The 244,192-nt window shown below is 41.4% G+C and overlaps 1 protein-coding gene across 1 annotated transcript; it reads right to left on the bottom strand.

Moving 5' to 3' along the window:
• Window positions 1–5,992: 5,992 nt before the first annotated feature.
• PDE3A (phosphodiesterase 3A) lies at window positions 5,993–217,835 on the bottom strand. Its single transcript, XM_059472263.1, has 16 exons — window positions 217,711–217,835; window positions 85,009–85,059; window positions 42,936–43,196; window positions 40,249–40,403; window positions 36,930–37,045; window positions 34,373–34,592; window positions 31,926–32,011; window positions 31,297–31,466; window positions 30,241–30,378; window positions 27,707–27,818; window positions 26,366–26,479; window positions 24,706–24,905; window positions 22,980–23,183; window positions 22,488–22,643; window positions 18,370–18,610; window positions 5,993–14,975 (listed from the first exon to the last, which is right to left on the bottom strand). The coding sequence occupies exons 1-16, from the start codon at window positions 217,789–217,791 to the stop codon at window positions 14,728–14,730; spliced, it is 2,553 nt and encodes an 850-aa protein (XP_059328246.1). The 5' UTR covers window positions 217,792–217,835; the 3' UTR covers window positions 5,993–14,727.
• Between the last annotated feature and the right edge of the window lie 26,357 nt (window positions 217,836–244,192).

Genomic DNA, 244,192 nt, shown 5'->3' with positions numbered 1-244,192 from the left:
TGGTGCCCACCAGTTTTCATAGGTAAGCTTCCTCTGCTGCTCATGCAAACCCACACTTGAATGCACAGAAAGGGGAAAAACTGGAGGGGAGAACCTCCTCTCAGAAATGACCCTGTCTGTGGGTGTGCATCTTATTCTGGAGGTAGAGAGAGGAAGAGAATGCAGGTGGGGGAACTCGTTTTGTCTCTTGTTTTGCCTGAGCATTTGCTCTTTGTTTGCCCCCCATCCTCCTCCCCCACCTGCTCAGGTTTTTCTCCCTCTGTCCCCTCCTATCAGTTCCAGGACAGTGGGCACACCAGCACAGCAAAGGGGCTGGGTGCCCTGGTGGGAAGCATGAGGAGCACCTAAACAGATCCCAGGGGTAGTTTTCTTTACAAGTTGCTGTAAGTTTGAGGAGGCACGTGACAAAGCTTTGTGGAGAGAAAAAAACCAAAAAAACCAAAACTCTGATCTTATTAATTGCTTAATTCCAGGAAACAGAAGAATTCAAGGGGGAATGGGCTTGGGGAAAAAATAAAAAGAAAATGGGGAGTGTGTGTGAGAAGACAGGCTTGAGGGTGGACAAGAGATTCACAAAAACTTATCCAGTCCCTGGTCCTTCCTGTTCTGCCCTGATGCCCGAAATCCACATGGCAATGTCCCTGTCAACATGAAAGAAACCCAACAAAAACAACAGAGGGAAAAGACCCATTAAGGGGGAGGACAGAATGTATGGCAGAGTCAGTGAAGTCCTTTACCAGAAGGAAAGGAAAAGAAAGTTTTGAAGACTTCATTCCCACCCAGAGTTTTTCCTGCCACAAGGTCATGGCTGCTGAAATATTAATTTTAAAGTTTAGGTAAAGGTGAGGAATGTGACTAGCTCCCTCTGTAGCTTGTTGAGCTGAGAGAGGCTGTAAATCCTGTCTTCTGCTGCCCTGTAGGCTTTGATTATACAAACAGAAAAGGTATTAAAGTTAAAAATTCTTCTTCCTTTTCCCCTCTTATTCCCTCCCACCCTCGGCAGTACAGCAGGTTCCCATGGCAGCTAAAACCTCACTCACACAGCCAAACACAGAGTAGGCTTTGCTTTCGTAGATTTAATACAAATTATTATCCTTCCCTTCATTATTTCTCCATTTTGGGCTCTTAATGTGTCTGGAATTTAATTACACTACACCTAATTCACATTTTGTACTTTAAAGTATCTCATATCCTTCTTTGGTTTTGAAACTTGGAAATCTATTTTCCCCTTTTCTAAGAGATATCAGGGTGCCTAGTAGTCCACAGTAATTAGTGATTAGGAGACTTAGTGATTATGAGCTCTTTCAGCCTTTTGAGGAGAACAGCTTCCAGGCCATTTCCTTCCATCATTAGGAAAACTGAATTTGCACAATACAGGACCTGTGCTAGTTTGCCATGACCTTTAATCTTCATTGCTGACCTTGCTGCTTCCAAAGATTTCTGACACAGATTCCAGTTATTCTGCCACTGGTAACCTTTACCACACTGTCCTTTAAAATAAGTGAAATTTCACTATCAGATTCCTAAATTTGTGATAAAAATCCTCCTAAATTATGCTACAAATGGTATCGATAAGCACCAGAGCCTTGTCCTCCATACTCCCAGAAAAATACCTACAGACTGGTTTAATGTCCTTTAGAAAGCAGCAGTGCTTTGAAAGGCCCACAAGATTTAGTGCAATTGTCTCATATTTTCTGGATTTTTAGTTCATCGTAAAACCTCAGTATCAGGTTTTTACCACAGCTGGTCTTTTACTGAAATTTTGTTACAGAGTTGTCTCTGACTTCTTTATAGGTGGTGGTATCTTAACTGGAACTCCCCAAAACCACTTGGGGCAGGTATTTTCCATTATGAAAATTTTCTTACACCTCCAGAAGAATGTCACTCTTCCTTTATGAACTAATTATAGCAGTTCCTCAGAGATTACTTACATCCTCTGCAATGCGTTTCAAGATGCTCAGAATAAATGAACACCAGATCCTCCCTAAAATTCATCCAGGTAGGAATTTCTTGGTTTTCCAGGCCTTGCAGGCCATGGGTGTCCCATGGAAAGGCAATGCTGTACATCACCCAGCACAATTCACCACCAAGGACTGAGACATGAGAAACAAATCACTGCCAGTTATAACACTGGACATGACACCCCTTGCTTGTCACTTTTCAGTGCCTCCCACAGCACAATGACACAAAACCCACTGGAAGCTTGCTAGACAATGAAACAGACAAGCAAGGTTTTGCTTTCCTATAGTCCTACAAGAAATTGCCTGCTTATTATATCTATTCTGTAATTGGAACAAAACCTTTAAAGCAGCTAGAGGACAAAGAACCAGACTGAAGCTTGTTCCTTGAGGTCTGTTTTCTTTGCATTCCTACTTTGAATTAGCAGCAGGAAATTAGAAGCCAGACCACCTTCATTTCTAAAGCACAGGTTAAATTAATTATACTTAAAAAGCCTTGTCTAGCCAGAGTGAATGGCTGTGACAAGCAAATCTTCATACACAGGCCCAGCATTACACTGACAGCACAGCAGCTTTAGGGCCAGCCTTTGGAAGCACGAAATGTTTTCCTTCCTAAAAGACATTTAACAAAACAAAAGTATTCCAACAGAATTCCAATAGAATTCCAACAGAAGGAAAAGACTGTTTAAAAACACAAGCAAAAACATATAAATATCATCTTAAATCTGAATTCAAGTGATTCCTACAGTCCAACAGAGAATACATTTGCAACCCTTAATACTGTGCAGCAAAGCAAAGTTACTTATAAACCCTTGGTGGAATGAGTCTTCAACTACTCTCATTGAAACTTGCCCAAATGCTCCTTTAATATTTTAATTTTGCTGATGTAAATGCTCCAACCCTGAGCAACAAATACTGTAAATGTGCAGCTTGCAGTCAATGAGAGGTAGAAAGAGGGAAGACATTTGCAGTTTAATAATAAGGCATCCTAGTTTCACTGCCTTTAAAATTTTAATTGCTTTAGTTATGCTACTCTTCTGCTATGGATTATTAATTTCTCAACGTTAATTTTCCTCTTCTTTTTGTTGCCAGTCCTAGGAACAGGCTTGGTAAGAATATAAATGAGTAGGAACCCCACTGCCAGAACAAACCTTGGGTACCCATTCCACACAAAGAACCAGAGACAAATTATACCTAAATAATAAATTTGGCTTTTAGAAACTCTGGGGGAATTTCAGACTTGGGAATTTCTTGTCCAATTCAAGACTTCCAGATCTATCCTCAAAGAATAGTTTTCTTACCTAAGGACAGCAAAGGAATAGAAGAATGTTCCAATTATATTTTGGACTTGTCTAACTTCTTGTTATTAGGATATGCAAAGATCCTTCTGAATAGTCTCTTTACTCTGAGGCATTCATCAAATCATTCTTGATATTTACATTTTCAGCCCCATGCATGAGACTTAAGGAAGAAAAATTTTCAAAAATAGGAGTGGCAGTGAAGGCCTTTCTTTACTGCACCCCGACCACAGAACAGCATCACCTCCTCTGTGCATGCCCTCTGTTCAGGGTACCTGAGGCAACTTCTATGAGTGTGGTCAATAGCTTTACATTACCTTGCAAGCACTTGCAGAAGGTGACTGATCAGATAAAAATGGCTCCGAGGTTTTCCTTCCTGAATGGTTAATAAAAAAAAAAACCCAAAAACAAACAAGCAAAGAACCAAGAAAAACCCCCAACCAACTCCCCCTGCCCTGCCCTGCCCCTGCAGTCAAATGGCAGAGTCAGCCAGGTTTTAAGGAGACATTTGAACAGAATTACTATGTTTTTTTATACAGGACCACACTTTGCAGAGGGCCCTGTGAGACCTGTTTCTGAGGGAGTGCAACAAACAGCCTGAATGAGAAATCCAGTAACGTGACATTCTTCAGTGCAGGAAGCATTTGCACCCACTGGAGCTTTGGGGAGAATTTCTGTGTATGAAGATGTAATAAGTGAAATTGGAACTTGTCCAGCTACCAGAGATTAATACCATTAATCTTAAAAATAGTCCCATAGCACTTTCCTTAATGAAGATGAGTTATTTGAAGTACGTTTAAACCCAAAGATTTTGCCTAGAAATGTAGAGAGAAGGTACCAAGAACTGAGCAGAAGAGCTGATTCTACACTGAAGGTGTTGATTTTATAGAATATGATGTGTTTATCAAGAACAGTAACAAACAATCACCACCTGCAAGGGATTGAGAAGGGAAGTAATTTATCAGCAATAAAAGGCACATTAAACGAAGCCATTGTGCAGGTCAAACAGGAACCTTCTGCTGTGTATTTCCTGGCTGAAGACAAGCAGGTGCTGCAGCAACCTTTCATCTGTAGCCGACTTCCAAACCATTCTGCCTGTGTGTATCCCAGGTTGTGCAGTGATGACAGCTGGCAATCCACATTGGGTGTGACACAAACGATCAGAATTTTCAGTTCACCTTGAAACTTGCATGTTTCCTCATGAATTAATGCAAGGTTCCTGTCACCTCTGGCAGTGAAGATGTTGAATGAAATAGTTTTGACAACTTCCACTGCAGCACACCAGGTCTATGGGAATCCAGTGTGGAGTGGGTAAAAATTCCCCTTTGGATGGTGAGAGATGGCAACTCCAGAGCTACAGACCCAGCAGCCAGGGTAGCCCCTGCACATTACCCTCCTGTCCAAGTTGTTTCTCTTCCACCCCTGCAATAACCACTGACAATATCTGGGAAGCCCGTGGGGGCATCAGGCTGATTTCCACAGGGCTTTGGTGAGATAACTGAACACACATTGAAAGGAAGCACTGCCAAATGAAGGCCCAATAGCTCTCTGAGAGTTGTGTTTGCAGTGAAACACTTCAAGTGCTTTTAGGGAACTAGATGTGCCCAGCAATTAAGGTAATTTGAACACCTGGAAAATGCAACATTTAATTGAGCTGAGAGGGACTGTGCTCGTGGTCTCCTTTATGCTTTAGCAGAACCCCAGGAGAGGCAGGCTCATGTGTGGCCTCATTAGCAGATTCACTGCTCATGCCCTGTTTCATTGCTCAGCTCTTCCCATGGGAACCTCTCGCTGTTTGAGGAGCTCCAGAGAGAGTTTGGGGATTTTCAGACAAGGGCGTCCCTTACCTTGGTAGCCCCTGCTCTTTGTGATGAGAAGTGGTGAGGCAAAAGTTTCTCTTTGCTACTCCAGTTGCATTCCTCTCTGTGAATTTAACATCCATTAATTACATGTTCTTGAGTTAAGAAGTGTTTGGGACAGACCAGCTGCTGGCTTAGAAGCAGTTCCCTTGGAACAGGTAAAAACAAATTTTACTTTCCTCCTGGCAATGATTCTGATTTGTATCTTCCTAATCACTGCCTGGTGCAAATTTCCTTCCAATTTTTTTCCATTCAGAATTTTAGCCAGAGGACAAATAAACTGGGGGGCATTTGAAAACTGACAGCTAGATACGTAGTAGATATTCTTGAGGATTTTGGAAGCTGTTAATTTTTCACTTATAGGAAAAGAGGCTTTGAAGACATGGTTGATCTAGATAATTTTTATGCAACCATTTCAAATCAATTAGCTGAAGAGCTTCCAAGTCTTTGATGAAAGTAGGTAATAAAACTTTAAAAATGGGTAAAATTTCTGACAGCTGTGAGATACTTTTTTTTAAATTATAAACAGTGAGCAAATAAGGTAGCTAGATATCAATTCTAGCCCACATAAAAGACTAGTAAAATTTTACACTGAAAAATGACAGCACACTTATAAATATAATGGCAAGAAAATGGATTTCACTCACTGATGTCCCACTTTAACAGATTACTGCTATAATTAATGAGGGAAAATGCTAAAGTAAAACATTTCATTTTCTCTGGAAGCATTAGTCACTGTGCATTGTTGAATGCTGCCCTGTAATACTGACCACATCCAGTCCAAATTAATTGGATTGAGTGGTACACTGATGATGGATGCTGAAATACTGGTTAGCATTAAAGAAGAATGGTTATAATGAGGCTTTCCACAGATTGGTTGAGTCACAAAGGATTTAACATGGAATTTATTAGCAATCTGAAGCAAAGTGAAGAATTCTGCAGGTAAAAGTCTCAGGAAATCAGATACCAATAAACATGAGCTTGGGTCACTAACACACACCAGGCAGGGCTGGCAGCTAAAATGATAATTCAATATATACAAGCTTTCACTGGATTTGAATCAGAGTCTAAAGAGGGTACAAGTCATTTGTAGTCTGACAGTTAAAGCTGGGCACCGAAAGCAATTTTGTCCAATAAAGGAAGAAGAAACACAGCCAACAGGATACCACAGAATTATATTTATGTTGTACATTTGTCTTCACATTGCAACATCCACATTGTTCATTTTGTGACAAGTATTTCTAATAATTTTGAATACATATTTACTGTATAATACATTTTACCAAGAGGCACTTCCAGTAATTCTGGCAAAAAGGAGCTTCATTATAGTGTCTAACTTACAAAACAGTAAAAATAAATAATGTTTATCTAAAAGATTTTTTTTTCCTGTACAGAATCTATTTTGTACAAAACATTTATCAGCCATTAACTAAATCACTTAACAAATACTTGTGAAGAGAATATATTAAGTATTGCTACATGTATCGAGTGCAAGATACTAGTGAAAGGAAAAGAATTATTCTGTTTATGAAAATCACCTAAAAATACAAGGCCTTGTTCCTGAAGTGTTTAGAAAGGAGAAGCTTGGTTACAACAATATTGACAATATATAAATATAAATTAACGTATGTAGTACTTAGTGAAAAGAACACTGTGTTAAAAACTGGCGTGTACAAATCCTAAACAAGATGGCACTTCTCTGCATTGCCACTTTGGCTGGCAGTTATTTTTTAAAATATTGCTTCAAAAGAACTATAAAGGTACACAAAACCCTTTGTCAAATAGAGCCGTATAAAATTACACTCCCCCCATCTTTTTCTCACCTTTTGAAGTGAAAAAAAAAATCAAGGAGGGATTGAATTTGTAGTACACGAGTGATTTGTGGAAACCTGCTACTATAGCTGAGTCTGAATAAGCATCATTAAAATAACTTTGCCCCAAGGTCCCAGACCAGGAGCCAACCCTCACAGGACAGGATGTAAGATCACCAATTTCTCAGTGTTTCCTGAAATTTAAAAAAAAAAAAAAAAATTTTCTAGCCTGTTGTCAAATTTAAAATAAAAAAATTATATAATTTGGCCTTCAAATCTGGTGGGGTCAAGTGCTTCAACTATATTGGCACACCCAAGATTTTAATTCAGAAACGGCTGTAATCTTGCTAGGTTAATTTTTTGATTACCAAAATTTTTAATTTTTTCAATCACATCTTCTACATGATATACATACTTGCATATCGTTACCCAGACAGGCCAAACTGCATTGGAAAAGGATTAGTTTTGGAAGGTATTTGTTCCACAACTGGATGCAAAGGTGGAAAAATGTGTTTTTGTTGGAAAATATCCTGGATGTTGTTCTATCAAAAGCACTAAAAAGAAAAAAAAACTGCCACCCATCAGTGAAAATGTGAATCTGTTAAACAAACGTAACCCACAGAATGAATCACTGCTTTTTGAAAAGTGAACTTAAATTACTTTCCATCATGCAAACATCTAATATTGATTATTCAAGAGAAGAAGACTTAAGTTTAGAAAAGTAATGATCAAAAGTACGCTGACATGGTTGAAATATTAAAGATACCATCAACACCACAGAGCAGTTATTAACGTTGGCTTTGATCTTTTGGGACACCACCTGCAGTACTCTATCAAGGTTTACAAACACTTACAAATCAACATTTTGCATTCAAATACAGGTTTTTGTTGTGTTTCAGGATCAGGCAGGAATTTTGGGAAGGAAAGTCAGCTTTAACAGATTTTAGCAGCCTTTCTACCTAAAGCAGTATGTACACACATGGCCAACCCCTCCCTGCTTTCTCTCTGACCAGATCACAGAGCTTTTTTATTTTTAATTCTTTTTTAGGAAAGCATTGGGTGAAAATGACTAGTGTCAGAGGAGAAAAATGAAAACCACCACCAAAACCTCCCATTTCCTTTAAATAAATACTTAAAAGCAAAGAGCAGTTGCTAATTTACATCAATTGTTTCTAAGCATTTGCTGCAGTACAGGAAGACAACATTGAAAACTGAGCTATTATTTGATCTCATGACTATGGTTTTGCCTCAGGACAAGAGAATTCAGCCATAAAAGGACACATGGCTTGTGGCAAAGTCCTGTGTACCTGCTCTTATGCTTCCACACAGAAAACAGGAATATCTGGGTTTCCCCAATTAAATCACTGCTTTTTGCACACCTGCAGGTTTCAGTGGTGCTCCCCAGAGCACAGAGGCTCCCTCTGGCATCCAGGGCAGAACAATTCTCCTCTGCTGCCCCATCTCAGGCACATCTCAGGCATCCTGCACACACAGTTTTGGGAACAAGAAACCACTGGCACAGACTGGCAACCTCAAAAGCTCAAATGAAATATTTTTTTTTTTCCCCTCCACTTGCACAAAGCAAAGTTTTCCTAGATTAAGGAGAATTAAACAACTTCAGTCAAAAATTCTTTTTGATTTACTACACCCTTCAGCTTGACAGACACACCCAAGGCCAGCTGGTTTTACCTGAACTCACAGCAGTTTTACAGGAGCAAGCACTGGGGGGAATGTCTGTGTACACCTCAGTGACACTGGCAGAGTTTCAGACTGCACAGTGCTTACCATTTCATTTTTACCAAAGAACTGTTGTTAACTAGCTCAAGATCCTGCCTTTTGTGCCTTTTGTCGGTGTGAAAATGAACTCTGCAGAAATACACCAGCACTGTTCTTCCCCCTAGGCTCCTGAGGAGTTTGTCCTCAGGGCTCACTCAGGCGACATCTGCATCCTGCTGAGGTGGTGGGATGCATTTTTCATCAAAAGAACACCTGCCTGCCAGGAAAATCCTACTAATGGCCTCTGAATAAATCATAATTAGGTTTTAAATGGAGAATAATTCTCACACTGCTCCCTCCAAGCTGGGACTCAATATCTACCACAGCAGGGGCTAAACCCTGCTTTGATTTACCTGCACAGGAATGTTGTTTTGCTAGAACAAAGTGATGAAATTCAAAGAAAAATCTATCACAATAAATTGCTCTGGAAAGAACTGGTGCTATTTTGCTGTAAATCAAAGTTTGACTCCAATAAGCAATAATTTTGCAAGCTCTTCCAATGTTTCTTAAGACAGTTCTCACCTAATTTCTATGATTCTTTCATCTGCTCAAAATCACTTAGCATGTATTATTCTCAAAGATCCTTGGATGTTCTTACTTGTTGATTCACTGAAGAATAGGGGAAAAAAAGACTCTCCTGCTCTAATTAATGGGAATTATTGTCTTCTCTTTAACACCGCCATCCTTTTGACTAATACTGCAACATCAAGCAGATATTAACCTCCCAGAAACTCTATGTTACTCCATTTCAGCAGGACTACATTTGCTTTTGAAAGAAAAGGAAAATAAATTTTGTTTTACAAAGTCTGGTTGATAATGGACTATGATTTTATTTGCTCCTTCCCGCAGAATGCAGGTTTCACTTCCCTCCTGCCTGTGTACAGCCCCATCCACTCAAGGACTGATTTCCCCAGCTGTGAGCTGCCAGGGAGGAACTCCCAAGTTCTAAGGCCAGCACAGAGGTGAATCCTTCGCTCTGGCAATGTGTTTCTCCCTAATCTTCTGCCCACGAGGCCATGGAATGCCTAGAAACTTCTCCTCCTTAAATTGAACTTTTCCTTCCATCCATGATGGAAGGATGGAACATCTCAGTGGAGGCAGGACTTACACAGACTTTGCACAAGAACTTCATTAACAACCAGCACCAGCACAGAGCTTTTGCTGCATAAAACTCATGGCTAAGCTTTCCAAAATGCTTAGGGTTTGTTTTGAAAACTGACAAAATTCTCTAGGATTCCAAGTCCAGGTTGCTGACAGCTCCCCCACACCCACTCAGCTCACAGATCTGTGTGGATGCCCACACAGAGTCCTTAGAGGCTCTGATGCTCAATTTGGCAAGATCCTTGCCTTCTTCACACTGCATTCTACTTCCCAGGGCATTTCTGAAGAAAGATTGGGCCAGAATTTCAGAAAGAAAAAATTCTATCAAAAAAGCAGACAGAAATTTAGATTTTTTTAAAGAAAACAAATGAATTTTATGTCAAGTGGAATCCATAGAATGGGACTGGGGAGGGAAATTTGCTTAGATGCCAAATGGTACCTTTAAAGGCATCAATTTGAACTTTTGTAGCCCTAATTTTCTTCCAGATTCAGACCACCAGGATCTTAAGAAATTCTAACAGTGGTACACTAATGGTAAAGACCTAAATCCATCTTTAGGCTGATAATGATGCAGAGAGAAGTTCACACATGATGTCAGAATAAAAACTGATGAGAACTATCCTGGAATTATTACCAAAAGCATTCTCAAGTCACATCTTCCCTGGGAACCATTTCCTGCCATAACATGACCATGTTTGCCATGAGAACCAGCACCCTGAATGATGTCACATTTGGTGACACACAGCTCTGTGTAAAAGATTTCATTCATAGATGAAGGCCATCCAAAATCCTGCCAAAACCACAGCAAAATCCCTTTTCCCTAGATTGTTGCTACTCACTTCTGATGCACAGCTTGCAACATCTCATCAAACACCATCTTCCTACTGGAGGGAGTAGATGATTTTCAGAAACAAGTGTCAAAATGCTCTGCACATTAAATAAGCTAAAAACAACTCAAGATTTTAGAATTAGAGCATAAATATAGAGCAAACTACGGCCCTTTGAACATGGTGGAAACTATTGTTTTTAGACACACCATTTTTGGTTCCTTAAAAGCTAATGTCTCATATTCCCTCCCCAAAAAAGTTAATTAAGTAGTTAGGGGCTTTCACACTCTCTACTTCCATGTGTTCCCTCTGCAACACAAGTGTAAGGAGACAAGTTTTATTCCATGGTAAACACCACGTGGCCATCAACAAAAGTGCCAATATAAGGACAAAAGTGTTTACATGTGATTGCTACATGACATAGAGTCCTTTTGTCACTGCACTGGGAGCTGCAAGCACTGCAAGAGCATTTCTAGACTAGAAGGGAAGAGGATCAAATACCAAGTGCCATTAAAGTGGGAAAAACAAAATATCCAAACGGAAAAAAACAATCTAGTCTTTCTCCTCTTGTTTTTAAAGAACAGAAAACTAAAATACTTTGGGTTTGCCCCTGCAAAACAGCATTTAAATTGGGGTTGCTTTCTTTATGTTTTGCATATTTTATGTACCAGGAATTTATATCAACATTATAAACATACCACCTAAAACAAGAGCATTTTTCTGATTGAATACAATTCATTTTCTTTTATTTAGTTTTTCTTCCTAAAATATTTCTTAGGCTGTGGATTATTTGGTGCTTGCAACACCAAAGGACTACACAAAGTAAAAAACTCCTGCCTCCAAAAGGCTGCTCAACTGCAGGTAAAAATCTTTTGCCTCCTTTGGACTAGAAAATATTAAAAAGCCCCCTAAATTGCCTGCTTCATTATCTATGAACCCCAAAGCAAAAAGAAAAAAAAGTTTTTCACATTCTTGACATAAAATCTCTCTGGTATTTTCTGTTATATCTACACCAACCTGGAGATTTCCTGATCATTGCCTGCCAAACATGCACTTCAAAGACTGAGAATCAGATTCATAAGGAGGGACCACCTGCAGAAATTGGATTACTAACTATTTGAAGTGGGAAAAAAATGTCACCTCTTACCAAGCTGAGCGCTCGCAGCCACTTCAGCTTCTTCAGTGGAATTTCTTTCTAGTTTAGGTAAAAACAACAATCATTCTCATTTTAAGTCTGTCAGCAATTTCTTCACCATAAAGGTCCAGCTCAGTGACTGCTCCCATGAACAGGCTGGGGTAGCAATGCTGTATCAGTTTCTAACAGCTGCCTTGGCAATGCAGAAAAACGACCAAAAATGATGACTAGAAAAATATAATGGTTTCATTTCAGCACATTTTTAGATAACTTTTCTTAGTTACTTTTAGTTCTTCCAACCCTGTGTATGCCAGTTTAGAGGAATATGTGAAACCTACTTACAGGATTTGGCCACATTCTTGAATGGTTCTTCATAATTTTACCAACTGGGCACCCACTAACACTTGCAGCAATAGATTTTTTTTCCTCTTCCAGCAAAGGCAATATAAACCTCAGTATTAAAATCCAATTGCAGTGATTATGCACTGAAAATTGAGAAAGAAGTGCTTGGAGATGGGACAATTTAAAGCATCCCGGTAAATTTAATTTAAAGGATAGAATGAGGCATAATAAAACCTTCTCATACTATAAGGTATGCATTTCACTTGCACAATAAAAGCCCAAATAAAATGATCAAAGTGACAGAAGAGATGTGAAAAAAACACAAGCTGGAATTGGTGGAGACTTGCTGAGAACTCAGAGACAACTTTTTTGTTTTGAATGAATTCTGCTATGTCCTTTCCCTTTAAAACAGCAATGCAATTTGGATCTTTGCTTTCCTGATTTCACTGGAAAACACTTCCTGACTATTCCTGCTGGTAAGAGCATTCAGAACCTGCCCCAGTCACTCTGCTGAAAGACAAACATTTCTACAGCTAAGAGTAGGACAGGGCAATATCAGAAAAATGCAACAGCAAAAACCCCAAATCCTCTTTTGAGCAGACAGAAACACAAAGCAAGAAGGAACTCTGAAGTGATAACACACCTGTGATTGCCTTTGATAGAGAATGTTTTCCAACATTTTGGGGAGTTGCCAACAGGATCATGAAATTTGGTGAATGTGTAACAATAGCAAAAAGTGATGGGTGTAATGCCAGAAATTTAATACAGAAAAGATTTCTACAAACTCTGCCTTTCACAAGGAATCTTACTCTCACAAGCAACCCTCTTCTTGGTGATGGGCTGCAGAATCAAACTAGAAAAAGCATACATAGTCAAAGGAGTTCTGAGAGACACTGAAGTTTATATATATAACTCTTTCTGTGGGAACAAATCTCTAAATTGTGGGGTACTGCTTGGCTGCTGCCAGTCCCCAAAGCATTAATATTTTAAAGCCTTGATCCTGTAGACTGCTGGTTTCCCAGAAGGGTCTATACAGATTATTCAAGACTTTATTTGTGGGGTTTGGAAATGGCTACACTGTATAAAAATGCTTTTATATTTATTTTTTTAAAAATTATCTTTACAAAACAACTTTTCCCTTTTTTTCTTTTTCTTTTTCTTTTTCTTAAAGATATCATTATCTACAGGAACCCATAAAAATTTTTCCATATTTACATCTAGATAGCTAATCATTGACAAATATATCATGAAATAAAATATTGAAAGTGAATATCCAACCTTTTAAATAGACATTTGGCTCACAGCATAAACAGAGAAAACAAATGAATAGAACAACAACAACAAAAAAAAGATCTGCTGTTCTTACAGGCATAATCTTTTTCTTTCTGTTAAAAAAAAAAGAAGAAAGAAGAAAGGAAAAATATATTGGTGGGATCAAACATGCTGCTCCTAAGCAGAATGCCAGCAGCAAACTGGCACTGAAAACCCGAGTTCTGTGAAGCCCATGGGAGCAGATCCTGGGATACTGCGTGCCAGCCCACCAGGACTGGCACCTGTGCCCAAGCAGCTCCTCATGCACCTTTACCTTCTTCCCATGGCCCCCACGCTCCCCTTCCTTTGTCCCCCAGCAGTTTAGCTTTGTTCTCAATGCCACATTTGGTGGTGGATGCCCAGAGGCAGGGTGAGGGCAGGACAGGACAGCGTGCCCATACCCGCGGCACGTTCACCCTGCAGAGCACGGGCAGGGCCAGCCTTCTGCAGGGCACAGGCTGCTGTGCCAGGCACTGCCCCTCTGCAAACAGCCCTCCTGGCACATCCCTGTCGCCAGCAGTCCTGGAGCTGCCCAGGAGGAGGAGGATGAGGAGGTGATGCCAGCACAGCTGGTAGGGCCAGAGCAGCGCCTGGGCTGCTGCTGAACGGAGGCTGCCCGCAGCTGGAGTGCAAACTGGGACTGGAGGGAAAGCAAAGCTCCTCAAAATTGTTCCCTTGCAGGCACGAATTCTCTAAAATTCTGGCCTTCTGTTTGTTGTGGTATGCTGGGACATGTGCTACAGCTAGTGTGGTAAGAACTCAGAGCATGCTGTATTTCCTCACATCCACTCACACTTGCAAACACCCCCTCACTCACACATGTGTTGGCAGGATACATCAGCATTCATGTAAAGCTTTGGAACTTTTATCCCTCAGCATTAAGAGCAAAAAAAAGCCACTTAACTGGTACCTTACTGTTAACTGCAAATGTGCTTCAGAAGCAGCATTTCCTCAGATAACTTTCTCCTGTAAATATCACAGTGACCATAATATATCATTAAATGTAATTTGCTGAAGTGTGCAGCCAATAACCCTGGCTATATATATATATATATATATATTTATATAATTCCACCCACCCCCAAATCTCTTCAAAGAAAGTCTGTAAAGCCGGTGTTGCAGTGTGAAAGCTTCCTTGAGCATAGGAGTTTAAACAATGTACCTCACCATAAAAAGGAAAGAGAAACAAATGAAACAGCTGTAGGCGCATTATCCCATACTTCTACAGTGTTGTGTCTAAATGCTGTGCTGGCTTGAGAAAGAGTCTGTGCACGAGTCAATCTGTCGTAAAATACTGCTGTAAATATTGTCATTGGTTTGGTTCTACAGTTGTGTTCTCCTCTTCATCCTTCTTGGCCTTGCCTTTCTCCTCCTCCTCCTCCCTGATGGCCTGGATTTGTTCTGAAGATTGGTGCAGTGGGGATTGCTCCGTGCCTTGCTTCTCTGACCCAGCTAACCTCTCCTCATCCTCAATCACCTTCTGCCACATTTTGTGGTTCTGAAGCAGATGCTGAGTGATCTGACAGTAGATTTTCCTCCTCTTGAACTTCTTCTTTCCTGTAAAACACCATGTGATATTAATGTGCTGGTTTCTACTGGAGAAGGAAAAGGGACTGAAGGCATAGGAAGCAGACAGAGTGTGCTATGACAGATTTTTAAACCCCAACATTTGAACAGTATTAAATCAGAAAGGTGTGCCTCTCCAGATCTTGGGGAAAGTTTCCTGTACAGTTTTTTCCCTGACTTCATCCTATGCCAAGGCTGCATGTTGTGCCTGACTCAGCTGCTTACAGAGGTATCTCGTCTTTGAATGATTATTGCATAAAACACATTGCTGAGCTGTTTCTGCTCATTTTATATCAAGTTCTTAAAGACTCTGATTAACATATATTAAACACACATTCAATTCTATGCCCCCCTCACCCCCAACAGATCCCTGCTGATTGTCCTAGGGGAAAAAAATTGTGATTTTTTTTTTCCTGTATTCCATTTTCAAATTTATCCATTGCTCTCCCATCACAGTGGAGGTGACCTTAAAGCCCAAGCACAACATTGCTCTGGCAGCAGCCTGAGTACTAAAGAAGCACCCATACAGCCAAATGCTACCACAGGAGCTTGCTTCTTTTTGCTTTTGAAGCACCAGGCCCCTGCTCTCAGCCTATGAAGTGTTTTTGTCCCTGGTGGCTCTCACGGCTCCTGACACACACTAAAAGTCTGAAGAGGGTTTTTTTTCCTGTCAATATAGTCTGTCCAACACAGATTCTTAACTCCTTAGCAGTAAAAAGTTTGAAAAATTTTCCTGGTCATTAGCAGTGACAATGGCCATCACAGAACTGAAGTAATAGCCCCTCCAAAGACAACTGCTGCTTTTTCTTTAAAGGAGGTGACGTAGAGGAATGTTTTGTACCAGATAAATTTGCGTGGATTAGTACTTGCAGGTTGCCTGAAGTATGTCTGTGTCAGGATCCAAAATGTTTAGCCATTGAAGCTTTTGAACTGGAAACAAAGAGCTTTTCACTGAGCACAGACCAAATCCAATTCAATCCTTCATTAGAAAGCCCTTGGTTCCCTGTAGGAAACCTTCAGGTTTAGCACTAATAAGAAGCCACTCTGCTGCCAATGCTACAGCAGGACATTCTCTCCTGGGTTTCCCAGGTGACTCCACATCTTGCTGCTCTCTGCAGACACTTGCTGTGGAGTTAAAATTTGTCTGAATCTTTAAAGACTGAGTCTGTTTAATTCTTATACTTGCATAAGACCTTCAGGGCAAGTACATGTATAGTAAAAAAATTACTTATGGCTACTTCAACGTTATAACTCTTAAATTGATCTCAACTTCTTCAGTGAATTATCAGGACCTAGATGAAGTGTTTCCTGCCACAATTATATTTCTATCTGCCTAAAAGGCATTTTCATCAAAAGATCTTTACCAACATCTATACCAGTCTTAAACGTCTGTGCATCTGACATCTCAACCTTTTACTGTTTCATTTGAGAAAGTTTAGAAAGTCCAAAATTGGGTTGGTCACAGGCACACACTTTTAAGGAACTATGAGGCCCCTACACTGACACAAAAGATGTCACACAATCCTGAGTAAGGTCCACACAGCCACAGGGAATTCAGGGGACCTGAAGACAACAATTTGCCACACATTAGTATGATGGAGAAGAGGAGCACCCCCCATTTGGTATGAAGGAAATAGAAAGAACTTGTGGAATATTTCAAAACTTCTGATACTTTAATTTTTAAAGCTTTGAAAACCAAAGTCTAAAATGCTATAGTATTAGGGTGCTATAACAAGGTAAAGAAGAAAACAGAAGATCATTAAAATCAGTCTGTTTGCAATGTGAAAAGGGTTAATAATGATCAGTGCTTTTAACCTGAAAACAGCATTATTTGACTCCACTAATGGTGATACAGAAGATAATAGAATAGAGACATTAAATGAAAGGAAACCAAGGATTTCAAAGTCAGGTTAGAGACATCATGGATATGAGAACATCCTTCATATTTTTTTTTTTAGTACAGCTGTATCAGTTTCAGGCTTTGGGGTCTGTGTTAATTCAGCTTCATACATTTCCTCCTAGCAGGCACTTCCAGAAAGGCCAATCTGCCACAAACACATGGCTCTGCCTGTTACAGAATTGATAGATCATAAAGTGCTAAATTAACCCATGGGGGTGACATTACTTGATGTGTATTGTTCTCTAAGAGATTTTTTTTGTGCATGTGGAAGTGCTAAACCTAAAATATGTGCAAGGGTGTGTGTGTGTGTGTGTGTATGTGTGTGTGTTTGTGTGTGTGAAAAATACCATGATTTCTTAAATAAAAACCGTTTACCACTGAATCTTACTAGAGATAAAAGGTTAATTCTGCACATCAGGAGACACAGATTTTAGGTTCCACATCCAAATGTGACTTACTGCACTCACTAAATCTTTCTCAGCTTTCCCAACAGAAAGCAGGGATGATACTCAGGCAGGGCATGAAAGAACATGTGTGGGAAAGAGCAGAAAAAGTGAGGCTGTTGAGGGAAAAAAATATTGGTATTTCATGAGTGCACTTTAGGCTGCTGTTTGCTAAAACTTCTAGATACAGGGGAGAGAGAGAAAGATGACTGAGAGGAGGGAAATAAAGGAACAGCAGTAGAAAATTCAGCGGGAGAAAGAACATGAAAGGAAGAAAAAGATAAAGGAGGATTAAACTGATTTAAGGAAGAGGTCTACAGCTGCAGTAACCTCTCTTAAAAATCACTTCCCACAAGTGCCTGAAATCTCCTTTCAAAGTAAAAACTTTCATCTCAGTACAGCAAATATTGGCAGTGTTGCCTTTCTAGAGAAGAACATGAACTTTAGTTACTGGTTAGCCAAGTGATGCAGCTCCCAGCACACAACACAGCAATGCTCAGTGCCAATTCTCTTCCCCCTCTTCTCCATGTTACCTTGAGAGATGTGCATTAAAATGATTCTATTGTCAAAAACTCCTTTACTCCATGAGCATTGCAGATCCTCATTCTATTATTCCCATTTGTCATGTTAACTCATGGAAATGATGAGTGTTTTCCTTGAAAAATCTTCTCCCAAACATCCTTTTTTCAACTGAAATTCTTGCAATCTATCAACACCAGACCTAAAAGAGTCTAGAAAGCCCTCATGCACAGATGACCCACCACCAGAAACCCCAGGTAAGGTAGAAGTAAGTGATGGATCTGAACCACATTGGTGCTGAAACCATGAAGCATCTCCATTCACAATGTAAGTGGCTACAGCTCCTCCAAGGACAGCCAAGGACATCAAGGACTCACTGTCAATTTGGAGGAGGCCCACGCTGAACCTGGCCAGCTCACAGCCTCTGCTTAGTGCTTTGGTGACTCCATGGAACTTGTTTTGTTGGAAAATGGAAGTCGAGCATGGAACTTGTTTTGTTGGAAAATGGAAGTCGAGCACTTACTGGATTCAGCGTTTTCACAAGTTTCCATTTCTGCTGTTTCCTCCTCCTCCTGCTCATCAGTGTCTCCTGACTCATCACTCTCTTCTATCCACTTTCCTGGCATCAGCCCTGCTGAGTCATAGGAGTTGCAGAGTGGTCCCACGATGTGGGTGATGAAGGACTCCTGCAGGTGTGCCAGCTGGGGAGCAGAGCGGTCCATGAAAGGGCTGATGGGCAGCCCCAGGCTGGCCTCTTCATCACCCTGCAGATGAAAAAGAGCCGTCATTCCTCACAGCTAAATGAAACAAAACCATGCCACAAAAAGGAGCAAAGCATATCCAGCCAATTAAAAATGCTGAAAGGACAACATCTGTTGCATTTGAGGGGCACCCCGTGGCAGGAAGGAATGATGAATCTGACTCCATGTTCTCAGAAGGCTAATTTATTATTTTATGATACTATATTATACTAAAGAATACTTTACTAAGCTATACTAAAGAATACAGAAAGGATACTTACAGAAGATAATAAAAAAAGATAAAATAATGAAGATAATAATGAAAGTTCGCGACTCTTTCCAGAGCCCTGACACAGCTTGACCCTGATTGGCCAATGAGTCAAAACAATTCACATGAAACCAATGAAACAATCACCTGTGGGTAAACAATCTCCAAACACATTCCTAAGGAGCAAAAGACAGGAGAAGCAAATCAGATAATTATTGTTTTTCTTTTTCTCTGAGGCTTCTCAGCTTCCAGGAGAAAAATCCTGGGCAAAGGGAATTTTTCCAGAAAATGTGAATGCCACACCAGCCTGGCACTTCCATCGTGACAGTGCCATCATGTCAAATGGGCACAGTCACAGCTCTTTTCTTGTAGGAGCTGATCCCAACCCACTACCAATAATGTAAATTTAACAAGGATGAATTTAACAATGACTCTGCAGGAGGATGCCCCTAGTCCTGAACTTTACACAATGTGAAAACTTGAAAATTGTTATTTAATTTCTTTCTTCACACTATTTTTTTAAAAATCCCTTCTGACGGTGTGATTGTTAGTTCACAGCAACCTTGTTTACAGGGAATAAGACAATTTCTACAAGACAGGGCTACCTCACCAGACTAGCTTTGTTATTGATTTCATCCTTATTAAAAGTAACCTGGAGATGTCCTTTTGGCTTTGGGTCATAAATATTTGTTTCCTGTGACTATTAGAATGATTCCAATTAAAGCAATATATGGCATTCATTTGCTCAAAACCAGTAAATCTTTCCCACAAAGCTTTTTTGGGGGAGAGAGGGAGGCATGAGGTTTTTTCTCTCTCTTCTCATGATAAATAAAGTAAAGCTTCATTGCAGAGTCAAATCTAATATACTCAATTCCCTACCACAGCAAAGCTTCTGGTGATATCAGTGAGTTCTCAGCTGAGCAGACATGACCAGGCCAGATGCCATCTCCCCCCCCAAAAATACCTCCAAAAAATCTAACCCACAAAAATACCCCCCCAAAAATCAAACCTCCCTAATCAAGCCTGATATATAACTGATTTCTGTAATACAATACAGAGTTCTATATTATGGGATACCTGTTAGATTTTAGAGATGCATTTTCAGTTTCCATTTTGTTCGCTTATATTTATCTCCTTGTAATGTAAATTTTTCAAAAGTAATGGTCTTCACAGCTGACCAACACTCTATCTGTATTTGGTGAAGGCCAAAAAATGAGAGCTAAATTTTGGAGTATGTACAGCAAATATCTCATTTCCTTGTGTTTTCTTTGCTTTATTTAATAATAACGAATGCTGAAATGTTATGTGCTATCATTAAAACCAAAATATTTGTGTTGACAAAACACTGAAACATGCCATCCATTCTTGAAATAGCAAGCACATTAAGAAGAGGTGACAGTTTGCTCTTCTTTACAGAAACACGTCTGAGATTTCCTAGCTGTGAACTGGGAGAAATGCTGACTGTGGAAACGTTTACAAATTCTTCTTTATTTTTCTGTTAAAACATGATTTATTATGAGAAACATCTTGCAGTGTGGGTTTTTTAAATTCTAATATGTCTGTCTTCAAATAATTCTACTGGACTTGTGAAGAGAAGGAAACATCCTGCAACAATATGACACAGGATTTTGAATATTTTTATACAACACATTTTTAATAAGCAGTTTTTATTTATATGGGAGTGAAATTCTTCAAAGGAATTGGTGTTTATTGTAAAAAAGATACTTCATTATTTTCACAGCATAGGTTGAATTCACATGTGTACTTTTTGATAATACCTCCAGGGAAATTCAAATTTCCCATAAAATTCTCCTTTTTAGAAATGAGAATATGAAGACTTTTCCAGTTGCAGAAAAAAATCTAATGCTCAAAATCATGTGAACAGGGTTTGATACACCTCTTATAGCATATTAAAGTAAAGAAAAATAGATTTTAATAAAAGTAACTGAGAATCTAGCTTATTCTCCTTAATGCCAAAACCAAATCCAAGAAAGAGCATGTTCTCTGTTTTGGATCCCATTTCTAAATGATGGAAAATAACACAAGCTCATACTCTGAAACAGGTAACACAATATCTTCCCACATCTGTATCCTCACAAGCTTGATTCAAGGTTTTGCTGATGTTAATATATTGGGGCACTTCACTCTGATACAGCTTTTATTGGAAAAAAGGAAAGTCATATCCTACATCTGATTAACTGCTTCTGTCTGCATGCACTAGTCACCCACACAAGCTATGATCATCACCAGAACTGTGAAGCACATTGTTGGGACAGTGGTAATGAAGAAGAAAAGGATTTCCTGAAAGAAAATTTGGAGCATGAAGGTTGTTTTGGGACACTCTCTCTTTGTTTAAGAAAAAAAATGAAAACAAAAATGTAACCAGCTATATCCCTATTATAGGTAAGGTTCATTGTACTTTCTTTTTCTTGGGAGATTTGAAAGAAAGGAAGAAGCTTCAGGTCAATGCCTGAATTATGTCCCTTTCCCTGTCTCTTTACATTCTCCAGAGGGCAGCAGCAAATCCTGGTTGGAATTTTTTTTTTTCCAAACTGTAAGTGCAGTAAATTTAAGGAAAGCTGAAAAAGCTCTAAAAAGGATTAGTCTGTGACTCCAAGTTACTGCACAGTCTCCCTGAAAAGTCTGGGGGTTGTCCTGTTCAGTGATTTAGCCTGTTTGCTTCATCTGGAAAAGAAAGGATGTGGAGTTTAATCTGAGCAGAACATTCAAAATGTTCCCACTCAGGAAACAGAGGAACAGTGTGGGAACAGCCCTGACCCTTGCACTCAGTAGGGCTAAATAGGTTAAAATGAGAAAATTAGGTTCAATTAAGGGCTCCTTTACACCTAGAAAGAGAGGAGCAGTGCCTGGCTGTATTCCCAGGGTTTCTACATCAATCTGTGCCTGTCCTCCTTCCTTGTGCCACCAGCATGCCCTGCATAATGAGTGCAGCTGTACTGTCCAACCTCTGAGAGCTGCAAGAGCTGTCTTAAAACTGAAATATGGCTCTGGGAGCAGCTGTGGTTGGCCTGTGATGAACTGAAAGCCAGTGTTGCAGTCCTGCTCAGCACATAAATGTTCTGGTTGTGTGAACAGAGGTGTGGCCTGCAGAGAAGCTGAAACAATACCACTGCTCTGTTTAGACCATCAGAACAAGGACATTGAGAGACTACATGTCAATAAAAGTGTGAGACTGTAGAGGAGAGCCATGAGAACCAGCTAAAAGAACACAGAAGGAAGGGTGAAAACATGGTTTGCACTAAAGAAGGGGGAAATGACAGCCATGATGGAAAGGAAAAAAACAGGAGAAAAAGAGGAAAAACAGGGAAGAAAAGAGGAAAAACAGGAAAAAAACAACAGGAAAAAGAAAGAGGAAAAGAACACTTGTTCACCATGCCAGTGCTTGTCCACAGTGCCAGACTTGAACAGTCCAGCCTGTAGCGACACCATCACCAGAGGTCTCTGAGGACACATCAGAAACTTCAGTGACAAATGGACTTTCAGTTGTCTGGCAAAAAAATGCATTAATGTGACTCCAGCCAAGATCTTCACCCCTACTCTCTGTGACTTTTCACTGGCCAGCAGCACTGCCATGTTCCAGAACACAGGCAGGCAGCTCTGGAATGCCTTTACCTGCTCATAGAACTCGTTGACGATGCCCTCTGTCCACTGCAGGTGCAGGTCCTTGCACTTGGCAGGCCCGTTGATGTCAGCCAGCTTGATGCACATCTGGCACACCAGCAGGCGGTCGTTCTCGTTGGTCCAGTCAATGCCAACATCATCGTTCACCTGGGAGACAGGGAAAGGGAAACAGGATGGTGATGTGAGGCAGAAGAGGAAAATCTGATCTGATCTGGGGTACTGCAAAATATATTTAGCTGTTCAACAAAATCACTAGCATAAGCAGGTGAGCTAAGACCAGGCTGGAATTAACAATATGGAAAGGGAAAAAGAAGTGAAAAGCAATATAATATATTATTATATATATATTATTTATCATATATAAATATATTATAATAGAGCAGCCAAAAGGACATTCAGAAGAAACAGAAATCCTTCTTGCTGGATGCTCCCAAGGCCCACAGTCTTTTCTGGCCATGCCCCAGAAACCCAAACTGATCTCACCTTGGCGTTGAACTTGGCCACGAAATCAAAGTGCTTCTTCAGGTCAGTAGCCAGGATGGCCTCGATGACGAGGAAGCGGAAATGCTTGAACTCCACGTGGTCCAGGTTGACCAGGAAGTTGTACTCTGGCCTGGACATGAAGAGGTTCCAGGCAGCAGCAGCGTGGTGGTTCTCCAGCACGGAGCGGTCGTTGTACAGCACCGCCTGTGGAAGCAGCACAAGGGGCAGCTGAGGAACATCTCAGCAAAATCATCTTGGCAAAACCATCTACACAAAACCATCTTGGCAAAATCATCTCAGCAGAACCATCTACATAAAAACCATCTTAGCAAAACCAACTTAGCAAAACCATCTCGGCAAAACTATCTTGACAAAATTATCTCAGCAAAACCACAGCAATGGATCATCCTGTTTCAGGCCACAGGTTGATGGCTAATATAACATAGGTGTGTGTGCTTCCCTGATTGTCAGAATGAAGCTCATTTAATTCATTACTGCTTGTTGGCAATCGTACCAGGCATGGTGTCCATGTAGGACTGATTCCAAAGACAGAAATAGGTGAAATTCCAGTTTGCAAGCAAAAAACACATACTCAGCCTGACAGATATCTCAGGGCTGAAATCTCAAATGGGTCAAATCTTTATCAAAATAAGATGCTGAACTCTCATCGGGATGGTAATTCCACTCAGAAAATAACAAGAAAACTATTTTTTTCCTATTAATTTAATTTTAAACTAGAGTAAATACAAAAAGGCTAATCATCTAACTTCCTTTTCTGATTTTTAAAAGCACAGAGCTATAGCACTTGTTTCTTACAATTAGATTTAAAGATAATAAGTATCTTCTTCCAGTCTATTTACCTGGCCAAAGTATCAAACGTTTTGATCACAGAAATGCATTGCAAGGATGAGAAGCATTACTATCAATTCACAGACACAAAGTGATACCAGAGTGAGTTCAGGTGACTTGCTCTTGGTGACAGAGGAATTTTGGTTGCAAGCTGGGGAGTAAATCCAGACCCTGCCTGACCCGCAACCATTAAAAAAAAAATATATATATTTTAAAATTTCCTCATCAATAGAAGTATTTTTCAGCACAGTGTGCTGAAGCCAGGCAGGTCAGCTATGTAAAGCAAGGAAAGATGATCTCATAATTAAGCCAATAAAGAGTGATTCAGAATTGCTGAATTCAACTCTCAGGATTGGCAGTAACTTCTGTGTAACCTTAAGCAAGCCTGAATTCTACATTTATAACACTGAGATTATTTTCCACTCCCTGCTTCCAAATACTTTCATAAAAAGACTGAAGCTGCTCATATTCTATAGAAGCAACAGAAAATGTGTTCTGATCATGCACAATTAACTTACAAAGCACAGTCAGCTACACAACTGGGATGTTTTATTTTATTTAATCTTTCTGTGCATTACTTGGTAGAACAGTTCTTCCATTCTTCCACAGTTACAGGTTCTCTTTCAGTCAGCAGACCTTTACTTTCTTCACTGGCACAGTTTATCAGTACCTTTCTCAGCAGCTCTGCTAACTGAGGGTGTGTAAGACTCTTACCAGCAATCCCCAAGTGAAATGATAATTTCTGTCACTTTGACAAGCTGTTTCAAAATATTTGGCAGCCTTGTGCTTAATGGAAGCCACAGGGAACCACCAGCAAGGAAAAGCTGTCATGGAGCCCTTCCAAACTGCACAGCAACGCTGCCTGAGGGTTATTCACCTGAGGAGCACTGGTTGCTACCAAGAAGGCATTGGTCCTTCCTGGGTGATCATAGTCATGCATGGCTGCAGCCACATAAAGAGCCATCAGCTCCAGGGCAGGGATGTTGCCAGCCAGGCACCCGTAGCTGTCATCTGTAGGTGTGTATGTCTTGGAAAACACGTATCCCATGTGGCCGTGGGTGATCCCACTGTCAGAATCTGAGCAGAAAGAAAGAAATGGAAACAGTCAAAAATCCAGGGCCACTCTTTCAGTGAGAGAAGCAATAAAGCAGGGAGAGAAGGAGCAAATTTGCAGTAAGGATAAATGCAGCCTGACCTCAGTGCTTTCTGCGCCTATGATCCAGTACAATAAGGCAAACAATTGGATAGGAATAAATTCTGATCCCACCAGGGGATCTTCCAGCCCTTCCAAAACCTGTTCTCCAACTATGTAAGTCACAAGCAGTAAAACCTGGATTGACAGCCACACTGGCACTTTCTGGGAAACTTGATCTTCCTGCGCCTTTCTGTAATTCCTTTCATCATGTAGACAAGTACATGAGACACTTGTAGTCCTTAAAGCAATGGACTAGAGTTTAGTAATTAAATTACAGTGGGTGTTTTTCAATACAAATGTCTAGACTTTGAATCTTTACTGATAATCGTCTTATCATTCTCTTTTTGAAAGATCTTGAGCATACCTGTCAGAGACAGATACTGAGATGCTTTGCTAATTTAATCTCAACGACCTCGAATGGATCCTGCGTGCAGCTGAACAATGTCTTTCAAATAACAAACATCAAAAAGCCCCAGAACTCAACCCCTTTCATTCCACCTCACCTACAAAGCCACTGAAATCCCTTGCTAATAAATTTTTTCTGGGAATAAAACCCTTTACCACCACACAAAACAAAAACAAACAAAAAACTCAACAAAAACAGAACAGAACAAAACCAAACCAAAAAGTAAAAAAAGAAGCGGAAATGGAACAAACTCCTGCTTTTTCAGCAACCCTCTGAGAACTCCCATGAAACACAGACAGGTCTTCTAGTTACCATACTGAACATGGAGAAATTAATATAAAAATGCAAGAAGAACAGCTTCCTGTAGTGAGCATTCATAAAACAGAAGAAGAGTGGTCTTGTAAAGCAATTTCCAGATGGCAACAAGTCTCTTATTTAGAGATAGTGAGGAAAAGCAAAGAACATTTCATGACAGCAGCGGCAAGTGCACAGCACTGCCTGCATGCCCCAGAAATTGTAGAATAGCAAAACAACGAAGGGTTTAAGGATTTAATGAAGGGTTTAAGAATTTAAGTCTACAGTGCCTCTGATATAGCCCTGAAATGCACTAACAATACAGTTTTCCTAGGAAAAAAGCTTTTGCAAAAACAAAAATATTTTGCAAAGATCAAACGGTAACAAAGATCTGTCATTACAGGTGACCACAAAGGCTTGCATTCACACATCATTAAATGTCAAGTATTAAGTTTTGGAGGAACAATTCCATTCCCTTCAAAGTTACACAAACACACCTGAACACCTAGAACACTCATTGTGCTACTGAACTTTAAGATTGTGCTACAATTTTCAAAAAATTCTGCATGCAATCCCCAGTTGTTGCCTTTCTGACAGCAAATTTCATGAGAGAAACTTGAGGATGCCAACATTTAAAGATACCTGAATCACTGGCCGAGCCGTGGTCATTGATGACAGTGGGGAGTCCCGGGATGGGCTGGGTTGTGAGGTACCACACGGCATGCAGCACATCCGTGGCATGGATTCGGTTGTGATCTGCGATGGGGAGAAAACCAGGCAGCTGTGAAACACCAGGCACTGCTGACAGAGGGCTGCCAGCACCATCTAGTGGGTACCGTGTGCCAAAATCCAGCAGACAAAACCAACATTAGCACGAGCAGCAGAGCTGTTTCTGCTCTTTTCACAGAAATGAAAAAAGGAAGATAATTCGATCTTGTATTAAAAAGATATTCTTCTTTAGTAAAACAAAACAAAACAAAAAATCACTTAAGAAAAAACCAAGGAAGTAGAGTGCTAGGTTCACAAAAATCCCAGAGACTCTATGAATAGTTAAATGTTTCAAACATAAAGAAATGGCTTCAGCAGAACAGGCTGTGGGACTTCCATCTCTGACCTCCTCAGGCTGTGATCTGCTGCTTTTGATCCCTGATCCAGATCAAACACAAGGAAAGGATCAGAACTGGGGCTCTCACTTTTCCAGAAAAGACTCCAAACCACCTGGCTGAAGGCATTTTAAGGTAGCGTTCCTTAAATCCTTCCCACTGCTTCAACGGGTATTTAATATTTGACAGAGAGACTACATGACTTATAATGATTTCTCCCACATTTTTCTGGAAGTGCAGAGAAAACAGGGTGTTCTGTGTTCCTCAGTGTTGGGTTTATCTGCCACTAAAATGGGTAATAACTCTTTCCTCTTGGGAAAACAGGAGTCTTTTGCAGCTGAGGCACTTGGATAAATTTCATTTGAATTGGAAAATACTTTGGGGATGACTGAAAACAGGTTTTTCAGGGAATAGATGTTTCCCATTGAAAAAGTATCAGCTAAGCTGTAGTAACAGAACGGGGTTCACTAATTTTTTGGGTATATTTTTTCTGCTTATAAAGCTCATCTCCTTTGGTAGCATAGCATTGCTACTGTGTAAAAGTCCAAGTTGCCTTTAGAGAGTTAAATGTTTCAAAAACTCCAACTGGAGCACTGGGGTACACTTGCATTATAAGGAAACAGTCTTTACTAATAATAGCTTTATATGATTTCTGGATTTCTGGCAGATTTTGCCATGAATTATGAAACAATGTAAAGATGAAATACAAAGTAAAAAAGATGACAGGCTGTGGTTCAGCACCAGCCTGTGCCTAGCCATCCACTTGGTCATGATGTACTGGAAGAGAAAAAGTAGTTTTATAATGCAAGAAGAAAGGCTTCAATACAAAATCCCCAAAACTTGAGGGAAGCATCATTATGTACCACGAATTTTTACTTACAAGGTATCTCTCGGTATCCACACTCCAAGGCATGAAAGTAGTTCATAAATTCCCTCACTGGTATTTTAAAGGTTTCAAACAGCCCCATGTCATCAAAAAGCCTGTATGATACCTGAAAGAAAAAAAGCAACAACAAAAAAATCTATGTTGCTAAGTAGATGAGAAAAACTCTTCAAACTAGATATAAAACTCCTTAGGTTGAATTACATAAAAAGTGTTTAGTGTGACTGAAGATATTACTGAATTTTATGGCCTCTTAAGAAGCAACAGCTTGGTTCTGAGAGCGTGGCTCTGTTTCTAAATGAGACTGAATTTATGCTCCTCTCTGAACCCTCTCATGCACATTTGTCACTGCCACATTGACTGGGCTTGCCACTCCAGTTTGCACAGATGCTTTCATGGTTCCTGACTGGTCTGGGGTCCTTTCATATGTCTGAATCAATTTAACATTCCACAAAGAAGGAACAGATATCTCAAGCAGCTTCAAAGATGCTAAGCCAGCATTTGCCTTCTAAACTGAATGCTTCCCTGGAGGCATGTGTCAACTCTGCTTTGTTCCATCTCATAAATTTAACCTAGCATGGCAAACATAGTTAATTCAGCTTTTTAATTTACTTTTTTTTTTTAATGGGTTAGTCCATTTGATAGCAAAATACTGAGAATAATCATTAGAGCTTTTGTTTACCTTTGTTAATAATATCCCAGGATTTAAAAATCAAACCAGGGAAAAAAATAGTGATTTTGACAGAAAAAAAATTTTTTTTTTAGTTTCCTGATTTCTGAAAATATTTTCATTAGCAACATCTGAGTAGGTGGGGGTAATAAGGATCTCTGTTTTGTGAACAAGGTAGAACTTGCTATATTCTGCTTTTAGGGAGAGGGAGTTATAAACTGCTGTTACAGAAAATGCTGAATTTTCATCACAAATATTAAAGCTTCTCTATTTTATTTCTCAAGTCTCATTCTGTGGAACTGTGAAGTGGAGAACATGTTGAGAACCTGTGCAAAAACCACATTTTGGGAAGTAGAGTGAGGAGCTTTAGTGCAATTTGAGGGAAGCACAGAGGACTTGTGTCCAGAGCTACAGAAGCCCATTCAGCTTGGAGAAGTGCTTAAAGCCTACAGAGAGACCCAGGTAAAACCAGAATCAATTCTGGCTCATCCAAACTGTTCTTTATGCCATTAAAAGACAGTTCTGGTTCTCCTTATGTTTCATTCATCATTCCATTATCATTCCATGCTATTAGAAAGATGAGCAGTATGATCTAGGATATCATTTCAATCCCAAACTCACTGTCCAGTGCAAAAGTGCCTCAATGAGCACCACTGAGTTTATCCAACAAATATATCCAATATCCACAGCTTGCCTGTTTCTCTAAAGTGAACCTAGAGACTTGGCAGGCTGGTCAAATTCAGATGTTGCTTGCCAAGCTGCAGAACACAAAAAAGCAGAGCAGAGAATAAATATGAATTCATGCCACGGTTCTCCTTGTTGACCACCAGATAATTGAATGTAGCTGAATAATAGGTAACCACCAAGAGACTGTGGTTTGATCCAGCATTCTCTGGAGCTTGTTACACTGAAATCTGCCTGACACACTGACCTCTGTGTTTCTGGGGGGCTGATAATTGTACCACATTGTACCAATTAACTTTATCTCTTCTTTCCAGCACTCATCACTACATAATGCCTTGTAAAGTGATCCGACTGATTCTCTGGGGCTTTTTTCCCCTTTCATCCCTAAATAATAATAAAAATAATTACTTGCTTTTCCTGTTTAATAATCTTCAATGATTTTATAAGAAAAAATGACTAATTTGTCAGTGTGCCAGGAAAAGTGGCATAACTGAGTAGTAAGTTCAGCCAAGAAAGTGATTATGGAGGTGACACCAATTGAGCTGGGTAGGCACAGGCTGTGTCAGTAACTGAATTAAAGCTCCAGGAAGGAATAAAAACCTGAGAGCTGAAAGAAAGACTAGTAAGCTCTCCCAGATCATAGCAAATCTTCCCTACATAATATTATATTAATTTTCTCTCAAAGCTCTGATTCTTTAAAAATGAGGAAATATAGTAAGGATTCTTTCTACCCCCACTTCCTCAAACCTTGCTTTCTTTCCCAGCCTGAAATCTGAAACCTTTTATTTCTGGCATCTTACACTGAAATCTTCAGTATAAAAGAGGACCAAACTCTGTATATCTTGCATCCACTGAATACATTTACTGTTTAGCCCTCCCATGCTAAATCCCATGAGAAATCCTTTCTCAAAGAACTCAGTAAGGACTGGAAGCATCTCAAGAGAATATTCAGAAAAGCAGAGAGCAGAAAGCAAAATAGGTGCATGATTTTTGTCTTTCACATTTTTGAATTTAAAAATAAAGACATTCAAAAATAAGGAATATAATGAGACAGAGTTCATGTTGTCAGCTTTGAATTAGGTGTCAGGGCTCATCAGCTTGTACGGACAATGCCTTTAACATGTCTGTGTCTAAATCTGCCAACATTTAGACCCTGCAGACAAGGTGCACCTCTCACCTGACTCAGAATCCGACCGCATTTCTTCCCAATTTTTTCCACCAAATCAAAGATTGGGAAGTTCCAACTATTTAGCTGCTCCATCAGGGGATCCAAGTTGTCCATAACCAGAGGCTCAGGAGCCAGTACAGGCTTGTCCTGTGCCAGAAATCAGAATAAAAAGGATTGTTAGTTCAGTGAAGCATCTCACGCAAAAACCGATGCTCTTAAAAGCTAAAGTCACATTAGCATCATGTGTAAGTCTGTAGTACTTCACTCAGCTCAGATAGATGTCCTCATTTCTTGCAGCCCTGCAGCTACTCACTCTCCTTTGTAACGTGTTTCACTTGAATGGATAGGAAATTCTGTTTATGAAACAGCAGTGCCTGCACTTAGCACTGAGACTCGTTCATTCACTCCTGGGAATCATTCATTCATTTCCAAGGGAGGCTGTCTTCATTGTGAAATTCACTGTGGCACAGACAGAAAAGCTCCCAGCTTCTGCTTCTGCATCAGGACCCATTCACTACACTCTGACATGGCTAACAGAGCTCAGTCCAAGTGAAGATTTGTAGTCCTTAAACTGAAACCTATCTGTCTTTCAAGGTCTGCAAATAAAAGTTGGGTTGTGCCCCTCCTTTCACATTTCCCCCTGTATACTCCCTGGAATTTCATTTTACTTAAAAACTGGAGATGAGGAAATGTTAGAACATTTCAAGCAAAATGCCTCCTCTCAGCATGTCCAACTCCAGCAGATTACAATAAATTTTTCAAGAGGTCCTGTCAACTGCAGATTATTAATTCAGTTGTACAACAGACTGTGGAAAACTTAACTAAACAGAGCTTTCCCTCTGCATCACAACCAAGCTCACAGCTGAATGCTGAGAGACAATCATCACTTGTTCATCACACTGCAGCATTTGCTGTTTAAGACAATAATATCTTGCAGCACCCTTAGACCACATTTTTTGTGGGGATCTGGGTTTTTGGTTAGTTTGGTTTTAATTTTGGGTTTTTTTCCCCTTCAGTGTCAGCATACACTCATTCTGTTGTGCTGGGGGAACTTAGAGGAGCTACCTCAGGTGGTGTCAAGGGATGCAGGATGATGGTCTCAGGTGTGTAGGACCTACAGCCAGATCCCTTCCGTGGCTGCTCCTTGGAGCAATCCGTGTCGTCGTCGTTCTGCACGATGTCACTGCTGTCGCTGTTGTTGGTCTCGTAGTCAGAGGTGGCTTGGGCAGGATCCTCTGCAAACACAAATCACAAAGCTTGTGCTGCGAACAGCAAGGGTTTCATGGAAGCCAGCCTGTGACCTTCTGAGTAGCAGCAACAGGAGCTCTGACTCACAATACATATGTGCTGCTTGGCTGGCTCTGAAGTCAGACAATCTGTCCAAAGGCATTAAAGATTTACCCTGCAGAGCGTAAAAAATGGCAGCAGGGAATGAAGAAAGAAAAAATTCTGAGGAACATTATTTAAGTAAATTGAGGGGAACAGTATCATCTTCATAACTTAACTCCATAAGCATTTTGTACATGCTGTAGTACATAGGAAAAGGGAAGGTGCATTTGGACATGAAATTGTCAAAGACAATTTGTATGGACTCACCTGGGTGTGTTCTCCTTTTATAATTGACAAGCTCATCTGCCCTTTTAATGGATAATTACTTAATTTGAGGGAACAAGGTGTTTTTGACAAAGAATTACCTGTTCTGTTCAGGGTGTGTGTAGTAGCATCATTTCTATTTAGTGTCCCATCACCAGCTTCTATTTGGTTGTAGGGTCTGCCACAGCTGAAATACATCAACAAACACAGACAATATGAAGAACCACGTGGCTTAGACAGTCCTGTGTAAAAGGATTTCCCACTGGCAGTGTGAGATTATGTCATACAGTCTAAGTCATGGTCTAGGATATGTTCTCCAGACAAAATCACAGGAGACTGCTAAAGTTTTATTGGATCTTGAGACAAAAATGCAGAAAGACTTTGGATTAACTGCCCAACACCATTAAATTTGTGAATTGGTGTTTTCAGCAGTAAACCTGAACCATGTGATTTCTTTAAATATTTTTTTTTTATTATGCAAGTATACCAGCACAAAATAAACCCTCTAGTTCTATATCTACAGCTTCCCTATAAAGATGAATTAAAATTATGAAACTTTGCCAGAGTCTCATACAATCTTGCAGAATTCAGTCTGAACACAATCATGATCTGGCTGCACTCTTCTTGCCTAAAATTTGAATATGTTCCTCTTAAGGAGGAAAATTATATTTTATCATTACTTCAGTGACAGCATACCAAGTACACAAGAACCAAGAGGGCAGAGTTTGCTTCATCATTTCCAGAACATAAATACATTTTGGGACAGACCACAATATCATGACCTTTTCAAATGACTGGCTCTTCCCTTCCATTAAAAAACTTTATTCTTTGTGTATAGCTCCCTTTAAACCCTAATTACAACCTGACATTTTCTCTGGTTTAAGTCAGCATTTTGTGGCATATCTTATATACAACAGTCTTCACAAAGCAACTATTACAGAATTATTTGGATTGGTCAAACTTTGTACTAGAACCTTTGCACCATTTTAAGTTCATATATAAAAATGGCTTAACTCCTGGGCCAGCTAGCTTTTGGCTGGGTCATCCAAATATATCCTGGAGCTGGGTATGCCCTGCAAACAGCATGAGTTCCTGAAAGACTTCCAGATTAAAATGCTCATCTGTATTCAATGATACTTGTAGTGCATAGCCAAGCAAATAGATCTTGCATCAGTCAGATTGATAAACAAGATGAAAAAGTTATTAATTTCATTACTATCTACAACAAGCTTACATTGATTCTTTTCTGATATTTTAAATGGAATTCTTAGTTCCTTTTCGTAGAAGGCTTCCAGAAATGAATTTCACTTGTGAAATGACAGTATTTTCCTGAAGTGATAATAAAGGCACAGCTTAATAAGACTCCAGCACCTTTATGCTTTATTTCTGTTGTGTAATATACTTTTAATTTCAAATGAACCTCTCCAAATCCCAATTTTGGTATACCTTTGGAAAATTTAAAAGCACTTAAGTTTCTATTTAATCTAAATCCATCTCAAAAGCCTGTTTGGATCTGACTCCAAACTCCAGTGAGGATGACTCCCTTGAGCAAAGCTGGAGTCTCAATTTTAACTTTCTCACAGCCACTTCCTAGCCTTGCACACAGCACAGTGAGACACATCCAAAATCATGTGACTGAAGGCAGAAACTAAAAACTATTTCCAAAGATAGTCAAACTTGATAACAGCCATGCTCTCTGGTGGCTGGCCACTCGTGCTATAGCCAAAAGTAACATCTGGTGAGCAAAGCAACCTTGAAACTGCACTGGAACAGGCTTGGGAATACCAGTGCTTTCTACTGTTCTGAACTGGACACATACTGCAAACTCCAGTATTTGATTTAGCAACTGAATCCTTTCTGAGAAGATAAGCAGAACAACTTTCTTTCCAAAAATGCTAATTTTGCAAAGTAGGTGTGGTCTGTGTTCCCTAATAAAGGGGTAATTTAAAGTAAGAAATTAAACTGTGTTACTGGAACTCTTAGCAGTAGAAAGAACTCATCTGCAGTTGACTTCTGGAAAAAAAAATATCCCCACAGTACCTAATCTGACTCTGCCTAGGGAAGACAGGACCCACTCCTCCAGAGAGAATGGGCTCCTGAGTGATTTTGAGCCTTCTCAAAATCACAGAGTCTTCAGGCACTTCTGGCCATAGCAGTCAGATTTTTCTATGCACATCAGGTGCTTGCTGTGCAAGCCTTGGCCTGTGCCCTAAAGGTGACTGCTCATGCCAAGGGCATGGCTCCAGAAACACAAGCTGCAAACATGAAATCCAACTTCGGGATCTGCAGGTCCTTGACAAAGAATTTGTTTAGGAATCAGGCTGTCCACCTGACAGGAGCAATAAACATAGGAATAAACACAGCCAACAGTCTTCTACTTTAAAAGTATTTTGTAGCATTGATCTACACATTTACTGAAGTACTATAAACCTGAAAAATCTATATAAACACTGCAGTAAATCACAAAAAAACTTATATGTGGGCCAACAGAACATGTTCATGAGAACAGCGTGAAATGATTGCAAGGCATGTCAAATGATCATCTTACCTGCTGCAGATGATGGAGGGGCTGATAACAGGGTCTGACAGGGTAGGTGCACTCTGAGTAGAAGTTAAGACCTTGTGTGGCTTTAGGCCCTGCTTGGTGTCAGTGTCTGTGGGCTCTGGAAATGACACAGAAGATGTTTTCCCAGTAGGACTCGTGGCAGGCGTCCCCTGAATCGGCGAATGGCACGGGGAGGTGAGAGGTGAAATATTTGGTGGGATACCTGGCCAAGGACAAGAGGAGTGTTATCAATTGTGTTATCAATTATCAGAAGTGGCAGATGCTTGTATTAGTTCACTATGCAGAAATACTCTTATTGAGATGCACCAGCATAGTCTCCAAAACCAAAATAGATAAAGAGAATTCCCTTCTCCACCCTGAGCCAAGCCCAGGGCTGTCACAGAGTGAGGAACTTCCATTGCTATCTGCCACTTTTACCTGCTGAAGATCTGGCCCAAAACACAAAGCATATTTTCCCTGGTGAGCAGGATGCACTGAGCGGACAGGCATGAAATGACAGAGGAGTTTGTGGCACCACTGTTGGTATCAACATGTGCTAGTGACAGAGACACAGCCCAAACAGGCAGCTCCCAGAGCCATCTGCAGCTCCTCTCTCACCATCTCTAAAGCAGGATCACACACATTCCCACAAAATTTGGATTTCTATAGGTTTGTAGACAAGCAATAAAGCAAAAGAGCAATTTTTAGTAGCCATTCATTACATAAAATACTGCACTTCTGGGGCCATTTCTTAAAGATTTTGGCCTTGATCTTTAGTTTGAGTTGATTTTTCTATATCTGTTGCTCACTAAGGGAGAATTGCAACCATTTCAGCAGCACACGGTACTGTACACCTGAGCTAGAGCACAGGAACTGCAAATATCCACATGTGCAACACCAGCAAGGTGTGGTTCTCTCTGTCCCTTACTCCATCTGAGCACCACTGCCAAGGTGAAATGCATCCAGTGTTTAATCAAAGTGTTGCTTTCTCTTGGAATCCACTTTACAATTCCTAGTCTCAGACAAAACGAGACTAAAAGTGCAAACTTCATTTATCTCGAAAGGAAATGCATGGAAATTGAGTTAGCTCCTGTTCTGAAGTTTGCAGGAACTCAGCCCCAGTTAATTTACCACATTCAGCTTCAAAGCCAAAGGATAGCAAGGCCTTAGGAATTTGAAGGGGTTTTATGTTTGAATTTTGCCCCCTATCTAAATGCATTCCAGACACAAAAATTATCTTAAAAAAAGGCAATATGTTGATCTAAGTTTATGAAATATTATCCTTGCAAGATATACATGCACAGTTCCAGTGTTTTTTCCCTGATAGAAACTTACTGTGATAGGAGGCTAAAATCTGATTTACTGTTGACAATCCAAGAGTTTAAAAAATGAAAAAAATCTGATTTGCTGTGCTGTAGTTTAGAGATATCCAGCATCTCTGTTTTGATTAAGAGGATTTCTCCAGCAAATGTGGTATGTATTTAGTGTCTTAATTCAATGATTGCAAGTAGGATATAATGGCAATCTTGAGATCAGAACACTACAGCCTTCAGAGCAATTAAAACGTTATCAGATGGCCATGACACAGGGAAATGGCTTTAAAATACAGGAAACCTCTGTTTCACATTTATGAATTCATTGAGATATCAGCTTTCCATCCACCAAAAATGTGTCTTCAAAAACATTTCACAGTCTATTAGTTGCATAGGGGATTGAGCTGGATTGTTGTCCATCTTTGAGATATACGTTACCAAGGAATATTCATAACTCATACAGGATGCAATACACATGGTCTTTCAACAATTTGAACCAAGTCCTGAGAATTTAAACAGTACTTCTCACAATAATGTCTCTAATCACAGCAAGCTTTCTCCTGCTGGCAGAGATCCGGTCTATTTAAATATTTTTTGTTGTGTGTACTTTTGGGTTTTTTTAAGAAAGTAATTTACCAGGGAAGGTAAACACAAATAAAATTACCAGAAAAAAGCAAAACTTTTTTTTCAATAATCCAACATTCAGCCATTTCCTGGCAAAAGTGAGAGAAAATGTGTCTTGCTACAGCAAGGATTTTTTCACAATCAAGATAAGAAAAGCATAAAAATACAAAGAGTATTATTTAAGTACATCCATGCACTTAGGTCCTCCAGAACTACTTCAAATGTGCAGTGTTGAAGATATAAACAGATACAAACCAATGACTTCAATGTGATGCAAAACTACATATGAAAACACTTGAGTTTTTTCCAAAATAGGAAGACATAGCAGTATTTTAAAATGTGATGATGAGATAGAAAAATGAAAACTATCTCTCACAAACAACTTTCCCTGCATGTACACATCAGGGGTTTGAGTGACCAATCAATACAGAATAACAACTTGTTAATAGCCAATAAAGTGATTGGCAAGAAAGCTCCTGACCAACTGGAGTCACACATGAGGTCAGTAAAACTGTACAAAAAAGTGAATAAAGAGTGGGCTTTTTCCACCATGAAGAAAGCAGAGCCCATGTGATTTGCTGGCACGATCAGGCCAGGCTGGCAGAGCTGGGGGTGCCACTCACCTTGGCGGCTCTGCCGTTTGGCATTCAGGTGGTTGGTGGAGGACACGGCGTAGGAGGTGGAGAAGGACCTGCTCTTGGTGATTGTCATCAGAATGGAGCTGTTCCACGAGTCAGAGCTGCCAAACCAGAGCACAAACAAGCAACATTTAACACAGGAAAAAGCCTCTTTAATGGCAGATCTTATCAAGTGAGGAGCTGCAACAAGGAGTAGGTGATACTGAGATAGCTCAAAATCTGGTGAGGGAAATGACATCCATGAGTTGGCTGAAGTGGTGTTTGTGAGGCACTCAGTACCACCTTCAGCAAAAATAGTTACAATGCAGCCAGTCTAAAGCTGGACTTCCCTCAGTGCTGAGACATATTTGCCTTATTTATACAAAGATGCCTTCATTATATTGTTCTGACAGCACAAAGAGGTTCAAAAGTTGGCTTGAAATAAGTTAAATTTATGTTCTCTTTTAACACCTCCTTGAAAGAGCCAGAAGTGACACAAGTTCTCAGCAGAACTGGAAACCCAGTGTCCTCAGCTGCTGGCACCACAGCAGGCACACAACAACCCTTGGGGCACTCAGGAGCCTGGGGAGGACTGGAAGCATCCTGTGTGGCTGTGCTTAGTGGTGTGCCCCTTCATACCCTAACCAGGTGAAATACCTGCTGAACTCCCCAAAAAATGCCCCTCTCCAACCCTGGAGACATCAGTGCAAGGGAATTTGTGCTGAAGGAATCTAAGTGCACATATCCTTGTGTGTGGGGAGCAGTGTTAGTCCTCTGCATCAGCATGGGCTATGATTTTAGCCTTTGGGTGGTAATTGTATGCCAGAAGAGGCAAAAATCTTCTGCACAGCAAGAAAACTGTATTTATAATGAGTTTCCTGAATGACACCCATCAAATGTCAGCTTCTTGCAGGGATGTAGCACTGGCTCTTATCAAGCTGTGAGTTCTCTGGACAGGTCTGCCAGGCTCCACATTTCTCCTCGCAGCCTCTCATCCAAGGGATGAGATGACACTCAATGCTGAAGACAGACTTTTAAAGTAGCACAGCTCCAGCTGAGCTTGAAAAAAATAAACTTGAAGGAAAAAAATCATTCTGAAAGAAAAAAGCATGTGGTGCTGTGTTACCTCTGCAAACATCTTGTTTTGGAATAGAAAATACTACATACAAAAACACTTGCTGGCTGTCTTCATGGGCCCAAATTCTTAAAATCTGTGATGAAGTGAGGCAAAGAAAGAATACAGATGCTTAAAAAATAAAATTAAAAAAAAAAGGTTTTGCTTTGTTTTTTCATTGTCATGAAGAATATAACACACTGGCCCACTGTACAGTAAAATAACCCAAATGAACCAAACCAAACCAAAAATCTCTGACCCATATTCTTTGAGTTCCTACAGGAGAATCACTTGATATAAAAGCGGGTGAGGGAAAGAATGTGGAAGCTCTATTATTTTTCCAGTATAATGTCTACCCAGGTTCAATTACATGGGGTTGGAAGAATACAGAAACTAATCTCAAACTGACAGCTATGAGGGATTTTTGCAAATATGTGACTCCAGAAATCCAGAAGTCATGTCCCACATTGTGAGGAACAAGCTGCATGTTTTGTAACTAGAGAATCTGCCACAGGGCAATTCCAGTGTCAGCCTCTCTCCTACTGTTCAACTTATGAAATGTTTCTTTCTCCGTGACCAGTGGAGTGCTTGAATTTGGTACAGGGAAGTGGCAGATAACCAAGATATATTTTTTCTCTTCAGCTCAAAATTCTTCTCCTTGAAAGCAGATCTCTCTTGGTCAGCCAAAATTTTTAAAGCTAGACTTGCAGGATTCATTTTCCCCCTTTCTGGAATACACATTGTTTCTCCTACTGTGAAAGAAGGAGTGCAAACAGTAGGCTGGGAGGCTTGACAGAGCTATAATTATACCACTGGCTATGACATTAAACATAGGAAGAATTGATAGCCTGCTTAGCTGGCTCCTCATGCAGAGTTATATAACAACCACAGGGAAGGACCAACAATAACATTTAATTGCTCTCCCTCTCCCTCTGATTCCCATCTTGGGACACTTACACACTACGTGAGACTGGGATCAACAGCATAAATCAAATGCACCCCAGGAACCACAGGTCTGGGAGTGAAGAACATTTGCATTTGGTTACAGCTTCCTTATATTTACTTTTACTGAGGCAGATGGGACTTCTCACAAAGGGAACTTTGGCAAACCACGTGTTTTTCTTGCATGAGGCTTTCAGGGTACTCTGCAGGCTGCCTTGAGCACCTCCACACCCTGTGTGACAGCCTCATCCACGGGACACATTTAGGTATTCAAGGAAAGGCCAACCTTAGAAGGAAGCTGCTCTCTGGAGCTGCATTCCCCCAATCTATCCAACAGCCAACACTGGTGATGTTGGGCCTTCCAAGGTCCTATCTCTTTCCCTAAATTTTGAATTTCAGAAAAGCACATGAGTCTTCTGATGTCCCAGCTCTGAATTCTCTTCTTGAACGTAGTGCTTTCACTCTGATCTTCCTTTCCCCAGTGTTTCCACACTCCTTCTTCATCCACCAGCCCCAAGGTGATGGCCCTTGCTGAGGTAGGGAGGGGACCTCAACTTCGTTCTCACAGGGTGGTACCACAACTGGCTGCTCTCCACCTTCCTTTGATGGCTCTGCTCCCCTCTGACCAGAACAGAAAAGTATTCACAGAGCCAGAAGGGAGGAAATCCTGTTGTAATGACATGGTGTGGAGGTAGTACAACTTTTATTAAAATCTCGGCACATTCCCCAAACAAGCTGGCTGCTGGCTATAAGCAGCTGAGCAGACGCAATTCTCTCTCCATTCTATAGGGGGACCATGTGCTTCACAATTCCAGCTCAGGGATTAGATCCTAAGAATGGGAGATGGAGAAGTGCTTTAGGAACTGGTTTAATATCAGGACCACATCAGTAGGTGTGTTCTTAGAAATTGCTGATGTAATTGCTGCAGTTTTTCTAGGCTGAGCAATAACCACCTAAGCAACCCCTACATCTCAAGAAAACTTTAACCAGATATCTTAGCCTTTCTTCCAATTTTATTGGGCAGTTCTGCATTCCATTAACATAAATAGTTCTTTTTTAAAATTTATTTTTCTACCCAATAATATGAATAATTTTGGCATACCCTGACAAAAAATGGGAATGCTGCTTCTTTGTCAAATCCATTTAGAGAAACATGAAGAAGTAACTCTAACACAGTTCACAGCCAGCATTTCTGAATACATTTTGCACACGGAACTAAAGAAATCTGCCCGAAGAGAAAGATAAAAGAGAGAGGAGGCAATGTGTAACCTGGATGAAGAAGATTCGTGAGGTTTGATGCTGGCACTGCGATCCCTCCTGACTGGAGCTGGCTCCAGGGTGGGCAGTCCTGTGGCTGATGTGGTGGTGGTCCAGGTGGAGGACACTCGTCTCAGCAGTCCTGGAGGCAAACTCCTCCGTAAGCGCTGTGGGGAAACCAGGGCCCTTCAGTTGGTACAGCTGCAAAACCTCTGCACATGCACAAATAAACCACTTCCATTGGCTTCATTCTGCCTGGCAACACCTTTAAATCTGGGTTCTCCCACGGATTATTCATTTCAAACACAGCCAATGCTTTGAATGCTTCGACAGTCTGGACCATCCTCCCTATCTCAAGTTTAAAAACAGGTATATATATCTATATCTATATATGCACAGCCCCATAGCCACACATGTTCAACACCTGATGTGGCCAAAGGTACTTAAACAAGTTAGCAAGGCCATAAAAGTGATTGAAGCATCTGTCATGAAAGGAAAGGCTGAGGGAGTTGGAATTGCTCAGTCTAAAGAAATGTCTCAGGGTAGATCTTACCAGTGTACACAAATACCTAAAGGGAGGGTGTAAAGGAGAAGGGTCTTTGCAGGGATGCCCAGTGACAGGACAAGAGGCAGTGGAGCAAGAACTGAAGTACAAAGAATTTAATTAAAATTTAGAAAAGTATTTTTTTTTACTGTGAGGAGGACTGAACACAGAGAAGTTGCCTGAAGAAGCTGTGAAATCTACATTAATGGAGATATTCAAAACCCAACTGGACATCCTCCTGAGCAACCTGATCTAGGCTGAGCCTAGAGAAACTTTCTCCTCAATGAGCTGAGGGACAGGACTGGACTAGACAATCTCCAGATGCACTTTCAACCTCAACTACTCTGATTTAAACTGTCATGGGTCCTCAGAATCAGAGATTCAAGCCAAGAAAGTCTGTAAGAAAAATAAGGCAGGGGAGCTCCAACTTTTTTTCCCTGCCATATCTACTCAATCCATTGAAATAAAACTTGCACGCTCTGGGATATGATGTCTCAAAAAGCTTAGAGGAAGCATCACTGTTTACAGCAGATTTTTCTTAACCACCACTGCGTTTTTCTTTCACCTGTCTCCTCCATTTCTCCAAATAACAGGATTCACATGTTTTTTTCAAATTTTTGAAGGCAAAGATAATAAAGGATCTTTTTTGGAGCCAGATTTGCTGTTGCAGATCCCATAATTTTGGAAGCTGTTTCTCTTGTGAAGTTCTAGTGAAGTGTTTATAGCTAAGAACTAAAATAAATATATCTGCAATGGAGAGCTTGGACTTTGCCAGAGGGTTAAGAAATATGAGATGGAAGACATCTGTGGTTCTGAAGCTCAAAGTTGCGGATAAATATGTTAACACATTATCTCCTTACACAAAATGCTCAGTGTCAGATGGTTAAGGTGAAGGTCCTATATCTGCTTTTAGACACTTTAAATAAAGACATGCAAACTATTTATTTTATGAACCGTGATATATTTAGGTCAATGAATTCTTCAATCTAATTAGTTCTCTGTAGCATTAACGCATTTCTTCATCCTTCATTTCTCTCCTCCTCATAGGGTATTATGCAACAGCAAACTTGTATCTGTTCCCTGTGTGTGCTCATGTGATAGCAGTGCTCTTCCACTTAACTCTTCCCCTCAGAGCCTGGGGTACAGCCATTATAGATATGGTCACTAAAATAAACTGGGAAATGTGCTTAAAAACCTGTGAACATCCATTTTGTACATACAGCTGCTAAACAGACAAATAGGGTGGCAATTATCATCACACTAAGCTGTAATAAAAGAATCACGAGCGTTGCAATTCAGATGCCTGGAAATGCTGGAATGAATGACTGGCTGTGCCATTTAAACTGTAAAAACATAAAAGCATTTGACTGTGCAATGTACTCTGCCTATATTTAATTTTACAAGGGAGGCTGCAGTACAAAAGCATTTTGGTTTAGTTTCAGAAATGAAATGTAAGCCTTGCAGGACAGCTAATTAGCAACAAACCTACAATTCACACTACTTCAAATCTGATGTGCTCTTTCTAGCTGTTCACTTGCTAAGTGTGGGTGGTTAACACTGGTTATTTCCTGCCTGATCCCTGAGCATTCATAAAGCCATTTTTCAAGGCAGTATTACATTTATATTTATGGTTGTCATCTTTTTCTTCTCAAGACAACTTCCATGAGCTCACAGTATTTGTCATACTAATGATTGTGATATTTTTGTTAGTTTGTGGGGTACACAACAGTTTAGACTTGATCCAAAGCACATGAAGGTCATCAATAGAAACTTTTTAATTGACTTCTGTAGAGAACACAGTTTCCAGCTACGTCAGGGAAGGTACAGGTTGGATATTAGGAAGAAATTCTTCACCAAAAGAATAATAAAGTACTGGAATGCTCTTCCCAGGGAGGTGTAGAATCACCATCTCTGGATGTGTTTAAAAAAAAGGACTGGACATGGCACTTGGTGCTACAGTCTAGCTGAGGTGTTAGGGCATAGGTTGGACTCGATGATCTTAGAGGTCTCCTCCCACCTCATCATTCTGTGATTCTGTAGGTTTCACCTTTCTAATTAAGGGAAGGAAGAAGAGATGGCAGTTCACACAAAAATCCCAGTGACATCTGACAGCCCAATGACATCCCTTTAGGGAGAGGCAGGCTCCAGCACTCACCTTGGGAATTGCCAGTTTCTCTCCCTTCTCCGGACACTCCTCCGAGTCGGAGCAGGTGTAGTTCTCGCTGAAGGACACCAAGGGATTCACCCTGGGCTTGTGGATGGCCTGGAAGGTCAGCTGTGTGTTGAGCAGGTTGCTCACTGTCCTCAGGGACGTGCAGACATTGGGGGGCAGTGAAGGATCAGCCAGGAGATCTGTGATGAGCCCATGGGCCTCTCCCATGACAGCGATGTCCACCGTGATGCTTGTGCCAGAAGACTAAAGACGAGAGAAATAATACAGGTGAGAAAACAGCAGTGAACAACCTGCTGGGCACTGCCTCAAGCTGTGGTGAACTCTTCACAGCTTCTGCTAAAGCATCTGCAGGTGGAAAAATAATAACATGAAATAATTCTTTAAATACAGAGAACAATGCTGAATAGATCGATCATCAGTCTACAAAGACTTTGGAATTCCATCATATCTGATTTCACAGTTTCCACCATCTGCAGCTGACTCTTCCCATCTGAATAAATTGTTCAGGCTCCCTGTGGAGACGTGGTCAATAGCCAGGGCCTATTTGCACAAACAGTTTTTTGGAGACATGGCTTGGGATGGGATGAGACTCTCCTGAGAGATGCCTGAGTACTAACTACAGAACAACTAATCTAGAAAAACTAATGTTCAGTGCTTAGGCCCAGATAAATGAAATTAATCCTAAGCATATACTGGGATTTGTAAAATATCTCCATGCAACTAAATTACAGTATTCTGGTATGGTAGCAACAACATTCTTCTCCAAGCAATTGCATATTGGGCAGCTATACCAAAACTGAAATGGAGTAAAAAAGTAGATTTGTTTAAACCTTAAGGTTGTCAAGTCTTTGAATTGACAGCTATAGAGTACAATTGCAAAGGTCTGAGGATCTTTAAACTCTAATAAACAACAGTGAGACTTGGATGCACAGAGAATTAAAACAACTAAAAATGCAGAAGGCATATGGAATTTCAATGCAGAAGTGACATTTCAGCCCCACTAGCTGGTGCACTAAAACCCTCCATAAATTCTGCATGGAGTTGCTGTTTCAAGGCACTCCAAGAGTGACCATTTTCCCTTTGTTGTGTCTCTGACACATAAACTCAGTCCTGCTGCTCCTGTTTGGGGTGTAGCAGGTGTACGTGCAGTTTCCCAGAGAGACCATTGCAGCAGATTTTGTGCTAATTTGCTTTCATGTATTTCTTAGAAAAAGCTAAAATACATAGTTTGCTTAATGGGGAAGTTATGTCTGTGAAAAGAATGTACAAGTTGCTTGGAGTGGCAAGCAAAGAGCGTGGAGAATTGGTCAGACTGAGAAGGAGAGTGATTAAAGCCCCAGCCAGGAATGACTCATGACAGCATTCATGGACCTCAAAACACAAAGAACAGAGTAACACAACTTGACACTGCTTCGTTCTCAGAAAAGCCTTTACAGGCAATAAGAAAACATATTTGAGGAAAATGATGTATTAGTTAAGTAAAGCTAAACCCCTTCCCTCTGTCTTCCCAGTTGCATAACGTGGACATCAGTCCCTTGGCAAACAGATGTTTCTCTCCATGGATCCCTCCTCATGTCCTGCTTCTTGCAAAGACTGAGGTAAGCTGCAGGACCAGAAGATGGGCTTCCTCACTCACCATCCTCTCCTGCAGCCAGAGGACCAGCCAGCCTCTTCCCACATTTCTCTGCCATGCTATGAAATAACATAAACCAGAAACTGCTTAATCTACTGGAGCACCATTTCATCCTACTGAAAAAAAAAATTAATGCCTGAATTTAACTTAATGGCTTTTTCATTGCTTAACATCTCAGGAGTGCACGCAGAAGATTCTGGCAGATGCTAAAGAAAATCCTTAAATTAAAGAACAAGGCTTGGGAGGGCAGTAATTAATTATCTAAACCTCAGCCATGGCAAATGGACCAAAGGGGAGTGAGGCAGAATACATCACTCGAAATGTGATGGAAGCCTCATATTTTCAGCAAAACTGTGTCATCCACTGCTTGAAATTCTATTAAGCCTGGAGTAGTTGACAATCAGAGGCAGAGATTAATACTTCTATGAAGTAAACAAGTCTGACTCAGTAGGATATAAGCAGAGGCTCTGTGCAGCAGTACTGATATTTTGCAAAGCAGCCAGCATTGTTTTCCATGATTAGTACCAAGGGGGGAGAGGGAGAGCCCTTCTCCATGGATTTCTGCTTCCAGCTCCCTGTGCTGCCATGTGCGTTGGTGACCCCTGCCTTAAATCTAAGACCCAGTCAAAAAGTAAGAATGGTTCATCTATGTCAGGGTCAATTTACAGCACCATCAGACTAGTCTGACTAGGTAAAATTACAGCCATTTAAATTATTGTTTTCTAAAAAATATCACAAATTGAATGCATGAGAACATTTTAAAACATTTTACTTTTCAGAGTCTGTGCTAAAAAACAGTAGAGAGCTGTATATGCTTTGCAGACCATTACTCAGAAAACAGATGACAATGTGTTTCCCTATAGGGCAAGGAAACTTGGAATTTAGTGTAAATCATTGTGGTGATGTGAAAGCAAGAGAGGAAACTGCTGAAAATTTGAGATTAATGTAATCACATACATGCATATGTATTGTATATATGCACATGCACACAGATAGATATGCAGGTAGTCTTCTTTTAGGGTAAAAGTGCAGATAAAATCCTTGCTCAGTCTTTTAAAGTTGTTTTTTACTAAGTGCATAGCCTCTGCATGAGCTGATTTGGATTCTTTGGATTTGGATTCTTTCCAAAGCACTTTACTCATTGAAGCTCCAAGGCCAGATACTCGAGAATTGTGGCATGAACAACATTTGCAAACAATAACAAACAACTAATTTGATAAAACAAAACAAAACAACGAGGAGCTAAGATAAGGTGGACTTAATTTCACAATGGTCAGTGCTCATTTGCTCATCTATGCCAATAATTGTGAATGCAGTTCCCTTCCATGACTTTTGGATAAGACTGGCTTGCTGTTCATTTTGTGACTTCATTCCAGCCCAGATTTCAGCAGTCATGCAGTGACTAAAACTGAAATGCTCTGGGGCATGAGAATGAGAAAGCAAACAGGCTGGGAACAAAAGCAAAACTAAACAGGCTCATTTTTAACTAAGATAAGAAGAAAAAAATAATTCCTTACAATGCTGAAAAACAGCTGGTTTAGGCCACATTGCATCTGGAATTCCTAAGTAGGCCCAAATGCACTTGCTGCATGTTTTGAGGCTTCCTTTTATGTACAGAAATTAAAAAAAATAAACAAACCTAAAACACACTGCTGCATGTGCAGGATCAAACCACAAAAGTAGCATGCCCCAGTATCACACAGATGATTTTTGTCAGGGCAGGAAACAACTCTAAGGAACACTCTTATATTCAATATGAAAACAGTATCCTGGAAAATTTTAATATACTTTAAAATTTTTAGTTTTAAATTATTTGTTTTGGAGTCTGCAACATGACTAGAAAAGTTCTCAAAATTTTGATAACCTTCACTGGGCTTTTCTATGATAGTCCACAAAATTCCCTTTGTTTTCTTCTGTTAAATTATATTATGCACAAAGCTCTAAGAATAGCTTTTTACTCAGTAGGAGGAAAAAGCAGATAAAACTGTGCAGGAAAAATGAATTTTGGAAAATAGGAATAACAAGTTCCTTGAGCCATAAGACCAGATAGATAAATTTAGGTATGAACTACTTGTGTTGGCTCACCTGGGGAGCACATTTGACATCTATACACTCAACAAATGCCTTACCACAAAGAAAAGTCTTCCCCCTCCCCATTCATGTTTTGCATATGATTCTCATCCAGCTTGACTAAAAACCACCACTCTCTCCATCCTACAAAGGGGGTGATTATCATGACAACACAAAACCAGTCAAAACTTATGCAAAGGGGAAAAAAAATCCCAAACCAATTATCAAACACAAACCACAATTCATTTCACACAGCCTCATGTTAGGGAGAAATAAAATCTTCATTTGCTGTGGCTTGTATGAGGAAAAGCAATGAAGGCAGAGATGTTGGCCTTTCACCATGTTGCACTCAAGAGCACTCTGTAAGCAAAAGAATGGGGGAGGCAAAGAGGAAAAAAAAAAAGCAAAGGAAAGCAGCATCCAGCCTATCTTCAATCTTCACACAATTACCAGCAGCTATAAATCACTATTTGATATGGTTTCCAAGTCACATCATAAATGTTCAGGCCAAGCTGTCTGGAAACAAAATTAAAAGCAAATATAATTCTCCATTATTTTAATGTCCACAGAGCAATCTGAAGGATAAACATCAATTGGCTTCTATGGAAATAATGAATCATTTTAAAGGCGCCACAGACTTAACTACTCCACCTTCCACTGAATGACTAAGGGAAAAAGCGTGCATGCAATTCTTTCACATTTCACTTTTCTCTATTTAAAGCTCTAGAAACTGAGTATTTTTATTTTTATTTCTCTCTTATTTTGTACCAGCACACGATCTCAGATTTTCTCTTCTTTGGTGAGCAAAAAAGATGTTTATGAGACTTTTCTCCAGCTTAATGAAGCACAGCATTTCCACTGCTCTCTGGAGGTCAACCAGCCACAGGCTCTGCAAGGCACACTCTTTGGTAGGGCTGGAAATAGCATCTTCCTGTTGTCTCATCACATTGATCAAAGAAATCCTTTCCAAGGCATCTATGTAGTCCCTGGCTTTGCTGATGAGTCTTTAAAGCACCCAGGGCCACATAACCATAAACCAGACACAGAGGCACAGAAGATGAGCCCACAATGAAGGAAACTCTAAATCTTGCCTGAGACAATGATTTGAGTTTTAATCCTGGTTCCAAGATGCTGGGGATGGCACCAGCACAGCAAAGCAGAGCTACCTGACAGCAATTACACTGAACTCTGATCTGCAGGGCAGAAAGTGCCATGACTGCCACATCAAGTGTGTCTGTAATGCCAGGAAGGTGCCAGAGTCCAAGGATCACAGAGCAGCCAGAGGAAGTGCTTCAAAGTAGTTCTGCAAAGGCAGGATCTGATGAAATGGGTCTCATTAAAGAGTTAAAATTTTCGTCCCCTCCCTATATTGCAGTGAGCCCTTTCCTAAGCAACCCTGAGCCACAGAGTGAGCAGCAGGCAGCCCAGCCTGGGGCTGGCTGTGCATGGATTGAGCAGCCTCTTGCAGGGCTGGCTCTGTCATCCCTCAGTATATTAAAATACCACTCTTCTACTACTACCAAGCAAGGCCACTGATCTGGACCTTCCTCCTATATCCCACCACTGGCTAACATAAAATTTCTAGGAAGAAAATAATTTCTGAAACTTGCTCCTACCCATCTGCCACATTTCTTTGAAACTGCCACAGAGTAGCATGACTACTTTCTTTAGAAAACCAGGATGACAACACCACCATTCTTTAAGAAAGAGACACTCATTTGAGAAGGAAATACATTTTTCCCCCTTCTTATAAAACCTGTGGAATGTATCACTGTCTGTAGCAGGCTTTGTCTGGGGAGGCAGCTGCAATCCCCACATCCTGCATCTACACCTTAGGTGACACCACTCACCAGGCTCACAGTTACAGCTGACTAACTTTCTTCCATTACAGGATCTTTCAGTTCGTGACAGCTTTGTCAGCCAAAGAGCTCAGACTGAAACACACACTGCCAGGTATTTGTCTGGGGTGAATTATTTCAGTGTTTGAGAAAAATTGTTCAGACATTTACAAGGAGACTGTTGGAGTCTTTTATCCATCCTAAAAAACTATTGGTAAACTGATACCACTTAATCTGCAGCAGGCACTGGAGGTGCAAGTAAGGCCTTTTTTGCTTTCCCTGCCCTGATATGTCCAGATTTGGTTGTGAAGTCCTTGGGAAAAATGAAACCAAAGCTGGCCCTGCATGACCTCTGTGGGTTGTCAGAAACCCACCATGGAAGTGCTCACCCCTACACAGTGCACACGTGTCCTCCGGCACTGTGTACAATATTCCAAAGGGCAAAGGATCGCATTCAAGAAACAGAGAACACACTGGAGCTGTTTTGCAGTTTTGGTGCCGTCTGTAACTTTCGAGGGAGGCTATGGGTTCTTGCTTTCAGGTCACCTAGCAGGCTTTTCCAGATTTGTTACACACACAGAGAAGGAAAATATCCTCGTGGTCACTAGCAACCAAGCAACAGTAAAAAGAAAGATGCAGAAATAATCTCAAGGAGTGGGAGGACTGGATTTGTCCAGCTTCAAGACCTACAGAGTAGGAAAGTCTGAACCCATGTGGATGCAAATACTGGACACAGCCCAATGCAACGTAATTAAATCCCTGTCATTTATATCTGACAGAAAGGACCTCACATGAACTAACTCCACTGGTACTGACATCAAGTGGTGCTTAATTTTCCACATTTCCTCCTGCCACAGATGTACAGCACAGCTGGAAACCCTGGAAGGCAGAGGGAAAGGGACAGGGCGTGCTGGGTGGCACAGCGTGGCAAGGGGCACAGCCATACATGTGCTCTGCCCTGGGCTCCTCGGGAAATCCCAGTCCAAGTGAAGACACTCAGCCAGTTGGGATGACCTCCTGCATCAGGCATGCCATGAGGAGGATCCAGGGAAAGCAGCTCCTGGAAGGAGGGGAAAGCACAGGCTGAGCTCCCTGGCTGGGAGCCGCCGGTCACAGCTTGCGAACCTTGTGGAAACTCTGACGCTGGTATTTGATGTTCTCAGCAGAGCCCTGGGGACACAGTCACCCACTTCCAAGGGACTTTCCGTGCTATTTGGCTGCCTAAAAACATTAAAACATCACGACTCTCCAGCCCAAAGAACTACTTGATGATGTAGAGCAGATCACAGAGTCAGTCACAGTCAGGGTTGATTACTTACAAAGTAGACGCCACTCCAACCAAACTAGGAACTTTAAAAATTATTGCTTTTAATTAAAGCACAGCAGATGGGAAAAATTAAATTCTAAATGGGACTCAAATCTGCTTTGAGTAACGCAGACCAAGGAGAACAATTCTGTGTTTCAGAGGCTGTCCTCAATTGTCTTACATTATTGTTCTCCAATTTGTACATCAGATGGTCACAAATTGGTAGCTTGAAGCTGATAGTTTGTGTTCAAATGCAGAAAACAGTGACAACTGTCTTCAGCCTCAACTTGAGCTGCAGCAACACAAGTGGGACCCAGCAGGAGTGGGGTGCTGGGTGCACATACAGGAAGAATAAACCATCTATTAATACCCGGTGATCCTACTCGTTTGAGTTTACAGCTCCAACACGCCTGCTCAGCATGGAGAGCTATTTTAATGCTACGGTGAACTAAAACAGAGCAGCCAAATTCACAGCATGAGTTAAAAAAAGATCCATTGAAAGCAATAATCACTGCTCTGCCTTCTGTGTACTAACTAATCCTCCCACATTCTCAACTTGACAGTCTCAGTTACACCAGAGCAAAGCCAAAGGAGCCACATTCTGCCATATTTTCTCCCTTTCAAAGCACTTCAGGCTCTTTTGGGACGCAACTTGAGAAGCAACCTCACAATTAGCAGCAAACTGCAGAAATATGTATGAAAATAAACCCAGCTATTCACATCCATCTCATCCATTCCATGGATTCACATCCATCCCAGCCCTTCACTAAGAACTGCTGAACAGTATGAAGAAGAGAATTAACAAATATCATTAAAATTTTAATGCAAATAAATGCAGCCTCTAAATGAGGACAAAAGATTGGCAGGGTGGAATGAAGATTTGCTACACAGGGTGTCAAATATATTTTCAGTTACTAAAAAGGAGTTGTCATAGGAGAATAAACTAAAAAAAAGCAAACCTCATAAGGTTTTAAGAATGAGTGTTGAAAACCAGAATAAGTAAAAATTAGAAACTAGGAAGTAATTATCAGTGAAGCTGTAGATAAAGAGCGCTTAATGTTCAGTCTGTTCTTACTGGATTCCAACAGGGGTTTGGAAATGACAGCAGGAGCCAGATGTATATCTTGGGCCATGTTTCCCATATGCTGCAGCAGCAGAGCAGAAGGCTGCCATGAAATTCTCCAGTGACCATGAACACTACTGAGATGTACTGGTCCATTTTTAAGAACAGGCTTTCTGTGAAGCCAAAGGTGCAGTGATGTTCTGCACCCATTGAAAAGGATAAATCCTCTGCACATCAGACTCCAGTGAGAGCCTCACTGCAGACAAATTGGTCCAATTTCAGCATTTTTTTCTTCTCCATCAGACCTTGTGGTTTGCATTATTTCAGTTCTGCTGACTTTAAGCACTCACACTAATACCAGTTAATAGCCACTGAGTGCTAGAGATGCCTCCTCCTCTTCCTCATGACTTTATGTCACTAATGAACTCCTCTGTGAAAAGAATTAATCATTTTTCTGTAACACTTGGCTTTGGATTCTTGTATTATGACTCATTCAAAAAACCCCAGCTGTAGCCCTAGGGACTGGCAGCCCCCAAATCCTTCATCATAGCTGCTGCAGAGCTATTATTTCTCTAAAGAACAAGCTACTAACATCCAAAGCCATGAGCTGCAAAAGTCACATTTAAGCATGCACTAGATGTGAAAATCCCCCACCTCTCCTGGATTATTTATTGGCAGACTCTTCAATGAAGATCAGAACAGGGAGAACCAGTAATTCATGTACAAGAAATACAAAACACTATCCTCTGCATGCCTTCTGTGATATTAAAATATTTTTTTTTCACTTACCACAGATATAAACTGACAGAGCAGCAAGCCCTGAGGACTGCTTTCAACCTACTTCATCCTTGACCTGCAAGGACCAACTTAAAGACACACAAGGTTAGTGTATACTGTGGGCTTATTTTGCCTTTGCTGTCACAAATGAAACAGAAAAAAAAAATATTGCCTGCTGAGATACAAGGTGGACATCTGATAACCACAGGTCAATGCCTGCATCAGATGGCCATTTTCAGGACTGCTGTTCTGCCCTTTAATCTACACACTGGATGCTAAAGGCTCTAAGATTTTCTAAGTCATTTCAGCAATCTCTAATTTCTTCCATGTAGCTGGTGACAGATTTGTCTTGTGACAGATTTGTCTTGTGCACAGTTTTAATCTAAGAAAAGTCTTACTTACAACTGGTGTATTTAAGGTTGTGAGCAGTGCTTAACTTGCACTTTAGAAAAAGAAAAAAGTAAAATGCATGTAATATTCCTAATTATGACACCCTGGCTGCTTCTCAATTCTAATTAGAGATAGACCCAATCTGTACTTCTGCATCATTAATATCTCCCCATACTGAACTCTGGCTTTCTGGTTCAGGGTCTGCACTATTTTATGAGGCCCAAACACTTCTGTGTTTTTCGAAAGCTTAGAGTCAAACTCACATCTAAATATAACAGCACCAGCTTCTCATTTACAAAAGGCAACAGAGCCATAGAGACCAGAAAACAGACACAGATCATGAAGCACTGGTGCTTATGCTGGCAACCACACTTGACAATGATTTCTATCTCCACTGTGAGTTATGCTTTCTGCTTCGATGTGGACATTAAGGGAAAGAAAAATAAACTGTGGGTTGCACATGGGGCTTTTTAAAATGTTAAATATCCTTGTGAAGCTGAACTTCAGTAGTTCATCTGAATCTACTGCAGTAATAAAGCAGTGATGATGCATCAGTAAGTGCAATAGAAGCACTTACTACCACTGAGTAGGTACACTACATAGGTCCTGGCAGACAGGTTAAAAGCCTCAACTGAATTTTTGTAAGGAGTTTGAATTTTTGAAAAAAAAAATTGGAATTAAAAGTCCTAATTGACTTTTTATATAAGGAGGTATAGAAAAGAAGTGTCAACACACAAATCTGTTTTACCATCTAAAATCAAAGACTTGGGAAGATACATCAACACAGAGACTTGACATTTTAGCTCAGAACTGATGCTGTTAATTGGTGCACACAGTACTGGGCTATTTGCTGATGAGATTTATCATCACATGATTCTGCCCCAGAGCTCTCTAATACAGAGAACAGTGTGGTGTCCTCACCAACGAGAAACAGCAGCTCAAGGATTCTGAGTGCACTGACAACTTCAGGCAAACACAAAAAGTATTTTGTACTGACAGAAAAATTATTTGTTTTGGAATTGCTGGTGACAGAAAGGGCTTATTTTGGCTTTGCTTCAGCAATTTTAGGACAGTTTTATTAAAAGATAGGAACAAGAAACTGCGTCAACTTCTCAAAACTTAAATCTTTAGTTTGAAAATGATGAAAGGAAGTTCCTTAGTTTTTTTTTTTTTTTAAAAAACTGTTATGGTTTCTCTTTGTGAAGAACAGCCTGCTGCCCATATTTGCATTGTTTTATTTATTAGACTTCTGCAGAAGCTTAGTCTGTCCTTTGTTGTCAGAGGCTCACAGTTGAATTAAGTGGGATCCATAATGGATTAGACTCCAAAATAATTTCAATATTCAGGTTTGTTAACACTGGTGATCTAAGGCAGAGTATTGAAGCAAAAGATCCTCCCAAAAATCAGTTTAACTTTGAGGGGTTAAGCTCAGAGCAACACAGATAAAAGACCAGTTTAATCACAAGAAAACACTTGACTTCACAGGCCTGACCTTGGTGAGCAGTCACGTGCAGCTCCCATCACAATGCTCTGTGTGACATATTTGTTAACAAATTGGAGCAGACCACATGCTGGACTGTTTGCCATACGGTGCTCTGGCTGATCAGCTGATGAAGCATATGGATTGTGTCTTCCTAATGCTCCAGGATCTTCCTGACTGCTTCCATCTGAGTCTTACCAGTGGCCCCAGATATCCCACTTATCCCATTAAAGCAAAAGAACCAAAGACATAAATTGCTGATCAATTCTCTCAGTACACCCTCCTTCTTCTCCTAATGCATTTGAGAGATTTTGGCAACAACATTAGGAAACAAGCTTCTCTAGAAAGAAAAATCACTTCATTTAAATGATTTGTTCTTTTAATTACTGTCATTCCTAGCTAACACAGAGCAGAAAATGCATATCAATAATGCTCACTGTGCAACAGGTTGGCATTTTTCCAAGAATCTGAAGACTAACCTTAATCTAAGTAAAAATTTATTTGTATCCATTTTCTCTTTTAATGCAAGCTACAACTGCTGTGGAGAGTAAAGCTGAAGCATTCTGTATGATGCTACAGCAAAATGAAATACCCAACCAAATTAATTATGGACAATCCTTTTATGCACTTGCCCTTTTATGCACTGACAGATCAAAGAAACATTCTTGGTTTCCAATCAATAAAATCAAGGTGGCACAAGAAGGCAACATGATGAGTACCCACTTCTTGGGCCTTTTAGGAAAGATGCCTTCCATTAGGATGGCACTTTTCTGGCATGATATAAACATGCCTATAATAATTACTAACTATATAATTATTAAACTCTATACAGAGCCACAGTAATATACCTCACACACATGTTAATACCTCAGTTTAAATAAGGGAAGGGGAATTGATTGGAAATAAATGAATTAACATTTAGTTGGTCTTTTTTTTTAATTGAGAAAAAAATGCAGATCAAAACCTGTCTCTAAAGACTGTTTAATGTTTTGTGTAGGCCCGTGCCAGCTACAAACAACCAGACATGTTACAAATAGGACTTCACACTCAACTCTGAAACTCGCTTTGTGTGAGTTTGGGTATACTTTGAAACCAGTCAAACAAGACAAAACCATGTTCTGACCCTACATAAAATGCTTTAAGGGCTTGCTGATGTGACCAGCCTAAATGGAAACCATCCAAAGGACATTCCACCATGTGCACAAAATATTTTTTTAAAAAAAGAACCTGTCCATGGGCAGGCTTTTAAGCACACACAGTAACTATTTCTGCTAATGGAGGACCTCTAAAAGGAGGTCCATTAGCTCTGTACAAGCAATTAATGAACCCACCTTTGACTGAAGACAATCTTTTCCCCGTGCACCAAGCTGCCAGCCACGGAAAAGCCCACATGGCTCCAGAGCAGCAGCTGAACTCAGCTTCCCCCCAGGCAGCAGCAGCCCTGGTGAGGATTAGGAATGGACTGGCCAGCAGGAGCAGGGAGGTCATTCTGCCCCTGCACCTGGCACTGGTGAGGGCACACCTCAGTGCTGCGTCCATTTCTGGCCCCTCAGTTTGGGAAGGATGTTGAGATGCTCGAGTGCATCCAGAAGATGCAATGAGGGATTGGGAACACAAACCCTGTGAGGAACATTTGAAGGAGCTGGGGCTGTTTAGCCTGGAGAAGAGGAGGCTCAGAGGTGACCTTATTGCTCTCTGCACCTTTCTGAAGTGAGGCTGCAGACAGGTGGGGTTGGTCTCTGACAGAATCAGAGGACACAGTTTCCAGCTACATCAGGGAAGGTATAGGTTGGATATTAGGAAATAAATTTTTCTCTGAAAGAATAATAAAGTACTGGAATGCTCTTCCCAGGGAGGTGGTAGAATCACCATCTCTGGATGTGTTTAAAAAAAGACTGGCCATGGCACTTGGCGCTACAGTCTAGCTGAGGTGTTAGGGCATAGGTTGGACTCGATGATCTTAGAGGCCTCCTCCAACCTCATAGTTCTGTGATTCTGTGATCCGCACGCCAGCCCCTCATTACTGACAGGACATAATGAGGCAGGAGATCAGGGAGCAGCTCTGGGCTGGAACCCAGCCTCAGCCTTGCCTAGGAGCCAAGCCAGGCAGACTGGGAGCTCCCAGGGGATGGACCAAGGGAGCCCAAACTGTCCCTCCTCTCTCTGAGGGTCTCTGCCTGCCCACCAGGCTCTCACAGGGTCAGAAGCATGGTGAAAGGTGGAAGGGCAGGAGACAGGGTCAGGCAGCACAGATGTGAGCACATCCAGCTGCACTGTGAAAATCAGACCAGGAGAAGGGGATGGCAGTGAGAACATGACATTCAGACCTAGTCTGAACAGCTGTGCCAGGCTGGAGCACAAATACTTCCAAAAATGAGCACACACCTTGTGCCAGGTGACCGCTCCAGGTGAGTCAGTGCCTCAGGAGAAGGTGTGAGGTAAAAGCCATGCTACAACTGAGCAGAACTCTTTACACAGGGATCATCCTTTATGATCCTGCCGCTTTAGGTGCAGAAAAGCCTTTCCCGTGGATCACCAGATGGCACTACTCCTCCTTCAAATCAGGACTGTAGCTCTGCTGTGCCTGTGAAATGCCATCATCGATTTGGGAGGAAAAAGATCTTAATCCATGGTTTTTAATATATTAGCTCAGTAATCTCTCACTGCTCACATTCTTTCCAACAATCTTGCAGATCTTGTACAAACAACAAAGAAATTGCTGCATCTGGAGGAGGTGGAGGGAGCCTCATAGCATTTTGAACCGACTCTCATACTAAAATATTCCATAGCAGAAGGATTGCAGAAGTTTCTCTAGGAACACAAAACTCCCCAGCAATAGATGCAGTGCTTGTATTAAGAAAGCAGAATTCCTTTCAGAGAAATAAGCCCAACACATAAGGTTAACATATACATGCCTCTCACTTCTCCCCATCTTCTGTTTCTGTCTGTTATCAGAGCTGCTGCAGATGCTAAACTCTACCTGGAACTGTGAAGTGTTTCAGCATGAAAGTATTTCCTAATCTAATTAGAAAAAATTCTAATTTTTCTAATTTGGTTGAAGTTTACTGCACTTTTTTCCCCCCCCAAAAAGAGCTGTTGAGAGTTATCCACATAGAAATAATAATGGAAGATAGAAAAATGAAAGCAGATTAAAATGCTAATAAAGAAACATCAACACACATACACACAAAAAGCAATATTTCCACGTGCATCTTAGTGTAAACAGCTTTCTTTCTTTTTGATCTTTTTGAATTGCAAAAAGATGCAAAGTATTCACATTTGCATGTCCTCAGCTGGGTACAAGCTGATGTCAGGCTGTGGAATACAGCTCATTTGGGATGGAAGGGACACGTTCAAACTGAAGTCTCAAAAGCCTCTGATTCTTGATGAGAAGAGTGATATTTTTTTTTTGCTTGTTTGCTTTGTGTTTAATCCACCACAGGACTCCTCTGCACTCAAGACCTTACAAATTGAAAAACAGAGGGGCAAATTAATCTTGCAGAGTGACTCCTCTGACTTCACCAGGAGTCACAGCAGAACTGAAGTCTGCCTGCTGTGCTCATGAGCTGAATTCCCTCCCAAAACAGATTTTTTGTTTTTCTCTGAGCAGCTCTCCCCCCTTGCAGCTCCCTAGAAGTTGACAGGCTGTTTCCTGCTCCATGATCTGTGAATCACGACGTGCTCGCTGCTCCCCGGTGAAATTAAATTAGCTATGGGAGCACAGCATGAGCAATAACTTTCCCTGAGATGCCAGCCCTAAAGAAACTGCATTTTCTTCCCCCAGTTGAAGAATGGGGTTATGAAAGCAGGGTCAAGTTGGTTATTACTCTTCGGACTCTGCAACATCACCCAGTCTGCTCTGAGCCAGTTTAAAATTATTTCTCCACTTCCTAGTCAAGAATATAATGGCACCAGATTTGAAGAGTCCAATAATTCAGTATATTTATTTGTGTGTTCTTCTGTGACCACTTAACAGCATGTGAATTACAGCAAAGCTTAACATACACAAATACCATGATAAATCACCAGACCTTAGTGCATGTCATACAGCTGGGAATTTGGTAAGACAAGGGTAAGCAGTATTCACACATGGCTTATCAAGCAGGAAAGGGGAGTTGGTGCATTTCAAAGTGCCTTTCAACAGCACTTTGTTAAGGAATGAAATATTCACACTTGGAAAGATCATAGGGTTATGTTGTCCCATTTATTTTTTTTTTTCAGATATGTGGCCCTGGGGAACTTGCACACATCTTTGTCACTGCAGTGTACTCTGAGCAGGGATGCACCACGGGGGCACATCTGAAAGCTGAAACTTTCAGAAAACAAAAGAGAAATTTATTAAAACCTGGTTTGTGAGCTCAGATTATTGCTCATTCTGGAGCCTATGGTAATCTCAGACAGGTTTAGGGGAGTTTCAGTTTGAAATTGTGAGGTAGATGGCAAAACCAGATTATTTAGCCTCCTTTCTGCATCACCACAGAGTCCATGTGCTCCAACAAAGGTAGTTTGTGTTTGCTTCAAGGAAAAATAAAAGATGCTCCCATCTTTCCTTCTCAGAAAGGAAAGATGGGAGCACCTTTTAACCTGAGAAACTACTGCAAAGATCAACTGATCTGCAAGAAGCAGAAATCTTCATGCTACCTAAAATCAAGTGTAGCTTTCCCTTCTCCAACATTCCCATGTTCCCCTGTGAGCCTTGCAGGTTCCTCCAGGTTCACTTCTCCAAGGTCCACTGAAAATCCCATCATAATCTCCCTCTCTCCTGGGTTAGTTGCCAGACAAGGGCTGGTACTGGAGTCGCAGCATCAGTGAGAGATTGTTCTGGCCTTCCAACTCTGCCATGTCCCCTGCCCAGCTGCTGTGGAGATGGCTCAAGCACAGCAAAGTAAATTGGTTTAATCTTGTGCATCTGGTAGTGAGCTCCCAGTCATCTGTTCAGGGGTATAAAGGGACTCTCTTCCATTTCAATGCATCCATCATGTCACAGCCCAGCTCTAGTGATGGAGCCTGAAAACTTCAAAACCTAAACCCTGACAGCTCCTCTTCTCTGCTGATATTTATCACATTGTTAGACTTGCACATTTGTTCCACAAGCTACTGAGTCACCTGGGCCTGAGAGACTAAGTAACCCTCTTAGAGCTAAACCCTAAGTCTGTTTATTACCCTAAATTCACAGAAGTATTCCTTTGTCATTCAAAAAGAAACCCACAAAACCTCTGCACAGCACAACTGCCTAGAGACTTTCAGAATTTCCACATCAGCCAAATGAACATGAAGTGAAGCCTTCATCTCTGCATCCCCTAAAGGATTCCCAAGGCAGCGACATCCCACAGAAGGCCCTCTGGGTCCTGGAAGGTGCAGAGCACTCTTTGCCTACAGAGTGAGCAAAAGCTTTAGCCCACTTCTGGGAATGCAAATGAATGGGATCCACGTGACCCCGGTAATAAAAGGCTCCTGTCTCTTTGCAAAGCATTGAAATGCCATCTGGCAATTTTGTTGACGTCAGCAGGCACAGAAAAACAACCACCACCTCCCCCAAAAAAGCAAAAGCCTTGGGCGGGAGGGGGAGGAATGCAGAGCTCCATGGTGTGTGTGCTTCAGGCTGGTGCTACTGCAAACCTCAGCCCAGAGCCAGGAATTCTGTAGCAGCACTGCAGCAAAATTCACCCCTTGCCTGTGTTTTACCCTGCTGAGCAGCCCTGGCAGGCAGGGCTCAGATCAGAGATGCTGCCAAGCACCACACAAGCAGCACTGCATCCTCCTCTCCCACTCTGCCGGGCCACTGTCAGGTGCTGAAGTTTGAATGTGAGGAATGGATTTCTCAGCACACACTACGGGGAAAGACACAAAAACTTCCAGCACTGCAGGCTGGGGAAGATGCACCACTCATCTAGCTCCTTTGGCTACACTTCTTGCACACTGATCTGGAACCCACTGAAAGAAATTCTGTGCTAGTTTAAATAAAACATCACACCAACATTTCACGGTGGCAAGAGAGAAAAGACAAGAGATGTACAAAAAAATATGTACAACAAATTCTACACTTCTTTTCCTTTCTTTATACTTAAAATTAGTCTTAAAACTTATTTTCAGACTAAATCAACAAATAGAAATACAATTAAACATTGTAAAGTCACACTAGGACCGATGTACAGATCCTGTGGGGGATAATATTATAAGCTGCAGGTACTAATTTTAAATTATATTTAATAGAAGGTGTAATATTACCCCTAAGTATTACATGCCATTTGGAACAGAAAATTTGCTGCATTTTCATGAAAAATGCCAATATTTTAAGTCAGTAATATAAGTTACCTTATCTCTGATAAGCTATTATAATACTATGAACATGCGTGCATGCAAAGAAATCAGGTATCTTTTTGTATTAAAGTACATTTTCCTGTTATCAGAGATCTCTTCAGTTATTTCAGTTAACAACTCACATCCAAATGCAGGAAAGGGCAGCAGAGCACTGCTTTAACACAAACTTCAAAAGGATGGACATGTCCTCCATGAAGCACATTTAAATCCTGAAAAAAGGAGCTCAGGAGTCGCTTTTAACAAGGGATTAGAAATTTTACAGTAGCTTTGTGACAGAAACACAATCCCCTCAACATTATTCCTCAAAAACATGAGAACCACACAGGATGGGTGATGATGAGGAGAGAAGGAGGAGGCTGACCTGTCATCTAGGGCCACATGCTCTCACTTGTCTCACCAAAATATTGTAAAAAAGTACATTCTAAAGGCTCTACTTCAAGGTTTCCCTGGCTGAATATTCAAACCTGCCTGAAGTAATAGCCCTTTTTCTCTGCCCTGCTCATTGCCCCCCTCCTCCCCCTTCTTTAACACATCTCCTCTTACTGAATGAAATCGAGGCATTTTCCTTACAAAACTGCTCTTTGAATTCCTAATCTCTGCCCCAGTGTAATTTTTTAACAGCAAATCAAAGCAGCACTGTGTAAATAACTGCAAGGAGACAGCTCTGCCTGGAAACTGGAAAGTTTTCCTTGCTCTCATTTTAAGCTTGAAAGCTTATGCTCAATTCAATTAAGAAAATTTATGGGTAATTCCACAGTTTCTTCCCAGTTCCTTATGTTCTCAGGCAGCCAACCCAGAAATGAACAAAATCCCTGACAAGTGACTACTTTCTGCTCGCACATGGGCAATTATGCAGAAAGTGTGTATTTAATTGAGTTAGTCGTAAATCCTGACTTAGGAATGAATCAGAGGATGGAGAAGAGATACAGCAATTCCCCGCTGCCATTTCAGGTTTAATCACTTCTGCTTAAGGTTTATTTATTGACTCCATAAAATGCATAAACAACAAAACCATCCTTCCATAATTTTATAGGTATTAAGCCACCACTTGAAAATGTACGAGAGTAAACTTAAAGCTACACACATGACAGGCAAGAGAGATTTTCTGGATTCTCCTCCTATCTCTCAGGTCTGCATCACATCATGTCTGTTTCAACTATAAACAATTTTCAGAGTTCACAACTGAGTCCCACCCAGTGACTCTGTTTAGAAGACTCTCCAGTAAAGCTTATACAGTTCAGCAATAAATAAGAAAATTTCAGGCCTTCTTTCACTGGTCCCAGGGTAATATTTCAATGAACTCATGGCAAATACAGCCCCTGAGGACTGTGTTATCGCCAGAATCAGCAAGATGCCTCTCCATCCATTTAATCACCCACTCAAAGAAAGTTGTCCGCCCTGTGTCTGTATGACAAGTGTGTGTTTTACTTCTTGAAGCTGATGCAGAGCCTGGAGCTCCTCGGCTAAGAAAAGAAATGGCTGTAGAGACATTCCCAGAAAGTCTTACCAGCTCCGCTCCAATGAACTCTCAGCTTCTCGTGCACATTATGTCCAGACAGATAGCAAAAAATTCAGAATTGCCAAATTTATCTAATTTTCAAGGTTTGTGGGGGCTATTCACACACTGCCATCCACTGTGCATACATTAAATGTGCCTTACTCAGAGGGAGCCCATCACTTTGGCAACTGTACCCAGTGTGGGAGGAAAGCAGTGCCACTTGCAGATTCTCCTGTACAAATATTTGTTTGTTCTTGCATGGGGAGCATTTCCTAATGCTATTTCCTGTTTTCCAGTTGCTTTGTTCTGCTGTCCAAGCCAGTCATCTCTCTCTCTAATCAGTGCTATCTCTTTCCCTGCCAGGTACCTCTGAAAATTTCTTTGGGCCAATTCCTCTGCTGTTCCAACTACTTGTGGAGTTCCCACTTGAAGTCAACGCTCAGGGAAGCCCCTTTCCCCTTCACTGCCCTCTTTTCTTTTGGAGATCCTTCCATATTTCAGTTTGGAGACTAGAGCTGAGAAAGCTAAACCAGCACAGCAGGCTGGCAGGTGACTGCCTGCACTGAAGGACTTCTCTAAACTGAAGGCAAGCTGAGCTGAAAGGCTTGTAAAAATATTTCAGGCTCCTGAATTCAATATTGAGTTGTCAATCAAAGAAATTAATATAAACCTGTGGAAACCCAGGGCACTGGGAAAATTCCTCTGTCTGCTCTGGGGCGCCCTGACCCCCAGGGCAGCACTGACTCTGACCCTCATTCATGGAGAAAGTTTCCTGGACTTCAAGATAGACTGGAACCCACAAAAGTGTGAAATAGAGAGAGCAGGGTAGGTGTATCACTGGGTGAGAAATTGAGGTTTTGGGGTTTTTAGTGTGTTATGGATGGAAGCAAGATGGAGGGCACAGGGTGTCATCCTGAGTTTCTTCTTCATGCTGCTTCTTCCTCCTTCTCCATGGATTTGGGTGGCATTGCAGCTCTGTGGGATCAGTTATTGGGTTAAAAGGGAAAATAATCTAGGTGTCAGCTCTTAATTGGGTAGTTTAGTCGTAAAAGACCTTGTAACAAGAGATTGTTGGCCATTCTGTGCCTTCTAATGAAAAGCTGCAGAACTCACAGTAGTGAGACTGTTTTACTGATAAGAAATAATAAACACCTGAGTCTCAACACAGGTGTTTATTCAATCCAGACCCCAAGAAACAGAAATAAACCCAGGGCCATGTATGTGGTCAGGCCACTGGAGATGATTCCCCTGTCCCTGTTTGTGTGCCAGCCCCTTGCTGAGGGCTGTTTCCCCACTCACAGCTGATAGTGCAGTAAACACCTCTGGCAGTGGAAAGAATGTGCCCTTGACACAATCCTGGCAGCCACTGCAGAGCCAGCCAGGGAAGGCAGAATAAGGAAATCCCAGCCCTATTGTATTTGCAGGGAAATGTCCTGACAGAGGCATGAATGATGAATTTAACTCCATGTTCTTAGAAGGCTAATTTATTACTTTATAATACTGTATTATATTAAAGGATACAATACTATACTAAAGAGGATAATTATTAAATGCTAAAAAGATAATAATGAAAACTCATGACTCTCCCCAGAGTCCTGACACAGCTTGGCTCTGACTGGCCAAAGAGTGAAAACAACTCACAGCAGAATCCAATGAAACAATCACCTGTGGGTAAACAATCTCCAAACACATTCCTTACGTGAGTACAACACAGGAGAAACAAATGAGATAAGAATTGTTTTCTTTTTCTCTGAAGCTTCTCAGCTTCCCAGGAGAAAAATCCTGGGCAAAGGGATTTTTTCAGAGAATGTGAATGCCACACAGTTCCATGCACTGAGGAGTACAGATCCTACAAGGTGCCCTTTTATCCATCCCAGTGGTGGAGCTGAGAGCAGATTGCTCACCAAGGGTGTGAAAGGGTCCAGTGGAGCCCTCACTGCCCTCCTCTGAGGGCTGAGTATCCTCACCTGGGGGCACTTCCACAGATTTTACCACAGCAGCATAAATCACAGTCAGAAGCTCAACCAAAGGTTTACAATGCAGGTGCTATGCTCACATTTTTATAGCCCATTATAGAACAACAGAATTAAATATTTCCACTAGGCTGAAAGTGCAAAAGTGGTAATGTCCTGGGGAGAACACAAATTATAAAGATTCCAGATAAAATCTCTGTACTAGGATCAGCAGTGGTGAGAAATTACAAGTCATTGATTACATTACAGCCTTGCAAAGATCCTTGTGGATCTCCGAGACACCATGATCTTACCTCTCAAAAAAAAAGAAAAAATTAGAAACATAGGTTCCCATCAAGCAAGTTAAGCAGGTGTTTACTTCAGTACTGTTACTTAATAATGGTGTGACCAAATTTGTTTCCCACACTAGGGTCCTTTACTACCTTTACAGCAGCCTCCACAACCTAAGCAGAGATGTGTACAATTATAATTATTTTGAGAGAATGCAATTTAGCCATGTTTTCACTATCACCACAGGAAGACAGAAAGGATTTTAAGGGAAATGGGGAACCACAAGAAGCCACGTGCAGACTACAAACTGTGCCTACAGTCAAGCATCTTACCAAATGGGGCCCTTGCAAGTGGAGCCCTGTCAGTGCATCCAGTGCCAGCTGATGCAGAGAAATGCTGGACTGGCCGCTGAGCTTTGCCATTTACTGCTTTTACTTTCTGATTTCATCAGGAGAAAATTATTTCTGACAAATGGCAGCTAATTCACATTTGTGAACCTGCCTTTTTGTTAACCCCTGAGTTCTCTGCTGTGCTGCTGGAATCTGAAATGTGAGGAATTCTCAGAACTTTGGGCCTGTACGCTAAAGCTTAGAATTAAACACAGGATTTGATTTGAGACTTTGGAAAAGGCTTCTAAACTTAAGTGCTAGAAGTGGATTTATAGTTCAAAGCAGTTCAGTAGGAGAAAGTTTAGAGTTTTAGAGTTTAAGATATAAAAGTAGTTATAGAGGTAAACTAGGAGTTTAGAATGTAGTACTGTAGGTTTTTGTGTCATAACATGATTAATCAAGAAATCTTACACTGTAGTATAAGTCTATAAGACAAAATATTTAAAGATTAAGTCAAAAACATAAATATCCTTGTTGGCAATGTTTTATTAATTAATAAATCTTTAAAAAGTCTTATAACTAAGGGTTTTAGAACCTTTTAAACTATACTATTAACAATGTGAGCCAAACTCGCCCTTCTTGCTTATGCAAAAGATAAGGAAAATAAACTGTATCATCAAAATAAATTCAGAAGTCCCATCTCAAATTCTTTCTAAAATTCCTCACCCTGTGCCATCCAATCTAACACATATATCATTGTGAAAAGTTTTAAATTTAATTTACCACTGTGTTGAAGTCTTTAGCATGGAACAATGTGACAGATTTTACCAACACTTATTAAAAATAAAGCAGAATGGAGCAAGCCATAAATAAAATAAAGTGCTGGCAAAGCCTGGAATGCGATGAATACATCTGCACTTACAGCAGTGGCCTAACCATAGTGCTCTATCATAGGAAAGTAGCTTGAAATAACTTTTCAGTGCATTTGATATATGATACTGCTCTTTTAAAACCAAGACTAGAGCAAGCTTGTGAACTTCAAAGTGAAGCTGTTTCCGGTGGGAGGTTTATTTTGTTATGAGCCTGACGTACTGTAGCTGTGACACTGAGCAGAGTTGCAATGTCAGGGTTCACAAAGTTCACCCAAAGGCAGGCAATCACACGAGCCTGACAGCAAAAAATGCCACAGGTGGGGGGGTTCTTCCAAAGTTTAATTTCCCGAGCAGTTTATCTCACACAGATTGCACACAACACCCCCTACTCAAATCACAGCACAGAATGCGGCCTGAAGTGAGTGTTTGAATTTCTTTCTGCCTGGTGTATAATAAATTCAATTCATGTCAGGCAGGTTTGGCACTAAGCTATTTGCACATTTCTGTTGGCTTAAGTCACACTTTCTGTTAGGAAAGCTGCTCAGAAAGGTTTATTTCCTCCACTCTTATAAATTGTTGGCATAAACAACCATTCTAAAATTTAACCTCAGTTACTTGGCATTCTAATGGTTTACACTGAAACCCACAAACCTGGGTTTCTTGTTAAAATCTGTGTGTGTGAATTTAAGTGTATTAACTTTCAAAATATTTAAATTCAATGTAAGAGAATAAGAAGGGGGTGGAAGACATCTGACAGCAGCAGCGCTCACTTCCACTGCTGCCTGACTGCAGAGTGACACAGGAGAGCCCACACAGATCAATCCTGAACTGGCAGAAAGAAGAGACAGGGAGATACCATCTTTTTTTTCAAATTTTGCTCTTCCCTTTCTGTACAGTTTCCTCTGCAAAGCAGTGCGTCCCCTCTCAAGAAGTGCAGTCAGACTGGACAAAAGGTTTGGTAAGAAGCACCAGAGCACTTGGACAGTGGCACAGATTCACCTGGGTCATGCCTGAGGGTGCCAGCCACAGTATCCCCAGACTGAGAATGAAGGGATGAATAAAACATGCATTCAGGCACTGACTCATACACATCCAGGCACACAAACTCTTGGCACTTCTCCCCCTCTGAAATAATACAGGGGAAAAAGAATCCAAACAACTATCTTAGGGAAAATTATTTTGTGCTTCACAAATTCTGGTACAGAAAGGGGATTTATGTACAAGCAAAGTTTTTGTTCATGCAGCTGGAACTGAGCTTTTGGAGACAGGTACTGAAGCAATGACTAAGTCTTTTGTGTCTCCATTTACCTAAAACTCGATTAGCACATTGACATGCAAAACACAGACACTTTCCAAAAAGAGTTACAGCACATCTACCAGGGGAAAAGGAGCAGTGCCAGAACAACATCATACCATTCCTACTTTACTAAAAACTCAGCAGCTCTGGTCAGTTAGCAGATTTTGAATGATTTTCCTGACATCTTGCTACATCATCTGAGCCTGGTAAATGCAAGGCAGCTTTCTTTCTGCTCCCACAGCTTCATCCCTGATGAACACCCTGCAGCTGGCTACGGGGGCAGTGCTGGGGAGAGTTTATGGGTAGGATTAAATCTGGCTCCCTCCTTCAGAAGGCTTTTTGTATGCATGCAAGGGAGAGCAGAGGAAAAGGCAGAGCTGGGCCAGGAGCATTTTGGAAGGAAGCATCACTCCTTTCTTGTTAGAATCTGTGTGTGAGCTGAGCTGGGTGTTTAGGGGGTGCTCAGGCAGCAGCTGACACCACAGCAGAGCAGGGAAGCAATCTGCCCCCTGCCCTTTCTGCACAGGGTGTTTAGAGATGTGCAGTTTCCTCACAGCTGTGTTGGGATGGGTCCTTTGTTTACTTTTGAGACAGAATTTGGTCTGTGTTCTATGAACTATATCCACCATCCATGTATTCCTCACATGAGTGTTGCTAATCCTTTTCCAAGTGTTTCATATGTAAAAGGGGAAAAATGAAAACACAACAGGCAAGTAAATAGCTGAGCAGATAGAGATCATCAAGTCCACTGACACTTGACATAAACCAGATGCTGAATGGCTTAACAGTGATGCTTATAGAGTGATGTAGTGAAATACAGAGACACCAAAGCTAAGCAGGGAACAGCTCTTCATTGCTGGAAGCAGACAAGCCAGGTGAGCTGAGAAACTGGAGATGTTACTGAGGATGTCTAGTTCAGGCTGAACTGCTCCCAATAACAAATCCTATTCTGGTTCAGTATATGCTGAACTGCTCCCAATACCAAAGCCAACTCACTTGTGTCTGCACAAGGGTACTGCCAAAATCAATACTTCCCAAAACACGTTGAGTTTGGTAAGTCAGGAAGGAAACAACAGCGCCGCACTAGAAGAAACCTTTAATCTTAAAATTAAGAGTGTGCCAGCTCAGTTCAAAAGCATTTGTTTTGCACCCTCTGCCTACATTCTTTAGTTGCATTCACTGTAAAATTTTACACTATTTGGAGTTCTTTAATAAAAAAATAACTCTAAACCCCCATAACCTCCAAAACACAAGTAGTGACTAGTCACAGTCATTTGTAGGCTAAGCAAATCAGAAGTGGAAGAGGTTAAAACTGAGGCAAAGAAATTGATTCTTCCATACTGCACCTATTCTATTCAGGAAACCTTTCCAATGCCCCCTGCTACCTCCCCCAAAAACCAGCACACCCCACAACAACAGGGTATGTCTAAGAATTCAGAACCTCCATCAGACCACAACTTGTCTTTGAATGCAGTTAAAAAATATTTTGCTCCTCTTTTTAATAAAATAATTTAGATAAGAATACTTAGACTGTATCCAATAATGGGCTCCTATGGAGTCCAGCAGCATTTAAGCAGCACAAAAGATATTATCTGCTTTAAAATCTGTTTTGCCTCTTTGCTGTGGTCACGTTCCTTTTGTTCTTTTTAATGTAATATAATTTTACAAATTTTATCAGAAAACAGAGGGATGGAAGGTGATCTAATTTCAGTGGGAATGTCAAAGGAAATTTGTGCCTACTGTAGCAGCAAGTAATGATGCGTCTGTATCAAAGAAAATAAATTTATTCTTTTAGTTGTCCTCCTGCTGGGAAGTGCCAAACTTCTTCCCAAAGATCCTATTCTTTAATTCATGCATTTTACATGAATGCTACCACGTACGTTATTCATTTTACATTCAACCAAGGAACTAATTAAGACAATAACTACAAATATGTGCTAATCCACAATTAATGAGCACCCTTGGAAGTACTGTATGCTCCCACATATGTTAAACTACCATCACAGCAGCTAAAAGAATTACACAAATGGGCTCATGTGTCAACTAGGTATTCTTGGCTGGAAATACCAGTTACTTGTAATAGAGTAATAAATACAAAATATCTGGCATATCACCTTCCCTGATTATGTATTGGCAGCATTTTAGCAAAATAAAGTCAATCATGTGGTACCCCTCTTGCCATCACCCTCTCAGACACCTTCTGAAAACAGCTGAAGCTTCTTGGCCACTCTCAGCCAAGGCTGACAGCAAAATAAAAGCCAAAACTGTTTAAACTGAGGCCAAACTTCTTTAGATGACCATCAATTTTCATGAGGGGTGATGCTTGGTATGGCCTCAGAAGCAGAGAGGGAATGGCTTCAATATGAGGTCAGTGGTCACCTCCTCTGCTGTCCAGCACTCCATGGATTTCCAGTGGTGACAGGGATTAGGGAACTGGGGTGTATACAGGATGTGAAGCATAAATTACTGACTAATTAGGTTTAATTAGATTTTTGCCTGTAGAGCAACCCATTTAAGCTGTAATTGCAAGCCATGGGAACCTAAATGATGGCATTTACATGAGGAGCACTGCCTAGCTGATCTCCTTCATCATCCTACTTTGTGCCCCAAAAGGGAGCAGTTGATCTCTCCTAGGATTTAACTTTCTGCCTTTCCTGTTAAAAGATAATAAAATTATTCCATCCAAAGAAAATTAATCACTTAAAGTAAGAAATCCAAGAAATCATTACTCCTCTGAAAACTCCTCAAACTTGGACAGAAGTCCTGCAGATTGCTGAAGAGCCAGGAGAGCTGGAGCTGCAGACCTGCATGCACTTCTCCCCAAGACTGTTAGGGAGAAATCTCCCTGATTGTTGGGGAGAGAGCAAAAAATAAGAACTGGTTTCAAAATCCAACAGTGCAGACATGTTTCATGCCCAGGAAGTAATTTCCAAAGCTGAAAATTCAGGCCCTGCAATGATTCTGCTTCTGCTTTCTCCAAGGCCAGTTTTGGAACAAAACAGCCCAGCAGAAGCACAAAACCCTTAATTTGTTCTCCAGAGCACATTTTCCTGATACATCAGATCCAAGTAACAGCAGATAAATTTTTTGTAACAAAGACATGATACATTTCCTCATGCTTTAATTTTTTTTGCATTATATAAGACAGCTTTTTAAATGCAGCAGACACCCACCTCCCTCCTACCTCCCCATACAGTCTGTCCATATACCTATGAAAAATATATTATTAAAACATTACTCAGAAAAAAATGCAAATCTAAAGAAATTCCATCTTGAGAGAAGAACAGAAAAAATAAGCTGCACGCAACTCTAGATTTGTCCCCCAGTATGTGATAACCTTTGCACCTGAGAAAGGATGTGAGATCCCATCTCTTTGCTAATACTTAAGGCTGTCACAAGGTTGTCTTTCCACATCAGAAGCCTCAAATGCTGCCACTCTGAGCTGAGCCTCTGCCAGAAATGCCAAAAGCAGGACTGTGTGCCCAGCACCAGCTGCCACATCAGCAAACACAGTTTGGGTGGGAAACACTTCTTAATGCAGGTTCATAATCTAGTTTGGGTTAAAAGGCATTACAATTATTGGAGTTCAGTCATCATTTCTGCCATTCAGCTGACATTTAAAAGTGTTCCTTGCCCTCCCTTTAAACACTAGATTTTGAAAAGAAAGCACATCTCTGCAAAGTGCCAGGGTAAGCTCCTGACTACAACCATGACCTCAAAGTTGTAATAAGAAAAATAAAGCAATAAAAGCAAATTATTGATTGCACTTAAGCAGTAGATGCCTCTCTAACTGCTCCAATACATCAGGTAATCCAGGAAAGAGAGATGGATGACTGGCAATTTACTCCATCTCCTGAGACTATTTGCCTGGAGGAGGCTTCTGTTTTCTGTCTGTGTTTGTGCAAGATGGAATATTCCTCCTGTCTTTTTCTTCAACTACTTTTCCAAATAGCTGAATTAAGTACAACTTCAGGAGGGGAAATGGTCATGGAAACTCAGCTCTTGTTCTCTAAAACTGGAATTCTTCCTCCTCCATTTTTCTCCTAAGTTAAATCAGAAAGCACAAATATAGTAAGCACAATGCCTCTTTTTCAGTTTTGCCATTTTTATACTCAATTTTTATTTGCTAGCTAGAATCTATATATGTACATATCATCATTATATATATTCTATATAGAACATATAGAGAGAGCACCGTGAGCCTAATTTAAGAATTCTTGCTTTGCAGCTTTCCAAGAATGCTACAGTTTGTCACCATCCATACACGATGCAAATTTCTCACTAAATATATCTTGCTCAACCTCTGCCTTGCTGTTTGTTCAAACACACCACAGGTTCATCTGCCAGTCCAGAGTGCACATTTCTGCCATTAGACCCTCCAGAATGTCACCTCTGCGCAGCTGAATGAGATGCACTTCTGTCACTACAGCTCTCCAGACAGAAGAGACAGACTCAGTGTCAGTCCCCTTGTCCTCTTCCCAACTGCCATCCACAGGCTGCTTTTCTATACTTTTGGTGTTTCTCTAACCTGCACCAGATGTTAGTCTGGCTGCTGCTGCCACTGAGGAAATTAGTGACACAAACTCTGGGGAATTCACCAGGAGGATATATCAGTGTGCAGGGATCAGTTTTTGAGTTTCTCCAAGACCACGTTGGTCTTTGGAAACAGAAAAAATTCAGTTCAGAAGCTAAAGGTTGTACTCCTGGAGACTAGCAACAAGAACCAGCCCAAATTCAAAGATTCTGCATTTCACCTGGTCAGGATCAGGTTCACCAATCAGCGAATGACCACAGAGCAGGCATTGATGCAGGTGCAACAGGAGTGATGGCTCATCCAAGGCTTCCAAAATTGCTTCAATAGCAAAATTCTTCTTCTTTTCAAAGAAGACAAGATGTGTTACTGTTATAGGAGAAGGAACAGAAGGCCCAAAATGCAGAGCAGACCCACTTAGAGAAGTCTGCTGCCTACCTGGTGTCCAGGGCAAAGGTGGGAAGTGAAAACTTCCTGCCCTGGTACAGCCCTTAATCCTTACCTGTCAGTATTCTCCCATATACTAACTAGGCTTTTAATTACTGGAAAATAAAGAGGCATTTCAACTTTTCTTAAGGAAAAAAAAAAATGGGACACAGGCCCTAATACAGAAGAAATATCATCAAATGTGGAGGTGAAGATCAGTTACTAAATGCTGATATGCACTCGGGCCAGCTGAAAACATGTCTGGAATGCCAGCCTGGGTAGAGAACCCAGCAATATCCATAAAGGACTAGGCAGGAATTGCAACGGAAATGAAGTTAGCAGTCAAGCTGGGGACCCCAAAGAATTATCTGGAAAAATAACAATCATATGAATGAGCTGAAAATTTGCATCTAAATCAGACCCACAATCAACACACATAGAAAATTTTATGGCAGTATGAGAAACTTACAAGCAGGGCTAAGTTAAATTCCAATTTCATGGCAATGGCCAAAAAAGTCCTTTGACATGTTACTGCAACATGGCAGGGAGTATGAATGGGACAGATTGGCTTCATAGTAGGAGGGGTGATCAGGCAAGTGAGAGAAATACAGAGAACCTTCCGCCAGAGGAGATGAAATGAGATGATGCGAAGAATCACATCAGTTAAAACAGTGCTAATTATTTCTCTAGTAAAGGCAGCTGATATCAAGAGACACCAATCTCTAATTAAACAGAAATAGGAGGTGCACTTTGAAATACCACCAGGAGAAAAGGCTGACCCAGAAATTGTTCTGTGCCTTTATGTGGCTGCCACCTCAAGTAGTTCCTTGAGAGCATACAAGACATGCTGACCAAGAAAGGTTCATCTACAAGGACTCTGAAAAGCCTGACTTCAAGAAACAAGCAAAGTTCAGATTCCACATCCACATACAACTCCTAAGCACTGAAAAACTGAGGTTGAATTTTCAGTGAAAGACACTCAACCATTAGAAACTGGACTGGGATCCCCAGCTCATTTCTCTTGGGTCAGTTGTTGCTAACATTGTCTTGACATTTAAGTGGAGCACTTCCCTTTGGCAACAGCAGAACTATGTGTGCCATATTAAAATATCTTGGATTTGTTTCTTTCTGCTCCTATGGTGAGGACTTGCTAAAAATTCCTGGACTTCAGAACTCCAGCAGTAATTCCAAAACAAAATATTGGAAGTACATTTTTTCAAATGCCTGTAGCAACAAAAATAGAACCTTGAGCATCTCAGGAATCCAGTGCCCAGTTGCATAACTTTTCCACTCTCTTCTTCCCAACTTTAGGACTCAGTGTTGTGGGGTGAAGGGGGCTGGAGAAAGGGCATCAGAATCTTGAAAGAAAGGTGCTGTCTGTGGAGCTCCAAAGGCAATGGGAGAGATCCCATTCAAGACATTAAGGGATTTACTCTGTGAGTGGTGCAGGATAAATCAGTGTGCCTTAATGTTCACACCACTCAAGGCACTTCTATTTCAGCTTCTACTTTTCCTCCTTTTCCATGCTCCACTTAATCCTCAGGAGAAAACGTGCAGTGCTCAGCATGAGCCCAAACGTGCTGGGGGGATCTCATCACCAGTGAACTGCTGATCTTCTGTCACACTGTGAAGTGTCCTTTGCTGAAGGACACCCTGTGCCTTTTGCTGCTCCCCACCATCCCCAAGCAACCTCCATCATTAATTACTACCCTACAGTACCTCAAAACCCAAACCTGGTGTCTGTTTGTAAAACAGGAGGTGGCAGCTACACACAGGAGTCACAGGTACAATCCTGCATTTTAACAACTCCTATCTGTATGGAAACAAGTCAAAACCTACAGGGTGATTTTGTCCAGGGCTGTTTCTGTGATGAAAATGCAGCCACATCATAATCCCAGCAAAATCACATTCTGAGACAGAGCTGTCTCAAAGGCAACGTTGATCCTTGAAGATTCTAATCATTGGCTTCAGCTGTTCATCACTTTCACATCCCACAGAGTTGTAAGGAATAGAAAGCAGTACTGCAGCTTCTCTTGTCAGCTAAGCCCCCCTCCTATTCTGCATTTTAATGAAGAATTTAATCTAAAATAATTATTTGCAGATTGTTCACTCAACTCCAACTGTTAATTTAAAAGAAGCAAGCACATGAAGCCCTCCAGGAGTCCTAAAACACAATCTCAATATGCACAGAGTTATTATTTTTAGATACCTATAAAAATTCGTCCATGGTAATATGACACAAAAGCTTATTGCCATTCCACATTTCTGCTCATATCCATCACCTAACTTTGGAGAATCAGGTCCCCCTATCCTGGAAAACTGAAAATGCTGAATATGTGGGGGCTGCTCTGAAGCCAAGGGCATGTATATGAGACCAGCATATCAACTTTCAAAACTGTACATGACAGAAAGATGTAATTTTTTTCTCAGATACCAGAATAGACAGTATCAACATTTTCCTCATTTTTGGAGAAGTGAGCTCTTGTGCTTCAGAAGCAAAGTTACTGGAAACAGAAAGGTTATCTGGATTTCTACCAAAGCACTATCCATGTAGTCTGAAAAGGGATTACATGTTTTAAATCACTACCTTGGTAGCTGGTTTTTAATATAGCCCCAGCTTTGTTTGGAGAGATGTTTTTTCCTGGCTTCACTTTTCCATCTACAGCTTTTTTTGCCTCCTCATGAATTTTGTGTGTTTGCAGGAGAAGGTGCAAGGGGAAAACAAAGAGAGAAATCAAAGGATGAAGGCTCCATAACCTTTCCACAAAACCAGAGCTTGGTCACCCTTAGATTAAACAAGTTCCTGCCTATTTTTGAACAGGAATTCCTGTATTTTAGCTTGTACCCATTGGTTCTTATCCAGTGGCACCCCTGAAAAGAGTCTGGCTCCATCTCCTTCACTCTCACACCAGGTATTCACACACATTCACAAGATCCTCCTGAGCCTTCTCTTTTCAAGGCTGAGCAGTCCCAGCTCTCTCAGCCTCTCCTCAGAAGATGATCCAGCCCCCTAACCATTTCTGTGCTCCTGTTTTGGACACACTGCAGTACTTCTGTCATGTTCTGCAGAGCACACAGCTGTGCCCAGCACTCCAGATGTGTCCCCCTGGTGCTGAGCTGCACCAAAGGATCCCCTCCCTCAGCCTGCTGGAGCTCCCAGTGCAGCCCAGCATGAAGCTGGAGGCTTTCTTTGCCATGAGGACATGTTTGGTGTCCACCAGGACCCCCAAGGTGCTTCTGTGCCAGGCTGTTCCCCAGCCAGCCAGCCCCTGTGTATCTCCTGAGGGGTGGGAGGACTTTCTCCTCTCGTGTCCCCATTAATTAGTACGGTTCTTGCTGGCCCCCTTCTGCAGCTGTCCCCCTGAATGGCACCATCACCATCCCCTGTAGCAGCCACTGCCCTGGTTCTGTATCACCTGCACATTTCCTAAGGGTGCAGTCTGTCCAGCACCCAGGGTATTAACACAGACACCTTTCTCATGCTAAATGTTGGGGTTTTTTTACTTTGCTATTCCCTAACTGATGCCTCTATCTCTCCTCTATTCACCATAACCAGTAGCTTTTCCAGCCCTTCATAAGATCAGCAACTTAATAATTATGAACTCCAGATTCAACACCTTTTAATCTCCAGCCTTCCTTTATGGACTGTAAGAATTCCTACTGCTCTTGTCACATTCAAGGTACTTCAGGAATTGAAAATGGAGCAAAGCAGAGCCATTACACAACGAACCTTTGATCTCTAAAATCCAACCCCACATTAATTTTTTTTTTTTATGACTTGACTTTAAGATTTACTCCAGCTCTAGCTTATTCAAAAATCTCAGGAGGCTGCTCCAATAACTCATTTTGAAATTTTGAACACTGATCCGTCAGACATAGAACAAAATTATAGCTTACTGCTGAAGTCAAGAAAAAGAACATCTGCTGTTGAGAGCAGAGCTGATCAGCTGTGAGCCTTTCCACTCGGGAACTCATAAAATGAGCTACTAGAGAATTCAGCATGTTTTCTTGTAAGGAAGGAACAATAGGAAATACTTTCACTTACTTATTCTTTCAAACTATCCCAGAGAGCAGCAGTTAAAACATACATATGTGCCTCAGTATGGACACAAAACTCAGAGGGAAAAAAAAATCCAAAACAAACCAGTAGTAATAAAAATGCTTTTAAAATGAAGTTTCCTTTATAGAGGGAAATCAGCCAGTTCATTCTGTCCTCATTAACATTGTTAATATGACATCTTCCAACAACAATGGCATTGTGGAAACTCAGTAAGGAAGGTTAGGGCAGCCCACATCCCCCAGAGATGCTAGTATTAACATGCCAGTGGAAGCACACTTGCTGAAAACTAGGAATAAACCCTGCTCAGTAAAAAATTAAATACATTAATCACATTCATTCCATAATTGGCTCATCTCTGAATAGAGAAAGCTAAAATTTTGCAATAATTGTGTTAAAAATGTGCTTGGGAAGGTGACAAATACCTGGAATGCACATATGCCGTAAGTGAAATTTAAGGTGTTACTGGAAATTAAAAGAACATCTTGTGGCACTACTCCCAGCTTTGCAGAGTTGTCAGGAACTAAAATGCAGTCTTCTATCATCACAAAAGTCCCACTGCTACCTAACTTTAATGTGGGGGGTATTTTTTTTCATTACAAAGCACCTGACTGTATCAGTCATTATTAGTTTGGCTAACCCTCCCTTCCTAAGACCCTGTTTGCAGTTGCTTAAAACTTTTTCAAAACTGAACTTTTACACTGACATTTCCCCTTGCAGTCAGTCTGTAGTTGGAACATTTTATCAAGCACAGGCATTTCCAGGAGACTAAGGGATACTTTTACTCATTTCTAACTACTCACCTCTTTTGGGGTGCCCTACTCTGGTCCCAGAACATTCTCAGTGTAGATTTTGTTTCAGAGACTGGCATACAGATGCCTGGATTTTGGCAATTCAGAAAATATGCAACCTGAAAACCTGCAGAGAATTCCCTGTCTTAGTCTTGTGCTAAAGCGGAGGACTTGAATTTCAGGGATTAAACTCTCTGAAAGTCTGTAAGTTTTTGGGTCTTAAAGGTAGTCAGCAACTTTAACCATCAGATGCCAGTACATTTCCCACCCCCTTAAATCCAACAAAAAAATTTTTCCTAAGTTTGCAGCTAGAAAACAAACCCACAAAAACCAAAGCAATCAAACAAACCCCACCAAAACCAAACCCCCAAACAAAAAAAAAAAATCCCCCAAACCTCCAAAAAAGCACATGAACAAAATCTCTTAACCTGAAGACCTTAAGACTCTAAATTTATAAAAGGCAACTGAGAAATATAAGCTTTAGTCAGAAAATCATATAAAAACCAGGGTTCTGAAAAAAAAAGAGTTAACTAAATTAGGAAACATGCTGAAAATCAAATTATGAAAACTGCTGCAAAGAGAGAAAATGCAGGCAGATTAAGGGGTGCTTCAGGAGTCTGATCACCCCAAAAGGAAAATAATCTCCTTCCTCTGCTCTGAATGATGACAGTTCACAATCCCACTTCTCAATGCAATTGCCAAGGCAATCCACATCTGCACCACACCAGTGAACATGCACCCCCAGCCTGAGGAAAAGCTTGGGGAAGAAAAAATAAAAAAAGGGGGGAAAAAAGGACAATTATCAGCTTCTGCCACTATCTCTGCTTTCCAAAATACCAAGACAAATGGCGCTGTGCCACACTTCTTACACTCCTACCATGCTGCTTCTCCAAGGAGTCATTTCACCAGCATGTATTTCCTACTCCTGTTTGATTTCAGTGCTGATTCCATTTCCAAACTGCATTGATCTGCAGCATGGCTATGGTCGTACTGCAGCCTTCCTGAACTGGAACTTGCTGACTGAATAAAGGAAAATACAAATTAAATATTGTCAGAAGGTTCTCTGTGCCACAGCTGGACTGCCTGACCAGCACCAGGACTTGCACTGCAAACCTGGGAGGAATAAAGGTGGAGAAGGATTTTGAAGAAGAATGGAAACATATCTGGAAATCTGTGTTGAGCTCCTGCTTAGGTATGAAGAACAGTGACATGACAGAGTGAAAGTCATTGCTGAGCTTCCAATCCACTCCTGTCCCCCTGGCAGTCATTTTGGGACAGAGAATTTGAGAGCAGAGAGGATTCTCAGGGTGGCTGACAGTAATTCAAAGGTTCTTCTCCATCCTAGGGGTGAGTGCTGGATGTGGAAGGCTGCAGGAGGTTTGCCCACATCATCTGGGTCACAGCTGCCTGTGTGACAGCTCCTGTCTCACCCGAGAGCAGCAGGGAGAAATCCTGCGGGACACAAAGAAATGGTCCCACAGCCCCAGAGAGTGCTGTGCCTCAACTCCTCACTCCAAGAGAAGCAAGGACAAACCTCAGGCAGATTATTCCTGTGAGATTGCTTTCTGCTCTGCATCACCCATTTGCTGCATTAGAAAGCAAGGAGGAATTTCCTAGGTCACTTCTTAATCCCAGGCTCAGCTTTCTGCACCTTTCTTGCTGTGCAGAAGGAGCTCTCCTCCCCCAATTCCCAGCTCCATATTCCAACCAAACCTACCAAAAACCCTGCCGTGAGGCCTCTTTCTCATAACATCCCAAACCCTGCAAATCTCTGCTCTGTCCCTAAAGCTTGGAAAGCTTGTCTGCTGAATGAAAGGATAATGGAAAGTTTTATTAACAATGAATAGCTGTGGAGACCCACAAAAACATTCTTAACAGGAAACCTTATTTTTTTTAATTGTAAGCTGTTTTCAGGTAAAGTAGAAGGAGTTTGGTTAGGCACAAGGATCACTGCAATGACACGTTCCAGCAGGACCCTGCTTTGTACTGAACACACAGTGAATATATGGGGGCTGCATGATGTAATGCTATAGGAGACCCAGGAAATCCCTTGGTTTATCATTTTGCAGTTATGACTCAGTCAGGATGAGTTCATTTGCTGCTGAGCACCCTTCCAAAAACCCTGTGGAAGTTTGTCCCATCCACCACATCAATGGTCAGGAACAGGATATTGCAGTGTGCATGCAAACTGCCTTAGGCACAGCTCTGCTGTAAATCACTGGCAGGTGAGGGAAGCATCACTTCATTGGTTTTACACTAACCCATCACAATCTAATTCTACAGAAAGCACTATCACTGCCCACACTGCTGTAAGCATGAATTCCTACCTAAAAAAAAAATAAAAATTACTGCTTTTATTGAACTGCATGTTGCATTCATTTCAACTATCCACAGCTATAAAAATACCTATAAATACATTAAAAAATGTAAAGTATATACATCCCTATAGAAACTTCTGGTCATGTTCTTACATCATTGTGGAAATCTAGTTTGTGTTTTTAAGTTCACAGTCATCAATGAAACAATTAGAAGTTTCCATCACGGGATAATGTGACAAGATTTTTCCTGTCTTAGGACATTATGCTCAAAGGCTACAGCTCATGGAATTTCAGGTAGGTGGAAATACTCAACAGCATCACAGCAAATATTTAACACCTCTGGCTCATCTGGCTACAACAACATTTTAAATCCATATCCATTCAGTGAAAGCATTCTCAGTTGCAGTCCTCAGGAACAAAAATTTAGGATTTTTTATTCCTAAAAACAAGATCATCAGGCACATACAACAAATTAAACCTACAGAGAATGACTCCCCAAACCCCTGTACTGAAACTTCAGGGAGAGCTTTCAAGCACTCTGAACAGCTGGATGGGCAAGAAAGAAAAACACTCACAAATTCTTTCCTTAGTTATATAAAGGTAATTCCTTCTGAAATTATTGACAAAGCCATTCAAGATTAAAGAACTAAGAAATATTACAGTTTGTTAAATAGAGGCCAATAGATGGTATTTAGTTTATCGCTATTTAGCTTAAATTTACCCATGAAAAACACCCCCAGGATAAAGATGTATCTTCCACATATAGAAATGAACAGGAAGATCAGACATTTTTCATCAACCAAATCCAAAGAGATCTAATTCAAGGTTGCCAGTTAAACCTACTTTCCTCACTCTTTCACATCCATAAAACACAAAACAATGAGAGGAAAATTCCTTTGTCATACCAGAGCCTGGAAACCATGGAGACCTCTGTGATGTAGTGTCTGAGAGCACAAACAATGCTCAAAAGATCAAAAATAAAATTATATAACAACCTAGCTCCAAAAAAATGACCCCAAACCAACAACCTCCAACTATATTGTCTATAGACATCATAACCACTCTTGGTTTTTCACCACCCTTACTTCTCAGGCTGCTCAGCCTTGACTAAACAGTTCTGGGTGTCATTTGATTTCATGCAGAGGATGCAAGATAAGAAATAAAATATCACTCTATGACTTTAAAAACCCCAAAAAGTATGTTCAAATATAGTATGAAACTTCACTGTGGACTTACAGTTTCCACTTTCTTAAGTCACACCTGCCACACTGTTTTACAGTAGGAACAAGATGAAGCCAAATATCCCATTTTTACAGTTTGATTTTATTTCCTTCCTTTTTTTTTTTTTTTTTTGTTTGGTTTTTATTTTCATTTTAGGTGGCAAAAAGCCATTTGGAGAGGTTTTGTTATTTGTTAACACAAATATCTTTTATCTACTCTGAGTAGAGAAGCAACCTACAATGTCACTGCTTACCTGTCAAAATATCAAGGAATTTTGTCAAGGTCAGCTGTAAGAACACAGTAAGAGACTGCATCCCTTCAAGGACTAAAGAATGGATTTTCACCAACAGGCAGAGATATTATTTTTATACAATAATTTGTGAGCAGGATCAGCCTAAAGCACTCAGGAAGTTGCCTCTTTGGGGTTGTCATCTTGCACAGTAACTGCATTTTCCTTCAGTCAGCCCTCACAGACTCACACTATGCTCAAGTAAACTCTATGTGCATCACTTTCTGGTCTCACTGTCCCAGAGTGGCAGATGGGTCAGGGAAATTCCCTTTCCTCTTTTAAAGCCCTCAGAGGGCTCGAGGGACTGATGGTGGAACTGATGCCCAGCTCAGTGCAGCCAAGCACACCTCATATAAATATTCCTAGGTGAGGAATATTTATTTTTCCCACATACTGTGCTACAATAGGATCAATGACGCCATGCAACATCAGGGTTAGAGGGATTCAAAGGAAATGCTGGAAAAGTAAGGCTGAAAACCAGTTTCCCTTTGAAATAACATCAGTGTCTCTGCATCTTCACAGAAACAACATCACAAATGATTCACTTCCTACCAGAGCACTTATTTATCTTTTTTTCCTAGGACATTTAGGAATTGCTGGACTGATCTGGATCAATTAAATCCCTTTCAGTGCAATAAAATTGTACTAATCAACAATGCTTTATTATTTTATTGTGAATAATTATGTGACAGCATGGGATTTGTGGTTTTTTTTGGACAACTAATATGTCTGAGATCTCCAAAAGTTCCAAGTGGCATGATTTATCTTTAAACATAAAATATGATATATAATCTTCCCTGTCCTTCTCCCTCTTAATAAAAATGCACAGGAGGATGCTTCTCAAAAACTGGGATGCATTTCTGTCTTTCTTCCTGTCAAACAATTGTCTCTTTTCTACAGATAAAAACTACCATTCAGAGTCAACTGTTTTATAAATGGAAAACTGAGATGAAATTATGATTGAGAGTGGAGCTGTTAGCTCACCAATATTCTTTCTGTAATTATTTATTTTATTATCTGTACATCTCAAGCAAAGTATTGAAAAAAAATCAGAGAATCTTTGAGTGCGTGGAGCAAGAAGTAGAAAATACTCTAATCACACTGCCATTCATCACATCTCAGTCCTGCTGCTGGTGACAATATTTGCTTTTCCCAGCAGATGTTTACATATGTTCTGTTTGCATCTGCTTTACTCTCCTCTTGGTTAGCACACTTGGAATGACACAACAACCAAGAGGACCCTAAGAACACCAAGATTCTGCCAATGCCTCAGTGACTTCACACACACACATGTATGTAAGATATGAAACACAGAAAAGTCATACACCAGCCCATCAACAGTAGACTACTATTGCCCTTAGCCACTCAGTTTAAAATAGTTTTTAATACTCAGTTTAAAATACTCCTGAAGCCTTTAGAAAAGTCTCCTTTCTGAGACAGGAAGACTGTTTTGGTTAAATACACCTGCATTAGTGGGGCTGCCATGGCATCTCTACCTTCACAAGCACATACCCTGGCAAAATCAGCTTTACCAGCGATTGGCAGCATTCTTCTTGGGAAGGACAAATAACCAGCAGCTGGCTCTACCTCTGTTCAGAGAGCCCCTACAGCCCCATGAGGTCACTGTAATTCTCTTTACAGTGACACTGAGGGCAGACTCTGAAAACACCAAGGTTCTGCCAATGCCTCAGTGACTTCATACACACACATGTAAGATATGAAACACAAAAAAGTCATGCACCAACCCATCAATGGTAGATTATTATTTCCCTTAGCCACTCCGTTTAAAATAGTTTTTAATACTCAGTTTCAAATACTCCCGAAGCAAGTCTCCTTTTTGAGACAGGGAGACTTTTTTGGTTAAAGACCTCTGCATTAATGGGCTGCCATGGCATCTCCACCTTCACAAGCACATGCCCTGGCAAAATCAGCTTTACCAGAGTTTGGCAGCATTCATCTTAGGAATGACAAATAATGAGCAGCTGTCTCTCCCTGTGTTCAGAGAGCCCCCAGAGCCCCATGAGGTCATTGTAATTCTCTTTACAGTGGCCCTGAGGGCAGGCAGACACCCCAGACAGATTCCCAGAGCACAGTACCTGGTCCCCAGCGGGAATGGACTCCCACCTGCGCTTCAGCAAGGACAGAGATTTCCGGCTCATCCTCCTCAATCTGCTCTAGAGGCTTTGCCACACTTGACAAAAAAAGGCTTCTGTCCCAAACCAGTGGCAAGAACCTCAGTTCTGACTCCTGCTCTTCATGGTAGGCTGCAGAGCTCCCCGAAGCACACAAGTTTTGGTGAGCTGCAAGGTGGAGACTGGTCAGAGCCCAGCTTGTGGTGCTCCTCTATAGCATCTGTGTCCTTGCAGTGGCACAGCTGAGGCAGCGAGCAGCTCAGCTCCCAGCCACCTCCCAGGAAGGAGCCTGGAGTAGGTAGACAACACCAGACGCACTCACTCTGGAAATAGCTGTTGCTTAGGAACTGGAGGGGTAAAACGCAGCACCTCGGATGGAGAAGCGAGAGCTCTTGTGGTTACAGAGAATTAAAAAGCCTGGACCTGTGTTCCTCTCTCCATCATCCTGCTTCTACAATGCTAGATTGCTCGATTGCACTGACTCTGGGGCTACGCCTACATCTCCAGCAAGCCAAACAAGCCTTGATGACAGAGCAACAAATTACTCCCACACACCCAGGAGCCCTGGTAAAAACATAAAATCGTGTGCACAGAGTGTGCCCTGGGGCCCACCTGCAAGATCCTGGCAGTACCAAGTACTAGTGTACTGTGTACTAGTGTACTGTGTTCTAGCAGAATGATTAAAGGACAATTTGCATATTTTTCTTCTGCAGAGCAATAATATTCCAATGATGAATTCTGCTAGTCACACTTTCCTGTGGCACGTGCCAGCATTACAAACATGTATGACTATTTTCCCTTCTCATGATATGGTTCTACAGATTGCATATATATATTTGAGAGACTTTTCCTTAGGTGGATTGAATATTCCTAAACACTTTGGAATTTCTTTAATTTGTAACTCAGTTTTGAAGTTTCATGCCTAAATTCTTAATTCTAACACATATTAATCTTTAAAATTAAGCACAAAATGTAATGAAATTCACTTTGCACTTCCTGCTTAATTTCAAATCCATAGAGAAAATTCCCAGCACGAAGCACTCAGAGCAGGCAGTGCTGACTTCAGGGATGAAAAAAGAAAGGAAAAAAAAAGAACAAGTATGTAGCCAGGAACTCCCTGCTCTTTGTAAGGCAACCTATAATTCAATCTAATTAGAGCAGCCTTAATAGTATAATTATTCTAAAAGAAAAGGAATCCTACAACATACATACACATACATGAGGGCAGTCTCAAAAGGGGAGTGCAGTGATGGCCATCCTAGAAGTGAGCATCCTGAGCAAGTTAAATATTGTAAAGACAGCTTTCTACTTGTGCCATTAACATTCTATTGAATTGCAGATGCTTATCACGAGACAAACTGCTGCAAACAGAAATTCCCGTGGGCCCCAGTGCATTTCATTTGAGATCCATCTCTACCTGGAGCTGCAGCACTTTGCATTTCACTCCTACGTGCAGAACAGGAACAGAAAAGGAACATGTTTTCCAAGTGGGCCATTAAAGAGTGTGACATGCACTGTAGTAGCTTCCCCTTATGTTTCAACACATGCCACAGAAAACCTACTAGCTCCTAAAAAAAAAATCCCCTTCACTGAATCAGAGAGTTTTTAATGAGTCTTGATGGAATAGCTTCAGGAGTTCATGCGTGGATTTTAGTTTTACATTATGGTAAAGCAGTGATTCCACTTCCCTTTTTTTCTTCCTAGGTTTTAAGGTATTTAAGTATAGCTAACACATCACTCACCTTAATTTTTCAGCAAGATCTTGGGTTTTTTTTACACAGGTGCATTTTTTAAAGGACACAAGCTGGCAACAATGTAACTGAATCACAAAAGGATAAAAAAAGTCTTTTCAATTCTGCAAAAACCAGAACCTCCCTAATTTCTCCTAACCTTTCAAGGAACTTAATTAAATCAGGTTTAATGCTGTTCCTATCTAGAAGATTTTCAGAATAATGTAAAAGAGAAAATCTAAAGCTACAGTGGAATAAGTGAGGCACATTTTCTTCTCTCTAATGAAACTTTTCTTCCTTGGTTTTTGTGTCTGGGCGCAGGATAGCACACAGTAATCAGAAAGCTTGGGTCATTTTGGGACTCTTCATCAGGAACTGTAGTGAGAGAACAAGCGGGAATGCCTTCAAACTGCCAGAGAGTAGGTTTAGATTAAATCTTAGGCAGAAATTATTTTCTGTAAGGATGCTGAGGCTCTGGCACAGGTGCCCAGAGCAGCTGTGGCTGCCCCTGAATCTCTGGCAGTGCCCAAGGCCAGGTTGGATGGGGCTTGGAGCCACCTGGGACAGTGGAAGGCATCTCTGCCATGGCACTTGGTTGGAACCGGGTTATCTTTAAGGTCGCTTCCAACCCAAACTGTTCTATGATTCTCCAGTTTTCTTTTCCCACCTTATTATATATCCTTTAATGCTTTTATGACACCTCTGGACTGCCATTTGTACAAAATATCCACGTGAAAAATCCTTCACCTGAAGTAAAACCCAGTACAAAAGGCTGGAGCTCTAATAATATATTTATGTTCTTTCAACACTAGATGGGAAAGGCTATTTTAGCCAAGCAGGAAAATTCCTGAACATCAATACTGGTAGTGATGTCTTGTTTGCAGCAATTGCAATAGATAATTACAAGAGATAGTTATTATAGATAATTTTGAAATGGACTGTGATACCATTAACACTACTGGCATAATTTCCTTCCAGTGGCTTCTCTGCACCTCCCCACACAGTTCTAACACCTGGGTCAACAGTGAAAGGATTTATGGAGAGAGAGCCCTCCAAGTTTTAACAAGTTTGTCAGATTAAAAAAAAACCCAAAAACCAAACCACCAAACAGATTATACCCACGCTGTTTGAAATTGCATGGCTTTGATGTCCTGATGGAGACAGCTGAGTAAGAAATGCTTTCTCCATACATCCAATCCATCCTCCTGCTACTGAAAAACCCTTTCTGTTGGATGACTCAGCTCTGTCTGGATCAACTGTTTGAATTACAGCTCAAAAATTATATTAATGTGAGCTGCCATGGTTTTATGCCTTTTTCCATTGCTCCAAACCCTGCAAATATTAACAAAATTAACAACTTTGCCAAACTCAGACGGAAAACTTGCTTGAATGCCTTGAATGTACAAAAAGCCAAAATCAAACACAAAATACTGAGCAACTGACCTGTGAGCCTCTGGGTCCTCGTTTGTGATCCCATTCAGAATGCCCCATGAGCTGCAAAACAAAGAAAAGCAGAGCTAAGTGATAAATTGCACTCATTATTTTAATTGAAACACTCATGCTTTTATATCCATTACACATTTTTCTTGGAAATAAACAGGTTTGCTTTTATGATTTATCTCACAGAGCTTTTAGACTCATAATGAAGCCATGTAACATTGTACCTTTGCATTCAGAACCCAAACACATCTGGCATCACAACTCTGCTGGTGCCAATAAAATCCCCACCGCCACAGATTCAGCTTTAGCCAAATGTTTAATACTGATCTGGCAAAAGGACAGCTGATACATCAACAAGGAGACTACCAAAACCAGGGCACATTTGATTAATCAGCAATGTACATTTTATATCGGCCATGATAATTAGCAACAGCTTTAAATTTGTTTCACCATTGAGTTATGGGGGTTTTTGTACATCTACTCAGGGATTTCTTCTGGGCATTGTTTGCTCCTCCACAAAGAGGCATTGCTTAATTCAAATAAAAAAAATGTGTGAATGAAAGATAGGAGGGTTAATGTGACATGCACTGACTTACAGCCATGAACATTTTCTTGCTCATTTTTCCCAAAATTCTTTCCCAAAGGAAATGCCTTCCCCCAGTTCAGAGGTAGGCAAGGAGATTCACAACCCACACTTATTGCAGAACTTGCTTTCAAAACATTCATCCCAGGACAAGAGGTTAAAGCTACTCTGCAAAATCAGGAAAGCCACATGCACCTCCTATGATGAGATTTTTTTTTTAATCTTCTCCAGGAACTGTTCCTCCTTATCCTTTTCTTTCCCAAGGGCTCCTAATTTTTAAGTTATTACTCACAACTATCTATCTCCATAACTGGAGACAAACCACAGATGCAGACAGGCATCAAAAATCAGAAATGTCACATCATTTTTTTGACCTGATACAGCCTTGTGACTGCCACCCTCATTTTACTGCAATTTTTTCCTATTTTCCATGTACTCTTGGTGGAAACACTATCTCTGCTGGGTTTCCCTGTTTGCTGTCCATTACTGCATGAAGCACAGCTTTGATGTTTTTTTAAATTAATAACTGATGTGCAAAAACTACCAAGAGATGCTCCTACCAAAGGTTATGTGCTTCAAAGAAACTCTGCCAGAACCCTCCTACCTGTCTTTTCTCTGTGGACCAGAAACCCTCTTCAATTTTAATTCTTAGCCCCTGTGCCTTGGGAGGAAGTAACTCCCACTTTCCTGATTCACTTGGCTAAAAGAAAATTAATTTAGCTCGAGTCTGACCACTGGTGGCTCTCAGGGTGATACCTTTACCTCCAGGTTCCTATCAGTGGAATTAGCACAGAAAGCAAGTCTCACAGTGAAAGCAGAACATCCATTGTGTAGAGGAGCACATAGTAGAGAAAATCCTGTGCTCCCAGTGCTGGGTTTATTTTCTCTATTCAGTCTTTATTGCAATTTTTGATAAAGTTTTAATAAACCTTTTAAAAATTTTTCAAAGCAACTATCATTTCTCACACTAGCTCCCTGAAAAGTGAAAGGTTGCTTTATTACTGCCACCAAAAATGAGAGGTGCAGTCACAAGCCAGGCCTGGAATCACTATTCCCATATGTAGGGATACTCCCAGTGCAGCCAGTCCCAGGAAAGCACTGAAGTGTGTCAGGGTGGTTACCTGTGATCAATGTCACTGTCATATTTTATGAAAAATCTCTTGCCAGGATTTTTCTCCTGAGAAGCCTCAGAAAAGAAACGTAAACAATAATTATCTGATTGCTTGGAGTGTGATCTGGAGATGGCTCACCACCAGGTGCATCTTTGATTGGTTCCATGTGCATTGTGTTGATGTAATGACCAATCTCAGTCCAGCTGTGTTGGGACTCTGGTCAGTCAGGGGTTTTTATTGTCATTCTTGTTCTAGCCTTCTGATATCTCCTTTCTCTTTCTTTAGTACAGTTTTAGTATATTATTTCTTTTACTATAATATAATATAATATCATATCATAATATAATAAATCAGCCTTCTGAGAACTTGGGGTCAGATTCTCATCTCTCACCTCATCCTGGTGAGAGGGACCCTTCACAAACTCAACATGGCTGTCCCCAGCTAAAACAGTGAGGCTGTTTTTAAACATTATATCTAATCCATGACCTATGAAACCAACCTTTTCCTACTGTTGTCATAAAATCTTACTTGGCTTTAAAATGCATTTCTCCCTTGTTATCTAAAAATCTGTGCTCATGTCATGCTAGAATGTTCTTGGCATGTGGTGGTCCCTACTAACACAGGAGTAGAAGAATGAAAAATGAAATGGATACCACACAAAAATGCCTCAGAAAGAAGAGAACCCCAAAGGTTATGACAAAATCTCTGCCAGGCCATCATTCTGCAGAGGGATGATTGCCTCAGTGTGACACCCTTTAGCTCAACCAGCCGCACTCAGCTCAATTCCTTCTGAACCTGATTTTATTTTCATGGACAAACAGTGCTGGAGCATGATAGCCAGAAAAGGAGGAAAGAAAGTATGCCTGAATTATTGGGCTAGGTAGAAATAATGATTTCTACAAGCTGAATAGAAATCAAAAGATGAAGAAAGCAGAATTAAAAACAAAAACAAAGCCAAAAACCAAACAAACCCCCCCCCCCAAAAAAAAACAAAAAACCAAACAACAAACGAACTACACTCAGAGAAAACAGAGTGTGTGCATAAATCCACTTGAGTGACTCAACCTTCTGAAATCATGGAAAAAGAAAATAATATACTGCTTAATTGGTGCATGCATGCAAACAGAGATACTGACATAAAAATGCATTTGGAAGTAGGGGGAAGTTAAGTTTATCACATACAGATGGGTTTGCTCCAGACCCCACCACCTCCTCTGAAAGTTCTCTGGAATCAATTTGGTCCAGAGTGATCATGAACAGCCTCAGAGCATCAAATTTATTATTCTTACTGACCAGCCAACCAAGGCTATGTGTATCAGCAGCAGAAAGGAGGGATAAAACTGAAATCAAACTCCCACACAGCTTACATGCATGCAGTCTCTGTTAGAATAAAAGGAGCTACTTTACATTTCATCTGAAACTGTCCTGGAAACCCATCTCTGGCAGCTTAAATGCTCACAGAGGAAAGCAGCTTTTAGCAACAAGAACGAGCCTTGCATGTTCAGGAATGCACACAAACATGGCCTGTGCTAAAACCACTGCTTGGTGCTACCCTAAGAACTGACTGACAGCTCTCCAGGGAAAACACTCCCCCATTCCAGCTGAGGAAAGACCCCAATTCCAAAATCCCAGGCACAGAGAGGAGAGGAGAAGTGAAAGGATTCATCCCCTTTTGGAGATGTAGGGTGTGAGTCTGAGCTCTAAATTTCAGGGTTTTGCTATAAACACCATGAAGTTTTCTCAGCTTGTGGTTTTAAAACTTCTGTTCACTAATGCAGCAATATCTTCAAAGGAGTAAGGAATGGTATAAAGTACATTACATCAGATTTTTAAGATAGCCATATTGAAGTAGAACAAAGCCATTTAAAAATTAGCATCTTCAACCCTCGCCTCTCTAAATGCAGTTCTTCTCCTATATGGTTATTTAATTAAAACCCCAGCAAATGATTACATAAGGATTTCAACTTTCATTAAAATTCATAAACCATAATTCTTAGCCTCCTTAGTATTAGAGAACTGGAGGAAAATGTGACCCACACAGATTGTAGAAGATCTAAGTAAATCTAAAAAGGACAGAAAGTAAAGTATGACAATTTAAACCTTTTCAGCTGTTTGTAAGTCCTGTTTTTCCCTTATACAATCTTTTCTGGACCAGGGTTTTAATTTTGGCACTCCTGAAACAGCAGTACTGCTAACTATGCAATAGCTGGGGAAAAAAAAAAAAAATATATAAAAACCTCCAACAAAGCCAACCAGAAAAAAAACCAACCCAAAATGAGTCAGAGTAATAGAAAAGGCATAATCTTATTACAAGGACCTCCCCAACTGGGCACAAGTCAGGGAAAAACCCCAATATTTAAAATGCAAGCAGTCCCATGTATATTCTTTAAAAGGGGAGGGAATCCTCAGCAGCAGAATGCAGCAGCATTTTGAAACCAGATGGATTTATTAAAGCATTGTTTAAACTCAGCACAGTTTCATTAGAGGGAATGAGCAGATCCTTTCCTTGTAAGCATTAGAGAGGACCAATGAATTAATTACATTTAGTGTTTAATAAAACCCTTTAAATCCATTCAAAGTCCATTCTAATTCTATTCAGATTATAGTCTATTACTCTGGAACGTGATTGTGACACATATTTACACATACATAACACTTTTACTGTTCTAAAAACAACCAGATGGTGATGACAAAAGTGAGCTAAATCAGCCAATGGAGACACCAAAGACAATAAATGGGATTCAACAAGGCTGAAACAAGATCACACAGTCCAAATGCACGTGAGAACCTTGCCCCAGCTCACTGCCTCCTTCTCTTGGATTTTAAAGATTTCCACTGTGGCTGGATACCTCATTCCATTATAGTGAACATAAAAAAGTCCTGCTCTCCCTAGTGGAAAGTGGACACAAGGCAAAGCACAGGAATGTGAGAGAAATTGCTCCTCTGCGCCATCTGGGATTAGGAGCCAAGCACTTACATCCAACATTTCCCACTGAACTGGCTGTGGTACATGAACAAGGCAGCCTGAGCTCTCCCAAACAGCTGAGAACCTGCAAAAATGCCTTTCTGCCACTCCTGCAAGGACTTAGCACATTTAGTACTGGTAAAAATGAATTACCAATGAGATGACGAGAAGTTTTGGCGGGGTGGTAGCCAGCAGCTTTAAGAGTTGTTTATATTTGGGAATCAGCATCCAGAAGAGTAAGAGAGGAGTACCCAATCAGGTTGGCACCTGGTTTCAGCCTTCACCAAAATAGCAGAGCTTCTATTTAAACATGAGCATAACATCTTCCCTCTTTGGGAGAGATTTAGTTGAATGGGCATGTTGAGGATGTGAAACAGTGTCTCACTGTTGAGCTCTCCGACACTGCCTCCTTACAGCCTGTGCTGAATGGGGCACAGTATGATCCATATTCTCTGAATATGGGTATTAGCCATGCTCCAGTCAGGATCACATTTCCACTGGCAATAAGAAACTTTTTGTTACCAGCATGTAGGCACAAAATGTTCCCGATAAGTTCTTTTTTGGGTAACAAAAAAAAAAAAAGCACAAATTATTTCCTTGATTACATATTAGGGGAAACATTTATTTTTACAAACATGCAGGAGTCAGGTCACACAGAAGCTAACAGGGTGATTTTGCACATGCTATTTTGAGTAGGATTCCTTCTATCCCATAGACTGTTCCCTGCATTTTCATGGCAATCAAGATAAAAGAGATGATTTACTGACTCAATTGATTTAGGGAGGGAATTTTGGTGTGGACATAATCAGCAGGAGCAGCTAAGCAGGCTGGAGCTGCTGAGATTGACCACTGCCAGATCCTGATAACATAACAGGGGAGCAAGTGGCTGCTCTGACCACCTTCCCCACCAAATGGCAGAACTGCACCCTGCCCTGGGGCATCCCAGGTGTCAGAGATACTGTGAGCTGAGAGTGATCACACACAGGCATGTGCAGGCCATGACACACAGACAGCAAAGGCCTCCAGCATTTGGAAAAACAATCCCTTTTCCACAGCCCCTGGCCAGCTCCCAGGGTCAGCACAAAGCACAAGATGTCAGAGCTGCGCTGTTCAGCCAGATGTGTGAGCTGCATGCTCGTGTCATCACAGCCACTGTGGAGAGGAAACTCTCCACCCAAATGCTCCCAACATCTTCTAGCCCTGCAAATCACCAGGGCCAGACTCAGTTCCAAGACTGGTTTAAAAAAAACCAAACAACAAGAACCCCCCAAAAAATAACTCACCACAAGAAACACACCAAAGCAATAAATTGGGGGTAAGCATTTAAGAGCCATTTAGCTGCTTCCTAATCAAATTGTTTGAATGGTTTCTGGGCTGCTGGACAACAGTTGGAAGCAGAGATTAGCTTTTTAAACCACAGCAGAGGCAGAAATGGAAGTTGGAACTTGGTGCTGCTTTGAACTGGAGGAAGGGCACCAACGTTGGTACCTTGTACCAACAAGGTACAGTGATGGGTTTGAGGGGGAGCTGCAGTGAATGCCTTCTCTGCAGGCTCAGACCCATGTGGGGATGGAGTTAAGGCCTCTGAAGCTGCCACCCTGGGGAAGCTGGAAGTGCTGGAGGGAGCTGCTGGGAGGAGACCCTGTCTAGGAGGTGAGGCAAGGAGCCAGGGCGCTGCCAGGGCTGCAGAGAGCACTGCTCAGTGTGCTGAGCCACTGTGGCAGCAGGGAGTGGAGAAACCAAGGCCTTGGAGAGGCAGCAAGGCTGAGGGGAGCCCCATGGGCACAGCAGCACAGGGGACACCCAAAGGCAGCAGCAGGGACAGCAGTGACTGTCCCCAAGGCACAGCAGGGACGCAGCTCCGGGGGAATGAGCTCATCCCTGGCACTGGAGACACAGCAGGAGCCTGCATGCTGGGGGAGGCTCTCGTGGCAGCAAGCATCCTTCTTATTTCCACACAATAAACTGCAGCTGACTCCTCCAGGGCAGGAGGATGCAGGGATGCTGGTTTCCTTACAAGGGACACGGCAGTGTCACACAGCAGTGGGCTCAGGGCAGCTCCACAGCACCCCTGAAAATGAGCAGCTTTCACTGCAGAGAATGTGAAGCTGCTAGGAAGTTAAAAAAAAAAAAAAAAAAAAAAAACAACACCAAAAAACCAAATGTAGGTGGGAAAAAGAAAAGGCACAGGAATATCCACCTCCACACCCTGTATCTGGTTTTATACAAATTTTTGTCACAACTACTTAAACAGATGACAGTAGTAAAACAAATCCATGCGTGTTTCTATTATTTTCACTCCCACCACTGAATTTCTCAGGTCCCTATTAATCCTTCACAGATCAAGGAGGATTTTAAACAACAGGTTTGGGAGGCAGAGCTGTAGTAAAATAGAGAGAAGACCTGATTTTAAGGGGAGTGGGGGGTGGAAGGGAGGAGGAGGCAGTGGTTTTTTATTGTGTTTTTTTGGAAGCAATTCTTATTCTTCAGTGATCCTCAATGATGGATTTCACACAAAGAGTTACTTGCAGATGTACTGCAGATTTTTTTTCCTAAATTAATGATCTAATCTGGATATTTCATTTCAGAATAAATGAATAAAACAATTAAAATTATCATAAATAGATTTCTTATTCCCTTGAACTGATCTGGTAGATAAATAATAGGCGTATTGATCTGGTTGACTAGTAATCCACAAGTAAAAGTGTTCACCAAATTTTCCATATATTTTTCACATTTGAAAAATTTTCCCACTTTCTCATTCTGAGTATAGTCATGAAAGCCAAAGCCTTAGAGAAAAATATCTACAGTGGTGAGATAAAAGCTGTGGGCACAGCTACTCTGATACCCTCCCAGCTTAGCTACAGAGATAATTTACCAAGAGTCACTTAGAGAAGAAGATTTCTCAGTATGGGAATGCCAGGGCAACACAGCAGCATCAAGAGTGCTAAACATAGCAGCAAGTTAACTAAAGAACAAAAGTATATTGATAAAAAGGAGAAGAATTACTATTTAAATGTTGCTTGCTATTCACAGTACACACATGAAGTTCCTGGAACTCACAGCTACCCAGTCAAGTCCATTCTGGTGAAATTAAGTTCCTAGAAAAGTCAGAAAGCTCATTTATTTTTTTTTCCCCCATTGGGAATCATTCTCTGTGCACCAAGAATCCCATTCACAATACCAAGCCTGGCACTAGCTTGATAATTAGACAGCTACTGCAGCAGAGTTAGCAAAGTCGGAAATCATGGTGAGGCATCTAACATAATTTTTTCTTTTGTTAAAGAGTCTTAAGATTTCTATAAAAAAATCTGCTCTGAAATCTATGTTTCCAATTCTACTCTCTCTTTATTGTGCATAGCTTTTCTCTCACTTTCCATCTTTTCAGAATCCTGGTGTCACATAGGCATCTCTGCACTTGGTGTTGCTAACACAAAGCTCCAAGGTGAGGTGAGCCCTTTTAGGCTGGTTAAAGTGCACAGCAGGGTTTCTGCTTCCACAGAAATGTCTTTTTGCACAGCAATTAAAAACCCACTGGAAAAGCAGGTAAAGCTTTTCAGGGATTTCTCAGTCAAGCTCTGATTTCAGGTGGATCACCCTCAATATGAACACAGATCACAACAGCTCATATGGAAGGCAAATGAGTTGAGCAAGTTTTATGAGTTTAGCTCATATGGAAAGTCCAATGAGTTCAGCAAGTGCATTCATCAAATGGCTGACCATTCTCTGGTAGTTTGCATAAAAATGGGAATTTTCGAATTGGATTCCCAGGGGATAAGTGCCTACCTCACAGGGAAAAGAAAACAACCCAAAGAAAACCCCAAACCATCACAAATTGACATCCTTACTGGCAGTCTCAGCAGAAAAAAGCCCTTAGGACTGAGTAAGCTTGGAGGCTTCACCAGACATTTAACCTTTGGAAGTGGTTCCAGATCCAGCAAGGGAAGTGAGCCACTGCAGCAGGGACAGGGACACGCGTGACTCATTGGTGTCACCTCTGCACTTCCCTGTGCACACAGGATGGCATTTTGGCACAGCTGCCAGCTCAAACTCTCAGCAGAGCAGAGTCACTCCCAAAGAGGAAGAGGGCAGAGAGTGAGAGAGGAAAACAGAGATACCAAAGGTGGCAGTGCCACTGTGCCCCAAAAGTGGGAATTCTGTGAGCAACAAATCCAGCAGCCTGACCAAACCAGATCTCTTGTGATAGCATCAGCACTTCCTGAAAATAAAAAAACAGACTTTGCTTATGGTAATATGGCAACTTAGTGTCCATCTGGTGTGAAACACAAAACATGGTGACTCCAGGAATTGGTCCCTGGTGAGACCAAAACAGAGTGAGGCAGAAAGCCAGCCAGGCAACACAGCTCCAGCAGCTCGTTTTACTGAAACACATTAACTTTAATGGTAGCACTGAGGGATAGCTGCAATGAAGTAATGAACACTTTAAGATAAGGAGAATTTGGCCTCCCACAAAGCAGCCTGACCCACACAGTCTTCTCCCTCTCTGAGAGCATCCCTGAGTCTGGGCAGGTGAAGCCTCAGCTTCCAGGGTTGGCCTGGAAAAGAAAAAAGCTTTGCTCTGGCAAGGCTTGTTCCAGCCTCACACCCACACAAACGAGCCACTTCTTTCATTAACACCCCATTTTCCTGCTTCTGAGGCTTCACAAAGCAGAACAGCACTGATATTTCAACAGCTAGATCCCAGCTAGCAAATGTCCTAAAATTACACTGTAGAGTCTGGTAGCTTACTAAAAAACCTCAATGTCAAAACTCAAAGTACATTCAGTTTAAACACACCCTTGGGGGGATTTTCTACTAACTACTTTCTATTTCAGACTATTCACTTTTAGCTCAACCAGCAATGCTTCATCACTCATCCAGGAAAACTCCCCTCTCTGCCACCCAATCTCAATCAACCTGCCAAATTAATTATCACCCTGCATTTGGCTATTGCTAAGAGGGGGGAAAAAAGCAAATAGATGAACGTAGCAGTGACCCGAGCAGAAATGGATGCTCTGAAACGGAACTAATTAAATCAGCTCAGTGATCTCCTTCCAGCAGGACACATTTCACCCACTCCATCCCCATCTCCTCCAGCTGTCCTCGGCAGGGAGCTCACAGGGGGCCCAGATCCCTCTCCAGCAGCCAACCAGGGATCTTTTCTACTCATCCTTGCAGCTGCGTGATTTAAAATAAAGGGAAGAAAAGCCAAGTGCCACACAGAAAATTCACAAGGAGAATTTCCCACTGACATTTACATGCAGATTCCTGGCCACAGAAGATGTGTTTCAGTCAGATAGCAGCAGGATTTGATTACCTACCTCAGATTTATGGGACCACAGGCACCAAAACTTTGGTGCTCTGCTGGCTCTATGGAATGAGCAGAGCTCAGAGCAGGGCTTTGCTTTTGAGACCCCAAGTCAGGCCTTGCAGCAGAGCTGTCAGGACTAACACACAGAGAAAGTGCAGAATTTGTGGGGTTTAGATCAATGCCATGAATCAGACACCAAGCCTTGTGCTAAGTGCATTCCCAGCCTAGCAAGTCCATGTGCATGCATGGCCACAGCATTTGTGACCCTGCTGACCCTAAAGGAAATACACACAATTTTAGGTTCTCCCACCAGACAATATTAAGTGACAGTCCAGTTGAAATGCATGCAAAAACACCTTTGGGCCATGAATTTCCCTTCTGCTGGAACTGGTACCGATTGCCTTGGGGTCATGCTGCCAGGCACAGCCCGTGCTAGCTGATGCCACCACACCTGAGCAGTGGGAATACCCAAAGCTGTAGACCAGGGCAGAAACACCAGCCTCTCCTGTCAGTGCACTTCACCTCCCACCACCCTCCTTCTGCAGAACATATCCAGAGCAAGATCAGCACAGGGCAAGGCAACTTAAACAGGGCACTAAATGCCAGGTGACAGTCCCACACTGAAGCGAGATCTCCCTTTACTACAGAGCTGGAGTATCAAGCCAATCCCACCTTGCTTTTCTCCCTACATGATTTTAACACACTCTGTGCTTTCTTAGACATCACAAATAGACATCAGCACTGAAATCTGGATCCCTATGGGGTCAGGATGCAGGAGCCCATAAAGGAGAGCAGGGACAGCACAGCAACACACAGAGGCAGGACTCTGAGTCATCTCTAGGTAGGTGCACACAGCAACAGTTTGTCATTCTCACCCATCTGCTGCTCCAAATCACACACACATGCTGTCACATGGGCGCTTCCCCATCTGGAGGCCAGAGATGCTGGGAATAAACAGGGAAAAGCCAGCAAGATGCACACTGGGCTTGTGCTGAACAAGGGGGAACTGGCAGGCACCTCCATCCACCCTAACAGGAGAGGTTTCAGTGGATGAAAAGAGATGAAAAGGGACAGGAAGAGATAAAGAGCCAAAATGCCAGGAGATAAAGCATTCTCACAAACCGCTCTGATTCACTGAGGTGTGTGAAGCACCTCTGACATCAAAGTGTTCACAACAAGAGCTCCATTTTCTTCTCTTCCACTTTCAATTTTCCCATGCAATTCTTTCTTTTCAGAAAGGGAAACCATGGATAATTGTAGTTTGCCCACTTTATCAGTATAAAGACCCAAATTCCACAAGTTGCATTCTGAATATTGAGTGCCTGTGCACCTTGGGCCTTCTCAATGGGTCCCTTTATTAGGACAAAGACTCCTTGAAGGAGAACCAGGGCCACCAACAACTTTGGTTCAGGCCAAGGTGACAGAGGCTGAGAAACAGATGCTTTATGAGCTTGGGAGAATTACAGAAGATGAAAAAATAACTTCCCTTCTCATACCTAAATACAGAACATAAATAAAAATGTATATAACTGAAATAGTTTTGCTAACCTTAGACATTTCCTCCCACACCTCCACCCTGTTCCCCCCACCACACACAGTGGAACCAGCAGTTTAATTTGCTTTTAGGGAAAGCAAAGTTCATGGTAAAACACCTGCAGTGCTTCAAGAGAAAATCAGAAGTCCAAGGTGGATCAAGGAGCTGCTCATGTGCCCAGCTCTCACCAAGGAGCCACACAAAGTGAATATTGCCAGTGCCAGGCTGGAGTGTGACATGATTAAAGAGGGGAAAAGGATTCCCAGTTCTTTGTAATGCCACTTTTTGTTGGCCCTAGGACTACAAAGTGACATCCAGCCTCCATATGCATAATGCTCCCAACACTTTCCACAGTATTAAATACAGAGGATGAAGAAAGAAGTGTGTAGAAATACAGGCACAGTGATCACTGTATAACACAGTTATCAGTGTCCACACTGATAAGCTCTAAACATGTGGAATCTCTAAAGACAACAGCACTAAATACTTGTACTGTAACTTACAGAAGACACAGCTGGGTTATCTTCTGCTGCTGTAAAAAATTACAGCATTTAGAGTGTTACATCACAGCATTTCATTTGCTTAGAAATTGCACTTCCTGGAGTCTGAATCATAGAAAAAAAAATCTTCAACATTGTTAAGGGAGGGAGGAAGGGGAGAGAAAGAGACAGAGAAAGAACCAAATTACATTTTCTCTAAGAGAGAAAGAAGGTTTTTTAACTACCAGGACTGCAAAGAGGAGAACAAAAATAAATGCAAGGACTGCAAACTGAGTTTTCATGGTTGATGTGTGGCTTGCTGCCCCAGCACTGGTGGGAAACCTGCTGCAGGGTAAAGCTCAGCTCGGCCTGGTATCCAAGGCCAGAAGAGCAGATATGGTAAATTATTATAAATATAATAAACAAGCTGCATCCTTCCACTGAGGAGGATGGGCAGGACAGAACAAAATGCCAGAACTAAAGCAAGCTAATGCTAAAAATAACCTTATCTCTCCTTCTTTATCTCAAGGGCCAAATAATCTCAGTTCTACTTGAGAAGACGAGGCAATGCCAGCATCAGGAAGGTCAGAAAGCATGTGAAAATTTACCCAGTAAATTTTATCCACTGCCTAAATACCTGTTACTGCAACAGTACAGAATGGCAAAAAATCTCTTCCTGCCTTACAGCACAAATGCAAGCCAAGTCTTTATTTGAAGAGCACGAGTTAAAAATGCACTTTGGATACCACAGATTTAATGTCCTCACATCCTAATACACAAGACTTTGGGGCTTTTTTGCTTGAATGAAGTATCCTTCTGGTTATTTATTTTAAGAACTGATTCATTTTTTAATATGAAGTATCTTGCAGAGATACAGATTAATTCATTGTCTCCAGAATGCAAAGAGCACCTGCATAAAGACAAATAACACAACCACTTGACTGAAGAATTAAACCTGGATTTCTTCAAAACTCAACTGCTTCACAAATTGAATCAGTTAAAGATTTTGGTTTTGATACATGTACTTCAAGGGAGAAAGATGATATTTATCACACAGCAGAACATCCTTTTTCAATATTTCAATGTCTAGGAGAACAGCATTTCAGTTTTGTTTTACTACAGAATGTTGATATTAAAATCTGAAAGGAAAAAAGCCCCAAAACTCTGGGAAAACCCCAGCACAATTGTTTCAGGTTGTAAAGGGTTGACTGATATAAATGAGCTTTTCTGCTGCTGTCTAACCTCGCTCACAGAGTTGCTCAAGATATTCAGGCTTTGTCTCCTGAAAGGATTCCTGCAAGTCTGGTCACTGGGCTGTGAACCTGCTTGTTGGGCAGCTCCTGAGCCACAGGGAGCGGCCCGATTTTCAGGACTTCCAGGCTGCTCAGTCTTTCCAAGGCCAGGATGCAGGAGCTGCACACCTGGGAGAGGCAGGAGAGGCAGAGAGCAGGGGCTGGCAGCAGCTCACAGCAGCCTGAGACCCAGCTGCAGACGGCCCTGCACGTGCTGTGCTCCAGGAAAATACCAGCGCTGCAGCCTGCTGTCCCTGCTGTCAGGTGTGCATCACCCCAGGGCAGGGCAGACGTCCCAGTGGCACAGGAGCTGCTCCAGCTGCACTGCTGGTGCCCAGCACAGCGTGTCCCGGGGGCACACAGCAAGGAAACACTGTCCAAACCAAGGAAACACCTCCCCAGAGCCAGGCTGTGAGGACCAAGGAGATCTAACAGCATGTGGCCACCAGAGAGCAGAGACAGAATGAGGCCAGAGCCTGATCCACAACCCAGGCAGCACACCCAGCTACAAGGCCAACGATTTAATAAATCCTGTTATTGAATGGGGGGGCAGAGGGAAAAGAAGGAATATCCTCCAAGCTCATACAACCACCAGGTAACCAAACAAAGAACCCAGACCAGAAATGTGCCAGGAATGTGGCAAGCAGATGGCTGGTTTTGTTTTGCTGTCCAGGATTCCACACCTGGGAGGAATTTCACTCTTGCAGGACAGGACACAGAACTCAGCGTTTTGTCTGGGTGGTACACCTAACTGCTCAGCAGGCAGACAAGTGTTCACTGGTTCATTTTTGTTTTGTGGGTTTTTTTTTTAAAGGACACACTTCCACAGAACTCACACAGAATTCCCAGAATGACCAGGTTGGAAGAGACCTTCATGATCATTGAGTCCAACCCAGCCCCAACACCTCAACTCAACCCTGGCCCCCAGTGCCAGATCCAGGCTTTGTTAAACACACCCAGGGATGGTGACTCCAGCACCTCCCTGGGCAGAACATTCCAGAACTTTATCACTCTTTCCATAAAAAGCTTTTTCCTAATATCCAACCTGTATTTTCCTTGACACAGCCTGACCAGTGTCCTCTGGTTCTGTCAATGCTGCCTTCTAAAAAGGGATGCAAAATCCATCCCTAAATCTAGCAAACAAGGAAGTGATGAATTGGCCAATTTAGCTGCTCCAACCTTCTTGACCAATCTCCTCTAATTGTTCCCAAGTCCCTGTGGGAACAACAGGAAGCAGTAACTTTACTTACAGAAAAGGCCCATGGGATTAGCTGCACCAGGGTAGAGTTAATTAATGATTTTTGTCAGATTCTGACCAAACCAGAAGAAAACACCCAAGATATGGAAGAGGTATGAGACAAGGTTAATTTGTATCTGGAGCAGTCAAGAAAAAAGTGAAAAAGAAGAGCCCAGATTTTTTTTTAGCTCTTGTTTTTCAAGTTCATTAGCATCTCTCCTATGCTAGAACCATTTCTTTTCAGTTTTTAACTCACAAAGTGCCCAACAATCTCCTGGCTGCTAGAAAGTGACTAACTATCTACTGCCTGAGAATTTTTTTTGCCTTAAGAGGACACAGTCAGTACAGCTCCAACACCTCAACTTACAGCAGCCAAAAAATTGCTTTGTCACTGAATGCGGCTGCAAAAATGCCAGAAAAACAACTTGCTGCATTTTAAAACTTTAATTTCCCAATGTGAGGAAAATTCTTGGCCTAACACATGGGGGCCAGGTGGTATTGAATCAGTTCAAGGCAGAACTTTCCTCCAGCCAAAACTCAAAAATTCTCTGGGGTAAAGAAAGTGTGTCTCTGTCCTGGTTCTGTGCTGCTTCTAGAACAATGGGGCCAGATATCCAAGGGGAAATCCTAAGGGCTACTGTAAATAACAAACCCAAACCAGCAGTTACACTTGAGCAAAGAACCACCCTGGCTACCACTGTAAATATGGTTTTAACCAATCTATCAGCCTGGAAGGCTACAAAAAGGTCAAGGGTGATTATTTAAAGTACCAGTTATCACATAACTGATAGAGAAACAGCATGACTGTGCAGCTCTTAAACCAGAGACCAGATGCCTAGGCCTGAGAAAACCTTATTATTGAGATTGTGTGGCTGAGGGGGAAAAGAGCTTTTAAAAACACACTCAAATAGCAACCCTTCTTGAAAACAACCATGCTTATACTATCCTGTAATACTAAACTAACACACTGAAAAAGCAAGCAAGCAAACAAGACTGAATATCTACATGAGGAAAATAAAAAACAAGCAACTAAAAAAAGTGGGCAATATTGAATCTGTTTTGAGAATATTTATAAAAATAAAACTTTCTTTTCATAACAGGAACAATTGGTCCTGACAATTTATACATGAAGCAGATTTGAGCTCAGGCAGTTACAACTCCCGTCAAAGAACTCTAAAGAAAAACTTACATCGATATCAAATTTCTGCTTTTCAGACTCCTACACCTAAGGGTTGATTGGATTTAGGAAAAAAAATTTAAACAACAATATGATGAAAAAAGAGGCCATGGCCCTGGCAGATGGTATTATAAACACAGGAAAGTGCCAGTATAAACCTTTATCAGGAGACTGGGTTCTCTGTCAAGCCCTGCCTTCCTTCCAAAACATCCCTGCTGCCGTATGTCTGCATCCAGCCAGCTGCAGGCCTAAGAAGAGGCTTCTTATTCATGCTGTATGATGTTTTACAGGTTTGCCACGGGGGTCACTGGCTGGGAGTCATTCACGTCACACCCCACCAGCCTGGAGCGAGGGGAGCCAAGAAATGCAGGAGGGGAGAGGAGGGGGGCGAGGGGAAGCATCACACTGGGAGCTCTGTGATTGCAGCTCCTCACTGAAACCTTGGCTGCCCAACTTGCTCTCCTGCTCTGGGACCTTCCTGCTGCTTTTACACTCAGGGAAATTAAGTACACATACTTAAATGAAGGCTGCTGAAAGGCCTTATTCCCTCTGCTCTTGTTCATGCCTCGTTATTTGCAATCACTCTGCAGTTCTACTTCAGCCATCAGTTTTTGTAACCTGCTTGGAGTACCCTGTGCATTTATAAAATGCAAATAGAAAGAAATGCCTCACATGTGATGCAGCCTTCATCCAAGCCAAAATGGAGCTGTCTGATGAAGTCAGTTTTTAAAAGAAAAACTGCTACCCCACCCTCACAGTTTATCACCCTAACCTGCCTCTCTACAGAGGTTTTGGTTTGGTTTTCAATCAGTATCCCATAAGTTCTGGAAAATGGCTTTTCAAATCTGTGTGTTGTTATAAAGAAGAGATATACTCCCACTACAGCCACATCTAAAAAGCAAAGGACCAAATCTGGAGTGACCAGAACATCTCTTCCAACTGTCTGCAGTCCTGGAGGCAGGGAAATATTTGCCTTTCCTCCTCATTCCCTTTCACATAAACAGAGAATGACAGAGATGGGTGGAAACATGAGGGCAAAGTAAAAATTTGCCCTTTTTGCTACTGGAATAATTTGCTCATTTAATAGTCAGTGAACTGAGTGCTGAACAATTCAGACTTGCACACCAAATTCAGAGCCATGCCAAGAAAATCATACAAAGCTGCCATGTAATTGCCCAACAAGTGATGAACAACAAAGGCCAGAGCTTTTCATTGTTCATTTCCAGTCAAGTCAATATTTAAAGGGTTTTTTGAAAGTGCAGGTATTCTGTAAGTGTCAAACAGAACACAGAGGGGACACTCTTGAAATATTTTCAATTCTTGCTCCACTTTGGGGAGCTTGGGGCTTTTGTTTTCCTTTCTGTCTGTCTCAGGGGATAGGAAGCTTTTTGCTTCAGTATTACCCCCCCTTCTTTTAAAGGTTTCAAACAAGCCAAGCCCTGCCCAGTCAGATGCTCACCTTTTTCTTTTTTAAATGCTAGCAGGTCATTTATAAGGCAGGATATTTTATTTAGTTAGGAAACAGCTGCAATGGAAAGTCACCAGGAAAGTATGAGGCAGGTATTTCCATGGAAAGCTTCATAGCCACAAGTTATTTTGCAAAAATTTTAAAAGTTTAAAGTTTTTTTTAAAAAGTTTAAGTTTTAAAAAGTTTTAAAAGTTTAAAAGTTTTTAAGTTTTAAAAGTTTTAAGTTTTAGACTTAGTTTTAGAGGTTTTTTTAAGGTAAAGGACATGAAATGTCTATGTTCTTTTCTCTTAGCTGTCAAGTCATGATTTGAAAATATGCTTTAAAATACAGTCTGCTCTAAGAGCTCCTTGTCTTGGAGTGTCACAGCCAGAGGAGAACTGCACTTTGCACTTTTGAAATACCAGCCTTCCACCCTGAGCCCAAAGCACTGAACAACACATAAAAATCACCAAGGACAGAAGAAGAAAGTGAAAACAATAACCAAATAAGCAAAAAACCTGATGCTTTTAAATATTTGAATTGGATCAAAATGATGCACATCTAAAAGATGCAGCACTTGCAGGCTATAGATGCATCCCCAGCATAAAGTGCAGCAAATCTCTGTGCATCCCATCAATCCACAGCTTTTGAAGGGAGGGAGAGATGGACAACCAAACCAGAGATTTATGAATGCAAGAAAGCCTCTCCGTGGAGAAATATACATCTTTCAGGTCAGCAATCCCTAATCAAGGCTGAAAATAGTACTTCAGAGCTATGGTGCACTTCACAGCAAGTTAAAATTAGTGTTTGGAGTGCTGAAAGTACAGTAGCTCTGCTGGGAGTCCTGTTAATGAGTGTACAGAAGTGTGGTACTGAAGTCCTGTGCCACAGACTCCTGTCAGCCAACCTAGAAACATTCTGGGCACTAAATCCAAACTCAGTCCTGGTCTATTTTTTGCCATTCTTCCCATACGAGAAACTAAAAATAGGCCCATGAGAAACACACATGGGACTTTGCTCTTCAAATGTTTAACTCTGGCAAAAAAACCCAAAAAAAAAACCCCCCAAAAAAAACCACCACCAAAAAAACCCAAAACAAAACAGAAAACAAAAAAAAAAAAACCCAACCAAAAAAACCCTGCCCAGCACTGTTTATAAAGAGATTCTTCAAGGGTTTTCCAATGTGTGGATGAAGGATATATTTTATATGTAGATGCACACATGACGAGGAAATGATAACCCTAAGAAATTGTGGATACACACCGCTGTCTATTTATGTATTATCTCTCAAGTTCATTTCTGTATTATTTATTAAGATAAAAACAAAGACATGAAGAAAATGTGGGCACAACCTCAAACAAGTATGAAGTTCAAAAAAAAGAAAAATCAAAAAGTGAAGCAAAATCCTCATTCTTTTGAAGAATCACTGCAGTATCATCAAGCAAGGTTACACAGCTGGGTATAAAAGAATCCCTCTAACACAGTGGGGAAAAAAGAGCTGTTAAATTCTAAATAAAATATATGCCAGTAAGAAAAAAAAAAAGAATCACTTTGCCTATGCAGTGATGCCTCAGGTTTAGCTTTTATGTTTTTCACATTCTGTGCTGTTTTAGGTGTGTGGGTCTGAGCTTCCTATTATGGGATGGTGAGCTCTGAGCACAGAGCAGGGAGACAAAACAATTCCTGCTCCAGCTGAGCACCAAGGACAAATGACCCAAATCTCAGCCCAAGAGCACAAACCCCGTGGGCTGGAGAGAGAAAAACAAGCAGGGTGGGACTGCCTGGGCTAAAGCTGCAATGGGACAATGAACTGCAAGGTGCAAATGGAGCAGAGCTGATCCCAGGGACAGAGCCCGTGCCCGGCCGTGCATTTTGGGGCCATTTTGGTTCATCTTGGGTGCAGCCCTGGCTGGGCTCTGGTGCTGCCCAAGGTGCATCCATGGAGGAGATCCTTTGAATAAATCCCTGCTTTATTCTGTAACTCTGACCAGCCTCTGTTCCAGGTCAGCCTCTCAAGGCATCAGCAGCCCCTCCTGTCTCTGCTAAAGGCCTCACGGGGCTGCAAGGCAGCCAAACTGCAGGAAGGTCACTCTTAAATGCTGAGTGCCAAATAGGAACACAGGCACGCTAAACCAGCGAACTTCCACCTTCCCCTGCTCCTCTGGAGAAATGCTTCCCTGGCTTAGGACAGATAACCTCCCTGTTGCTGTCAAAAGGGCTTTGCTGTCTGTGGCTGCAGCCAGCTCGGGGAAGCAGATGGCAGCAGAGGCAGATGGCAGAGCACACTGGTTCTGCAGGGCTCAGAGCACACCGTGCTGCATCTTCCAGTGGGGAAAACAAATGTTGGGAGACACCAAACTGAGGTGGACTGACTGCTTCAGCGCCTCTGCTGTTTGTTTTCAGGGGCTGAAACTTGAAAGGAAAGAACCGCTGAGTTTCTGCAGGGATGCCCAGCACTGACATGGCTGGGCAGGCTCCCTGCAGCTGGGCAGAAAAGTGCCTGAGTGTTTGTCTCAATGCACCATCACCAACTCCACTTTTCTCTCATTTCATTCATTAACAGTGGTGCTCTGTGTTTGCAGACAGCTGAACTGCTTCTTATCCAGATTTTTAAATACTTTGGAGAAGGAGACTGAACAGCCTCATCTCCTAGGTAGAAAAAGGAAACAGAGGGGTAAAAAGTGCCATTGTCCCACTGCTGTGAAAGCTGAGAGTCACTGCTAGGAAAAAAATCAGAGTGGCTCAGCTCCAGAATCACAGCAAGGGACTGCAAAGGGTCAGGGTAGTGAGGAGCTGGAGGAGAGGTGGGACAATCCGGGGAAGAAAACTGCAGTAACAATGCAAGGGGCATTGGGCAAGTAGGGATTCATAGTGGGACTTAGCAAAACCAAAATCACAGGACAAGAGAAAGGCCTGGGTTGGAAGGAACCTTAAACATCATTTCATTCCTTCAATGAGCAGGGACATCTTCCACTGTCCCACGCTGCTCAGAACCCATCCAGTCTGGCCTCGGACATTCCCAGGGATCCAGGGGCAGCCACAGCTGCTCTCAGCAGCCTGTCACCACCATCACAGGACAGGATTTTTCCCTAGGATCTAATCTAAACCTGCTCCCATTGTGAAGCCAGTCCCCCTTGTCCAGGATCAGAGGACAGCAGTGGAGCAGAAGAGACAGGGAGTCACTGTGGCAGGGACACACAGACTGGCATCTCCAACACGACATCCCACCAGAGAGCTCCTCAGCACTGGGAACAGGCTGGGCACCATGACCACAGGTCAAAGATAAAGCCAGGGAAAACTCTTGTCAGAGGAGTCAAGAGCAGCGAGAGTTGGGAGAAATTCACTCAACAGAGCACTGGAACTTTTCAGACCTTGAGCTGAGACTCATGGCCCTCCCATGGCCAGAGGCAGGCAGACACCTGATCTCTCTGAATTACTGATTCACCTGAATAATGAATGAAAAAGAAATAAAATGGCTGCAAGTAAACAAAGAGCCCCACTTTTTAACTCAAAAATCCAGTTTTACGTCACTCTTTCCTCTACAGCACAGCATGGAGCTTAATGAAGTGGCCATGAGGTGTTTCACTGCAGGGTGAAATATTCTGATTTGGCAAACAGAATAGGCGTTGCCTACAAAAGTGTTTGAATGAGCAGCTGCATTTTCTCCAGAATATAAAGCACTAAAACTTAACTCCAAGCTATGGAAATTCTCCTGTCTGTTCCTTTATTTTCTGGGAGCTTTTAACATTCATCACCACCATATCTGAGAGCTTCAGAAATATTTATGCGAATAAAACTTCCTTAAGGAAGAGAGAGCTAAGACAAAGAATGTCAGGTCAAATCTGTCTACTAATTTCAAAGATACAGCATGAGAAGTCCAAGGTCTATTTCTGAGAACTTTTCTTATTATATAATTCTTTCCATATTCAAAAGAGTACCCATTGATCTCTGGAAGAATTCAGTAAATAAGATAAGGAGTCAAGCAATCATAAAAACTGGAACTCACTTATAAGAACCTGGATTTTAAACAAACTGCACAAAAAGTCATCACTATAGAGCATCGCTCACCTATCTTCACCCTGAAATTTTTCCTTCTGCAGTCTCCTGACTCATTCTCTAAACATATTCTAGCATCCTCAAAGATGTGATCTGAGCAAATGCTGGTGCCCTCAGTGCAGAGCACAGATTTACTTCCAACACAAGTTTGTGTGCAATGAGTGGATCAAAGAAACTATAGGAAAAAGAAATATGCAGAGATGTGTAGGAGATGTATATAATTTTAAAGGTTTAGGGCATGAGGGGGACATGAAGAGGATAATGGGATGCAGGCTACCATAATTTTAGCCTTCTCCTTATTTCTGAAAGCTCCATAAATCCTTCTACAATGTTTGTCAGTGGAGTTTTATGAGCTATACAGTCAGAGAAGTGAGACCTGCCTTCATTTCTGTTTCAAGTTTCATGAATATTTAAACGATGCAGCAAGTAAAATCATCCAGTGTGAACAAGCTCAGAAACTGTGCCTCGTTAAAGTATAATCAAAAATCATTTTAGGTTCAGATTTTTTTTTATTTTTTTTAATTATGTAAGACAAGTTCCATTTACCTGATTCAGTCAAAACATTAGTCTCTAACAGAAGGAACAAAGCAGCCCTTCAATCATAAGTTTGGGTAACCACATAATGTATTAATGAAGGAAGAAAATGAGGTTAAACATCTCTCACAGTTTCTAGATGTTTTCTTCAATGAAGACCAATATTGCTTTGCTAACAATTTATTTTTCCTGGGAACCCATTCTTTAACCCAGCAATTTGTAACCCTTTTTAGTGTTCTTCCAGATGGGTTTCTTTGACATGCACTGGTATTGAGTTACCGGTGCTTTTATGTCATTTATCTTGTTTTGGAGTGAAGAAAAATAACCCTGAAAACCAGCATCCCACTGATGAGCACTTGCACTTGAGGCTTCTGCTTTATCAGATGTCTAATTTAATGTAGGATGTTGGTGTCTGTGCTCAGGGGAAGGACAGAAGGAATGACCATTTGAAGTCCAGCTGGTTTAGTAGCATTCAGCTGGGTTTGTAGGGACTGTAAAAAACAAGACAGATCTCAAAATCAATCTGTTTTTAAGCCCTCAGACAAGTGACTTTTGCCCCTTCATTCACAGAGTTAATTTTTTTTCTTTTCCTTTTCCTTTAGCAAACAAGTTTCTAAGGCTGAATATTTACATATTCTGAGTTCCAAGAAGAAAAGCTGCAAAATATCAAAATAACTAATTACAAAGAGGATCTTTATATTGAAATAGAAAACCTTCCTAAACAGCTCTACTGCTTACAGTAGCTCTAGTGACCTGGTCAACATGGAAAAATACATTTTATTGAAACATTAATATTTTTATATCTCATATAAGATTTTTTTATTTTTACTTTTTAGCCATAAAAAGCTTCTGGAGTTGAGTTCAAAGCAGCTGTTACTTTGTACTGGGTTTCAAAGACTAATTGTATATACCACTGCACATTTAGCTCAAAACATATGCTTTACTATGAGCATATTTCAAAAAAACCACTAGGCTTCTTCAAAAACATACAGATCTTTGGCTTCATTTGCTCTTCTGGCAGAATTACCTATGCCTAAGGATGTAAACTCTATCAAAAAATGAAGCTGTTTTGTTGTTGGTTTATTATTGTTGTTATTTTCTACTCCCTCTTCTCACTCCAGAACAAGACAACTAAAATAAACCCCATAGAGTTTAATCAGGATTGTAAATTCTCTCCTGAGTTGGTTGAGCCTTCAGCTCCCCTGTGACATCTCAGGGTGGCAGAACCATTGTGTTCAGGTCTATTGATGCTGGCAAGTACCAAAAGCTCAGGAGAGGACAAAGCTTTCAAGTTTTGAACAAAAGAGGCAGTGGAAGAGCAGGCAGAAACCTGTCCTACCTCTCCTGCTCCCACCCAAGAAGCAGAGGATGGGAATGGTGAATGAATGGCTCACCTTCCATTACAATGCTATTTAAACCTCCAGATTTCTCTCCACTCTGAACAGACTGAAGCAGTAAAAATTAATTAAGCAGTAATTTTTGACTACTGCCATGGGTGGGGTGATGGTACAGAAGTCACCTCTGGGTCACCACAGTAATCTTGCAGATTTTAGGGTAAATTGCAGCCAATTCCACAATGTGAAAAACCTGCTCACTGCTTATGAGAGATCACCCAGAATTATTTCCTTATGTGGGGCAATGTGTAAAAAAATGCAAAGGTCTTGACTCATGATAATTACAAATTCGCTGCAGAAACATGGAAATTCTGGAAGGCAGGACAATCTCTCCCTGCTGAAAAGACATACCATTTTATTTTCCTGTGCTGAGCCAGAGGATGGGCTGCAGAGCTGCCACTGCAGTCATGTCCTACAGGCTGCTTTAAGGTTTTCTCAATGAACTGCCTTGTACTGCTGGGGGGAAAAGAAGGGCCACAAAAACCCCAGAAAAGAATCCAAAGCAGCTGACCGCACATCAGTACCTCTCCTGTGCACAGGGCTCATCCTTTCCAAAGTCAACATTTTCCTTCCCTCTCTGGTTTGGGGGGTTGGGGAGGGGGGGTTTGGAATTCATCAAGGCTTTACAAACAGAACCAAGATAAAGCTGAATGTTTTTTACCTTCCTCTACACTATGGGGAGCCCTTCATTTCTCCTGCCCAGGCCTGAGGTTGGTTGAAAGGAAGATTTGAAAGATGCCACTTCCACTTTTTTATTCATTACATCACTTCAAATGACTGTACAGGCTAAGGAGCCTAAAAGATGCAAGCTAAACCTCTTTGGAGAGGAAGATTGTTTCTCTTGGACTCACTCGCAAGCTTCAGAGGCCAATGGCACAGTTGAAATTCAAGTATTTGAAAACCCAAACATGGCGTTTTCTTCATCAAATGCTCTGTCTAGCAACAGTCCCCCAAGGAGCAGGAAGACAACAGATTCCTCCTATTTCTCATTTTCCATTCTCCATTCCTTTCTCTTTTTCCCCCACCTCCACAAATGAATAGGAGCAATCTCCTCCCCCTCTCCCCCATCCCTGCTTTTTGCAGGCAGTGATTGGGAAATCAGAACCTGAGGCAGCTTCCCAGCCCATTCCAAACATGTGGGCAGGGTGTGCACTGCTCCAGCTCTCTCCTGGCTCCTTTCCATCATGAGCTCAGGAAACACAGAGCCATCCCCAAATATTACAAGCACCAGACTGTTCTGCTTCTGCAGACTCCATCAGTGAAAATGATGAAGCAAGACAGGAAAATATCCCTCCTTCCCCTACCTTTCATTTATAATTGACCTCTTTGATCCTCTCTCTGGAAGGGTCTGAACTTTTCCTTGAGGTAGGCCAGCCTAATGACAGGAAAAACAAAAACTCAATATTCACTTCAAGAAGTGTCAGGCGTAAAAGAATGAAGTCCCTGACAGAAAACTGAAGGGGAAACTTGGGAGCAGCAAAACTACCAAAAAAATTTACCCTGAAAGAGGACAAACCAATGACAGTGTTGTCTTTCTTGCAAGCAAGCAAATAAATCTGCAAACTTCTAGGTTACTTAAGCAGTGCTTTTAAAAATTACTTGCTAGGGAACCAAGTACCAAAAAAAACCTGTCAAAGCAGTATGATATTTTTAAATTATTAAATGCAGTTTGAAATATTTTTTTCAAAAGGAACAGCATCAAGGATCCATGAGAAAAAGCCTGGGAGTACATACTGGCACCTGAGATACAAGTAACTAGAAAAAATATAGAGTTTTTATTTTTAGTTTCACAGAGCCTGAGAAACTCCACACATTGTCTAATCCTTTTTATCTGTGTTATTGCAACAATAAACTTCCTGGGGAGACACAGTGCTGCCCCCTTGCTACGCTGGCCTTTCAGAGAGTACTTTTTCACCACTGCAGAAAAAAAAAGTGCAGCCACAAAGGTCCCCTAGGCTACCTAGGTACAAATTTGGGGCTACCATGTACAATGATGAAGGCCAAGGAGAAGCTGGCACATCATCGCTGCCACAACAGTGAGGACACGCACTCCCAGAAGAACAAACAGCACTGGAATTGGTCACAGACTGCAATCAAAGCCCAAACCAGCACCATTCTTACTTCTACAATCTCACCTCCTGAAAATTTTTATTTGCCATGAATGCAAAATAAATCCCTCTTGAAGAGCAATGCTAAAAAATAAGCCATCAAGTTTAGAATGCCCAAAGTTCTTTAGGAAACCAGTACAATTCAAATGTTATGGGTGAACCTCAGTTTGGATTAAAACCTGAGATTTGGATTGAAGTCAGGTTAGAAAACTCTGATTGAGAGCACAGTTAAACATGCAGATTTTTGAATCATGAATAATTCAGGTTGAAAATGACCTCTCAAGGTCACCTAGTTCAGGTGCCTGTTCAAGGCAGGTTAATTCAGGGTGTTGGGTGTTGTGCTGTGCAGTCTCCAGGACGAGGTGAAAAATTAGAATTTGACTCCACATTCTTAGAAGGCTGATTTATTATTTGATGATTTTATATTCTATTAAAAGAAATGCTATATTAAATATAAATTAAAGAAAGAGAAAGGAGACATCAGAAGGCTTTACAAGAATGATAATAAAAACTCATGACAGACTCAGAGTGTCTGACAAAGCTGGCTGTGATTGGTCATTAAATTAAAACAATTCACATGCTGGGTAAACAATTCTCCAAATCCCATTCCAAAGTAGCAAAACAGAGAGAAGCTGAAGCTTCCCAGGAGAAGAAATCCTGGTGAAGGGACTTTTCATAAAATATCACAGTGACAATTGGTTGAGGTGAGTTGTCCACCCCCAGGACAGAGGTGCCCCAGCCTTACACTGCACACTGTTCTGCTGTTTAACTACCCTTGCTGTGAAAAATTTTTCTACTGATCTGACTTTCTCTTGCCCTGCTGAATGCCCCTGGATGTTACAAAATGCACCTTGGAGGAAAACTTGGCTCCAGCTTCTCTCTGATCCCTTTTTAGGCAGACTGGAGAAAGCAAAGAGATCAGAACCTGCTCCTCAGCCTCTTGTCTCAGCCCCAGTGAGAGGAAATCACACAGAGCAGCCACAGAAAGTCCTGGGGTGCCTGGAGGGAAGCAAAGATGCCCTCCACCAGCTGCCAGCTCCACTCTTGCCAGGGCAGCGGGTTCGTGGTGAGCCCCCATGGGCACAAGGATGACTCAGGCTCTGGCCTGACTCCTTGCTGACTCATTTCCCTGGAAATGAGGAGTTAATCACTCAAGAGTGCAAATGGACTGCTCAACAGGGCAGGTTGCTGTTTTTGCCCTGGTATATTTTGTGATTCACAGAATTCTTTTAAGAGTGCTCCCGAAGTGATTGATGCCATACTTGAGGCAACTGTCAAAGAATTAATTTTCTAGAAAAAAGCAAAATAAGTCATCAGTGTGTACCTTAACAATGTCACCTACACAACAAAAAATACTTTCCACAGAAGAATATGTAGTTGTAAGGCTGACAGCTCCTTCAGGGGTATTGGCCTAAGGCCACAGCCCTATGAAAATCTATCCTCTGAGATCAAAGAGTTTCACAGTGCTACAAAGCAAAAGAGAACCAGCACTCCAAAATAAATCTCATTTTCCCTGATTCCCAGCATGCAACAAAACAAGAAAACCAGACAACTACAGGTCAAACCAAACACCTGGCTTCCAGCATGCAGCCCTCCAGCCTGCACTCAATCACAGTTTTGGACCTGTCATACCATGAATCAGGAGGAAATACTTTAATTTGAAAAGCAAATGTAATTACACTAAAGAAAGAAGGCAAGTGTTCAATCTGCTGGCACCAGAGCTCCATCTACCTTCCCAGCTTTCCAGAGCAAACTGGGATGCATTTGTGCTGCCAGGTGTTCCCTCTGAGAACTGAGCCACGCTGCTTCAGGGGCACCCAGGCAAGAGGACGGGTCAAAGGCTTCTGCATCTCCCCCAAAAACCCTCTCTTACAGCAAGTACATCAGTCATTGTCTTAGTTTAAGTCTTACCTTAAACTTAAGTCTTAACTTAAGCATTAGCTGTTTAAGTCTTTCCCCGCAGCATGCCAAAAATCTTTTGAGGTTCTGCCAAGAATAATTTACTAAGTGTTCCCTCAGAAAGGTGGTAAAGGGGGAAAATCATCGAAAGGGGTTAAAGAGATGGTTTTCCTTTTGACCTCCTGATAATCACACAGAATATATCTCAGCCTGACAACAGAAAATGATCACCTTGCAGCAAGAGAGCTGTTGGTTTGTTGTTGCTGTGGAGGTTTTTATGGCAAAGGCTTCAGGCCACAGCCCATTACTGCTGTCTTTTTCCATACAGTGTTACACACAGAGATTTGATGAAGATACAATACAGGGGAAGTCTCCTTTGCATTTGTCACTTTTCTAGGCATTTTCTACTGACAAAATTTATTCCAGCTCCATTTTATCCAGTTTTTTACTGTCACGTTACCTGATATCAGCTATGAGCAATACATGTTTCAAACCCCACCCACCAGCAGAAAGGAAAAACTTATCTGTCTGGAGCTCTCCCTCAGAGACTCCAAGCCAAGGGACCATCCATGGCTTTCTTGGTATGGACTATTTTCCAAGCCTCACTGAGATACAGACCATTTAGCAGCCAATAAAATCATTGGCCAGTCATCAACTAGGAGACCATAAAAAGCTCAAATGATCTTCTGCAGGCAGATACAAGCCATTTTTCTCATGCCTCAAGGCAAAGGAAAGACAAATGCAGTTCCTTTTAGTTTAATGTCAAATCCATGTTAAGAAAGTGGCTTAAATTAATCTGGTTTTCTTTATACCATAATGAAATGGGAGATCAACACTTTTGAGTGTCAGTGGAGGGAAAAATGAGGAACAGTTGAAGGTGGTATATAAACTGGTATTGCTGAAATCATTCATTGAAACCCATATGAGGCTATATGAAGGACCTCAAAACATTTTAAAACCTTTTTTTGTGATGCCACTGCACTTTATGAAGAAAATAAACTGCATCACAATGGCACAGGGATTGTTTTATTTTGAACACTGTGAAAACAACAGGAGCAAAATAGGATACTTCCTACTTCCAGCAAAGCACAGAGACCACCACTGATAGAGAACTTGGTTCTACTGTGAGTCTAGATACCAACAGATCCACATTATTTCTCTTGCAGAAAGATTCAACAGGCAAACAGTTGTCCCCTAACTAAGGAACCTGTTGTAGATATTTAATATTCAGCAACACACAGGCAGCAAAAAGGACTCATTGACTTCCAGTACTGACATTTCCACAGGTACAGAACATCTTCTAAATGAAATAAAAATTTTTGAAGTGTAGTCTACAAAGGAAAAAATAAAAGCTACAAAATGAGTAACTTTTTTATCTGAATGGGTGACATTTTAATACTGTCTTGTGCTGTAAACAAACTGGAGTACCACAGATATGTTGGATGAATAAATTGTATTACCTCAAAAGAAAAGAAAGAATTTTTTCAGCAGAACCAATAGAAAATAAAGAATTTCAACAGAAAATAAAAGAATTGTTTCAATCCCTACCAGGATTTTACGGATCTCAGTGGACACTGATCCCAGATGATGGGAGGGCTCTGTCTATGATACACATTCATGGACAAGCACAGACCAGCAGAGGTTTAGGAACAGAAAAGCACTCATACCTATATATGGCTCTGTTATATGGCACTGCAAATAAGTGCAAATACAGTAAAATATATGAAAGGACTCACATGGTGAGCAAAATAAAAGCACAGACAGACTGGAAAGTTTCCCACTAAAACAGAATTCATTCCAGAGGTATTCATTTCAATGGAAATATGCTTTTGCTCTTACTGAATTTAATAAGGAGATCTGCCAGTTATTACAAATGCAGAAGAAGGACTTACCCTGAAAGGCTGAGCCAGTCAAGAACATTAAATCCTACAAGTCTCAAAAGGTTTGTCACTTTTAATAAAAGGCTCAGATGCTGCATTGGTAATCAAATCAATCTATAACAACTATTACACTGTACACAAAAGAATACAAAAGCTCTGTAATCGAGATATGGAATTGCCAGCTCCCATGTATCAGGTGGAATCTAACCCAGGCCAAGAGCAGCCAAAACAATTATCTGCCTGATAAATGTTTGGCAGCTTCTGCAGAACAGAAAAAAACCCAAAGAACAAGTCAGGCAGGTCCACAGCACTAATTCCAGCAGCATCCCTGCAGGCTCTGGGAGCCAGCTCAGGTGTGGGAGCTGCCCTGCCATGTCAGTGAGCTGCCGTGTCCAGGATAATTAGTGCTGCTCAGGGCACAGTCCAGCTGTTTCCAAGAGCACAGCTGGATTCCTGCACAGCACTTCCCTGTCTAGACACACCAGAGCCAGCACTCCCTGCCAGCCTTGTACTGCTCAGGACAGAAAGGTGTCACAGAATCACAGAATGACCAGGTTGGAAGAGAGACCTTCAAGATCCTTCAAGTCCAACCCAACCCCAACACCTCAACTAAACCCTGGCACCCAGTGCCACATCCAGGCTTTGTTAAACACATCCAGGGATGGGGACTCCAGCACCTCCCTGGGCAGAACATTCCAGAACTTTATCACCCTTTGTGTAAAAAACTTATTCCTGATATCCAACCTGTATTTCCCTTGGTGCAGCTTGAGGCTGTGTGCTCTGGTTTTGTCAGTGCTGCCTGGAGAAAGAAGCCAGCCCCAGGTGAGCACAGGCACCTTTCAGGAGTTGAAAGGTGTAAGCCATATAATAAGGTCACCCCTGAGTCTCCTTTTCTCCAGGCTGAGCACCCCCAGCTCCCTCAGGATGTGCTCAGTGTCCCAGTGTCCTTCCCAACCTGAGGGGCCAGAGCTGGACACAGCACTCAGGTGTGCCCTCACCAGAGACAGGGACAGAATGACATCCCTGCTCCTGCTGGCCACACCACTCCTATCACTGAGAGCCACCACCGTGCTCCTGCTGGCAGGAACTGGCAGCCCTGAGCTGAGCTGCTGGGACACACAAAACTTCCCAAAAATGCTCTCATCTCAAAGGGCTGAGGACAAAGGGATGGAAAAACAGCTGTACAAACTTGCTGCTGCTTCCTCAGCTCTGTGCTGCTCTCTCGTGATGGGCAGACCTCTAAGGAACACTTACAAAAAACCTTCTAACTTTCATGCTGAAAATTTAAAGGAATGTTATTGTTCCACTTTGCACTGATAAGGACACAAGACAGTTGGTGATACTGTGCGAGTGCCTCAGGCACTTTCAGTAACCCACCCATTGGGACAGCCACGTGAGAAAAACAACTTTGTCAGAAGCTAAACTGGTAGGAAACTGGACACTGGTTTCTGTACTGGTGGTCCATAACTGGTAGCAGAGCCCTGGCCATCCTGTGCTCTGACCAATTTATAATATCCGGGATTTCAAGGCAAAGAGCAATTTTTTTTCTAGTCTCTTTTGGTACAGCAAATGTGACACTGAATGCAGCACCAACCATTTCAACTCATGAGCCCTAAAAACTGCAGAAAGGTGGAGGACATCTGCTGGCTCTGCTGAGCTGTGAAGGAAAGCAGCAGATGACAACCTTATGCTTCAGTGTCCTGTGGCACTTTTCTTAATAATAAGGATCAAGGAGACACTCAAAGAAAAAGCACACATTTATGTAATTTAAAAACTTACATCTGATGTTAAACCACTGAAAGCCCCAACACCATTCCAAATGAGGAATATAACAAGTCAAACTGTGATATCTTCTGTTAATTTCTAAATTAAAGCCTAAAAATCAACACATCTTGTAGCCATCTAGTAAAGATTGCTTTCTACAGGGAACTTCAAATCATAGCACACCTTGACAGTTTGTCTAAGATGGAGCCATTATTTTAAACACATACTTATGGCTTCTAGTCTCAAAGAAATTACTCACCCTTGCAGTTGCAGTTTCAGAATTCCAGCTAAATGGAAATGCATGTACAGCCAGTGGTGAATGTAACAGAAATAAAGCCGTAAATGAAGTGTAGGGAAAAAAAGAGAGAGAGAGTGAGAAAGAAATAAGGATCCAGTGGAAGCTTGGGAGGGACTAGCGTTTCTGAAATACTGAAATCAGAAATACTAGTTATATTCTCATCTCCCAGTGTTCTTCAGTATTTTTCCCCCTTTGTTTCTTGCAGTCAAACAGCTGCTCCTAAAAGTGGACCTGATTGTTTTCGGGTGCTTTTTGCAAGGATTTAATCCCTCTTGGCAATTTCCGCAGAGAGTGGATCCTACCTCTTCCATCAAGTTCTAATTAAAATTAAAAGGTTCATTTCTACACTTCTTAACACAACTGTTATTGCAAACTTCACCCTAAAGCAAACTTCAAAAGCCTAAGACTAGAAATCATTTGCATCACTGTGATCAAAAAAAAGGCAAAATAAAGTAGATTTAGGAATTTGATGAGTTGCATGTGTATCTATGAATGTATTTGCCTCAAATTAGCTTTGATCTGGAGAATGAAATCCCAGTATAAAGAATTTCAGATTTTGGTCATCAAAACATCATCTATGTGTGTAATTATTGAAAGACACTAAAATAAGTTACAAATTGCCAACAAATCTAGAAGTGGAAAGAAGCAGGTTCATTTCAAGCACAAGACTGCCATCCTTCTACTCTGAACCACTCTGCCCTACACCATATATGTTTTTCTAGGAAAGTTTAAGATCCATTTATGAACTGAACAGACAAAAACAATCTCCAAACTCTCATCTGGAATCAGACTCAGTGCTCAGACTGCCGAAGCTGTGCTGTTATACTGGGGTCAGAGTGTGGTCACTGCTGAGTGAAACCTGACGGGCAGCAATGTGTGAATTACCCCAGGTCACAGCCCTGCCTTGGGTCAGGGTCACTCAGGGTGGTGACATTCCTGACAGACACCCAGCTCCCTTGTCTGACAGCGCTGCTGCCACTGCCAGCACCCTGCTCTCTGCTCGTTTACACAACAGATGATGACTTCCTCCTTGGGAGAGCCTTTCAAAGAGTCATGTTACTCCTCCAGATTTCTGCCTCCTCGGCTCAGATCCTGCCAATCTTTCTTCAGAGGTTGCGTTTTCTTTATCTCCAGTCATTTCAAGAACTCCCCTCTGGACTTGGGTTCATATCTTTCCTGGACTGTGGGGAACAAAATTAGAAAGAGCCCAGTGTGAAGCCAAAGAGCTTTGCAATTGCAGAGCAAAGTAAAGGTTATGTGATTTGTCTTGCTGATACAATAGCATAGTTTAAGGTATTCATTATGTCACTAACTTTTTTCCACATCCATAGAATGTTATTTTTCCAAGTGTGGGCTGTGATCCACAAAAAAAAAAAAAGCCCAGCTCTTTTTCTAAGTAGCTGCTCCAAGCAGGTTGTTTCCCATCCTCCTTAGGATTGCCTAGCTACACTAATCTGCATTTATCAAACTGAGCTGCAGCTCATTTCCCACACTGAAACTGCAACTTGCTCAGATAAATTTTGGAATTTGAACCTGTTCTGCAAGATAATGACAGTCTCTCTTAGCTCCTCAGGGTTTCTGTATTTAATGAACATTCCCTGAGGTACACCATTCAGCTTGATAGTGAAATTACCAAACCACAAAACCAGCAGTAGTTTTTTTACTTTTGTTTTTCTAGGTGCTTAAACACATTCTGGCTACTTTGCTTCAGTGTTTTTCTGAGAACTGAACATTTGAAGTTTCCTCTCTCACCTACCTCCCCCTCTTCAAAAATCAATTTGGACACTAATCCATATGTCTGTCTCACAGGTGCTCTCATATATGGCAGCTCCAAGATGTTTGCCAACACCTCTTCACATGTCTTAACCTGGAATTCATTGAGTCAAGGTCACCCTAAAGATGTGTGAATGTCCTCTAACCTTCCCCACATAAATCTGTCACCTGTGGGCACAGTGATTGCACCAGGCATCTTCCACACAACTGATCTTTTCCATAAAGACAGCTGCTCAACAGCCATGAGTAAATATCAAAAATGTTGGGCTCCCACTGCATGAAGAAGTGGATTGACTCTTTAATCTTCCACTGAGTACTTACATATGACAACTCCCTTTGATTTTGTGTGTATCTTGCAGGTCACCTCTTGGGTTTTGGCTTAGCCTTTCCTGGTTTTCTCCATGGGTACCTCTAGTACATATCCTCATTTTTCCTTAGCTCCTAGACTCAGCTCCCATGGGTTGGGTATGTGCCTATATATATACACACACACATATGTACACACAAAAGCTGATATTATTACTTTGCTGCCATCCCTCATCACTCATGTTGCTTTCCCTCCTGCATATACTTAAGCTGTTGCTTCCTATTGGCTGGAGTCAAATTTGAAAAGTTTCTTTTCTATTTGTGCACTTCACTTTCTGAAACAAAAGACACTTTAACAGCTTGTGTGTCCCCTCACACACCATGGTAAACCAGACCTGGCATTCATCATCACAAATTCTAGTCTTTTCTTTTTCAACTGTCACAAAGATTTTGGGTAAAAGCCCTCCTCATATACAAAGGATTTCAGAGCAAGTACATAAATAGGGTGTAGCCCTATCCCTGCTTGCTCTTCTTAAGCCAATTGACCACTTAAATATTTATCTTCTGTTAAAATTATTTCCTTAAAATTACTACCTGCCCCAGGTAATATTGCTCATACTCATCCATGGCTTCTTTTCTGGGATCCCTCTCACTACACGTGCAAAGAGGGTTTTCCAGTTTTCCTCCCCTCCCATTCTCTGCCCCTGATTTTAAATTGCCACACAGAAATCAATGCAATATCTATCACCTAAAAAACAATTAGCAGATAATTCCAAGCTAGAAAGCCATCATCGTTCACTGTTAAGTCCTCAACATGGATGCAATACACAGCCTTGCTGCAAAGAGATTGTATTTCAAATAATTCCCTTCCTAAGCCAGCCAGCAGTCCCACACCATCAGAATAATTAGCCACAGCTTTCTGTTCTTCAGTGAAGATGTACAGGCTAACAGCTTGATTTTAATTCCCTGCTGGAACACGTAACTAATTACAACCTGCACTAAAAGTTAACTCCAATAATTTAACAGGGTAATTCTGGAGATCTGACAGACCTCTAAATTATGTGTAAATAGATTGTTATGAATGCTTGAAAAAATTAGATTACGTATTTAAAAGTCTCCTACAGAGCCAGTCAAAGACCAGCTGAACATATGAGTCCCTTATCAGAGCAATTTCAGTTTTTGTGTTTAATAATGCTAACAGCCCCTATAGCTTCTGGCCCAAATAAATCAATAGCTATCCAGACAAAAACCCAACTTTTCTGAGCAGAAAGGGGTCAGCTACAAAACAACCTCCAAGAAACGGTATGAGATTACATTAATCTTTTAAATTTTCAGACAAGAAAATGGTAATTTTGTATAAGCATCTTTTAAAAATAGAGGGCTTTATCATCATGGGAGGGATAACATGAAGAATCTTTAGGTTTTATCCCCAAAACTTGATAGCCAGGAACCATAATAAATACCCATCACTCTGCACTGATTGCACCTGAAGTTCTTTAGTACTATTGCTTTCAAGAAATAAAGGTTTTCTTTGGTGACCAGTGTGTGGCTGCTCTCAGTGTTAAATCCTGTCTCCCAGAACAGTGAGAGACTGGGGAGGGGAGGGAGAGGCAGGCTGCCTTAATTCATGTTAGTTTGAGAAGTAGAAATGGGAGGGCATCACCTAGAGGATTGCTGAGAGGAAATACATCAACTGCAAATTTTCAGCTTCAGCAGAAAATCTGGCTTAGTTCAGAGTTACAAGATCACACCAAATTTAATAAAAAGATTAAAATAATTTCAAAATTCAGCCTGGAGATGTAAGAAGCTTTATACTCACACAGTGAATGTCCACAAGATGCAAAATGAGTTTCAAATCAATAATGTCCTAAAAGCCTTGAACACCTCTCCTTTCACTTTTGTGGCTATTTGACAGAAGCATGGCCAAGGCAATACTGCTGCATTTTCACCTCTAACTTCAATGGAAAATTGTCTCCTCACCAGAAAGGCACAGCATGCCACATTTCCTGAGCTTGAGCACAGAAATATTTATATTTCTTTTCCGACTTCTTTTTCACATGTCTCTCTTGCACCTGTTCAGACCCAGTTTCTCCTTCCTCTGGATTACAAAGACAATTCTGTGTGCAAAAGGAAATGCACTTGGGAAATCTTGGGTCCAAAAAGGCACAACCACCAGAGTCCATGTGTTCCAAGGGCAGAGCAGGGACCATCCCCTGCTCTCAAAGTGGCAGTGCCAACTGCAATGCCAATGAAAACCAGCCAGGATTTCCCAGCTGTCTGTCACCAGGCACTGAGACAACAGGGTACTTCTAGAAAGTGTTTAAAAATCCTCCAGGTATGTGCAAAACAGCTTTGGACAGCACACACCAGACAAGTTGCAACTTAAAAGGACTCCTGAGCAAGAAAAAGGCTAAAAATTCCAGAGGGAAGAGGAAATTCTTGTCTTTCATCTCCTATAGACATGAACTGTCACTTCTACTGGAGAAAGTACATGCATTAGCTTATGTAAGGAGAATAAGCTTCAAGTGGAATATATATCTAAATAAAATAATCTGCTTTCAGACCTTTCCCCCCAGATGATAAAATTTAATAGAGACATTTTGCCACTAGAAGCCAGTCTAGCTGCTGTATTTATCACTGCTCAGAGACTGCCCAAAAAGCTACACTTATGACACACTAAACCCCACTGGACCTACTGGAGATTTTTCCACATGAAATCACACAGTGCTGCTACAGTTCTGATTCTGATTTACCCTTCTGATACTGCTGTGGAAAGGGGAGAACACAGCACCTTCACCCAGAGGGTGGCTGTGCATTCAAACAGGCTCCCCAGGGCCGTGGTCACAGCACCAAGAGTTCTAGAGAGCTTCAACAACACTCTCAGACACATGGACTGATTTTTGGGGCCATCCTGTGCAGAGGCAAAGATCCTTGTGTGCCCCTTTCAGCTCAGGATATTCTGTGGTTCTGTACCATGGAAGCCTCAGAAATGCATTTTATTCTGTAACTGTTAAAAATTTGCATTCTTGAGCCTAAGAATAAGCAATTATTCCCATTCATCAGAATTGTAGGCCCTAGAAACTGTTGAACCTATAATGTGTAGCCCAAGGCAAACTGCTGTGCATCCAACTGAAAATAAGATTTATATGTCTTTCAGCCTCTTGAAGGATTTTTTAAAAAGTTCATAGGTTATTTTGATAAAATTCACCCCAGAGCACCACTCATAAACCAGTTTTATCAAAAAACATTAAGAAGATTGGCTCAGATTCTTTTCTTGAAAAAAATCCATATCTAATGAAATGTATAAATCAGACTGATGATAAAAGAAATTTCTGCCCTGAAGACACAGCCCATGCTATCAACTGTTACCCAGGAGTTACCCCCACATCTTTCATTCCATTTCACTCAGCTTTCTCAGTCTGTGGCTGTTGTTCAAATACCAAAATACATTCACTACCTGTTACAACATTCTGTACCTCTCTAAGTCAATTCCTTCACTCTTTCCAGGACAAAGGCAGAGTCTCATATACATAAAAATCATCCAGACTGCTCCTGCCTTCACTTTTTACACAACCTGTGCTGTGTTCTGGTTTTAGGCTCAGTCTCAGACTGCAGGAAACCCCTTTTCTGCATGATTTCACCTCCTACACACAACATTTATTCCATTTAGGGTTTCCAGCTCCAGCTGGAGTTTGTAACCCAAACAGTCCCAGCAGAACATGGGACAGGCAGATGTATTGATCTGTGCAGATGTACTGAGCATTCACAGTAGGGCTGGGAAATCAGTGCTGGCTGTGTGAGTCCTTTCCTCTCAACGGAAGAGCCCAAAGGAAATCATGCCCCTCATGAATTTGCGACTAGATTTGCACTTCCACAGTGGAAAGCCATCCTTGTTCTGTTTTTCTGTTGTTCTGCAGTCATTCCAGGCTGCCCTGCCTCACCTGCACGTGGGTCAATTCATCCCCTTTCATCCCAGACTCACACAGCAAACCCCAAATTCCAATAAATCAGCTTCTTGAGCTGAACTTGCTTTTGTGTTCTTTGCAATTATTTGCTTTTGAGGAAAAAAAAAAAACCTTCCTGGAATGTTTTTAATGCTGGCCTGCAGAGACACAGCTTCCCCTTTTCTGCCTCTATCTGCACAGAGCAAACCTCAGCTCCCCCCACCAAGGTGCTGACCTTGGCATGCCCAAGTGATGGCAGTGAAAGGAGAAAGCTTTCCCTTCAGACATGTGAGAAGCTGCTGCATAAAGCAGCAAAAAAAAAGGCACTTGCCCTGCAACCGGTAGCACTTGGGAGATAAGGGCATGGTCAGCCAGAATCCCCAACAGTGTGACTGATAACCCAGCTCCAGTTACCAGACAATGCATGAATCCAGGCTTTCAGCCTCTCAGAACAACACACAGTCTCTGCTCACTGGATTTTACACACTCCACAAACCATTTATTCTCCTCTTTGCAGATTCCTGAGTGCTCACCAAGCTCTGGACAAGGGTTGGCTGCCATTAGGTTATCAGCAAGAACTCCACCCCTGGCCTGCTCTCAAGATGACTTTGCCATCTCTGCAGCCCTTGAACAAGTTATACGAGGAATAAAGATCCTCCTCAAGGGCCAAAACCCCCAAATTAGTATTTCTAAGTATTTCTACAACAGTGTCCCTTGACTGAGATCACCACTGCCACACCTCAGATGGTTTGCTTGGATCCCTCACGACAAGAAGGACATTGAGGTGTTGGGAGTGTGTCCAGAGAAGGGCAACAGAAGGGTCAAGAGAACACATCTTTTGAGTAACAGCAATGGGATATAGGGTTGCTAATCTGGAGAAAAGGAGGCTTAGAGGGAACCATGTCAAAGTTGTAGTGAGGTGGAGGTTGGCCTCTTCTCCTGGGTAACAAAGGATAAGAGAAGAAGGAATGGCTTCAAGGGAAGGTTTTTTAGAGTTGATATTAGAAAAATATCCTCTGACCCCCCAAGAAGGAACTCACCCAGTCAACTGCAAAAATCATGAATAAAACCCCTCAACTAGAAGAACAGCCATTACACTCATCAGGCCAGGGCTAAATTGTGACTTAAAGCACCACCCTATCAGAGCCAAGGCAAAAAGCTCAGTGCAGAGAGATGCTGCACAAGTGCCTCAACAAGACTAACAGACATCTCCAGCTCTAATGCATTCCTCCTTCTTGTCCAAGATCAAGGAAATTTGCTCTAAAGAAAAGGCACCCACACTCATGAGTTTCAGTAATAGATGTGAGGCTCACTCCCACACTCTGCTCCCTTGCCTGAAGACAGACTAAGGGGCATGATTATCAGCTCAGCAATTTAAGCATGAGCCCTAGGCCTTAAAACATTTCCTACAGAGCATCAAGGGAAAGTTTCCATATTCTCAAGCAAGTCTGTGGCCAATTCACAGCTAAGCCTCTGTGATGCGGGCCCCATAGGAAGCAAAAGCCATCCCACTGAAATGGGCTGAGACTTGCAAGTATCTCACCAGCAAAGGTGATGGCATTTCCCTGCCTTTCCTGAACTTGTTCCAGCTCTCTTAGAATATTACCTCCCTTAAAATGACCCAAAGGCTTCAGTGTCTACTGATGCTGCTCCTTCAGCCTCTGCTGCAGCCCAACAGCACTGCTCATGATGCCTCAGGTTTTGCTTTTATATTTCTCACATTCTGTGCTGCTTTAGTGTGTAGTACTGAGCTTCACATGATGGGATGGTGAGCTCTGTGCACAGAGCAGGGACACAAAACAATTCCTGCTCCAGCTGGGCACCAAGGACAAATGACCCAAATCTCATCCCCAGAGCACAAACACCATGGACTGGAGAGAGAAAAACAAGCAGGGTGGGACTGCCTGGGCTAAAGCTGGAATGGGACAATGAACTGCAAGGTGCAAATGGAGCAGAGCTGATCCCAGGGACAGAGCCCGTGCCCGGCCGTGCATTTTGGGGCCATTTTGGTTCATCTTGGGTGCAGCCCTGGCTGGGCTCTGGTGCTGCCCAAGGTGCATCCATGAATAAATCCCTGCTTTGTTCTGTAACACTGCCCAGCCTCTGCTCTAGGGCAGCCTCTCAAGACATCACCAATACCAGGGCTCCTAACTTGCCTCAGAAGTGATGGGGAAAGAGAAATGGCCAAAGAACAGTTTGGCTGACAAAGCTCCCACTCCTGCTATCAACAAGCTAAGCCATGGCAATGACAAGCAGCAGGAGCTCTGCTGAAAGGCTCTGTGTGTAGAAAACTGAAGAACAGAAATAGCATCATGGGAACCCAAGGTCAGGTTGTTTCAAAGGACACTGAAAGAAATTCACAGAGACAGCTTCCAGCATTTGCACATTTCAAGCCAAGGACAAAACCCCTTAACTGGTGCAAGTCTCATCATTAACATAAACAAAACCATACATCGTACACACACGTATGGAACAGTCTGTGTGTTTAAGATAATTTTTGGTTTCTCTTTCAGGGGATTCAGTCCCAGCTGACACTATGGTAGAGGTGACCTGACATAGCATCTGTGTTGCAATGCATGAATGTGTTGCTGGGGTGAGCTAAGGATAGGAGCTAAGGCTTGGCTCTGCATTTTCTGGCTTTTTTCAGCTCATGTCAGCCCTTATTGTTATTTCCACATAGAGGAAGGTGTGATTAAGAGGAAGAACACTGTTGCTTTGCTTGACTGTTTCTTGGCAGTTGGTGGATTTTGCTAAAACCTTATCAGAATAAACCTCTTTCATGTAGTGGAAGCAATTTCATGGAGAGGAAAAGATATGCTGCAACTGAACTGTTCCCCAGCCCAACACTGCACACAGCCTCCCTGCCAGCAGGGGCTTGATCCCTCTAATCTGCAGGAAAAGGAGACTGAAGTTGAATCTCTTTGAAATAACCTTTTCAAATACTTATTGGAAAATAAAACAAACTAGCACACTCAGGCAGACAGATGATTCACTCCCAGCTCTTACCACTACCTCATTTTACCTTTCCTGGAAATACAACCCACCCAATAATTTATCTTATTTCCCTACTCTTCCTACCACCTATTAAATTGCAGATGTCTGTGTCCCCCAGTAAGAACTGTGAGATATATTTTGAACAGCTCTGAACTCCACAGATTGTGCTTGTTATTTCTGGTAGACAACAGAAAAGGTTAGCAATTAATCACTGTCTGCTATCTGCACTTAAAAAGTGGCAATTATTGATAAATGTGTTCCCACTTCAAGCACGTTACTGAGAACTGGTGAGAAGTCTGGACTACTACAAAACCTGAAAACATTAACTGGTCAAATAGCTTTTGAGGCCAGAACACAAACACCAGCCTGGCTAATTGAAAAGATGACGTCATTGCACTGATTTATGAAAAGCACTGCTGATGTTTAGATTAGGAAAATTTACTTGAGATGGCCAAAGTAAACTCCATGGCCTTTGTTTTGGATAGTTCAGTTTATGAAGCTGTCATTTAAAAGGGCCATTAGAAATAAACAGATACTTGGTGACAGAACCTATGGAAGAGGCTGGGCTGGGGGGTGCTGGTGCTGGAATTGTTTTATTTTTAAACTCACATACAACTGGCCCAGCAGTGTTTCCTCCAGGCTCCCACTCCTGCCCCCTCTCAGAAGGGAAAAGTTTCCAACACAGCCTCCTGCCTAAAATACCATTAATGACAGCAGCATATGTTGTTTATGATACAGGTCTACTCAGTGTTCCAACAACTACAAAGTAAGAATATTCTATATTCCCAAGAGAAACAGGCTGAAAATACTCTCCCTGAGTCACAAATATTCACTAGGCCACAATTCAGGTAGTTTCCAAGGATTCAAGCTGTGGATGAAATGATTTAGAGTCACAACAAATTAAAACATTTGGGATGCTTAGAATTATTACCAGTTTATGGATTTTAATTACAAGTAGTTTTCTTTTCTTAGCAATTTTATTCTTTTACTATGTAATATATTTGACATTTACTGTTTTTTCCTGGCTGAAGACTAGAGTGCAAGGATGTTTTAAGGCACCCTACCCCAAAACCTTGGAGTTTTCCTTGTCCAACAAGGAAAGACATGCCCTCCTGTGCAGACTGCATTGAAACCAGTGCATCCATTCCCAAAGGAAGCAGCAGAAACTCCTCCAATATCTGACTGCCAGGCCCTGTGATGCACAGTGAACTCATTTTTTTTCCTGCCTTTACTTGGCTTTACCTGTTTAACCAAACATGTGGAAAAGCTGCTGTCCAGCTGAATGGGGGTTGCTAAAATCCACTAGTAATCACTGGATCCCAACTATTTATTGGTTCAGCTGCTCAACACACAGAAAGAGGGGAAAAAAATTAAAAATGCCTGATTGTTCCCAAAGAATATGGACTTCAGGTAGAGTCACTGCTAAAGAGCATTGATAGGCACTTCCACCTGTTTTTGGTGGGTGTTCTCTTCAGGGAAAAGGGAAATTTGTGTAAGGGAAAGCTCTCACCTTATTGTAAATCCAATCAAAAAAGCAAGAAGACCTCAAAATTCCCAGCTTTTATAACCATGAGTAGAATTCAAATCAGCTCACAAGTAATTCCTGGGAATTTTAGATAAGTTAAGCATAAACTGCTGAGGGAAAAAAAGACTTATCCAAAGAATCCAAAAAGAATTGCTGTGTTTTCGACCCACTGGACCACAGTAGGGCAGGCTCTGCCCTGTAACCAATTAAAGTAAGTCCAATTGACTTCAGTGGTTTACACTGAATTTACACTGAATTTTTAATCAATGTATCTATATTAATCTCTCAGTAAGCAGCTTTTCAAGGCCTATTGCAGTACAAAAATTTTATACGTGCTACTTCAACCAGAAATTAAAGTGAAAAAGTTTAAACAAAACCAGACAAAGCCAAGCAAAAATCCCCCACGACTTCCCAAAAGCACAGTGTAAGGGGGGGGGGGGGGAAGGGCAATTTCAAATGCATAAATTAAAAAGCCACAAAAATAAACATTAACACTGCCTGCCCGCCTCCCCCCCCCCCCAGAAAAAAACACCCCAAACCCAACCAACCAAAAAACCAAAGGAACATGCCACAAAAAAAAAAAAAAAAAAGAAAACAACACAAAAAATCCCAGTGGCATCTCAGAAGGCTCCCTCAGGGCCACAATAAACTCTCTGCTGGCTGATGAGCAGAGCACTCCCAGTGTTCCTTCTCCACTGCCTCCAAACTCCAAACTCAATGTGGATTTCCCTCCTCTCACTGAACACCTGGATTTAACAAACTGGTAGAAATTTAAGAATTTCAAGGAAAACAATGAAATGGTATGGTTTTATTTGCAATGCCATTATCTCTATTATTTACTCAAAAATTAGATATTTAAAAATAGTACACAAAATAATGGCACCCATAATTGTAGGAGTTGCTTATCTTGAAGAAATTGTAGTCATTTAGATTTAAAAAGTAATTTCCCTCAAAAGACTGCACCTCCTGGTATTTCACCACAGTTTGACAAAAGCTGAGCAGCAGGCAATGTCTTCCTGATTTTTATTTTTGCAAAAAAGTCCTTAAGGATGATGGTTTAAAATTCCAGTATTATATTACCTGGAAAAGACTGAAATACCCTGAAATCTTTTTGTAGATACTTAATAATTTATATCTACAACAAAGACAGAAGCCCTTCTCCAGGACTACTGAGAAAACCAAGATTAAAACTCTTCCTCTCCTAATTTAGGAACTAGTAAGAACTAGTTACATTTTAAAGTATCTTTATAGAATTCCTCTCCTGAATTTAGGAAACTCTCTTAGAATGGGATAGTTTAGGAAAAAAGAAGGTCTCCTTGAGACATGCAAACTCACTCCCATCAAAAAGTGCCAAACAGCATTCCATTAAACTTTCAAAAAAAACCTTTTGGAGTGAGAATATGGAAAAACTTCAGCTCTGAATTGCTCGCAAGTTCACAGCTCCTGTTTTGACATACTTCTAACAGTAAAACTGCATTACATAACTGCAGGGCTACCCTTGCCATAGGAAGGCTCTCAGATGATTTCCACGTTGCATGTGGCAGGTCATGGGAGCAAAGCTGTGCTCAGCTGATGATAATCCTCTCCCATGGCCCTCAAAACCTTTCACAGAAACACTGCAGTGGGGCCTGCTCCAGTCTGACAAACTCCAGCTATTTCACAAGATTTTCCTCTTTTTAACAAAGAAAAAAAAAATTATCTTTCTACTTGGTTGACTGCAACCAATACCCTAAATCACAAAGCAATTGGTGTCAATGGACACTGTGGTACAGCTGCACCCATTTAAAAGAACAGCTGCTCAAGAAATAAAAGCACATTCTTTTCCTCCAGCCACAAAACTTCCAGAAACATGAGTGACAAATCTGCCTAAGTGGATATTTATTAGCAACACTAAGGGCTCCTCCTTAGATCCCCAGTGTTTTGTTCCAGGCCCAAATCTTCTCTCAGCATAAAATTACTCATTTTTTGTGACTGTCCTGGCTTCTACGAGCAGCTGCTTTTGCCAAGCATTAATAATTATTTGTCTTCAGATTTATCAAATCCTCAGTGCTGCCCACCATGTAAGGGTGCTCTTATAAGGCCCCCCAATACCAGCTGCTCTTTATAGCTGCTCCTATACCCACCAAGACCCAGCTTTGCTGCAGCCATCTGCGTTTGTGGCAAAGGAGGAGGTTTCACTTTTTCCCATGGCCTCTGTGTCATATCCTGTTTCTCAGAGTCCTCCCATTCCCCTACACATGACTTATCTCTCCAGCACTTCTCTTTCTCAGACTCCAGGCTGACTCTCCTGCTGACAGAGGAGCAGCATGGGTGCCAGCTTTACATGTAATTATGTAAAGATTTCAAACCATGCTCCGCTGTTTCCTGGCCTTTGGTGATTCTAAGAAATAAAAACTTGAGAGTTTGAGGTTTGTGAAATGTTCTGGAATGCAGGATAGGAGTATTATGCAGAAGTACTGTTTATATTTATTTGGTACAATAGAATTTTGTTCAAATAAACCTTGTAAGTGATAGGAGTAAGAAAGTATTTGTTTAAAGGACTACATGCTAAAATGACTAAAACGTGTTACGAGATTAAAAAGTTACAGATGCACAAGCCAAGACTGAATTTTGCTGTCCTTATACAAGCAAGATGACCCTAAAGCTACTGGAGGTCTAAGACATTTTTCAAGAGGAAGAAACTGGATTTTTAACATGCTGGTGTATGGAAACAATACAACAATCACACCCTAGAGATGCTTACATCTGGGTCTGAGAGCAGATGCTACAGCAGTACCAGAGGTGGGGTGAGATTTGGTGGGTTTGGTTTGCTCCTTTTGGTGGCTTCTCTCCTTCCCTGGAAATAATCCAGGGACAGCATATGGAAAAGAGGACACAGCAAAAAGGAAGGAGTGTTCCTGAGAAAAATGTTCTCAACAGATCCATGCATGGGTCAGGAAATGGACAACTGACCCCTGCTCGGGGGAGATTTTATCAATGAAGGGATTTTTGGGTTTACAATCAACATCCTTGCACAAGGGTGGAGGAAGGCAGCACAGTTTATCATATCTGCTGCTTTATTTCTCAACTTTACAGAAGAGATTTGAAAAACTGCTGTGGAAATGCTGGCCTTTAATGTACAAAAACCTTTTAAGGGGTATCTGGTAAGAAGTTCCATCTGCTGAAGCCAGTGGTTCAAGTAGCTTCCTCTGTGCAACTTGAAGCCTTTTCTAAACACACACTTTACTCTGCTAGCCAAAAAAAAGAAATACAAGATGTGCTCACATTTGGCCCCAAATGAAAGCCTAGAAATTATTATGGTTCGAGTGAATATCAGTAAAAACAATCATCTTCTTTCTTAACAATCCTGCCCCAAACACCTCTAAGCAACAAAGGCTAGGACAAAAAATGCCTCAGTGCTCACCCAGACACACACAGAAATAAATTGTCTGTAAGTCTGCAAAAGTTAGGTGATCAAGTAGTCCCAGAGCAGGGGAACCTAAAAACACCACTTAGTGAAGTCCTGGAAGGGAGAAGATAAGCAGGGGAGGGGAGCACAGGTGACCAAAATCAGGGCTCAATGCCAGCTGTGAGGTCAGCTCTGCTCTCATGTATGCAGGCACACATCACTCCTTTATAAAATGGACATTTCCACAGCAGAGCAGCAGCAGCCTTAAAAGATTCACCCATATTTATACAGAATAAACACACAGATTTGAGGTCATACCCTTTCTGGACTCAAGGTTGAAGGGAGCAACTTGGTTTGAGCTGCATCTGAACTGCACAGACAGCACAGAGAATAATGGTTCCATATTTTCCTGTTCTGAACTGACAGAAGAAGGTGTTGCTCCAAATGTAAGGCTCACATTATTGAGCTCTGTTCAAATACTCCCCTCATTCAGACCACAGCCCTCAGAAATGGGTTTCATTTCTCTTTCCCTTCTTTTTGAAAACCCAAGGCAATAATTCAGACAGGCAAATGTAAGAACTAGTTACATTTTAAAGTATCTTCACACCAGAAGGTACCAGGAGAGGTTTCTAAACTGCTTTTCCAACAGACATAACTCTCCACTTTGAGAAGCAAACCACGTCCACAGTGCTCCAGGTACAGAGGAAGGAGCTGAACCCACATGTTTTAGGTAGGATGATCTGAGGCAGTGCAAGTGTTGAATAAAAACCCCAGGCAACCATACAAACTAGGCTGTCTCTAATCCACACAAGGTCCTTTTGCATCCTTAGATTGTCATGGCTACTCCTCCAGCCTCTTTGGGGCCTCTTTGAAACACACACAGATCCACTTCAAATTCATTTGCTATCTTGGCTATTTAAATTAACTCCATTTCCCAATGCAAGCCCCACAATTCTCAAGTGAAGTGCTGAGAACAGAGATAGGAGAGATAAGCAGCATGTATATTCAGCAATAACTGGTTATCTGACTTCATTCTTCAAAAGAAGAACCTACACCCAGGCAAAAAAAGCAGTTAAGAAGTAAACAGTAAAATGTATAATGCATTCGACTTCATCTTACTCTGAGTCAGTGAACAGACACAAACCATTACTGTCACTGGCCTATGTAGGAAATTTTTTGTCTTCTCTAACAGCTCCAGGACAAGGTAATCTAAGGAAACCCCACATTTTAAAAAGTACTTTTCTACACCTCAGCTCTGCACAGGTAGAACTGGGATCAGTCATCCCTAGTACTGTAAAAAGGCTGTGGACCCTTATCATCTTCTCACTTTATCTAACACATGCTTTACAAGCAGGGGTAGCAACATCCTGGTGGTTTAAAATTCCCAGTTCCAGTAACATTGAATCAATAGCACATTTGGACCAGTCCATGAGCCCTTTGAACACTCTTAGGGAGGATTTTCAAGCTCTCTTTGTTACATTCACTGTTGTTTAAATTCAGCCTTCAAGGCTTTGGCACTCTGGGCACTTGGTGGGGGCTGGCGCAAGTGGCTGAGCACCGTCCCTGTCTGGGGAGAGACATGGACTCAAACCTGCCCCAGCCCATTCATCCATCCCAAGGACACCATCCCAGCCCCAGCTGCCTTTTTTGGTGCCACTTTACAGCAGGGCTGACTCTGCAATGGGTTTATTAAAATACAAGCAAGAAGCTGTTAGTCACGTTTAAGACCACCAGTGTCCCCATGTGAGACCCTGTTCTCCATTATTGCTGCTACTTGACATGCATTCCCTTTGCCCTGAGACATTCTTTCCATTGAATTTGCAACAGAATGAACATAAAACAGACCTTAAAAAATAAAAAAAAAAAAGCCATTACTCTGAAATAATAAGAAACAGACAAAGCCATAGCAATTTCTGTTGGCATAGGACAAATTAGTGGAATTTGACACACAGCCTGATGAGTACCTCCCACCAAAGGATCAACCATAGACAGATGAAAAGATTAGGAGCAGCCATTGCCAAATACATATTCTTATTTGAGCTAAGAGTAATCCAGATCCAAGCAAAGACTAAAAGCACTGCAATGCTAGCAGAGCTCCCTGCTTTTTCGGTAAGTCAGGAATTAGAAACTTGTTTGGTTTGTGAAGAGGAATGCATAACACGCTTGACCATGACAGGGAAGAATTGGAACAGATCACACCATATGTCCTTTCCAGACCTAAGATTTTTAAGATGACTGGGTCCTGAAGGCAGGATGATCCAGATGGTTTTTCATTAGCCCATTCTCCTGCCCCTGTGAGTCCCTCTTTCCTTCCCAATCAAGTGTACTTTCTCTCAGTCTCAAATGAAACATGCTCTCAGGAAACAGTACATCATTTCAGAGTGATAAGTTTGATGTAAATTGCAGCTGAAACAGGATAATATTTGAAGTGATCAATTAATCTGGTCAGCATTCTGAAATGCCCAATTGTATGGTTAACATAAGCATGCTGAGAGCTTGAAAGCTGAGTTAAATGAGTAATGACATTCTCTGGCTTTGTGGTTCAGTAAAAATGAAGAAGGGAAGTGGGGAGAGCAGGAATTGTCTCAGGCCAAGAAACAGCAACACTTCAAAGTAACCCCAAGAGCAGGTTCTTCTCAAAATAAAGCTTTATGTCATTTTTGGCTAGCATATATCTCTATGAATCTTTAAAAAGTGAAACATAATTTAACATTTCAGCAAAAGTGACAAATTCTGTTTTGAAATCAGGTCTGAGAAATTCTTTACCTAGCTCATTTGGTATTTCTAGAGTTCATCCTATTGTTATCTTTAATTCCTTGCTTTAAAATATTCAAATCATGTTAGTCTTCTTAATTTCCTTAAATATTTGTGATAGGGTGACAGAAGGAACATGGCACTCCACTAACCATACTTTTCTTTGCACAAGTCAGCTTCAGATGCCACTGAAGCCTTAAAGACTTCACTCCCAGATGATGCTCACACAGCTGCTGATGTCAACAGACAAAACTCGGGGGAACATGAAAAGACAGTTTATCTTCAGTTCCAAAATTACTTCTATCAAAAGTGCTGCACAGTCAAACTACAGAGAGGGAAGCTCAAAAAACCCCACATGAATCTTTAATTAAAATATTTTATAAGCATACAGTAACTGTGGTTGAAAGGGACCTTGGGAGTTCATCTGGTCCAACTCCACCCAAAGCACAGCCAACTTAGTAACTTCATATTTCTCATGCTTTTTCAAAGAGACAACAAGAATAAGCACAACCACAATGATTTAGAAAGGGATATCAAAAATCTTTGTGACTTAGATGAAAACAGAGTGTTCAATTCAACCAAATTAAACCAAATTAAAAGGAATAAAATGCAAGGCCCCATAAGTGCTTTCTAGGTTATCTGCTGTTGATTTATCACTCTCCTTTACAAAACACACTTAAGTCCAAGAGAAGGAGGCATGATATGAAACCTAGACAGGAATGAGATGGTGGCAGATGAATGAAGGCACCTCAAAATGACTCTTTTCTCTTAATGTATTTTTTCCTTTCCACTGGCGTCCAAAATGCAGGCACTTTACACCAATCTTTGTAAATTAATGATAAATTAAACCAAAAAAGGGAATGTCTTTAAATGCTAAGTTTCTCCATGGTTGGACTTTCTGGAAGCCACACTTCTGGCATGGGCTAGTCCCTGAACAGTTCATTGCTGTTTCAGTTCAGGGTCCCTTGCCCAGCTGCTCTCAGATGTCTAAGGGGATGCTCCAGGAGCTCCAGACAAGCAGATATTACCACATCTCCTTAGTCTCTGGAAGGTCTCTTCCTAAGCCCTAAAATTTGAATGTAGTTCTCAAGAAGGCTGTATCTTACTCCTTTCCAACAACTTTTGTTTTTCTCTTTCTTAAAAAAAAATACAAAAAACCCCTCAAAATCTAACAAATCCTAAACATCTTTTTTCCTTGTAAAACCTGGACCACTATTGTTGAGAGGGGCCAAGAAGCTCACATGTAACATGATAAATTTACCTGTACATTTTAATGTTATAATGTCAACAAAGGTACAAACAGGCTGAGATCTGAGATGCACAAACCTTTTGTCAGCGCACCCATGAGAAAATCAGAGTCCTCCTTTAACAGTGTGACCTTTAACAGGAATCTCAAGTGCAATCCTTTCATTCAAGGTGAGCTGACTGAGCACGAGGATAAGGTTAAGTCAGACGGCCAAGACTTTTCTGTGATCAGAGAGAGTGACAGAAAACCCCTGAAGGTAGTTCACATTGGTGTAAAACAAGGAGAGAACTGAGAGGGAAAGGAAGTGGAGGAGAGCAATGAAGGGTTTCTGAAGGGGATTCAGGAAAAATAGCACAACGCCTGCTTTTCCTTGCAGTCTTCTAAGCCATTTAAAAGCAATACTGTTAAAACACACATATATTGAAGGACCCCTGAGAGCAAAGATAACACAGCCCTTGGGAAATGCTAAGGCTACAGCTCAAGAACTGTTCTTCCTGAAAAATTCTGTCTGATGAGAGACAAAGATATATTTTATCAAAAACAAACAAACAATACTCACTGTGTATTTTCATATTCTGTACAACTTGAGACTGAATTGTTAAATCCTTATTCCCAGTGTAATTAATTTTAGATACTGGAGGAAAAAACCCACTGTCTTTAAACATGAATGGCAGCAGGGTGCACTTAACACTCTTTCTCCTTTTCAAACATATCTTTACACTTGACTTAAAAATGTAGAATGGGAGCATAATACTCCATTCATTGCTAGCAGCACTATGAATGAAAGGCTCTCTGCACATCTGTTCAATGATATTTAATGCATGGCCTAATAAGCACTGGCATTTCCCACTCACAGATTTGTAGGAATTACACATGGGCTACAGCTCTGCTGACAGATCCTTGCTCCTCTGGAAGGGCTGTGCCCACTCCTCCAGGCTTTGGTTTAATTCCTCACAGAAATCAGCATGTTCCTGCAACTCTGGCTAGTTACACTGAGCCAGGGCTGACCATGGCACTGGATGCACATTGTCAAATGTGGAGCATCAAAAGCCACTGCCCAAATTGGCTGTTGCTAGGAGAGAAGGGAATGACAGGGAAACACAGGCAGCAGAAACACTGGGTTTTTTTCACACAGCTGGCGTTATGAGGCACTATCATAAAGTTTACACAGTCATGTCCACAGTCTCTTCCCAGCCCTTTAACTCATTGAAGAGTTAAAGCAGAAATCACAGAAAACAGCAACGAAGTTCAGAAACCACTTTCCTTATTATATAAAAAACAAAAGCCTTGATTTTTTTACAGTTCTAGACTTAGAAATGCAAAGCACGTCAGTGAATTTTGATTTGCACATGAAAGCACACTCACTCCCCACTTAATCTTTTAAAATCCAGTAGGGAAAGTTATTTTACTTCAGGGTAGGAGAAGGACAAGCAATAGAGAAAACTTTTCAAGGCTTATTCCTTGCATTTGAATATTCATGGAGACAAAAAGATCTGAAATTTGTGCAACATTAGTCACACTGAAGAGGTCCAACATAATGACAATGCAAGAGCTAACACAACATCTGCGTGGAAAGAAACCTGACCCAGCATAAGCAATCTCTTTCTTGGTTTGTAAAGCTCCCTGTGGACTTCATCCAAGATGCTTTGTGGATCTGCTCTCTCTCTATTCCCCACTGCAGACTTGCACTCCTCTCAAGCTGGCTGCCTCCTCAGCCCTCTGCATAACCTCAGTGCTGCCTGAGCCAGCTCCTCCGCAGCTCTTGGGGCTGGAGTCACCTCCCTGTGCTTCTACACCTGCACAGCCTTCCTCCTCCCTCATCCTCCTCTCCACTGCAGGAATGGCACCACACAGCCCAGCAGTGCTGAAACACAATTCAAACCAAAAAAAAAAAAAGAGAAAAACTTTGAAAATAGAGCCATCGGAAACAAGGTGGTGTTATCCACATACGTGATGATGGAACAGGAAACACAGCAGGATAAAAGCAGGAGTAAATGCAACTTTCAGGATGAGGAAAAGCTGAGCAATGAGCCAGCTCAAATTAACTGCACTAATCCACACTGCTCACTGCTTGTCATCCTGCTTGGCCCTTTTCTCTTCCAGAAAAGGCCCTCAGAAACTTTCACTGGATAAACACACCACTTAAATATCAGAAAACTCTTCTGTGTACTGAATGCAAGTGACTTTTGCTGCTTGAGCAGCCATCCTGGCTAGAAAACCATCCTGCTCCTCGTCCCCATTCCCAAATGATGGGACTGTCACCTGACACCTCTGCCACCCACATCTGCCGCTCCCTGATTAAATGCAGATAATTACTGAGCATCACATGGGCAATGGTGAGCAACGAGCCCTCCAAAGGGAGATAACAACCCTGGAGAGCATGAAATAATGCACTGAAATGCATGAAACAATGCATTTGTGATCTGACAGTGGGGCAGAACAAGGTGTAAAGGTGAGGGACATACAGACAACTCAGCAAAGACTGAGGAGCCCAGATGCGATATCAGACCCTGTGCATGTACTGATCTTGAACATAACAAATGGAAAAATAATGAAAAATTCTGATTAACCTTCTCCCACCTCTGGCTACAGGAAAAGATCTGTATTTCCCTGCTGTCAATGTGCTTTCCACTACCCAGCATTACAGGTTAATAAAAACCTGCTTTCCAGAAAATGTCTAATTATGAAATACTTCAGACAGGCAACCTTGGTAAGAACAGTATTTTTACAAATAAGGTTTGAATTTACAAAACTCACATCAATGAATTAACTGTAGCCTTTGGTTTACTCCAAGCCACCAGGTATGGAAAATATGGCAGAAACCTTAAATATTTGGTGCCTGGGCTCTGCACATTTTGTAAGCAGCAGAAATTTCCATAAACCTGTTAACCTCTTGAGACAAAAGATCTCTTATTGCAGTTAGGAAGCCTTTCCAACCTGTATTTTTTTTCTTTCAAATGAAATTTTTGAAAGAACTCACAAAATGAAAGAAAGTGATATAGCAGTCTTTTCCCATTACCCTTGGTGGTGATCAGGACACATTAAAAGATGTTTTGCTTCACAAAGGTTGAGCAATGGGATGCCTTACAAGGACAGGGAAAATATCAAGTCATTCATATCTAAAAGGCCAAAATAAATTCCACAGTTGCAGCAGTAAAATCTAAGAAATTGAAAAATACAAACACTCGCTGAATATTTCAAACAAAGGAAATGGAAAAAAAAAATCAAATTAAAATACACTCTGGAAAGCAAATGGTAACAACAACAATTCAAATACTAGATGGAACATTTTAATGTTATTCATCCTATTCCAATTGCTAACACTACATTTAAACATATTTTTTAGACAATCTACAACTTCACGTTGATTTTCCTCTACAAAAAATGTCTCGCTCGTGTCAAGACCCAAAGTTTCAAAGGACAGAGAAGTGAAGCTTTTTAAAAAACACAGAGAAACACAAAAGAAACACCCCCACACCACTTTTAACATGAACAGCAAAGAAGTTTAGCATTCACTTAAAGGCTTTTCGTTCGACGATCTGTGACTTAACTGTTCTTATTCTTTAGTCATATATCACTTATTGCTACATGCTGTGAGGAGAGGGGAGGAGGGCAGGGGGAAATGACAGTAAGCAGAGTACTTGCTAATTTAAATAACTTTCAGAAATGTTCTTATCTACTGAGCAAACATTCCAGTGTTTTAATTAAGCCAAGCAGACAGAGATCAAATGACCATGTATACAGCAATTTATGAGCAACTCTCAGCAGTGCAAGATGCACTTTTGCTCCTGAGGCCAAGCCAGCCTTCGAGTCATTTCCCCCCCTTTAAGTTAGGATACATGGGGAAAAACATTCTGGAAAGTAAGTTGCATGGAGATTCCCTAACCTACTTTTTTGGTTTGTTTTTGTTTCGTTTTGGGGGTTGTTGTTTACTTGTTTGGGGTTTTTTGGTTGTTTTTTTTTTTTTTTTTTTTTTTTTTTTTTTTTGAAATCTGCTGCTAAGGAAGCAAACTTGAGTAGTAGACATTTCAAATATGTATCCAGAATTACCCACAACTGCTGAAAAGAAAGGGTTAAGAGCACAGCAATCAATGTGCACTGCTTTTGGCAGGAAGCTGGAGACCAGACTGAGCTGCAGGGGTGTCCCTGACACAGATCTGCACAACCACAAATTTCCCAGCGCCTTTGAACACACACCACCAGGCTTTTGTAGCAAGAGCAGTCACACTGGTTTGTTTGCTCAGCATCTGTCACTGCTCCCCATCCAGTGCTAGAATTACACATCAGTGCAAAAGGCAAGGCTCAGATGGGCCATCAAACAGCTTTATTACAGCTGATGTTGTTCCTGTTGATTTGTTTCAAGAGAAAAGGTTTATCTCCAGAGAGCACCAAAGGAGTAACACATCCTTGGTCACAACACCTGGAGTCTCAAGTCAAACTGAGTCAACCAGCAAGGCATTACCAAATACAAGTGAGGTGAGTGCATCTTAAACCAAATATTTCTCCATGTTATGGAAAACCAAATTAAAGGCATTCTGAAGCATGAGCAGAGAGCTGAAGGTGAAAAGAGGTTACATCAAGATTGCAGTCATGCAAAAGTGGAGCAATGCTTTTAAATGACTGAATAAGGAAATGTCACAAGTCTAGTCATAAAATATTTTTTTCACATAACCTTCTAAGTGATCTGTTCTTCATAAAGAAGAATTTTCCACTGTAGAAGATACTAAGAACATACTTCAGAAATTTATTTCAGCAAGAAACCAGGATAGGATAGACAGGTTCCTCCTTTCATTATTTGATAGCATAATTCTTTCACCTTTCAAAGCAGCAAATACACTTTTCCAAAACTGCTCTATTAAATCACAAAACCATTCTGGAACACTTTGTTTCTCAGATATATGTCTGCTCTCCCACATCAGCATAACAACTGCAGTTGAAACCAGTGCAGACAACCTTTAGCAAATTCATGCCTTACAGTTGTCTTTACCTTATCATTAGGCACAGAACTAACTGAGGCTTTATTTCAAAACAGATGCTAATTACTTCACTGATCAATCAAAAATGTATAGGAAAACGTTCACTATATACAGACCAATTTAAAGCCCACAGCTCTACACAAATTTCACAGTGAATACTTCAAAAGCATCAAAATGCAGTAGAACCAGGTGTCTGTGTACATCCAAAGAAGAGGATAAAAAGGAGCCCAAAACTTTACAGAATTATCTGGAAAACAGAGACTGGTGACCCATGAAGATAATCCAAGTTTAAGTTTAAAATTTGGGAATCAAGAATAAGGACCCAAACTCCTTGCATTAAATTCTAGGACTGCATAAAATTTCAGGATGGGGAACAGACCTCAGCCACAAACAGAACACACATGGACACTGCACAGGTTTTTTCTGAGTCTGTAAACTGAGGTTAACACGCAAGAGAGCGTGATTTGTTTACAAACAACTACAAGGAGAGGAAAACAAGCCCACCCTGGCCCTGTGACAGCCAGGTTGGTGTCTGCTCAGTACAGCGTGCAGTTTGCAAAGGCTGCATTGCATAACAGCACAGGGCTCAGCACTGGACAGAAGGGTGGGACTGGGAGCTCACAGGGAGTATTTGGACATCATTTGAGAAAACAAATGTTCAAGCAGGCCATTTAAAGAGGCCTCCAAACTCTATCAGCCCCTGGCGCAGCCGTTGTTTTATCCAGCCTGAACCAGAGCGACGTGCTGATCGCATATTTGCATTTTATTTTTTTTTCCTGGGAAGCGAGCAGATCAGTCTGGCACACTGATTCATGGTGTTACTACACTGGCTTTCCTCAGCTGGAACATTCCTTGTGCAGCCCATGAAGGCCTATTAAAACAAGCAAATCACGAGAACCATCTGTGCTGTGCAGAGAGGAGGGAATGGGGAGCTGCAGTGGGTTTCCCTCTTGCTGCTCACTGCCGGCTCCTTCCTGCCTGTGAGACCAGCCTGTGCTGTGCTGAGAGCTACATCTGATATACAACATTTCCTCTGTTTAGTTAAACTTTCAGTTGTAAAGGAAGAAGAACGAGACCTGGGGTCACATGGGACAAAAGACAGCATCTTCCAGTGTGCTGGCAGAAAGGAGCATCATCTTTCTCTTCCCAACAAAACTTGCATCCGCTAGGGTTTTTTATTTCACTATCTTTTTATTTTACTTTTTACTTCATTATCTTCTTCCACTTGAGCTCACATCCTTCCTTTAGGCTAATAGCTATTATAGGCTAATGAATATACATATATATTCAAAAAGAACTTTGTCACTGATCTTCCAGGAGAAAAGTTGCATTTTCCATGAAAATTCACTCCTTACAAGAGTGCCTGCTTTCACTTTTTGTTAAAATGACATTATACTGAATTTTCACTGACACCAGCAGAGTATTTATCTGCCCTCTGAGCAAAGTGATTTACCCCTCCACTAGCATCAAAGCAGAGGAAGAGTAGGATGCAATTAAGCAATTAAACACACAATGAGGTGACGTGATATACACCCTTACACGAAAGTGAGTGAAAATGGAAAAGAATAAGCACTCATAAAAGTGTTTTTCAAGAGCAGTATGTTTTTGCTTTGAGATAGGCATCTAATCCTATGTGCCTCATCGGGAGGAAACACTACTTGTCATCAAAGGAAGTTATTGTTTCCAGTTAATTAATGACTGTGACATGCCTCGGGATCTTGGAATGTAACATATCATTGCTGTTACATGAGGCTGAGGTCTCCTCAATCTGTTAAATATTTCTATTAATGGGGGTAGCCCAAGTGTGTTGTGATGTTTACTTTGAGCATATTTTCTCTAAGCCATTTCACAATCTTCCTCCAATCCTGCAAAATATGGCTTGAAAAAATCTGCAAAAACAGATGTAAAAATACTGACCCTAATTGATCCTCAAATAAAAGATCCACACTCCACAAATGTTTTTGCAATGCCTCCTTACTGCAAACAGTTCCTGACCTAGCGAAGCGATGTGTTGCACACGAGTGTAATAGTCTTTACAAATTTGGGATGTCAAGGGGTCCCAGCCATTAAGACCAACAGGATTCATTCCTTTCTGTATTAAAAGGCAGTAAAGATACACATTTTTTTTACTTAAGACCAAACAACATCACAGAAGATGCCATTTTTTCTGGCAGGAATGTGGAAATCACAGGAGAAGAATACATATTATATGCTGCAATCCTTTCCGAACAGATATACACACTGTCTCATCGACCTCTAAAATTCCATGTTTTCTTTGATAATCATCCTTCTCTACCTCAGGGTTTGTAAATAGGTTTTATAACCTCTCTTTTAAGAGCAAAGGGAGCTTAAACCACAAGAAAACAATGTTTGTCGTTGCTAAGTGGTGCAGGACACACAGAAATATAATTTATGGCAACCAAAAAGATGAACTCAATCAACATATACATATATGGGAAACACTCAGCTTTGGAGATACAGAAAAATCATGCCAAGGGTTTAAGAAATAAAGAAAAACAACACATTTCTGCTCACATATACATAAAATTTCTCTTGTGCCTGACGCATTTGCCAACAGAACAAATTGAAATTTGATTGCTAGAACCGCACAGCAATACAGAGTGCCCTAGTCAGAACCAGCATAAAGCCACAAATAAAAACCAGTCCTTTGTCAAAGGCTGCCTGAAACCAGGAGGAGTCAGCCAAGTTCCAGGGCAGCAACTGAGTCGTGACAGGGCAAATTAGCCTTGAATTCATCAGTGCCCAACTGCTCTACTTGGGACAGTCAGCAGGGAGACAAAACCCCATCTCAGATCCCACTGTTTAACTCACACTGCCCCATGCACTTTGTAAGGGGCTCTCTTGGCTTTCCATAATCTCTACAAGCCCAAGACAGAGTTTTTGTGAATCCTTATCAATAGCATGATTACAAGGGGTGTATACAAGGCAAATGGGAAAAAAAAATTAAAATACCCAACTTGATTAATCAACAAGTTAGACCAGTGGTTCTAACCATGCCTTTCCTTGCTGTTCATGGTCCTGATCTCATGCTGCTACTTTGATTTCAAACACTCCATGGAGCAGTATTTTTACCTTTAATAGCCTGAAATTTCTGGTTCATGAAAAATTAAAAGAATCCCTCTGAGCATAATGGGGAAAAAGCAGTAAGCATGAAACTCTAAACTTAAGCCTTTATGTAATGTTACTACAACAGGAAGGCAATTATACCTATGGGATAAAGGATTTTACATTTGTTTATAAACAAGGGACTTAAGCCAATGGAAGAAAAATCAAAAATAATGGGATGAAATAAAAATAGGACCTCCTGAGGTCCAAACATGAAACCTGCACGTGTTAAACCTCCTATTTAGAGGTTTGTAGAGCCACGAAGAATCTATGATGACCTCGATGAAAGGATTCATCCTTTCCTCCTTGAAAGGATTTCAGGGTCTCCTCAGCTTCTAGGCATTACAGCAAAAGCAAGAGGCAAGCCTCAGACACAAGGGCCACAGGGAAAGTCAGTGGTCACTACAGGCTTTGATGGCATCCTGCAGTGATAAACCATGGCCCAGGAACACACCTGCTGTTTTGTGAGTATATAAATCCAATTCCAGGCTCGTGGCAAAAACTAGAATAATCAAGGGATAACCAAAAACCCCAACCAAATTAAAAAAAAACCCACAAACCCCCATTTTCAGCAGGGTCAGTTCCTGACAGCTTACTCTGCAACTGATTTCATAGCACTGCTGGTATAAAATGGATAAAAATGGTTAGAAAGCACTATTACTCTGTCAACAGCCACCTGTACTTAACAAGATAAAGTAACCGTGAAACCACAGCCAGCTAAGCACCTTGAATATTGTATTTTCAGAAACTCAAGTTTCTGGGTATTTTGTCTGACCACCAAAAATAACTATGGGAATAAGGAATCAAGTTGTCTTCATTCAGGAAAGAAATATACCTGCCTCTCTCTCATTACAAAAAAACCTTCACAGTAGTACCACAATTCTGTATAAATGCAGTATCTGCTTCCAAGGCAATTCCACTTCCCCTGACTGCAGCACTTTAATCCATGCAGCCTTCAAATTTATTTTCACCCTCCAAAATAAAGAGAAGCCATGCAGCTTCTCCATTGGCTGGAAAAAAGAATTTGAACTTGACTGAGTAATGAATAAATTCCTGTTTACAAGAAAAACTGGCTTGCTTGTATTACAACAAGGACAAAGTAATTCATAGATGAATTAAGGTGAATCTCTGTTTAAGATGCTCTCCAAACTGCATTATTTTGTTGGTGCACTCAAAACATTAACAAAGACTATACTGGAATGTCTGGAAAATTGATTTTGTGACTGTGAAATCCAGTTTGTAGGCAGAAAAATCCTTCTTCTGGGAGAGAAAAGAAAATGGACAGCCATAGCACTTCCAAAGGAGGAAGATGATGGCATTTTGCTTGCCTTCAAAATCAGCACAGGTGAATGAAAACAGTTAAATAATCCATGCTTCCAGTGTACTTGACACAAAAAACACAAAAAGTGAGGTCCACGCCCCATGTGCATTCCTGGCAACAAGGGTCTTTCCAGACACAGAGAGGCACATGCAAAGCTTGAGAATTAAAATAAGTCTCCCTGCTGAACATGGGTACCCTTGGTGTTGGCACTCAAGAGGAAAAAGAAAACATCAGCAATCATTTCTACAAGGCAGGAGCTTTTTTTTTAGTTCCACAGGAGTGGCTGAATCTCCCAGGTGCTCCAACTCCAGCTGGCACAGTGCAGCCCCATCAACAAAATGCATGGCTCATCTTTCACCACTGCCAGAATTGCCTGCACATGCAAACTCTCCAAAATGCATTCAGATCACCCCTTAATGTGAAAATTGCCCAGTCCTTCAAAGCCATCTGGAAAATATTTTATATTAGGCAGTAAGGTCCAGACATCTACATTGGTCATATATTTGGATGGGCAGCATCATAACACTGTAAGGCAAAGCCTAAGAAGCCTGGTAGTAAATAGCGTATGTATTACTGAAAGAACTAATATTAAAAACCACAGTGATAAGATAAAAAAATATTCAAACTGCAGCTTCAGAATTTCTGGAAATGCCACCAGTCTTCAAGTCAAGGACAGTAAAAAAAAGGAACGAACTTGACCTGCATGTTTAGTGAGGGAGATGGAAAGCCAAGGATCAGATAACTTTCCAACACAGCAAAATGTCTCTGCAGAAACTGGTTTCTCACATAAGCCAGCATGAATGCTAGGTCTGCAGGCATGAGGCTGTCCAAGTGAAGTAGCTGGAGCATCACAGGAAAAGGACAAAAAAGGCATCAGCTGTTGGTATGAGAAAAATCACAGGAACTACCCAAGACAGACTGGCTTGTGGTTTCCTTTGGGTTAGCAGAAATCACAGGAGTGCTTTGCTGATTGCCTTCAAGCATTTGCCAGCAAATTACCACAATGGTTTCCTCTTAAGGATAAAGTGTGTGCTCAGATTAGGATCCTGCACCACTGAGACAGGGAAGCTCTGCTATTGATTTTCATAGCTATTAGAAAAAAAAAATACAAACCAAATCCTTTGTAGCTGATCTCCTCTGGAGCAAAACCCTTAGCAGAAGCTAAAAGGCAGAGGGCTTTGCAGCACCAAGCTAAAGGAAATGCAGTGTGATAACTTTGGGCAAATGCTGTCACTATAAACAGTGACCATGGTAACACAAAGGATGGGGTTTTTTTCCCTCCAGACCCTAAGAGGGTAAAAAAACCCATGGAAATTTCTGTGTGTGTACATATATCAGTGTTGTACATCACTGTCATGTTTGTGTGTCAGGACCTTACTTAGGGTAATGTATATTCCCATTGATTTCCTGCTAAAAAAGGAAACAACACACACACACACAAAATTTTTCTGTCTCTGCTTGTTGCCCAAAATGGAACACCTCTAAAAAAAAAACAAACTGGAGAACTTTTCAGCTGACAAGCAAGGGGCAAGAAAAGAAAGAGGATGCTACATAATAAATATATAACAACATGGTAATTGTCTTTTGATGTGTTATTTCTGGCCAGGTTTTCTTCCAAGTACATCTGTTTAGAAACCACAATTAAATTACTTTACTCTGCAGTTAGCATGGGGGTGGTGGCAAAAAAAAAATCAACTACTAAAATGCTGATAGCTAAAAATGTCTTTGGGAAAGTGAGAGGCAATTTTTTTTAAGAGATTACAAGGCTAGAAGTCCTTACCAAGTTATAAATCACTTTTCAAGTATACCGTGGCACAGGAAACTCTTCTGTGATGAAAACACTGTCTAGATCATGTACTAAAGTGGCACCACATTACTCAAAACAACACTTGTCATGCAAAACTGAGGCTTTTGAAGTATCAGCAGCATTCAATCTGTGTTCAGCAGAACTGCCTGGACTAACTGGTTAAAACCAGGTCCTGTTTGCCTTCCTTAAAGATGTGGGTGACATGACTGAGTAAAATTTCCAGCTATTTTTTTCTTGCATCATATACTTTTGCATCACTGTGCTTTATACTGAAGGCTTAAGAGACACACAGCGCTCCCACCCTACTCAGAGGCATCTCTGCTTTACCTACCACCAGGACACAACTATAAGGTACCCATCAGCCTTCTCAGGGGGATACCAAAAAATCCCATCAGCTACACTGCAGTCATATGACCATATTTGTGTTCTGAGTGCATAAAATAAAAGCTAATATCATGATTTCCTCATGAAAATTCACTTTGAAGACTACTTTACCATAAACTCATTGGTCTTGTGTAATATCTACCACACCCTTTCATAAAACTTCCCAAGAACAACCACAGGACAAATAAAATTGAACAGCCCCCTCAAACTCACCATGGTCTGTGACTCACTCCTAAGAGTAAGCATATTTTTACTGAAATCAGGATATCTTACAATTCTGAATCAATGATATATTTTCATTATTTTCTACTCTGCTGCCATCCTTCAATGAAGCACTGCTTTCAGATGCAAAAAAATCCTGTGTTCTTGAGCACAACCACAATGTTTAATAAAAAAGTGTATGTTGGAAAGCTTTGTGACCTAGAAAGGAGATGTGCTGTATGAATGATGCACCAAGCCCAGAGAGTGAGACGTCATTATTCTATTTATATCTATAGGCAGAGGAAAAATGAGCCCAGTAAAAAGATGAAACACTTCATGTACTGAAGGAATTTTTATTTACGTGAACAGATTTAAAAAAAAAAACAAAAGACCAAAAAAATCCAGCACCAAGACACAAAGACTAACATCCTTGTGGTAAAAAGAAAAAATAATCAGATTTATAATGATCAAATCTCAGTCTTGGCCAATTTGCTCTCTTGTGTATTTATTTAGTTTGCCACATCTCCAGTTGTCTGACACGAAGCAAAAATATTTCAAATCTGTGGTTTATAAGTAGGCTATCAAACCCCTTTTAAAATTGTGCTTAACTGCTTCCAGCGATTTCACAAGATACTTAGAAATGCAGTGGGTTTTCTACAGCTTTTCTTCAAGAAACACCTATTTTCTTTCCTTTCCTGTGGCTGCACAGTGCCAGGGGAAAGTCAGACCAAACCACCACCCCAGTAGTTTATGGAATTAAGTTTGCAGAACACAATGCAGATTCCACACCTGTGATTTCATTTCAATTCAGATTAGACAAAGTGCAAGAAGGAAAGGATGACCCATCCTTCCCAGGAAATCACAATGTAGGGCAGTTTTAGTATCCATACATCCTGCTGTAACCTCTCAGGTGTTTTTCCCGCTATATTCCTCTTGTGTTGTCTGACCATCTAACAGCATCAACACTGAGCAGATGAAGAGCTCCCTGAATTTAGTACAAGAATGCATCACAGGAGTCCATTTGTAAGAAGTAACTGTCACCATAACCAGCATCTCTCTCTTATCCCTGCTCTTCATTCAAACCTTAATTCACACAAGTAAAAATCTGAGTGAATTGCCTCTCCCATTTTCCTAATAGTCAGAAAAATCACTGGCAAGCACAGGAGAGCTCAGGGACCCACTCAAACACATTTAACCTACATACAGAGAGCTAAGGGAGCTATTTCAGCACTGTCTTGGAAATAAAGAAAAAAATGAAAAAGAAAAAAAAAAAGGAAGGGAAGAAAGGAAGAAGGGAAGAGGGGAAGAGAGAAAAAAGAAAATCTCCCCAAAAACAGAAGAAAAAGGAAAGAAAAAAGGAAAAAATATTAAAAAAAGGAAAAAAAAACAAAGGGGAAAAAAATGAAATAAAAGAAAAAACAAAAGAAAAAAAAAAGAAAAAAGGAACAAATAAAGAAAAAAAAGAAAAAAAAAAGAAAAAACACACACAAAATCAATTACCAATTCTGCGTTTTTGAGCCTTTGATGGCCATTTCAGCTGTCATCAAAACAAGCAGAACCTTGTCTGCTTCCATTTCCTCCTCTGTGTTCCCCAGGGACTCACAGCAGGCTCTAGAAGATGGACCCTCAGCCTGCCTTTCCTAGAGGATTTCTGATCTGCAAAATGAGAAGCTGCCATGGTTTTTGGGAGGAAGTTTCACCTGCAAGACATTGCCCCGTCCTCTCAGCAGGTTCTCTTGGCAGGATGAAGCTGACATAAGCAGTGAGCATGTCTAAGCTCTGGGAAGAAGGATCCACCAGTAACCTGCTGAAACATGGCCAGTCACAAAGGAGTAACACTCACAGAGTAGAGAAGGGACATGACTTTCTAGTGCCTCACTACAATGAAAATGCCAGTAAACCGCATTATTCACCCTTTTTAGCAGCCATCAACAGACTGCCTGAATGCTTGCAAAGGTTCTGCAGCTTCAGATACAGCTCACAGAACCACAGGAAGGGAACTCAGGAGAACATCTTGTCCAACTCCCCAGTATTTAGTTGTAACAAACACCAGACCAATCTTACAGCAGCTGACTCTAATCCTGTACTCATTAACATAACCAATATCAACCCTCACAATCAAATGAAGGAACACAGAGGATTAAACACCCAACCTCTCCAAGAGCACCAGAATCTGTTCTCCATCGATTTCCTCACCTCTGATTTGCCTGTATTTTTGAGTGGAAGCTACTGTGTGCCTGCAGAACCCCAGCTGGGGGCTGCCAGCCCTGCACCCAACCATGTGCTGTGCTCAGCTTGCTGGAAAGTGTTTGGGACAGTCAGACCTCAGAGTGCCAGCTCGTGGCTGTGGAAAAATACCAAATGGTTACTGAGGAGAAAGCCTGGATAAATCACCAATTGTTCACTGAGTGGTTTGGTCTTGTCTCCCCCTTTTCACTGAGTGTCTCCTCTTACAAAACTGCAGCTTTAGAGTTAGGACACTTTGTACTTTCCTTCCATATTACTAATTGCTGCCACCAAGCCATGAAGAACTACCCCACACTAAGGAATTTTTCCTTCTTTTACATCATTACATTCTTGGGTTGGCTAGAGTCCTTTATTGAAAAAGGGGTAACAAAGTTTAATTGTTTCTTATATCTGGTTTATATGCACACAAAACCAAACCAGGCATTGTGCTGTTCATGACAGGTTTACTTTACTCAAGCAACAAAGTTAGCAAGTCCAACTTTACTATTTTATATATTTTTTTTCCAATTCATCAGGTCTCAAAGGCAAACAACTTCTTTTAGTGAGAAGCAGCTTAGGACTACATGTAAACAGCAGCATGAAAATAGGTCAGATTTTGACAAGTCTCTGAGTTACCTCACAGTAAGGCTGTGAGGAAATTGGAGATTTTCTGGGAAACCTACCCACATCATGTTTCCATTACTGAACAAATAATAAAATTATGAAAACAGGAAGGAGGTTTTTTGCTGTAGCCTACTGTATTCGTTTCTTTGTCTCCCATTAAATTTCCAATGCTCTGCATACTTCTCAGTCCAATAATTTCTAGAATAAGAAACCCCATATTTGACTTTTCTTAGTTTATATGCACAGTATTACAAATCATATGTTGTCATAACAAACAAACAGACAAGTCACTGTGAAAATCTAAGTTGTTTGGTTTGGGTTTTTTTCAACAAGCCAACTAAACCCATTCTGGCAAAATAATTTATTTTTCAAGGAAGCATAAGTGACAGAGTCTGAATGCTCAACCTCTTGTGTTTTTAAACTGAGATGGCTGATACAGGCACACATGAGGTCACAAATTACAGCAATGCTTTTAAGAAAGCATCTGGGAATGAGTAACTGTGGCACAAATTGAGCACATGGGAAGATCCCCTGACCTACCAGAAGGACATGCTAGAAAATATCTGGCTCCACTTCACCATTTGTGGAATTCCACAGAAGCACAACCAGAAATGTGTCCCCTGTCTGCAAGAACCAAACTGTTTTACCACTTCCAGGACTGATTAATTCAAGTGAAAAGAACATGAAAACAAAGCAAGAAGTCCTTTTAGGATATGCAAAACAGGCCAACATCAGAAGGGTAAAAGGAGCCAAGAGCTGAGCTGGGGCTTGCAATTTCCCCTCCATGGGCTCTTCCCAGGAGGGGCCACATTCCTCAAATCCATGCTGGCAGATGCTCGCATGCCCGCCAGCAAACAAACCTCACTGGAATCACTGCAGGCCTTCCCTTTTTACTGCTGGGCTCAACACTTCAGCACAGTTAAGAGCTCCTAAGAGCTCATCTGGTTTAAGGCCAAAGTATCCAGTGTTTTACTCAGCCATGTTGATAAAAAAGCATTATCAACCACCTACTTAACACACTCTTTTGCAGTGTTTCCATCCCTCTGACTGCTCACGTATTTGTGTTGAAGATAACCTGTTTTACAATATATGCAAGTTAATGATTCTCACTAGTGTACAAGGTGTACACCATGTGCTTGGCAGAGATAAAGACTTGGTGTGCCCCATAAAGCTTGCCATCAAAGCAGCCACATTAAAAAAAAAAAAAAAAGAAAAGAAAAAACAACATGAGGGAAATATGGAAAGTTAAGTTAGCAATTTTTTGAGCCCTTCTTTCACACAAAACTTAAATATCTCTACAGAAACATAAGGAGAACCTGTTATAATTTTTTTTGTACTGCCAATTTTAACAAAATTCAGAATAAAAGCAAGCAAGGTCTGAACTACAGTATTCCAAGCAAGCCTCATTAGAGCACTGGGAATGGAACTGTGCCAGCTGAACACTGTGATCTCCAGAAACACAGCACACATGCACTTCTCTATGACCTTCACAGACACTGCCATGGGCTCTACACCTTCAAAAATTCAAAGAGTGCCCAAGGACAGAAATGCTAGTGTTCACACTTCTTTGGTGGTGGTTTTGTAATGTAAAATAATTTACTTCATAAATGTAAAATGATTTTTTTCATAAAGTAAAATAATTTGTTTCAGATTTTTGATGTTTCCCTCACATTTTAAGAACCTTGCAGTTTGAATAAAGCAGGATGCAATTTGATCTAAAACCCTCCATTTCCTGACCTGCTGCCATTTGAAACGAGGCACCTTCTATTCTGTATGGAATGAATGCAAACCAGTCACATGAATATGTTCTCCATTCTTTGAACAACCACCAATGAAACTCAGGTCTGCATCTTTTTGGTCCTGAAATTCCATCTGAGATCAAGCTGAACATTTCTTAATTATTTCAACTTTCAGTGCTTGCAAGTCTAAATAAGTTTTACAATAGCTGAAGTTCTCTCTCGAAAATACCCATCAGTGGCCATATGAGAACTACATCACGATCTTCCCTTACACTTGGAGGAAAAAATAAAGCAAATCAGACCAAATCCATTAGTTATACCCGTGAGTGACATGCAGGAACAAAGCTTGAAACCCACAAACCCTAAAAATTTTTTTTTTTTGTTTTTTGTTTTTTTTTAATAGGTGCATTCATTTATATGAAATCACAGAACATTCTAAGTTGGAAGGGACCACTAAGGATCTCTGCAGTCCAGCTCCTGCCCAGGACATCCCAAGAATCCCACCATGTGTCTGAGAGAGTTGCCCAAATGCTTCTGGAGCTCTGTCAGGCTTGGGGCTGTGACCACCTCCCTGGGGAGCCTGTTTAGTGCCTGACCATCCTCTGGGTGAAAAACCTCCTAATAACTTCAGAACATTTATTGTCACGATTTTCAAATTCCTCTCCCAGCTCTAAGATGTGTCACTGGCCTAGAGTTTCTTGGCTTTTAACACTGTAGTTCTGTAGATTTGAGTTCTGATACATGAAGGCTGTATATGATTACTCATGCAAAAAAGTGACATTAATCCAAGCTGCTCCAATTAGAAGCTCTAATTCCAGTAGAGGGAGAAGTCATTAAGTCCCAGATTCAAGGGCATCCCTTTGAGGAACTTCCATGAACTTTAACTACAGGGGCAATAAACACAGAGTGACAGCTCACATTAACTGAAATAAAGCACTGAGGTCATTTCTCTATAATGCTTATCAAAATTTTATCTCAAGTAAATGATTTATAGTACCCATCAGGGCTACTCCTCTTTCTGCCTCACAGTCAGACATTGTCCTAAGAGGAGATACCTTTCAAAAAGAGGAAGAGACAATCTCCCCTCAATTTGTCAATTGGCAGTCTCCAGCAGATTTGATAAGATAATGTTGCAAACAGACACTAATTGCTCATTTCCACTCTGAGGGACTCAGTGCACATCTACAGGCAAAGAACATTTTTATTTACCTTCTCCACTGGTCTGGCCATACAGAGATCAGAAGCCAGAACCTGCTCTCCTGTCCTGCTCTCTTCCAGCACCACTACAGGCTCTTCAAGCACTGTTTCATTCAGCCCAGGGAGGTGGTGTTCCAGGTAGCAAAGAGAAATAAAGCAGAGTCTGTAAAAGACTTCACAAATGGAATCCTGGATTCAGAAGAACCCTTGGTTCTTGACTTTAAGGTACTTTGACATAAGCTACTTGACACTGAAAAGAGCTGGGCCACAAACTTCAACCAGAACACTGACGTGGATTTCCTCAATTTGTGCAATGTTCAAAGCTCCAGATTATTTGACAGGAATGCTCGTCTTCAGTAGCAGTTACATAAATTCACCAGGCATTAATCTTTCCTTGTCTAGATGAAGCCTGTCACACAAAACTGCCACCCAAGCTACTTTTCCAGAGTAAACTCTGCAACTTGCACAAGCTAACACCTTAGCCTGTTCATTTACATTTTTCTTAAAAGACTGCATGTAAAATTCTATCGGCAAAGAAACTTTAAAAAACCAAACAAAACCAACAAAACCCCAAACCCTGCATTGCACTTCCTTATCTTCTTCTCTCCTGTCCATTTCACTTTGCCATGAGGGAAAAGGAGAGCTCTATTCCAAATCAGGGGAGAGAGGAACACAGAGGTTAGGAGATTCACCCACATCCTGCAGATTGCAGAAGCAGCGTGAGAACCTGGATGTGAATATTCAAACACTCACTAATTAAAACATTCAAATGCCCACACGCTTTTTTCCTTCTGATGTTCTTCATTATTGACACTACATGTGAAGCTGCATTTAGCAGCCCTTGTGGGTGGGCACAGGTCATCCTCTGCTTCTGCATACTCCATTTTCCCCCAGAGAGGCTTATGCAATATCCTGATGTTCAAACAATAAGGGAGTCATGGAAAATGTGCTCTCGCATAAAAACTTTCATTGGGGGATGGGATGAGATGGAGATCTGTCCCATTACACTCAAAAGTTTCAATTTAAACCAGCTGTACAATGAAAAACTTCCTGCACTTTGCCACAAAGACACTGCAAGCATACTTTCTGAAAACAAATATTTTTAGGGTCAAGAGTGTATATCCATGATAATGATAACACTGCGAGTACTTCCTGCGAGCTCAGCAGCAGCCACAAGGGATTCTGCACAACTGCACCTTTTCCAGGGTTGTTCTGCTGCAGAAGCAGGCCCTGCCTTCCCCTCACCACAACATTTCAGCCTGCTCAAGCAGCTCTCCTTGGTGTTAGGAGAGGGCTTCCCCAGGGAGACCTGTCTGCTGTCCTTGTGCCAGTGGAAAGCCAAGCCTGACTCCATGACCACAGTACACCTACAGGCCCAGTCCATACAGATTTTTCCCTGTGAAATTCAGGATGAAGTCATCTAAGTCTCTTCCTTTCAGCTGTGAAATTGAGGGAACTGAGTCCCTTTCTCTTTCCTTCACCCATCCATCTTTTTTTTTTGCCATCAGGAAATCAGTTCCTTTCACCTTCCTATATCCTGTGAAAAATTTGTATTTAGCAGGCTCAAAGTCTTAAGTGGCCAAGGCAAAACACATATTTATACAAGGAAAAAAACCAAAAAATTGAATTTGTGTGACCGGAAGGAACTCAGCTAAAAAAAATAGTTCATGATCTGCCACCATAAATTGAACGCTTTCTGCCATATAAAGACACCCATGACCAAAAATCGCAAGCAAGACACCATGATGCACACAAATTATGCATAGTTTTATCTATTTTCACATAATTTAAATAGCTAAAGATAACTACTACACATTTCTATTTTATTAGGTAATGCAAAGCATGGTTTGGGTTCTTTATTTCCACATGGAACCACTGAAATTATGATGAGCTGTGACCAAACACAAATCTTCGGGTATTTCATATTTTCCCCTACAAGTTTTGATGCCTGCTGAAAGGTAACGATGGGGAAATATCTGTCTGCATTTTAAAGTAAAGTTTTCAGTGAGTATAGTCTAGGAAAAGCTTGAGAAACATACCAGGGAAAAAGAAAAAACATAGCAAACCAAACCACAAACAAAACAAAAACTCACAAGACAAGTGAAAACAATGTTTGATATTAACAGGTATAAACAGTTTTATATTAACAGGTATATACACTCTACATAAAGGTTTCTTTCCTTTTCTAACTTGGGGATGACATGGCTCATTCAGGCAGCTGTCACAATAACTCATGACATATTTGGCTGAAAGAGTGGAGCTGTATTTCTTATCTATAAAACTTACTGTGTTTTAAAATTTCCCATACAATTTTTTCCAGTTAAGGCAGTGGGCAAACATGCCTGATCAAACAACCACACAAAATATACATTATATCTAACCTGAACCCATCTGTCAAGTCTTTGGGGCTTCAACAACTTTAGCTATGACAAACTGACTTGTCCTCCTCCAAATCCTTTGGCATTGATGCTCTATGTAAGTGTCTTGTAAAACCCTTCAATGGTAAATAAAGACAAGCCATGCTGGCACAGAACAAACATTTTCAAGCTCCTCTGGTGGCAGGAGGAGGCTCTGCTGGAAGATACCAGGCATGTGTGACCTCTAATGACCCAAAATAGCTGTGCCAGACCTGCACCTCAGAGGCCACGTTCCCTCTGGAGCTCTTACCTTGATCCACAAAAGCACTGCAAATTGTTGCTGATCCAGGCAGCTCAGCTGTTCAAGACATCACAGTGAAGAAATGTACCATTAAATTACTTTTCCATGCACAGTTTATAGGTGCTGGTAGTCCATGCTGGGCTGGAAAAAAAATGGGGGGATTGTTCTTTATGAGCTTGGTGCAGCTTACGTGAGTGTTAGACAAACACCATAGAGGCTATGGCAAGAGAGCAAGGATGTGGAAATAAAAGAATCGCTTCTTTCCTGCTGCCTCTGTGGCCATAGAACTTCACCATACAGTCAGTCTCTATCAAAACTGAAGGGGTTTTAAACTCATTGTTTGCTGGTTTTATCTTATGGGATGTTGTGGGGGAAGGAAAAAGATTCTTCTCCCCTTCATACTAGATGTCTGTATTGATTAACACCTTCCCTTGAAATCCAGTATTTAGACTGTTTTCTTAAAGGAGCAGGTCACCAGACACCCTTCAATGATGATGTTACACAAGTCAGATGCCTTTTTGTGCTTAAATATTTTCAAAAGAGCTTCTATAAGTACAAGGCAAAATTAACAGCAGCCACAAAACTTATCAGCACAAAGGCTAAAATGATCTCCACGGTACATGGCTTTAAGTCACCTCACCAATGTCAGCCTCTGCCCTCAGCTTCCTCCAAAGGCATCAATATTCTCTGCAATCTGTCATTCCTTTGATTTCCCAGCATTCAGACTCTCAGCATTATCATAATGATAACAGCTATTGGAGACTCTCCTGCTATTCATTAATAATCATAACCCATCAGTTGGTGAGATTATTTGAAACAGCAAATGTACAGCAAGTCCTTCATTTGCTTTGAGCAATTATCTCAGCACCCCAGCCAGCCACTGAAGTGCTGGGCTCTTCAGTGCAATGACATCCAAAAAACTTGGGATCCCTTTCTGAAGGGATTCAGGGTGCTGGCACCTACAGTCCCCTGCCAGGGGTTTAGCATGATTATTCAGAATAAACCAGAGCTACCTCCAGGTAATCTCCAGGGCTTTGCCCAGCCCCTTCAGCCAAGGGTCCCTGCACACACACATCTCCAGTGGTTTTTCCTTTAGTCAGTTTTTCTCACCTGAGAGGAATTTTCTGTCCCAGCACATGTCACAGTTGAGACAGCCACAATACACAGAATATCCCCATACAATTTCAGAAAGCTTCAACTCACACACAGTAACACCAAACCTCTTCAGAAGGGCTTCAGGTGTCTTCAGCCCAGCCCCGCTGCTGCTGCAGTGCCCCTGTGTGCCCCCTGTGCCCTCTGGGGTTGGGCAGTGCCCTGGGAACTCCATGGCTCGTTCCCTTCAATGCTGCTCACCTGTGGGCACAGCTGGGGCCAATTGGGGATGATTGGGCACAGCCCCACCCCAACCACCACTGACTCTATGCCTATAATTTTCTACCAATGAAGCGTTAAGACATCAAAATTGACCTATCCTGATGAAATCCTGATGGATTGGGTTTGGACTGGGTTTGCTAGCAAACCATGACGATAAATGGACACAAAATAATCAGCATAAAGATTGTGCTTTTCATTCCTGTTTGATAAAGTTTTCAAATCAACACATCAAACAGCATAGCAAACATCTGCAGACAACCAGGAGCAGGAACACACCTGGCTTTTTGTGGAACAGCGCTCACATATAGGACAGAAATCACTTCACAACTGAATATAACAAATCAGACGTGCAAAATAAAACCACTACAAGAAGTTGATCTGACAAGATTAGCATTCTCTCCACCTTTTTTTCTTTTTGCCCCCATGGAATCTCCACGTTTTCCCTCATTTATGCTTATAAACCTCAGCTTTAAAATGCTATGGGCATAAGAGTATTTTTTATCTCCTCCCTTGCTGAAACCGAAGTCTGTGATGAAGTGGAAAGAAGTGGTGATTATTAATTCACTGCCCCACACACAGAAGGATCCATCACCACCTTAGGATAAGCAGAGATGCTGGAGAGAGAGGGAGTGTGTGCCTGTGTATGAACACACACACACACACACATATATGGCAACAACTGGTTTTTCACTTTTCAAACTATTTGCTTGGAGACTGGAACATTCTGATCCTGGCAAAGTGACGCAACTTATTAGTGGCAAGAAGTGACTCAGTGCCTTGCACTATTTTAGACAGCCAGAAAAGAGGATTGCTAACTCTGCTACTTCCAATTCACACACACATCTAAGTTCAAAGTTTATTATGGAAAAAGGGAAAAAAAATAGAAGTACAATGGAAAAAACCTTCAAAATAACCCGTAAGAAAGTACAAAGAACGCTACAGAGCTTTCAACTTGTTCTTCTTAAAATGACCTGGAACGAGAAAACACCTGATCTACTATTTATTCTAATATTATTCTAGTTATTTTAATTAGTTCTGCTTTTAAAAACAGATCATGAGACAACAGAAAGAAAGGCTTACAAAAAGTCTCCAGACTTTCTCCATCCTTAGCTCTTTTGGTAAGCCAGAAAAAGACTGGTTTAACCCAACTGTAACCCAACCCAACACTCATGTCTCATACAAAAATAATTTCCCTCAGGTAATTTAGGTGAGCACCAGCAAGAGTGAAGAGGTATCCTCAGAGGTGTCTCCTCCAGTCGTTTCTGAAATTCTGCTGCATCACTGGCAGACCACGCACTGCATCAGGGCAAAAAGCACATCCCAAAGGCTACTCTAGATTTGCAAAAGTAAAGGTGGGAAGTCTTCAGTTCACTTTACTGTTACTCCTATTTCTACACACCCATAGTTTTGCCTGGTTAAAGAAATTTTCAGAGGAAGCATTTTACTTACTTTATGCATATATGAAAAATACAGATAAATTTATGTATGAAGGCTCTTTGACACAGTGGTCACAGCACTGTAGGGAATTACAAGACTCAGCTTCCATTCTGAGCACCTACATTTATATATACTGAAATAGAACTTATTTCCCCTCTCAGTTTGCTTATCCCCAAAGTTGAACTCCTCATACCTACCCGCTTTGAAAATAAGGCTTGAAAAAATGTTAAGAAAGAACTTTTCTGGATCTGACACTCCAGCTGTACCAGCCGAGCCTTCTAATACAACACCCAGGCACCAAAAAGATTATTTTGATAAAGTTTATGACTGGTTTGTGAAGTGAAACAGGCTAAATACACACCTGTTAAATACAAGCATGTTTTAAGCTTAACAACAACACACAGAGGATTGTAAAATTACTAAAGAAGAAAATAAATTTCCAACCCTAAATTCTGAAAAAACGTGGCACAGGTTTAGCCTTAAAGTTATTAAAGCAGTTTGAATATTGTTTATTCAAGAAAAAAAAAAAGAGGGAGGGTTTAACATTTGACATTTATTAGAGACTACAATAATGTCATACTGGCTCTGTGTCATACTTGGTCTCTGTGCCCTTATGCACACACTCAACACAGAAATGCAGGCACAACACCCAGGGAGAGCAGGAGACTCCCCTCTTACCTCTGTAGCAAGTACTGAAAGTATCAGCTAAGCAATTCTCTGACAGCTATTTCCAAAATCGCCATTTTTATGTGGAGTTTAGAATCCAGCAGAGATGGTACTTGTTTTGAAGCCAGAGTAGTCTACATAATCCTGCAATTTCATGTAGTGTAGTTTCTGAGTTTACAGCAGTGTCAGTGTCATATACAAGCTCTACTACAACAAAACTCCCTGTAATCATCTGTGGTGACTGTTTATGAAGAAAGAGAAACCAAAGTATGCCTAGAGAGAAGGAAAAATTAGCCGTAAGATGATTAAAACACAGATGGAAAAAAAACCCCAAACCTAAGGCTTGGAAAAAAAATAGAGGGGATTATTGTCTTACTTAAGTGATCCCCTGTTATTGAAAAGAGATTGCAATCAGAAATCTGCCACTTATCCAATAAATTAGCCTGACTTTCAAAGGCATCCTCTAGCAGATGTGTGCCTTGCAGTACCCAGTGCACCCATTACATGGAAAGCCATTTATTGCAGGAAGCAGGATTAGACTGAATCAAAGACACAAAACCAACTCTCCCCCCCAAAAAATGCTAATTAAAATCAGGCAAGGTATCTTTCAGACAAAAGTATTTTCAACCTGAAGTGTGTTCTGGTACAAAGTGTTGAGAATAACTGCAGGAGTAGAATTCAGGGCTCTCTACACCTTTTTTTCCCAATTTAAGCCTGAAGGTTTGTAAGTAAGCTACACAATCCCTAGAAGAGACAAGAAGTGTGCTTTATATCACCTTCAGTATCAGCCTCTGACTTCATCAACACACAAATTCACTACACAATGTAAAAACCTGGTTTCTCACCAGCCATGGAGGATGAGGGGTTTGTTCTCCAGCTCCGCAATCAGCTTTGGCACATCACACCCTCCTCTGCCTCTCTTCTCCTCAGGGGAAGCCATGGGCTCAGAGCTGCCTGTGCCCCACAAACTCCTTCAGGTCCCTAAAACTGATCTGGGGACTAAGGAGTACCAGACTAGGGATGCAAAAGCACTCATTGATACTGGCAGAGAGGAAAAAATAAAAATAAACCAAAACAAAGCTACCAGGGACACACTTTTGATACCAGTGTCCCATTCCACAACTCACCACCAGTGGCCTCATGGTTAAAACCATTAAAATTCCCCTCTGTCCCATTCCAAACTGCAGCACTGATTCACTGCAGAACCCTGACCAAGTCATTTAACCTCTCCCTTTGTTTTAACCAGCTGTGGTGGGAGGATGAAGCTCCACATCACCTGAAGTCTGGAGAAATTTCTTTGAACAAAGATGCTTTGAAATGAATCAGCTACTATAAATCAAAATATTTTCTTTAAGGAAAAAAAACAAAGATAAAATCTGAAGGTCAGATTTCTAAGAAGCAGCAAAAGAAGTGAACTCATATCTGATTATATTTGGGATGCTCTGAAGATGAAGTTCACTAAGCAGCAAGTTCACTAAGCAGCAAGTTCACACGCCAAGGAAAACGTTGTTACAAAAATGCAAATTTCTACAAAAAATGTGCATTTATAACAGTGTTCTAATCTTTCAGATTCTTTAGTGGTTTAAGTCCAGTTTCTCTAATATATGGGCATTTTTGGCCCTTCCTACTACCTCTTTGTGATCCTTTGCTTAAGTATTCATCAGACGCAGGTAGTGAACATGGGAACCCCTCTCCTACCTGTCAAATACGCCCTAAAAAGCCTAAATGGGTTGGCATAGACAAACAAATACATAAGAGAATGTAATATGAGCTTTTGGACATTTGAGCCAGTTTGGAAATGATCACTTCTTTTTTCAGCTGGTTTCTGCTCTTTCCATTTCCCAGGTGAATGCCCTGCCTGCCCAGCTTTCAGCCTCTCTGGTTAAAGAATGAATCCCAGGCATTCTGTGCTCCAGAAACCTTCACACCCCCTTTTTATTCAGCAACACATGTGAATGGAAGGGTGAGCATCACTGGATGACCATCTTGTCTATGCCACAGTGCAATTTTGGTGCTTCTAAGAACATGAAAGAACAGAGCCATGACCTTAGCAGTTCCTGCAGGATAGTTTTTTCCTCACTCTGCATCCATAATCCATATGTTTCATTCTTTGCATGGCTGCCATTTTCTTGTGATTTATACTGCTGCTCCTCCAACCATTTGCCAGAGACATTCCCAGAACATTCAGCACTTGGAATAACATATGGAACAGCTCTGTTTACCTCAAACTCCATTAAATCTATTGTGCTAGACAAGAATGGAAGTAAAGACTGTAAAAATGTAGGCAGAAGCACTTAAATTTATTGTCAGTTTAGAGATTAATGAATTCCAAAACTCACCTAATCTGGAGTGTACCCCTGTAACAAACTCCACCCTGCACATACAACCACACGTGCTCACCCTAGAGCTTTGTTCCAGAACACTTTGCTTATTCATTAACATTTTACATCCCTTATTTTCTAAGTATATACACTGCAATCTGACCTCTTTGCAGGAGTGAATTTTATACATTATTATGATGATACATTTTTAAGAATTCAGTTTCCCAGTCCCAGTTAAGAGGGAGATTTCATACTCTCATGTGTGTTCTTGCTCTCCCCTCTGCAAACAAGTGTCTAAACTATCATCTGGTACTCTTAAACTTTGACACTCCAACCTGGTCCTAACTTCTCTCTATCAGTGAAGCAGCAATTGGTCTGGACAAGAGCCCACTTAATTTTTTACCACCAAACCTTCTGTCAGGAAAAAAATGCCTTTTTGTTTTAATTGGTTCTGTTCAGTCCCTTAATGGCTGTCATAAATTGCCAGGGTCCACCTTTCAATTGAGCAGCTCTGGTGTTTAACAACATACACAATTAGCTGGCCCTGTTAGTGTTTATCTGGGAGGCAGGCACGGAAATTTCCAAGTGTGTGGTGTCTGCCTTGCCCATTAGAAGGGGGAAGAGTGAGGACATTAGTCTTTGTGACATATGGCATTCAGATGCACCCCACTGACACAGAACACGAGCGGCCCCGGGGCGCTGACGGGGAACACGTAACCTCTGAAGCCATCACGGCCCAACTGTCCACCAATTTATCACTGCCTCACAAAAGCCATGTGTGCTCACTCACTCCTGGTAGCCTTCATGTCAGAGGGGCTGGCGTGTCACTACAAAAGCGACAGTCAGTAAAACTGCCAGGGCACTCCAAAGCTTTTTCCGTGCTGGGCGCTGGGTTAGGTGGAAACCAGCAAAAGAAATTCATCCTGCCTGCCTCTCTCTGTCCCCACACTCAAATGCATATCTGGGAGCAAACATCAAAAACAACTTCTTTGGAGGCAATGAAAAACACGAGCCAAATGAAATTCTTACCTCTCATTTTGCCTCCGTGCTTTGCAAATCCTCTCAAACTCCTTGTAATAATGGAAATGAAAATAGATGCAAATGCAGGCAGAAGAACCAGTAAATAATTGACTGTCTGATTACCTTGTCTGCTCCTCTGCAGAGCTCATTTGGTAATTATGAGGAACTGCAAACAAGCTCTACGGATGCATTTAAAATCAACACATTTGGGGGGGGCTGGGAGGAGAAACACATGGCATCACTATTGTTCCTTTTAACTCTTATTTTGAGCTTAATAAATCTACTACTTCACTTATTTTTGTGTTTAATAGAGACCTGTAAGTCAGAGATTAATATTTTTGCTGCTGTACTGAAGGAAAGCAGAATCTTGTATTTCTTATTTACCTTAATCTATAGCTGAACAAGCCCCATTTCCTTTCAGCTGTGTACAAATACTAGTGTGACTGACACATGTCCAGCTGAAAAACTGCTTAAAAGATGCATTAAGCATTGTCCCTAAACCCAAAAAATCTCTCTTACCAAGACAAGGTGTGCCTGCATTTCCAGAGCCAATGGCCCTGGCCCTCTAAAGGCACCAGAGCTGTGCAAAGCAACAAAAGAAGGGTTCCCAAGATCTACTTTCTGAACACAGCTGGGTAGTTTTGATACTAGTTTGTAAGGACAAAACAGAACTAGGTTAATACCAATATAGAATAGAATAACAGGATTTTTTAAATCCCCTTAGGCCAATAAAGAGCTGTCACCTGGAACAAAAAAAAAACCAAAAAACATCCAGTTGAAACATCTTTCCTCACATGCTCAGTGCTTATGCAAGATGTAATATATTAATAATTTTAAAAGAATGGAGTAGTTAGGAATCCTGCCTGTTTCTTTCCAGCTACCCCAAGCCCCAGTCTCCCACAGGCAGGTAAAAATTCATAAATTATTCCATAATCAGTCCACCAAGCCATTTTGTTAGGGAGGCTGAAGAGCCAAGAATGCTCTTTTAAGTGTAAAATACCAAATATGGGACTAAAAGATAATGCTAGTTACTTCTGTAATAGTATTTTAATAGTAGGTAAAAAGAATGGAGGGGAATTCTAAGTTCTCGCCCATGAGTTTATCGAAGAAGGAAAAGCAAACAAACAAAAAAATCTGGAAGTTAAATGCCAAATATTGAAAGTAATTTAAAAAACAAGTTTAGCTGAAGTTCACATAAAAACAGAGAAAAAGAAAAGTTATTTTGAAAACATACAGAAACAGATTTAGATTTAGAAAATAGGGCATTTTAGCATTTAAATTCTCCCTGCTGTTCTTAAACTGAACCTGAAGAGCTGGCGAGTATTGAAATGCCTGATTTAGGAAAATCCTACCTAAGATACAAGAACACAAGTATTCATTTGTGCTGGCCACTGCAACTGCTTGAATATCCAAGCTCAGGACATCACAGCCAGAACCAGAACAATTGCTTTTGCTGCAAGTCGTAAAGACTGTCCCAAATCCCCACTGCAGCAAGCACAGCCACAGCTCTGTGATGAAAACATGTCCCAGGTAAGTTTAAGGCTGCAGTGACAGCTTCTACAACAATTTTCCTTCCAGCTGTTGTCCTCTCTACCAGAGGATGGCATCTTAGGAGCAGCTGATGTTCAGCAGTTTTTAATAGCGCTGCCTGATTGCCACACCATAAAGCAATACCTGCCCACATCCCTGTATTGAACAGTCTAATCAGGACAGATTTCAGTGATGTTCAGAGTCAGAAGAGGGCTCTTCCTTTTCCTTGGAAGTTACAGGAACAATTTTATTGTACTTCCTATTGACATGTGTCATTCTGTCAGAGGAGGAGAGAGAAGATAAGGAATGTTTTCCTCTGATAGGCCACTGGAATTTATTTAGAATCCCATATGTCTTTATATTTGTTGAAAGCAAGTCTGAACTGCAAGCACGGGAATATTTCTTCTACAAATCTGACCTCACCTTGTCCAGGGAGCGACCCAGGGGACCAGATTACAGTGTTACAGTCTGCAGGTAATTCAAGCATATTCACAATCAGTGGACAAATCCTGCTCTGTTCATGGCCTCATTCATGCATCAGAAAACAGAAAATTTTTCAGTAGAAAAATTCTACTCTCTGGAGTAGAATTTCAAATTACTTAGAAGACAGGGTCTTATCTTTGAAAAAATAAGTAAGTTACCACCTCAAAAGGGGTTTTTTAAAATAAAAGAGATGTCACTCAAGACAAGTGGTACATTCCAACAGCAGCCCAGTATTTGTACAGAGCTGAAGTCTAAAGCTGCACGTGACCATCACACCCTGGAGCTGCAGCTGACACAGGGACAAGCTTTTCTCCATGGAGAAATGGAAAGCACATGTGTCCTTCCAGAAACACACATCCAGTCACACTTCACAAGGCCAAGCACAAAAAAAGACAACCACGAAGAGTTTGTTTGCTGACGAAGTGGCACCAAAGCCTTGGTAAATTCTACAAATAGTGACAAGGAATTTTGTGCTAAATAATATGTCTGTGGCAGAGATGAATGCAGTTCAAGGGTGATTAGAAGCAGGAAGTAATAAAGAAAGAGAGTCAGCATCAGACTCTGTTGAAAGTCTTTAACACCCAATTATCATAACTATAAACAGCAGGAAAAAAGTTTAAAATTTATTGAAATCAGGCTAGCACTGCATGCCTCCCCATCTAGAATTTTTATTTCTATGAAACCCTCTAGCATATCAATCATCTTTAAGGAATGACTAATAAATTTTAATATTCCTCTTGAAGTTCATATTAAAGCATTTTACAGCAGGAGTTATTAGTTTATTACTATTAGATCAATATTAATATTGATTTGACATAATAAAGTAAGTGAGCATTCATTTCCTTACTAATCTGAAGACAGCAGAATGATGGGAAACAAAAATTACCAAACATCATTAATAAATATTCAGTATACACCATTAATAAACATTCAGTCTACATTCTCCTCATGAAGCAAATGAGTCCTAAAAAGGCAGAACTCCAATCTTAACTTCACTGCTATTATGGTCACAACTGCATCAAATGGAAAGGAACGTTCCCTTATTACCCCAAAAATGACATTAGATAAAATGTAATTTTAAATAAAAATTACATTAAAAGACAAGACCCGAGAAAATATGATTGGATTATATTATACATTAAGCCAACACCTAACAAAATGAGGAACTGCACCAGAGTATCAGCCTGAGGAAATTGCATTTACAGAGAAGGGGTCCCACAGGTAAAAACTTAAAATGCTTTAGGACTGCAGAATAACTACCAGTGTGGGTAGGTCATTTGTGGGCTACCCAATAATGTCCAGGTGACTGAAAAGCTCCTGAGTACTTTTGTGGGTCCTGCTTAAAAGGTATCATTATAAAGCACTTGCACTTCCTTAGCTTCCAGCCCAAGATAATAAATCCATTTTCCAGCAAAGAAGTCAACAAGCCTCTTTATTACCAATAAAATTGCTAGTAGCAAACACCTAAATATATTTCTAAACTATTTCCTTATTTTAAGTCAAGTGCTGTAAACTAGTTAGCTTGATGATAATTATTCAGTCCTGAAATTTATTTCTGCCTTAGCTGAAAAAATAAAGCTGGAGGTTAAAAAAAAAAAAAAGGGAAAAGAAAGGGAAAAAAAGAGACGTCTTAAATCCCAGCCTTGCAATAGATGTGGATTTATTTTCCATGGTAGCATGTGAGGTTTACTGGTGCAAGTACCACCAGAAGAAAATACTGCAGACTTGACTCACATGCAACAAGTCCAAGCTCCAGTAGCAGTTTAACATGGCCAATAGTTTCCATAATATAGCTCATTTTAAGCTCCACATGCAATATTTGATTCTTTATTTTGTGCCTAAGATTATGGATATGGGTTGAATGCTTACTGTGCAGATGCTAGAGAAAAATATTGTTCTACCTCGGTGGAAAATTAAGTCTGCTTTCTTGTGAGTCTTATTTCAAAAAAATGAATTTCAAAGTTTGGAGGGGATACAGTACTGCAGAGGCCATTCTGTGTCCTCCTCACGAGTTCCCCCAAAATGGCCAAGTTGTAGACAATGAAAGCAGAGCCTTGGATGCCTTAAGCCCTGCAATTCCTTCCCTGCCAGGAAGCTGCCAGGGCTGGGGCACAGAGACAGCAACACCCAGCAGAAAGGACTTCTCCAGCTCACCTGGTAGAACTCTGCATTCACTGTCTAGCTGATGCCTAAATGTCACAGCTGAGATGGCAATGGCACACAGAATGTCACCATACAACATTAGAAAGCTTCAACCTAAACAGAGTAACACCATACCTCTTCAGCAGGCTGCAGCATCTGCCCTCCCTGTCCCTCAGCCCAGCCTCTTGTGCCCTGCTGCTGATGCCCTGCACCTGTGTGCCCTCTGTGCCCTCTGGGGCTGGGCAGTGCCCCTGGGCACTCCACGGCTCGTTCCCTTCAATGCTGCTCACCTGTGGGCACAGCTGGAGCCAACTGGGGATGACTGGGCACAGCCCCACCCCAATCACCACTGACTCTGTGCCTACACCTAAAGGAAGCTGTAGTCTCATTTAAGTTTCACACCAAACCTGCAAAATTTATCTTTAATGAACGCTTATGAAATTCAGTTTAGACAACAACAAGGGAACAAATACAAAAACTTGGAATGGCTACACAAATAATTTTAGAAGTTAGTGCAGAAAGCAGATTGTGATTCAAGACGTCAGGACATCCAAACTCTCTCCCTCTACTTGCTGCATGACCTCAGACAAATAATGCTGCTCATTCTCTTAATATTTCTGTTCCCTTGCAATTTCCTGTGATGAAAGGAGGATAGTGAATCAGATCTCACCATTCAGGTAGACATCAAAACACATGTGAGAGGAGACTCATATGAGAAGGTGAGACAATCAAGGTTCCTGTAGGTTGAAGTCCCCAGGTGAAAATTAATCCCATTTAAAATGGGCCTGACTGTAACATGTTTGATAGCACACAGACCCCAACTTCCTCACATGTCAGAATCCCTTTGAGCCACAGAAATTTTACAGCCCGACATCTTTTCCCTTGGGGAGCTGGTAATTTCTTCTGACATTCTTACAGTTCTCTTTCCCCTTTGTGCTGAGGAAGAGGCACCTGTGTTTCTCCAGTCATTTATAATATTCAGATTCTGCTTTTGAACTTTCCTTTGCCCCAGTTTCTTGTCATCACTGCTTAGTTATCAGCATGGGGAAGCGAGCAAGTAGCTTTCTCTCTTCCCTCAGGCAATACCATTGCTGCGCTTTGATTTGCGTCACAGAGACAAAAAAAGTAGAGCAGCTGCAGCCCTTAATTGCAGAAACCACGTATGTGAGGCCAAGCTGCAGTTTCACTGTTGCTCTTTCAGCTAGAAAAATTATTAAAGACCCAGTCCTGCTTCCCAAAAAACACATTTCCCGGCTTGCACACTAGATCAGTATGCAACTTTCAGACAGTGAAATATGGTAAAAAATTAGAAACATCAGTACTTTTAAGAAGAATAAAGGTAAGTGTCAGGAATAGGTACATCCCCAGGTACATCACCTGAGTGTTTCCCATAAGTCTGTTAAGGAAGCAAATCCATCACTGCTTGTCCCAGTCCTCCTTGGAGAGGACAGATGGGCCCAGGCACTTTATTTGCCTTGCTGAGGTGGGTTACTGCAGAGGGGAGGGTCAGGTGTCTGGGTTGTTTTTTTAGGTGCAGGTAGCTTTTTGTTAATAAATACAAGATCAAAGAGCCACATCTGGCATTTGCAGTGAGAGAGGCAGACCAGCAGGTTTGGCAGTACATCCCAGGTTCCTGAGGATGTCTTTCCCCAGATTTGAGCCCTAACTCTTTCATACGCACACACTTCCTTTTTACACATCCATAGGTACACTCCCACAACAAAACAAGGAGTGGCTTTCATTAACTGAGCATGGAAATGAGCAGCTTGACCTGCTGGGAATTCCCAAGCAGTGGAAGCTGGTCACTCTGATCCAGCCCTGGCCAGGAAAACAATGACTATGGCCAGGCCAATACTGATATAGACTAGAAAATACTGGACTAGAAAATACACAAGTTTATTATGTGCAGCTTCAGCATATAATACCTTTTTTCTACTGAAACACTTTCTTGCAGGTATATAATCCCTCTAGTTCTGAAGTTTTCATCAAGATGATCATCTCCTTTCATACTGTCCAAGTTACCAGATGGTCCCAGAAGGTATTTTAAGATATATTTTGTTTACTCTGTAGAGCATTAGGACAACTTTATACTGAGAAGCATCATCATCTGCTGCCGATCTTTTGCTTCTAAAGAAAAGAGCAGTTCTGTATTGGATAATGTGCTTATACATTAATATTTCAGAAAAAGGAGTAAGGATATCAGGGTGGGTGGTGCAAATATGAAGTGTAGAAGGAACGCAACACACTAAGAAAGAGAAAACCATAAATTAGAATTCCTAAACAATGTAATGATTAATTACATTAGAAAGAAAGCTTCCTGTACCTCAATACCTTAGCAAATCCTTACGCAAATTCAAATGCAGAATGCTTTCAGACTGTGCATCTAAAACTTTCACCTGCAGTAGCCACATGCTGGTGATGCAACAGCTGAATAAATCCACTCCCCCATCCAACCTCCAGCAGCTGATTCAAGAACAGCAAGGAGCATGAGAAATTTCTCATTTTACTGTAATCATATGCATGTTACTGATGCTTACACAGCCCTGCTTTCATGAGGAAGAAAAGCCTAAAATAAAAACATCCCAACTTAAAAGAGTGCCCTGTTCTAGTGGTATTTACACTGCTGCAGAAGTCTAAGGTTTGGATTACTAATGTGGGCTATTCACCACCAAATTCCCAGGAAAATGCAAGCTGGTAAAGGTTGTGCTTGCTTTAACTTCTCTACCAAAAGGTAAAACTCTTCTAGACAACTTTGCAGTTTTGTTTAAAAACTATTTTGGTCCTGATGAAATTTGTCATTTAACAAAAACCACACTTACTACCTTGAAAAAAAACCAATCACCTTGAAGCACTGTTTCACCAGCTTGAAGAACAAGAAAAATTTCTAAGTCACTAAGATTTGCTTTTGCTGGGAATTCCATAATTATTTTCCCTACATTACTTGCTTGTACTGGGTGAATATGGTGAAAACTCTGATCTTTACTGTCATGTTCTCAGCACATCCCATCCCTCTTTTCAGGACAGCTCAATTTTGCCATGAGTGCAGGATGCTCAGTCAGGAATACAGTTTTTTCCATATTCAAGGGCATTGCTTGATCATACCAAACAGCTCTGGCTTAAAGCACAGACCTGTCCTTTTTCATGAACACTCATTTTGGTGCCTCAGAATCAAGCTGTTTGCTCTAGGCAGTTACTATGGCTTCTGCTCATGAACATGCTTTGTTCCTCAATCTCCTTCCAGAAAATAGGAAGCAACAGCCTGACAGCAAAAGGGTAAAGAAGACAGTAGAAACCTCTGTATCAGAGCTACCCTCACACATTTACTTCCAGGTCTGGATGTACTTTTGGGCTCACAGTTGCTTATTCCAATCAAGTTCTGTCATGGGATATTTTGACAGACATAGAGAGTAACAATGTTTTTCATCTACAGTGAAATGTTCTGAAAGGCAAGATGCCTGGTGGTTAATTTTCTCCTTTTGGTAAATATGCATATAGTCTGCCCTGTTTTTGACTCAAATGATATTTGAAGTATTTTTAGAGGCAACCACTGGCTAGACCAAACATTCTCCCTTTCCTGAAATAGTAGCTCTGTTTTATGGTCTCTGAAGCATCCTGGCTTTCCCCGTCTCAACTGCAGCTCAGTTCTGCTGATCTACTCAAGCACAGCTCTTCCCCACACCTTCAGCGATGCTCCCAATTCTACACAGCTCACCTCAGCCTTTGCCTACCAGAGCTGTATTTCAGTGAGCAGCATCACCCAGATAATCCAGCTTCTGGTCCCCTCTGGACAGAAGAGAAAACAATATGATGGTATCTCTACTCATCCCACACAAAGAGATGGTCTCAGGAGAAATGGCCTCATTCTCCAGTACAATCAACAAGAAGAGATGTGTAACAGGACAAATTCTTTCCTCCATGGGCACTGAAATCTTCCACCAAGGATGGACCTGGCTCTGAGGAGTGCTGGCTGAAATCTGTGCCCTTCAGATGAGTACCTAATGTACCCTGATTTCGTTCAAGTTTAACGAAAGCATCACAGAGGAACGAGGTGTGCACACTGGAAAGGCACCAAATGGTGACATGTTTGTACTGCTGTTTGGCCAGAACAATACAGCATTTATCAAAAGTTAAACATTTACTCAAAACAGAGCTTCTGAACACTTTCTGCCACAGTGTAAATTGCTGTAATACAGCATGAAGGTCCACAAAGGAACACACACAATGCAAGAGGTAAAACAATTTTGCTGACTTGACCCAACCCTTTCTGCTCTGTTTTCTTTTTTCCTGAGCATGAGAAGAGTGAGATAAGATTATTACATGCTTAAGGAAGATAATAAATTACAACAGCATCTTTCCCTGTTTGATTTCACCCTTATTTAACTTAGTTAAGGAGAAAAAAAGAATAAAGACAGTGGTACAACAGAGACCGTAATTGACTTAGGATTTGTTAGTCCTGTAGCCTTGATCCAGTTTAACCTTTCATATCTAGATGCCTAAACACAAGGAAGAGTCAGGAGAAAAGAATCACACAGTCCAAACAACTGTACAACACGTATCAGTAAAGTGTCACCCAAATCATCCTACTTCTCGATGGCAAGGAATTTGTCCTAGGATAGCAGACTGTGACTCAGGCAACAGAATTCTGAGGTCTTAGGAGAAAGGAACCCCTCTACTGCCATTTCTCAGTTTAGAAGGGCAGCAGCCTGTCCCAAGAAAGGTCATAATGCAGCCCTGCCACACAAAACCTGACTGGCTTTTTTTTCTAGCATGCAAACTTTAAGACTGGTATTGCTTTAACACTGTCAGTTAAGTGATGCTAATTTTCATGAGTTCTCCAGCAAGCACTCAAGGAATTCAGTCTTTGCTAGAGCCAATTCTTGAGACACATATGCTCCCAGCCTCCTAAAGTGAGGGATTGGCCTGAAATCTCTGGAAAAGAGGACAGTAACTTGCATTTCCCTTCTTACCACCACTGCTGCAATGTTTATGTATTCATATACAAAATCAATATACAATGACAAGCATCTAAGACTCCTCCAGGGAGAGAAATGACATGGAAACCGCCCCCACCTCCCAAAGGTACAAACTGGCAGATGGACAACTGTAACTGAGACGAGCATGAGGCTGAAGAGCTTTACCACATGCACTGGCTGTCCTGCCCCACTGCCAGTGGTGTTTCTTGCTTTGTGTTGTCATCTGATGCAGACTGAAGCAATGAGCCCATGCACAGTACTCAAGCAGCACAGAAATGCATTTACCAGGCGCCATGGAGGCACTGAAATAATTGCCCAACATGCAAGGTCACAGTGTGCTGCACTAAATCTTCCATGTATTGTAAACAGGCAATTTCTGCACGAGAAAAGCACGGGCAGCATTGTTCTGCTCACCTATTATAGTGGCCTCGCCACCAGAACCATTACAAAAACAGGATATGTGATTAGAGAGGAAAATAATCTGAGTTTTGTCCTCAGGCCACAGGCTCTCCATCCCTGCAGCTCCTCCCAGCAAGCACAGAGGTTTGTCTTACACAAGGCTCGTGTTTCTGCCATCTGCCCACCATATTGGTGGGGAGGTTTGGAAAAGGGCTGAACAAAGTAGGGCTTGTGTCCCTCCACCAGCCAAAGGAAAGCCTGGACTGGCACCCAGCAGGCAGCCTCTACATCAACAACCAGCCAGGAGTCTGTGAGGGCTAAACACAGCAAGAGATCATCTTTCTAAGAAATAATTTAAACAGAGTTGAGGCTATATCAAGAGCTGGAAAAGGGCCTATTGAAAGAGTTGGGGGGAGGGGGGAAAGACCCCTTCAACTACACGTGTGATAAAACTATGGCAGCACAAAAATCCAACAGGAAGCAAATATTTATTCACAGCCCTTTCTGTAGAGTTGCTTAACTTACAGCTACTTTAAGAAGACTCTCCTAATTCCAGGTAATGAGTGGCTAGGGCATTGCCAGAGAGGCTTTGTCAGAGTTACAGATTTCCCTGTTACAGCAGGTGGGAAGAAAAGACGGCTACTGAGAAGAAACCATAATTAAAACCCAATAATTAAATAATTAAATCCCAAACATATTTGTATGAAATGAGTTAACGCAGACGACAACTCCATAAGAGGAGGATGAAGAACTCAAGTGTGACCAAAATCTTATCCAGAAATGGAAATTCTTTCCTGGGAACTCGGGAGAGGCACTCAGACAATTGTTATCTCCCATTCAGTTTGAGGCTGGGCAAGCAGCTAGGGCTGAAAACAGCAATTTCAGTCACTTGCTCAACACAAGAAGTTGATACAGCAGTGATAACAAGTGTCTGTGGCAAATTTCCAAAACCAGACTTTATGTCAAAGAAAAACAAAAATACCTCAGAATGCTCCATTGTTCCCTCAGCTTGGAGTCTACCTTATTTTCCAGTGAGTAGGGGGCCATAAAACAGTAAAAGCCCTAGAACTGAACACAACATTTCTGAATAGCTGCTAACAATCTGGAGATTAGCCCTAGCTGGATGCTTAATAAACAGCTGCTGGCACAAAAGTTATATGCAACACAAACCAACTATAATACACACACTGATGTTACCATCTCAAGGGGATTCACAGTCTACTCAAACACACAGCTTCTTCATCAGTTATCAAAGACAGAAAAAGAAGGTGTGACTGCACACTGGAAAGACCTAATTGTTTAAGAAAAAAAAAAAAAGAGCAAATAAGAAGTATTAAAAGAAGCAATAAAATGGAGAATTGAAGTGAATCTTGTAATTTTCAGATCAAAATAAATTAACGTGGTCTGAAAATTAAAAACATCCCAGATTAAAACTCAGCCACACCATTAATGCATTCCTCCCAGACCAAGTGGTCTGAGGAATTTATAAATTTGGCATCATATAAAATGTGCTATTCCTGGCAGATCGTGGAAAGAGGGGAAGTGGAAAGGCCAGGAGCACAGGCAGAGCAGCAGAGCCAGCTTCAAGAGCACAGCTAAGGGATATTTGCGGCATTTCTGAGTATTTTAAGTCACAAATCCAGAGCACCAAAGAGGGTGAACAAGTTGTGCTCATCAGCATCCCCTTGGATTAATCTACAGCTCTGACACCTGCTGGGATTTGTAGCAAATCCACAGCAAGTTCAGCCATGTAATATTCATGGATATCAACATACAGACTTTTTTCATTCTTTTAATTAGAAAGTACAAAAGTCATCAGCTGGGACATCCCTTTTAAAAGGTTTAACATGGACAAATTCTGAACTACAAAACACTACAACTTTTCATTTTCCATGCTAAGGAAACACTTATGAAAAAAACCCCCAAGAAACCAAAAATAATGCAATCAAAACAACAAACCAAATAGAAAATTCTTTTCCCACAAGGAAAAGCAGCTTTATGCACAAGATTATCTTTCACCAACTATGCAGATAGTCTGTCTCAAGGGAATGGAAAGACTTATGAGACATCTGTCACATGCAGCAGCAAAAAGGTAGATGGCAAAGAAAAAAATGGAAGTCGCAAACCCCTACAAACTCCCAAACTACCAGGAGGGCTTGGATAGAAGGACTCTTGCAAATGACCCTATCTGCCCACAGCAATGACATCTACATTGGAAACATGAAGCTGTTCTTGGCTGGGCCTGATTTTTTAATATCTGGAGTATTCATTGCAAGCATGATGCTTCTTCAAACATTAGGAAGAACACCTACGTATCAGCAAAAGGAAGGAACTCACTTCAAGTACACAAATTCTACTAATTTCCAAGTGAAGGCAAACAAAAGACTGCAAAGTTACTGGTATCTGCTCAAACACCTCCATGTCAGAGCACATTAAATGTACCAACTCCATCACACAATTCCAACTCAGTTTGTGCCACAGATCCAATCTCCATCAACCCCAGAGTTTGTGTCAGCCTTCATGAGTTTCTCTGAGACATTGATCTGTGCCTCTGTGACAGAAAGTAGCTCCACTTGTCACTCATTAGGGACTGAAGAACTGAGAGCTTGAAGTACAGCACTTCCTCACTGCAGCAAAAGAGGCAGAGATGCTACACTATGCTTGGGACCACCTTTGTCCTGCTTTTCTACAGTTAGCCAAATTGTTGCTCAAGATATCACAGGCCTAAAAACTTTATCTCCTCACTGAAAAGTGTGTTGTGCCATTGATAGCTGTTCCTACTCCAAAATATGTTCAAGAGAGATGAGCCACCTTCTGGAAGTGCCTGGTGACACTGAGGTGGGACAGTGAGGAGCTGTGAGTTACAGACTGAAGGGGAGCTTTGTTTTCACAAGTGTGCTCATCAGAAGATATCTCGGAACCAGCTCCCCAGCTGCTCCTGACACAGACCAAAAACCCAGAGAGAAACACACAAAACACCGGCCTCAGAAGACAAGCAAGGGAACCTGAAGCACTGCAGCAAGAAAATATTCTCCTGTTTCCTTCTGCACCCCAACCACATCACCTCTGCAGACCCTTTGGGCACCATGTCCTACCCCACTCCCTGAAGACCATAAGAAACATCTTTGATTTGCAGAAGGAAAACACACATAGCAAGAAAAGATCCTTGAGGTTTAGCAGCTAAGGAACTTCTGAAATTCTCTATTTCTAAAAGCAAGGAAAGGCAACGGGATGAATCAGAGGTACAACACCGTTCTAAAAGCAGAGCCACTAAGAAGAAAGGAAGAGCAACCAAAGAATGAATTTCCTCAAAATCACACATCCTAATTCTGCCCACTTCCTTTGCACTCCCTCAGCTGAATTTTTGTCCATGTAAATAAACATGTGCAATGGGAATTCAGCTCAGGACCTCGCTCCCATTACTGCAGCTTGCATTTAATTGAAATGTGCAATCCCATGGAAGTCCAAACTTTAACCCATTTGGGTGGAGTGACTATTATTACAAGCTTCATATTTTTTCCTAAAGCTCCAGCTGCTGGAACTGTAAGACTCCGTGAGAATCCAAATATCTCAGTTGCAGGATTTCTGTTTTGTTTATTTTAAAAGATAACTCAAGTTCTCATGCTTGTGGAGAAATAAAAATAAATAAAAAGAAAAAGCTTAAAACCATGGCTTGCAGGTTTATTAAAGGCTCAGAAACCAGGAAAGGAGAAAAAAAATACTTTCCATCTTTTAAAAAAAGCTTATGAATCTTTTAGTTTCCTATCTGCTTACTCCTTTGAGTTTTTATTCTGCAGCTCTTTCTCTCAAATAACTTTTTTTCAGAATATAATTACTCCTCAATAAAGTGACAGATTAGAGGACCCATTCTTCCTGTAGCTTTACTGAAGGTGATCATATTTCATGAGTCCAAAGTCATTCCTATTCCATGCATATAAGATGTAAAATTATTTCAAGGGTTAGTTTAGACCACAGTGCAGGAGATGAGAGGGAAGAGAAAGGTTTGATACAAGACTTCTTAGATAAAATATAAAAAGGTAACAAAACATTTATGCAGCCTCAGAACAAAGGAACCAGGCCACAGTCTGTCAATCAGGTTTGTACCTATCACCTAATCAATACCAACAATAAATGAAGGCCTGGACAAGCAGAGAATTTACTTGATTCTCTGGGAATTCACTAGAATACTTTATCTGCAATACCAACACCATTAATGCCAAGGGAAAAAACACCCAACACAGTGCCTTAAAATTTGCTCCATTACTTTTTAATGGTGATTTCAAACTATTTTCAGACTATGCTTTCAGTCTCATCACCTGGTTCACATGGTTTATTTGGTTTTGCAGAAGCAGGGGAGCAGCTTTGTGATGCAAATGTGTTTGGTGGTAGCTACAGATGACCACAAACAGAACCAGACCACCTGTATCCCCTCCACAAGAAGAGTAAAGTAGTTCTCGGAACTCATTTTCTTCATAGATGTTATGAAAGAAGTTGAGATACACTTTGTCCTGCTCTAATGCTTTTATGTTTTCATGGAGAAAAAGAAAAATATTTTTTTCTAAGCAGTTTCCAGCTTCAGGGCTCTCAAGTTACAGATCTGAAACCCAGTAAACAACACAGGATCATTGGTGATGAAGATGAGAGACAGAATGAAGTGCAAGGAAGAGAGCACATGTGTGTGTATGTATTATTGTATTAAGCTATGCATAAGCACTGCTTGGCCAAATTAAGTTTTCAGTTAAACTCCCACTACTGAAACACAGATTACATAGAGTTAATTAGAAAATAATTCTCGCAGAGTAAAGCAAACTACAGCTATGTAATAGTGATGGAGACATGGACCAAAATTCACGCAGACCACTGTGCAGCTAAAGGGGTTAAGCACTGGAGGAGAGGGCAGAGAGGTGCACTGCCATTTCACTGCTATGCTGCAAGCCCAGAAAGCCTGGCTGGCTCAGGAGGAGCTACTCAGTTCTCAGAGCTGCTTAAAGTAAAATTCCACCCATTTTCCAATCTGCTGCGAGGTTTCCTCTCCCTCCTCTGCAGTATCAAATGCTACTGACCACAGCTGGAAAAGACATCTAAAATGAAATGAAGCCCTGTCTCCTACCAGTACAAATTCACTAATGAGAAGTTATTAAAAATATCCTGTTCATTTCACCCACAAGAACACTTCCCAAAAAATTTATTGTCAACGTAGACCTTGGTAAAGCCACTGATCAAGCTCAGCCTTTTCCACATGGATTGCAACAGCCCAGCACGATGCAAGCAGCACCTAGTCCTGATGCAGCCTCAATCTTTTTAACATGTCTAAGGAATTAACAATCGATTTCTTTCATTTTCAGGGCAATAACTGCTTGGGCCAAAGGAAGAAAGCAAGGAATTGTTTCATTTGGCATTCTCTTGTATCAGTACATTTACCAAACAGCTCTTACGTAGAACTTGTCATGGTGATTCATTTTATTGCATCCAAGCCTGTTGTACTGCCCCAGTAGGTATTCCAGCTACAAATGAGTCATAAAACCCCTGAATGTGGTGTTTTGTAGGAAAGGCTGAATTCTCCATCAAAGGAGTCTCAAGAAAAAATTTAAAAGAACAAAAAGAAAGCACCATTACTTGGGGGCAAGGGGCTGGAAAAAGAAAAAGAATACATGAATAAATAATGTGGAAGCAAACAAAGTCCTTGCCGTGTTGAGCACAGCTGTTCTACAGCAATTATAGAGGCACTGGTTACAGAGTCAGGGCCATTTCCCCAAGGAAAGAAAAGCCCTGGATTGCACAATATGGGAACAGGAACACACAGGGAATATGCACTGACTTGTTAGTGCTCAGGAAGTAAAGATTTTGAAGACATCACTGATCTACAACAATTTCAAACAAACAAACAACCTGATGCTTCCAGAGGACCTGCACAGAGATGATTACACTTGGAGTTCAAATTCTTACAAAGCCAACATTCAGCCTACTGTGCTTTTGGGTTTTGTGTTGCTGAAAAGGCTCCCCAGGTATTAAAGAGTCTTGTTTTTCAGCCTCACGACTGAAGAAGTAGTCAAGATTCTTCCGTTTTGGTTTTCAAGGTTGTTTATTTTCTCTCATCTAATACATTCTTTTTGGACTTGCAGAGGTCTGTCCAGCAGGTCAGGTTGAGGTATACTGACTGCCTTCAGGGTGGTGTTATTTTTTTATACTAAAAATTATGTGTACTTTATTTACAATAATTTTCCAATAGCTATCACTTATGTTAGACAGGCTGTCTCTACTCTAAACCAATCCAGAAGTGCCACCAGCACAGCAGAAGATGGAGGACAAGAAGAAGGACAGGACACACCCAGATTCCTTCATCTGGCTTCTTGAACCCCCATTCTAAAACCCCCAAAACTCTACTTTTTCACCCTGTGGCAAATTAATATCACTCTATTCAAACTTTTGTGGCTTGTAACTCTTCACACAAAGGTGGGAATTGTTTCCATGGGCTAAAATCAGAGGCACAGGTGGCTGTGACTCTGTGCCAAGGTCTCTGAGCCCCTGCCAGGGTCTGGAGCCCTCCAGGGCAGCAGAGGAATGCCCTGGGTTCTGACACTGTGCTAGACACCTAAACACAAGTAATTCTGCCTCTTTGAAGCACTCTGTGGATAAGGGAACAGCCTATTAGGAGGTGCAGACACTGAGTAAATCATTGCCCTTGCTCAGGAACAGAGAACAAGCTGTTCTGCTCTGCCCTCCTCATCCGCGTGCGTGGAGTCTGTGCCCATTCCTGCACGGGGATGGGAAGGCAAGAAGTGAAGTAACAATTATAATAGCATTAAAAGATGCCCTGTGTTGGCGTTTGGTTTTTCTTTTGTACTGAGGTTGGGATTGAATGTACTTGGGATGAGAGTTTGTGTTTGGATATAGCTATTTATTTTTTTATATATGTTACAGTTTTATAAGTAGAGTGTTTTGTAGTATTTTACTACCAGGGTATAAAATGGTTAACTATTTTTCTTTATCGAGTTTTTTAAGGTTCAACTATCTAATTAAGAAATGACACAAATTATTTTTAACTTAATAACTAATTATTTAAAGTTCACAATGTGGAATTTTGTTTAATTATGAAATAAAATAACTTATGAAGAAAGAGGATTAGTTACTGTTTTAAATCTACTATTTTAGTTTTATATATTATTTTTTAAAACTTTCAACTCTACGTTTTTTATTTGTGATATTACATATTTTTATTTAAACTATACATTCCTAAGTTTAGCATTATTGATTAATTTTTGAGGTTTTCCCTACAGTTTTAGGTTAAATATAGTATTTTCTTGTGGGTCTTTGCCTTGCAGCACAGGAAATTTAAAATTCTCAGCAAAGTCAGTCAGTAGGAAAGGGATGAAGCAGAGCAGGCTGATGGAGCAGAGCCACAGCACATCTATAGGGCTGTTTAAAGTGCATTAACTCAGAGAGCCCATGGAACTCAGAGCAGTCCATAGGTGTGGGAAATGGATTTGTAGAGAGTTTTCAGGGTTTGACGTAAGGTTTATGTAGTAGGTATTCGTATGTAAATTTTGAGATAAGAAATGTTGACTTAGAAATGTTATGGAATAGGATAGATATTGTTGAAAGAGAAATGGAGTCATAAAAAACTTGCATTCCATTTTCAATCTCATAAAAAAACCCCAATACAAATATTATAGTTCACACTACTGCAATCAAAACCCAACTGCTTCTTAACTACCAAATACTATAAACATTTCTTATCCTACCAATTTTTTACCACACTATATTATAAATACCTTAAAACCAATAATTTAAAACTACCCCTCATAAATCTTATTACAATACATCTTTTATAATTCTATTTCTCCAAAGTACCTAATCTTATTTACAAAACCATCCTTTAAAACTTTTTTCCTAACTCCATTTCTCTTTCAACAATATCGGTCCTCTTCCATAACATTTCTAAATTGACATCTCTTATCTCAGAATTTACATGCAAACACATAACTATATAAACCTTCTATCAAACCCTAAGAACTCCCTACAAATTCATTTCCCACACACAGGCAGTGCAGTTCTCTGCCTTCTCAGGGCCACAATAAATACCCACAACAGCAGCTAACTAAGAGGGAAGTGGTGTTTTCCAACAAGTCTGACAGCAAGAGACACTTGGATTAATCTTCCTCCTCTGGAGGTGGGCATACACCACCAGGCAGCTAAATGCACAATTTTATAGCACTCAGGGAAAGCTCTTCTCAACTCACAGCACTGCAGGGCAGAGCTAGCTCAAATATCCAGAATACAGCCAGGGAGTCAGCCAGGGTTTGTTTTGCTCAGCTGGAGAAAACTGTTGCTCCTAGTAAGGAAGCCAGCTCAGTGTACCCATGTCTCAGGGCACACATGTTCTTTGGCACTGCAGAAATACCATAAACAACCATCCTGCTCCACTGTTGGTTCCTTCAGATTTATTCACACAAATCATCCCTTCTGTTGAAAGACCAGGACTCTGCCCAACATTTCCAGCTGATCCTGGGGTGACAACTCCATTCTGAAAATCAAAAATTCCTGCTTTCCAGTTCAAGCAAGCAAACCATTAGTCAGAGCAATCTCCCAGCAGTAAGAAAGCACTGATTGAATTTTCACTCCACCCAATTCAAAGGTCAGAGAGTAGTTTTCCATCCTGCATTGCTCTATACCATGCAGAGCAGGAAGCTGAACCAAGTCTTGCACATCTGAAGCCAGTCCCTTAACAACCTACCATGCATGTGCACACTCACGTGCACACACACTCTCTCTCTCTCTGAGTTTCTTCAGAGCTCTCTATCATTTTCCCCAGAAAAAAACCAGCAAAACTGATGAGTCTTGCAAAATACTTGGGCTCCAAAAACAAAAATACATTTTGACAAAATTCCAAGTCCAATTTTTCTGAGCAATGCTAGTATTGACATCAATTGTCAAGATAACAAAACCAAAGTGAGCTGGCAGAGTAAAACTAATCATACAAGACCACGAGCTAATCAGGATGGAAAACAGACTTCTGTGGCATTATGTTTCCATTGCTCAATGTTTGTGAGGTTTCAGGTGGTGTTAGACAGATCTGGAATTCTCACTCTTATACTGGCATGTGTCTACAGCAAATACTATACATTCATCAAAACTGCTCTAGTGTTTCCAGGAATGCAAAGATGTGCTAACAAAAATTAGATTTAACATAGCCTATTTTTTAAATTATCAGAAAAAGGAGTATTTTGTGTAGAAAGCCGTTTTTCTTTGACTGCAGGGATGGAAAAAGGAAAGAGAAAGGAGAGGAAAAAAAAGACTCAGAAGCCACATTCCTACTCCTCTGCCTTCTTGAATGACTCCATTATGAGGCTGAAAAGGAGATTTAATTAAATCAGTTCCACTTACCAACCAAACCTTACCTGTTTCCTTGCCAGAGACACCATTCCTTCTTGCTCCCAAAGGGGTGTTGAGGGGAGGGAGAGAAGAGCAGCAAAACTGGATTTTAAGAGCAGGAAAGCAGAGGGGGCTTTAACTTTTAACCCAATGAAAAAAAAAAAACCAAACAAAAACAGTGGAAAAAACCCTAAACAGAGATATCAAACATTCATTAGTGCCAAGGCACCACTGCTAGGACTCTTCTGTAGATCCAGGATACCACATGCCAAACTCTGAGATACTAAAAATAAGTAAATATTCTAAAAGGGCTTCTGCTGAATTGTACTGTCACAGCAGAAGCTGGACAAGGTCCAAGCAGAACCATGAAACTGAGGCTTTCTGTATATTGCAGCCATTAAAACATGCAGTGAGTTAAAAGGCTGCAAGGAAACCCTGTACTGTGGTAGCCCCTGCTAAACCTCATAACCATCTCTTTCTTCTCAGCTGTTGCATGAGGGGAGAAAAATTATTACACTGTGAAAATTAAGAATCAACTTCTTTAAACAGATGAGTCAGCAGATGTAAACTTCAGCAAAGCTAATTCCCCAAGCTGCTGACATCACCACACACACAGAGACCACCTAGGAATTACTGCAGGCATGCTACTGTTCTGAAAAACATGGAATTAAAAAAAAGCAGAACAACCTCTGTGATGGTAGGTGTTGTTTTACTGTGATTACCTAGGATAACAGAGCTGCTGATTACCTGAAATAGTCTGAGTGCATTTTGCTCTTCCGAAGCTTTCATGTAGCATCACCTCACACCCAGCTGGTTTTGACAACAGAGCTGGCATCGCTCTGGCTCCCTGCTTAGGCAAAACAAGTCCCAGCACTGTCAGGGAGTTGAGAGCAAAGGGGCACCCATTTCTGCAGAGCCACAGGTCACCTCTGCCCAGGCACGCTGCCATCAGCAGCCTTACCCACAGCTCTGAGGGGGCTCAGGCATCAGCACCAGCCATCCCAGTGGGGAGGATGAACTGTCCAATTCTCACAGCCACAACCCAGATTTTTGCCCCAAACTGAAGCAGCACTGCAGTCAGCTGGCTGGATTAGGAGAAGAAGAGAAACACCGCATTGACACTGCAAATAACATTAAGAAGTCGTAGCTCTATTATTCCCCATACTGCAGAAGAAAAATGCCACTATTAAAAATCACTTGCTGATAAAAAACACCTATGGTATCATCTGGGCTTGACCAGAGCCACCCATGCAGGCCTGTGGCCAGATCCAGACAGAGCCACGAGGCCACACATGCTTCGGACCATGCCAGACCTCCCTAGCCTGGCTCTACCCCAAGTTTCACTTCTGCAGGAGGAGAGGGAAGCCCAAGGTCACCCATCCCTGAACTTGTGTGGGCTGCCTGAGCTTCACAAAGCTCACCAGTTGGCCAGTCTGATAATAAATCGCACTGCTGTCTCTGCCCTGACATCACAATTCACTGCTGGACACACACCATGCCACTGCAGGATGCCAATTCTCATGAACAAAAGATGCAGCTAGTTAAACAGAAAAATAAATCTCAGCTGCTAATAGGAGAGAAGGGAATTTTCAGACCAAATAGCTGCAGGATTTCTTAAGAATATTTTTTTTCTAGTTGGAATAATTCAGACCTAGAAGAGGCCTGTTAAGCCAAGCACAGTAAGTTAAATCCACAGCCACATCTGAAATAGGCATCTGGCTCACTAGTAAGAGACCCTGCATTTTGCACTTTACCTAAACATCAGTATAAAGGAAAATCTCACCATGGCAATGCCTACAGACTTCATAAATTCCTTTTACTGTAGAAATGCAACCTTATAGACTAAGAAAACAACATCTGTATTCTAGAAAATATCTCAGCAAATTTTATTTTGTCTACTTCTTTAAACAAAGAAGAGAAAAAGACTGAGCTGCTCACTATCTGTTTTGCAGATTAAGGTGACACTGACAAATGAACAGTCAATTTGCCAAAAATTCAAAGAATTAACTTTGTAAGAGGAAACAGAGATACTGAACGTATTACAGCTGCCTTTGACTTTGTAATGCAAAGCACTGTGCTGAACCATGGAAATCAGAAAGCCAAACCCACTTGGAAACAGATCAGTCTGCATTTCACTGAAAGCAGTAAACAGGAGAAAAGGCTTTGAGTCTTAGGGATTTTTTTTCAAAGCATAATATAACAAACAAAAAGCAGCTTTTCCCACCTGCCATCAAACTGACTATCTGCCTTTTGATATTCGTGTCTTCTACAGCAAATACAATATTTATCATTTTCCTAGTAAGCATTCCAGAGCCTCCCCAGTAATTGTGTGCCCAGTTTATATTTGAGGTTCCTGTGCAACACATATATTGCCTGCCTGAGAAAAAAGCTAGTTTTTCTAAGTCATCCCTACATGAACAGAGCACAAATTAGAGTTTGACCATGTGACTACCTAAAGAAATCATCAGAAGATTAAGCATAGATGATTATACATTTGTAAAGCTTTAAAACTCTTCCAAGTCCCAAGGTGTTTTAGGTTAGGACACTGCTCTTCATGGCTTGGGATTCTCTTCATGGGAATCTGCAAACAAAATGCAAACAAACAAGAGCACACAGCTACTCTGGCAGGGCTCTTCAAAGCCCTGCGCTCTATTTACCCCAAGTCACATTAACAGATGCTGTTGGTCCTTTCAACTACTCTGAGAAATATGTATGACCTTTCACAAGATCCCCAGCAGACTGAAGTGGCCGAAATTAAGAACAGTAGTTTCAATTTTTACTGATATATAACTCCCTGGTCCCCATTTCCTGCTGCACTTTTGGACACCGTCCTGCCAGGGGATGGAGAAGGGTGAGGAAACACAGAGTTACCTAGCGTGACTTAGAACAGAGGGCCCCTGTTGGGATGGAAAAGCCACAGAGTGTTTTTAAAAAGTTGCAGGCCAGCAGGACAGCTGATAGGAGGAACAGAGAGATTCACACACCCAATGTCGGTGTCACTTCTGAGCTGTAACACTGAGCACCAGGAGATAAACACTGCACATGTGAAATAATTGTCAGCTACTTCAGGCTGTCAAACATTTCAATGGAACATTGTCATCTCAGTGGCAGACAAGTAAAAAAACTGTTAAATAAGTCTACATTCATTCAAAACACACCTCACAAAATCACAGGGGGCACAAAATCACAGGAGGATAGAGGGAGGGCAAATAGAAAGCACCCTTCATTTGTCCATAGAACACACTGAAAGCTCGTGACAAAACCCTTAATGCAACTCTTTGTGCCCATTTGTGCAGCATACCTACTAAACACTGCTAAAGTAACATAAACCTTAAACCATGGGAGCACAATGTGGCTGTGTCTCAAAAGCCTTGTTATTTCAGCTGGCAGAGACAAGATGAAACTAAAAAGGAAATACACTGGTGCACACAGAGCCTCAGTTCCACAGGCAGGACAGGCTGGGCTCGTGTTTGGTTGTAGGATGGAGAAGATTCAAAGCCTACCATGGAAACAGCTGGTGCCAGCATGGCACTACTCGGTTGTTAAGGAATATTCCTTGACCAGAAATCCAGGAGCCACCCTGGAATCACCCTCACACCCCTGAGCTGGGATGAAAGCCCCTTTTGCACCTCCACACAGGCAGAATAGGTTTCCTATAGCAGAGTCTCAGACCTCTGGATCCTTAAAGCAGTTTATTCATGGCTCAGTAGCAGAGAAACAGCTCAAGGTGGTGTCTTGGAGAGGGAATCCAAACAAAGGAACTGCTGGGCTTTTATCCACTCACAGTTAGGCCTGGGATCTTTCTGCTGAGTCCCTGGCTCCTGCTGTGTCTGGGAGTGTCCAGCCACCTGGATGTGCCACAGGTCCCCCATGCCCTTCATTATCAGCAAGGCAAATTTAAGCACAGCCTGGTCTCTGCCAGAGAATGTCCACTGTAGATGAACAACAGCATTATTTCCTCACTCCATCATCAGCTGCCATGCACTGCACAGCCCTCAAGGCACGAACTACCAACAGCCCCAGGTGGGGCAAGCCGCGGCAGAGGTCGCAAACCCTGAGAGATGTGGTCCTGACCCAATCTGGTGTCCCCAGAGTTTTTCTGGTTCTATCAGCACCTTGTGAGCAGCTGGACTGAGCAGGTTAGAAAGAGCTGGCAAAGCTGGTGTGCCACAGAACCTCAGGGGAGAAAGATGAATTTGAGAGCAATGAAATTGGTCAAACACACACTTTTGGAAGGGCTCTCCAGCTCTGTAAAAGCCAAGCGATTTGCAACACGACCACGAATGGCCAAAATCTGTCTTCTCCCAATTCTTAACATCTAAACCGCTAGTGCAATTAAAAAGCGAATATTTCTGTGAGCTAGAAGATGGAAAAGAAAACTGTTTGTTTTTTTTAGTTATTCTCTGTTTCTGGAAGTCTGATTTTTATTAATGTAATATTTCTGTTAGCAGCCTTGTCTGCGTAAGGCATCTGTAGAAAGTTTTTATTGTTAACTTAATAGTGAAAATCTAATAGAGGTTCATTTGAATTTTCCTATTAAATTGACGTCAATCGCAGTCTGAGAATCAGATTGTTACAATCCAGACTATGAAACAAACATTCAAGTCAGATGCTATAAATGTAGCCACTGCACACTGGTAAGTGTGTTTTAATATTTTTAATCAGGTCCCTGGGTAGAGCCAAGATACACTTGGCATAGAGATGAGGGGAAAAATTACAAAAACGTAGATATTTTTACTTGGAATGTCATTTATAATTTATTTCCAGAAAAACTGGGAAAAAAATTGAATACACACAGAGAATTGCACTTTAGCAAGCAGATGTACAAATATAAAAGTAACTAGAGCTTGATGTCTTAATCAACACTTGCCACACAGCAGACTAAAGGTGAGACATCATCTTTTTCTTAAGTTACTCCCACAGGAACATTATGTGTGGCACAGGGATCCCAAAAAGGAAGGGGGAATAAGGGAATCCTATGGCAGCATTGGAGCAGCTGAATGGACTGAATAATGGTACAGCAGAAAGAAAAGAAATTGTCTGTAGGGAGAGGAGACTTGTTTGGAGGATTTATAACAGAATTACAAGAAATCTGAAAATTCCAGCTAAGATTCCCATCAAAGGGACAGCAGGGTCCTACACCTCCTCTAAACCTTATACACTTTGGAAGAAACTCATCCTCCTCAAAGCTATAGATTTTTACAAAGAGACCAGCAGAAAAGCAGATAAAATAAATACATCACAAAGAGATAACAAGAAAAAGAAGGTAAAATAAATACATCACAAAGATTTAAGAAAGAGCTGTGCTGGCAGAGAGATGGCTGGGATGGCCTTCCTCCCCTCTCCTGTGCTGGTCCCCAGAAATCCATGGGGATGGCGTGGGGTCCAGGGCACACAGCACTGATGCTTCTCTTGCCAAAAGCCACAATGAGATCAAAGAGTTGAGAAGAGTAAAAAAAAAAGTCCACACAAGTACACACAGCTCTATTATTTGCAATTGTTTACTGCTACAAAGAAGGCCCAAATCCTTATCAGATTTCAAAACCTTTTAGGGATGTGTGAAAGAAGGATGAAGAGCCTGAAGAGCTTTGTCATTTTTCCAGCAGAGGTGAACTACATAAGTCATATTTTCAACTCCAACAGAAAAACATTGGAGCTTTGTGCTAATTATAAAATTATTTAGGATATCACCCAAAACACAGATTGTTTTATTAACTAAAAAAACAGCTGGGTAAAAGTTTTCTTCTCTTTAGCCCATAAGATATTTCTAAGGCCTGCAATAATGAGGTTTGAAATTAAACAGGTTTTTAAATTAAAAATAAACTAACAAAACGAAAAAAGATGAATTACAGTTTACAGAACTTCAGATTGTTTCTTATTTATTACTAACAAGGCTGAAAGTTATACACAATTGCTAGAAGAGTGAATTCTCTTTCCAAAACTCTTGGCAATAATAACCAGCTCGGGTTTGGATTTTAGATTAAGGAGAGGGGGAAAGAGCCCTGTGACCTGTATTGCATGTGAGAGTAAGAGTAATGAATAGTAATGCACAGCTACCTGCCACAGACCTGACCTCTGTCTGGAAATTATTGGCACTGCACTGAAGAATGGAGGGATGCCAGTATTGCAATACAAAATGAAGGTGCTGGAGCCCTCAATGCATCCCTCTCCTTTACAAACCCACGCTTGCAAAATGCAAACTCCCAACATTCAGTAAGAAGCCATTTACTTGATGCAAACATAAAAACATTCAACCTCCTTCCAAGCAGTGATTCTGTGGGCACCGAAAGGCCCTGGGGAACACAGCTTTGTTGTGATTTAGCTGGGGGACATTTGCCTTGCACAGAGCCCCAGGTTTCCTGAGCAAGGCTGGCAAGCTCCCAGCGTGATTTATGGTCTATTGTTCCAGCCCTGTCTAGACGTGACTCGCTCGCTCAGGAACCGATAACAGCCGTGAGCCCACGGCAGTGCCAGCCCAGCAGAGCCACCACGTCCTGTCAACCCTGCAGCAGGCACAGCTCCCTGGGACAAACCTCCCCTCTACAGCCTCCTCAGCAGCTGCCTCCTGCTCCCAACCTGCTCAGGGACAGGGAGATGCACACTGAGCTTTAGAAGCTGCGATGTGCCCACCACAGCCTTGGCTAGATCAGCTCTGGGGGTTCTGTAGCTGTCCCATGTCACTTTGGCCAGCTGGGAATGACTGATCAAGGTATGGCTCCAGCAACAAACTCAGGCTGGAGCACGTGGTAGTGTTTGCAGGGGTCCCAGGACTAGGGAAGAGATTAGAATCTTGACTCCATGTTTCAGAAGGCTGATTTATTATTTTATTATATATATTATATTATATTAAAAGAAAATGATATAACTATACTAAAAGAAGAAAGGATTTCATGAGAAAGCTAGCAGGGAAAGTAACGGAATGATAATAAAATCTTGTGACTGACCAGAGTCAGTCACAAGACAGCCGGACTGTGACGGGCCATTAATTAAAAACAACCAACACAGACCAATCAAAGATGCACCTGTTGCCTTCCACAGCAGCAGATAATAATTGTTTTTCTTTTCTTCTTAGGCTTCTCAGCTTCTCAGGAGAAAAATCCTGGCAAAGGGATTTTTCAGAAAATATGGCGACAGGAGCACACTCTGCAGTCACCTTATTCACACACTGGGAAAGAGCTGGGTGCCTGCTCTGGGGCCTTGGGCAGAATCTGATGGCTTCCTTTTGCCACACCAGTAAATGCCATCACCTAGCCAAGACACAGCTTACTTTGGCACAAGACTCTGCAGGAGGATTAGCAACAGCACCAAGTGGACTTTCATGCTTGGAATAAGCATAGCTGCACCTGGGCTTCTGTTGACAGAATTATGCTGGTAAAAGTGGAAGGGGGAAAATGAGGGGGAAATGACTTCCTGACCAACCAAACATGCCAGCAGAATCAGCAAGTGTAGGGTCAGGCTTCAGAACAAACCACACCACAGTCCCTGGCACACGCTGTTATAGTGGAAATTTCAATCACAATAACCTGCAGTAATTAAATGGACCATGGAAGGACTTTTGCCCTCAGGGAAGGGATAAAAAGAATAATGTTTCCTTCAACAAGCTGGAATACATCCAGCACCAGCACAACTGAGCAGGACTGGGTGTAGCAGTATCAACCTCTCACGCGACAGCCACTGGCAAGGAAACCAGATGGAGAAGTGTGGGAAATGCCAGAGCTTTCTCTTTTCAGTCCCATAGCATTCCTTGATACCTGCAACTGCTACTCTAAGGAGGAAAAAAAAAAAAAAAAAAAAACCACAGCTGACTTGGAAGTCAGCCAGTGTGCACTGCTGCTTGGAGAGGCAGGTGTGAAGAGAAACTGCAAGTCTGGAGCATTCCTGGAGGAGCACTCATTGATTCCTTCCTGCAAGCAAGCTCATTTAAAATTTCAATTCTTCAAGGGCAGGTCCTGGAGCAAATTTGGCCAATAAGAACACCAACTTTTATGGAAACTATGCATCTAAAAGGACAGTCACCAATTCTCCTTGCAATAGCATCCATCCTATTTTTGTCATCACTTGAAGCCTTGTTTAAAGACATGTGAGATTATAAATTTGCTTTACTTCTTTCTGGTTGACTTAGCAAATCTTCCCCAAATCAAATGCTAGTCACACATACATTCTCTAGAACTTAATGCTTAGCAACACCCAGAATAATAAACTCTTCAGGGTTTTTATGAGTCAGTATGCCCACACTCCTGTCCTATTAAATACCAAACCTCTTCCTTTGATCAGCTGGCACTAATGTCATTGTGGCTGACTCTGGCCATACTCATGTATTAAGGAGATCTATTTCTTTCTGAATTTCTTATTTAATGCATTTGCAAGTTTTTAAGAGTTAAACCAACATCCCTGCATCTGTAAACTTTTTTTTAACCAAACTTGAAATATTTCAACTCTTTTTTTATTGCTACCACAGCCTGCTACAGAGCTGGCACCTCCAGCACTGCAACCACAGGGTCACAAAGATATCAGATAATTCCCTTCCCAGAAATTCATTAATACAGATTACCAAGCATTAGAGAATCCTGGATAATGAAGAGCTGAATGTGTAGTCAGCAAAAGAGGAATGTCCTTTCTGAGCCCAGAAAGTAACAAAATATAAATGCTCATATTTCCTAGAAGACACAACATTGAGCAAATCTGCATGGAGAAACATGTTTTAGGAAAGGGCCTGTGTATATCCAGCATTATTCTTGTGTGCAAGCTCACAAGCACAAAGAACATCAGCTACTCTGAGTAATATCCACACCATCTCTCTCTGTTAATAACAGCTGAGATCAGAATGCTTTTAAGCTAGGAAGAATTATGACAGCTAATGAAATCTTCCACTGCAGTGTACTACACATAAAATTAGTGTCTTGTAGTGAAACACATAATACAGTGAAAAATAAAGCAGCCTGTATTAGCAGGAACATAGCTGGAAAATTGCATGTTTTCTTTGCTATTATATTTTATCTACCACTACAATTTCAATACCTCAGTGTCATCTTGCTTTTTGAGCACATGACAAGTCAGAATTTACAGGTCAGAGAATAAAAGAAAAGTGAAAACAGAAAGACATTTACTTACAACTTTGCATTTTACAAACCCTATTTTATGCCTAACATAGCTATTCACATTTGGTCAGCTACTGTACGTGTGTGGGAAACTGTTCTGAAAACAGTAATTTGGCAAAGGCAGCAAAAACACACAGCCAGGACATTTGCTGAACAGAAATATGTGTAAACTCCATGAAGGGCGTTAACACAAAGCCAGGAGTGCTGGTATTCTAAACAGTGGTAGTGGCAGCAGCATAAAACTCAAGCAAGTAATTTGGACAACCAAACAGCACATTCTCTGTCTTTCCTTTACAAAGGAGAGAAGAAAATGATGACAGGTGTATAAAGAGTTTCATTTCTATTTCCCTATTCTTTCCATTTGGACAAAGCACCAAAGTGCATTCACCAGCTAGAGAGAGCAGGACCTTTCATAGCTCACTCACTTGGGTGAACAGGATGGAGGGTATCTGAAGTGTGCTGAGCAACAGGGGAAATACAGAACCAATCTTAGAGTCCTGCAACACTGCTGGACCAAAGGAGCAGCACTACAGCAGGCCTGACTCTGACCAAGAGCTGTTCTACATGTAAGAAAATTGTGACAGCAGATCACGGAAGGGAGAAAAAAGCGTGGGAGAGAAGCACCCACCAGGAAAGTCAGCAATGCAGGTTGGCTGCAAGGAGCTTTTGCCACTCTTTCCTTGGGAAAACCCGCTCAGGGGCTGTGCTGGGATAGTTTTGGTGCTCAAAGGGACAGATTTGGTGTAAGCCCAGTCAGCCCCACAGAGCTACTCACTCACTGTCCCCTGCTGAGATGGGCAAGAGAATCAGAAAAGTGAGAAAACTTGTGGGTTGAGACAATAACATTTGAAGAGGCAAGGCAAACATTACACATACAAACACAAAACAAAACAAGGAGTTCATTCCCCACATGCAGTGACAGGCAGGTGTTCAACACTCCCAGGAGAGCAGGGCTCCATCACATAAATGGTGTCTTGGGAAGACAAACACCATCACTGCAAACATCCCACTCCTTCCTCCAAGCTAAGCATGATCCATATGGTCTGGGACACCCCTTTGGTCAGCTGGGCTCAGGTCTGTCCTGGCTCTGTCCCCTCCCAGCTCCTTGTGCACCCTCATCCTCCTCGCTGCTGGGGTGGGGTGAGGAGAAAAGGCCTTGTGTAAATCCTGATTAGCAACAACTAAAGCATCCCTATGTTATCAACAGTGCTTCCAGCACAAATCCCAAACACAAATCACACCAGCTACTCAGAAGAGAATTAACTCTACATGGCAGCCAAAACCAGCACAGGGGCTCAGTCTGAGAACTCAGAAATACCACAGCCACCAGTGTTTGGATGTACAATTTGGGTTCTTTCAGAACTTTCCTCTAGTGCTAGGGTACATTTTCTTCCCTCTCTGGCTCAGAGTTCCTGTAACCACCCAATACTTCCAGATTTGCTTGGAAATTTGTTCTTCCACTTGCATGCTTTCAATCTCTGCCTCAGGAGCACAACAGCAATAGGTACAGGCTCCATTCCCAGCTGAAATACCAACTGCAACACCCAAGTCAAAGTTCCAGGAGTGACCTTAGCTCCTAGGGCTTCAGGGACACACTTGGTGGCACATAAAAACCTCCCCTGCCCATCTCCTCAAGGAGAAAAGGAGCACACAACAGTTTCCATCTGGGGAGAGACCATCAGGGTGTCAACAGCAACACTAACCCTCAGAAACTCATACCTTCATCACGAAAATGTACATTAAAGCTGCCTGAAAAAGCATCAGTGAGCACAGAGTCCTGCTGAACTGCAATCCTGAACATAACTGACTGCAAGGTAACTTAGCAGGATGTGAACACCAGTCACCCTTACCATGCCTCTGTCTTCCCAAGTGCTGGACTTGCATGGTTCAACACATGCAAGTCCAGCAGCTGCAACCAAGTTACCTTTCAGCACACCAAGAAATGAAATTTCTATTTTCAACAGCATTTCTATCTGTCCCAAGAACGGTCTTGCAGGTGTAGAGAATGAGAGCCTCACACTATGATGTTGGGACTGGAAATAAATATTTACAGCATTCTACTGAAAACCTCTATCACAATAATCAAAATAACAGCAGGAACATGAGAAAAAAGAACATGTAGTACTTGTGTTTTCAAATTCATGTATGCATCTCAATTTTCAAGTACTAAAAAGATCCTATTTTTCCTTTAGCTACAAACAGAGTTTGGATATCAAAATGTTCACAAACCCAAAAACTCAAGTCTGCATTTATATATAGGTGGCTAGAAAGATGAAAAAATAATAATCCTTCCATCCAAGCACATGTACATACTAGTGTCTTATGGTTACAGAATAAAAATCTGCCAACTTGAAAAACAGACAAACCACCAAAACCTGCTTCAAAAGCCATGCTACTGAACACTTTAAGGTAAGGCTCTAAAAGCTTTCCTTGAGGAGGTAACAGAAATGGAAAAATTTGATTCCCAGTCATTTCTTTCAAACACCTGTGGGTTCTTCACAGTCAAAGAAAATTCCCCCAGGGATAACAGGCTAGTGGTTCAACTTGGGGATGCCCAAGCAGATGCTCTGTGGTCACCATTTCATGCTTCTCACCAGACAAATCCACCCCCTTGTGATAAAACAGCTTGTACAAAGGTTCCAACCTCAGTCTGTTCTGCATATTAATGTCCTTGTCCCAATGCAATTAATCATAGAACCACAGAATCATTTAGGCTGGACAAGACCTCCAAGCTTATGGAGTCCAACCTACAACTGAACACTCTGTGGCCCTGAATGTCACACTGTCATTTCTTGAACACCTCCAGGGATGGTGACTTCATCACTTCCCTGGACAACCCATTTCAATGCTTGCCAACCCTTTCCATCAAGAAATTCCTCCTGATGTCCAACCTGCAGCTCCCCTGGAGGCTGTATTTATCATGTAACATGTAATGAAGCTCAAGCAAGAAGAAAAGAGAGAACACAAATATCAAAGCATACCAGTGTGAAAGGGCCCTGTGTCTGGATGCACACCAAAACAATTACATATTTTTACTAGCAAAGTATAAAATACATGTCCACACATCACGTTGATAGGTATTTATAAAATCAGAAGTGCTTCCAGCTTGATGTGTTTGTTACCTGAATTTGTTAACAGCTGGAAAGATGCTGCTGGAGTTGCACACAACAAACTTTATAAGGAAAAACAACCCTAAAGGTTACAGGGTTATTTGATTGCCAACATACACATTCCTCCCAAAAATTTGTAGACAGGAAATCCTGTGCTCATGATACCTTCAAGCAATTTGCAATTGCAATCAAATTTAAAACATGCAATTAATCAATAAAACTCACTACAGGATTCAAAAGTGTTCACATATGCAGTTAATTCTGAACTTTTTTCCATGACATTCATTAAGGAAAATTCATCCTGTTTCTGTTAACACTGAGAGTATTTCATTACACCCAAATGCTATGGAAACACCATAAACCAGAACATCTTCATTTTGATTAGCAGACCATCACAATCTAAGCTCTTCTTATTACTGAAGAGTTTTCTTAAGATAAAAAAGATCATACATCCCTTAAAGCCAGTTAATTCCTGTTTTAATGGAAAAAGTAACTTTTTCCAGCTGTGAAGCAGCCCTAAACCCCTTCAGGCCTAAACTCCCACAGCCAGACTTGACTTGAGAGCCTTTTCAGGATTAAGAAATTGGTTTGAGCTCAGGGTGTACTGTCAGACCACAATAAAAGGAAAATGAATACAATATGCTGGAAATACAGCACTAGTCACATTTAAAGAAACACTTTCTGACAGCATTAATTATGACACTGTGCCTCCCGCTCTTATCACGCACAGCCCTTTCACAGCAGCTCCACAGACCTCACCCTCAGCCATCCCAGGCATGAAACAACACAACAACAAGCCTTCTGGAAGGCACAAAAAGAGAGTTACTGCTTAGTTCAAGTTAACAGAAAATCCTTGCTGAAAGGTGTTTTTTTTTTGGTCTGTTTTTCCGTTTCATCTGTTTCAAAGAAACTTCTGCATTTGTCTTTGGGAGAGAGGGTGATGAAGGCGAGTGGTAAGGAAGGGACAAACACTGGCAAACCAAGCAAAGTCACAGTTTTCATAGAAAAAAGCCCAAAACAAACACCCCGTGCTTTATGTATTTCTATTGAAAAACTTCTTCCAAACGGGAGGAGGGAGAAGGAAAGAACGAAAAGTGAAAACTCTTGGGCTGCTGTACCTGCCACCCAAGGATCCAATATAACCCTGCCAGAGCATCCTTAGGCTTGGGACCATTTCAACTGCACAAAGAGATTAAACAGTCAAGTCACGTTTTCTTTTGTCCTGCAAACCCACAAATAAGAAACTGGTGCCACAAGTCACACTAATGACATGAAACACTCAGCTGAAAGCAGTCAGTGAGTGATGTGCCACCCTAACCCAGGCACCCCAGCACACCTATCACATCATGAGGTCTGAATGCCAGAAGAGCCAGGCTGCCCACATGGCTCTGCCAACCCCACTGGGGAGTGCCAGCAACTGAGATGGGCAAAGTGGCAAACCCATGGTGATGAATATAAAAGCAGTGCTGTACAGCACTGGAACAAACTGGGAATGAGGTCTAATCCCCTTTACCTGGAGCTCTCTACCAATACAACACCACACAACCCCTTGCTTAACAAGACTGCTGGACCCATTCAAATTTGGGCAAATCCTCTGCTTTTGGAGGTGCTCACATGGGCTGGTCTGCACAAGAAAAACACAGAATAAGCACAGTGCAGTGCACAGCTGTCAGGCAGAGCTGTGCTGCAGAAACAAGCCAAGGCCTCCAAACCAACAAGTTAGGTGTAAACAGCTCTTTCCCCTCCCAGTTTAGGCAGTATTAAAAGTTGCCATGGCAGCAAGACCAAGCAAAAAAACAACAGCCACGTGCTCAAAGACAATGTACAGATTTACTGCCTTCACACAGATTTACTGCTCCTTATCACAGAGCAGGTCAAGAAGCAACACGTGTCCTATACACAGGTATTCCAACCCAGGAGAAACAAAGTACAGCAAAACACAAAGCTGCAGGATCAATGACCTGCAAAAGCTGGGCAGTGAATGCCTGTAGCTGTTCTGGCATTTGGAGTGGCTGCACAAACAATGATTTATGGGTTCTGCCATTTGGGACTGTCAAACAGCAATAGCACAGGAATAATCTTTAATTATGGAAGATTTAAATCACATATACAGCCATTACAAGAGTAAGTTTTGAGACAAAGATGGATTTTCTTTATTCCCACAAAATTTTGGCCAAATTGTCCCCCTGACTCAGTTATTTTTCCTTCATAGTAAAACCCATCCACATCACTCTCCTACACAGCAACACTCCCTGCTAACAGAATCCACATATGCGGTGATCTTTAACAAAGTGTTCATTTTTAAGAAAGAGCTCCCAAGCACACATACATACCACAGAACATCCAAGTTACAAAATCAAGAAGAAAAGTTAAGAGTTGGCTTTGTTCAAAGAAACAATACATGTACCAGCATCTTACTTCAACTGCACAAAGAGATGAAACAAACAGAACAAGGAGCCTGAGCCCATCACAGCTTTGTGATAAAACCATCCAGGGTATCTGAGTTCCCAGAAACCTGCCACCCTGAGAAGAACACAGATGATGATGCCGATTTGTTTTTCTGGCAGACACAATCCCTACTCCTGCTCAAATGCCCCTTTTCCAGACTCTGCAGGACCATCTCCCAATGCCTAGCCTTGATAAAGTGTCTTTTTTGTATTCTGAAAGTATAGTTGATCTCCTGTTGTCAGTAAATATGGCAGCAATTATATTCATTTCATAGACCTTTTCCCATTTTGTTGTGTCACATGTCCAGTTTGTGATTACAGAGCTTGACACACTTAGCATATTACTGAATAGACAAGACAGTGTTTCAGAAGGTGCAGACACTGAAATTACACAAATCCCTTTCTCAATTAGTAAATTAATCTCTTATTTTTAATTTTTAAATACAAGGCAGAAAGACCAGCAGTAATCCATCTCTGATGGCAATTAATGATTCTCTTGCTATCTCCCAGCAGGGAAAAAAAAAAAGAAGCTGCTTGATTTTTGCATCTCAAAGAAACTGAATGAAATAAATAATGTCAAAGTTCCTATAAACATGAACTACAAATCACTTGTTCTTTGAGGAACATAGATGAATTCAGGATACAAACTAGCTTTCTTTATCAATTTCAACTCTTTTGTTGATCTCCTTCCATTGCTACTTTATTCCTCTTCCTTTTCCTACATTTCAACTCTGTAAAAGCCTAGTAATATGCTTACAAAATTTTCTTGAAATAAATAATTTATAGCAAGCAGAATAAAGTTGTACTAGTGCTTTCCCCAGTGCAAACATTCCAAATAAATTTCAGTTTTGGTCAAAAATAAATTCAGAAATACTTTGATTAAATGTCACTTTTATAAATATAGAGGCAATTAAAAACATCTGGAATATAAAACACTTCTTTGTATGCAATGTTTTGAGTAAAATCCAATAATTTCTTGACATTTATTTACCATGTGCTTCGAAGTTAACTGAGGTGACTGAACTAGGTGTTACCTCTGCAGTCACAGTCACTGCTTGTGCAGAGATTCCTGCTTCCACCCACACCAGAGGAGCAGAGCACCCACACACCAAGCTGCTAAATCCTTTGGGAATGGCACCAGCTGAGCCACACAGCTCTGGAAATGGCAATTAAGGCTGTTCTGTAACAGCCCCAGGCACAACTGCAGCACCTCTGCCTTGAGCAACCCCACAAGCCTTTCCTTCATGCAGGAAAGGGACAGAGTGGCAGCAGGATAACACAGAGAGGCAGAGAGAGACAAGCAGGGGGGCATTTTAGGGTTTTATATCTACAGCAGACAAAGACAACTTGTTCAATCTTTCAGGGAAAAATACACCCTGAAATCCCTCTGCTGTTTCTTGAAGCAGTGTACTCAGCACACATCTTCTAGGGTGGATGGTGGGGTGCAAAGTGATGCAGCAGTACTTGGCATGTAACTGCATAAACAGCTGGATATCAAACCAGGGGCCCAGCAGCACCCTGCCTTTGAAATGTGCTTTCAATTACCTGGGAAGGACTCAAAGAAATGCCTTGGGCTCCCCAGCAGATCAGATCACCTGTGACAGGGCAGAAAATGCCCCTCGAGCACAAGCTCCTGCAGAAACCTCTGACTCCTGAAATGCTGAAGCTGCATTTCAACACTGCAGAAACACTTTTTCCCCTTCCCTCCACAATTTAGCCTTCTACAATATATTTAGAAGATAAAGCTATGTTTGAAAACATAAATCTCATCATTAAGTATTAAGATCACACAAGAAAAGCCACAGCCAGAAATCCTTTATTTAGTCCTCATCTATCATTCTTTTCCAATCTATGTGCTCAGTACAGGCTAGAAGGGAGCTCAAGGTTATGCTTCTTGCAAATCCTTTTCTGTCCTGTATTATCAGCCACTGTTATTACCTAAACTTTCATTCAGAAACAGCATTTGGAATAGTTTTTCAAGGGGGAAATTATTTTTAATCAAGTCAGGTCATGGATGATGTTAACCAGATTTGTTTTTATTTCTAGTCACTCTTCATATTATTAATATAATTCCCTGCAGACAAATGGTGTGTTTGTGGTTTGAGATACACATCGAGAGGGAAGACTTATGAGCACAAGGCATTCAAAGTCTTTTTGCCAATGAGAAATGGGAAACTTCTCTGGGTAGGAGAAAGTAGAGTATCCAATTAAGTAGCATTTTCCTTTTTTTATCTCTTTTATTTTAATTTCCACCTCAAAAAGGCTTTTGGCTGCATTTCTGACAGGCAACTGAAGCAGGAATGGTATCGAACAGAATTCAAAAAAATTCTTTTTGAAAACAAAGACAAAAATAATTGAATGCTAGAGAGGTTTAAGGACTTGCAGTGTTAAGTGAAGTGCTGCCCTCAGGCAGATGAAGTTTGGCAAGATGAACCTGCAACATTTTAAGAGACAAATTCAAGCCACGGGTTCACCAAGCATTTCCAGGTTCTTTCACCCAAACCACTTATCTCCAAGCCTCTGGTTACTCATGGTACTTGACCATTTTGCTGCCAAGACATTGTTAGGATTTCAGAGGTTTGAGAGCTGGAAACAGCTGTGATGCAGACAGGGCAAGGCAATTCCTTCTGCCTCCTTTGAGCAGCTGCACAAAAGCTGTGACTCCTCCCAAAAATTGTTGGTGAGGCACTGAACAGGTTCCCTATAGAGGCTGCAGATTCCCCATCCCTGGAAGGGTTCCAGGCCAGCTTGGATGGGGCTCTGAACAAACTGGGATAGTGGAAGGTGTCCCTGCCCATGGTAATGGGATTGGAACTGGATGATCTTTAGGGTCCCTTCCAATCCAAACCATTCTGTGATTCTGTGACCAAACCACACTGAGGGGCACCTCCTCCTCCTCCACTAAATGGAGCACACCAGGCAGGAATACCAAGTTTTCCCAGCCTTACATTGAGGTAACATCAATTCCCTTCAGCTTCAGCACACCTCCCAGTTAAACACAAAACTAAATCCCTTCCCCACCCCACAGCTGCACTTTTTAGACAGTTTTACATGCCAGGTAAAAAAATCCCTTAAAGAAGAATTTGACAAGAGGAAAAAACCCCAAAAATCTGAATCAAACAGAAAGCCCAACATCAAGAGAAATGGAGGAGGGGAGAAACAATGATTTTAAAGTGACCCTTTGTGGGGGGCAGAGGAAAAAGTCTGATTTTCTTTGGATGTAGCTGGGCAGGAAATCGTTGAGGTGGGTTAAAATACCTTTCTTGTACATGCTTTACAAAGAATTTCCTCTGAGTACTAAAATAATATTTGTTTTCACGTCAATCTTGATAAATCACAGCTGTGGTGCTTTATTACCATCTATTAATAGGCCTGCATCTACCCACACATCAATTAAAACCACTGATATATATTTATTCCATACATAAACACTTCTGGTTTGCAATCAAATTCCCTATGTTACATTGTTCTGCTTATGAAATGAGCCCAGGATCCCAGGGATGTCCTACACAAAGCCCCATGCTTGCAGAAACACAGAGGTGATGAGGAAACTCAAGCAATGCCCCTGCACCCACTGCAGGCTCACGAGTCAAAATGCCAGAACAAAAAAGCATTTTTTGTTTGATTCTGGTCTTTTTTTTTTCCTTTCTGCTTCCCCAGTTCAAGAGAAGGAAGGTAAGACATCTGAAGAAGCTTTAGTATAATTCAGAGCTATTCAGTTCTGCAACTTCAAAGCTATAAAAGGCTCTGGAAGTAGTTTTAACCAAGTATTTTAGGCCACCAATATGGTCAGCATCAGTTCCAACTAACATTCTTCAGTATTTCCACTGCTGAATGTTGGAATCCAGCATAGGAAGGAAGGGATTTATTCTTCAAGTTTGATACACCAAACCTCACATATTTTTAATCATTTGACTTACAGGAAAACTATGAAAATCTCAGTTCTTGTTGCAGCTTATCTCCCCCAGGTGTCACTTACCCCCTTAAAATGTAACTCTGAACAAGTTCTCAGGCACAAATTCAACATATTTCTCAGACTCCAAGGAGAAAATGGAGATAAGAATGCACTGCCATAGCCCACTGAGTTTCATCAACTGATCAAGTGGGAATTCTTTCCAATTCCAAGTCTTTCTTAAAGCCTCTGACAGTCACAACAGCTGCTTTATTTCTATGCTGAGCAGAGCAGCATTAATGAGAAAGTTGTTTGCTTTCTTTAAGAGGATTTAGCACAACCATAAAAGAGGACTTTTATGACAGGTCCCACTAACCAGTTCCTTAGTCCTTAACAAAGCAGGGTAGATACAGTTTTGAAAACAAGGCTCCCTTCCCACAAAGTTACCTGGAGGCACCTGACCTATTCCTGCTGACAGTCAGTGCATTCAAAGGTCTCCCCTGGGAAAGATTATCTCCTTGCAGTTGATTAGGCAACTTTACAGCTGCCATGATGAGATTTTTAACAGCAATCCAGTTAGTTCAGAGTGAAATGGCAATTACAAATAAATAAATAAACCAACAACAAACCAACATGGAGTGACAGGAAGCATTAAAACCCAAGCAGATGAGAACTACTCAGCTGGGTAGCAGGGCATAGCTCAGGTTCTGAGTTGTTGGAATGGCTCCTGAGGTATTAAAAGGTCTTTTTTCCCAGCCCCATGCTGGAAGAAGTCAGGATTCCTCAGCTCTGGTTTTCAAGGTTTTTTCTTTGTGTTTTGTTTTTAGGTTTTTTTTTTGTTTTGTTTTGGTTTTTTTGTTTTGTTTTGTTTTGTTCTCTTATTTAATACATTTGTCTTTCTGACCTGCTGAGATTGGTCCAGCAGGTTGGGTTGTGGCACAGTCTCTGCTCTTGGGGTGGTGTTGGCTTTTTATACTAAGAACTACATGTACTTTATTTACAATAATTTGCAATACCTATCACCTATGTTAGGCAGTCTGTCTCTGCTCTGAACCAATCCAAAAGTGCCACCATCACAGCAAAAGATGAAGGACAGGACATGCCCAGATTCTTCCATCTTGCCTCTTGAACCCCCATTCTAAATCCCCAAAATTCTACTTTTTCACCCTGTGACAAATTCACTATCATTCTATTCAAACTTTTGTAGCTTGTAACTCTTCACACAAAGGTGGGAATTGTTTCCATGGGCTAAAATCAAAGGCACGGGTGTCTGTGACTCTGTGCCAAGGTCTCTGAGCCCCCTGCCAGGGTCTCAAGCCACCCAGAGCAGTCAGAGGAATGCCCTGGGTTCTGACAAGGCAATAAGGCACAGAACACGCTGTACCCTTCACACACCCATCCCAAAGCTTTTCCTCCTACAGGAGCTCTCTCACAAGCCCAGTGCTGCTCCCTCATGTGAGCAAGGGTGACACGGTGCTGCTGTGCCCTTCACACAGCTGTCCCTTATCTGGCTGCTAGGAAACCTCCCTGCACACAAAGTCTAACAAATCCCAGCCACTCCATCTCACTTAGGCCATGTAGCACTCTCTTGGCAGCCATAAAAGCATTAAGTTAACAAGTGGACTTGATAAATCGCCTTTGGAGCTGGGCCAAAATGAAGAGCAATTAGGAGCCTACCTGGAACTTGAACATTATCATTTACAGGGAAGAAAAGAGGGGAGGAAAAAAAAGTCTGCCACCAATCATGACTTGGTAATACAAACTAAATAACACAGCACCTCCTGAATCAGAGAAGGGCAACAGTGCAAGAGACACAAGAAATGTGATCTGATCTTGAGTAATCCCCTCTAAGGGCAGGCACCTGGGCTCTGGAGTGGGATTAACACTCCACTTTAGGCACTGACTCGAACATAAACGGGGCTTACTGGCTGGGTCTGCACCAAACAGAACAAGTGGCACTGCAGATGAATCTGGCCAGCAGCTGGGGGCACAACCCACAGGCAGATGCAGGAAAAATTGGCAGAAACATCTATGGCTTTCTCTAAGAAAAAGTACCTACACCCACTTGGAAAAATACGTAAAATGCTATTCTGAAAGAACCCTCCACCTCCATGTACAGGGATGAAATTGCCCTACATAGCTTGTTGCAGAACTTTACAACTAGTATTCATAAAACAACTAACCAAGCTTTTTTCCTCTACAAAATAAATAGGAAAAGATGGCAGAAAACCTATGGTTTTCTCTAAGAAGAGAAATTCATCTAGACCCTCTTGGAAAAATATCTAAAACGCTATTCTGAAACAACCTTCCATGTACAGAGATTAAATCGCCCTACATAGCTTGTTGCAGAACTTTACTACTATTATTCAGAGAAAAGTTTTCCTCAATATCCAACCAAACTTTTTTCCCTCTACAAAATAAATAGGAAAAATTTGCAGCAACAACTATGAGTTCCTCTAAGAAAATGCAGGTATCTAGACCCACTCAGAAAAATATCTAAAATGCTATTCTGAAAGAACCTCCTATATACACAGATGAAATTCCCCCACATAGCTTGTTGCAGAACTTCACTACTACTATTCACAGAAGTTTTCCCCAATATCCAGGCTTTTTTCCTCTACAAAATAAATAGGATGAAAAGAAATCAGCTACCAGCAGACATGGAGCACCCTATTCTTGTCTCGTATCTTCTGACATATCAGAAAATAGATGAGATTTATTCATAGCCATTTCCGCCCTCTAGGCCTCTTAAAGAATGCTGTTTGCATATAAAAACCAGGGAGGAGCTGTAAAGTACCAGAAGAATTCCAGGGGAACTCTGGACTTCCAGGCTTCATCCAGCCAAGACTGGATGTGATGGCAAACAAGGGAACACTGAGAACCACACTTCCCTCCAAAAGGAATTTTATCCAAACACAGCTGCCCATGGATTTTGCACCAGCCCAAGCCAGCTGGTCTCAGGTAAATCACACAGCTGAAGTGAGGAAGAAGATGGGACAGAAGAACATGGAGCTAATTCACCTCTCCTGATTGAGTATTTCATTTACCTCAAGAAAGGCCAACAAGATATATTACACCCAACACAAAGAGCTCTCACTTTCCATCTCTCTCAGCTTCCAAGAATCCCACAGAGATCTAGGACAAGCCTAACTCCGAAGACAGCAAGTCAGGGCCAACAATTTCAGTACACATCTCTGACCCAAGCAAGGAATAACAGTGATTTCTGTGGTTCTCCCACAATGCTATTTAAAATAAAAGTCAACACAGGATTAATCTGTCAGCATATTCATTCCTGGGAGATGCCAAATGCCCTTGCTGCCCATCCAGCTCAGCACAAATTGAATACATGACACACCTCAGAAGGCCAAGCCAGTAGTCTGCACAGTGTCCTGAAAGTAAGAAGACCAATACAAATGCTAAGCAAGATTAGCAGAGGGGACACTGATTTGCCACTTAATATTCAAACACCAAAGTAATAAAAGACTTCAATGCTGGCAGCTGTGTGTGGAAGCATCTGACAAAACCACTTAATGATAAACCTACTGGCCTGAGGAAACATTTTGTTGCAGCATTACTGCTCCCACAAATGACAAAAACGTTCGGGAGCAGAAGTAGAGCACTGGTGAGGATGGAAGCTCTGAAATCTTACCAAGACTTAACAAAAAGAACTATTCCATCTCAGGAACCTGAGAAGCACACTGCTATCATCACAAGGGCACAGCCTTGGGATTCAAATGCAAGATAGCAATTTCCTTTCCTGGCCAACAAGCCATGTGCAGGATATCAATGCCCTCCATGCAGACTGCTTTCCACTGCCTCCAGATCAGGGACAACCTAAGAAAAGCGGAGGTGAGCTGTCTCTCCAGGTTCTAAGCAACAGCTCATGGTGAAGATTTTTACCCTGGCAAACATAAGGAGATATAAATTATCTTCTCATCCAGATAAGAATTTTTTCCTATTTTCTTCTTTGTTTTGTTGCTGCTTTGATCTTCTGAAATGGTAACAATTTCAGTAGCAGTGCTAACAGCAGGCCTAAAAACTGCACACATCCAAGAAGCAGAGGTAAACAAATAAAGAATAAGGTCTGGCTCTTATCTTGCAGCCCTAAAGGCTAATTTATTGCTTCCTATTTCAAAGCAGTGTGTGGTCACATCAGGAGTGAGCTTGGAATATCATACTTGCTGGGAAAAATAACATACACATGGAAAAAGTACAAGACATGTGCATGGATCAGTTAAAGATCTAAAACACAATATCCAAATGAACCAAAGGCCTAGGTCATCACAGTAATAGCTAAAGCAAACCAGAACTTTTTTCAGTTACAGATTCAACAGAACAATATATTGCAAATTATTTCCAGGACAAAAAACTCTACCTACATGCACCGAGCACATAAAGGTAGTTTTATTTATAAAAGATTTGTGTGTATACTATGGATTATGCCATAAAGGAAGATGGGTTTTCTAGGCAGAAAATCTTACTGCAGCTGCACAGAGAAAAGCTTGAGCCTTAGCACACACTGAGCATCAAAAACTCTTCTCCCAAGGCTGGTATCAAACGTGTTATGAAAGAAACTGAATTATGATTTCACATCTCTGATACAGCTCCTTTCCAGCCCTCACACACTGTAAGTGAAAATTATTTTTATTTCCCCTTCTTAGTAAACCACTTTGATTATAAGCACCATGTAATATCTATGGACATTTGGAGGCAGTGAAAGATCTCACAGCAAGGCTACCATTAAATCTTTGCTGAGGAACAAGAGGACACATCTGTGTTTCATTATCTTTGAAATAATTAACTGATTTTTGCATTACCAAAGTGAAAATTATTTTTTTTTTCTACTGTGAGAAAGTTTGGGAAAAGTGGAAGTCTTTAGCAATCTTCTGAGGAAAAAAAAAAAAAAAAAAAAAAAAAAAAAAAAAAAAAAAAAAGTCTAGATTAGGCCAGACAAAGAACCAGTTCCCACAAAAGGCATAATGGAGCTATGCCAAATGTTTCTAAGAACAGAGCATTTTTTGGTTGTTTTTTTGGAGCCAAATTTCTTATGCCTCCATTCTCTCTTTTATGGGTATTAATAAGATTTCCACATAAATCTGTCTCTACTTAGTCATCCTCACCACTGTCAGACTCCAGAGCCCTCCAGGAGGAAGGACTGCCAACACAAATGTTTGTGATGTCACCCGAGCCACACCAGCCATGGCCCAGAACAAACAGGCCCAGAAGGTGAAAGGCCACCACAACCCTATGGAGGGGCAAAGGATTAAACAATTAATAGATCCAGCATTAGAATTGAGAGGGGAGAGGTGAAATAACAGCAGTAATCACCTCAATGCATTTCTTGATTAACAAATGAAAAAGCAGTGAGCATCTTCCTGCAGTTAGTACACATTCTTAGGGCAGACTTCGCACACTAGTGGGAAATTTGGCCTGTGCCCATCTGAAACTGCCTTCCCATGCTCATCTCACATACTGTGACCAGAGCAAACCTGCCTTTGATGTATGGAAATTTCCTCCAAGGCATCAGTGAGTTTTTGCATTCAAGCTTTTGCATTTAGAGCCAGGTAACTCTATCATCCCTTAAAATCTGAGGTAGCATCTCCACAGACTGACACCCATGGGTGCATCTCTGCTTCAACACACACATCTATCTCCCCCTACTCCAAAACAATCAAAAGCAAAAGCAAAGAAACAACAACAACATCACCAGATGCTGGCTGAAGGGAAAGAAGTAAGATAAGCTAAGGGAAAAAAAAAAATCATCTCACCAGACAAAACTGCAGTCATTCTTGGGTGGTCACTCACAGACAAGCATCAAACAAATCTAATTCACTTTTCCTAACATGTAGAAGCAGAATCAAGTGGCCACAGCCCACCCTTGTGTTGTTTGGCCTGTCTTTCATGAGAGAGGAAAGGGGGACCAGATTTGCAGGACTAGAAGATAGGGAATGAGGCAGGAAAAATCAGTTCATTGATGTAAGTATTCCTAGATCAAAAAAACTTTTTGACCATTCAGAAGAGTGGTACTGAGGAAGCTGTTAACTCAAATCATGTAGCCATCAAGAGCATGACCTTTAAGTTTGCTTTTTATTAAATAAACACATGGAAAAAGAAAACAAACCTGCATACAGCTAAGAAGCTAGATAGCTAAAATTTCATTAAAACCATCTGTGACTGCAGATCCAAGCATCCAAAAGATAGCGTATGACATAATTATGCTTACAAGCACTGACTCACTGGTTTAGATAGCAATGCATTAAGATCACAGGAAAGATACACCCTGGGCTATCAAGTTTCTCCCTGAAGTTCTCATCTCCTTAACCTGCTATTATAAATGATTAAGACAACCTGATTTTTACTTTCATCTCAGTCTAAAAACCTTAACTGAAGAAAAGAGCCAGAGCCCCCAGGCCAAGTTCTCATGAGTGCACTGAATGACAGCAAGGGAAGCTGTTTCATCACATCTGAGGATTTTTTGGGCTGGGTTTCTTTCAGTGCATATCAGTCAATTTTGCAATACAGTGACTTCAGCTTAAAAATCAATGTTTTTCTCAGCATCACATTACCACTTTCATTTGAGAAGAGACAATATATAAAGCAGATCTGAACATGAAATAAGCACATATTATTGCAGCTGGAAGAATTTTACCATTTTTTCAACACAGATAAGTTGCAGTCTCCAAAAGAAAAATAAAATCCGAAGGTCTAAACATGACACTGTGTCTAGGCATGACAATATGATAAATATCCAGAATTTTAAATTTTGAGTTTTCAAAAAGTCTGCTCAAGTGACAGCCAGGAAGTCTTAAAGTTCATCTTAAGGATCTTCTTTTTCATCTATGCATAATACAAAAGGAAAAGATCATTCAAGATCCAAGGATGAGGGCAGCTAAAATGTTGAAATGAAAACACTGAAACTCTGCCTCAGTCACTATTATCACAAATTCATATTATCCATCAGCCCTGAATAGGAACATCACACATTTCAGGATTAGATTTATACACCACTCACAGCAGAAGAGAAAGCTGAAATAAAGATTGGATAGCTTTGAGAGGAAGGGGATAGACAATCTGTCTTTACTGCTTCACTTAAAAATGCTCAAGAGCTCTCCAAGAAACATTTGTGTTTGCCATCTCTCTGCCTCACCACAGCAGATGCATCCAGAAAGCCAGGTTTAGATGTCCGCAATTTCAGTTAAGCCCTGGTTTCTCAGATTTCCTCTGAGCTGGCCCCGATTCCAAAGGTACCTGGCGAAGAGGAAAGGACCATGGATCCAAGGCTTGGATCCCTGAGAGGAACTGAAGCTGGAATATGTGACTGAGTGCTGGCACCCCAGTCCAGCTAATTGTGGCACTGTTACCCCGTGCTCCTCTATGACCCTGCTCGACACAAACACAGCAGGCTCAGCAGGAGTCAGCATCCTGGATTCCACGGCCCACAGGTCAGTTTGCAGTCCCAACAAAGCACAGACAATATTTCTCTTGTCACTGAGCAGATTTCTTACTGTGGTCTCTGTAATGAGGCACAACCAGAGCCCATGCTGCCTAGAATGATGAGATTGCACACACCTATGGATACACCTGCCTGCTCCTAAAGGTTCTTTGCTTCTCCACAAGCCACAGGAAAGATGAATGCTCTGCAACTCTCAGCAGAAGCCTGCTGGAAAGGTTCAGGTTCCTTTTCCACCCTTAACCCTCTTTTAGCTTCCAAATCATCCTCACAGTTCCACCCCTCACATGAAGCACAGCATTAAATCCTTTAAGAGAAAATGTTTATTCATTTGCAGTTCTTTGTAATCAGTAGACAATTAGGGCTGCATTTAAGAATGGCACTTACAGACACATTAAGCTGGTTTTAAAAAAACCAAACCCTCAGTAATGGCATATGAATTAACTTGAAACATTTCAGCTCAACAAAAATGCAGTGACTTTCAGGGAACTGCTTTTATAAACAACAAATATAAACTAGTCCACATCTTCCCAGAGAACTGCTACATAGCAGCAACAACATATCCACTACTAACAAGAGTTTTACCAGGTAAAGCTCATTGTGCTTAGCTGTAAAAATGCAAGTCACCTATTTTTTCCAACTGGTCTTATCATACTTCTCACCAGCCAGAGCTCCAGACTGAACAATTGTCACAGCACATGTCACAGCTGAAATACCCATAATACACAGAGTGTCAGCACAGAGTTTCAGAAAGCTTGAACCCAAACAAAATAACACCTTACCTCTTCAGAAGGCTTCAGGCATCTGCTCATAGAGAGTAGCACCTTTCCACTCCAGCAGGCTGCAGCATCTGCCCTGTCCCTCAGGCCAGCCTTTGATGCCCTGCTGCTGGTGCCCTGCCCCTGTGTGCCCTCTGTGCCCTGCATGGCTGTTACTGTTAATGCTGCTCACCTGTGGGCACAGCTGGGGCCAGTTGGGGATGACTGGGCACAGCCCACCCCAATCACCACTGACTCTGTGCCTACACTTAAAGAAAGCTGTAGTCTCATTTTAGCTTCACACCAAACCTGCAAAATTTATCTTTAATAAACACTTATGAAATTCAGTTTAAACAAGGGAACAAATACACAAACTTGGGATGGCCACACAAATAATTTTAGGAGTTAGTGCAGAAAGCAGGTTGTGATTCAGGACATCCAAACTCTCTCCTCTGCTTGGTGCATGACCTCAGACAAGTAATGCTGTAACGCTGCTCATTCTGTTAATATTTCTGTACAAACAGCCCCTTCTTTGTGCCCCCAGGAGTGGCTCCAGTTCAGGCTGCCCAGCTCCTCCTGCCCAGCCAGCCCTGTGCTCCACATCACAACTGAAGCCAGCAGCAAGGCAGCCCAGGGACACCTGGAAAGCATCTTTATGGCTTTCACCTCTAGAACAGACTTGTGGCACCAGTCTCCAAATTTAACACTGGAATGTATCATTGGTAAGATATAAGTGGTAATCTGTTGATTAAAATCACTACTCAAGTGTTTACAAATAATTGCACAACTTGGCATACGTTTGCACATCAAGAAAGAAGAAGAAATATTTAAAGAATAGAGTTAAAAGTCAAACAATAGTTGCTAAAGCTTGCATATTAATAAACAAGACTGCCTGTGGAAATATCAGGAAATATGATTTAATACCCAGAAAGAACCCTGTCATATGTAACTCAGGCTTGCTGACTGTGCTGTCAGAGTCAAGCAAAGAATTCCATCCCTCTCAACTGCACAATACTAATTTGTGTATATACATACATACATATATGAACATTTACATAGATGTTTATATGTGTGTGCACACATCTATAAAAACACGCTACAAGGTGTCAGGTGACATTTTCAGCAGCACAACAAATGTTAGCTTTGAATTTCTTTCTTTAAAATAAGAAAAGGAATTGTTAGCTGTTAAAAAAAAATAAGAAGCTCTCATTGGATTTTAGGATGTGAACACAGCTCCTTCTGCACTAAGGACTGAACTGAAAGGATCACCCAGTTACCCTGGAAGGGCTGAAAACAGCAGAGACAGGAGGAGGTGATTACTAACCTTTACAAAAAGAATTTTAGAAAAATAGTGTTTTTAACAAACCTTCGTTTGTTCAACATGAATTTTAAAATATCACTGAGTGAGAAGGTGAAGGTATCCATTGTTTCACAAGAGTAATAGGCAGGCCGCAGCTCAGCACAAGCGTTCCTGTAACAAATTCCAACTAAAACTCCAGCCACATGAAAGATATTTTCCCAGTTATCTTGCAATTACAGATGCACCCAAACACGTTGAAGCTCCTTATCAACACAAAATACAGTGATCAGACTTTACCAAGACGAACCTATAGTTATCACCACCAGTACAGCTGAAGAGATGCACCAGAGAATTCAGCGCAGCATCCAACAGGTTTTGCCTTTCAAAGGTGAGTTTTGGGGGAAGGACTTCAGCATTTCCAATATAGAAATAGTGGTAGCTGCATTGAGGGGTGGGTTTGTAGAGGAAATGAAGCAGCAAAATGGAAATCCCAGTTAGATCTGTCTGCTGGTGAGCTCAAACACACATCAATAAGAAAAAAAAGAAAAGGAGAAAAGAGGAAGAGAAGCCAGGAAGGGAGAGGAAAGAAAACAAAAGGGAAAAAAATTCTCTCAAAAGCACTTGAAACTGCATTCACAGAGGCAAGGGTAGACAGTACATAAGGCTGTGCAGCCCTTTTTAATCTCCACTTTCTCACATAGCTCTGCACCTTTCCACAGCTGTCATCTCAACTGAGAGTCAATACTCCAGCACAGACAAGGTTTCACAAGTTTTACTCTGCAGGCAACAAAAAGCTTGGGAGAGCATATCTAGATTTCTGCCCACAAAGTAGAGTAAAACTTGCTTGGATGTGGCTTTTCAGCCCATGCACAGCCTTCAGCCACATTTCAAGGTAAATTTGGGGTGTATGTATTTGCCAAGAATCAGTATTTTCATCTAACATCAGTAACAAAACAGATGAATGGTCTGCCTCTCCTTTACGGCATGGAACACAAACATGCATGGAATTATTTAAAACCATACAGTAAAAGTGGAAGAGACTCAAAGTATCTGTAGTCCAGGGTGAGGAGCAATTTAGGTTATTGTTGATGCCTGGCAGCAGCTCCAGCACACAGAGATGCCAGCAAGGTATCATCAACCTGCTGGGAGTGCAATAGTTCAAAAAACAATTAACCTTCACCACTCAAATACTCCATTCTTTCCCTGTCTGGAATTCATTTCACAGCTGTGCTTATATGGACAAATTTACTGAGAAATCAGTCAGAAGGATGCTGCTCAGAATAAGTAATGTTCAGTTCTGAAGCTCAGTTATAACTGATCCCCTACAGTATTATGATTTACTCAAAGACAACCAGGAACAAGAAGCTTTTTCAAAACAAAAAAACCACCCAGCAACCCTCAGTGACTTGATCCTCAAAACACAGCAATAGTTTTTCAGCAGGCATCATCAAATTTATATTTCCCACAGCTTTTAATGAAGCTGAGATATTTCTAAGAGGACCAACCAGTCTGAGAGGAAGAGTTGCTTTTTTTAAAGAGTCAGCAGGGAGTGCCTCAGGACTTCAGCAACCATCAGAAAAAGCATCATGAGAATATTTGAAAAGCACCACTCCTACAGAGTTAGGCAGACAAAAATCTCAGTAAAAAAAAACCAAAAAACAACAAAATGACGCAGAATGTAATTTTATTTTACTTTAAAATTCAAACCAAAGCATAAATCTTAGTACCAAACAAAGCCAACTCCAGCAACCTACAAAATACAAAAGTAATATAAACCACTTTAACCCCACATATTTTACTGGTGGATTGGGGGTGTTAGCCAAGGAAGCGTCAGCTATGCTCTGAGCTATTTCTGATATGTGGAGGTTTTGTAATTTTCCAGCCTTCTTCAGGGGCAGGAGGAGAGCCTTTAATTGTATTGATGCTCATAAATATCTTCTCCCTAATTTTTTTTCAGTAGTTAATTGCAGTAAAAGTACAGAGAGTTGTGCAGTGATAGGTCCAGATAAAGCAGTACAGTCACTAAAGCAGAGAGTGAGCAAATGGGAACTTTCTTCCTAACTATCAGATTTAAAAAAAAAACAAACAGTTTTTCTAATCCTCAAACTGTCTGGCATCAGCAACTTCACACATTTCAATAACTAATAAATACAAATGTCTAAGCTGGAAGAGCTTCATCCATACCTTGTGGCACGCACTTGTTTTTCATGATCAGTGTCTGTCTCACACAATCAGACTTCTTCATAGCAGCTTAAAAAGAAAAGGTTTGGGGGGAATTTGTTTGGAGGTTTGGGGGGAGTTTGTTTTGAGGTCTGGAGATGGGTTTGTTTTGGTTTGTTTTCCAGATTTCTTCCATTTTTAGGCAAACCTCATCAATACCCCTCAGTCAGATCTGGTTTTATGTACAATTTCAGTCCCTTCTTAGATGAGGCTCAGAAGTTTGGGCTATCTGTGGATCCTAATGGTTCTGTATGTCTGACCAAAACTTGATACACCAGTCCATACCATACCTTCACTAACCCAATTTCATTTTAAAACCTCCCACACACAAAACCTTTTCAGTGACCAGCACATTTCCAGTGGCCAGCTGACACAAAATCCTTTTCTTGACAGGTTCAATAACGAACAATGCCATTTCACTGACCAAACTCTTGTAACTACCAGTATCTTCCCTGTGCCCCATATTTTCCCTTCTGCTCAGCAGCCCTTGAGGTGGCACTATGAAAACATCCATCCAGCCGTCCATCCATCCATGTTCAACAGCAGTGAAGGACCATCCGTCCCATCAGCACATCACACAGAATCACAGACAGGCTGGGCATGGAAGGCACCTCTGGAGATCTTCTAGTCCAACCCTTCTGCTCAGGCAGGCTCACCCAGAGCAGGAGACACAGGTGGTGGCCAGGCAGGTTTGAATCTCCCCAGAGGAGATTCCCCAGCCTCTCTGGGCAGCCTGTTCCAGTGCTCAGTGCTTTTGGCTCACGTTCAGGTGGAGCTGGCTGTGTTTCAGTTTGTGCCCCCTACTCTGGCACTGGGCTCTTGTCACTCACCCTTCAGACATCTGGATGCACTGATAAGATCCCTCTCAATCATCTTTTCTCCAGGCTAAACAGGCCGAGCTTTCCCAGCCTTTCCTCCCAGGAGAGATGCTGCAGTCCCCTCATCATCCCCGCAGCCCCGTGCTGAACTTTCCCCAGCAGTTCCTTGTCCTTCTTGCTCTGAGGAGCCCAGAATGGGACAGCGAGCCCCAGCTGTGGCCTCGGCAGGGCAGAGGACAGGGGGACATCCTGCTTTTCAGGTGGCATTTCCAGTTCCATTTATAAATGCTACACAGAGTCAGGACGTTCTGCAGCGGCGGGGTAGATCCGGCACGGGCTGAGTTAAGGACCACGGACAGATTTTGTGGATGATGCTCCGTGCCCGGCTTGGCTCTCGTGCCCTCTAGGGGGCCGCGCCCGCCAGCGCCGGCACCGCCCGCCCGCCGCGGGAGCGACCGGAGCCGCCTTCATCACCAGCACCACCATCATCACCACCATCATCCATCGTCATCACCAGCGCCACGAGGGACTCGCGACAATGACAGGCACACACACACACACAGGGAGAAGAAAAGCGGCCCAAACCCTTCATTATAAATAAATAAATAAATAAATAAATAAATAATACAAGCCAGAGCTTGACAAAGGGGTAGAGCACATCCTCTCCCCCCAGCCCCAGCGAATCTCCAAAAGCAGCTCAAAGCCTTCATAAAAAATAAATAAAATAAATAAATAAATTAAAGAAGCCAGAGCTTGACAAAGGGGTAGAGCACATCCTCTCCCCGCAACCCCAGTGAATCTCCAAAAGCAGCTTGGAAGGAAAAGAGCTGATATTCCACTCACAACTTAAAACCCAAACAGATGTTGCATTTCATGATATTTTTTTTATTACTCACAATATAAAGAATTGATGCTACCACTTGGAGCAGGGCTTAAAGCAAAACTTGCTGCAGGACTTAGAGCGAGACAACTTGAACACAAAAAACTCCATGAACAAACAAAAAGCAACAAAACCCCACAAACACACACACAAACAAAAAAAACAGACAACCAACTAAAAAAAAAAACCCAAGGGAAAAAAATAAAAAAAGAAAACCAACCCCACCACCTTCCTCCTGAAACCTGAAAAACTACATAGTCCAAGTGAGAGGTGTGACACCCTGACTAACACAGAAGAGACTTTCAGGAAAGTGCTTGGTAATTGATAAAAAACTTCTTCAAAACCAAGCAGAGGAAAAAAAATTTTAAATCCCTGCACAAAGTAAAACACAGCTTCCACTTTGTTATCTGAATCTGTACATTTCTTTCCTTATCTGCGAAGGGATATGCTACAAGCTGTACATCTTCCATCAGATTGCCTGGGTAAATCACAGCAACTGCCTCAAAGTTTTACTTGCAGCAGTGTTCCTTTCATTCTCAAATAGTTCAGGAGGCAGTCAGTTCACCCCATTCCAAGCCCTGTGGTTTGCACCACCAAACTCAGCAAACCTTTTCACTTCCAGGCTGAGGTTATTTCTTTATATTACTTTTTAAAGAAAAAAGCCCCAGCACTATTCCTTCTGTTTGCAACACTCAGTCTCCCACAAAAAAGTGTAGGAATGCAAGAACGCTAACAGCAGATTAGGAGAAATTCATACAAATGTCACAGTTAACGTCCAAAACATCATGTGTCACTGTTTTTCCCCTCCAACCCCCAACAAGCTTCTCAAAACACATTTCATACACAGGGTCACTGTTCTGGCTGTTTATTTAATTAACATGACAACCCAGAGTACACAGGATTTCTTTCAGTTCCCCAGCCTTGCATTTTCACACTTCAGGCAGAAAGAGCAGAAAGTCACTACTGTACTTTACTTTTTAGCCAATATACCATAATATACATTTCTTGATTTAACCAATTGACAAAAATAGATTCTAAGCCCTTGGTGAGAGTTTCAGCAGCAGTTTTAACATTTTTGTGAGGCTGAGAGAGAAATGAAAAAAACCAAGTGGAGCAGGTTTGCGTAAATGAAGCCATGCAAAAGAAAATAAAGCATTACGTCTGGAATCCCTGGGTGATTTTTCCTGGAGCCTTTCTTTAATATTTTACATGGTTGTGTTTCAGCAAGTCACCAGATGACATAATTCCTCAGTATTCCTTAGTTGTTAGTGACCTGAATGGCAATGCCATTAAATCTTATCGGAGTAATTACAGCTCAATAAACCCTATTAGGAGGAGGTACATGGTATATAAAACCTCACATGTCTAATAGACACAAAGTTCAGTAGCTAAATTCAATCTGCCAGTCCCCTCTAAAATTTTAAATTTCTCTATGTTGCACCCCGATCGCTCCCATTTTCAAGCCAGAGCACAGGATCTGTATTAATAAAAATTGTTTTTAATTTAAGGAACATTTCTCTACTTTTTTAGGTAAAATGAGGAAGAACCAGCAAAGGGGAAGAAGCAACATATTCCTGGCACTACCAAAGCTGTCACTATCAAACAATGAGAAAAGATAAAGCTTTAATTTTTCCCTTGGAAACAAAAAAGGAAAACTGACAAATGTATTTCTTTTTCTCCACTGTTTCTTAGATCTTATCACTGCAGAGATATCTTTGGCCATGTGAACTGTTACAGGATTGTCTTCTCAACTCCACAGACAGGCAATGATAACAACAGTCCTGCACACAACTTTCCCAGGCTAGGGCTGGGAACAGGCAGGGTTACCACCCAGAACCCCATGAAAAACAGTCAATTGAGAAAAAAACCTACTGCTGCTGCTGAAGGAAGGTAGACGAGGCTGGCACCAAGTTACCAGCCTGAAAAAATAAGGAGAAAAGGGATGGGAAAGACGCAGCAGAATAAAACAAGTCTCAAAGCAACAGAAAATAAATGATCGACCCTCAGATGTCCCTCGGGAACGCAAAGAGCTTTCTTCTTCTCCTGCTGCCCAGAATAGAAATACATAAAGAAAACAGAAATAAAAGCAAAAGAGAAATACATAAGGAAAATGGGCAGAAAACCTGTCTACCTTTGGAAGAAGAGCTCATGGGCAGGAGTTTGTACATGGAGCAGCTGGCCTGGCAGCTGGGGACATGGGAGAAGCTCCTCCACCAGGACTCAGCACCATCTCTCACACAGGGCTGTGTCACCCTCTAGTTGGGGAACCAGAAAATCCTTCAGACTGTGTGCTGTACCCCTACCGTCTCCTGACTAAGGTAAAAAAAAAAAAAATCCTGCAAAAGCAAATCAAACTATTTGCAGCAGCTGCAAATAACACATACTTGTAATAAATCCAAGGTAGCCAAAAGCTTCCCTAAACAAAACAAGCAAAGCTTGAAAGCAAAATCAGGAGTGTTCAGCATGGTTTAGATTTGCCCAGCTACAATCTCCTGAGCAGCATTCTACCCACCAAGGCAAAATCATCCCTTTGGACTGCTGCACGTTGAGATTAACACATCATCAGAGGCACAAGCCTCAGAGCACATGGGCATTATAATATTTTAATGGGAAAAAACAACACATAGAACACATTTCTGCTCCCCTCCCTATCCCCACCAACCTCCTCTCTGCACTTTCAGGAGGAGATAAAAATGTTTGCAAAAACCTGGGGAAAAACTCCAAAAGCCATCTTCTTGGTGGTGCTTTTGGATTTACTGAAAAAAAAAAAGGCATTTCTTCATTCACTCACTCCCTGTCTTATCCATCCATTCACAATTTTGCTCTGCATCCGCTTTCAAATCTGGCTGAGTGAGCCCTCAAGGAGCAGCCTTGATGAAATCACAGGCAGACAAGACTCAGCTGGGAGCAAGATGAGGCACACACTCCTCAATGAGAGCCACACTCACACCAGGCTGGAAGCTTGTAATCCAAAGACTTGGCCAGAGTTGGGAAAGAGAAAGATCATATACAAAAAGCAACCACAAAAAGCACAGAACTGAAAATGGGAAAGAGCACTTCTAGCAACAACAAGATAAGGTTGCATCATGGTACCATTTGAACTCTGGATGGTGGCATTTTTAATGAAAGTTTTTCTTTTCAAATTCTTTTTGGAAGTGATAAGATGCTAACATAAGGTGTGTTAACACAATATCCATGTTGTCAGTTTGCAATTCCTGGTACTGTCCTTTACAATGCCACGTAGATTCACCTTCAAATTCTAGTAGAGAAGAATTCAGGTTAAAATTGAGATGTGTGACTAAATAAGAAAAATTCAGAAATTCCAACTTTCATAGAATCTCGTATTAACAGAAAGAGTCGAATATGAAGGGAATTGAATTCTGGAAAAACAAAAGCTCAATTAAGTGCTCAGCAATAGGAAAGTTACACGGGAGTTGATGGGAAAGATCACTAAAACTTTGCTTAATGTTACTCACTAAATTCAAGTACGTGTTTCAAAGCAATAAAGTGGATCTATTTCCTGATGAAAACTATTGGCAGCTCGCAGATGTACAAACAGGACCAGAAACATTCAGAGGATGTTTTTTAAAAACAGGGGGGCAAGAGAAGGCCTGGTTTTCTTTCAAAGCCCTCATGTCTATTTTTAACATGTTATATTTAAAAACTGTCCTAAAGAAAAACATTTACCTATAATCTCTTTAAGTCTACAGGGAGTTGATTTTTGCTATAAACATAAACTGTGTTTGCTATAAGAGAGTCCCACTCTCCCATCATTTCTTCAAGGTCCTTACAGAGCTTTGTTTCAACTTTTCCATTTTTCACTCACACTAGCATTTATTTAAGAGAACAGTTTTTAGGGAGAGAAGTTCACATACACACAGCCACATTGTGCTTAAAAAAAAAAAAATAAACGCAGAAAGTCTCCCCAAACTCCAAAGTTATCATCCATTTCTAATCACACAGAGACACAAGCAATACCAGATCTCACTATTGATTAATAGTGAGTGAGAACAAAAGGAAGAGGAATTTGCCAAAATCCTGCAGCGGGTGAACGGAACAGTTGCAGATAACTCCCGGCCAGCTCCACAGCCTGGAGGTGGGAATTGCTCGGGGCACTGTCCCCAGTTAATGCACCAGCAGGGAGGGAAAAGGAGTCTACCTTGTTATATCCATCACCAGTCCCACCTTCTGGTACATGCAGGAGATTTGAAGCTCCTCCATGAGAGAAGACAAGGACCAAGGTCACTGAGTCCTGTCTCCAAATGACTACATTTAGAGATGTTAACTAAAAGGCTGCATTTATTGGAAGTGTGAAAGCAAGTGGAAAACATGTTTAAGACCTTACAAATGATGTAAGAAACCACCAGAAATGCCTAGCTTCCCCAAGTAAGCATAAACAGTTTTAATTTTGTGCCTTATTGTACTTACAAATTACTCTTACACCATTGCCTCTCAGTTCCTGCTAAAGTCAGAACTCGGTCAGTTTTCTACTTTTTCACACTGTATTTGTCTGTGGTAAATATTTACTTTACCTAAACAAAACTGTTAAATAAATAAGTACGTTTGTTGTAAAACAAGTCTCAAGTATGTAAGGTTGTCAGGCCCTCTTCTAAGAAATGTCAATACCAACCACAAAGGGATGTAATCAAACGATTTCCAGAAACAAACCAGCCACCCACACCATATAGTTAGATATAGCCATTACTTGGAAAATACTTTGCTGCTTATCCAGCAAGCTACCTGAAAGAAAACCTTAGGTGTATGACAACACGCTTCACTTGATCACAGAGCACAGAATCCTTTTCAACACTAGTTGAAAAAGAAAACCTAACACAGTTTGATACTTATTTTCCCCCCAGGTTTCCCTTTCCACTGCTTAGCAGGAGTTGCGCTGACTTTCAAGACATCCAAGTGTCAAGTGATATTTTTGTGGGGCAATCTTAAATCTCAAAACAACCGAAAAACCCTTCAAGCGCAGAACCAAGCCCACTTTGTGTCCGTGTCAGGGCTCTCTACACAGCTGTGCAGTAAAGATACCGGTGCCTGATTGCTTCTTCCTCCAGCTTTTTTGAGGTGTGCATTGAAACGAACGCATCTCTGGTAATGAAGTTCTCACTCAGCCATTCCAATCACAGCTTCGCAGAGGAAACAAAGTTGAGATAAATCGCGTGTGCCTCGCACCGGTTCCCACAGCCAGGGCAGAGCCGGAGCTATTGATTACAGCACGGGAACAGCGCTGGGGAAGCAAAGTGCAAAGACGAGCCTGGGCTACCGCCCCGATAAGGGACTTCTACCACCGCGGACAGCCGAGCTGCTCGGCTCACACACGCACACACCCCTTTCGAGCTTAAAGCAAGTTTTAAAAGGCTGAGGTACCTTTCTAGGAAACTACAGCTTTGAAACAGCGGGGTTCCTAAGTGATGCTGGGGAACCCGAGGGCTGCGTTCGGGGAAGGTTCCCACCGGCTCCGGGAGCCCAGCAGGCACCGTCCACCCCAGCCCTCCCTCTGCCAGCCTTAGCAAAAGCCGGCGCCGGCCACAGCTGTAAGGGAAAAGCACACCCCGAGCCCTCTGCCTGGTCCGGAGAGCCCGGCTTCAGCCCGGCTTGCCCCGGCCCCGTCCCGAGGCGTCCCGGGGCTCTCCGCGCCGAGCCGGGCAAAGCCGGCACCGTGCGCGGCCTCCCCGGCCAGGAGCGGCTCCTCTGCCGCCGCCGGGACCCCCGGCAAAGTTTGGAATCCGTCTCCCCGCAGCCCTACCTGCTCCCGGGGGATGCAGGGCAGCGAGGTCCTCCGGTGGGTCTTGTTGCCGCCGCCGCCCGACATCTCGGGGGAGATCATGGAGCTGGACCGCCGCCGCCGCCTGAGCACCGGGGCTTCGTCCGCGGCCGGGGGGGCGGCGGGAGGCTCGGCCAGCGGGGCGGCCCGCCGCGGGGGCCAGAGCCGGTCGGCGTAGCCGGCCAGAAGGATGCCCAGCAGCCCCAGCAGGTAGGCCAGGTAGGGCCGCCAGGACGCCGGGACCCTCTCCAAGGCGACGAGGGACGTGGTCTTGGCCGCGCTAGTCACGGCGAGCATGAGGACGCCCTGCCTCAGCTTCAGCACCAGCCATGTCACGCCGGCCAGGCAGCTCAGCACCACCCCCGTGGCGGCGAGGGAGAGCAAGTGATCCTCCTCCTCCTCCTCCCCCGCCGCCAGCGCCGTCTGCGCCACCGCTTCCCCCCCGCAGCAGGCGGCCAGCAGCAGCAGCAGCAGCAGCAGCAGCAGCAGCGCCGCCGCCCGCGGCCGCACGCCGCCCCGCACCGGGCAGCGCCCCGCGCCCGAGGAGGCGCCGGCCGGGCACAGGGGCACCGCGCCGGGCGGCACCCGGCCCCAGCGCCGCTCCCCCCGCGCCAGCCTCACCGCCGGGGCCGGCAGCGCCGAGAGGGAGCCGTCGCTCAGCGCCGAGCAAAGTTTCCGGCGGCGCCGGGGCTCCCGCGGCGGCGGCGCGGTCCGGGCGGGCGCCCCTCGCTCCGCCGCTGCCGCCGGGCTCCGCTCCTCCATGGGCTCGGTGGGCTCCCCTGCGCGCCCCGCGGTTGTTCGCAGCCGGGCAGGGTCCGGGAGGGACCCCGCGGTCTGCGCTCGGTGGCCGAGGCACGGGGGGCCGGGGAGCGCCGCGCCTCTCCGCGGGCTTGGGGCGGTAAATTAAAATGTCTTTTTGAAAGTACAGGACTGGGAGAGACACGGAGAGATCGTAAGCGGTGTAAGGAAATGGGCAGGGGGAGAGGCAGATGGACCACCTCGGAAGTGCTGCTTAATTTCTAGGCCATCCTTTGCCTTGCAGGCGCTCCCGGCGGGGGCGGACCAGCGCTGCCCGCCCGAGGGTCCGGCCCGTGCCCCGCGGGAAGGGGGAAGGGGCCTCCAGGTCGTTGTGGATTGCGGGGTATGAGAAATGACAGGGAGAAAAAAAAAATAATAAAGTACAGGGCTTAAAAAAAAAAAGCAAATAAAAGGCCAGCGGAACCGCGGCAGAAGTTGCGAGGTCCTGCCGGGAGGGCGAGAGAGAGACCTGCGGGAGAAACTTGAACGTAAGCCTGCTAGGGAGGAGAAAAAGACGAGCGACAAGGAGAGGATATCCCTCCTGAGCACTGCGGGGATAGTGCTTGAGCCTGACACGGGAAAAGCGCTGCCCCCGGCCGGGAGAGGAGGGAGGCTGCCCAGAGCCCCGGAGCAAACCTGCTCCGAGCCAGCGGGACCTTCTCAAAGCCCAGCAGCGGAGCGGGCTGCTGGAGGCGATAACCAAGGAGGCTGAGGGGAAGCCCGGGGGCTTTGCCGCTCCCCAAGCCGCCGGAGCGGCTCCTGGGGAAGGGCAGCCCAGCCCTGCCCCGGCGGAGCTCCCCGGCACCGGGCGCTGGCAGCCAGGGCATAAATCCGCCTGTCAGGGTCGGGGCAATTACGAGGCCGTAAAAGAGTCAGGAAGATGGATGTTTATGAGTGATTATTACGGGTTGTGTTGTTGTTTTAATAGGAAGCCCGAGCTGGAATCCCAAAGCCAGCGGGCTCCGAAGCGTTCTGGGTTTCCAGGCTGTAGCTCCATCCAAAAGCCGCTGTTTCCTTCCTCAAAACCTGCCTCGCTCTCTGCTCTCAGGGCAATCTGGCCCTGCCCCTGGGCTGCCCAAAATTGGCCTTCACACGAGTGGAATCAGGTGCGGACAAAGTCTGTGCAAAACCCCGAAGTGCCTGGAGTAATGTATTTAGCATTTAATACAAAGCGTGGAAAAATACAATCACCAGCTGTGAAGTGACAGAGCATTAAGAGTCAGGAAACGAAAGGATTAGAAAACAGAATTTCCCAGCCCTCCTTCCCCCCTTGCACATCTACAAATCACTAATTTGAGACAGATTTATAGCCTTTACATATTTATTGGTGCATCTATCTGGATAGCATGCCTATCATCCGGGATCTGGGTGTCTGAAATGGTAGCATTAGTGAAGCATACTTGGGATTTTTATTAGAAAGGGTCATAAAAACTGAGTCTGTCTTAAAATAATAGTTTTCCAGCCTAACTATTATGGAATATGGATTTATTAGTCATTTTTATGTTTGAAGCTTGGTTTAAAAACAACCTAGATATTGTTAGCAAAGTTTGGCTCCGAGGAATGGAAAGCCTCTGGTTTTTTTAAAGGTTAAGGGGCCAGATTAAGAACAGCTGGAAAGGTTTGGAGTTTATTCTGGTGAGACAGCAATCAGCAGGTTGCCATGCACATCTAGAAAAACATAGCTGGTTCCATCTACCCTAAACATCAACCTCCCAGTAATTACATTACTCTTTACTACTATTTTTTAAAAATAAAAATATGCAGCTTCCAGGTGTTTCTAAGTCTAGATTCATCAGAACAAAATGCAAATAAATGGATATTGCAACACTGGATAGCACACATACAGCAGTTGCAAATCAGATAGATCAGACTTTTGACCTAATACTTTACACTTATACTTCCTGATACCAGAAATATTGACACGTTAAATAAAATAATGAAAACAAAAAGGACTAGAGGAATAAACACCCCCTACCTTAATGTTTTTGCTGCCACCCCATTTAGAATTATAATATATAGATCAAAGCAGATAATTGACTATATTCTTTTAATTCCTTAAGCTAAAACATTAATTATTCTGTTCTGTTTATATTAAAAGCAGCAGCTTTTTTTTTTTTTTTTTTTGGCTGGACACATTTTAGGTTCTTTCCAGTCTCACATGAAACAGACCAGACCTCCCCAAGGCATCTGCCACTTTCTGCACTGAAGTTGACACAAGAAAGTCAAATTAAGAGTCCTTTTTCCTGGTATATCCATTCTCACATCCTGCATTAGGTAGCATGATGAAAGTCAAGGCTCAAAAAGTCAAGGCACAAATTCTCATGTATTGATCAGTACATGGGAAGATGAACTTTGCTGTGGCCTCTGCCACGTGGGATTTGATAAAAATACTAATTCTGCATGTTTCTGAATGAAACAGTGTAATTGTCAGTTATTCATCTATTATCTAAGGGTGTTTCAGGCACCTAAGTTGTGAAGATCTTTCATAAAAAAACAGCAGCAATTTAATTTTAGAGTCTCCATCAAAATCACTGCCAGGTGGGAAGGCATGGTGGGTGATGAGCCAAAGAGAACATGAATTGCACAGAAGATGAGAAATAATGATGATTGAGGAGATTTCCTGTGCAGGGACACACAGAAAGAAAGGGAAAGGCAGGAGTGTATGTATTTGTGTTATTTCATTCATGATTGATTCCACTGGATTAGGCTGTCTACAGCTGACAGCTACTCCTTGAACAGTATGTTGAGCATGTAGTCACCTAAAAATTCTGTCTTCCTTCTCTAGAGAAGAGAAATTCTGGAGATTTCTCTTATTCTCTACCCCTGCAAATAGTCAAGAGCTCAAGACTTTGCTGAAGTTCTGGTGCTGCATCTTTTTGGCACTTGCAGACTCAGCCTCCTTTTGATGAATAGGTGCCTATAACAACCCAAAGAAAATGGGAACCATTCCATAGGATGAGGTCACTGTATCAGTCATTCACCAAAGAAACTGCAGCAGTTCACACTCCAGTGAAAACCAGAAATTACCCTTTCTACTTTCTATTTGCAGCACAATCTTCCATAGTGATGGTGGAGACTTCGTGGAGACTGCAAAGGAAACAAACCCAGGAAGTTTCATGGGTTATGTCACAGAAAGGTCTCTTAGAAAATAAAGGTGAACTGACTTTAACTGAAGAAAAAAAAAAAATAAAAGCAGTTTGCTCTGGACAACAAAGAGAAGGAAATGAATAGTGAAGAGAAGGAGGTGTAAAGAATTTTTGGACATAATCATCTATCTCAGAATCACTTCATCTTTAGTCACTGGTGAAGAAAATGAAGTGAATTTGACATGTCATTAGTAGCAGTACTTTACTTAATCCTCTCAGGGGACTTTAGGCATCCACACAAAACACAATTCTCCATCCATAGGGAGAAACAATGATTTTCCCAAACCACTGAGGAGGAGAGATCTCACAATGGAAATGTGAGATCTAGCACAGCTATCAGATCAGACAACCAGCACTTGTTTTTTGTTTGGTTTCCCCACACCTCCCCTGCAGTCTCTTCCCATGCTGCTGCTGCTTTGTGGTCACAGGGCCTCAGCTGCTCTGGGAAACCACCAGAAACATGTATAGCCACTTCCCATAACCGGTTACACACTCTGTGCCCCCAAAAATAGAGGTGCAACACAACAAAAGTCCCAAATCCTGCAGAAGGGCTGGGATTGAGCTGAAGTGAGATGCTCTTCTGGGGGTAAAGGAGCAATAGTGAAAGTGAAGTAAATTCTGCACCACGTCCTACTGAAGAGTGCCATGGGGTGGGGAAAGGAAAAATAGGCACAGTCCTGTTCATACATTATCAACTTTACCACTCTTGGTCTACACTTATGGTAATTATTCTTACATTTTTTGTTAATTTTTTTCTCTCATTCCTTGTCATTAAACTTTCCTCAACTTCTTATGACTTTGCATGGGAATAAGTCTATATGAATTTTTATAATGCTACTGAATATTAATTGACTGAGTAAAGTTAAATTTTCCTAATTTGTGAAATGTACTGTGATTAAAACCTACACATGGTGGTAATGTTCTGGACATTAATGCTAGTTTTCTGTGTTAGGATATCAAATTATTTTACAACATTTCTAAGTCATTAAAATCCTCAGTAGTTTAGGTAATGACCAGTACATTACATGACAGATTTATCTGTTTACTGGAGCACTTAAAAATATGCTTATTTACAAATATGAGCATTTCTGACTTCAGTAGCATTTCACAGACTATCACATGAAATTCAATTGAAAGTTTTGAAAATGACAGATTTTTCATTTAATTCATTAAGCATCCAGAGTAATATGTAGTAAAAAAAGTAATGTGTGAATTATCTTGCTGATTCAATGATTTTAATAGAGAATGTGGCATTGAAACATGTTTACCATGTGAATTAGATTGTTTTTATACCATTTTCAGCAGAAAAGTAAATAATATTGTTTTGGAGTTGAGTGCAGGCATACTCACAACACCCACTCTGCATGTGTCTCATTTAATTCACCATTTCAAGGTTTTCTTCATAAGGGGAATGTAAAATACATTACTGAGGTATGTAATGAGTAAAAATTAAGTCTTATATTGTGGAGAACATCCACTTGATGACAAATCAAATTTATTAATTTATGAAAATTTCCATTGCCTTTCATTGTGGTGTGCATAGAAAGAATACCAATTATTGTATTAGGAAAACAATTAGAATCCTCATGTACTCTAAAGAATAGGCTGATTCAGATTTTTTTCCAAGCACAGAAGTGAGTTTTCAGTCTCTCTGAGTCTGTTACACTTCCACTGGAGGCACTTAAAGAAAGTACAAACTTTATATTTCAAAGTAAGGATTGCTGAGAATGCAATGGATTACTTTTAGCTTACATGAATGATCATGCTAAAGAGTAAAATTCTGATTCTGGAGAGGAAAGAGTGTGACTGGAGCCTTTTAAAGGTTATCTTTTGTAACTTTTATATATATTTTTTTTGCCTATATATCTTTTGTCAGTAGAATCATGAAATTGTGGAATGGTTTGGGTTGGAAGGCATCCTAAAGGTCATCTCCTTCCAACCCCCTGCCACAGGCAGGGACACCTTGCATTACTCCAGGTTGTTCAGAGCCCCATCCAGCCTGGCCTGGAAAATTTCCATGGATGGGGCAGCCACAGCTGCTCTGGGCATCCTGTGCCAGGGCCTCACCACCCTCATAGTAAAAGAATTTTTTCCTAATGTCCAATCTAAACCTGCTCTCTGTCTGTTTGAAGCCATTTCTCCTTGTTCTGTCACTCCAGGCTCTTGTAAAATACACGTGAATAGAAATTTTTTTTTATGATGCCCAATGAGGGAATCTCATTTTCAAAGAGTGATTCCATTTTATTGCAACTGAGAATTCACATTATGCAGAGGTTTTTGCTGCAATAGTGAATCCTGATCAGTGGAAAAACCTGTGCTTTGAGTTGTGAAACAACTTTTAGCAGTGACCTGATATTTTGAAAGAAATGTCCTATAGCAACACGATTACAAGCGCTCTGTTTGCTATTTTTTTTTAAAGATGCCAACCTTCATAATACTTCAATGACCGTCCCAAAATTTGGTTTGTTTATTTTTGCTACCATTAAATAATTATGCCATAAATTTATCTCATAAATTTAGGTTCAGGAAAAAAATTACTTTTAAACATTCTGTATGTTATAATTTTGAAGCCACCTGAAGTACGGGTTTTGAAAGCAAATATTCACCTTCTTTTAAAAGTAATAATTACAAGTACACTGGCTGGTTCAAATCTGCACAGGAGCCTCTGGTTATTTTGTGCTTCAAATGGTGTTTAGTTTTCTGATCACTGAATTAAGTTTAACTATTCCACTATTCCTTTTTTTTTAATATTCACTTAAAAAACTTCTCACTCAACAAATTTGAGTGAATACATAAATTTTTGTAGGATGGGCCCCTATTTCTCTTAAGTTTCCATTTGACTAGACTATCGAGCTCATTGATCCCTAAACACCAAATACTCTCTCAGTCTCTTTTTTTTATCTGATAGTTTTGTTCTTTTGGGGTTTTTTTCCTAATTCTTAGAAATATTCTGTAGAAATACAAGGAAGTCACAAGTTCCTCTAACAGGAATTTCAATGCTCTTTCATATAACCTGTTTTGTTACAGTTCTGGGAGACAACACAAAAATCAAGATATTTACTAACCTGAATACTGTCTTTGGTGTCAGTTCCATTTTATCTTGTGTTCCAGAGCTAACAGTATCAAAAAATGTCAGCAAATTACTCTCATTTTTGAGTAGTTCTGTAAGCACACTCAGTTTTATGCTTTCTGATTTTGGGATTTATAAGTATGTATAAAAGTGTGCAACTTTTTTCCTAAGAAATGGGACAGATATTTTCAAAGCATCTTTTCCTAGTAAGACTAGAAAAATGAGTTCTGCTTAAACAGCTGAGAAACAGAAATGCAGGCTGAAAGTGAATTTTAACTAGTGTCTTCCAAGGAAAATTACCAAATCTCTCAGAGTAAAGGGAGGCTAAGAATGAATACCTGTTCTACTGATTGGCCAAAAAAATAATTAATTACATTGAAACAATTCTCACTTGACATGTAATGCACTCAATCAAAAGTACAGGCTCACTAATAACTTATTAATGAAAATCCCCCTCTGAGCCATGTTAGGAAGTTTCTTTTAGAGTGAAAAAAAATGTAATGCAAAGTCTTAATATTCAAGAAACACAAGTTCTTAATTGATCTGGAATCAAATTATTGTAGTTAGATAAGTATCTAGAGATGCAAATAAGTATTTAGTGGGATTTTCAAAGATTGTTTACCTTAATGTGCCTGCATGCAAAAATTCTTCAGCTACCTCTACAGTGCTCTGGCTTCTTGTGTTAAACCAGGTGCAAGAGTTTCCCTTCTGGTCTCGTCCAGGAGTCTTGCAGTGTCAGCAGAGCTGAATTTTCCGTGTCTAAGTCATGCCTGGAAGGATTCTCAAGCACAGTTCCTCCACCTGTGTCACCTGAGAAAAAAACCGCAGAGGCATGTGGTGAGCACATGGGGCAGCTTCCCAAAATCACCACTCACCAAGGATGGAGGGCTGGGTAGCAAATTCCTCTCATTCTTCCACTGGGCTTTAAACTCCTGCCCATGGAATATTTTGTTCATCTTGCCAGCCTTGATGGTGAATCTGTTTCACTTTGTATAAATAAATAAAAAATATCTGTGGTAGAAAGGGAAAAGCAGTGAGTGTGGCACCACAGCCTTGTGGTAGGAATATTCAGTGAGGGGCAGAGACACCTGGATCCCAGCCCCTGTTCCAGAGGCTGGTTTACAGAAGATTTATAGTGTAAATGTTGAAAATAAGATTTAAAAAAATATTTAAAATACATAAAGTAACTGGAGCAGGGACAGGTGTCTCCATCATGAATATCCCTACTTTTTGTATTTGCCAGATTCCACAGCTCTATGAGCTGTACACCCAGACCTTACATGGCCAGGAGCCACAATATACATTCTTGCCCCATGTGCTGGGCAGCAGAAGCTCTCAGCAGGGACTGCTGGTGGCTCTTGAGGAATTTCACCAGCCCAAGATGGAAATTTCATTTCCATCTTGGGCTGCATTTTAGCCATGCAGCTGAGCCCTAAATCAGTGTTATAGCACCTTCAACAGCCTGGACAGCCGTGCTCCACCCCATAATACAGAAATCCCCTCATGTTGCAGCTCCTTCTTGGGGATTTGGTCTCAAGTGGCTAACTGGGAAACAAATATATCAAAAAAATCTGTGAAATTATTCTGGCCTTTGACACTGAGTCTCAGGGAGAGCTAAGTCTTACAATGAAAGTTAGACTGGTGAACCTTTACGAGCTCCCTTTGAGATGTCATCCTAGACGCTGAAATCTTGACTTTTTAATCAGTTCCTTTTAAGCACAAAGAGAATACAACCAAATCGATCATCAAAATATAAATCATTCATCCATTTTCATGTCAGATTGCTTTAATACTGTCTCCCCTACCCACCACCAAAAGCAGCAAGTGGCATTGTCCATTTCCAAGACTTTGTGATCTGTGAAGTATCAGAACTTCTACAGATATTATGCAGTAAACATGTACCGATATTATAGAATATACATGTACAGATGTTATGAAATGTACATGTTACGGAATCTACATGGAATATTATGGAATATACATGTACAGATATGGAATATACATGTACAGATATTATGAAATGTACATGTAAAGATATTATGCAGTGAACATTTACAGATGTTATGAAATGTACATGTACAGATATTAAAGCTGCATGATTTCACACCTGTCATGAGATTATTTTCTTGGGGAAATGAGGAACTCACCTGTATGCTAAAGTGGCTTACAGACACACCGCAGAGTAAGCTTTAGGCATAGCACAGGAGGGTTTGACTCCAGTAAAATCAAGGGAGCTGCAAATCCCCATCTCAATCTGACCTGACTCACACAGCCATTCACACCAGTGCAAGAACACGAGGAATTTTAACAGCAGCTTCGCTGAGCTTAATGAAATTAATTTCCTAGGCCCACTAAGAGCTGCAATTTGTTTGCAGGTCCAGCACAGGAACCATATGGAGAGAGGCGCAGAAAGACAAGTGGGCGGCGCGTGCCATGCTCACCATCTGTGCAGCAAGGTGTGCAGAGCCAAAGGAGGAGCAGCCCGTGGCTCCCACAGCTCAGAGCCTGTCTGACAGCCAGCGTGCCCCACAGCAGCAGCTGGCAGCCAGAGCACACAGGGGAAGGGGCTCCTGGAGCTGCCCTGCCAGATGAGAACAGCAAGGGGTCGGCTGGTAGTCTGTCTGATTACCCTGTTCTTCTAAGCCTTCTGATGTTTACATTCTTTAACAAACTTTCTCACAGTTTTATGTAAATACTGTTTTACATTCCTTTCTGGAGGTGGAAAATTCTGATAGACTGCTGGTTTGTCCAGTGTCATTGGAGAGGTGGCACTGCCATCCTCCAATCCACTGTCACTTTTGAAAATCTAAATATTGAAGTCAGAAATTAAACTTTCTTCTTGTTACCTTAGAAGTTCTAGTATCCGCATCGTTTTATTTTGTGTCCTATAGTGGGTGAAGACAAATGCCTGAGAAGTGAAAGCCTGTGTTGAGAGAAGGGGTAAAAATTGACTGGGTGGTGTAGATTGTAAAGGCATAAGTGATCCAGCAGCTTAAGATGCTGACATGCAGGTTTTCATTGCAATAGAAAGCCCTGCATTTACTAAGAGCTGGAGATTTTGCCCGAGGCTTCACAACCTTATAATGTAACATTATTCCAACTGCTATTGCTTTCTCAGCAAAAATTATAAAAATAAAAACACATTTTAAATCCTGTGGCATGTGTTTCACCGAGATTTATAGGGGAACCTATCCACTGTAGAGCTGTGTTCTCAGAGAACCTGCCCTGCACCTGCAGAGGGCTGGGAGGATAATTGTGAGCATTGAGAGCCTACACCAGGTGTTCCAGGAATGCAGAAATTCCATCTCTGGTTGGCTGGCCTCGGGAGCAGGAAAGCAGCAAGAGGAAGTGCTTGTGTTTGAGCTGGCATGGCCATGCAAGCCCTTGGCTGGCCAGTGCTGGCAGCTCCTCGCCCTCTCCTTGCCTGGGGCTGTTGCCGCAGACGGGCAGAGGCAAATTGCACAGAATTTCTGGGGAAGGCTGAGGTGCTGAAGGAAGCAGGGTTGTGAAACAGGAGGGCATGCTAATGGAGCATGAGGCTCAGAGGACTCGTGTTTCCAACTCAACACGTTCCAGAGTGCTTCAGGAAGATTAGGTGTCACTTCTGTGCTTGGATCATGAAGATTTTGCATTTAGATTTTTATCATAAAGGGTATGTAATAAAATATTCAGCAGGAATGTTAATGTTTTGTGTCTTAGGGTTTTGTTGCCAAGATGATAAATAATTTTCTTTTTAAACAAAAGGGATTAAATAATAGTTAGCCTTTATCTATTGAGTGACCAACTTTGGACTTATGTTTTCCCAATATTGGAAATATCCATTTTCACATCCTCTCAGCATGTTAAGCAATACCTGGAAAGCAATTTATACCAATAAATTAATAAATAATACCAGCAAATACTATTTAGAGCAAGAATTTTCACCTCAAACCAGAAGCCTTCATACTTAAAATTGTATCTTGTAGATTGAGGTACAGAATAAATTCTAAATCATTTTTCAGTTCCTTCTTCTCTTAATTTTCTTTTCAGAAGAGCAACATGGATATATGGTCAGTTTAAGAATAATAATTAATAAATCTTGGTCAACCACTTCCAACTTCTTTTTCATTAATTCATACAAAACTGTCAACATGTCACTGACTGCAGTGCTTGATTTCAAAGAGGTCTGAAGGAGGGAGGACAGCATTATTGCAAATGTATTATTGAAAGCAGGAATATCTCCGCTGAGTTTCAGAGAGGCATTTTAAGATTTAAATAATGAATCCTCAGAATTAAACAAAGTTCCTGACTGACACAGCAGTGACAGGCACAGGGACTGTTCCTGCCTGGTTGGTTTGTGCTCTGTCAGAGCTCACTCCTTTTCACTCCTTTTCCACCGATGTGGAAAATGAGGGCCTCTTTATTTTCTGGTCCCTGCTGGTCCCCAGGCAATGGCAGTGGAAGTCCTGTGACATGGAACCATCCATCCCTTCTGTCCCACTGGGGCAGCCCCTTGAGTTTGGACTGGAGGTTGGACTGGAGGATTGCCAGGGCTGCAGCTGTGTCTGGGCTCTCCATGGCACCACGTCCCTGTCAGGCATCCCTTTGCTCCCAGACATTTGAAGGAAGGTTTTGTGGATGGCCTGACAAGCTGATGTCTCTTGTGCCTTTACCCAGATCCTTTCACTCCTTGAGGAGGAAGCTGATGAGCCACTTTGGAGGACTCTTTTGGAGGAAGGAGAAATGGAGGAACCATTCACTGAGGGCAGCTGCTCTCACCAACAGCTGAACTGCAGATCCTTCAGCAAGGCTGCAATGCACAGAAAGGCAGATGAGAGCTCAAAAAGAGAAATAACCCCCTAAACACCCCATTTGCATTGTTTATAGGCTTATTGCAGCCAATTTAATAATGGGGGTATCTACCACTGTTGTTAGCAACTACTAAGGTTTATTTGAGAGACCTTTGCTGTTGTTTTCTTCAATTTCAGGAAGTTGGCAAAAGCCAGTGAAGAGCATTTCATTAAGGACCATTAAGGATTAAGGACCAGAAAAACCTGAATGATTGATTAAGAGAAGGTTTGTATGAAGTAAGTGAACAACAAATAACCACTATGGATTGAAGTCCTTTCAGGATCAGGCTTTGTTAACTGGCACTGCCTGAATAATCATTTCTAAAATAAATTTAGGGGACAGTCTGGCCTTACTTAAAAATCTGAAAATTATTTAGATATCTTTCTTTATTTTAAATTCATCACCTCTGTGAAGTTCTTGATAGGACACAGATAAGTGACACTGCTTAGTTTGCCCTTTGTTCTGTGGCACACACCAGAGCCTGGCAGTTTTACCTCACTGGTAGCTGGTTCTTAAGAGCTCAGGATTTGCGTGACTCTCCTTTTCTGAAAAAACATCTGTGCAATTAATTAGAAGTTTTATCTCCTCCCCGGTGCCTCTTTGCAGCAAATTAGTTGTTCTCATGTGGTGACCAAATGTGGGAGTTGGGATGTACCTGTGACTCTTTAGCATCTCAGAGGGGCACAAGTGACACCTCATCTTTCTGGAGGGGCACAAATGACATCCAGTCTTTCTGGAGGGGCACAAATGACACCCACAGAGGCAGGCAGGCAGCAGCCATCCCATATTTACCCCATACTTACCCAGCCAGCAGGAGAGATGTCTGCATCGAGGGCACTGCATGATCTTCTTTTGCAGCCTGCAGATTTCATTGCGTAACTAAAAAAAAATGAGAAATGACAGGCCCCAATTTAGGATTTAGTCTGTTGCATTATTAAAAAATCCCCATTAATTTTGGAAGCTTCTAAATGTACTCAGTGCTGTGTGAAAAGAACCCAGAATCAAGAGATCCTGAGCTAGACTTGTTTCAAAAAATGTTTGACTTCCTTTGACTCTTCCACAATATTTTTGAAAATTTACTTGCAACTCTTCTAATTAGCAATATCTCATCCTAACAGTAATGTTTGTGGGGTTTTATTCTCTTAATAATCCTTTTCAAATCCTGTATAATTTTTTCTTGGTTTTAGGACATGAGCAGGGGCTCCAGCCACATTTCAGTTCATTGCTGGCTAAGTGAACCTACATGCAGTGTACCTTTTTAGAAACTGAAAATATATACATCATGTAAAAATAATGGTTTCTCAATTAATAAGAAAAAAGTCAATAACAACTGAGGCTGCATTTTGAGTAAAAGAATAAATTTTTTTTAATGAAATCTGCTTTTCACAAGTGTACATTGAATGAGATTTAAATTGCTCTTTGGGAATGTGAAGCAACTCTGAAGCTGCTCCACAAAGACTGACAAAATAAAGAGTATCTGGGCAGACAAAGGAACAAATCCCAAACATTTTAGTTCTCCTTTTTCCATCTATCTGCATTTAGTTGTTTTAAACTGTGATCTCTTTATGACTGTAGCATGATTCCTTATTCCTCCCAGAGAACTCCTTGTAATTCATATTTGAATATTTTAGCAATACAGCACCCCCACAATAATTACAGAAGGACTTATTAGTTAAAACAGGGCCCTGTATAGGAGAAAAGCAACATTTTCATTTAGGTTGCTAATAATAATTGCACTCCAGTATTTTACAGCTGCAAAAGAGATGAACAAATCTTGGGGTGGAGAGTTCAGCCCTTCCTTTATGTGAACTGGGTTTAAACCTTAAGCCAAACAAAACTGTGAATTGTTAGGTGGTTTTGATTTTACTCTGTAGTCAGCAGCTGGCTCTGAAATCATAAATTGCTCAAGTCTATCAAAGGTATTTTAAGACAACCTCTTAAATGAATCTGGGGCATTTCAAATTCATAATGAAATCTTAACCCAAACAAGTTTCATAGGCAGCCGATACTGATCTAAACACCATTGATTTAAAAATAAATAAAATAAAAATAGGCATTTCAATCTCAAAAATTAAGTTACCTGCAAAGCTCAAAGCATGCAGCAGTGGTAAATCAGGAAGCTATTAGCTATTCACTCTAGGTATGGTTTAAAAAGCTGAATTTGGCATCTGCTGTCATTTCAATGTACAAAGGAAAACTTTGAGGAGAGAACTGTGGATTGAGGGCCAGCCTAGGTGCAATTTGTTCCTTGAATAAACAAAATGTCAGTTTACACCCACACTGTGGATGCCTTTGTTACATTATCTTACAGGAAAACCGAGGGGACTTCTCCTAAAGCACTGAGAAATCAGAGATTGTTTCCTATTTGTGAATAGGTTTTCGTGAGTGACAATAAAGTGTCCCTCCAGTAACAATTAAATTATTTCATTAAATAGCAATTTAATTTCACTCCTAAGCATGCTCACAAGTATGTTTAATGGGACACAAACTGTGAGACAGGTACTGCAGAGGGTGGTAACTCCAAGTCTAAATCACAAAAATCTATATTACAAAGATCTTTTAAAGAATCACATCTGTAAAGCTAGTGAATTGATGTGCTGGCTGGGACTTGCATCTGACAGGTCCAGCTCATTACACTCAGACACCACTGGCACAACTGAGTCTAATGGGAGCCTGAAAGTCTCTGAGAACCTTCAGAGTGACATTTGGGATAACAGGGGTGAATTTCAGCCATGCCCACTTGCTGCACTGTATTTTTGGCTGCAGGCACATGCCAAGATCAAATTCCCAGACTTTCTCTGTGCCCGAGCAAATATTGTTGGACCCAGATTTGGAACAGTCACCAAAGACAGACACAGCATGTCCCTGTGCCCAGCTGCTGTCACACACCGTCCCACGCAGGGCTGGGCACCAAGGGGTGCTCCTGCAGCTTGGAACAGCCCGTGGCATGGAAGGACAGCGTGCATCCACTGCTGGCATGCCAAGGGAGAGAATCCAAGGATACCTTGATCCTGAGTTGATCTCCAGTCAATCCTCAACCAGCTGGGGGAGAGCAGACAGGCAGCAATGTAGGGACCAGCTCAGCCCCTTTGGATACCTTGGGAAGGCTGACCTAGAACAGAGAATAGACAGAATTTAAGAACAAAGCAGGGATTTATTCAAAGGATCTCCTCCATGGATGCACCTTGGGCAGCACCAGAGCCCAGCCAGGGCTGCACCCAAGATGAACCAAAACGGCCCCAAAATGCACGGCCGGGCACGGGCTCTGTCCCTGGGATCAGCTCTGCTCCATTTGCACCTTGCAGTTCATTGTCCCATTGCAGCTTTAGCCCAGGCAGTCCCACCCTGCTTGTTTTTCTCTCTCCAGCCCACGGGGTTTGTGCTCCTGGGCTGAGATTTGGGTCATTTGTCCTTGGTGCCCAGCTGGAGCAGGAATTGTTTTGAAGACCCAGGAAGTGAAAAAAGGAAGGGAAAAAACCAAACAAATTTCCCCAAAAGAAAAAAAAAAATTCACCTGATGGTATATACTGATGAGAACAGAGGTTCCCAGTTAGTGCTTAGATATCACATCTGAGACTGAAATGGAGATATTCCTGGAGACCTGTAACAGCTTTGATGGTATCTGGGATCTTTATTGTCTTTAAAATGAAGAAAAAAAAATAAAAATAAAGGAAACTGTGTAAAAATAAAAATTAACAGATAGAGATCCAGGCTACAAAGCAGCACTAACTTCAGAAAATATGGAAGTATCATTACCAAATAAAAAGAAAAAAAAACCAACAAAGCCTAAACATCCAAACCCCATTCCCACCAAAAATAACAAAAAACCCCAATAAACACAAACCCAACCAACCAAAACAACAACCATCAACCAAACTGAAAAAACACCAACAAATTCTGTCTTAAATGGTGGAAGAACTCACCCTTATTAACAACCAGAATGGAATTTACTTTCAGAGTGAAACCTGACTTTCAAGATTAAAAATACCCCAAAAAAACAAAAACCCAAAACAAAATAATAAAAAATCCCATGAAAGACCCAGCTATGAGTTCAGTGCCAACATCACTGGAGTCATGTCCAGCCCACTTTAAAATATGAAACGCCATTTTTAAAAGTTTAGAGAGCAAGGTTGAAATACTGAACAGGATGGACAAAGATGGTAAAATAGTCCTGTGTAAAATAATCCTGTGCAGCCTCTTTTGCTTATTTTTGAGTTGTCAGTAGCACATCCTCATTAAATATTCAGGATTCCTATCTCAGTCTGGTAACATTCAGAATTTTTGTGTACACAGGAGATAGACAAGGAGCACTTTTCTTCCAAAGCCATTAAAATCCATTCAGGCTACAAAAATAGTTCTTACATCACAGAACACCATGAAATATTTCTGAGTTTCCTTATTATGCCAGACTGCAGGAGCACAAAGGGAAAATGAGATTTTGCTGTATCCTACATTTGTGGTCACAGGTGCAGTTACTGCTTGCATATGCATTTCTGCTCTTGGGCTTTCACTGCAAAGGAATATTCTAAGATAAATCATCGGAAGATATAAAGTAAAATCTCTCTTTAGATAATTGTGGTTGATCAAACCCACCTTTTTGTCCTGCACTTTCCATGAAGAAAAGGTTTCTAAGCACAATATTTGGAGCATACATGCCCAACAGGCTTTTAAATCAGTCTACTTATGAATCTTAATTTATTTAAAAAAGTGAAGGAATTTGCATCCAGTGTCTAATTTTTTTCCCCCCCAAATTAAGATAAGAGTTATGATTCTGAAAATGTTTGACACAAAAGGAAATAATACATGATCTATTTATAGTATCAGCTGTTCCCATTCACTGATCATGAAAAATTGAAATATATTCCCACTTAACTAGAATATCATAACATTTTTTTTCACATTTGATAACTGACAAAAAATATACACATAAAAATTCATGTTAATGTAATAATAAAAATGATCTTGCCCACAACAGTTATATAAAAAAACCTGTACAACACTTTGAACACTAACACTACTTATTTTTAGAATCAGTTTGGAGAATGAAAGGATGGGTAGAAGTGGGGAAAAAAAGATATTGCTCCAGGGTATTTGAAATAAAACAAGCTGTTCAGTTACATTGCCACTGTTGCTCTTTTGCCTCTTGATATTTTATATGAAAGAGATATTTTTTCACATCCAGCTTAGCATAAAACAAAACTTATATAGGCCATTCAATTTTGAACATATTCTCCCAATATTTAGTTCCCTGCCTTGCAAATACAGCATTTCAGTGCATGGGCAGGCTGACTGAACTGCATGCTTGAGGGATTAAAATAAAAATATTTACATACCTGTAGATGGATAGATAAATGTGTGTATAAACACAGACATGTAGAAATGTGTGTATATGTATTTGCATTGAGAGATTATGGATGGAAACTCTTTCCAGCCACAATTTCAGTAAAAGTAAACCATTTCCCTCATTGGAAATGGAGCAGCAAGGACTACAAGACTTCCACAAAACAAAATAAACCACATTGATTGTTTGCATCATCCATATTTTTGATTTTAAACCCAGGGTTTTTTAGGATGAATGAGCTAATAAATGTATGATTTGTGATCAGGTTTGGTTATTCCAAATCTTTCACATTATTTAGGCTTCTGTTCACAACTGGTGCCATTTGACTTCATGATTAGTGAAACTTTCATCACAGTTTGAGTATTTGAGGAAAATAATAAATTTAGAATTTTATTGCTGCTTCAAGAAGACAAAGACATTTGATTTTTGTTTTCTTCTAAATTAGAACAGAACTCTTGTGCTAATCTATCAAACTCCATTTCAGTTTCTACGCATTTTAATTTCAGTGTTTTCTATAAGGGGAAATCCAAGTTCAATGCTCACTATGAAAATTTAATTTCTGGGAAGTCCTCAAAGACCTTTAACTAAACTCTTTTCCTCTGCCCATCATTCATACCAGCTCCATATGTCACTGGGGATCTTCCTACCAACAACCAGGAACTGATTTTGAAACTGTTTCCATTAATATTTAAACTTATGATGTAGAAGGGAGGGAACTCCTAATTGTAGAAATCTTGTACAATTCTGGTGCTCGTGATTATTCCCAGAGAGTGAGCAAATGTTGAAATTAAAAGCAAGTAAACACAGAATAATTACTAGTGCTAGAAATGTATTAGAGTTATTTCTGGTGTGTTTTAAAAAGATAAAATACCTACAATTGTACAATTACAATTATAATGTAGCTAGAAGCCAATGCTAAAATTAAGACTCCATCAGTGTTCTCAGACCTACTGAATTAACTTAAATTTTCTGTCTTCCAGACAGGCATGTACAGAATAAGAAAGTACTTAATTAATATGAGAATTAAGCATTTACAGAATAAGAAAATTTACAGAATAAGAAAATAACTAATATGAAAATTAAGCATTTCAAGAATAAGAAAATTTATGGAATAAGAAAATACTTAATTAATACAAGAATTAGGCACATGTAAAGTTGATTTTTCTGGACAGAGTCAACAACATTAGTGTCCTTAAACTGACACATATGCTGAAGAGTGTTACATCGTTATTGTTGTTATTGTTGTTATTATTATGAGATTATTATTATTATTAGCTTCCAAACAAATATTTGGCAGCATAAGGGAAAAAAAACCCATTCAAGAAAAAAACTGAACAAAGGCAAAGAAGAACTGTGAAACAAATTTGCATAACTAATAAAATAATAATGATATTTGCCATTTTTAGAACATTATTTTTTCTGTACTCTCAAAAGGGTAGAGATTTGTCAGTTAGGAGTCAAAGACTATTTGAAGCTGACACTTGCAGTATAACTTATTGAAAACCACTTAAAGATGAGTAAAGTAGAACATAAATACTCAATGGAATAAGTAGCATAAGAAGAAACAATGTTTTTGACCTGCATATAATATAATCTTAAACCACTGGAATCTGTATAAATTCCCAGCATTTTGGAAATATATCTAAATTTCAGCAACATTTATTTTAGAGAATCGGAATGTTTTAGATTGCAAAAGTCCCTTAAGATCGTCAAGTCCAACCACAAACCTTAAACCACCAAATCCACCAGTCAACCATGTCCCTAAGCACTGTGCTTGCATATATAAAATTATAAATATTTTATACATACAATATACAGCAAGAGTCATCTCCTAAAAATAGCTTCTCATTTGTTTCTTCTGGTATACCTCAAATTCTACTTCACACTTACAAAATAGCATTTGTTGAGAAGTTTCAGAAGCTTTCCAAACTTCCAGAATTCAGGCATCTCCAAAGAGCATGATGATTTGGAAGAGTTTTTCTGAATTTGATTATGGTTTCTCAATTAAGCAATTGATAGTCTTAACAAAGGCATTAAAACTCTCATTCATCTGCCCCATGGCCCATTTATTTCATCTTGCTCCTATTAAGCAGCATAGAATTATTAAAACATGTGTTTTCTATGGTGAACTGAGCTATCCCATAATTACTGCTACACAAACAATACAAAATATGGCAGTCAAAGCCCAAATTCCCAGTAGCATGTGAATCTTAGAGTGCTACTTAAATTTTCAGCCCTTGACTAAAAAAGCTTTAATTTTACTTTCCCTTCGATAGTTATGACATGGATACAAGGGCTGCAACTTATTAATTTTGAGAAAGAAAGTTGATTTCTAACCTCTTTACCATTTGCCCACAATCTCACAAATGAAAAACTCATTATTCATTATTATGTTAATTGGTTTCAAGGACAGTAGATTTAAAGAGATGTGTAAACACTTACTCTAATCTTATTTACTGGCAACAGAGATAAATAGCACAAATTTTGAGTTTCACCATTGTATTTTTTGTGCTTAGCCTCTTGTTATACAAGCACAAATACATTATTAGAGAACTGGGCACGAGCTATCTAAAATGAGATAATATGTTTTGGCCATTAATATGTTTGTATTATTTATTATACTTTTCCTCAAATTAGTAGGTAAAAGAGTTTTGAAATTCAGATTATTTTGGAGCAACTCAGGAAATTACATCATCTCCATGAAAATATTAATTCCAGGTTTCCATCACTCCTCTGCTTATATGGGGGAAGGGGAGAAGGAGAGGAAGTTGTCAATGAGACAATTAACACAAAATGAGGCTTAGTTGAGATCTAATCTTCAGCAGAAAAACCATTCTTCTTGCTGATTAAACAATCAACTCTGCTGCTAAGGAAATAGCACAAATTTTACACAGCTATCAAAAGAGAATGAAGACTAAGCTAATTATTATAACTCAACAGCAAATTGCCAAGAAGTTTCCAATCATTTAGGAGCAGCTCTTACTCACACTTTGGGGTTAGCATGTCCCAGCTGTAATTTACCACTGAAATGATACACAGATGTCAGTAATTCCAGGCTTAGGCACGGTCCCTGCAGGAGAACAAGAGGGAATACAATTTACTATTTCACTTCATAACTATAGTTAGAAATGTTTAAGAAAAATACATACATGTACACTGGCAGTTACAGCTCCTTTAAATTAGGAATAGTCCCTGTGGTTGGACTATCCCAGGAAACCTAGTAATTGCTTGCCTTACATGACTATTATCATCTTGTGGCTGATTAGTGCAACAAAATTATAACAGCAATCAGGGAAACTCAGCAGCTGGGGTGGTGAACGTGGTGCATGGCTCTTCTGCAATCTCCTAAAGCCTCCACTGTTCATAAAAAAAAATTGATTTATTTGATATGTCTCTGTTAGGTTGGGCGAGACAGACATGTGATCAAGGTGTAAGAAGAAAAAATTTTTATTCTGCATGCTCTCCAGTTTCTATACTCTTAAAAAGGGTGATCTTAAGTCATTAACTGCATCACAATAACTTATTATATTCATTAGTACAAAATAATTAATGCCAATATAATGGACAAAAGTTTTACAAAAATTTAATAAAGTATCTATAAGTATAGTGTATCTACTTATGCACATAGTCTAACTTACAAAACTTTTCATATCTCTTTTCTAATCTGTTTCCATGCTAACTGCCTTTTCTTCCTTGCTATAAATTCACTGAAAAATCATTGATTGTTATTTCTTCTATTAACTCAGCTTTACTTACAAGCCAACTATCAAACCCCTCCATACTGATAACAGGATTTCCTTGGTAAGAGAGCACAAGCATGATGGCATCCTCCAAGTTTCCAGATAAAAGGGAACCAAGGACAGGGGAGGATGGGAAATGGGACTATGATGTGATTTTCATTTCCAAATCTGCATGGAATGAACAATAATATACATGTCCTTCCCCCACAGGACAAGGAAAATTGCATAAGTAATGAAACTATTGGATTAGGAAATGGACTAGAATGCCAGAACTCTTTTGGGAATTTTTTCCAATCAACCAGATGACAGATATCCTAAGAAATGACAGCGGAAGGCAGCAACATTATTATGTTATTAAACTCCTTTCAGCAAATATATCTAAGTACAGCAGAGCCATTAGGCCTCCTGCTCTTGTGCAGTCAGAAATAGGGTCAATTCTTCATTTAGCTTCATGCAGGAATACAAAGTTACTGCAGGGAAATTATATCTCAAAGTATGTGTATACACATGAATACCTTACTTTATGAAAGCCCTTTTGGATAACTGAGTGTAGCAAAGCTGAGTTATATGACCTGAAAAATGAATGAGAAAGCAGGGAGCATCACAGTTTTTGTTTTCAAACACATTTGTTTTATGAATTAAATTCCCTGCTTGCTGAGAAGTCACAGCCATAGTTTTTCCTGGCTTCTCTTTAAAATAATCTTACAGCTCTATATTCCCTTTACCTTTCATGTAGCTATAAAACACTTTTTCCAACCTGTGAGACACATTCCAGCTCGCAGGTGTCCCAGCACAGATCCCACACCAGTGCTGGCTGAGAAGCTGTAATTACACCTGGGTCCCATGTGAGCTCCCCAGAACAGGACCAAAGACCAGAAGTACTTTTCACAATGCCTGGAAGGAAAATATGTGTGAAAAGTGACTTTAGGTAGTTCTAGCAAAAGCCATTTCATCTGTTAGCAGCACAGGTTGGATACATCAGTTCTGTTTAATGGCTTCTTTTAAATAGAAATAAATATGTTTGAACTGCCAATGATGCAAGGAAAAAGCTCTGGGGAAAAACAGGGGAACAACTCTCCTAAAAGGAAAATGTCAACAATGTCAAAGGCACAAGGAAGAAGGAGATAGAGAAAGGGAGGTGCAGCACAGGGAGGAGAATCTGCACAAGAGCAGCAGGCTCTGGGGGGGATGAAACCACAGGAAAATTGAGACTTGCTGCTAGAAATTTCCCCTGAGAACTTTAAGAATAGGCAATTATCATTGGGAGATGTTATTTCTCTTATAATTTCCTTCTAGAAACAGTATCCAAATCCACATGTGCAGACAAAGACATGCTTTTTCTTGGCTTTTTGTCCAGACATATTATATTTTGGGTATGTGCACCGGAGCTTGCCAAACAGACATAATTTTCAAATTTGGAGTTTTATTTCAAGCATAACTTCGTTATATTCAAAATTTGTTTTAACCAATTTGAAACTGAAACCCCTGAAAGTTCCATTTTTCACAGCAGGCTTTGTTCCTCGGGCTGCAGGAGGAGCAGAGCAAAGGCTGATTTCCTCAGGAAGGAGTTGCCATATGGCACTGGTGCCAGTAGCCGAGCAGGCTGCACCTGCCTCCGATACCCACCGAGCCCTGGCCACGCTCAGAGCAAACCAGGCGGATTTGATGGAGCAGCTCATGAGGTTTCACAGCCCATGCCTGTAAAAACCTCACCAGATTTCAGTTCATCTCAGCACCAACCTCCCTCCTCTCCCTGCCAGCCCCAGCAAGAAAATCCCCCCTTTTCTGCTTCCTGTGATGAATCCAGCACAGATACTCACAAATACCTGGAGTGACGTGGCTGGGATGGTGCTTGCTCTCTTCACCATTATTCAGCAGGAAGATCTGGGTTTTTCTGTAGTTTTGGCAATAACGACTTGGCACTGGGGAAGGCAGCTGCTCCAGTCCATCCCCTCACTGGTGCTGGCGCATGCCGTGCCAGGGTCACGGTGCAAAGTGAAGTGGCCTCATTAGCATCTCTTGACTGAAAAAGGATAAAACTTAAAATGAATCCATCTGTTTTCTGTGCTGCTTTGTTTGTACTTTCTAATGCTGGGTTTTGGCAGGCCCCGGCACTATTTATTCATCACTGTTGTCACTTATCCGTTCATCTAGCCACAGAATTTTGAATAGGAGTGCTCGCTTACTCAGGCAAATTTTTCTCTGCGTATTTGTTTGTCTTTTTGGATGCAAGTGCCAAATATTTATTTGAAAGTGAAATCCTGAATAGCAGTCATGTGAAAGCAAAGAGACTGGGAGGAAAAGGGAATAAAGGTATGTTTGATAGCACTCAAACTGCAGTTCTGTCAACAGATCCCACTTTTATTCTGTATAATGATCTTTCCTCACTGTACTAGGAAGCTCTGCCTGCCTTATGCTGAGAAAAAGCAAAGCATCCTTGCACCTGTTTGAAATTTTCATGTTTGGCAGTGTTTTTTTTTCTTAGAAATAAGATCCATAATCAACCATAACCAGTAAGATCAGTAAGAACCATTACCAATACGATCATAATCATAGGATGGTCTGGGTTAAAGGGTTCATTGAGTTCTGGTCCCCTGCCATGGCCAGGGCCACCTTCCACCAGACCAGGTTGCCCAGAACCCCATCCAGCCTGCCCTTGGACACCTCCAAATATGTAAATATACAAACCTCTCCTATCAACTGAGAAAATGAATCCCTTTAAGACCAAAAACATGGATGGACAGCAGTACAAGGTTAATGGACACTCATGAATCTAATGGGATGAATTTCAATCAGTCCAAGTGCCGAGTACTGCACTTGGGCCACAATAACCCCCTGCACCGATATAAGCTGGGGACGGTGTGGCTGGACAGTGCTCAGGTGGAAAGGGACCTGGGGGTGCTGGCTGACAGTCGGCTGAACAGGAGCCAGCAGTGTGCCCAGGTGGCCAAGAAGGCCAATGCCATCCTGGCCAGTATCAGGAATGGAGTGGCCAGCAGGAACAGAGAGGTCATTCTTCCCCTGTACTCGGCACTGGTGAGGCCTCACCTGGAGTATCGCGTCCAGTTCTGGGCCCCTCACTTTAGGAGGGACGTTGAGATGCTTGAGCGTGTCCAGAGAGCAATGAGGCTGGTGAGGGGCTTGGAGCACAAGCCATATGAAGAACGACTGAGGGAGCTGGGGTTGTTCAGCCTGGAGAAAAGGAGACTCAGGGGTGACCTTATCACTCTCTTCAACTTCCTGAAGGGTGGCTGTGGTGAGCTGGGGGTCGGTCTCTTTCTCCGGGCGATAACAGATAGAACAAGAGGACGCAGTCTCAAGCTGCGCCAAGGGAGATACAGGCTAGAATTAAGGAGGAAGTATTTTACAGAAAGAGTGGTCAAATACTGGAATCATCTACCCAGGGAGGTAGTAGAGTCACCATCCCTCGATGTGTTTAAAAAAAGACTGGATGTGGCACTTGGTGCCATGATCTAGTTGAGGTGTTAGAACATGGGTTGGACTCGATGATCTTAAAGGTCTCTTCCAACCTAGAATTTCTGTGATTCTGTGAAAGAGTGGGGAGCACCTCTGAAAAAAAAAGATTCCCAGAGCTTACAGAGAAATGATTGTGCCCCTTCAGTGCCTCAGTAAGTTCTCAGTTAGGGGACACAGCTCCAGCCATGGAAATCACAATCAGTGAAAACATGGCTTAACTGTTTGGTTAGAAGACTCTAAACAGAAACTGGGATTGCTGAAGTGATGGTTTTTAATAACTATAGTCCAGATCTTCACCAGGGCTGTGGTCCATGGCTCTTGAATTTCCTCACATCATTAACCTCCCTTAAAACTGAATCTCTGCTCAGTGCAGTAAATTTAGTTGGGCAAGAATCACTCAGAGGGGAATATGATCAGCAATAATTTATATCATGCTCAGCAGAAGAAATATTGTATGTATGACAGTTTGTATCATTGTGGATTGGGAGGTTTGGGCTGGCCAGAAAGAACAGTTCTTATTCTTAAATAAGCTTTAATTTATGTAACCTTGACTCAAATCAGAGATTATTTCAATGCATTTGTAAAACTACTTAGCACTGATGAAGTTGCGCAGATACAGAAATGGAATTGTTTATTCTGCCTTGCTAAACAGTTGTGGCTGGACCTTCCAGCACCTAATCAAGACATAATGAATGCATTCATGTTTGCAAAATCACAAGAAGTGGAAGTTACTTACAGCACAAGTGAGGTACTGTGAATAGAAATCAACTCTAAAGTAACAGGATAAGGGTTAAAACAACGTAATTTAAAAAATAGCATAGTGATAATTTTTCACTTGCAGAAGGAATTATGGGAAAAAAGGGAAAAATGCTTTCTGTGCCTTGGGTGCTGACATTTCTTTCTGACACAGATGGAGGGAAATTTCACTTTTAAAATTACATCTGCAGATAACCTTGTAAAGGAGCACTGGCCCCTCCTTCTTGCTAATAGAAGCATCATTTTGACTGTACACAAATAAAACTGGAAGGTCACTGGTTCAGACAGACAGGCCAAGCAGGCCCTGCTTTCAAATATACCTATTTATTTTGAAGGAAAGGAGTAGTGCACTGCAGTTATACTACATTTCTGCATCCTAATATGCCCTCACCTCCACTCTCCCACATACCTTCTGCACTGTCAGATCATGTTTCAGATGAATGAAATCACAGATATTTCTGTGTAAGCCAATTTTCAAGTGGAACAGGATAAAATGTTTGAGGAGTTGTGTCAGGAAATCAATCTTCAGATCATGCTGGGTTTCTACTTCTGCTTCAAGCCTCAGGGTGCCCTGCTAGCCCTCCATGTGCACTGCGAGAAGCCAAACTCAAAGCTCCAGGTTGTTCTCTGAAGCAGGGCTCCTTCCTAGGTCTAGCCAGGAGTGTTTTATCTGGACCTGTACTTTGAGAGGACACAGCCCAAGGGCTGCCACACCCTGCCTTATGGAATGTAAAATATCAGCCCACACGTGATTTACTGCAGATCCATTGCTCTGGACAAGGGTGCCTGGAAGGACTGCCCTCCAAGTGCCACCTGAGCCCCCACAAGTCATTTATCCATTAACCCTTTATGAAAAAAATCCATTTAAAAAACTCTCCATTGTGTTGACTCTTGCACCCTTTGCCGACATTGAAAAGATCTCATCCTTAAAGGCACTAAAACTTCACAGGTTGTGCAGTCATTCCAAGCACAAATTTTAGAATTTCAGTCTCTGTGACCTGCTCCAGCATCACTTTTCCCATCTGATTTGATCTCAAGCCTAAGCACCAGTGACATTTTCCCTTTCCACATGAGCTCAGGCAGTTGTAGCTGCTCTCCAGATTATTTTCTTGGCGGGTGTGTTGTGACCCCATTTGATGTGTGCTGCTGCAGCTTTATCTGCTGAGATAAATCTTCCTCAGTGAACTCATGTGGGGAGCCCCACTTTGAACTAATTGTGTGTGCAAAGCAGGCGTGATACAATGCACATAATCCAAAGGTACTTAACGTGCAGTAAGCTGCCCTACTTTTGGTAGAATTGTCCTAC

Source organism: Ammospiza nelsoni, chromosome 5 (assembly GCF_027579445.1).
Source record: "Ammospiza nelsoni isolate bAmmNel1 chromosome 5, bAmmNel1.pri, whole genome shotgun sequence".
NCBI classification, from domain to species: Eukaryota; Metazoa; Chordata; class Aves; order Passeriformes; family Passerellidae; genus Ammospiza; species Ammospiza nelsoni.
Note: the sequence above shows the minus strand (reverse complement) of the source record. Positions and strands in the feature narration are given on the sequence as shown.

What these genes read in the sequence shown, in the direction of transcription:
- PDE3A (XM_059472263.1), bottom strand. Translation starts at nt 217,791, where the DNA reads ATGATCTCCCCCGAGATGTCGGGCGGCGGCGGCAACAAGACCCACCGG. An exon ending in GAGGACCCAGAGGCTCACAG is followed by an intron (nt 43,197 to 85,008) that starts GTCAGTTGCTCA and finishes TCTCGTCTTTAG; the next exon opens with TCTTCTGGCACAAGCATCAC. An exon ending in ATCCCTTGACACCACCTGAG is followed by an intron (nt 30,379 to 31,296) that starts GTAGCTCCTCTA and finishes TTTCTGGCACAG; the next exon opens with GACAAGCCTGTACTGGCTCC.